The sequence below is a fragment of the Columba livia genome, chromosome 3 (assembly GCF_036013475.1).
Source record: "Columba livia isolate bColLiv1 breed racing homer chromosome 3, bColLiv1.pat.W.v2, whole genome shotgun sequence".
NCBI lineage: Eukaryota > Metazoa > Chordata > Aves > Columbiformes > Columbidae > Columba > Columba livia.
In genome coordinates, this window is record NC_088604.1 from 96,971,893 (window position 1) to 97,238,520 (window position 266,628).

Below are 266,628 nucleotides of genomic sequence, written 5' to 3' on the forward strand. Positions count from 1 at the left end.
CAACGCCGTTTGTTAAGGGTGACCTATTACGGGTGACCTAGAGGCTGCCCTGGAAACCAAATTAACTTACTCTCTCTCCTGCAAGCTTGCAAAAGCACCCTGGGTACAGCCAGTGCCCGAGTGTGCCAGCTGTGTTTGCTCCCAGACAGGCTGGCGGCGTTTGCACAGGCTGCGCACGTTCGGGCAGCAACGAGGGCAGAAAGCAGAAGGCCGGGCAGAGCACGTTTAGGAGCCATAGGATGGCTGCACGGTGGTATGGACCCAGCCGAGGTGGCACAGTGCTGGATTTGGCTGCCTTTTCTGCATCCAGAGGCCTGCTGCTTGCCACTGTCACGCGGTGGCAACATGCACCTCATTCCCAAAAGGCTCGTCTTTGGCTTGAGTGGGAAAATCCCTTTCTGTGCATCCAGACGTTGCAAATAGGTCCAATCAATTGCCAAAAACTAGCAGCTGGAGACTGTGCTAATAGATACACAAAGAGACAGAATTAAACAGGCAGGTTTTTTAAAATCTGTCATTTCAAGAGCCCTGAGTGCTTGACTTCATGACTTGAAAAAGAGAGTAAAAGGGCATGAAATATGTGGTGTACATTAAATATGGCAATCACATATTGAAGACCATTAATTTCTCTTTGCCACCCACTTTTCCCAGATCACATAAAAAATACTTAATTTGGGATACCTGAAATATGTAAATGTTGTCCAAGCTAATAAATTATGGGCAAATCAACTGTCCATACCCAAAATAAATCTTTGGTGAACATGGGAGAGCAAAAAATCTCATCTGACTGATATGTAAAGACTGATGGCCTCTACACAGTTCTGAGTAGGAGGTTACCTAACAAATGCACATTTTATTTTAACGATGAATCTGCCTCACATCTGTGCACCAACATTTGAGATCTGCTCAGATTCACCCTCCAGTTGAAGTTAAATTGGTATTTATACACATTTATCTCTGGTTGAACAGCCAAGAGTATCATTTCAGGTAACGAGGTTTGACTGGGGGGAGTACACTGTGGAATAATAAAACAGCTTTCTGCTCTATTGGGCAATAGATCATATTGGACAATGTGAATTCAAAATGTCAAAGATGTACTGAGTAAAGGTGAATTAGGCTGGTTCATCCTCATGCTGGTTTGGGTACTCAAGAAAACCATTCTCTGTCTTTGCAATCAAGAAGCTGGACTAAGGAAAGCTTAGGTTGCTCCTTCCTAAACCATTCCTGTTCACCACTTCAATTTTGAGAATTCAGAGAATAATATAATTCTTAAGCTTCGATATGTGGACAAAGAGGTAGAACGTATTTTCAGGATGGAAGGTGGTATAACTTACATGAGGAAACTCTAACACTGAAAACTGACCTCTGAAATCCTATAGCTCACCACTGTATGAATGTAGAGCTACTGCAGTTCAAGTCCACAGAAGCAAGTTTTAAGACTGTCTAGAAAAACAAAGCGAATTACAGTCATTTCCAGTTCTCCTCACATCACTACATTTTTAATTGCCATCCGCATGTGCACCACAACCAAAGGTAATTCCTGCCCTAAGGAATTGTCAAATCTAGCTAAAAAGTGATGAAAGTATAACATATTACAGGTAAGCCACTTCCATATTTTAAAAGTATCCCATTAAACTTGAAAACCTACCTGCAGAACCATCTAGTACCTTATATTTATACAGATATGACTTCTCTAATGGAGCTAGGCAAGAATATGTATGCCCAGTGCACATCAGCGATGCTTGCTGATAAGTTTGCACTATATTCCTTCAATATCTCTCAGCAGGGCCCTCAGGCCAATTTGAAATCTGTACGCTGTTTATTTTCATTTCAGGCTCCCTCCGTGACCACATCATTTGTTCAAACAGCACACTTGAAAGGCTCTGCCGCCCCAGCTTGTTTTTATTTACAGGCTAAGATGTTTTTGGCCGCCGAGGCGATAAGCATCACAGCGGGCAGGTACGGCAGGCTGGCAGGGCTCACCTCCGTGAAGGTGGCAAGAGGAGAGGTGCTAAGGTTAGACGGGGGGAACGTAAACAGAGTTATCTTCACCAGGAGTAAACACAACCATCTCTTGGCACTGAAGAAGGGTGGGAATTATGGCTGAATTAACTTCCTCTGTTTGCATCGCTATGGACTTAATGTCTTTGTAGAATGAGTTTAAAGAGATGTTCGGATGTTTACAAAGATCTTTCTGCTGCTTTCTGTTCTAAATACATTTTCCTTTGAAATATTGAGCCCTGAGTCAAACACTTAAGTCTTTAATGAGAATTTTGCCTAGGTAATAAAATGAATAATGACTTCAGGTTTTGGCGCTGGATGAAAACAAATGTTCTTCCTGTGACAGAGAAAAATAATCCATTGATATGAAGTATCTAAGTGGTCACTGACACAATAAATCATTTCATAAATCCCTGAACACTGATCTTTCAAATGCTTTGCAGCTTGAAACTGATATAATGCATGCTTTAAAAAGTCCTTAATTATGCATTTTTCCGATACAATTATTCAAATTTCCCCTGTGACTAATACTTGTTTTTGAGACAAAGCCTTGGGAGGGGGTGAGGTCAGCTGGCCGATGGTGTGCTGGCTGTCTCCTGGGCAGATGTGCCGGAAGAGCAAAGGGCACTTCTGGCACATCCGTCCAGGGACAGCAACAGCTTGGCTCTCCTCTTTGAGCAGTGGCACCAAAATATTCCTATTGCATCATTTACTTCAATAAATCATCCTCTCCCCCATGATATATTGGGTGATATTCCTGCGTTTGTTTAAGGCATAATCAATGCTGCTGACTCACACAATTCCCAGTCTGGTGTAGCAGAAGGATATCCTGACAGTAATCAAGACCCGGCCCATGTACATTTTTGAAAATTAAATACTAGTAAGCTAGAGTACTACATTGCAGCTTTTGTTCATGACTGTTTCTAATGAGTTATCTGGCCCACCTTCAATCCTGTGTTCAGTTTTGGGCCCCTCATCATAAGAAGGACATTGAGTTACTAGAGAGAGTTCAGAGGAGGGCAATGAAGCTGGTGAGGGGCCTGGAGCACAAGTCTGATGAGGAGCGGCTGAGGGAGCTGGGGCTGTTCAACCTGGAGAAAAGGAGGCTGAGGGGAGACCTTATCACTGTCTGCAACTACCTGAAAGGAGGTTGGAGCATGGAGGGGGTTGGTTTCTTCTCCCAAGTAGCAAGTAACAGGACAAGAGAAAATGGCCTCAAGTTGCACCAGGGGAAGTTCAGATTGGATATTAGGAAAAATTTCTTCATGGAAGGGGTTGTCAGGCATTGGAACAGGCTGTCCAGGGAAGTGGTGGAGTCACCATCCCTGGAGGTGTTTAAAAGGTGTTTAGACGAGGTTCTTAGGGACATGATTTAGTGCTAGAGTTAGGTTATGGTTGGACCCTATGATCCTGAGGGTCTCTTCCAACTGAAATGATTCTATGATCTTGCCTCTTTCAGAAACCTCTTCTGCAGAGTTTTTTCTCCTCCTGGATGCTGTATACCTACACAAATACAAGTGACCAGCAAAGGAGATCCCAGAGGAAAAAAAAATCCCAGATAATCTGCTGAATTTGATTACTTTATTGAATTGGATATTCCTTTCCTGAATTGCTTTAGCATCTGTACTATGCCAGAATTGCTTGCCCTGGGTGGGTGAGGTAGAACAAGTACCTAAACATTCCCTACAGGATATGGAGCAAGATGCATCTTCAAGATGCACAGTAAGAGATGGGCCTATGGGTCTTCTGGATAGCTTTGTGTTTGTCAGCTGAGTGGTACGTCATCTGCCAGGAACATGTGTGTTCTTTCAGGGACATGTATGAACTGACGTGAGATATTATACAAACAGGACAATGAATCGGGACTGGCCAAGTTATGCAACATATTTCCCATACTCAGATATTTGGACAGGGCTACTGGCTGTAATGAAGTCAGTCAAACATTTCAAAAGTCTAAAATCTACTCTTTTTTCCACATCATTGAAGGAAAAGACAGATTAGAGCATATTTCCCTAAGCTAGGTTTGGGTCAGTAAACTTGATATATTCTTAAGGATGAGCTTTTAAACTCAGTACCTCTCATCTGTAAATTAGCCCGTTATTTCTGTGCAAGATCTGTCATTTTAGTAACAAAGCATTTTGCTGACTAGGAGAACCAAGCTGGTTTTCAAACAAAACTGGAAGACTTTATTTCTCAAATACACTGGAGGAAAAACAAACCAAACCAAACCACATGCACAAAACAAAACAATAAAATGAAACCAAAACACCCCACCCCCCGCCACTGAGTAGTTACATTGGTGTAAATTTTGTGAAAGTAGCTATTCTTAACTTGCCCCATTTGTTCACTCAGATGTTTCTCTCTCCCCCGTGTATTCTGTAGAGGAACAAAGCTCTTATCTTCCCTATTTTAAACCCCACAACCCCCCCAACAATGCAGTGCTCGGCCCTTTAACGTCTAAATGTCCTGCATGGCTCAACCCTCAACTTAGTGAGACACCCTTTATTACAGAGATGCCACATTTGAAGTTGCAAGAAATCCCTGTAAGCTGATGGGATCCTTCTTTACATCACGGCTGAAATCTGCCTTTCTAAGCTGCATCCCAAGGAGAACTGTGAGAGGTCTGTATGGGACTGGCTGTATGTCTGCTTGCGAGGCGCAGCACTTTGCACCATCTGCTGCAGCTCTCTGGTGTCCATGCAACCATGAGGGTCCCTCCAGCAGAACCAAAGCATAATTCTGTTGCGACAAGGAAGAAGCCTGATACAGCCTTTAAAAAGAAGGACCAAAAAAGTATGCGTTATTTTTTCTTCTGTGACGGTGACCACAGCTTTACACAAGAGTGTAAGGAAGGAAGTGAAGAAAGTGGGTTGTCATGCTCTCTCACATCAACAACTTTCTGCAGCTCCTCAGGGTAATGACAAGAGGATCTCAAATGTGCTATGATAAGTGAACACAACACTGCGTGTATCAAGGATACTGAGGGCAATATTAACTATATCCCAGCGTATCTCTTTGCCTTTCTAGTTCAGACCCTATATGCAAACATCAGACATATCGACAAATAAATATGTTACATATCAGTGCCATGACTATGCTTCCGAATGAGATGAGGTAGTACAGGACTTTGAGTAGCTGCCCAAATTTATGTTTGTTTTATGAGCCAGATTTAACTGCACACAACTCACACCAATATAAGGCTTACCTACTGTATGCCACAGCTAAATTAATTGCTCGTGCTTATCAGCTAAGTAGTTTGCAGTTCTTTTTCTCCTGACTTAAGACACAGTTATAGTCAGAGAGAGCTGATGCACAGGCAGCATTGTCTTCAACAGCGTTTCTTTTCCTTGAAGGGAAAGTAGTTTCTTGACTTTTTACATAGAAATCCTAATGTTACTTGTTTTTCCACAGTAACGGAGCACATCTCTCTGCAGCCTTCCCACAAGCTTCTGTGGCTCTGGGACAAGTGTCTCTTCATCAGACCCTGCACAGTTAAACCCTTCATGTGGGCAAGTGCCTTCCTTCCACAAAGAGATTCAATTCCATCCTAAAACCTAATCAGGCACTGACTTCCAATTAAATATCCATGTCTCCGTCTTCAAGCATTTTCACCTTGCACTGCGGACCCCCTCACTTTTCCTCACTGGCAGGGCTGCAAGTCCCAGGATGGCTCCTGCCAGCTTCCTGGTGGTCCTGACAGGGAAGAAAGAAACAGGGAGAGGGTTGTGAGGGTCCCCCCAACACTGAGTGCGTTTCAGCTGTTCCCATTTTAAGTTCAAAGCCTTCTACATGGCAGCTGAATGGGAGGCTTTCCAAAATCTACAGGAGGCTGGGAAGGAATCCAGCATCACAAGGAGTATCCTGACAGAAACAGAACTGGCAAATAAGCATATGTGCACCGTACCCCTTTTTGTCACAACCAGAGGCACTGTTTTCCCAACAAACACCCTACCTGTTTGGAAAAGAACAGTTGCTACCTGTTTCTGTGGATATGAGCATTGCTGCCCAGCCAGAGAGAGCTTAAAGCAAGCAGTCCCTCTGCTCTATGCATTATACTTCTCTCCTACCTTTTTGTCCCTTTGCTGTGCTGCTACCCTTTTTTAAACAGATGTATTTTTGTAACATCCTAGACCTACAGGCTACAGTACTGTCATGCAAATGGGTTTATTTGCAGGGATAAAGACTCATCACGAGCACGAGTTTTATGGGACTGGGCCTTATATTTCTCCTTGAAGTCCTTGCAATGATTTCTCTGCTGCCAAATCCCTTTCTGTCTGGATCCTGCTCTTACATTCAGACCCCATTTCCTGTGGCTTTGGTTTGGCTGGGGTTTGTGCTCTTTTTTCCTTCTTAATCCCTCAACTTTCTTCTGCTATTTTTTTTGTTTGTTTTTTGTTGCTGTTGTTGTGGGGTTTTTTTGTTTGTTTGTTTTTTGTTTTTGCCTCTCAAGCTCATAATAGCGTTTGTGTAATCAGCTTTCGTCTGTACACCACTAAAATGGCAACACTGCGGGTCTGTCTCAGGGCATTAGTTTGCAAGCATGGGAAGAGGCAGAGAAAAACATTATGTATAAATCCTACCATTTAAACTGTTGTAATGGACGCTGTTTGCAGAAAGACCTTTATTTTTTTTTTTTTTAATTATGATATCTCAAATATCATACGCATTACAGGCACAGACATTGTAAGTCACAGATTTGCACTAAAATCAGCGCCTCCTCAACTTTTTTCATAAGCAGAGTGCCTAACTCTTTCCTGGTCTGCCCTTCCCTTTCTCCAGTGGCTGTAATACTACCAGTGGTAATTCAGAGGAGCAAGAGGCTTCTGCTTTGTGTCTCTCAGTGAAAAGCCCAAGGACAGAGCAGGCCAGTGTTTCTGGCAGCCCGGGCACATGATAATTAAACAGCCCTGGTTCCATGTCCCTGGGTGCAGGAATGGCATACTTTCCTGGTGAGTTGGCAGGGGCAGGTAATGCAGCTTGCATGCTTACACGTCCATTATGAACAGACCTCTTAAGAGCCTCTCCTGCCAGAGGAATGCTGTAGCATACATGGAAATGAGCTGTGGTCACTCAGCGTTTCGCAGGTATCCAGCTGCGAGCTCAGCAGACGCGGAGCATGCAAAGCCGTGCTGCGCCTCCCAGCCTGAATCTGAATGTTCTTCCTTAGAGGCGCAGTATCTTTCTCGTTTCAGCAAAGAGCGGGTCCATTTGCTTTTAGCAGTATTTGGACCACAGAACAAAGTCATTTATCACTCTCTTCCTAGACAGATGTTTGTACATATACATAAAACCCCCAAGTTTTTTCCGCTCCATCTAAAATCCTCCAGATTACTCCACAAGTTTCTCAGCCAATATCTCATTGATTACTGTTGCTGTAACTCCTCCTAAACAGATGAAGTATTTCAAGTGCTTCAGAGAAAACTATGTCCCCTCTCTGCTCTGACGTGTGTAGAAATGCCTCTCATACTTTCTGGATCTAGCTTATCTTTCCCAAGGGCTGAGGCATGACGATCCTTCCCTATTCTTTTCCCTAGTATTTAGGACAATGTTTCTGTGTTCTCGAAGGATGAGGGAGGTCAGAATCTTCCTCCATACATTTTGCTGAAGTTACAGTATTTCACAAAGGTTGTTAATGTTACTGTTTTGGATCATATTTTTACTGCCTTATGATATTTACGGACTTCATTGTGCATCATCTAACTACTCCCTTCAGGTGTACTTCCTTAGAAGCAAGTGGTACAGTGTGAATGCCTGAAATCTCAGGAGCTGCTAAGGTTTAGGACGCATGTGATGACGATTAGTATTTCCTTCAGGAACTTCTGTTTCTGGGATAATCTTAAGATCAAACTCACCCCTTGGACACTCAAAACTCCCAGGGGATCTAGAGAACTTACACTCTGGCCAAGTCTACTTATTCCCACAGTTTGCTTTCCACACCTCATTTAAAAAGTGATCCAGGATTTCTCTTCAAGCTTCAGCAGACCCACACATAAAAAAAGAAATGTTTCAGAAACAAACCAACATACACTATTAAGTGCATAAGGTACTCAGACAGTGATTATTTGGCAATAAGGAAATATTTCTGTGCAAAAGCCAAAACAGAAAAATATTTTTAAAAAGCAATACAATACAAATGAGACCAGCAGCTCCACCTGACTCCAAATGAGATTCCAAGATCTTCAAGGATTCATCTGTGCTTACAAGTTCTGCTACCTTAATTATGCTAACACAGATCAGCATAATGCCTTTTCTGGCACAACAGCAATTATACTGGTGTGGTTTAGTCCAGTTACACAGCAAAACAGCGTATACTGGCATACACTTTTTACAGCTCTGTATGAAGAGTGCAGTTTTTACTGGCTATATAAACACATATCTCTCTCAACAGAAGAATCATATTCTTGTTAATAAAACCTCAGTGTCAACTCGGTGTTAAGTCCCAACTAAAGTCACCTTTAGTTGAACTTGCTTATTTCTGTATCACTTCTTCCAGGATTTTTCCTTGGGAGATCTCGTTACCATGACCTCCCCTTTGCCTTCCCTGCTGTGCTTCTGTGTGCCCTTCCATGGCTCCCGAACCTCTTCCCAGGTTTGATTGCAGGCCAGACTCCTCCCAGTCTTCTTGCACCACTTTGAGATCAAACTGACAGGTTCAATCACCTAAATTTCAATTTCCCTTCTAAGAGTCACTTCCTTTTCTTTCCTGTCAGGTGGGTTAACAAACCACCTGCAGCAGAAGGCCAACACAAGCCCAGTTATTCCAGCAGGGCAGGTGGGTGTTAGGCAATACTGTTACTTGCTTATTCCTACATTTTAATATAGGAAGATAGGGAATAAATACAAGAGAGGTATAAGTGTTTTTTTTTCTTATCCTCAGCCTGCCTCACCAGTCTATTTTCCATTGCAAAGAGGTTTTCCTAAGTACAGACCTTATTTTCCCCCACACAATTTCTCTTTGAGGCTCTTGCATGTTTAGGTTTATCAAATATTTGAATTTGAAATTCACAGCCACCCCACAAAACTAGGTACCTACATGTGTAGACCTATCTTCCTTACTACTTCTCTAGTAGCAGCAACATCATTACTCCTGGCCAGAGGAGATCACTACTGGAACAACTCCTCCACACTTCCTGAAGGGAGCGAGCATCCCCTCTGCCGCTGTACACACATCCTTCTTCAAGACAATTACAAGCTGGAGGCAAAAAGGGAGAGAGTTTTCTATCTGAAGCAAAGACTGATATCACCTCTGAGTATACGTTTTCATGCCACAGTTGGCACCAGTGGTTTGAAGGGGGGTCTGAGAGCCCAGCTTCTCTGATTAAAAATGCTTATGAAGAACTGTCTATGTTACCACGATCTGGCTGTCCAGGGAGACCTCCTGCAACTCTTTGGACTGGTAAACTTGAGGATCGCTTCTCTGGTTGTTGTCAGCTACAGGAGCAGTAGCATTTTCACTGGGGAGGTGTGAGAAGGGCATTGGAGTAGTGCCCGCACCTCAGCGATGTCCTCCTTGCAGAGGGGGTATGTACCAGGCTGCTGTAAAACATCGCTCGGGGAACTGGTCCATGACCCCAGCCAAGAAAACTGGCTTTCATCTGAAGCACTTTAAAGCTTGCACGTCTGGGAGCTGGGGAAGCAAAGGGCTGCACAGTGCTGAGTACAGCGGGGTTTTGATCCCCGATTACCTCGTGTCAGTCATTTAAACAAACCAAGGAAAGAACCTTACTGACGTGACTATTAAGCAACAACTACAAAAAAGCCAGGCTTCAAAATCTGTCTGTCTCCATTTTTACTTGACTCAAGTGAGAACAGACAGACTACAAAACACACAGCAGTAGGAGTAGGAAAATTGAGCCCTGTATTGATTCCAACATTAGCCTGAATCCTGCGATGACCCAGATCACGCAGATTAAAGGCACCACAATCCTTGAACTAATGAAGTAGGTAAGTGGCTAGGACTTAATGCTGCTGTGAGACTTGGGTTACAGTTTGCGTACATATTGCAATAAAGAGAAACTCTTTGGATAACTGATGTATTTATTTCCCACCACCACCTTTTTCTCAGCCTGTCTGGAACCAGCACTCACACTCTCATAGCATCTTGATTCTGCCAAAAATTCCAAGAGGGACACTAAATGCTAGTAGCGACAGAAATGTAGTAGTACAGAAATGGTTTAACTTTCTCCCATCAGCTGCCCTTTTTTTGTTATTTACACTGTAAGCTGTCTAACTAGGGCAGAGACAATTTATTTTTATGGATTTGCATGCTGGAACATAGCTCCTGCATTTCACCAGGATCATTAGCTGCTGCTATAAGAAAAGGCAAAATAAAAGAATCCTACAGAGATATACAGTAAGAAAGTCTAATGCTCACTGAAAAACCCCACATATAGAAAGGGCAGTAGTCCAATGATAAGTGACATCTCGTGCAGTTATGTGACAGTGATAGAGATAGCAGACAAGGCACGAACAGCACTTGTTATCAAAAGAACAATTACAGCACTAGCAGTTGTGGGTGAATGTGAAATCCCTGTAGAAAAGTCTGTACCCCTACCATGCTGCTTTGATAACAAAAGCAAACAAGACACCAAGCTACTAAACTGCTGCATAGAGAAGGAAGATGACACAAGCAAGTCAGACATTATTGTGAGACAATTCACATTTCAGATAGCCCCCCCAAAATACCACACTTTCTAAACCTACATCCAGGCAAGCACCAGCAGTTAGAGCTTGCAGCAATGGTTTTGTGAGGTATTCAGATACCGCAGTGAAGGCTGCCACAGACGTTTGCATGCTTAGAAAATATTTCATCTATGGTTGCTGTTGTGAAACTCTCTGTTGTCCCTTGCAGCCTAGTCCTACTTGTGTGAAATTATGCAGTGGGAGAGACTTGTTGTCAGTATTATAAACCATTAAAAGACCAGAAAAGGTGTTTTTTTTTTTTTACTTTTGCTTATGTAGAGACAAATAATAGAATATGATGCATTACAGCAGGGCTGTCCAGCCCTTATGAGACAGGACGGCAGTTTTGGAGCACTTCCGTGGACAAGCTCTGCCTCCTCCTGAGCCCCACGAGCACAGATGCTGGCAGGGCTCGGGGTCTATCCATGCACAGGGGCATGAGGAGGCCTTGAGCTATGGCCTTGCCATCGGATGTCCCTGCATTACTAACTGCATTTCTTCTAACTCTCCTTACAGACTAAATACTTGGGGGATCCCTCTAAACACTGCAGGAATTTACATCATCCCGGGCATTAATATGTCTGCCAGCCTTATATCTACTAGTGTTTTTTAAACAAGCAAGTGAAGACTGCAATTAGCAGCTCATCTTTCAAACCTTGATTTTGAAGAAGGTAACACTCCCAAAATGATGAAGACAGCAGAAACTGCAGAGCAGTTGAGTAAATAATAACCATCTGACTCATTTCCTAACTCAGAGATCTCTGGAAACCAAAATTAGCAAGTCACAGAGCATAAGGCTTCATCTTTCAGCAATTTCACCTTTTTTTTTTATTATACATGAAGAGAGAAAAGTGTGCAGCAAATGAGCCTTGTGACAGTGTCTTGCCAAGGCCATTTAAGGAGGAACCTGCATGTTGTGATACTCACAGGCGTATGATGCCTTAAAGCACAGTGTATGGCTAGGGGGTTTGCACTGCACCTGCACCAGCTGTTAGCACCATGGGGCTTTCTATGTCATAGAGCAGTTTGGGTTGGAAGGGACCTTCAAAGCTCATCTAGTCCAACTCCCCTGCAATGAGCAGGGACATCTTCAACTAGATCAGGTTGCTCAGAGCCCCGTCCAGCCTGGCCTTGAATGTCTCCAGGAATGGGGCATCTATGACCTCTCTGGGCAACCTGGGCCAGTGTTTTACCACCCTCAGGGTAAAAAACTCCCCTTCATGTCTGGTGTCTCCAGCTGCAGGTCACTAATGGTGTGGGTTGGTGTTTAAGGTAACAGTCAGATGGATCAAGATTGACTTTAAAACAAAATTGTCTTGCTGCAGGGATGGCTGAGCTTTAAAGAGTAACTAGAGTGTGAATTAGAAGAAACCACAAACTACAAGAATCTTGCTTATCTTCATCAGTTAACTTTCTATTTGAAGGTGGCTGGTGTCTACCAGCCACTACTGGCAACAGCCTGCTTTTCTTTGCAAATATGTTGGTTCATAAATGGACCTCAAGGACTTCGGAACTAAATCCACCACTCCTTGCAAATCTTACATATCCCTTAAGCTGCAAGCAAGCCAAGTTTTGAGGGTCGAAGTAGCACCTAAGTGCTATATAGGGCTCGTGCTCATCTCTGAACAGGACTAATTTTATTACAATATTTAGCTTAACCATGCATTCTAGAGGGAAGCCTTACCTTGAATGCACCCACGGAAATTAATTATAAGAGTAAATACATGATATAAGAAACAATTCACCTCACTTTGACAACTTACAGTCTGGATTTTGGAAGTTAAGAGGTAAAATGTTAAGACAGATATGAAAACTACTTCATCTGAATGTAACTAGAATGTCCAACAGAATGTCATTGTAGTCCCAAGCCATCCCAATAAATGACTGCTCAAAAATGAGACTCAGGGAACATTATTCAGAATTTCAAATTAAGGAATATAAAAAATGAAGATAGCCTACATTATTCATAAAGGCTGATCCAGTAAAAGACCTAAAGAGCTTGAGCTTTCAGAAAGTTCAGCCAGTGATGATACCCTGTCTAAAGCCATTGCACCCCATAAATCACTCAGCCACAGTGGACTTCAACACCCACAGCAGAGAAGCCCAGATAAAAAGAGGAACCAGTTAAGAACACAAAAAATCACTAACAACCCTGAGCAGCAGAAGATAAATTCCAAATCTATGAATCAGTTGCTTCACTCTTATGTTTATATAGTACTCAAACTCAAGAGTTTGTAAATAATAGCATCATTTCAAATTTGAGTAGAACAAACTGCACAAAAACCATAACCAAAATATATGGTCTACCTACAATTTTGGCAATTGTCAAGCGTGCTGTTTTGAGTTAATACCATTATTAGCAAAAGTTTTGCAAACATTTTGGATGTTTGGGTAATTCAAAACAGGTGTGATATGTATTTGCCCATATTTGCAGCAGAAACAAAGACATGTCAAGGTCCTGTTGGCCTCCTTGCCAGAGCTCTAGAGCTGCTCACCCACCTCAGCAACCTGACAGCAGCTGAGGTGTGGGGCCTGTACAACAAACCTCAGCCTGCCCAGCTGCTCCAGCAGTCCCAGCACTGGCAGCACTGGAGGCTTCCCACACTCATGTCCCCACTGCCTGACCACACAACTGAGACCTGCTTTATACCTTTCTATACCACCTCAAACTGGCCGGCCTGTTGGCCCTCCCCTCCCCTCCCCTCCTCTCCCCTGCCCTCCCCTCCCCTCCTTTCCCCTCCCCGCTCCTCCCCGCTCCTCTCCTCTCCTCTCCTCTTGCCACAGGATGTCTTCCCATCCCCATTACTCAGCTGTTCTTGGCCCATGTTCCAGTTATGAGCAGTTAAAGCTAGGAAAAAGCAGCAACAAAAAGACAATTTTGGGCTCAAATGTGACATCAGCTGAACAAACCAGACCACATCTTTGTCTGACATATCATCTTTTCCCTTGCCTTCATCTGACCGTGATTCTAGAAGCCCTCTCATACAATCATGTCCCCATTCATCCTACCTATATTGCTTCTCACCTGTTTTCTGGTGAAATTCCTGGTTGCCATTAGTGTGACTGTGCATACACAGCCTGCTCAATGCAAAAGCCTTTCACCTAAGGTGACACAGTCACCTTTCTACCTCCCTTTTTACTGCATCTTTCAGATGTGGAAACTTCAATACCATTTGACTTCAGACATTTGAACCTCTTAAGAATTGATGCCTAATCATCTCCTGCTCACTGAGAGTTTGCAAGAATGCAACTTCAGCCCATCTGCCAACTGCCTCTCTCCACTGACTGTAGAGGAAGGATAGATCCCTAATTCAGACGCTTACGTGCCCAAGATTAGTTTGTATGAATCCATGCAGTCATATGTGTCAATCCATATGAGTATTGGGGTCTGAGATATATCTTATTCAGAATAGTTGCTGTATCTCTGTGGACCTATCCAGTACCTGGGGTAATGGGCCTGGAGCTGTTCTGGAATACAGATAAAAATAACCACGTGCAGAAGTTGAATGACTAGTGTAGAAGTGCAGACCCTCAAGCCCTTGTAGAAAAGCTGCCCTGGACAAGGGGTCCTTGGCAGACTTGGGTGAGTTCTGCCTCTCAGAACCCCACCATCAGATGAAGGCTTCATGAAAAATAAATATGCCAGGTCTTTACAAGGGGCCAGTTTGGATCCTAAATTCTACTATCTGAGACAACATACAAGTGAGCACTCAATAAGGAGTGCTCTTTGCACACCATTGTTAAAAGTGAGAAAATGTCAATATTCAACATTATGGAGTGTTTTCACCACTATGGGTAGGAGCACTACCATCATCCGTATTTCATCTGGGCCCTGCAATCACATCTGTTTTTTTCCAGTATGGCTATTTTCACTAAGTCAGCAAACACAGCCCAAGGATTTTGTTTTGTTTGTTCAAAACCTGCTTGCAGCCATGAGGTTTGGAAATTCACACTTATTTTCAACTGCTGAAGCAACACTCTGGGATGACATATCACAAAAGTGAGGCCAACTGCTTTCCAGAAGGAGATATATCATAAAATAAAATAAATTACAAAGAAAAATGGGCCACTGTAAAAGCAGATGGAAAATAGTGCAAGGTGGTAACATAAGCAATCAAAAAAGCAAGCAAAAAAAAACGTATGAGAGCTCACACCACTTTTTCAATCCACAAAATACTCAGATAAGGACAGCACTGTTCAGTGGAAACTACACAACAGCACAATCATCCAGCTGCTTTATTCTCCTCTTATAAAAATGGATCTAATATTAAGCACTGCAGCTTGTTAGAACATGAGGAACTAATGCTGGCCACACACTATGAATCAGAGTGAGTTTCTATCTGTATTTAGATTTTCTGGACTTTGAACAAACTGCCTCGGCAGCTAAAAATACAATCCAGTTCCCATTTCTAAAATCCCATCTCTGCCCATCCTGCAATTCATAGCTGGTGGTGGTTCGCCGGGGAGGTACCAGAGATGTGATGCAAACTCTTACTGATTGGCGTGGATTGGTATTCAAGCAGACGGTTTCTGAGCTATCAGTTCTTAACTTCTGCGCTGCCCAGACATGAGAATAGGAATCTTAATTACCTTGCGATTTTCCTCCCTCAAAGATATCTTTTAAAACTGACTTCTGGATCCTGATACAAGACTGTGGGCACATTATTACTGCCTGTGTTTGGTCCCAAATGGCACTGATAGTAGCAAGCAGTGAAAGACACACCTGCTTATCAGCCATAGAGGTAAAGCATAGAGAAAGAAAAAAAAAAAAAGATGGGTTTTAACATCAAAATTACCACATATATTACAGCCTCTCTAAAAGACACAAAATTCCACATTGTCCACTCTGATGTAACAAAAAAATTGTTCAAAGACAAACCGATAATTACAAATAAACAGCAGCATTGAATTTTGCATAGGTAGCTACATACACATTGCAGACAAAGCTGGCTGGACTTGAAGATGTCTCTGTGAAACATGTAGATCAAGCCCTTACAATGTGGAAGGGAGGTTTTCCATCCCGCAGAAAGCCAAATTCAAGCATCCATGTTCCATATGTCAGTTTGGAGAATGATAATGATTCTTACATACTCCATAATTTAGAAAGTTCAGCAAATACTGCTAGTCTTACAACACATTTGGCAAATCTGTAGAATGGAAATAAAGCAACCCCATAAACAAGGTTTATTCAAGTGCAGCATATGTATCTCCTGAATCAGCTGCATTTGTTTAAAATAACTAGCAGGTCTAACTTAAGAGGACACATTCCTTGAAAGTGAAGCAAGTCTTCTCTACAGAGAAGTGGTGCCTCTCTACTTGTGTGAAAGGTACAATCCCATTTAGCTGGCAACTTCATCCTGACAAGATGGATGTACAACTATATTTTTACAGTTCTTCAACCATGAGAACAAAAGAGCCCTACTAGCTCATTTAAACCAAATCAGGCTAAAGAAAACTTTTGCAAAAATCACAGCGGTAATAAAATCATGTGCATAACAAATCAAACACTTTACCTGATAAATAAGAATCATAAGAATTTATAAGAAGTGAAAGAGCTGTAATGGCAAGTTTGGAAAACCTATTTTTTAACTGGTTAAATTAACTATGTGAATAAAGCAGCAAGCCTTGTAAGTTTTTTTTGCTAATAACATTATCTTTTTTTTTTCATATAATATGAACTGTTTATATACCTCATGCTCATTTTCTTCTATCCTCAGAACAGAAACAGCACTACGGCAAAGTAGCTAAATTATGACCCATCATTGCTAATTCCTTTTCATTTTTAAAATCATGACTCTATCCAGGAGCAGAGGGTCACTGTGCTCTATAGCGTGGGTGGCCCGATCTGGGACCGTCCCCAAGAGTCAAGGCATTATTACTGCTGAGAAGTTCAGATTTCATGAGTTCGAATTAAAGATTATCCACATCTGACTAATGACTTCTCCAGGTCCCCATGAAAAAGTTTGGGGGGTGAACAAGGCATGTTACAGAAGCCAGCAGAGCTGGGACCTACCTCATATGTGGCCCTGGAGTTGCAAGGGAGCCACAGGGGCAGATCCCACAGAAGCTGAGGGACAGGCCCCATGGAGCTCCTTGGCTCCAGGGAAGTCATGGTGGCCAGGGCTTGCACACCTGAGGAACAGGCCCCATGGAGCCCCATGGCTCAGTGGCAGTCATGGTGGCCAGGGCTGGGCACAGGTGAGGTGTAGCCAGGGTTGAACATGCAGCGGAGTCAGGGCCCCATGAGGCTGACCGGGGCAGTAATGACCTGCTGTGCCTCACTACTGCGTTTCTTAGAGTGTCCCTTCCTGGCACCTACAGACACACATCAGCTGATGTATCATGATGTAAAATGGAGGTTGTATTATTACTCCCAGAAAATCTGAAGTGGCTACATCTTTGCCTGCTTTCTCAAGGAAACAGGACTTACACATTCACACCGTCTGTTAGTACGACTGTTAGATGTACCCCTACATCAAATTCTGAGTCTGTTGGCCAATTTTAACCACATCTGGCAAAAGGGCAGGAGTCTTAAAGATAAAAGCTCTTCCGAAAGTCACGCAAATCAGTACATTGGTTGTGGTGGGGAGACCACAGCACGTACTCCAGTGTGAGAATTGATCGCTATGAGAGCTCAACAGCCATGGGGTTTTTGGGCGGTCAATATGCAGCAGACCTCAGAGCCAGCCAAGGCACCATCAGCATCCTGCCCACAGGAGTGCTGGGGCACTGGGGTGGGTCATAAGGACTCACAGGGGACATCTGTGGTTAGTGAGGTGCTGTAGAACATCAGACACCTATCACAGGAAACCAGGCCCCATTAGTTCTGCTGTGCAGTTTGCTGTTCCTTTCTTTAAATTAATCTACAGAAGGTTAAAGGTCACAGCAACAGAGAAGAAGTTTGCAAGGAAGTGTTGTCAAGAAGCCAATATTTTGATGTCTGATAGTTTCAAATGTATCATGCTGACATTATTGCATGACAACATTAAACTATTCTAAAATAACTCCTGACACTCACATAATATGCAGATTACCATTCTGAAGCTCTCATTCGAAAAAAAAAAATCCTACTGCCTTATTATTATTTGTAATTTTGTGATGAACTAGACTTTTATAGGTCCCTAACTCACATGCAGCAATGAATTAAAATGGAAGAGAGTAAGTAGTTTTACAGTGTTTTCTCTCGTGAAGATGAACAAACATTTTAGGAACCACGAATCCTTAGCACTGAAGGGAGTAGTAAGACAAATCTGATGAGCATACTAGCACCAGTTTGCAGTCAACTGATAATGCCATCTTCTGACTTTGAAAGCATCATTAAAATGTGTATTTCCTTACCTTTCCCATCCCCACCAGCACCTTCTGCAGAGCACTGTGCTCTTTGGAAAGCCCAGATTCACCAATTCTTGTCAGATTGGTTAAGGAGGAAGGGAAATGGAAAGTTTCAGAATCTGGATGGCAGCCCTGAGAACAGCATGCTGCTTCTTTTAACCATTTGCTAACTACAATTAGGAATGTAACGTTTAGTTTATATAGAAGAAGAAATTGGGAGCAATATTACTTTGTTCAGTTTTGCTTATTTATAAAGAAGGAAAAGAAATCCTGTGTCTCTGAATACAAAAGGAATCAAGCAGCAGAGGAGACAGGCTTCACTCAGAAATCCAATGCCCTTTATAGACAGCACTCTGCCCAAAGGTCCTCTTTAAAAAAAGTATTTAAAAAGCATTGCCAGACTACTGGTACTTCTGTGTCTGTAGCAATCACTTTCTTACCGCCCTATATCAGTTTCTCTGTTGTTTCTACTCTTCCTCACAGAACCACAAAACTTTACCAAACAGCACTCAACAAAACCTCTTCACCTGCCTGTGCTTCTGCACCAGAAAATAGCTCCTGCTGTTTCAGTTATCTGGTCCATAAAAGATCCCTTTTCTTACTGAGTTATTAAAACTTACCTAAACTTATTAAAACTACTTACTCCTCTCAAGGCCCAATTATTGTATAGACACAGCAAAATGATAGCAGCATGCAATCTGATTAAAGACACTCAGCATGATATGACCTACGAAAGTAACACAAAGAATCTAAACTCTGTTCTGCAGAGCTAAAAGCAACACTAAATCACATAGTGCTACAATTCTTACAGTGACAGATTGTTTGCAGTTAAAAGAGATCAGTGGTCAGTGAAAATAGCAAATGTAATACAATAAAATGGGGAGGCGGCAGAAAGGAGTAGGGGCAGGTAGAAAAAAGAAACTTGAAGAAATTGCCAGATCTTCAACTAGTGTAAATCAGTGTATCTTGAGTGAAGGTAATTAATGAACTTATTTAATGTAATGGAGCTAAGAAAATGGCCCCAAACAATTATTAGAAATTAGTATGGTCATAAAACAACAAGGGGGAAAAATTACTGAAAACTAGTTTCACTTTGCACTATCTAACATGCTTATTATTACTCATATGAACAGAACATCCTAATATTCCAGTTATAAACCCAGTAACCACGCTGCTCCAAGTGTTCCTCACCATCTGCACAGACTTCCAAGTTTCCTCAGACCCTCAGTACTACTCCTTGAAAGCACAATGTGGTTGGGCTGTGTCACCCGCTTTCTGAGGCTTGAGAAACAAAGATCCAGTGCCTGGGAAGCATCCCTTCCTGAAGAGAGAACAGTCAGACAAAGTGAAGCAAAGCACATACAGGTTTTGCGGTTTGGGATAACAAAGGGACTCAGGCTGTGCAAACAGACAGTAAGCATGAGCTCCAGGTGTTTCATAGATTAAGTACATTTCTATTCTGATAAATTAAACTTTTTGGAAGCCAGCTCCTAGCATTAACAAGGGCACTGCTTATACACGGCACACTGGGAGCTTGGGAAGGTTAGCCTGGGCCAGGAGCCATTTCAGTAACAGGGACAGATGTGGGAGAGTCCCAGTACCTGGGAACAGTCCCTGCACTGTTTAATTTACTTGTATAGTCAAAGTCTCAGGTTCCTGGCAATCTTCAAGAATCCTTTTCTATAGGTCCAGCTCCATAGATGTTTTGGCCTTCAGAAGCCAAAGGCCTGGTCAAGTCATATCCCACATCTACACAGGATGGTGGTCACGGGGAACTACTTCTGCAGTCAGTGTAGAGGGAAAGGCAGTCTCCAGAGAGCAACTCAGCCCACCTGAGATGTGACTTTCCACTACAGCACGCCCAGCTCGCTCCGCTGACTTGAGGGAGCCTTGGTTAGCAGGCTTAACAGTGGGTGCTTCAGGTAGGTGCCTGCAGCCAGGTAGGATCAACTCGTGTGTAAATCTTTGGGTGTCTGTTCAAAGCCAGGTTCATAGCCATGTGGACTTTATACCAAACCCTAAAACAAGTGACTCTGCACTCACCTCACAAAAGAAATATACAGCCATGCACAGAATAATACACTTTAATTATATTTTCCAAGCCTTGGTTTACACAGCATTATTTGGCAATAAGCCAGATGTCCTCTAGCATATGGACTTGCATCTCACTGCTTCTCCTCAAAATCAATGTTTCTTTCTTTGACATGGTAGGGTCTCATAATTAATTCACATCTCTTTTCTCCTGCTTCAAGAAAATTGCTTTTCTTTCCCATTCAAAACCTTTGAAGGACTTCATAAATCTTCCCTTTCGTTCCCTCTGTGAGTCCCCCGAGACTGTCATTCTCTTAATTTCTGTTCTGTCTTCCTGTCCAAGAACTTTCCACTTTATCTGGTCCAGCCATTGAAGTTAATGGCTGCTCATCACTCTGACAAGTACGTGGTATAGACTCAGTCAGCAAACAGTCTGTTCCACATTAAAAATATGACATTCATAATAACATTGTCCAAAATTCATAAGATGTGTAGAAATGCTGGCTGCCACATACACCTGGGATCAAATAGAGTTTAAATGTTGTTTAAAAGGGGTGTTTTAGTTTTTTTTTTTCCCAAGACAGACTGCAACACTTATTTCTGAGCCTACTTTAGTCCCATAAACCTGCAGAACCAAACAGCAGTGCTTGAAATCCCCACTGCTCTGTTAGAAAACAAACACTAAAGACATTTGAATGACAATACAGTTTTGTAGTGTTTAGCAATTATATGTGTAGACAGCAGCACACTCAACACTGGACTACAGTAAAGACACTTCTAAAATAAAAAGCCGAGAACTTATATATTGTCTGAAACCTCTCTGGTAAAATTGCTGAAGACAGAAAACTATTTTTGATCTAGACCATATATTTGGAAGTATGAATGGGTCATTTCCAAGCACAGAAATCATATATATGCTGTTATTATAGCAATTAGTCTACATTATTTTGGAAATGCAGTGAATATTAACAAAAGTTGTCGTAAGAAGTAATCCCATCTTCTATCCCTTAGAGCAATCTAGAATAATAGTCAGCTAAGACTGTGCTGAATAAAGCTGAAGACTTCTTTTAACTATATCCCCCCTATTTTTCTGAACACTTCAGTTTGCAGAGTGGAATAGCAGGCGTAGGTTTCACAGCATGACACCGCACACATGGCGCAGTACACCTGTTGACATGGACAGAATTAAAACATACTACACAAGAAAATCAGGGCACAGCAACAGTACTTTAAAAACTCTCCTCTCAGTAAACTTCCTAGTGATGCTTCTTAGCAGTCATCAAAATCCAAAAATCAGAGTAATCATTCTTAGGTAACACAGGAACAACAAGGTCTATGCAACGAAGTCTGTTTTTTTGAATTTATACTGTTGAAATCACTACAGCACTGAGTATTTTGGGATCAGAGATGATGATCCTGTTTTATCAAGGATTATGTTGAAAGAACACCTAACATTTTTCTGCCTTATTTTTCACATACTGTTTATCAAGTATCAGCTCAGGTGCATTGGTGCTATTTTGTGACAAATGTGTGTTAAATGTCTTTAATATAGAAAACAATTCATGTCAAAACCCAGTTATGGTTTTCCTTGATTGCCTTAATTTATCAACCATTAAATACTCTCGTATTTCATAAGTTTTTAAGCTGCCTCAAAGATGTGCCCCCAGTTGCGGCTCTCCAGAAGACAAGAAGCGTCCACAAGCAGTGGAGTAATAAGTGGGCAATGCATAGTGTCAGTATGATCCATCCTATGGAAAAGGTAATTACATTTATTTTTCCTGTGATGTCCTCTGAACCATTATTATTTTAAGATAAGCAGAGTAGACCCAGGCACAGCACTACACTTTGTTGCACTGGTTCCCAACTAACAAATGCCTGTGACACAAGTGAGGTATTGAGAAAAAATTCTGTGGGACTCACGCCAGCTCTGGGCAGAGAAAGTTCAGGACGCTCATGTGAATTTTCCAGTTGGGGCCAGAAATCATCCTGGCTACAGCCAGTGGAAGTGGCAGGAGAGCAGGACACCACTAGGGTGAAAAAGGGAGAGGAGGCAGCAGCAGCAGGCTCACAGACAAGAAGCAGCACAAAGATGCTGAAGACAACCTGGGGAGCGAGGAGGCAGAGTGTGCAGCCCAGCAAGACACAGTACCAGGAGTGAGCATCACCGGGGAACTGCTACAGAAAAGCTGGTAATGGGTGATACAGTGGAACAGAATCGTAGAATAGTTTGGGTTGGGAGGGACCTTTCAAAGCTTATCTAGTCCAACTCCCCTGCCATGATGGGTCGTCTTCAACTAGATCAGGTTGCTCAGAGCCCCGTCCAGCCTGGCCTTGAATGTCTCCAGGGATGGGGCATCTGCCACCTCTCTGGGTAACCTGTGCCAGTGCTTTACCACCCTCATTGTAAAAAGCTTCTTCCTCACATCTACCCTGAATCTCCCCTCTTTTAGTCTAAAACCATTACCCTTTGTACTATCGCAAAGGGGCCTGCTGTCTTTCTTACAGGCCTCCTTTAATTATTGAAAGGCGACAACAAGATCTCCCTGGAATCTTCTCCAGGCTGAACAACCCAAACTCTCTCGGCCTCTCCCCCCAGCAGAGCTATTCCAGCCCTCTGATCATTTTGGTGGCCTTCTCTGGCTCTTCTCCAACAGGTCCATGTCTCTCCTGTACCAAGGGCCTTAACAGATCAGCCTTATGGATCATTTAATTAACTTGCAGAAGGACAAAACAAATGTATCTGTCTTTATTGGATACTTTTGGTGTTAAGGATTGCATGGTTCTGGGAGAGCTGACACTGAACTCTACAATTATTAGGCAGGTAACCCAGAGAAGAGCTGCTGAAGTGGCACAGTGCAAAGGAACATTGCGGGCTCTTTTATTCTGTCAAATTGAGGGACTGTCTTGCACTCCATTTAATCTTAACGGAATAATTAGAATAGAAGACACAGTATAAAATTAAACAGAAATTTGTCATTTAATATAATACAACGGTATGCCACTACAAGCAGTCAGACAGGCAATAGCAATGCAGCTGGATGCTAGGCAGCAAGATGTCTAACCCAGAGTACTAACAGAGTACTCAAAGAGATAGAGGTGTCCTGCTCCAAAGTACACTTAGTTCAGAATATATAAATATATAGAACCAATATATATACTTCAGATTGCATATAGTCCAGTCCTATCCCAGTATAGATCAGGACCATGAGTTGTCTTTAACAGCAGTCGTCTTGGAACAGCACGGAGCTGCTCGCACTTCTGCTGCTTACCCGCTCTGTAGGAAAATGGATGGCTTTACATTCCAGACACCCATTTAATGTTATTTTTAAAGGAAAATTTAATGTTTTAAAATAAATTTTAATTTCTGAAAACTGAAATTTACATTCTAATTTCTAAAATCTGGCCTTTAGGCTCATTTGAGGAGTTAGTCCTTAATGACATAAGTTAGTACTTTTAATGTCAATGTAGCTTTGATGACTTTGGTGGTTCTATGGTCTTTAAAAACTAGAGAATCAGGACACCAGTATTTACAGGACATGGAAAATGGAAGAGGAATCTGAGATACTCCTGTATGGGGACATACATGACCAAATAGTTTAGCACATTTTTCCCTTAAGGTCTGTTTTATGTTCTAACTCATTAATCAGTAAGAAATAATCTAGGAAAGAATTACAGCAGATGCTTGGTTATACTATAATTATTGTGCTTCACCTCAGACAGTTCTGAGGTTTATTAAGACAGAAAGTAGTCTGATTTTTTTTTTTTTTTTTAAATTTTCTTAAAAGCTGGCAGCTTTTTAACAAAGAGATAGACTGGAGTAGCATATGTAGTCATTGCAATCTGCTCTGATCAGTGCTGGCTAATTAAGGCTTTAGTTAATTTAATTTTGAAAGATGGTTTGAGTTACAATCTGAAAACCCCTGTTTGCTAATACAAATGAGAACTCAAAACATATGTTACAACTGGGAATGAAATGGCACTTGTACAGCTCATCTTACTGAAAGCTGTAGGTGTCACTGACAGCAGTTCTTCCCACAGTAACAATTTTGATTCAAGGAAGACAATGTCTTTTTAAAGTGTGAAATAACCTACTGGTAAACTTCAATGTTTGAAAAGGGACACTAAAAATTAGAAGGCTGAGGTAATAAGTGGTGGGCTTGAGTGCAAAACCTTCAAAAAAGGCTTTATTCTCTGTAAAACATCTTTTCCAAAAATTCAGTTTTGTTTCATTAGATGAAATATCAATGCAAATTTCTATTAGTTTGACTAGCTATGTGGAATATTTTTCCCAGCACTTCATACTAACTGTCTCTCCTAAGACGTCCTAACAGGACAAGAAGTTCTGCCATTGCTTCTTGGCATTTTCCTGAAGGGCTGAGGAGGGCTGGTAGGACTGGTGCACGGGCAGCTTGCAAAGCATGGCTACTCCATGGTGTGGTGTGCTTCGAGCCAGAATTATACTAAAGATGCGCTCATCATTTACATCATTAGAGTATTGGATTGTCTAAGTGTTGTCCAGTATGCTCCTTCCTCAGCAAAGATGAAATGTTGAAGAAAGGCAATCAGTTGCAAGGATGGATTTGGTAGCCTGAGAAGCCCATCCCTGTCCACCTGCTCCATCCTGGGAGAGTTACATCCACCCAGTGACCCCTGAAGCCAGGGTACCTCATAACGACACAGTAAACCTCACAAACATTATAACATATATGAAGTGGCATTCAGTATAAATGTATCTTTTTATGCTTTTGCAGGACTGTGTAAAGATAATTGTGTCTGCACCAAAATTTTGGATTGGAGCCCATGATACTGTGATCAACTCATTTTTTACTGTTAAAATAAATATGGTATATATTAAAAAATACGATTGGCTCATCTTTAAAGAATACTCAAACATATTCAATATTCCTGACATTTGGCTACCTGTTTGCATTCACAAAGCTCTTTCTTGAAAGTGAAAATAGAGCACTATTTTCCCGGCACTGTTTAACTTTCAGCTTCTTAAACAGTAAAGCAATACGACTATTTACATTGCAAAAACATCACGAAGACCATTTGCTTGTTTAAATCTTCTCTTTCTGAAAACATGGTTTGTTTATTTATTTATAATAGGTGGAAACACACTTGATAATTGGTTTTGTAAAAAAATAATAAAAGGCACAATCCAGAGTTATCAACTCATATTACAACAGTATGAAAAGGCTACTACTCAGAGGTTAAAATCATGTTATGTTCATAACTGGTAACTCAGGATGGAATTCATCCTTCCCAAAAATGGCAAGGTTGCATACTGTCTAATCACATTCATACTACATGAGGTTTAATTTCTCTCAAAATCTTTGTCTTTTTAGTTGGTGTTGATCTAAGACATTAAAAATTATTGCAGTCTATAGAAACAAGGGGAAAAAAATCTGTTGTTAAACATGTCTGACTTTTGGAGATAATTCAAATGGAAAAAAATCCAGGTCATTGGCCTTTTTAAATAGACCCCCGGCAATATTTACTCCTCTATAAATAGCACAGTCACATGAAATAAAACTGTGTTCAGTAAAGCCTGCAAAACAAAAGAACAATTTACAGACTGAAACGCAAACTGTGGCTCATGTGTTCGCGGGGTAGGATTAACTGAGCTTTCTGCACGGTCTGTGCTTAGTGACTGTGGTGTCAGATCCACTGAAAGGAGAGCAAGTCAGGTCACCGAAGGTGCTCCGTCCTGCTGGGATCCCGCTCTACACGGTGACTTGTGAGGGACCATCACGTTTCTCTGTGGCAGAAACAAGCGCTGCTGCCTGTACCAGCAGGACTACAGGCACATCTACATAAGGAAAAATCACAGGCACTACTGTGCTGCTTTAATTCCACCACTGTGGCTCTAGTGCTGCACGGAAGGCAGTACATTTCCCCTAGGCAGACGAATCTTAACATGGCTGTACATACTTCTGAAATCTTAGTAAGACCATTTATATCATCTTTTTGCAAAACTATATCTTTTTGGATGTTATAGACAAAAAGACAAATGACTGGATTAGTAAAAACATTATTTACATCTCTCTGTAGCTCATGTCAGTCTCTCCTGTGCGCTTAGCACTTTATCTAAAGTCTTACTACTTCTTTTTCCTCACTAAAGATCCAGCTCTGGGAATCATGTTATGGCATAAGAAATTATAAGTCTCTTTTGCAGCTCTCAAAACAGTTGAGAAAAACTTGAAAATACAAAACAACTGCATACAAAAGCTTCCTAACCTTTATGACAAATTAGTAGTATCCACAAGTGCATGTGACTTGATTTCATTCATTAACTGGGGAGTGGAAAGATTGATTCTAATTAATCCATATTTAAGACTCCTCCTTACTAATAGCACTCATTCTGCTTTTGAAAAAACAACAACAAAAACCAAAACCAAACAAACAGTCTAAAGAATGGCCCTGAAAAGGTATAGTTTGAAACTGAGCCTGGCTAGAGAAGACAGATTTGCAGATGATGGGTGCCAGCCCATTTGCTACAGGCCACACAGAGCTGGCTGTTTGGCAGACTTGGCTCTTTGTTTCCAGTTGCTAAATCACAGCAGAGACAGAAGAAAATATAAAAATACTTTCCTGCTATTATTCTCCAAGAAAAATAGATTGGAAGGGAATAGAATTACACTTTGAGATGCAAAACCAATTCCTATTCCTTACAGAAAGTATTCTACACTGTCAAAGTGCTTGGGAACCCTGGTACAGTGAACTGTTTCCACCTCAGATTTATGGCAAGATTTCCCAATCCTCTTCATTTCTCGTCGTTACAGCCTATATATCTGGTTGACATCTCTTGCCCACATTTTGTACTCTTCTGGCAGCCACATTCATTAAGTTTCCAAGAGCAGCTGACTCTTAGCATGCAGTAATTCTTGTTAGCCTGCTGAGAAGCTGACAGAATAAACCTTGCTGTTTGTTTGTTTAATTCCCTTCGCTGAGCATTAGGAATTATTTCTGAAAGAACTCAAGCTTCCAGGTGTTTGCTTTTACATGCAAACATTTCATAACAGGAATAGTTCCCTTTTATTTTCTAACTGCTGTGTTGAACAATCTTTACAGAAGACAGTGATGCTGAGGATAGCACTCTCTGGCATTTACAAAGGTCTGGTTTGCCACAGAAAAAAAGCATTTAGAAAGTAGTAGAGGAAAGGCTACAGTGTTTTTTTATCGTCAGCAGTGGTAGTTTGTTGTTGATTGGGTTGGGTTTGGTTTTTTTTTGCATTTCAGTGAATACAAGTGCCAATTTTTACATTTAAAAATACTATGAATCCATTCTTCTTGCTGAAGATCTTTCCCCATTTTATATATTAAATGCAAACAAGTCTTCCTCACAGAGAACAGGTTAATAAATACTCATATGTTCATGTTCTGCAGCTTTTTGCTAAGGAAATGTCATTATGGCAAAGATGCTAACTGACTTTGAAAGCTTAGTTGTAAATCTTTATCCCTGAGGGATGTTTTGCATCTTACTCAGCCAGAAAGACTGCTGCTGAGTTCTCAGACAGCATTGTTTCCACCCAAAATGACAGTTCAAGACACAGGCAGAATTAAGGAGTTAAATTGGGATACATTTTCATTGGTCTATCAGTTATGCTAATCAGTGTACGTGTGTGTGTCTGGTTGTACAAACTTCTTAAAATACATTTCTTATTTGCAACACAATCATGCTGGATTGTCTGTCAGAAGATTTAACTAAAAGGTTTTTAAAATAACAAGATGAATCAGAGCTAGTTTTAACAATCCATTGCTTGCACGTACCCATACACATAGTTTTGTCAAGAAAGACTGTAATGACACGTTCATAGGTATGCCGAAGGAAACCAAACTCAGGGCCCTTTCAAAGAAGGTCTCACCTACTAATCTCTGAGTTCCAATCCCAGAATTTCAAATCCTGCTCTGGGAGAAAGGTGACAGATGGCCCCTTAGATAACCAATGCCCTATTATTTAAGGATTTATCAAGGAGAAGACTTAGGAACATTTCTGCTAGATAGTGACTAGCCAGTGCAGACTGTATAATATGTAAACATACTGTTTAACCTGACCTATGTGAATAGCTCACTTGGTTTTATCGGAACAGTCCAAATGCTTAAACTGAACTCCATGCCTATTTGAAAGAGCACAGCCTTAGCCCAGAAAGTACTTTAAGTTAGCCGAGATACCTCCCCCCGCCCCCCAGCTGATGGGCTGGTACAGTAGTAAATAAAGGCATGGCTGCAGCCAACAGGGCTCTTCCTAAAAAAAAAATAATTTTGAGAGGAAATAAAAGTAAAGTTTTCATAACCTTTCTCCATAAACTTTCCTGGCTGAAGGTCCACCCACTTAGACATCTTCTTTACTAAAATATTCCTCTCACTGCTTCTGAGAAGAGGTAAATTTCTTGTAGCTTGGCCCCTAAGCATCCATACAGAAGAACGAGAAAGCAGAGCTATAGTTAACTCCTCATCTGCTGGCAACCAGGCAACTCCCTGTAGCAAAAACTCAGTAGTAACCTGATAGTAACTCAAAGCACACCACGCTTCCAAGCCAAGTTGGTCAGGATTCTGCAAGTTAATGATATGTCCTGTTCTCATTCACCTTTCCTAAGGTCTTGCTTCCAGGTAAAAAGATGCTAAGCAGGTGCAGGAAATAGATATCCTATAATTGAATGAAAAGAACTGCAAATGCGACATCTAGTTAGATCTGTTCCAGAATGTTGCTTCTCAGTTTTGAATAATGATCAGGAATGATAATGAGCTTGCTTCCAAGTCAAGTTAGAGATACACACGAGGTTTTGCAGAATTAATGCTTTAGTACATATTAAAGGCTCTGATTTAAGAGTGGGAATAGCTTGGCATAAAATTACTATTCACAACATTCTCCATGGACACCTCAGACTTTTATGAATTGGATCTGGAGTCAGCAGCTTATAACCTGTCGTCATCGCTGTGTGCCTTTAAACACACTCTGAAAACCAGGGGTTGAGAAGCTGACTCAGAGCAGCTCCGACAGCTGTGTAGGAAGTGTGTGCACAGAAAGCGGGGAAGGGCAATCTCCAGCCTTCTCAAACACAGCTATTTCAGATTGCTGGCCTGAGCTCTCACTTTCATATTTTTTTTTTCCAAATACCCCCATCCCACAGGCCTGTATGGTCCAATGGTTTCATACACCCATGTAATTCCACTGACTTTACACGTACACTAATTCAAACACTATCATTTCAGTTTGGGAAACTGTTGCTGGTTTACAGAGCTGCTGCTGACTCTTTTCCAAAACAGAAGAGTTGTATTAAAAAGACAAAAGAAACTCAACAGCTAAAAATACTTTTAATTTCTTTGAGAGAATAAAAGTTTATTTTTGTTTGGCTGGCTCAGATTTCACGGTTTCTTTTATGAGTGATACGAGAAGATACCATCTGAAAATATCTTCCAGTGCAACTGATATGAAAATCCCATCATTGCAAGATTACATTTATTATTTACTGAGGCCTTTGCGTTGTGAATTTCAACCGCCAGGGGATTTTTTACAACATAGTTTTAGCATGGCAGCCATTCCAAAGCCTAGTAACACTGATGAAAATATTTTAAATCTCAGAAGAATATTTTTACATTATTGAGAACTTACATAAGGCTTTTCATTAACAAATTCCAAAACATTTAATTGATGAAACTCTTTTACACTGGGAACAGGCAGCAAGGCTTGAGTTGCCAATAAACAGTATACAGGACACACTGGGCAGGGTCAGTTTCTAAAAATGGGTGCAGGAGAAGATGACAGCTGTTGGAAGACAGGCAGGAACAGAGGAACATACTGGGGCCTGGGCCTTACTGCTCTCAATAGGAGCTGTGGGCCCTGAAGTGAAATGCAAATTAAACACATAAAGAATGGAAGGATTTTCTTTACTGCAATGAATGCTTTAATTAGCAGTTTAAAGGACATGTGCCTGAAGATTGCCACTTTGTAAAATGGATTTTGTAATATATATATTTTAAAAATTAAATAGTCTACACACCTACAAGAAAGAAAACAGTAAATTACACTTATCCGCTATCACTTCTAGATATGCTGTATCCAGAATTGATTCTGAAGAATTCTCGCAGCATACTCTCCATCTCCCTGTTTCCAAACACTAAAGATTATTTCACCAAAAGCAAGTAAAAGATGGGAAGTGCACAAGTAATCATATGTTTAAAAGTTAGTAGTGATTTTGCTGACAGAGGAAAGGGAAAAAGGAAGAATGACAGAAGGAAACACAGACAACAGTTTCTATTGAATAGGCTTCTACAGTCTTCTTTTATGTTCACATAAAGCTGTAATCTACACTTGGCTTTTGATTTATGGTTTATGAATATTGATTTCTATCTCATGACAGCACTTAAAAAACACGTATGCTGTAGTATTCCTGTCCTACCACAGCTACTGAAACTTGTGTATTTAAAATACTAGAAATACTTATTTGCTGAATTGGTACCTAAAACTATGTAGTAAGAAAAAATGTGCTGATGTGGATAAAACTTATCTCTACATGAACGACTACAAGCCAAGGCATCCCACATGTTCGCAGTTCAAAAGGGGGGGGCCGTTCATATATGGAAAAGTCAGACTTAATGCAGCTGCGTACCGCATGCACAATCTGCAGCAGTCACAATGCTCATTTCTCGTAGCCTAACTTCAGCCTGAACCCCATGAATTGTACAAAACAAAAGAACTAGCAAGTCCATAAATATTCATTCCTTGAAAGTTAAGCCACGTGGTTGTTTCAGGCAGTTTTGTGCTTTCAGCCTGCAAAATGAGACTGTGACTCACTGGGAGAAAGTAAACACCATGGCAATACCGACTCTTAAGAGCCAAATTCACGCAGGGATGTAAGGAAGACCAAAAACGCTGAGATACCAGGAGGGTGGAAAAACGAAGTCAGAGGCACTTGAGACGGCATAAAAGGCATTCGCCGGCTGCTGTGACTCGCAGTGCAGGCCACTCGCTGTTAAACACCGTTTCGGCAGCTTTCCCCCTGAGGAGCACCTCCAGCTGCCGCCTGCGAACGGCTGGCCCAACACATCTACCGCCACTGCTGCTCTGCCAGCAGCTCCAGCACTGTCGGGCAAGCCCCGGCCCTACCCCGCAGCCCTCACACCGCAGGGGGAGGCCCTCAGCTGGGACAGCCCCTCTCTCTCCTCAAACCTCTTCTTCGCGTTCCCCCCTCACAGCCCAAGACCCGGTGGGGCACAGCGCCCACAGCGGGAAGAGACCGCGGCTCGGGAGGCCGCCGGCCCCCCTGACAGCTCGTGTCTCCGCAGAGAGCGGGACTTGGGCTCCGCAAGAAGAACAACCCTTCGGCTGCTGCGACCACAGGCGCCGCGGCAACGGCCGCATCACGCACCCAACGGCTCCGCTCCCGCTTACCGCTGCCGACGCGCGGCCCTACGACCGCCCCCCCGGCGCGGATTGGCCACTGCCTGCTCCACCCCTTCCCCTTCCCTCACGTTCTACGTCGGCCAGGAAAACCTCACCCACCTCACCTGGTCTCCTCTCGGTTGGAGAAGCCCGCTGTCAATCACGTCGCCCCCAGCGCGCGTCCCAGCTCCCGCGTCCTCACCAAAGCCCTGAGCGGAGGAGGGGGGTGTTCCACGAGCCTCTCTTTTCACTGGCTGGACCGCGCCGTCAATCATCCAGCGCCGCCAGCAACGGCCGCTCCTCTCGCCCCGTTTTCCCCTTTGGCGGTCGCCCCTGCCCCGCCCCCTTTCCCTCCTTCTTCCCCTCAACTCTACTCGGTCCGCCAAGTTGCGCGGCCGCTCGCCCGCCGGCTCCGGGGCTCAGGCGGCGCGGCTGCGGCGGGCGGAGACACTCGTGGCGGCCCCCGGCGGAGCAGAAGGGGGCAGGATGACGGCGGAGGCGCGGGGAGCGCCCGGCGGCGGTTGAAGGCGGAGAAGGGGCGTGTGGAAGCGAGCGACTGGGGAGCGGGGAGTGGAAGCCGCCTCCCCGGCGAGCTCGGCCCAGGGGCGAGTCCGGCCGATGACAGCGGGCTCGGCGCGGGCTGGTGCTGGCGAACCCGGCTGAGCGGGACACGGAGCGAGCGGGGCAGCGGTGCCGCCGAGCCCGGCCCGCGGTGGCCCGCGTCGCGCCTGCCTTGAGAAGAGCGGGAGCCCGGTTCCCCCCGCCCGCCCCCGCGGGAAAGTTTGGCGCCTGCCCGCCCCGCCGGGCAAAGTTGTTGGGTTTGTTTGTTTTTCCCTTTCCTCCTCTGCCCCTTCCGCTGCCCCGCCGGCCGCCGGCTCCGCGCGGAGAGGAAACTACGAGGGAAGCAGGAACTGCGGAGCGAGGCGCAGCCCGGACCCAGGAGCCGACCCAGCACCCGGCAGCCCCGCTCGCCGCTAGGACGCCAGCCCGCTTCTCCCCTCTTCCCGCCGGGGTGCGTGTGCGCGGGCGGGCGTGAGGGCAGGGAGGACTTGGTTTTGCCCTTTTTTTTCGCTTTTTTTCTTTTAAGCCCTTTTTTTGCCCGCCCGCTTCTTCCTCCGTTTTAATATATGCTTCTGGAGAGCGACGTCCCCCCGCGCCGCCTCACCGCCCAGCCATGTCGGCGGCCATCTCTGCCGCGGAGAAAGTGGATGGCTTCACACGGAAATCGGTGCGCAAGGCTCAGAGGCAGAAGCGCTCGCAAGGCTCCTCGCAGTTCCGCAGCCAGAGCAGCCAGGTGGAGCTCTCGCCGCTGCCCCAGCTCAAAGGTACCGTCTTGTCGTCCTTCCCTCTCCTCTCCTGCACGCCCCAGCCCTCCGGCTACAGGTGCCGGTGTCCTCCGCCGCCCCGGGCTGCCTCTCCTGACACCGCTTCGCCAGCCCCGCGCTGCCCTGTCGCCGCCCGACCCGGCCTGTCCCCTTGCCCCGCACCTTCCGCCCTTTCGCCGTGTCCCCCTCCACTCTTGGTGCTCGCCAGGTAGGGACTTCGCGGGAGTGATTCTGTGTGCGGATGGGCTCGCTGCCTCTGCGCACAGATACAAGTGTCGTGCAGCTCGGTTCTCGTTTAGTGCCCCGGGAACTGACTCCAACTTCGCCACCCTTTTTTCTGAGTGATTTAGGAGTAAGTGTTGGGCGGGCAGGTTTGCTTTTTGAGGTCTTACTCAGCGGTAAGTTGAGTTCAGGAGTGCAGGGAATTGAGCGCTAGAACGTAGGAGCGAGTGGTGGCTCCTCCCATGGGGGGATTTTGCAAAGGGGAACTCGGTGCCTCTTGGCATAATATCCTGAGTTACCGGAGAGAGTTTTCCTTTGGCTTCTTGGTTCCTTCCCGTCACTTTTGGACAATGTTTGAATGACGTTTTGCCTGTCTTATTTGAATGAGCAGGAGTTGCATCAGAGACCTTTTCCTGCGCAGTGCTGTATGCGAACAGTCACAAGTGAATGAAAATCGTAGATGCTGGCATCGCCAACATTGAAACAGATAGCAAAGGTTTTATCCTTTGTATTGGAGTTAACATTTGAAAAGACCCAGTTAATTAGATTACGAAAATGAAACGAAGTTAATTGCAACCTTCCACACCTTGGAACATAAAAATAAATTACTTTTTTTTTTTCTTTTAAAAATTACAAAAATAGTTATTAGGCAGAGAATATAAACTTATTTTTAAAGTATTTGACATGGACTTGAAAAACAATGGGGAGATTATCCTTACTTGACCCAGCATATTAATTTTACACTTACTAGTGTTAAAGTCTTATGGTTTTTAAAGCTGCATCATATGATGGTGGAAAAAATGTCTAATGATTTGCAGCAAATATCCAAAATCTGAATGAAATACAGCAAGCTTAAAAATATTCCTAAATACTAAGGGCTTTTTTTTTTTGTCTTTTTTTAATGGCTTTTACAGTCATGTCTGTAGCATTTCAAGACTTTTTTTTTTTCCTAATCTCAAGTGTCAGATGTACATGACCCATAAAACAGACTATTAGCAGAAATGTTATTAAAAACAAATAAACTTGGGCAGAAGAGTGGACAGGGGAGGTGTGTGTTTGTTTGTTTTGTCCTTGTTTTTTTAGCATGTTTGTTGCAGCAGCTTTGGGTGTTACGTTCAACAACAGCAGGGGTGTTCTTGCTGCTGCTTTTGTACTTTTTCTTTTCCTCTGAAGTTGTGTCCTGTCTTGGCACACTAGTTTGATTTTGGGGATTTGTAACTGGAATAATTTGTTTGAAGTCAGGATTTAGTTTCTGCTATTCACATACTGTTTAGACAGTGTATTTTCCTCAGAGATCGTTTTTATAAACCCACACTTCAGACCTAGTAAAAGCACTTGGTAGATATTGCACATAGGTGGCAGACTTCAGAAAGTTTGAGTCCTGATCCAGCAAACAGTTAAACATACATACTTCATGCAGAGAGCAATTCCAGCTTAAATCAGCAAAATGTCTAAGTTTACATTCTTTGCTGAGTTGGGACTTTAATATTCAATTTTTAACTCTGTATGATTAAGTCTTATAGTTTTGTGAGTGCAGTTTTACAGCTTTTTACTTATAACATGGAGAAATTTTGCATGGCATCAGCAGCTCAGATGTTTGGGAATCTGAGGCCATAAACCATCAGAGGAATTTCTTCAGTTATGCAGAGTTTTATAGTAGTTTGAACTGCCTTAAGTTCTTAAATGAAAATCACATCTGTCTTTATGCTTATGATTTAAAGACCTGCCCTCTAAACCTGCTTCAGAACATAAATTGTGGGCAAAATGTACTTTTATGAGTTACAGTATCCCAGCTAGCCAGTTAACAGAAAGTTGGGCAGCATTTTTCTGTGTGTTTTCTCCCTTGGGTTTGTGATGTTGCATTTGTCCTGAACGTAGCTATGAACAGAGGATGATTTATCTCCATCTACTTGAGGCTCCATTTCTCCTTTCCTCTCTTGAACCTTCCCTGCCCCCCAAACCAAAAAAGCTTCTAGAAAGAAAGTGTTTGCTCTCTTTATAAATGTATCATTTTGCAAAAACTTTTTGTTTTAATCACTAAGTCTTACGAAGATGAAGCTTTGCTTTATTCTTTAAAGCCAATATGGAATTCAGTAATAGTTGTGGTGCTGCCAGTGTATCATCATCCACAGAGTAGTAGCCAGCATTCCCAGGGAGGGGCAGAAAAAGGAAAGTACAGTCATTATACTGGTGCCTAAGGGTGCTCAGCATACACTTAGAAAATTGGTTTAAGACTTTTTGCTTTTGGAGATATCTTCAAATAAATGGTTAAATCTGAGGTGTTTGAAGCCTGCATTGGGAGAAAAGTAGTGTTTTGTAGATGAAAAAACAGTTTGGTATTATGCTGCTGTAAAATATTTCATCTCATTTATAGTTACTGTCTTGTTTCGTAGCTTTTAAGAAAAATATTCTGAAATAAGTATAAACAGTATTCTGAAACTCCCCAATAGGTTTGTCAGACTGACCTAAAATACTTGCATCTTTTTTACTGGAAGGAGAGATTTTCCAGAAGAAAAATAGAAATTACTCATCCACTTTATAAAGTGCCTTTTTGGGTAGATAATGTTGTGGGTTTTTCATGTGGGGGCTCTTGTTTGTTTGCCACTAAAATGGCTAAATCAGATTGTGTAACATGCTTTCATAGTTGTGTTGTTTGGAAGCCTGTAGACAGATAATCTTAGAAGTGCATATTTCTGGAGTGAATTGCACTGCTGCTATGTGTTAGTAAAATTCCTTAATTTGGCTGCATATTGTATCACTACTAGGAGAAGAAATATAACTGTAAATAGTAGGTAATGGTCCCAGATAGTAGGTATTCCAGTTTGGAGGTTTTGTTGAGTGAGTGAGATTGAGAGGAGGGGCAGCAAGTTTGTATGTTGTCATTAACATTCATCTTAATTTTGTGTGTGGTGTTATTTATCGTTTTTAGGTAGAAGCTCAGCAAAACCTGACTGTTACGATACATAAAATAAATTAGTAATGTGTTCTTCAGTTAGCAGGTTTCCTATGTGTTTGTTATTCAGGAGAGTGTCCATTTTACTGTATTATTTAAAAGCTGAATAAGAAATACTGAAGACCCAGAGAGAGTATTTAAAATAAAATGAAACACTTGTTAAACCTGTTAGAACTTGAAGTTGCTTTTTTTTCCCGTTTCCTATTCATTTTGTTACTTTATAGTTTACATAATACAAATCCTTTGAAAAATCTGCAGCCACAATAATGTGCTGGTTAACAGCAGGATTTTGTGACTTCATGAACAATTCTGGGAGTGTTGAGTTTAAAGAAATCTGGCAAAGGAAGTGTTATTTTTAACATCTTAAGAAGTGGTAATTTTGTCTCAATAGCAAGTTGTTTTAAAAGACTGCACATACAGTTACCTTCATTTTTGAAAAGAAGAGATACTACTTGACCATGGAACCTGATCTGACTCATTACAGTAAAAGTATACATGCTTGTTTCTGTCATTTTTGATTGAAGAAGCTTGTAAAAAAACAGGTGGAAAATCGTGAATAGAAAACACAACTCTTTCCTTTTATTTAGCACAGTTAATATGATCTGTCAGGTTGTCAAACAAATGTACCTTTTTTTCCAGTGTACCAAACATGTCAAGTGCAGCTGGAATGAATAAACATGAATAAACATCCTGATGCCTTTCTATGATCTTCTCAATAGTGAATATCCATTTGGGAAGATCCATGTCACCACAGGCTTCTTTCCTATATCATGCTCAGAGAATAAATACATGAAATGAAATTCTTAATATTCACTTCCAAACTAAACTCTGTCTCCACAGAGAAGACTGGCCCTTACAGCAGAAGAAATGGAAAGTGGTCCAAAAATCTTTCAATTGTAGGCTAGCGATGGCTGTAACCACCTCTCTGGGGCTGAGAGTTACAGTGGCAAAATATACTGGAATAAGAAATTTTTAAGTAGACCTTTCAGTGTGTAGTTTCAGCATTCAAATATGGTATCTAAAATAGGTGTTAACAATACTGTTTTCACTACTTAAACCCTTGAGAGAGAGCTTGGATGTGACTGAAAAGCAAATGCTGTGTTCAAGCTGAGCTTTTGTGGAGATGTTACAGGAAGGCATAATAAGCTTGCTTATGGATAAAATTGTAACATTATTAAAAATCTATCAGGGTTCGTTCAAGCCTTAAACTTGGAATGTTTTGAGTCATATAGTGTGTGCTTCAGAGTGACAAAAATAAGTGGAATTAAAAACAGCAGAGAGGAGTTATCTTCTCATATTAATATTTTTGCCTGTTCTCCCCAAAGAAAAATGCTCTTCAAAAATTGTAGAATGATTTGCTACAGCCTTAACAAATACCGGGAAGTGAAATGACAGTTTTCTGTCTCAAGGTTGCACTTTTTAATGTCCGTCATGTTTCATTGTTATTTCCTCTACTGTAGTCCCTCATCCTATGCCTTTTGTATTCAACATCCCTTGCAACTACAGTCTTGAGTGAGTTTTCCCTTAAGAGAGATAATCTTTATTTCACATGAAGAATCAGAATGTTCTATGAGGAATTTAGGTTTAACTGTCATGCATAATTTCAGCAGGGTGCGCTATAAAGTTGTAACTTCACTAAACAGAAGTTTTTACTATCTTGAGAAGTAGAGAATCTATAATAGCTAGAGATGCTTTAAGAATTTTTAAATATTTTAATCGTTCAATGAAAAATGGGTTGTTTAATTTTTTTTCTATATTAAGGAACTGTTCCTAGTTTACGGAGTGGAACATTTAGTCTTCACTTCTTAACAAATTGACCTTTTTTTATCCTTAGACTTGAATTTTTGCTCTTAGAATATACTTCCATCAAGAGCAACTCCTAAATATAGAGCCTATTGACAGTCTTCACATGAACTTTTCTATTTAAATCTTTCACATCTTCTGCGTGCCAGCTTAGTATCAGATTTCTTTTTCCATATTCGTTGCTTTCTAGTTTAGTCAGATATTAGTTTTGCAGGTGCTGAATTTAATGTTAGTTGCTGTAGGAAATAAAAATGGAATGATGTATTCCTTCGGGCTATCAGATCTAAAGAAGATTACTTCTATCAACATTTTTTTTTAAAAAAATCTCTCAAAGTCATTTAGTGCTTTTGAAAAGGTGTCATACCAACAGTTCTGAACAGGTTAATGTTCTGTTTCAGCACAGAAGGGTTATGCTTAGTGTTCTTATGAAAAAAGACACTACCATTGTGAAGGATATAGAATTCAGCTTCTGTGCCATTCTAGCCATAACTCCTGTTTTAATCTAGCAGGCTAAAATTATATTTATAGTCTTACAACAGGATGTGGATTTTGAAGGTTGAAACCACAGCCTAAGTAGATTCATAGGTAGTAAAGAACATCTGTTGTATAAGATTCCCTTGGCAAAATGCTCTACTGGAAACTGGACCAACAGTGACAGCTTCTTTTCAATGTCTGAATCATCGATTTTTATCAGAGTCACTGAACTAGTTTCTGTGAAGTTTTGCTGAGTTCATGGCCAATGAAGTATGTTGTCTACAAGATGCCTATTTCATAGTGTACTTTTGACTTAAAGGCAGAGCTCATAATAGCTAAGGTCGCCTACAATTTTCCTTCACAAGACCTTATTCTCAGCTGCTTACAGCATTGCTAAACTGTTTGGACTGAAGTTTTCCATGCCAAGTATGGACAGTTTTATTTGGAACCATTCCTCAGGCTAATTTTCTTAGTTTCAGCAAAACTTAGTTTCAGTACAAACTGCTTCTAAGAGCAGAGTAAAAATAAATTGCAGTGTGTCAATATTAAAAGAAGAAAGAGAACAAACTGTCTTGAGGTGTAGTGTTTGCTGTACTTTGGAGCTTAGCACATAGATCTTAATGAAAATTGATTTAATTTGATCCAAATTCTGAGACCTGTTCAGTAGCTCTTGTATCTCAGTAGCACGACTGATGATTCAGCATCCACTACACTATTTTGTAGATACCTCAGTATCTGCTCTGCTGCTCTTGCCTGCTGTGCTCTCTGAGGCTACTATACATGGCTTTTCTCTGCTTTTCTTGTCTGTAGTACTGCTAGGCACAACAACTTGTAATGGAAAACTTGTAATGTTATTTTTTCCACAAGCAAGGACCCAGCAGTGTGTTACAGGTGAGGAGATGGGATGGAAGTGGTGTGCCGATTACCAAAATTTAGGTGTGAAGAGAGAGCAGAAGACAGGTCTTTTCCAGTAGCTTCATTAAGCTCAGTATTTAGAGTCTCAACACTCCTGTTGGCTATGCATTTTTCTGGAAATGTTTATTATATTCTCTTGTAGTTTCTTCATAGTTTTTTATTGCAGCCATGCTTTTTGAATTTCCCATGATCTTCTTTAAACTTTATGGGCTTAGGCGTTTTGTTCTGTACATGAGGAATTGATTGCAGATGAGTTAGATCATTAAATGAGAGTCTTGAGAATTTAAAATGAGGAGAACATAACTGCAGTGACTGTGATTAGAGCATAAAATTAACTTTCAATCCTTGTGTTCAGTAGTACTGCTTTCTGGCTGCTGCATGTTTGGGGGTGGTGGGAATGAAGCTGAGAAAAGCTGGTGAAATGTAGATGCAGGATACTAGGCCTTAGTATTTCAAGGGTATGGGGGCTATGAGAAGAGAGAGCAGTCTGATTAGAGTTGTAGGTGACCTGTAGCTTGCTAAAGTAGTAGCTTGTATTGCTGCTCTGAACATGGTGCAAGGCAAAGGCCATAGATATTTTTTTTTAAGAAGTGCTGTTGTGTTGCCTGGCTGTCGTTGGTAAGAGATGTCTATCTCATTCTCAACTTCCCTCTCATTGCTATTATTTCTCACTATCTTAACAAGCAAAGCTTTGGAATTGGTAGTTTTTGTCAGCTTCATTGATATGATACAGTTAAGATAAATAGGAATTTTGCTGTGGAGTTGGGAGGTCAAGTAACCAGTGACAACAAAAAGTATACTTGCACCTGTATATTCAAGAATAGTGCTGCAAGAGGAAGATGTTCTAACTCCAGTAGGTGATTTTTACACCCTTGAGAATTAAAGGCCATAACAGGAAAACTTTCAATGTGTTTTACAAGTTATTTTTTCAAACTACCGATTAAAAGTTTACATCTGAGACCATCACACACTTGAGTTGACAAGCTCCAGGTAACAGAGGTAAAAGCAGCACAGTAGATTTTCTCAGAAAACCTGAAAAAGGAGGTGAGCAAGTTTAGAGGAGGACAATATAGCATGGGCCAGGAAGGCTGGTGAAAGGAAGAACTGGAATAAAAAAATTACAGCCATTTGTCTGAATATGGAGGGGAAAAATGTTTGCTTCTGCTATTGATGCATTTGAGAATTAGCAGGGAGCATCACTACATGAACATGTGCACTTTTAGAAGTGATTTAATAGCTTATTTTGGTTTCGTAAATGGTTGGTCCTTTAAAAAAGAAAAGCACAGCTTTTGTTTTGTTAATTTCTTCCCAAGTAAAGTTTTATGGGAAAGTGTGGGAGGGAAAAATGGGGCTAAAAAAAAGTTCCAATTTAGTGTAGGTGGGCAAAACCTTTGAAAGTGTATGGTGTTTTTAATTAAAAAATTCTATGGTCACTTAAAATATGGCACATGTATTAGACTGGAGTCGTGTTAAGCAGCGTAAATTATGGTTCCACATGTATGTAACAGAAACAAGTAATGAGACTTGCACTTAGGTTTTGAATTATATGTGTGAAATAATTTTTGCATATCGGCATTGTTGGATTCTGTAGGAAAACAGTCATTATTATTTTGAAATGAAAAATTAAGGTGCATGTGTCAGAACCCCCTAGAGACACTTAGGCTGCGTCCTACAGTACAGTCATAAGGACAAAGTTTGCTAATTTACATTTTGTGTATTTTCCCGTAAGAGAGGGAAGCAGGAACAAAGTAAACTCCGTACGTGAAAATGGTGTAAACTGAATTTAAAAATAGCTAAGAGATTTTGCCAAATGGGAATAAAGTATAGGATCGCTCATTACTGAACATTTGATGTTTACAGTTTGTGATAGAAAGAACATAACTGTTAGAGTATGGTTGAAATAGGAAAATTAGTTGAACCTTTTATTTGTGAGGCAAAATGCTTAATTTAGGTGAAATGGGTAAAAGCATCCTACAAATTCTTAAATATTCATCTGCTCAGGGTGATCTGTTCTCATTGAGGTCAGTGGGAGTTAGGTCATTGAATGCAGCAGAACCAGGATTTCACCTGTTTCTCCAATCTAAATTAATCTTAGTTCTTCCTACTGTAACGCCACGTAAGGTACCTCATTATCATTTGTGAAAACTTGAAAATTTATCCAAGGCATTAATCCAATACCTTTAACTTCTACACAGATTTACACAGGGATTCAAGAGTGTTTTCCCTTGGCTTTTGAAAAGCTAGATTGCATGCTTCCCCTGGGACAGATTTCCTATAAAATCACACCCCTGCACATCTCCTTCACACATTTAAAACAGTTAAGTATTAAATTAACTGTAAAATGCATTTCTATACTTGTGTGAAGTAATGTTTAACAGCTACCCCTTGGTTTCAAATAAAACCTATTTTTATATTGCACTCGGTGCTAATTTTGCCATGTGAAAATGACAATATTTCTTCAGTTTCTGGGAAAATACAAACAAACTTGATTTGTAATGTTAACTTGCATTTTCTAATGTGATATCAAACTGGAGCAACTTCAACATATTACTCAAAGCTAATTTTATGCTTAGATAAGGTAACAAGATGATTGGGGAACAATAAAAGTTAGACTTTTAAAAAAAAATTCCCACACTGTATCCACTTATGGCATACTTCATTATCAGTGCTCACTAATTATAAAATACAATAATTTCAGTCAGTCAGGAGTTTTGTAATTCAGTTAATAGAAAGGGAACTTATTTAAATTGTAGGTACAGTTTCTGTTGTGTCAAGCTTAAAAATGTGCAAATTGGTGTGTTTTGGTCTTCAGGTCAAGCAAAACGTTTATGTTCCTATGAATAGAGAATGTTTTTAATACAGTACTGTGTAATGGTTATTGAGCTCGAGTTTTTACTGAGCCTGGGTGACACACAGCTTTGTCACCTGCTTTTCAGCTGTCTTATCCTGGGGTAACGTATGGACAGATTGCTGCAGCTGTTGGGGGGGCAGAGCTGTTCAGATTTCCTTTTCTTTTAATTCTTAGCAGAGTGGATGTGAAACAGTTCCTTGAGTCTACCTTGTCACAACCCGAAGGTTGTTTTACATCTTCAAAATTACATGTGAAAATCCAAAATAGTGTTTGGCGAGAAGTATAATTAACAGTTCCTGTGTCAGGAACAAGCAGCATCGTACCAATTGTGCCTTCTGATCTTTTTTGATTCAGCAGTCTCAGAAACTTGGTCTGCTGTCTCTTTCCCTTTCTGTAGTCTCTCCGGCCTTGCTGGCTCATGCTCCTGGCACATGAGTTACCAGGAGTACAGAGTTGCTGTGTGCCAGCTGCTCTGTGGGTGCTTTCAGCCTGGGGCTAATACAAGGTAACCCAAGTTAGACTGTAAAGAGAGGACCTGTTTATATATGGAGGACTTTACCTTGACCTTTATTTGCCCTCTTGGTAGGAGGACTGCTTGAAAGCATGTATGTTTTACCATAACAAAAAACTTTGTTGCATTTCAATATTACAAAAGCTATTTAGGAGTTGTATTTTCTGTTTTGAGAAAACAGTTTTAATTCTTACGCCTTTGTATCAACTTTTGTAGCTTTGGGTTAAAGGTTGCCATCTATTCCATGTTCACATGTTGCGAGAAACAATTTCCCATTGCAGAAATCAATTACTCTCTGCTCTTGCCCAGATTAATGACCTGGCTGTACATGTTAATTATGTCATAGGGTTTCTCACCCTTAAATTTAGCACTTTTTCCCTTAAAGAGTCGGGGTTCCTATTTTAATATCACTAGTACTTAATCATGAGCTGTTACACCTTTGTCAAACCAGTGAAACCGTTAATTGGGCTAATGACTTGCATGCAGGAGAGAATATTAAGCTCTCAGAGCCTCTGGTTGTATTCAGCATAGGCCCATCCTGGCATGTGATCAATCACTAAAACTGCTTGATGGTCTTTAAATGAAGATAGCACATACAGTAGCAGTGTATGCCAAAACCAGAAATGAATGCACTTGGGAGCATAAGAGTTGGCTGACTGGTGGAAGAAAGCTTGTTTCAAATACAAGAGGAGTTGTATAAGAAGTGAAACTTCTTTGCCTTTTATAATTTAGTATTGCTGTGAACAAAACTTGCATGTGGTTAACCATACACAAATTGCTCAACTTGTCAATACTTTCAGAAGCAGTATTGCTTCAACTGCACCGGGTCATCAGACAATATTTTTTTTCTGGATTTATTGTTGTTCTTGTTGCATGTAGCTGAATTTCAGTTACATTCTGAACTGGTGGTGTGCTCTTGAGGAAACCTTTGTATTGTTCAAATTGTACATTTTGTTAAGGATGACTTCAGGGTGTTTTTTTGTTCCTGTTCCAGTGGCTGCTAAGTTCAGTGAGTTTTTGTTTATGGAATCAATGGTGCTTTAATTCTCCATTTTGAGAAGGTGTGGTAGAAATTAGGTGAATTGTGGCAGATCTGGTTACTAGAATCTTGCTATTTAACTTTTTGAGGACCAAGATAATAATTTCTGTTACTTTTGCATTTGACTGCATGTTTTCTTCTGTAATTACACAATTGGAAATTTGGCCATTAATATAAAAGCACTTCAGCAGGGTACTTTCTTAGGGTCTGAAGTGTCTTGGTTGACTCAAACCTTCATTGAAATCAAGGGCTTTAATGTGGGTACTAGCTGGAGACTCTTAACTGTATGAGATTATAAGCAAGTTTGGAAGATGGTAGAAACAATCTAGATAATCGCTTGCAGTTTGCCATCTCTGTAAGGAGTCATGTCACAGAATTTGTGACAGATGTTGTTAGATCAGGATAGGCTTTTCAGATTTTCTGGACTGATTTGTTAAGGTCAACTGCTGGCCATGTGGGGTGGCAGATGAGACTGAAGAAAATATATTTGTTATTGAATGGGAGATAGCTTTCTAGGAGTGCTTCTAGTAAGCAACTTTAAAATTATCTGTAGCCTGGCCTTTGTAACCAACTTTGTAAAACCACAGTATGAGTAAAAGTCATTGCTGATGGTTATCCTCATGTAGTTTGAATGTGTGATTTCTCCCCCCTCCCTGCCCCTTTCTTTTTTTTCCCTGGCATGTGTCTCAGAATTAGTCTTAAATTGAGAATATTCTAATGAGCAAAACTTGTGATTTCTTAGCTCTTTCAAAAGAAAATGGAAATTTACTTGGATGGGTATTTTGGTTGGTTGGTTTGGTTGTTTTTTTTTTTACAGATTGGTTGTTTGTGGCAGTTTTACTTTGCATAACTGGTTAGAGAAAGGTGTATATTAACTTGGATAAAACATGTGCTATAGGGACAGTTAAGCAGGTAGGATATTTTTGAATGTATTGCTCATGTGGATGTCTTAGCACAAGTCCTGCCTGTTCACCGCCTGCAGAATAGTTCATCTATGAGTGGAATTACAGCAGAAGCTCAGCTCGTTACCTCGATTGCTCCTTTGCAGTCCATTTGATTTCTGAAATGAAGAGTTTAAGTCTTAGTATGAGCATACGGGTCCTAGACAGGATTGACCAATGTGCCTTCTGCACCTTTAACTCTGTGCCAAGTCTTTGTTTTGATTATCTCCTATATGTAGTATGAATTTCCTTGTAGCAGGATGTTTAAGAATACTATTCCACTGTTGTCTTCCAAACCTGCTTTGCTAGTGGAAAAAAAAACCTACTGCTGTATAGGGAGCTGGTTAACTTTTAAGATAAATATATAATGTTGTTTTATCTGACTCCCTTATCTGACGTGGAAAGTCAGAGCTGTGTTTACTGAAAACACACAGAACTTACTCATCCCCTTCCAGAATTCCAGCAACAGCTGTAGGCTTTGAGGTAACATGAAATGTGAAAAATAGATTATTGAACTCCGAATGGAGTGGGTGGGGGAAAGCCTACAACCCTAGTCTATTAACAAATGGTACTTATTCCTTAGGGTGGTAAAATGGGTTTTTGGTTTGATTTTGTTGTTGTTTTTTGTTGTTTTGGTCATAGAAAACCTGAAAATACTGATGACAAGATTCCTTGAGTACCTAAGGTGCTGCACAAGTGCTCGTTTGAGTAGCCCCACCAGTTTTACTTTGGCTGTTGAGCTACCAAGAGCTGGAATTGTGGGAACTTATCTTACATGTGTATGGAGTTACTGGAGAATGTTATAGACTGCCAGTACAGCCAAGTGTACTGTGAGGTTTTATACAGGGCCTACATTTTTCTTCAAAAATGAGCTTAAAGCATTAAAAAAAAAAAAAAAAAAAAAAAAGGAGGAAAAAACAACCACCACTAAACGAAAAAAACCCCAAAACGTATTATTCAAAAAAGTAGCTAGCTTAACTGAAAAATCTTACCTACACATTATCTCACACCTCTGTAGTTGGATGATATGGTTCCAATGGAGATGGTGAAATAACAGCCCAGTGCAGCTGAAAGGAGTTTCTGCTCCCATCACTACCCTCGTGTGGGAGCTCATGTGCATCAGGCCCCTCCAGAAGCCATTTATTATTTATTTAACCTCATTAATATGGCCATGTGGTTGAGTTAAAGCAGCTCACAGAGGAGTCTGACAAGTTCCAGAGCCGGCGTTGAGGGATGGATGTGACAGTGGGGGCAGAGGAGGGAGAGGGAGGATTAAATGGTTGATAGGGGGTAGCGGGGAGAGAGACCTCAGCCAGTGTCAGCCAGTGATTTTGCTGCCTGTCAAGCAGCAGATGTAGACTTCTGAGAACCCAGAAACATATTGTCTGTCCCCTGTTGTAACAACTGCATCAAAACTCCATTTTTTAACAATGCTTTACCATGCTTGTAACATAAATACTGACGCTCAGATGCTGCGAGAGATCACAGCAGTGATGCACAGAACGACTGCCCAGGACAGAAGTAAATCTTAAATTTAGGTTAAACAGGACGCTCTATGCTTGATTCATGTAGGCCAGGCTAGAGTTTCCCAAACTAACCCCTTTCCATACCAATGATATGTCTGAAAAGAGCAGGCTGTACAACAGTGTTGATAATTTATTGCTATGAAGAAATGAAAAAGCCAACAAAGCCAAACACTAGATGTCTCATAGTACATGTGCTCCTCACTCCCTGTCAGCGCTAGGACTTCATTTTGCTCTACCAGATCCCTCCACCATTGCTGCACATAGCGTAGTGCAGGTAGCCAGACAACAGAGCTTAATGCTGAACTTCATACTGTGGAATGTGACACAACTGTGGCACAGTCCTGGTCATGTGTTAATCCTTGTCTGTATTTCAGTTCGTCAGGGAATTATGTAGAAGTGTAGGGTTGACCACCAGGTTCAGTTTGCTGTAAGGAGGGATGCCGGACCTTATTCCGTAATATCATTGTCCTCCAAGTGTTTGGAAGGGCTGTATGTGAACTGCTTGCAGAGGCTGTCAGAGAAAATCTTCATGGTTGTTTCTCTTACTTAGAGATATTTTTTTTTTAAATACTGGGAACTTGTTGCAGATGTCTGAGAGGGTTTATTTTATACTGGCAGGGAAAGTATGCTTTTTGAACTTCCAATTTGTGTAGTTGAGAGAGAAGTTTTTGTGGTCTTAGATTCTGGTTCCTGTTATAGAAGCAAGGATTTTGTTGGGTTCTCTGTACTTGGCTAAACACTTCTTTTGAGAAAGGAGAAGTATCTGCCTCTTCCTTCCAGGATAAATGCTTGTAAACATATGCACCAAATATACCGCAGGAAGACATCGTTGTGGTCCTCTGGCAAGGGCTATGATGATGTTTGTTTCTTCATTTACAAGGTAGTGAGGTAGCACTTTGATTGTGAACTGCTTTTCCCTATCTGTATTTTTGGGGAGCCTTCCCTGAAAAAAATGCATTTTAACTCAGTATTCCATACTTAGACTTGGATTGATGACCTTATAAATTTGAAAGTATTCTATTTAGAGACAAATTCGTACAATCATGCAGTTTTACTGTTTAGTAACTGCTGTTCAGGAGGATCTTCCAAGTCAACTTGCTTGTAACTGTCAAGGGTTTTGATTGCGGGGTGACAATAAAACCCTGGCAGATTTATTGTTAACCTCCTCCCTCCCTCTCCCCCCCTTTCCACTAAGGACAGGCGATTGGGAGGAAAATAAGGACAGAAAGAACAGAGTTGGAAAAATTAAAAATGTTTTACTAATGCTACTAATAAGAATAGAGAAGATAATACAAAATACACAAAACCAATCTTGAAAGTCTCAGCAACTGCAGAGCCGGCAGCAAAGTCCTGGATTGGACTCTGCAGCCAACCGGAGCTGGATTCAGTCTGTCACTAGGCCTCAGTTCACAGGGACAACTAGCAAGGTCCTCTACTAATGTTGGCCATAAGCAGAAGGGAAAAGAAGGAAAAGGGATGAGATCCTTGTGATCTCCCACTTTTATATGAAGTATTCACGTGAATGGAATGTTATACACAGTTGGTCAGTTTCTTGGTCATCTGTTTCTCATTGCCTCTCTTGAAAGATGTCCATCCATGCTTATCAATAACTTTGCATTCCATTGCTATGTTTACCAAAACATGATTCTGGTTCTCCAGGAAAATGCAGCTAATATGAAGTCTTTAGCTGACAGGCAAATTCACTAAAAGAGAAACTTGTTTTTTAACAAAACCAGGACAGTAACTTTTTATCCTTCGGCATTGTGGCTACAGTCTGTAATGATCAGCTTTTTGTAAATACTAGAAACAGTCTGAGAATTTCAGCATTAGGAAGTGCAAGGATCAAATGAACTATTTTCATCAGTTACAAACGTTTTACCATCTATTGTTGAAATGACCAAAAGCAATGAATATCCTTAGAAAGAGTCATGGTTAAAGTGAGTCACAATTTACAATACATCTTTTGGTGATGGATGGAAATAGTTGTCCTTAGTGTTTCCTACCACCATATGTAGTTAAGAATCAGCTTTCTGTGGCTGCCTAAAATCTCATTACTACCTTCCCAAGGACCTCAGATGAATTTACAACCAACCTTTCAAAGAATGTAGCAGTGGATTTAAAGAATTTCCTAACTCACACTTCTGTTGAGCAGCCTCTAGAAAATAAAGTTGTGGCAATTGCGTTTTGATCACCTGGATCATGTGGTGTGTAGAGGATTTTTGGAAGGGGTGGTTTAATATATGGTTTTTTACACTCTTCTAAGTAGGATTAAATATTTTTGCTCCTTTCCCTCTGCTTTAGGCTTCCTCATGCTTTGTTTCCTTTCCTCCTCCTCTTTTTGTTTGTTTGTTTTGTGTGGGTTTTTTGTTTGCTTGTTTGTTTTGGTTTTTGTTGTTGTTGTTTTTTCCCCTCAAGTGTCTTTTCCAACAACATGCAGCAATTCAGGGACAGGCTGGTAATTTAGGCTTAATTTTAATCCCTCTCCACCCTGCTTCTGCCTCAAAATACAGCCTGTCAACAGGGTTATTTTAGCGAGGCATCTGCCGTCTGTGATACTTTGAACCTACCTTGTCTTCTGTGGTCCTTATGGTGTTTAGGGTATTTGAAGAAAAGCAGTTATCTTCAGATGTATGGTGTAAATCTTTGTAGATGTTAAATTAAAACTGGTTTAAAAATGGTGCCACAGCTTGCTAAACTACTAAAGCTAAAAGCTGTGGTGTTGATGCAATTATGGTTGCACGGTTTATTTTATTCAAAGAGCTGGAATAAACTATGGCAGTGTGATTTTATTGTGGTGCAGAGTTATTTAGCTTCCTTTGTGCTGGGATAGTTAAAGACAAGGCTTTAAAAAGTTAAGAATGTGATCTAACAAACAGATTTTTCCCAGATCACTCCATGGTTCTCATGGTACCTCTCAGGACATTCCCAGGACAAATGTGCTATATGTCAAGCAGGGATTGAGCACATGAAGACAGGTAGTGCTGATACCACAGGACAGGCTTTCTCGTTACCTTATTTATTACCGTGGTTGCACGTAATTTTCTTTTCTTGCAGAGGTCTTGATTATATGATTTTCTTTATAATTATGCAAAATGGGTGTACAAATAGAGGAAAACACTTTCTTTGGTTTTGCTTTGAATGATATGAGCAACAAAACAGATTAATGGGCAGGTTTTTCATTTGAGAAAACATGTCTAATGGAGATAGATTAGATTGCTAATGAAATGGACTGGTGGTGCCTGGCAGGAGGGATACCAGCTCTGTTATCCTAATGTCTAACTAAAAGTGGTTAATGCAGGGATTTCTCTGATATTCTAGGGAAGGTAGTAAATGATTTGATTATTTTGTCTGAATTCCTGTTACTTGCTTTTAACCTTGGGCCTCAATCTGTTTTAACCACTATTAGGAGTATCCTGCTGCTGTCTGCTATGTTTTTTTTTAACTTCTATTGAAATTCTGCTTCATGGTGCTTCATTTTGTTGAACATGAGCTAAATACACTATTAGCTGTGCCTCGCTGCTGGGCTTTTGTAACTTGGAGTGCAGTAAAGTTTGTAGTGAGGAAAAGTAAGAGTAGACTTGAGTCCTGTTTGAGCCTGGCTATTGGCTTGGGGCTAGTGTCAGAAAAACCCCAACAAAACAAAACAAGCTGTCCCTCCTGTGTCAGTTCCTTAAATTAGGCTTTTTGGATTTTCTCCTCAGCATGTCACTGTTATTGCCTTGTTGCTATGATACACTACTTAGTCATGCAATCTGCTGTAGAATATGAGAAGATTGGAGCTGAAATGTTATGTAACTTACAAATGTTTTTACAGCTGATGTTCATTATTTTGCAGGGTGTAACAATTGATGTCTTTGTAGTTATCTGAGTGAAATAAGCATCTCGCAAGACTTCTATTCAAAAGAAAAATGGTTAAAATTGCAGAATTAACATTCAGAAGTATGAATTGTTCTTTAGGAGGGAGTAGTAATTGCTGGCTTTTTCAAAAGCTCATTGAAGTTATTATGCTCAGTTAATAGGATCATGACTGTCAGATGGGGAAAGGGAATACAATACAATATTCTGGTGTTTGAACTTTCAGGGCAGAGTGAGCAGTTGGGATCACAGTGCAGGCATTTCAGTCCATTTTAGCAATTACTTTTTGCTTATGGAAACAAAAGAATTCTTTCCAGATAATTACTGAATATTAAAACCACTGTTAACTGTTCCAGCCACTAAATGGAAGGTGTTTTGGTAAGAAACTTGAGGAACTGGCATTATCAAAGACTCTTTGAGTTGTTAAACTTACAAATTAAAATGCAGTTTGCTTAGCTAGAATGATCCTAAAATAATAAAGCATGTGATCTTTTTGTGATTTGTTCACATTTTAAAGTGAGATTTCAGATTTTCAATACGTGGTATGACAAGGAAGTTGCCTTTTTCTTGCCTTCACAATTTCGTTATGATGAAACAGCAGTGCTAATATCAATACTGCAGTGAATGAAGGAAACTCGGGGATTAGTAGTCTGGCTATAGACAGGTCTTGAAAAATCTTCAAGGGGAGGCGAGGGGGGGCATTCCTTATTTGCAGATAAAATTGGAAGGAAAAATGTTTTGCCAAAACAAGTGAAATATTTACTGGCTGATAGATGAAGTGATGCTGTGTTGCCAGAGTGGCTTAGAACCCCAATAAACAAATAAAAACAAGAACAAAAGGCATATTAACCATTTATCAGTTAGAATCATGGCTGCTTTTGTTGTGATCGTGGAACTTTTGAACAGTTACAACATTTTAAGGATGTATTAAGTTTTTGAAGTATACAGTACTTAGAAATCCATCTTTTTAGAGAGAAGCAAAGCTTCTCCATTAGTATTTCACATTATCAGCTTATAGAGAAACTGCGCCCTAAAATGAAAATGCCAAACATGGTCCTAATAGGCCAAAAAAACCTGGAAAACCTTGCATGACTAAGAATGTAGTAAATTATTTAGACCGAAGCAGGAAAATGCAGGATTGAGCCTTTTGAAATATTAGACTTAATTCTTAAGAGAAACATTCATCACATGATGTCAAAACTATGTGAAGTATTTTGCATTGGGTTAAAAAGACAAGGTTCCTTCAAAGCAGATTTTACAGCTTTTAAGCAGGTTACATAATAAAGGATTAGGGAACAGAACAAGACAAATCGGATGAATGAAAGGTTAGTATGATGCACTGCTGCTGTATATGACTTTTAATGGGGGAAAGCTGGTACCTATTAATGTCTATGTATTTCAGATAAAGTTAATTCAGGAACTTGTTTTTCCCTGAATGTATTTACTGCCACATGTTCATTATTTCTCATATGAAACACAAGTTGTGAATGGTGGGTCTTTCATTCTAACATACTTAAACAGATAGATTCAGTTTTCACAATACTGTTTATTAATTTTCTGACTATAGACCATGCTGTTCCCCATAATAAAAAACTGCTAACTATGCAAATTTTAGTTGACAAAATAGATTTAGAAAACCCAAGTTTGCTTCTACAGACTTAAGTGTTATTTTTCTGGTTTTGTTTTTTTTTCCGTCTTCATAGATGCCACCTTCAATGAACAGCAAGATCTTTTTTGTCAGAAGTTGCAACAGTGTTGTGTACTCTTTGACTTCATGGACTCTGTTTCAGACCTGAAAAGCAAAGAAATTAAGAGAGCGACACTGAATGAACTGGTTGAATATGTTTCAACAAATCGTGGAGTGATTGTTGAATCAGCTTATGCTGACATAGTGAAAATGGTAAGTAGAGTACCCTGGTTACATTTTAATATATTATATTTTTAATAAAATATCTTAACATTGAACTCAGAATTGCTGTTGGTTATTCTGCTTATAAAATATAATTCGTTAATGATAACTTGGCTTACAAGATTGTTTAGAAAGGCTTGTAAAAACAAATAACTTCCAAGTTTTAATTATTAGATGAAATGATGCATTCAGGTTAATTAAAATGAAAGAACTGGTATATTGCAGACGCTTGCAGTCTGGCCGAGCTTTGAAGTTGTTCTCATTCAGAAAATGAAACTTGTTTATGTAAGAATGGCAATGGAGTGACAGGCTAAAGTTTTCTGGTAAAGATTCTTGTGGGTACTAGTGTCAACAGAAAGGTTTGTCAGTGTAAGAAAGCAACTCTACTTTGTAAATACTTTATACGGCTGTTTGTTACTGTTTTGGCCTTGGAGAGCTGTGCTAGAGTAGCCTAAGTGGTTTACTTGAGTTGTAAACCACAGGATGACTCGTACTGTGCAATTTCTACAAATGGTTTGTTGGATAAGCAACAAAATATTTGTGGTCATAATGTGCTGACTTTCCCAGGTTTTTTATATGCATTTTCAAATGCAACGTAAGTGATGTTTTAGATATGCCTATACTCCATGTGCAGGGAATGCAACTGAAGGACATTTGACAATAATCTGAAATATTTTAATTTTTTTTTTCTAGAAATCTGAAATGTAAGAGAGTGTGTTTAGTGCCCATGTGTTTAGGTTAATGGTTCTCTAAACTTCAGTTAGGTTTATATAGGTACAATGCTGACTTCAAAAGTAGTTACTGGGAATGTAAGCAGACCAGCTCAAACACATGGCCTACAACTTTTGTAGTTTTATGTACATTGTAAGCTATTTTATAACAAGGTTTTGTTTGGTTTTTTGTTTGGTGGTTTTGTTTTTTGTGAGCAGCTGATATGGAAGATCAGATCCTGTAAGGGTAGAAATTTTGCCATTATACTGAAGGGTTAGAATTATTGAAACCCTTTTAATCATTTTGGCTGTTTCACTTGATGCTTATTAAGATTTACAAAAGATCTAGGGCACTGGGGTTTTTTGTGTAGTTTTGTTTATTAAAGGACCGGTGTTTCTGTCCTAAACCTTTTTTACACAAGAAAATAAAGGACAGAGTGTGTCCACCTCTTCTTTGGCTGCTTTATTTTTGCTGCTGGTGGCAGCAAGCCTGAATCCTTACAGTATTTTCTTACTCTGTGTGCCCTCTATAGACTGTTATTAGAAGAAGGAGTATACTAACTAGCCTATCATGCTTGTTGAAGGGAAGATTTTCTTTTATCTTGGAGTTGTTTTCTTTTCTTGGAGAGAAGGTTTTGTTGAGCTGTTCTTTTGAGGTTATTGTTGTTGTGCGAATGATTGGGTTCCATGGATGCTTGTTTTTCCTGCCATAACAAATTTCCATCTCTTTTTCTCCCCTAAAATGACAGAAAATGAAGAAGGCCTTAAATGCTCAGTGAGAGCTTTTGCAGAGCTTGAGACAAAAGATCCCTCCAAGCCTGAATAGTATTTCTGGTCTCCCTGGCAACTGGCAGCAGCAAAGGTCTTTGCTGTGAATTAGGACTAAGTACCAGCTTTCAGAAAGAACTCTGGATGGGTCTCTCCCTCCAAACAACACGTGTGCCAGGAAAACTTCTGAGATTCAAAAGATTTTATTATTGCTATTATTGTTATTATACTGTTCAGTGTTATTACATTAAAATAAAAACATTAGAGTTTTTTGCAGAGTTTGAGGGGTAGTGCTTTTGGAATGAAAAAGCAGAAATCAGCCTTAATGTAACCTGAGTATCATCTGACTGGTGGTAAAAGCTATACAAACTACAAAAATTCCCTGAAAAAAGCCAGAGTGGTATTAGAGGCAGAAGCAGAGCTAATTTCTTTTCAAAGCCCCTCGTCTTCCCTAGGCCTGGGACTTATTTTCTCCAGCTTGCTGAGGAAGCAGCCCAGTTTCCTTGGATTTGTCCAAGTCTTGGGGATCCAAAGTCAACAATCCTTTACAGCCATCAAGAGGGGAAAAAGTTGTTCCTGAGCAGCTCATAGGCAAGGTCTGTGTGGGTGAGGAGGTCACCCAGCGTTTCTTCCTTTCACCTGGTCTCTGTTCCCATGAGAGCTGCTGGGCCAGTACCACACAGTCGTGGCTCCTGGAGTTGTCCTGGCTCTGCTTTGATACTGAGGTAGGAAGCACTTGTTGAAAAGATACCAGTGTCTTTCCACGTCACCAAGTATGGAACAAGATCATTTAAAAACAAAACAACAACAACAAAAAAACAAAACAACAAATCTTTTTGTTTAGGCAGTTGTGCAGGTGTAGGAAACAATTGTTTTGCAAATATTTTGCAAATTGTTTTGCTCAGGCAGGTTCTCTCAACAAAGCAATTTTTTCAATAATGATACTGCAACACGGGCTGTTCTACCTAAAGGTAGGCACACATAATAGGGCAAAAAGCCCCTGCGTGTATCCCCCCAAAATCCCGGCCACAGTTTCCCTCCCCTGTTCCCCATTGGCTGGGTACTTCAGGGTTTACAGACCACCCCAATGCATACGATACCCTTCCCCTTATCAATCTATTTAATATATGGAATATGGATTCCTGGTACTTTAGCTACCCTTTCCCCTAAATTAACTTGTAAATACAGGTATCAGTATGTGTACAGGTATCAGTGTATATTCCAGGAAAAGACTGTTTTACATTAAGGACTCATACTCTGATGTCTCTCGGTCCTTCCACCTAAATTAACTTGTAAATGCAGGTATCAGTATGTATATAGGTGTCAGTATATATTCCAGGAAAAGACTATGTTTTACATTACAGATTCATAGTCCGATGTCTCTCGGTCCTTCCCCCCTGCTGGGCTCAGGCACCCGGTCCTCAGTTATGTAAATACAACAGTTCTTCGTTAAATGTTCCGTACACAGGACATATGATTTTTGTTGTACCAGGCAGCCTGATTTTCCTATAATTCCTTTGCCAAAGCCTGTGAATTAAGAACTGAGGAAGAGTTTTGCTCACAAATAGTTGTGAAGGGGTAGCACAATGGACTGTGCACCTCCTTTCTAGGTCATCTAAAATTAGTGTGTTTTCTGCCTGGAAATGCTGCATTGCAAGTACTCTGAAGCTAACAGCAAATTTGAGTTTGGCATTGTGAATATTTTAAGTGTTAAAACTTCCTGGGAATTTTGAAAGCTCTGTCTCAGGAGTGTAACAGAGATGTCCCTCCTGTACATATTACTCCTTCATCTTCTTGTGCCTGCTAATCTCCCCTCATTCCTCCTCAGCATGTAAAAATCTAGTGTAAATGAGATGATCCTAGCAGCTTGCACAGTTGTGAATTCAGAATCTCACAGGAACACCAGGTATCCCTATCTGCACACTCAGAAATTGGTATTGAATCTAGTACCTCTCCAAATGCTTAGCCCCTTGGGAAGTGTGAGTTATCTTTTTCTGATTTTTTTTTTTTCCTTTTTTTTTCCTTTTTTGTTTTGATAAAATATAATTGCTTTATCTCAATACCTGATCTGGCACATTTTCAGATGTCACATTCGTGAAACTTTGAGATTTAATTTAGAAAGCTAATTCTGGATTTCTCTGGAAACCTATCCAATTGTGGAAGCCTTTTATGATCTATATTTCTCAAATGACAGTTCTGGGATAAGACCCTATGTACGAAGGAAAAGGGATGTTTTAAATCACGTAAGAGGATATAAAGAAGAATTTGCTGTAGAAATAAACAATGAGAGTTTTAACCCAGACCACATTTTTGATCAATTCAATAAACAAATGAGACAGGAAGCAAAAGTATTTAAAACATAACGAAGTAAATGAACCAGTTATTTAGGGAGATAGGCTAGTACATAAAAATGGGTGTACAGTTTGTTTGAAGTTTCATATGTTCTCGGGAGACCAATAACTCTGGTAGAAGTATTGTGTACTCTGAAAGTCATCAAATTGAATTTCTAAAGATCTGGCTGAGAGACTCTTTGTTTCTGCTATAAAAGTATGTTCAATAATTAGTACCTTTGTTTTGTTCTCGGCTTTCGCATTCTGTGCTCTGAGGTTCTGTGCTGACGGGTTGACCAGTTCAGCAAGATGCATCTAGAAATAAAAGGATGCATTTTCAAGAGACATTACCAGAAGTCTTGCAAGCAGAGGTAGGGAAGCCTCTGTAGGGGACTGATTTTTTTTTTCTGTTGGATGTTTTTGTTGAGTACCTCATAAGAGTAGACAGTATCAAATAACAGAACCAAGACTATAGTCTTGGTTTTCAGGCTTTATTCAAATCCATGTTCTCTCAAGTCTCCCATTTCCCCCTCGTCTGCCCCCAACTGGTTTCTCTTGCACTTCCTTATGTTTACAACATCAAAGGACAACTATACTGTTTTGGGATTATTTTTTCTGCTGTGCAGTAGACTAGGAGACTGCTGTAGTTAGTGCCCATCCATACAGAACATCATTGCCCTCCAGCTCTGGAGCTGCAGCGCCTGCGGCTTTGCGGTACCGACGGGAGACAGTGACAGGTCAGAGAACGAAGCACACCGGAGAAAATAAAAGTCAGTTTATGCAATAGTTTTATATCTGGTTTAATGAGGCAGCTGATTCTTCCACACACAGCCAGCTGGGTGACTTCAGGATCTTTTAAATTCCTTTTGCGAGAATCTTTGAACACCTTGGAGACTCTATGGAAGCCACGCAGTAGCATTTGCTGCGAACTGTCAAACATTCTTTCTTTTGTATTTGGTAGGCTTGGGTGGTTACCAGCTATTTGAAACAGATTTGATAGAAAAGACTGGAGAGTTTGAAAGATGATTGGAAAAGTTGGGCTAAATGTGTTCCTGAAAAAACAGTAGAGAACAGAGAAACAAAATTAACTTCAGGTTCTTTTTTGTTCATGATAAAGAGATTCAAAATCCAGCATATTACATCTGGAAGAAAAGATGGCATTTATTTTTCTTTTGACATCTGAAAGATTGGTCTTCTATCCAGATTTCTATGTACTTCAAAAATCCCTGAAGAAACCTTCTTAAACTCACTGTTTTGAAATTGACTTGATATGACTAGATCATACTTAAAGTAACTTGGTAGATATTTTTCTTAGCTTTTTCAAAGTTTTTCTGTGTTAAATCAAAAAGTTAGTATTGTTTTTTATTTCTGATTTTCCAAAACCTTGAATCATCTTGCAAATATGGAAGGGGGAAAAGAGTTCTTCAGTTCTTACTTGCAAGTGAGAAATATCTTGAAATTAAGTGAAAAACTCTAAAATTAGATAAATTTTGAGGATTGTCTGTCTTACATGTGAGAAGAGCTCTCGTTAAATCGTTAAATCACAGTTATTCTGTATTTGGTGTCTTACATAAAACTTCAATTCTCAGTGTCACACAGTTAAAAATTGGTTTTTATAAGGAGAAAATGCAGTTTTCTTTTAACCTTCATGTTTTCAGAGAAAAAATTTAAATACAACCCTGTGTAGCTACGAACTTGTAAAACGGCTGAGACAAAACTTACTTTCTTATTTTCATTTGCCTGTTTCAGACTTACGGCTGCTTGTATTTTGCAGCTTTGAAAAAATGAAGAATGAAGGTGATTTATCGCTCTATCTATTTATTTATTTTAAAGCTGGTTTTGTTTTATGTAATTTTAGGATAAAAGCAGTACCTTGCTGACTGTGGTCTGTGGAAGCATAAAAAGTGATACAGCTAAAGAGTTTGTTTGTTTTTTCTCTTGCAGATTAGTTCTAATATTTTCAGAACACTTCCACCTAGTGATAACCCGGATTTTGATCCAGAAGAAGATGAACCAACTCTCGAAGCCTCATGGCCCCACATACAGGTGTGTGATTTCTTTGTTTTCAAGCCTTCTTTTGAGGCAAGAACTGTGAATGGATACTTGAATCATTGAATGGATACTTGAACATCAAAATTGCTTTTATAGTATCATTGAATTTCTATACTTGGAAGGGGAAAAAAAATGGTGCTTCTCTTAACGTGTATATGTGTGTGTGTATATATATATATATATATATATATATATATATATATGGCAAAATGTAAATCTTCCAAATTGCTTAAATACCTTGTTTTTGTTTTTAATGGAGCGATGGCACTGTTAAAGTATAGCATATGTACATCTTCAAAGTATATGGATATTTTAGGTAGTTATGTTCTTTACATAATAGTTTTGTTTTCTGCACTTAAGCAACTTTTTGTGTGATTCATTAAAATAGAAGTGGATGTTAACAGTTTGGTTTCTTCTGACAGTAACAAAAAATGGAGCAATAACCTTTGTCTTTTGAGCAAGAAATAGCTATCTCCTCATTCTTCTCACCCTCTTCCCTCCCTCCATGCAAAAACTTTACAATATAGGCGTTGTTTGGTGACAGTTGGCTAGTTATTCTATTGTTGCATTCTTGTGCTCATCTCCTGATTTCTATAGCATTGCTGTATCAATCATGTGATTGACTTGCAATACCGCTGAATTTATTTTTCAATTAACTGTTAAAAGTTGAACAAGCCTAAATAGCTTGTAATCATCCAAGTTCACATCTTAGTTCATTGCTGAAGTTAAATAAGTATTATCTCTTAAATAAAAGTTATGTAGCAATTTCTAGTAGTGGGTAGAAGATTAATAGCTAGCACACATCTACATACCATTCCCTCCCCTCTCTTAAGGGAGTTAAAGTGCTATTCTGTCCCTATAATATTACAGTTTTAATGTATCAACAAATGCTGTTATTTAAAAACTGGGCTTCTAATATTGGCTATAAAAAGTACATGTTCAGAACAGTGTTTGAGACTTAAAGTGAGAAACAAGTTATCACCAAAAAATTTCTCTGCAGGCTAAGAGCTATGGTAATTATCTCACTTGTATATGGCTGATTCTAGTTAACAGGAGAAATGGTTATAGCTGAATTAGATTAGAGGCTCAGTTTTGGAGGGGCAGGAGGGTGCAAGGGCTATGCAAATGTCTCATGTAGTCAGTAGTGGTATCTGACTTACAAATGTCCCTGTCTCTCAGGAGTAAAACTCATAAATATTTGCTCAGTTCACTTTAGGTCATAAGTAAACTATAGTTCTTTTTCTATAAAAAGACTTGTGGTTTCTGTGACCAGTTCAATTGTGCTTTAGGCTTGTCTAATATAAATTCAAAGAGGTATGTAGCCTGTGGTGTTATTTGAAATTTTATCTTCAGCTTTTTCCTTTGCCCTTTTCTAAATGAGTTTTGGCCAGGCTGTCTGATCATTGATTGTGGATATCCCTCTCCTGCATCAGTTGTTCATCCTGTCCTTGGAATATCTTGTTCACTGCAAAACTGTGGGAAGAGTTTGTGTTTTCCTCTCCTTTCTTTTACAGTTCAGGTGTTACCAGATGGTAGGAGACTGAGTTTGGTAATTTACTAGTTGCCCTCCAGGAGCACAAAGCTGCTGGAAATATCCAGTTCTGTGTATGGAGGAAGGGGAGGTGCACACCATTTCCCCAGCCTCCCCCCTCAAAACCCATTACTACTTTTAATACAGTCTAAAGAACTACTTGGGGGTGTGTGTGGATGTTTTGCTGGCAGTGATTTGTGATTGCTGAGTTACAAACAAATTCAGAATTCTCTCCTGGTCTGGCAGTCAGGGAACAAGTCTTTTTGGGAGGGAAAATAAAACTGAATCTCTTCTCTGATTGAATCTGTTGGCAATTCTCTATAAAATAACATGATACATAATGTCTTAGTAAGTTACCAGTGTGTGTAGTCACAACAAAAGACTCTAGACCTTCAGTAAAAGGAGTGCCACTTGAAAGAGATGGCTTGAAAGCAATACTCAAGATGGTGCGTAACTTCCAAACTAGGTTGAACAGGTTGACGTTAAAGCCACTGTGTATTTTGGAGCTCAGGGAGTTGCAGAGTTGGTGGAATTGTTAGCTTAAAGCAGTAATATTCTAGTGGTCTCTGTGAGAAAGAAGATTAAATGATTGAAGTAAGAGGAATTATAATTCATAGCTCTTTTACTCAAGCAGACCAACTTTGAAAAACAAAATTACTAAATCAAACAGTTCTCCCCCCATCTAGTGTTTCCAGTGGTAATGCTGTCCCTCTTTGCATATCTGCATATCTGTGTCTCTTTTTTGTGTGTGTTTTTTTTAATTTTGGTTTGTTTTTTGACAGGAGCAGCTATTGTCTGTTGTGGGCAGAATCCATTCTTGTCCCCCTAGTTGGTAGCTGCTGTTGTACTTTTAAGTTTGCAAACATTAGTGTTCCTGGTGGTAGCTTCTGGTATTGTGGCATCATCTAAGCAGTAATCATACATGACTATTCTTTGTTGTAGTCACTGACAAAAATATTTAATACAGGAATTTATTACAGAAATATTTAATGGAATTTAATTCCAAAATTAATCCCTAAGAATCTGTACTAATAACCCCCCTCTAGCCACATGTTTCCCATTTCAATGCAAACTGCTAATGAATTTTATCTAGTTTGTAGGTTGAAAAAGATCAGTAGAATCATAGAACCATAGAAAGGTGTGGGTTGGAAGGGACCTTCAAAGCTCATCCAGTTCAACCCCCCTGCAATGAGCAGGGACATCTTCAACTAGATCAGGTTGCTCAGAGCCCCATCCAGCCTGGCCTTGAATGTCTCCAGGGATGGGGCATCTACCACCTCTCTGGGAAACCTGGGCCAGTGTTTCACCACCCTCAGTGTAAAAAATTTCTTCCTCATGTCTAGCCTGAATCTCCTGTCCTTTGGTTTAAAACCATGACCCCTTGTCCTATAATAACGGGCCCTGCTAAAAAGTCTGTTCCCTTCTTTCTTATAGGCTCCTTTTAAGTACTGAAATGCTGCAGTAAGGTCTCCCCAGAGCCTTCTCCAGGCTGAACAACCCCAACTCTCTCTGGCCCCTCTCCAACAGGTCCATGTCTTTCCTGTACTGAGGGTCCCAGAGCTGGATCCAGAACTCCAGGTGGGGTCTCACCAGAGCAGAGCAGAGGGGCATTTCCTCTGCTCACCTCCCTTGACCTGTGGCCATGCTGCTTTTGAAGCAGCCAAAGATACAATTGGCCATTTTGGGCTGCAAGCGCATGTTGCTGTCTCATGTCCAGTCTTTATTCACCAGTACCCCCAAGTCTTCCTCTGCTGGGCTGCTCTCAATCCATTCATCCCCCAGCCTGTATGGATACTGGAGGTTGCCTTGATCCAGGTGCAGGACCTTGCACTTGGCCTTGTTGAACCTCATGAGGCTTGCATGGACTGACTTCCTGAGTTTGTCCGGGTCCCTCTGGATGGCATCCTGTCCCTCAGGTGTGTGAACCACACCACTCAGCTTGGTGTCATCCATGAACTTGCCAAGAGTACACTTGGTCCCACTGTCTGTGTCATTGGTGAAGACACTAAACAGCCACGGTTGATCTCTTTCTAAAACAGCTGGTATGGAGATATTAAAAATTATACTGTTGATTTATCTATCATCAAGCTTTTAAAAATTCTATCCTAAGTTGTCTATTGTGCAACTGTGTGCTATTGTGTTTATGCACAAGACGACAAGTTAAGGCTGTACAGGGAAGCTTGGGTTTTAATACCGTTAGATTAAATTTGCGTACATTTAAACTGCTGACATGAAAAGCTCTTGTTACAGTCTGTCAGAGAGGAAGAAAGAGTGAAGGGTAACTTGTGTTTCTGAGCTTCTGCTTTGCAGATACAGCATGCCCTCCTTGAGGCTGTGCCTAAGTAACTGTCATCTCAAATGTTCTAGATAAGAAGTACTTATTGTCAACCACTTCTCTCAAGTGAACTTCATAATTATAATTATGAATTACTCAGGTGTTGGCTCTCAGTTTAAGAAGTACTCTTAGTGGTAATAGTTGAAATAGATGCCTGTGAGTATGATCACAGCTCTCTGTGGGTTTCATTTAGAAGTCCAGTCAGTGATGTTGTTATGTATCTAAATTGCATTTTGGTATTATGACTAATCAGTTGTTTAACATGGAGTTAAGAAATAGGTGTTGATAACATAAGCAGCCCTGAATGTGTCTAAACGCAAGACATCTTTCCTCTCAATTCTGTCTTAGTTGAGATGCCTTCTGTGTATTTTACAAATCTGCCATTGTTACGGTAGTGCAGTTTTTGTGTCTTGGACCTCTAATGAAGCCCCAAATATGGGACTCGTGCTCTGGCTTCTTTTGTGCCTCTCTCTGCTACCTCATGCCCTCATGTGCTCTGTCTCCTGTCTGTTTTTTCATCTGTGGGCATTGCGAGATCATAGCAAATGGGGACTTGAACTCAACAGAAATAATGTATTAGGAAATGTAGGGTAGATTGAAGGTAATTCTGCAGAGGGTACTGTTGTTTAAATTGTCTAGGATATAGAAACCTAATGTTAAGGCAAACTCTTAAGTTTCTATGTATTCATTCAACTTTTGACTTCTAAGTTTTGGAGTTTGCAGCTGAAACTTGATTTCAGGAAACACTTAGCAGACCTCTCTTTGTCTGTTTAAGGAATTACGTGATGTTAGATCACTTAATTTTACCCTCAGTGTTGGTAAGTGTTTGGTAATTTATTTCTACCTGATAAATTATTAAGTAGGAAATGTGAATATATGTAATACTTGGAACTTGTTTTTTGTCTAATAGTGGTATTTTCAGTAGATTATTCATTGAAGCTTGGCTCTTCTGGGAATTAAAGTGTTCTTGATACTTACTGTAATTCTTCAGTAAATTCTGTTAGAGACTGTTTAAGGCACTGTGTTAGGCTCCAGTTTCCTTTTGGACCTTTTAAGCATGTGCATTTTCCCCGCTGACTTTATGGTAGTGGTGGGGCTGAGGTCTCTGTTATGGTGTACTTAGTAACATCAAAATTTTTATTTCCACGTTTGTAGTTGGTGTATGAATTTTTCCTGAGGTTTCTGGAGAGCCCAGATTTTCAGCCTAGCATTGCAAAGCGATATATTGACCAGAAATTCGTACAGCAGGTAAGTAGGGATTTTTCACACCCTGAGATTTAAAGATCACCTCTCAAGCTTAACTTACCAGAAGGCTGTACAGCTAAGGAGTTATTAACGCTTTCATATTGACAGATGGTTAAGTTTTATTTGTTTCAACAGTGGTTTCTGCCAAACACTAAATAAACAGCACATCACACTATAGAGGCTACATGTAATTAGTAACTTCAGAAACACTTTGTTTTCGGATAACAACCTCAGAGCTTTGCGATGCAAGATATTTGTAATTTGTAAATACAAGTTCTGGTTTTAATGGTTTCTAACTTCCAGTCAGAGCAACAATGTGCTGATTAAATTGTTGTAGTGCTTTTATGTTTGTTTTGTTTGTTTGTTTTTCCATAGATTTATTATGGGAAAACTTTCAGCAAACTTTTCCTGTAAAAAGCCCATGTACTTAGAATATATGAAATGTATTCTAACGTCTGCTGACTTGTGGCTAGGTAGTGTCATTCTCTTTACTATTGTGTGTTAACCACAGCAGGAGAATCAAGTAAGAAAGTAAGTACATAGGAAAATCATGCTTCACCATGCAGAGTAACTATGAGCAAGAAAATGAAGCAAGATACCACTTTTAATGTAACTTCTCAAGGAAATAGGCTGTTGAATACTATAGCAGTTTTTGTCCAAGGTTAACTCTGGGGGTTTTTCCCATGTCAAAATACTTATTTGTCAAGGAAAAGCTCAGAGTGCGTGCTGGCGGCCATCACAGTGCAGCAATGAAAGGAAAAACATAGGTGGACACTTTTCCCTCCCCGCTTTCAGTGACTGCATTTAATTTTCGCTTGTTTGCTTTTACTGTTTTTGTTTATAGGTGTTTCCTTCTTCTGTGTCTTATTTGAGTTTCCCACAAAATTTAAGCCTGAAGCTGTTGCTAAACTATTGGCTACGGGCATCCAATTTACTAATTGACCTGTGGTTCCTAAGAGCCACATTGCAGAGTTTCAATTCCTGACATTTTGCTTGATGTTTCTCTAGAGTACAAGAAAGACAATACCATGAACAGCTTGCAATCTATGGGGGGGAAAAAAGTGGAGTAGTGACCCTGAGAAATTACTTCTAAATATAAAAATGAAATGAGCCTGAACAAAGTTCGTGACCAGCTGTTTCCTGTCCCTTGTGCAGACACTCCTAAACCCACACACCTGGACTGAGCAGGACACTGTAGTGACTGCTTGAGCTAAGTAACTAACTTGGGTAGCACAGTTAGCAGGAAAAACTTAACTAAAATAATGGTCTGTAATGGGATTGGAATATCTTTAGGTGTCTTCAAGTGAGTATGGTCTTAATCCGTGGAAAACTTTCTACAAGAAAAAAAAAAGCGTGGAATATCTTGCTGGCTTATTGCGGCATTTAGTCTGTATTAGCAAAGAATCAGTTAGTAATTACATATCTTACACTTACTTTTTAATACACCCTCCGTATTGAATCATTAATTGTGGAATTTCTTGTATAGGAACAAAATTGAACATGCTCATCGCCCAGAATATATAAGAGAAAAATGGGGGTGGGGTGTGTGAAAGGTGTGGTTAAAAAATAAATAAAAAAGCTGGAGGCAGCAGAGAACATTAATAGGAGATTCTGACAAAAATGAACTGACTTCTACTTGCAATTTTTTTTCCCCCAACTGTTCATTTTTAATACATCATCATTCTGTTAAATATATCTCTCCCTTTCTCCCCCTGAGGAAGTGTGCATGAATCTTATCATCCACTTATCCTGCAAAATCATTCTGCAAAGAATTAGGCTTTTGCTTAACCTTCAAGACACAAGTAGCTTTTTGAGATGAGTGGTACAGGAATTTAATTAAGGAATTGTAAATATCTGACACAGATTTGATTCATTCTGATTTCTTAACAGCCAAGTATAAATGACTTAAGGTTTGATAATCTCATTTTTATTTTGATAGTGTTACAGTTGTTAGAATGGCTTTGGTGTCTGTTGTATACAGACTTTTGAAGGGAATGAAGCTGCTGGGTTTATTTAGAAAAAAATCAGCTTGATTAAAAATCTAATTTTGAAAATATAATATTGACATAAATTTTCTGTTAAACTGATGTTATTTTTTGTAAAGTAACTTGTAAGTTAATCAGTAACATAGCGAAATTTAAGTCTTTCAAAAGTAACGCATTTCAATTTGATTTTTAAAGTTGTTGGAGCTCTTTGATAGTGAAGACCCACGAGAACGTGATTTCCTGAAGACAGTTCTTCATCGAATTTATGGAAAATTCCTCGGTTTAAGAGCATTCATCAGGAAGCAGATTAACAACATTTTCCTCAGGTATGCTCTGTGTGTATGAGAGGTTGAGAAATATTTTATCTTGCCTTCATGGTCTGAGTCTGTAGTGAGTTATTCTTGAAATAAAAGACCTGGGTTTTGTCTGTGATCTGGCTTTCAAATATTTGAAGGTTATTAAAGGCTGTTTCTATGGAATCTGATCCTCTGTTTTGATTTTTGATGATTGTCTGTTTTTCGTAACAGGTTTATATATGAAACAGAGCACTTCAATGGTGTTGCTGAACTTCTTGAGATATTAGGAAGGTAAGTTTGGCCTGACACAGAAAACATAAAATGTTATTGTGGCTGTTTGCTTTGGCTTTCTTGCTTTGGGAATGGAGGGAGAGAAAGAGAATTATTACTGTAACGAGTGATGAAGTGCAGTCACTGAGATAATCTAATGCCATCTGGGTTACCATGTGAATATCAAATTAGAATATAGAGTATAAATAATTCTTTTTCGGTGCAAGTTTTAAAGATGACTGGCAAAATATTTCTCAAGGGTCCATGTCTGTCAGGAATATGTACTTGTGCTTATCTTATGTCTGATAGATTACTTGTTCTTTGATTCAGAAAATGAATGTTAACTTTTGCCCTCATGTTGAAAGAAGAGCTTTAATCTTCACCAGGCTGCTTTTCTTTAAATTCTATTCAGGAGAGCCTTGTAAGTGTGCTAGGGTTTTTTAGTTATCTTTTTGACATTATTTCACTAATTTAATATTAGACTTTGAAGGTGTTTGTGTTAGTATTTTGCTGTTTTGTTTTGCCAAAACTGTCACATATATTTCACAGTAGAAGATCTTATAAATATCACTGGTCTAACTGAAAATCCAAACATTGTGAAGCTACTGTGGAACAGAATTTCATGAAAATCAAGTGAAAGGGATGCCTTTATTTTCTCTGATTTATCTAAAATGTAGGAGGGGAAAAAAAACCCAACGTCTTCCTTGAGGGACTTTTATCTGTTATACAGCTTACCAACTCTTAAGATTACTGAATCAATGAGATTACTTTTAAACTTGTTATTGGAGGGAAAGATTGTTCAACAATCTCAAAACAAATATTCAAACTGTGATATTAAAATAGTTGAAGAGTTTATGCTTTTTTTTCCTCTGCAACTTGCTAGTGATTGTGAATGAAATGGATCAATTTCCTCATGCATCTGTCCAAGCTTTACAATTAGACAAGAAGACTTGCTATAGACGATATTACTTAATGGAGGTCACAATAAAAATAATTCACTTCATCTGATGAGTATTATTTGACTTCTGCTATGGCTCTATTATTCCTACCAAGAGTCTAAACTTGCATGCTACCAACACTTTTAAAGTTTTACGTATGTAGAGCTGTGTTATGGCTTCCAAATAATCAGGTTTAGAAATGGAATCAGGAATTGAATGTCTCTTGAATTTGCAGAAATTCTTGGCTTGCTAGGAAAAAATATTTTTAATAAAAATAAATCCTGCTTATTCATGTTTTCAGTATTATCAATGGTTTTGCACTGCCACTGAAAGCAGAACACAAACAGTTCCTTATGAAAGTTCTGATTCCCATGCATACTGCAAAGGGATTAGCTTTGTTTCACGCGCAGGTAAGCTTTTGCTTGTTTTTAAGAGTGGTGGGGGTTTTTTGTATTTGCATTGAAACTAATGAAATTTAGAGCAGTATAATATCAATATTCCAAAATACTTGCAAATTCAGTCACTTATTCTTTAAAGATCTTTCAAATCTTATGTCTAAATGTTAATTTTTGAGATAATGTTTAGCATATATTAAGAGTGAAAGAATATAACAGTGAGTCAAAATCATGTCAACTGGAACGGGAAGCTTTTTTTGCTTGCTAGTCTTGTCACACTTCAAGCTTCATTTAATCCCAGGACCTTTTTCTGTTATCATTTCCTTTATGTAACCTAAATGCTGTGTATAAAGGAACCTAGAGTATGGCCAGGTACTTATTTCAGAAGTGCTTTGTTATTTCTAAAACCATTCCAGTGATGGAGAGGAGGGGAGAATGTTAGATATAAATGGCAGAAACATATAGTAGCTCTCTGGATCAGCTAGAAATTATGTAGAACCGTGACACGCTGTCAGAATGCTGCAGTTCTGCATTTGGCTTCCATCCTTACACTTTGCACAGACGTTCAGCATTCTGTTTGAGGAATAATGTATATCCTTTCCAGACATATGGCACTTGAGTATTGAATACATTTGATGCAAAATTGCAAGTAATTCTACTGTGGCTAATTAAAAACTTGCTTTGTTAACTTAGCTCACTAGTACAGCTCCTTATAGACTAAAGATACAACGAAATGAGTTTCTAATTAAAGTGAAATTATTATGACTATAAAGCCTACAAACAGGATCAGGACAAGAGCTCATTTAATTCCTAATTCTCCTATAAAATTTTAATTTAATTAAATCACTTGTCCTCGTGGTTTATTACTGTACAATAGGCTGCTCCATGGAATGAGTCAGTGATGTGAAAGAGAGCAGTTGCTTGCCGAAGGTATTCTCATGGATAGATAAGTCCAGCAAGCTGTCCTTTTTCTGTGATGTGTTTAATCCAGTTTGTCAGTACCTGAAAGGGTCCTGTAGCTGAAAGTAGCATTTAGTTTAACCAGGCTACTCAGCTGTCCCTTCATAAGCCACCAGTGCCACGTGCAGTTTCAGCACCGTGTGTTTCTGGTTTTGGATTATCCTGAAGGTATAAATCAGCATTAAATCTGCTTTGCAGTCAGGAGTAGCCTGGTTGCTTTGTTGCTACAGCACAGGTTTAGCCTATCCTTAAAAGTGAAAGCCTTAAAGCTGAATTAAGTTTGAGCCTTTGTGATATAAAATGGGATTTTATTGAGATTAATGTGTGACATTTATTATTTTTTGAATCTGCACATATGCATCCTTAGCCTAAGGGTAAATGAAATAAATTAGACATGTAATTACAGCATTATAATTGCTGGCTTTGGGATAACAGAATTTTTAAAAAATGGAAAGGTAATGCTTGTAATGCATCCTAAGTATTGAAATGTACATGTGTTACATGTAAATAACTTCAGCCTTTGCTTTGCGCTGTGACATGAAAAATACTGTGACTTCTTAAAATCGGTCTTAATGGAATCTAGGATTGTAACTACTGCAGTAATAGGGTTAGCGTATGGTTTCTGTACTGGGCAGAGGGATGATTGCTGTGTTACTTAACGAAGTGCTAAGTCACTAAACAATAAGTACTTACATAACATGTGATATCACAGCTTGGCCTGAGAAGACCCCTGGTCAGGAATGGCTGGAGGCTGGCAGAGCCAGTGGCTTTACCAGCTTGTGCTTCCCCACTCGTGCCGCTGGCACTGGGTGCTGGGGACAGGATGCTCAGCTGGACAGGTGCTGCCTGGTCCCTCCTGGATCTTGTGTGTTGTAGATATCTAGTACTCGTGTGTGCTCAGTCAGACCTGTTTGAAACTTTTTTGACGGAAAGCGTGACCTTTTTTAGCCCAATATAGATGTTTGAGAATGATAGCTTTGTAACGTTAATACAGGAATTGATGTAGAAAAAAAATCTGTCTGGATACTGGATCTGAGTTAGGGAAATATCTGTCAAGCTTAAAAGTAATTTTCTTCTAGGATGAAAAAAATGGAGATTTTTGGTATGCAGGAGGTTTTTGTAAGATAGAGCAGGCCTTGTATATCTTGCTGCTTTAATTGCTGTTTTGTTTCGTTTGGGAGAATTTAAAATGGCTGTGTAGGGGTGTTCTGGGTTGAGTTCCCCAACTCATTTTCCCCCTAGATCTGAAGTACTTCCATTATAAGCTGTGATGTTTAGTTATGCTGCAATGTCTAACAGTGTCTGTTTAACCTAAATAATCATATGGCTTGTTCCAGCTCGCCTATTGTGTCGTACAGTTCCTGGAGAAAGATACAACTTTAACAGAGCCTGTAAGTGTTTTTCAATTGAATGTTCTTCTGTTTTTAATTTCAGCTAAATATTGCAGTGTAACTTGTTAGAATTGTATAGCATTGCTACCTGTGCTGTCTTGATCAATGATTAATAGGTGTTTTTTGGGGGAAAAAAAAAATCTAGGACAGTTTTGAAGAAAGTTCTGGGTTTGCAAATGCAGTTATCTCTAACCTGTGGCCAAGATAGAGCACAAATTTAAATAAAAGTTTGAACCACTGATATTATGTAAATTACCTCATATGAGAAAGCATGTAACAACTGTATTTCCTCCTGAGAAGAACTAAAACTTCGTTGGTTTTGGTGCTGATGGCTTGTACCTAGCCACTGCATAAAATTGAAATATTTCAGCGAATAAACAATCCCGAAATAAAAGTTGGAAAGAATAAGAGCACTTTATGTAGACAGAAAGAACTCTGACGTTCCAAATGCGATGTTTCTGTTCGGTCTCTTCGGTTACGGGGCTGCCTGTTGGCAGTTACCGCACAGGTGCTGCAGCAGCAGTGGCTTTTGCCAGGCTGAGTCTCCCGCATGCACACTGACGGCTCGGCTCCTAGCTGGGTCTGCGCTGCGCCGTGCAAGGGCTTCGGCAGCGCCCCTCGACAGGAATGTGAGCTCGGGGCAGCTCATGGGGACGTGGTGTCAGACCAGATAGAACAGAAACTGGTTTCAGTTGCACAATCAGAAATATTTATGTTAGGGTCGTGTTGATATTTAAATACTTCATCCCTTTTCGTGGCAGAAAAACAAAGAGCTTATGCAAAACGTATTTTTTTTTTCTATAAAGAAAAAAGATAAACAGCTTTGTGGAGATAACGTAGATCTTCACCAGTCTTTCAGTGCAAGCTTGTTTTCTGCACAGCCACTGAAGTATTGGTGTTCCTCATCAGAAGAAAAGTTATTCTGTAGGTGGTGGAAGCTGGTTAATCTTACTATAAATTTGACTTGTCTGCTTGAAGCATCTTCTTTCCCTGTGCATTGCAGTGTTGCCAGCTACACTGGTCAATGAGCTTATTTTGTTGGATAGGGTGAGGAGGAAGGAATCATGTAAGCCTAATTCCTTAAGCCAAGCAACACAACAACCCAGGCATTTTGACAGTTAAAGTTGACATGTGAGCAGAAAACGCATAGTATCACATAAAAGCCTGGTAGATTGAATGAAGATACAATGTGACAAAGTCAGAGCTTCCTGATGTGAATTTACAGAACTGTGAAACAGGATCCCAGCCCAGGCTTTGAAGAAGGCAGGGCATTTGGAGTAGGAGTGCCATAGTGCAATTCTGAGATTTCATCTGGACTACAGTATATGCAATTCTGGTTGCCTCTTAATCAGTAAAGATGAATTCAGAATGGGGAAGATACAAAAACTCGCTGCAAAGTCACTGTGTGTGCTTGCTTTGGTCCTTACTCTGTGCGTATAGTAAAATAGGCTTTATAAAGGAGTAAAAGTCAATAAGATAAGAAGTGAAGCTTTAAGAAACTTTCTGAAATGCTTGAAAAGTAAATGTTAAAATTCGAAGCAACTGATGAGACAGCATTTGGAAATTTTTTTGGCTTTAGGTCAAGTAATATTTTAAGAACTCCATCAGAAGGCTGTCTTCATGGGTACCTTACTGTTATTTTTCTGACAGGAATTGTCATTCAGGGTCAATTTAGAGGACATTCAATCCAAGCTCTTGTAACTATGGTAGTCTGCCTTAGGTCAGGCCTGATGTTTGCAGAGCTGACAAGAAGAGATTGTTACCTAACCCTGCTAAGTGCAGTGGCCTTTACATTGATGAAGTCAGGCTCAACATGTAGACCTTGTACATAAGAAATGTCTTCTAGCAGGTGCCTGCTGTTGTAAGTCAACTTTGTGGGAATTTTGCAGCTCAGGGCGAATTATTGATCTTAAGGGTTTTCTGTAGGAAGAGCAGTAGGAATTCAGATCTGCATTCCTGTTGAATATTTCTTTGAATAAAATTTTTGAACATAATGTGCATGTATCAGCTTTTTGATAGGAAAGCGTAGTCAAACTAGAAACTGATACTCTCTGAGGAGCAAGCAATAGGTATCTTGTTGAGATCAGCACTGTTATACTCAGAACATGCCATTTCTTTATCAAGTTGAGAATACGAGTCTGTGTAGTGAAGTATATTCAACACTCTTAAACTAGCAAGTGCTGGAAACTGGACTCTTCCAAGTAACTATTTTATGATTTTGAGACCGGTAAATTCATGCTTCAGTTTGGGAGGTTATCACAGCTTTTCTTTGGGGAAATATGCTTCTCTGAATTTTTTTGGCTTACTTGCATTGTTCTGGGGGAAGGGAAGGTACCAACAGAATGAGCTATTATTACTGTTAAACGTTCAGGATTGTTCTTTAAAAATACAAAATCTCAATACTATATATCTGAGTGCTTCATTTACAAGCTAATTGACAGAAAATGGCCCTAGGTTTAAAATATATTTACACAGACTACTTTAAATTGTGAATCTAGAGTATAATTTATGCCAGTCTGACTCCTGGAGGCTGGAACAGAAGCAGGTGAGTGAAGGACTCAACGGGGGAAGCTCAAACACTTGTTGCTCCTGTCACTGTGCCATGTGCCCCAGCTCCTTTGCTCTGTCTGGGGAGGCGGGAGGGAGCTCGGCCTCTGGGGGCCGGGCTGCAAAATTGTCACTTGCATGGGCCGACCCAGGCCTTCTGCTCCTTCAGCAGCTGCCAGGTGATTGTGCCACTGTACTCGGCACTGGTGAGGCTGCACCTTGAATACTCTGTTCAGTTTTGGGCCACTGGTCCTAAGAAGGACATTGAGGTGCTGGAGAGAGTTCAGAGGAGGGTGATGAGGCTGGTGAGGGGTCTGGAGCACAAGTCTGATGAGGAGCGGCTGAGGGAGCTGGGGCTGCTCAGCCTGGAGAAAAGGAGGCTGAGGGGAGACCTTATCGCTGTCTATAACTACCTGAAAGGAGGCTGGAGCATGGAGGGGGTTGGGCTCTTCTCCCAAGTAGCAAGTGATAGGATGAGAGGAAATGGCCTCAAGTTGCACCAGGGGAGATTTAGATTAAATATTAGGAAAGAACTCTTCACAGAAGGGGTTGTCAGGCATTGGAACAGGCTGCCCAGGGAAGTGGTGGAGTCACCATCCCTGGAGGTGTTTAGAAGGCATTTAGACGAGGTTCTTAGGGACATGGTTCAGTGCTAGAGTTAGGTTATGGTTGGACTCGGTGATTCTGAGGGTCTCTTCCAGCCATAATCATTCTATGATGGTCTTTAGTGTTTCAGCTCTCTGTATCGTTCAGCCAGCTGGGTAGAACCGTGTGGTTGGGGATCTCTAAGGGATTGGTTCTTTCCATGTAACCTACTTTATTTTGTGGATTTGAGCATGGGAGTTCACTGGCTGCCTGAGGTTTCTGCATTTGCTCTGTGTCATTTGAAGTGACATTCAGTTTTGTAGTAGCAGGATATGTCTGTATCCTAGGATAAAGACTTGTGGGCACTTAAAATCATATTAACTGTTTCCCTGGAAAGTCACTTTTGATAGTACACATAGTTGTGAATAAAACAGACAGCTGGGAAGCTGGAAAAAAAAAAACAGCTTGGCAAAAATCAAACATGGAAGGTATTCAAATAGTTGAGGAAGCTTTACCCTTGGATATGATCAATTAGGTGCTGTTGTATCATAAAAATAGAGATCTCTTCCTCGGAATTAAAGTTTATAAGGCTCCAAGAATGTTTCTGCTTCTGAAACATCCAGTTACAGCTTTTTTTTGTTTTAACCAGCATTAATTTTGTAATTTTGCTGCCATGTCAGATGTTTGTTTCTAGGAAACAGGCCTCCAGCCTTTGTTTGTTGTGTGGTTTTTTCCCCCCCCTTTCCTCTTGGGGGCTGTACTTTCTAATTAAGTTTCCTGAAGGATTTTTTTCCAGTCTTGTGTAAGATAGTTTCCAATGTAGATACCGGAATGCGTTTTCTCTGTAGTTTCCAGTCTTTAGCATTTCGAATTCTAGAAAAAAATAAAGTGGTAGTAGAGGCTGTGGTTCCTCATAGTCAGTGCACACCACTTGCTCTTGGGCTCCAAACCTTGATGCCAAGACAGGTGCTCCCCAAAGTATGGATGAGTAAATGGCAAACAAATATCGTAGGGAGTCTCGCTACAGGGGACTGAACTTCATTTTGTGACGCTTTGATGTTATCAACATCCTATCAGTTAACGTGTGCAGTGGCATGGGAGCAGAGTGTGAATGGATAATTGAAGAAATAAGGGTCTAAATTATTCTCATAGCCTAAACAAGATAAATATTTAAATGAGACAGCGCAGTATTTATTTTTGGTGGAACTACATCTAGCTGTATTTAGTTTGCTTTTCCTTAACCCAATGAAAAATAGTACTTTTTTTTTGCTTTAATCTTATGAAATATATAATGGAAACTTTTTTCTGCTTTGACTTGTGTTTTTAATACAGGTAATCAGAGGACTGCTCAAATTTTGGCCAAAAACTTGCAGTCAGAAAGAGGTTGGTTTTGTCTCTTGTTTCTGGTGTTTGCTGTGATGTAGAATGTAGGGCGGGCTCTGCTGGCCTTTGCAGGAAACTTTGCAGGAAAACTTGCAGTTCTTGAAGCTTCTTGAGGTGCTCGTCTTCGTCATGCAACTCAATGCAACTGCTTTATATGTCTGTTCTTAATATGGTGTTACTATGTTAAAATTATATTAAAAGTTGCATTCTAATTAAGATACTGTCTAGAGAAACAATTTTTCAAGGTGAGAAGTATGTTAGGAGATATAGAGCAGGTAGGAGATGGTCATCTGCAATGTGACACAGACTTAGCAATTGAGATACCAAATAAGTGTCTGGTAAAGCATACATACATTCTTCTGCTGTTGTATAAAAATAACTTTCAACGGTCTTTGGGAAATGCTTTTTCCTTGTTTCTTCTATGTAGTTAAAATGAGTATAAAAATCAGGAGTTTGATTTATGCCGCCAGAAGCCGCCCTTCCAGCTCTTTACAAGTGGGGTCCCTTAACACTGTTGTCCCTGTTTGTGAGTGGTGTTGAATTTTTGGGTGCCACGTACCTTGTGTTCTGCTGGTTGTAAGTTAAAACGGGAATTAACTATTTATCACTTCAAAAGCTACCTTGGAGATCTCAGATAACGGTAACCTCTGCAGCCATTCTCGAAGAAATAAAATGTTCTAGGATTTATTTTAACTGTAAAAAACCATATTCTGCAGAAGTTCTGTGATGTGTTTAGAGCAGGTACACAAAAGAAGAAATCCAAGATGAGAGCAGAAACCTGGTCACTGAAACTGATGATTAGATTCTTTCAGGCTGCAAAAAACCTGTGGGTGTTTAATGCATTGTAATTACAGACAGTGTTCCTTGCGGGAGTCATGACTAATGTATAAGCTGTATTTTATTTGCTTCTGGTTACAGTGGCGATATCAAACATACTTATGCTTTTTGATATATTTCTTTTATACAAACAGGTAATGTTTTTAGGTGAAATTGAAGAAATCTTAGATGTAATAGAACCGACGCAATTCAAAAAAATAGAAGAGCCTTTATTTAAGCAAATATCCAAGTGTGTGTCAAGTTCACATTTTCAGGTAAAAAAAAAAAATATATATATATATATCTAAAAAAAATCACTCGTAGTAATTTATTTTGTGTCTGTTGACCCCTAAACTCTGTATTTCAGGTTGCAGAGCGAGCTTTGTACTTCTGGAATAATGAATATATTCTTAGCCTGATTGAGGAGAATATTGATAAAATTCTACCAATTATGTTTGGTAGTTTATACAAGATCTCCAAAGAACACTGGAATCCGTATGTAACATTTAACTTTATCTGTAGTACTATAAATAAGTCGTCCACTGTTTCAGATTTGTATTTTAAGCTTGTAAATATGACTTCATTTTCACTTAAATCTGATGAAATCAATGAGATTATGGGTGCTAAAACAGATGTAATTTTCAGCTATATTTTGCGTTCACTGTCTGCATTGTTATGATGGAGACCTGGAATTTATTGAAAAAGTATGAGGAAATCGGATGATGGTCTTCATACTATAATCACATTTAATCTTATGCGTTAGTTAAAAATGCAAATTGATACTACTTAAAGCAAAACAATTTCCAGGGGATGCTTCTGCTGCAGTTACGCTTTAAGTAGTAAAGTTAAAGTTAAGTCCTTTAGTACTTCAGATGAATAAAATTCTGTCAGCGTCTTTTTAAGTAGTTACTGCTGCCCAGTGAAGTAAGTGGGAAAAGATACTGTTGGAGAAGAGCAATGCCTACCACTATGAAGCGTGGTAGGAATGACAAATGAGCGACTATTTCATTTTATATGTAATGCCACAAGTTAAATATTAGTATTTCTACACCATGTTTGAAGGCAGCAGTAACTACATGGAAATACTAGGAAGCAAAGTTTGCTCGTCTCCACCATCCCAAATTGAAGTTGCAAATGAGTTTGCAGAAAGTAAAGCTCGCACAAAAGCCAGGATAGGCAGGAGATCCCTGCAGCGTTTCAGTAAATCCAGTGTCCTGTTCCAAGCCCTCAGAAGCTCTGAAATTATTCTGAGTTTACCTAGATGGTATGTCTAGTTGCAAATGTATCCGCTGAGACTGAATATAAATTTTGGAGAACTAGTTCTTGGAGCATGAATAGTACTTGGGACCTCAACCAGTTTGGAAGATGTCTCTCTCTACCTTGTAACAGACAGGTGGCTTTTTATAAGGGAAGTAAAAGGCACAGGGTAACTGTATGGACACAAAATCTAACCCTTTGGTTTTAAACTGTTTTGGAGGGCAGAGAAATGGGCTTATATCCATTTAGTGGTTTGATGTGGACTTAACTACTTGCTCAAAATCCAGCTTTTCCTCTCAGAAAATCAAAATTCAAAATAATGTTTAAAATGTTTAATTTTATTGCTATTTCTGTGTCTAATTGAGAGTGGGCTTAAAGGAGATAACCTTAAATATTGTTTAACTTATTGAAATATGAGTGCCTTCACAAAAATTAGAGTAACACCGAACATGTAAATACAGCCAGTCATTTAAGACACAGCCAGTGTTGCTCAAGCTCTTCAGTTTCTTAAAGCGACTGAGATACTGAAACTGTTGTGTGATGTTGTCAGTTCAGTTCTCTAGTGGGGTATATGCAGCAAAGTATCTGCTGCCCAGAAATGCTTCTGGTAGAGTTTTTAGTAGCTGTATTAAACCACACACCTGTGGTTCCTCTGCTGCACTGTTTTGCCCAGTCTTGAAGCTATTAGCCAGAAGTTTATTCTTCTAGACTCTCACATTTCATTACTCAAATCTTAAATTGTTTTTAAAATTGGCTTATTAAATGCTAACATAAATGAATGGCTTTGTAGTACAGCCACAGTACTATTATGTCCTGTGCAATTACAAGAGTTAGGAATTTAATTAGACACTTCAAAAAAATGCTTAAATATGCATTTTATTAATTTACAAAGGACATTATAATAAAGGATTTTGTCAGAAAGTCACTGACCTTACAGTAGTATCTTAAATAAGAAGCTCGGAGTTTAAAAAATAAGGGATGCCTTTTTACTGAAGTTAATTTTGTGTTAAGTAATTCTAATGGTTGTGTTTCTTCTGTTCTAGAACTATAGTGGCACTGGTATATAATGTGCTGAAAACCCTGATGGAAATGAATGGCAAGCTCTTTGATGAACTTACAAGCTCATATAAAGCAGAAAGGCAAAGGTACTGGTATTTTTCTTCCAAATGCATGTTGATGAATACAGATCTAAAATGTACCAGCTAAAAAGAAACAGCTTCACTCTTGTGGCTGTGGGGTTCTGTAGTGGAAATGCTCAGCAGATGCTGGCTCTGGGTGCCACTCGAGTATGCAGCGCCCACGCAGGTGTGGGGCAGCGCTGGGGTGGAAGCTGAAGACCGTGGAGGCGGCAGGATGTGGCAGCGCTGGGTTAACGGTTGGACTCGATGATCTTAAAGGACTTTTTCAACCAAAACCATTCTATGAAGGCCCCATCCCCTTGTCCAGCCTGGGAAAACTGGGCTCAGCTGCTGCTGCTCTGAGGGGCCACCTGGGGCCGGCTCTGCTGCTTCGGGGGTGTTGTCCGAAGGAAGAGCTGGAGAATCTCTCACGCAGCTCAGCTAAAATTTCTCGTATCCTCCCAAGCAGGGAGGTTGAAGAGGAAGCAGGGCACACGTTATCCTGAGCCGGCTGAGACCCCATGCTGTGTCTCCTTTCAGTAGCTGTGCTTTTCTCCACAAAAGATGCTTGGTCCCTTAAGTTGTTTGCATGTGATAAAGCATCTCCTTAGAATTGCAGTCATCTGTGCAGAGCCACACTACAGCAGTTGTCCGAGTTTGCTGGAGGAAATTTGGAGTTTTACCACTAACTGTTACCAATTTGTATGCTCACGTTTTAATAGAGGAAACCGTAATTGCCTCTAAAAGTAGCTTTGGAGAAAAACTTAAACTAGATGTAAATGGTGGTTGTTAATTAACTGCATCTCCACATTACACGTAAAACACATCTGAAATTGGTATTTCACTCTTTGTTTTACAGAGAGAAAAAGAAAGAATTGGAACGTGAAGAATTGTGGAGAAAGCTGGAGGAGTTAAAGCTTAAGAAGGCTATGGTAGAAAAACAGAACAGCACTCACAATGTGCTAAATGCACACAATACAAGTGCCAAATAAAAGAAATTACCACCTCTACTCGGCAGACATACTTTTTTGTACCCTTTTGAAATGCATAAGGATTTGCAAAAGAAACCTCATCAGTATAATAGAAACAGCCATTTTTTTTCTCTGGCAAATGTAAAGATTTGAATTTAAATACAGCAGTTAAGTGATGTCATTACCACAGCATATTGTAAATTTGTCTAATTATTGATATACTGTCACTTCCAACGTTTCATAGAACTGAATTATCATTGTTAATGAGTGAAATCATTACGGGAGTGGTGAGAATTATGACTTGAATTTTTGATTGTGTTGCACATAGGTGGTATAGTTTGCTATGTACATTTTTTTTCCTTGTTTTATATGTGCTTTTCACATCGCTGCATACTTTGGTTAAGATTATAGAAAGGCTTCTAGTTGTGCTGTATTTTCTCAAATAAAACCAAGGTACGTTACCAGTAACTTGGGATATTCAGAGTATGTGCCCCTTACAGCACTGAAAGGAACTTGGCTGTGGCGCTGCCCTTGGATTCAGATTTAACACTCACCTTAGAATGAGGCTGGACAGGCTGGGGTGGTCCATGTGTCTGACCTACCACGTGGTGAGTGCCTCTACCCCATTCTCGCTGCCTTTTGGTCCTGGGCTGCTTAGAGATTTCCTCCTGCTGCAGCTGAGGATGGAGCTTCCTCCATAGAGCCCATCAATGATGCTCCTCATCAGCCCAAGGATGCCCTGCAGAGTAGTGCAGGTCTCCTAGAGACCATCGTGGATGCTTCTGCATTAGTTTTAGCATCTCATTGACTGAAGAGTAAGACCAAAATTGGGATGAATTTTTTTTTTTAGTAAGGAGGGAAAGGTGTAAAGAGAGAGTTCCTTGTTTTATTTAAAGAAAATACAGGCTGTTTCTTAAAGGTGAAAAGTTGACAATAGAAGTCTTGTCTGTTTACTTGATCAAGTATTTTTCACATCTTTTATCAGAGTACCATTCCAATCTCTTAAATTGCAGTTGTGTGGAAAACTTTTGTAATGAAAGATCTTTGGGGAATTGAGCAGCATTCAATAAAGTCTTTATGTTTGTATTTAGTGCTGTATATCACATCTTTGTGTTTATAAAGACCAGGAGAACTAGAATGGCTTTAACAACCAACCTGTTAACCGCACGTGCGTCTGAATAACCTGGGGCTTTTCAGAGAGTGGCACAAGTGCAGGAGGCACAGGCTGCTGGGCTTTCATTTTTGCCAGCAGGGCAGAAGCTCCACTTGGCTCTGTGTGGTACAAGCAGGTGCTGGTCAGAACAGCTCAGGCAGGTGTGTGTCCTGGGCTCGTCTTACCTATTGCTGGGCTGGTTTTCTGACTTCACTCAGTTTCCTGGGGAGAAAAAAATCTTTACTGTGCTGTTTCAGTTGCCTTTATTACACTTTTTTTGTTACTTCATTTTCTTTGTCTCCCAAGTAGTTGTGTTTCACAGAGGAAATGGGAATAACACTGCCTGAAGTGACTTCCACTTCCAAGAAGTTGCTACTCTCTACATGTCAGTTTTACATGAAAAGGCTACATAATCAGTTCAACAAAGTAGATTCTGCCTTGGTAAGTAGCTGCCCAAAATTTTTGGGGGAAAAACATCATTCACTTTTCATGGTGTTTCTTGAAGTCCTGAAACCAGATGTTGAACACCCTGGGGCTTGCACAGGTGTGCTCTGCCAGCTCAGGAGGGAAATCACTGTCATGGAGACACAGCTTACCTCAGTTTAATATTTTAGTGTATTTTTTCCATATAAGAATAAAACCTAAGATATAAGATATATCTTATATCTAAGATATAAAATATTTTCAGCTGCTCTAAAGTCTAGGTGAAATAAATTATACAGACATTGGGGAATCTTAACACCTTGCAATGGTGCAAAGAACAAGTTGTAGTTGTTATGAGTTGTTAAAGAATTTACAAATATGGACATCAAGAATGAGTAATAGAAAAACAACACTAGCCGTAAGAGGCCATTTCCAACAAATTGTGTAACACTTTGCTATTAGCATCACTCCTATAAATAGACACACAAAAGAAAGGTTTTTTGGCTGGCATCAGGTGGCCTCCTCCAGTAACAATGTTTCCTTATAAAACAAAAAATCTTGATAGCTGAGATGTAGTGACTGAAGTTGATAAATATGGGAATTGCTTTGGAAAAAAAAAAAGTGCATTAAATAGAGCAGAAAGGAGCGCATCCTTTATTTAACCACACCTCCTGCTTAGCCTAGGGCTGGGGCGAAGTTATCTTCTAGCTCACTTTCTCTGACCTCATTAGCAAAAAAAGAACACAAAATGCAGTAGGATGCATTGGTACCTGATCAAGTTGTTCTCTCCCAATATTTTTGTAAAATCCAAGAAAAAGGTGCTGTAATATCATTTGTTAAAGGAACACTTGGGTGATTCTTTGACAGGGAGGAGCTGAGAGCTCAGCTGTCTCTGTACCTACGCTTTTGCTCTGGAAATCAGCTGGAAGTAGTAAATTTTGTTCTACACTGCCTCTTTAGAAGGCAAAAAAAAGAATGAGAGGGTACTTTTGATATACTTACTGTTCTTATTAATACTCTGTTAGTAGAGGATGGCAGAAGGAAATATGATTTGGCATGCTTCTTTGCTTGCAACAAAGCCTACAGAGCAAACACGGAGTGGTGTGCTGCTCCTGTTGCCTCCACAAGTCTGAGTCGGGCATCTGGACTAATAAAGGACTTATAAGGAAGAAAAAGACTACACCACTGCAGCACAGTTCGTTAGCACGCATTCTCTATATAATAGAGCAGCACATTTAAATGCCAGGCTGATGAAAGACTGTTTTGTACTTCCTTAGCAAAGACTTGGGGGAAGAGCACTAGCTTCAGACAGACTTTGAAATTGCCATCAGCTCAGCAGCCCAGGTATAGAGCTGAGTTTACTGATTGAGTTGGACTGATCAGGAATAGATTTTTGTTTTTCACCTTATCTTCTTGATCTAATACTCCTACCTAGACCACCTCCTGTACAGCACCAGCTGAATCTGGGAGCAGGTAGTTTCAATGAATGTACACAAGATCTTACTTGAAGTAATTTTTTTTTAATATTAAAGTCACTGTATTTTAAATCAAAAATTACAGGTAATAGACTTCCAGTGTATTTTAATGTGTACTCTGGAGAGGGGAGGCCAGACTGTTGTGTTGAGTGCTTTACCTTCCGTTCCACTCAACAGCATCGAGGAATTAACTGTGTGACGGCAGCAGATGCAGGTCACAGCTCATGTGAAAGTTCAATGGTCTCCTGTTCTGAGATGCATTCAAACACCATCCATTTTTTAGAGCTGAACCCTTACAGCGGTGATGTTCTGAACATGAGAGAATTGTCTCCTCCTCCCTTGGTCCCCTCATACATTGAGGTAAGCTTGTTAAATTTAGAGTAGAAAAGCATGAGTTAGTTAGACCTGTCCTAGAGTTAGCTCCTTTCTGAAGTTCAAAGGCCAGCTCAATAGTCTGTTCCTCCAGTCATTGTTTTTCCTGAAGAAAACATATCTGGTTTGCATCTTCAGTTGCTGTATGGCTGATCAAAGTTTACTCCAGTTACTTTCTGTCCCTTCTGTTATGCATAGTTAAAAGGCAGTCAGTCTTAGTTTATGTGGTTCATTGATTGACTCTTCCTCTTCAGATGTCTCTTTCGAATTTTGATCATCCACTTAACGCTTAACTTAGCAAAGTCTGCTGCTTTAAACAGAGCCAAAAAGATACCACAAAGAAGAGCAATCATGTTCCAGGGATTTGCTGTGACGATCTGAAAGAGATTAAAGATGTTATTCCCCTCATCTGACTCAGCATATATTAGACCTAGTCAGTAATAATTCCGTTTTTCAAAGTGAAGGGTTTTGCAGCTGCTTCTTTCTGCTGCAGAAGTGGCCTGTCATGCCTTCTCCACACATCTGCCTCACACCATGGTTTTTCTGATTCCTTCTGTCAGGAAGAAACCACTCTGTACCAGGGGTGAAATTTTTTAGACTATTTCAGGTTATTGGATTGTTTAAAACTTAAAATTAGCAGTTTAACTGTATCTCTAAAGATTATAGATTTAATTTACCATATTATTTAAAGATTTACAAAAATAAGCAGCTCAAAGCAGCAGCTACTGGAAGGCTTTAACAAGACAGCATCCTAAGGCTAATCCAAGTTTTGACAGTGGTAACTTGTTTCTGTAGACCTACAGCAAGTATTTTATGTTTCTGTTTTTATTCAAGAGTAGTTAAGTTTCTCTGTAGTTTGCAATTCTCACACCTCTAGGTACAAGGATGACTTCTAGGATCTCAGATGAAGCAAGCAGAGCTGGGCTCAGGCAGCAATGCAGTAGCACACTGCCCTGAGGGTCACGACCTGAACCAGTACAGCCGTGACAGCAGGCGTATGAAGGACCAACTCTTGACCTGCACGCTCTGTGTTTGCACTCCCATTTTGCGCAAGACAACAAGTACATTGTGGATGTTGCTGGTGATTTTGGTTGTCAGGTAGGGCCATTTTAAATGCAAAAATCTTAAACAGATTGTCTTTGCACACTTTGCAGTTCTGTGTTTTTCTGGGGAGGGCAAATGTACCTGACATTCTCCCTTCGAACACCAGGAAAACAAGATCTAGCTCACATGCCTGAATCACATGTACCCACAACACACACCTGCACAGCTTTGAAGTGTTCTAGTAGCTGAGTGGTTTTTGTCTGGCACATCATACACCTCTGACTACAGAATAGGAAATGGCCTCAAGTTGTACCAGTGGAGATTTAGATTAAATATTAGGAAAAAATTCTTCACGGAAAGGGTTGTCAGGCATTGGAACAGGCCGCCCGGGGAAGTGGTGGAGTCACCATCCCTGGAGCTGTTTAAAAGGCATTCAGATGAGGTTCTTAGGGACATGGTTTAGTGCTAGAGTTAGGTGAGGGTTTCTTCCAACCAAAATGATTCTATACTGAACTACATTTTTCAAGTGCTTTTTCTGCATTTGATTGCAGTACCAAATTCTCATCAAATAAGGGATAAAAAAACGTACTAGTTATTTATTTTTATTATTCTGATTTAAGCCTAGATTTTTTACTTGTCACTAAAAAGGCATTAAATCAAAAGCATGCTTATTTAAGCAGAAAGTTCAGATTTGACCTGAAGCTACACTTTGCTAGAACCCAGGGGATGTGCTTTTTCTTAGCTATGTGCACCTCTAGCTGCAAACAGAATGCTCCAAGCCAAGGAAAAGCATCAAATGGTCTTGACCTCTGCAGAACACACATTACTGGATATAAGGAAGAGCCTAGACTGAAATTTCAGAAGTACCCTTACTCTTCCTCTGAATTTCTGCTAGGACTGAGGTAACAGGCTTGCACACACACACAAACCATGAGTATGTACAAGCAGCCAATGATTTGAAAAGGGACTGGTGTTACTCACATCTTGAACAGTCTGTATAAATGGATCTTTCCATTCAAACACCACAAAAAACAGCTGGTCACTTCTTGGTTTAGTTCTCTGGTCAATATAGTTAACCACGCTAGTCTGGAGAGGGAAATAAAAACATGCAGGTTACCTCCTTCAGTGGTGTGATGAGTTGTCTGTACAACAGAAAAGGCTTGTAAGAAGGAGAAAAACAGCAGACTCATTCAGAGACTCGGCCGTTCTCTACCTGGAAAACGAGGTTACCAAAATCGGGAAAGGGCAGTTTCTTCCACCTGTCTCATGTTCATATTCTTTTTCTGTTTCTCACTCAGTGAAACACTGCAATACCATTTCTACACTGGTATTCAGGGCCTTTATTATGTCACATAGGTTTTTCCCTTTCAAGGGGGAAATAACATTTGCAGTGTTCATTTACTTGGAGTAAAACATCTTTTGGAAAGTCCTCATGAATAAATAATAAGCTATTTTTATCTACCAGAGAACTTCACAATGGTAGCAGGAAGACAAAAAAAATAACCAAAAAACAGCTGTAGGATAAAGCAGGAGATGCTAGCAAGTGCAGAATGAAAACAGAAGGGAAGGAAGCCCAGATGTTAACAAAACCGTACTTCCCAATACTGCCCATTAACCAGGTTACCGTTTTAAACTAGCAGTGACTGGCAGAGAGCTTCAGCACAATTCCACCAGTTTAGGGTACCAGCTCGATGTTACAGCCACATGAAACCATAGTCTTAAGACATCAGGTCTCAGAAGAACGTTTATCTTGTAACACACCCCCAGCCCAGAGGGGAACTACAGGGGTTCGTACACAGGCAGTCACACCAGTTTGTACCACCCCGAGCCACTAGGAGACAATATAAACCACTCAACAGCCAGGCAGTTACAGAACAGGAAAGCACCCAGAGTTGCAGCTGAAAACATGATGGAAGAACCACTCCCTTCTCCAGCCCTCAAAGGAGTTATTTACATCATGGTGAGTGCCCAGGGGTGTCCTGCTGCTCTTCCTACACTGGTTTAACACTGTACTGGAAGTAATCCAGCAGTACTGTAAGTTCATTTCAGGATTGTGACAGGAGCTATAGCTATGAAAACAGACATTGTATTACCTACCACAAAAACCTAGTTTCTTTACAAATACTTCACGATTTCTATCGGCCATCTCCACACACCCTGCCTGACCTGATTTTAGGCTGCCAACACGAAGAAGCAGGAGCTAGAACACTATGTGTGTCCATCCAGAGCACATGGGAGCTTCACCACCTCATGTTTTCTGGTCCAACACCTTTGCTGCAGGCTTACCCTGTACTTCTACAGCTCATTTAATAATTGCAGCATACCATCACTCCAACTACACTCATTCCAGAAAACCGCGCACCAGGAAGCACACAGTACACAAAGCTAAATGAAGGCAGTCAGCAGACTGACTGACTCTGGTAGTTGACCTAATATTTGTATCCACCTTTCTGGTATGCTGTCTCCCACTTTTAGATTTGAAAGGCTAATGGACTTCCTTATGCAATTTGAGAAGACACTGTCAAACAAAGCAAGTACAATTTAGGGCTATTTCAACTTCTATTGTATTGTTAAGAGGGATCTGCAATCCAAAATTCATATTTGTACTGATTCCTATTTCCTAGGGGTTTTGTGGTTTGTTTTTTTTTTTAATCAAACACACTCCACAAAACCAAATAAACCCAACACAGCATTCATCTACCCAGATGATCAGAATCATAACTGCTGGACTAAATGGATGTTCATGGTCACAAAAAGCTCAGGTTTTTCTGAGTTTCAATCAGCCTTTTGTTTCCACTTCACACCACGTTAGACTTGGGCACACAAAAGATGACTTTCAAAAGTGCTACACTAGGTAAGTACCAAATGGCAAGTGATACAGAGCTGTAGGTAATGTGGGATAGATAGACAACTGCTGTTAGCATATCCATGGCAGCAGCTGACTGATGCACCCTTTCCTCCAAACTAAGGCATAGCTTGGGACTTGCATGGATTTGGGCTTTGCCTCCTCCAGTGGAGCAGCAGGGTACCCACCTCAGTCACAGCTCTTGCTCTTCCCATAAGGCCCTAACTGTGAAAATTAAAGATCAGGGAACTAAAGATTCTGCATCATCTTAATCTCCACAAAGTACTCTTTCCAACTGTACATTACACTAAGAAACCATGTTGCCTCTGAAACACATACTGTCTGAAAAAGATTTATCTTAAAATTCTTGTTTCTCATCACCAACAAGACTCTCTATCCCCAGCCAACACTGGGAGCAAGATAAACTCAAAACACAATTAGTCTCTTGTGTGAACAGCACGGGAATGAAAGTCAAACTCATTTAATCTCTAGCTAAGTTTGCATTTCCCACCTGTGTATTTTCTAGTTTTAAATGATGCAAGAATTTGCTCCATTTTTATAAAGATACTCAACAGATAAAAATCCCAGTCCCCATCAAAAAGCAGACAGGAGAATGCTACAAAGGATAAAAGGCTTATGTTTACCTCTTCATCCTCATATCAGCCCTTGTGGTAACCTAAACACTACCTCTTTCCAATACCGGCTATTATTTAGACAATTCCTTTGGCAATTGTTCCACATCTTTAACTAAAGGCAGCTGTGTTAACATTTCTATGTCCGTCTCTTTGGACCCTTACCTCAGACTACAGCTGTCACAATACGTTCAAGCCCTGGACTTTCTCGCCTCCCCATTAGGGGATGTTTTCCTGAGATGTCTCACCAAGTCCTACCGACAGCCGCACACATCAAGACATTTACGCTTTTACAGAACCTTTCCCTGTTAAGAAAGGATGCAGCTGTACAGCCAAAACTGCTCAGTGGCAAGTGGCATAATAGATGCAAAGAAACAAACAAAACAAAAAAACCCCTCACAGGCCCCAAAAAACTCTTCCTGATGTTTTACTTTTTTACCTCTTGTTTGAACTCAACAGTCTCACTACCATCTTCTTCTTTTGTTTTCACCAAGGACATCTTGACCCAAGTTCGAAAGCCTCCGGAAAACTTCCAGCTTGAGTATGAACTTTCACAGTCCTTCATAAATTCTGCTTTTTCAGGACTAAAGGAAAAAGACCATTACATTACTGACTGAGCTCAGTGGTACCTGAGCGCTGTAGGCAGGAGAATGTCAGACCTACAGGCACTTCAAAATGCATTTACAATTCCTTTTATGTTTCAACTGCTAAAATTCAGCATACCTAAAATATTTTGAGTACTTACGTTTTGATTAATGGTACCACTTGCACTCACGTGTTCTTAATCGCAGAAGACTCACCTGGTGCCCCACCACCCTAGATTTCTACCTGCCCCCAGGACTGCTCTGCCTTATAAGGGAGCTTGGTTCTGTTCATCTGTCATCTCTGGGACAGAGGAGCAGAGTCAGGACCGCAGGAAACAATTCACCACAATGCTAGAAAGCAAGAGATGGAAGGAACAGCCTAGAGGCAGGGCAGGCTTCTCAGCCCATTGCTGGGATGCAAATAAACTGGTTGCAATGCAGACATACTTAAAAAGCTTTGCAATTTACATTCAGTGTATTCCTACTATTGTGGAAACACTGTACCTTTGGTGTAAGGCTCCCACCTTCAATACCATGGCTGTTTTCCCAAGTGCAATCACAGATATTTGTAGCCCCAGAACAGCAGGACTGCTTTGTATCTTTTTTTAATACTGCTACCATAACCCATTTTAAGGCTTCCAATACCTCTCATGCAGCAAGAGGTAATGAGGCATCTCTAAGGCATATCTGGTCTCCATCCCTTCTCTACCTACTGCACATGACACAATGAATTAACCAGGCTATTTACTTGGAGCTCCTCAGTACTGTGATTTTAGCTACTTCCATGTCATCTCTATGAAATAAGCCTGGCTCTGCAGCTGCTTTTTCAACAAGGTTTCATTTGAAATGAAGGGGTAGGCCACTGTGATGAGTCATAAATCATTAAAAGCACAGGCTGTATCTTTGTTTGTTACATTAGGTGCTTGATTAGTGATCCCACCAGGGTGGCAGTGCACGTCCTTAACCACCCCAAGGAAGATACAAGCAAAGCATCAGAACAAAACCGATCGCCTGACTGCTACTCACCATAAAAACCAATGACACTGGGAGACCTAATGAGACAATGATTTCTTCCCACTTCGGTATGTGGGTACAGCAGCAACTGATGGGACAGCACGGAAGAGCATGGGGGCTTTGCCACTCAGAGGAACAAATAAAATTAGCACTCTACAGGCCAGTCATATGCGTAATGCCTGACTAAAGCCAGCATCGTAGGAAAGCTTTCCAAACCAATGTGGAAAATCGAGGCAGGAAGTTATGACACAGAGCTGAACGTTACAGCCACAACTTAACATGGTAAACAGAGAGCAGTAGTATACTTTGCCTTTGACAGTAATTGTAGCCTTGAAAAGATTAATAATATCTTAGGAGAAGCTGTGGAGAAGTGATCTGAGAAGGCATCTCCCTGCATGTGCCCATAATCCAGACCACTGCCAGAGAGCCAGGAAAAATAAAAAGGAAGGGGTGGAATAGGGCAGGGAGAGCAGAGAGGCACAAGGTTTCTACAATTCATAGCGAATAGCAAATACAGCATCTTAAAAACCGCACACAGCTAGGTGAACACAAGACAGGCAAGGGATTTTAAAATTAAGAATAATTTTCCAGGCAGTTTATTTTAATTCCCTCTTCACCCCAAAGACAGACAACATACAAAGGTTGCACATTACTTCATTTTATTTTGTTCTTCTACCTATGATAGTGCCCTTTAGCTGTATGGTAAGATTCCCGAAATACTCTGCAGCAGGCTCTCCCAGGATATTAATGGCACCTCAAGACCATGCAAAAATTCCTCTATCACAGCAGAGAAAAAGAAGTGCAAGAGGCCACTGTCTCACTCAGGTGAGCTACAAAGCCCCACTCTCCCCACAGCCAGTGCTCTCTGGTGACCAGATGGTGTGGTACCAAACATCTCAACCCTTCTATGTTATCATTGATTTCTCTGCACACAGCAATCCAGACCAGAGACATGAACATGGAGTTCTGTTCAGACCCTTAAATAATCTCTGATCTGTTCAGACTGGTATTCATCATCTCACATGACTGTAAGTTATTTTACATGCTACACTAACAGTAGTTTTGTCAATAATATGTTCAAGAGGATTTTCTTCTTAACCCATGTATTATACTAATGACAGTTTAGGAAAGGAACTTGTATTTTTAACTACACTTTTTTGGTAATTTGCAAGGGTTTCATTATTTTCTTCCTTCCAATTAATATGGTACAGACAGCAGCTGCCACTGTCTTAAAAAAGAAAAAGAAAAAAGCCAGTGGCTGTATCCCTCCAACTCCCAGGCCAACAATAGCACACAGTCCAGCAGTGTTCTGTGATGGCCAGAACACACCTAGCATGCAGTGCCAGTTTCATGTAGTCTGTCGACCCAATTTTAACCCAGGAACAACAGAGAATAAAACCTCCAACAGAAACAGCTGTATCTTGAGTCCTCACCACTTGCTATGCCTTGAAAAATCCCTTAAAGATACAAGTTCCTAGATGCTATTTTTATTATTGCTGACACTTGCAGCAGCATTCACTGATACAATTATTGCTATTTAAAGCAAAAGTGAGCTGCACATAATCCTGCCTACACCGGAACTGTGGTGTAGATACAGCCGGACTCTTCTCACCAATTTCAAGGGAGTTTGGATTGTGATTTAAGATGATGGAATACCCTGCACATGTATCTTACAGCAGTCTGCCTGCCAAGCCCAACCTAAGCTGTTTACAGCCACGGCAAAAAAATGTATAGGTAATTATGATATATCATGAGTTTTAGCATATATCTCAATATCTTTAATAACACCTCACATTAATTGCTGGGCACAGTGCTAATAATATGCTCTCATAACCAGTGAGACACTTTGTCAGGAAAAGTAATTAACAGCAGCCAGTAACTGAAGTTTTTAGAGGCTGCATGGAAGGACAAAACTTGCGTTGTCAATATGCAACAGTTTCTACAGACATCTTTGTCCAGACTTCCCATCAACTAAATTTAGCAACCGCTGATGAACTGGAAATCATTTCTATTTTCTCTTCTGCTGGAAGTTGGACAGAACAAGTATATTCCACAAATGCATGTGGTTTCACATGCACTTCATAGTCAGGAGAAAACAAACCTTCAAGTTGCCTGAGCCTGGTCCAGTTGATGCCCCAGGACACCAGGACAGCAAGACACAAGGCTGAGCAAGACAAGCCATACAATTTGTACCAAGCTTTGAAGGATGCTATAAAAGAGACACAACTGGCTTCTGATGCACAACTGGTTCTCTTATTGTATTTCAACTAGACATGCAGATCATTTACTACTGAGTTTAAAGGCCTACATACTTTTGCCAATTTTAGCATCATCTGGGTTAGTTCAAAACCAGTTTTAAGTCACATTCCTACCACCTACTGCCAACAGGCAGAAACGATGCCGTCCCAGACACCACCACTTCCTACCTTTTCGCTTTGCTGCAAACATAACCCAGGCTCAGCCTTTGCTCTCTGTGCCTTCCAACAGCGAGACATTCCCCCATTGCTTCGGGGATCGATTCTGCCACCTAACCAGTTTGACCTGGCAAACTGGAGGCAAGAGGTTGCGATCCAGGTTTCTCCAAGGCAGCCTACAGATGGTTCTTACTTGTTCACCTACACTGGCACAAACATAGCCTTGAAGCTAGAACCTTTATGATAGTGTTTATTGCTGCTTTGCACTTCTAACCTGCCTTGGCACAAGCATTTGGGCCAGCAGCATGCAGACATGCAGCTTGATTTTAGAAGTACTTAAGCAGGACATATATGCTTTAACTTGGGAAGAAAGAGCTCTTTAAAATGGCTTATCTGCAAATTGGTACACTAAGCACAGAAACGTGACATCCAAGACTGGAGTATGCTCAGAGCAAGCTGTGTCTTGGCAAGTTGGCTCATTCTGCAAAGAGGCAGGAACCAGATGCAACACAGCTGTGCCTTCTGCTCTGTGTTTCACCAGAGATGGTCTCGGACAGTGCTCATGTCTTGCAGTATAGACACAGCTGTGCACCTTGCTGGTATCGATCCCACTGTACATACCACTAACTGCGGCACAAGCCACAAAAACTGTAAAAAAATCAACACAGAAGGAACAAATAGCACCCTCTACAACAATACTCTTAACTGGTATTTTCTCACCCTGAAATGTCAATGCCTAATATACCTAAAACATTAGGATTTTATGAGGTTCAGTTACAGAAAGTACTTAATGACTTAAGTTCTCCTTCACTGAAGTAGAAATACTTTCGTAAAGAGCAAATTCAGATAATTGGTCTTTGCCCACCCAGAGATACTGAGACTGAACACTTCCAGTCTTTGCTCCATCTGACAAGCACCAGTATGATCATGTCCAAGCCTCCACAAATGCTTTGTTATGATAAAATCTGTTATTTCTCTTCCGCTCCCTCAACTAATTTTGTTCTGCATATGGCCTTTCTCCCCTGTGCCTTTTTTCACTGAGCATGTGACTGTTACCAAATTAAGGCTAAGTCTCACTGTGACTAATATATCTTGTCTAGCTTTTCATCTGAACCACAGAGAGAAGAACAGAACGTGAATTTAAATAAACCAAAAATCAAACAGTATGGAATTCATTTTCACAAGGTGGAAAAAAGGGTAAGGCATTCAAGAAAGTTCAAGGCAGGATTAATTTCACTCCTTGTTAAAACTGGAAGAAGGGTGATCAATAATTCCAATGGCACCAATGTCAAACCAATATGGAGCAATTCTGAAAACCCCATCTATGAAATTACATCATTCTGTAGAATCTTACATAAAGCTAGTAGTACAAAGCCATACAGCTAATCTTTCAACAAAATCACAACAAATCAATCTAGGGATCTGATCTTCACAGTAACTGCTTTAAAAAATATATATAAAAGTAAAAGCTTCAGAAACATTAGTGTTCTCAGTGCACTTCCTGAGCTCACTTTGCAGGATAGCACACTTCCTGATCACCCACAGCTGACAACAGCAGTGAGCCAGCACAAGCTTCAAACTTGCAGAAAATGCAGCAACAAATGGCTGAAGCATAGCTGAAGGGCAGTTTTGTCACTGAAAAAGTCCTCACTTCACTGTCTAAAATGTAATATTAGTAAACTAAGACATGAAAGAGTACCAGTGTAACCCAAACATGGAAGGAAAAAAAAAGCCTGTCTGATTTTCACTTTAAAACCCTGTTTTCACTAGCATTGTTGTAGCAAGTTCAATGCAATTACAGGCTCATCCATTTCCATACCTGTTGATGAACTCCTGGAAAGAAGAAAACAGGAGGTAGTCGATTGCGCTAAAATCTTGGTCTGTTCCATTTAAATGAAACTGCAAAAACACCAGTTCCTTTTTCTTCACATCACGGGGGCCTTGAACAACCAAAGCATACTTCTGTAAGCAAACAGAGAGGTGGTGAGAGCAGCAAAGGAGTCCTCATTTTCTGTTCTTTAATTTGCCACCTGGCACTAATACTCTATAGAAATCTAATACACACCAAGATTTTCTTGGCCATGACAAAGTATACATCTATTAAATATCTAACAAGAACGCCAACCGAATCCCTCCTTCCAGTTTAAAAATGAAGTCCTTATATCAAGATTTTGTGTTTTTCTAAGAAATCTGCTTTGATTCTACCACAGTCCTTTGGATTCATGTGGAATTACCAGTCAAGGCCCTGCAACCTGCATTCTGGACAATCAAAACTGTTTTGAGCATTAAAGTCTGAAACATTTCAGCTCTTGACATTAAACAAGTTGATGCGGAGAACATCAGGCTTCTCTTTGAGAAAAAGGAACAGATTCACAGCCCACAGCACCTCAAGCTGCTTAAAGAAAACACAGAAATAAAATAAAAATGCTAGCAGGTAGAAAACAACTTAAAGTAGTGCAGGCATGATATAGAACAGCAAGCTGCTGCTTGCAGAAGGACTTGGCCAATTGGAACAGGGCTCTGAGTGGTTCAGACCTCCCTGCCTCAGTGCCTCTCCATTCCACTGCAGGACTAGAGCCTATGGGATCAGCAGGCTTCTAAATAAATCTACCATGCAGCATAAAATGTAGGTTCTTAGTCTGTTAAAACATGCAAAAAGAACATATTAGTGGCAGAAATTAAATTAGACTTGCACCTAGAATACTACTTTCAAATATACTAAGGAGCTGCTTCCCAGAAAGAAATGTTGACTAGACAAAAGGCAAAGCATTAAGAAAAAAAAGCTGACCAAAACAGGTACCTAGATAGTTTGTTAATGTTTAGTTTCCTCAAAAACAACCTGATCAATCACTTTAGATACATATGGCCATACTCAATACTTTATATTTTGAACATTTGTTTACACAGAAGCTAGATTTCCTTTATTTTTAATGGCAATTTAAGACAGACTATCACACAATGTACTCATCTTTTTGGCTCACGGTATATCAGTGTAATGAAATGCCTGGTGCCCAGTTAAGATTTTTCCAAGGGTGACAAAAATAATATGTAACTCCTAGCAAACATAGCAAAAGAGATAAGCTGTCCTGCTTTAATGGAGTTACTGCTACTGCTTTCAGTCAAAGCTAGATTTACTATATCAAGGAGCACGCTTGCCAGTTCATTTAGGAGAGGAATGAAGTTTCATTGTGAAAAATGACTTATTTTGTCCCATTCAGGTTTTCATGCCACATACACCCAAATGACAGCTGGTCTTCCATAACACACACACACAAACACACACTGACTAGGGTCTTTTACACTTCTGAAAACAATAGGATAGATGGCTTGAAAAAAAAACTAGAAGCAAGAAATTTTTGCAGCACTAAGTACATATTTTTACTTTCAAATACCACTACCAGCAGAAAAACTCCACTGAATAAGCTTTGTTCTTTTATGTTATTATTACCATAGTTTGATTAGTAAAAGGATCCGTGTAGTTGATTCTCTGAGTGGTGCATTCGATGTCTCCTGGCTGACCTGGATTTATCAGAGGCGGAATGTGATCATAATAATGATGCTTGCAGCTAAGCAGCTGAGCCTTGCCTGGGTAAAAGGCAATACCTGTTTGGGGAGAAAAAACACTGAAGAGAGCTGATTTCTTTCCCAAGTACCTAGATTTTCATTCTGGGATTTAATCCCACAGATATTGAGACATCCTCAAGATCCAGCATATTGAACCACATGCTTCAGCATTTTTCTGGAGCAGGACAAAAGTGCCAGCTGCAGCAGGACAGAACCCCCGCCAGTGCACTGAAAAAAATCAGGGTTCATATTCTGTTACAACAACCGAAGGTTCACAGAAGCTCCAAAGTTTCCCACGTCTTCCCACAAGCCAGTAGTTAACATAACACAGTCTCTCTTACCCCAGATTAAATGAATGTGTGAAGTTACGAGGCTACTGAAGTCAAATAGGACATGTAGTGCTTCAGCATGTACATGTTTTCAGGTGTTATATTTAACATGTCAGATTTTAATTGGAAGTAATGTATATACTATGCATGACAGATTAAAGATCACTGACTGATCTAACAAAAGTAAAAAAGATACTTTTTGGAACATCTAGGATTGTCTGTTCACTGAATATGATGTAATGATAAAAAGCCATCAAACAAGTACTAACTGTTACCATCCCTTATTACTTATATCACTGGGTAGGTAGGCTACTACTTCACCTATATGGAAATTCACATATAAAATAAACCTACTGTTTCAGACCAACAGCATGCATTAGAAGAACCTCAGTCACCTCAGCAGTAGAAGGCTAGCAAAATACAGGACCCAAAAATCCTGTTATACCACACATGCCACATTCAGTATTGGAAACAAGCTTGCTTGAAGATAATCTAGACCAACTACCAAAAAAAAAAAAAGTATGATTCATTAGATATTATTAACTCTCACTACTGACATGACTTGTCCACTAAAATTCAAAACGTCAAAGCAGCCAGCATGTTTCAGTCTAAACAGGCTTTATCCCTTTCTTCAGTGCTCCATGCCTGCAACTTGCCATCTCAACACCTTATCAGAGCAATGAAGTAAAGGGCTACGTTAGTTCAGGTTCTCTGATCCTTCAAGGATCCCCACCAATACTTCTGAATTTACATGTATGTTGCTCTGCTTCTTTAAATGACATTTTCTTCCTCTTGCTGTATGAAAAGTTCACAAAAAGTAAAAAAAAAAAAAAAAAAAAAAAAAAAAAAAAAAAAAAAAAAAGTAAAATAAAAGCGGGAAAAGCCTGCTCTTATAGGCAGATCCATATGGTCCAAACACAAGGACCTACTTACAGAGCTGAGCCTAACTGACCACAGAGAAAAACAACTACAGGAGTATGGCGACAACTTGAAACATTGACCTTTCAGCCACAATTACCAGAGCAGGTATTTGCAAAATGTGGTAACACTTCAAACAAAAGTGTTATTTTTAAATTGGAAACTGACCTATGACTGTTTGAGCTGCGTTTCCACCACAGCTCTATATATGAATGGTTACTGGATAATTAAAAAAATAATAATAACAACAGAACTCACTATTCAAACATGCTTCTATGGTGTAATCCCTCCTGCAAACTGAAACACATTTTTCTGATGCCACACTGTGCTCTTATGCCAACATTGTTCCCTGCAGTCACATCACATTTTCACTGCCTACTGATGTAATGCTAAGTTGTAAACAATGCAGAACAGCAGCAGAAAGTGGCATTGTGGTTATTTTGGGATAGGTTTGAGAAATTCACCTTCTTCAGGGTCAACAGCATCTCACTGTCCAGTGCACCACTGAGGTCCTGATAAACATCTACCCTGCTCAATACACTTTTGGGACTATTTCCATAAGGAATTACCTTCTTTCCCTAAAAGAGGACTCATTTTAGAGTCTGAAAACATCTATCAAATGTTGCATAATGCTCCATAGCTACTGTCATTCACGTTATTGGCGTGAAAGCTCCCAAACTCTGCCATATAATATTAACATTTCCGTGCAAACTCAACACAACATTGATTAAAAAAAGGGGAAGTAAAAGACCTGGGTCAAAGCATTACATGCACTCTGGGCCCTGGAGAATCAACATCAAAAATGTGAAATAAGATAAATGTGAACAACAACTTAACCCATTTTGTTTGCTACCACTCTTACCGGGTGCATCATACAAGGACACTTCCTTGTAAGAGACAGACATCACTGGGTGCTTGAGCTTCTCCCTGAAGTCACTTATGGTTTGGTAGACAAGGAACACAGCTACAGCCATGAGCAGCAGATAAATAAACAGGAGAATTACTGAAAAAACATTCTTTAGGCAGGTCTTGCTGAAACGCAAAGAAGGGGCAGTGGTACCCAGTTCACTATCTGGAACCAAACAGAATATGGATTAGGACTGTAAAATACAGATAGCTGGACAGAATTTATGTAGCATTTATTCAAAGAGGAAAGTAAGCCTCAAACTCAGCTAGATTAAAAAAAGACAAACCAACAAAACACCACTACTGCTGGTTTTGATTATCAGTTAGACAGATGCTTCCTTCTCAAGCATGAGGCACAATCATCCAAAGATTGTGCCTCTTTTTCACATGTTGCATTTGTCACTCTGCTCAAGGACATGGTAGGCAGGAAACAAGTTGATTCTCAAGGACAACTCGGAAACAAAGGTTGAAGTTCATATGAAAAAATGTCTGTCGATGTTCCATCTTTCCTCCTGGAAAAAGCAACTCCTTTCCCCCCCTCCCAGTCTGTGGTCATGCTTACGCATCAGCAGAGAGATTTAATATATTCTAATGCTCTCACACAGGTACCTGCATTGCATCTCCACCATGGCAGAAGTCACTAGATATTTGTCACCCTCTTATTTTTGGACTCCAGTTCATAACTCCTTGTGCACACTACATAAAGTCTCACAAAAGGATTCTTCCAATTACATCTAGAAAAAGACTGCCTCAATTCTCTCACAGTCTCCTTGCCTTCAAAGCGTATTTTCTGAAAATCTTCACACTGGTCTCACTTGTTCATAGACACTGCTTTCCCCATACTCCTTGCATTTCCATTTCTTTTAGCAATACTTGTAAGGGAAAAGTTCATGTACTCTTGAGTTACATGTCACGTTTTGATTGTGAGCGATACACAGCTGAACATGCAAAAGGAGCGTTAAAAGCCAACATAGGAAAGGAGATAAATAGGCATATTTTACATGGACTCTTTTGTGTGGTGTAATTTAATGAGTCAGGCCCTTTCAGGCCATGCCACACTCTGCCCTTCAACTATAATACCATGGTTTGGTGTTTGTTCCTTACTACAGCCAACACTAGCCTTTTAGTAAATCCTGCTGAACACATAACCTCTTAAGAAGGTCCATGGTTACACACATGTTCCCAAGTTACATGCCAGGAGATGGCAGCCAAGGAAATTAAACAGCTGCAAAACCTTTAGGAGATTGTCATTTCAGGTTGGCTTACCTTAACACCTGCATCTGAGCTGCAACAAGCCCATTTAATACTGCCCTGCACCCTCCAAAAGCAAGTCCAACCCAAAACCTGTTTAAAAGCACATCTATTCAATATTGCACCTTGCTCATGTAAAACTGACACAGATTTTGCCTGCAATCTACTGCCATCACAGACACAGCAACTCAGGTAAGATACAGAAGAAAGGAAGATGACATGCTAAGCTATCTCAGAACCAGATATGCTGAATCTTCTTTGACTGAGCCCCTTTCATGAGAAAGAAATGTTCTCAATCCTTGGAAAAAACTCCTTGGCTTTCCATCAGCACTTATTCCCCAAAATAAGTAATTCACTGGTTTGTTTCCTTTCAGAAATGCAATTTAAAAAACCAAACAAACTCAACCACACATGGAAGCAGCTTATTGGGTAGTTAAAGCTGGTAACTTCTGTGTCAATAGTTCTCACCTGGTAAAATAACAGAGCTGGTATCTTCATGAACTTCCATCTCTCCTTCTCTCTCATCTGCTGGGTTTTCAGATGCTCGCTCCACATCTTCACTCAGCTGTGTAGTTAAAACAGTGGTTCAATTTCCAAACATGCTCTCAACTTGCAATTGCTGGAATTTCTATGGTACAAATAAAAGAGGCTCCAACTAACCAAACACACAAAAATATGCCCCCAGTCCAAGAGCACCCAACATCTGTTCCATTTGTTCACAAGGCAAGAGCCACATTTACGTAGACCAACAGCCAAAATTAAGAGAATGATGGCACATTAAATTTAACCTTCTTCCACCCTGCTGTTTCGACAATAACAACACCTTTTCTTTCAAGATCAAAGTAATTGTTTCCCTGGCAGCTTCAGCTCACTTTAAACCCCAAATTAGGACAATGCCCTCTGAAATCAGCAGGAACTTCATTCTGTCACTCAGGAATGTATTTTTAGGCATAAACAAACCACAGCACATACCAGCAAACAGAGCCTTAGCACTTCTTAACAAAGAGGTGCAAAAGGGGCAAGTTGCATTTTGACAGGTATTAGGGCAAGCAGCTCAAATGCAGTCTCAGCCACATAGGTAGGTGGATCATAACAACAGCCAAACATCCCTACATTTCTGGTACTTATTTGAGCTCACTGTACATATTATTATATATTAGTGGTTATGCAACTAATTAGTCTTCCAGTTTTTCTAAAACAGCAACAGAGACCAGATGTTTTCTTGGTTTTGTATTCAGAGCTCTGGGCCCAAACCGCCAAGACGCTTCCGTCAAAGTCAGAAGGTTGTCAGATCAGATAGGCATCACATGAGACCACAAAGCATTAGACTTTTTGTATCTATATAAAGTATCTCCTGTACATTTTCCAAATTTCTTTCATGGTAGGGACTGACATGCAAATTACAGCAAAGCAAACCAGGGCACAAGCTTGCAGCACATAATGTGTTACACAGTAACTGTTCAAGCTAAACACTCAGCATCACCTACCTAATTAGGTATGAAAGATTACCTCTGTCCTGATCTCAGGAAAAATGAGGGCACAGTTAATATAGCAGCCACACTGAATGCTACTGAACTTTACACCCCCAACTTACTCAACAGTAATACGCATGTATCCATAAGGAAGTGCTTTTATTTCACGCAACTTTAATTCTGCATTGAAATCATCACTATACCATTAACAAATCATCATTCGCACTTATTAGGAAAGAGTCCATTCACTTTACGTCTTCAAAGCCTGACGTAAAGTCCCCATCACCTCCTGCCATAGTTCTGTATTCACTTCCACCACACAAAGCAAGTCGAAAGCAGTTACCCAGTTGTTTTTAAATGCTTTGTGTATACATAAAGCATGATTTCCCGTGGTGTGAGGTATGGAGGTAACTAATTGGCTAATCTTGGCTAATTTGCAGGGGGGCTTAGCAGGGTCCAACTAAAGATAATTTTTTTCAATTAAAATAAATGAAAATTAATACTCTGATCCTTTTTGCAGAACCACACCAGCTCTCTTTGTTTACCTGATCCAAAAAAAGCTGTTCTGACACATAAGTATTCACTGAACCTCTTGTATTGGTTAAGCTGAATCAGCTAAGAAGCCAGTTCCAATTGGACTAACGCAAATTCCTTATACTGGGGCTGATCCAAAAAGTTTAACATAAGTTACAGAGTCACTGCAGTTTCCCATCTGACTCCCACACCTATCTGGTTCAGCCACAGTTCCCCAGGTACAGGCACCCCATCAACTGAGGTTACACAGAGGGAAAGCAAATTCTAGTCCTGATAGCAAGGAGATCCCAACACAAGTTTAAGCAAGAACACAACATGCAACAAAAAGCAGGAGTGCTAATGTGGCCTCAGGTGCAGCAAGTTGAGCTGATGTGCAAGACCCCCCTAAAACCAGCTTATTTAACTGAAAATACCAAACACCTGACTTGACAAGAGGTGAAGTTTCATAAACCCACTGAGGCCACCAAAAGCCCAGCACTGTTCATGGCTCAGCCACTGCATTCTCAGTGTACAACACTCAGCACAATGACTCTACAAGGCACAGCAGCACAGACCTGCAAACCCAATGACTCACAAGTGTATTAAGCAGCAGTTTCCTAACAACTGAGAAGCCAGCACAGCATTACTGCATGACAGCTAATTCTACTTTCTCCGTGCTTTACAGAATCCCCAAACCAAGGCAATTGGCAACAGTGAACCTGGAATATGCCAACTGTATATACGCTCATGGGCCAGCTCTTCCTACATCTTATTTTTGATAAAGTGGTGAAGCGTGGTGTGAACGCAGAATAAGCACAAACTTGCAGGGCAGTTAAACATGCAAAAGGATACAGAGATAGGATAGGACGTCAAGAGCAGGAAGAGCATGAAACAGACCTTTGCTCAGCATTCCTCTGAGCTCAGCATGTACAGCTGAGTGAGAAACAACTGCAGGAGCCTGCTCCTGACCCCGCAGTTCCTTTTCAGTCCTGTACACAGAAAAGCACTGGACAAATGGAAGCTCAGAAAAGGCAGCTACAGACATTTCAGCATCCCTGCTAGGAGCAGGGGCATCACAGGCTGACCCAGGTGCTGGAGAAGGGAAGGAACGGCAGCTGCTGCACCTACACACCATCTAGACTTGCACAACAGAGTCTGGGACAATCTCAAATACATGGAGCAGTGTCAGTGGTGGCTGATACACAAGGCAGAAATGTAACATGCATAGTCCAGGCCACACATCAGGTATCAATGCAACTTCATTAAGTCTCTCAAGTACCTCCACTAAATACAAGCTCTTACAGGAGTTCATTTCATCCTAATAATCATGGGATAAAACCTTCCTACTGGATAAAATCCTCTTAAATAAAGGGAGAACTTGTCCATACAGGCCTTTTCTGGTCCACTGATTCTTCACCTTCCAATGCCTTCTATCCTAAAAAGAAACCAGAAGCTGAAACTAAACAGACAATACTAAACTAAATCAGAATGTATTAAAACAGAGCCCTAAACCAGCCATCAAATGCAGAAGAAGGCACACATCTACACGCCTTTCACTGGCAAGATGCAAACAGAAGTGACCTGCAGCGAGTCTCCACCACTGCCGAGCTTGGCACAAACAGCTTCTGTCTCTAGTAGGAGAGACATGAACGAGCAAGGAATTCCGGTTGTCGAAGTCCTTTCATCGATATGCAAACCAAGTGCCGTCTCGGGCTCCGGGCCGGGCGAGAACGGGGCCTCCGGTTTCCGATGTCAGTGCTCCGGTACCGCAGCCGCTTGTCACGAACGAGCTCACCGGCCAGCTGTGCCCAGCTCATACGCTTAAAAATACTGCTGCCAGCTACATTAACCCTTTTTAAAGGTAAAACATGAAATTAAGCGCACCCGAAACACCCCTTTCTTTCTGCCGAGCGCAGCTACAACCAGACAGCGCGGTTACCGGCGGTGCGGCGGGCGCGGGCAGCACCGGGACAGACAGCTGAGGCACAGACGGCCTCACGGCCAGACCCAGCGGGCTCGGTCGCGCTGCAGCAGATGCCGACGGGCCAGCAGGAACCGGTGAAGCTGCGGCTGGCGCCCCGCTCCGCCAGCACTGCCGAGCCGCAGAGCCAGACACCGGAGCCGAGCTGCACTCACGGCAGCAGCGCTGAGGGTACCCCCTCGGCTGCCCCGGCACAGGCAGCGCCGCCCGAGGGGCTGCCCCGGTCCCTCCCAGCGAGCTAGGGCCCGCCGCCCACCAGCCCAGCCCCGTCCTTTCCTCCCGTACCTCCTGGTAGGATGCGGACACCTCTGGTCTCAGCATGGCATCGAGCGGTGCGGCGGGGAGCGGGGGCCGGCCCAGCCCCACCGCACGGCACAGCGCCCCCGCGGCTGAGCCCAGCCGCCCTGCCCGGGCACAGCCACGCAGGCGCCGGGACCCCCCGGCCGCCTCCCACCCGGCCCCGCCACAGCGGCGCGGGGGCTGCTGGGAGGCGCAGTCCGGCGCGAGCTGCTGTAACGGCCGCCCGGCGGCCGTTGGTGCCGGGCTGTGGGAAGGGCCGCGCGGCCGAGGCGGGTAGGGAGCACCGGCAACCGCCCCGGGGAGAACTGCGCTCGCTTTCCGCCTCCAGGCTGGAGGGGACGGAGCTTTCAAACTCACCAGACGCTACAAGGCGTGCCGGTCTTGTGTCGGCTTCCAGAGCTCGCTTGGCGATTTCTGCCCAGCTCTCTTGCTCCAGGCAGCATAAAGCCGTCCCATGCTGCACGGTTGCCCGTTGCATGTGTAAACGGAATTTTTTGTTAGGTTTCTAGGAACATTTCACAGTAAACACAGAAGTCTAGTGACAGGGAAATGAGGCTTTTCTACACCACGAAGTCTTCTATGTGAGACTGAACTAGACTGGAAGAGCAATTTAAAACAATTTTTCTGGCTCTCCCCAAGATGGACAAAATATTATTCCTTTTTATTTTCAATTGTTTTTATTTTTTTGCTGCTCAACGCTGCTAGCAGAACACCAAAACAACAGGCTCGCTTGGCGACCAGACAGAACTTCTGCAGGACTCTGCGCAGACACAGCCGCGCCGTGCCAGGGGAGCAGCAACAGGGTGCTCGGGGAAGATAAAAGCCAAAACCGCCTAAGAGCTGACTCATGAGCCATCCCTCCACAAATACCTACACAGCTATTTTTCTTCCCCAGCATGGAAGTAATTGTTCATGTTTCATCATTAAGAAAACACACACGCATTGAGACATAATGCTGTAGTGGAGCCCCTGCTCCAGTGGATCGTTTCCCTAAGACCCACACCTAGTAAGTTAATAACCAAGGTTTCAAGTCCTTTGACAACAACAATCCCAGTACACAGCTTCTCCTTCCAGAAAAAAAATATTTTAGTTCTTGCTATTCATTTTTCAGATGTCTATGGTTCAAAGGCAGGCTCTAACTTACCTCCAAATCAGTAACACTTCAGGCAGATGTTGGCTAGTATTCAGCACTTGCTGCCCTCCCTTAGGGAGATGCTAATAAACAATTATTTCAGAATAAAAGGTAAATCTATACTGTGACTTGAACCCAACTGACAAATTAGACTTTGCATGTGTCCTGGCAGCACAGGTCTCTGCGGCAAGCCATGCAGGGTATTTGCTGGCAGAGCAACCAGTCAAATGCCACAACTCGTTCTTGGCATAACAGGAGCATTCAGGAGCTGCTTTGTCCGAAGCCTTACTTAAGGTCTCTTTTCTGCTTGACATTTCATGTCTGTTTTGTGGTGTGTGCAGCCAGCAAATGGACATGACGGACAGCCACGATGGCAACCCTGTTCTGAAGCCCAGCTATTGTTTAGGCTGCATAGGCAAACCTCGCTGCCCGAGGAGAATCACAGTAACGACCTTGTCAGCCTCCACCCCAGCAGGACCTGGGCTCAGCTTGCCACACTGGCTAGCAGCCTGTGGCCACAGCAGCTCATTGTCCCCATGCTGTGGCTCTGCAGTCTTGTCCCAGCTCCTCACACAGGCATGTGGCATATTGATCATCACCCCCATACTGTGGTGATATGCCCTCGCTCCCTTGTACTGCTTTTGTAATCCAGAAGAGAGCCATGGCGATGTTGTTTTGTATGTGCTGCCCCAGCTCTGCTTACACCAATACAGAGAACTGCCTTTGGGCAGCCTGTGGAAAAGTGTGAACTCAGGCAGCATGGAACAGATGTTCTCTGAGCTGGACTCACTTTATGCAAGAAGAGTTTATGAACAATCCATAAACCAAAGATCAAACCCATCTCTATCTGCTATCTACTATCCAGATCCTTCTCTGAGCTGTTCAGCTTTCACAACAGACTGTACGAGTGGAGATACCAGATATTTGAATTACAGTGCGGTAGCTGGGAAGACTGTGTGCTCCAGCACCAAACGTCCCAAGTTTTGCATCCATCAAGTCCTCGCTTGCCAGCACTACAGAGGTGCGAGGTATATATCTAAATTGTAAACTTTCTAATTTTAATTCTATATAGAGTTACAAACATCAATCTGATTATTTTTCTGCCACCCCAGAATACTAGTATGGGTAAATCTCGTCATTTGAAAATAATGAAAATGTTAGTTTGCTGTGGTGGTTTGTTGTTGTTGTTGTTTTGGTTGTTGGGTTTTGTGTGTGCGTGATTTTTGTTTGGTTGGATTTTTTTAAGTCATAAAAAACAAAGCCTGCCCTACGTGTGTTGATTTTGTGAATAACCATTTAAAACAGCAAGCAGGGAAACTTCAGAGGGGAAGAAGGATGGAAATGGAGGAATCTTTTATCAGTAGCCGCCTGTTCTGGTGCCGGCTTCGCAACCCGCACGGCAGGGAGCCCCCGCTGAAGCTCGCAGCCTCCGCCGGGCACTTCACAAGTTGTTATTGAATTTCCACCCACGTACGCCTTGGTTTAAACTATTCCCACGTACTTGTAGTTACCCAAACCACCAAGGCGCGGAGGCAGGAACCCGCTCCCGGCCACTGGCCCACGGCGGGGGAACGAGCGACGCCCACGGCTGCTTCCACCGGGGGCTGGAAGCGAGGGGGGCCCGCCGTCCCGCGTCCGTCCCCCACGGCATGGCGGGCGGGGCGGCGCGGCTGCTGCTGGCGGCTCTGCTGGTGGTGCCGGTCGCGGCCCAGCGGGAGCTGCGCTTCAAGCCACCGGCCGAGGCTCCCGTGCGGCTCTTCACCGAGCCCGAGCTGGCCAGATACGACGGGCAGCAGGTAGGGGCGGGCGGGAGGCCGAGCCGCGGCGGAGCCTCGGGCCTCCGAGCCTCCCCGGCCTTTTCTTTAAAGCCCCGGGGCCGGGCCGGGGCAGGCGGCCCGGGAGGCGCTCGGCGCCGCGCAGAGAGAGGCTCTCGGCGGCGCTCTCTCCCGCTGGCCAGCGAGGGAGGCCGTGCTTTGCTACCGTCCCTGCAGCCCGGTGCCCTGAAACCACCTTAAAATTAGGGTTTCTCGTGCTCTGCTGCTCTGCTGTTCCCTCCCGCCTAGTAATTATGGGATAACTTGCTTTTTAGGCATTTGTGAGAAGTTTGCTGGCATTTATGCTTTGCTAGCCTGCTGTGCATTTGTACTTCTGGCAGCTGCAGATTTCGGTCTGCTGAAGTCATGCGCTGACAATTAGATAGCACGTTTCTGTTTTATTGGTTGCCTATTTGACAGGGTACCCATGGCAGTGAATTTCAGATTACCATAAACTGAAGCCAAAGTAGTTTTCTCTTAATAATTCGTTTAACCATGGATTTAGACCCTTCCCACCCCCCCCCCCCCAAAGATTATAGAAATAACAAAGCAATTTCAGCTTAAAGAATCTGTAGCTTTCTGTGACACAGAAATCTCAGCAAAACTTCACATTCAAAACCATAAAATCCTGTATTGATACACAGTATGTCTTTTGAAAAAACTTGTTGGCTGACATTTTCAGGGCCTGCTCTTTCAAGAAACTAACCAGCATCTGACTAAAAATACATCTTAAGCATAAAAGGCACAGCAGAAGCACTGGCTTATTAAGTGAAACAGCAGCAGATCATACTTACGGGCATTTATTTATGTGTTGTTCTGTTAATGGAATAAAGAATGCTGTTGGCATATACCCTTCCATCTGCGTTAGGAACAGAAAGATGCAATTGATCATCATCAAGCAGCATACAGACAAAAGGTGACTTGCAAGAGGGGCATGTCTTCTATGATTGTAACATGTACATTCAAAAGATTCTCTCATTCCATATGCTTAAATCCTCCAAAAAAAAAAAATCTCAGGGACAGTTTAATGCACAAGCAAGAATTTTTGAGGGATAACATATATGCTTGTATACGCACGCAAACAAGAAAACGTAGGACAGAGAATTCTCTTCTTTGTGTCCTGAGTGCTTATGGATTTCATAGGTAAAACTAATTGCCTTTTCCGTGCACCTAAGTGTTGAGGATATATTGATGGCTTCCTTTCCAGGAGGGACAGCCCATTTACCTGGCGGTGAAGGGAGTAGTATTTGATGTCACATCTGGAAAAGGTAAGTTTGCTTCTTCTCTGCTGTCTGCTTATTTTTCATGCTATTATTCAGTCATTTGTTTTTAAATATTTCCAATGTATAAGAAGCCTGCAGTTCAATTTCAACAAAAAGAATATGCTTTTCCTCCTCTGGCACCTTTCCCACTAAGGTTTTTTCTGGAACCTACACTGGTTTTGAGATTACAGTACATGTGGACAGACAGCATAGCCCACTTAGCTTGGCCACTGACCACAGAAATGCTGAAGCCACCTGCCCAGGCCCCTGACTCCTCCCCAGATCCAGGGTCAGGCCACACAGAAGCTGGTGCTACAGCGGTTTACTGCCCTGGGTCCACGAACTGACTGGATCAAAGCCAACTTGGATGTACCCATATTGCAACACACAATATAGGCATTGCCACACCTTCATACCTCCTCTTGCGCGGGTGTTTGCCTACCTGTGCTGTCCAGTGGCCTGGAAGAGTTTGAAGAGTTGACTGTGATTTTGAAGGGGAGAGGAGGAATAAGTACTTTTTTTCTTCAAAGTTTTCTTACACCTAAACCACTTATTGCTGTATTTGTTATTTCTGCCTTCCCTAAGAAATAGAGATGTTTCCATTTGAATTTCTGTTGCACAATCCAATTTACGGTTGTAATGATGAAAAGACAGTAATGCTTTTAACTGTGAGCTAGCTGGAATAATCTTTATGAATTGTATCTTGGGATTTTACTTTTTTTTGTTTCCCCCAATGGAAACTGGGGAAGATAGCACACTATCTGTAAAATGCTTGAAGGGACCAAGGGGATCCTGGTCACTCACCTTAATGTCATAATAGGCAAACTAATGGCTTGCTGCTTTGTTTGTACTACACTTGTTAATGCAGCTTGTCTGGACATACATGCTGGCTAATCTTGAAATCCTAAATGAGACTAGGCTTGCCACTGTAAATTCTGGAGAACGTAAAGCACAGGTCCCTAAAAAATCAGTAATTTTTAAGATTGCAGTATAGGAGTTCAGCAGTTGTATTGTACAACTCCACCCCTTGTTTTTTAAGGACTGGGACATATTATCAAGAAGTAGCAAATCAAAAGTCAATTTTGGAAAAAAGAGCCTTAGACTTGAGTTGTTCATTTCAGTTCACTGTCAAGTGTGTGAGGCTGATGAAAAGCAGAGGCTGAAGATATCATGTATCTTGTCAGATTATCAATGGATTATCTGTTGTTTTTTTTTTAATCTGACAGAATTTTATGGAAAAGGAGCCCCATACAATGCTTTGGTTGGAAAAGACTCAACAAGAGGAGTTGCAAAGATGTCTCTGGATCCAGCAGATCTTACTCATGACATAGTAAGAAACCAGACTCTTAGTTTTGTTTCATCTTGCAAAGTTTTAGTCTTCTGCGAGATTATGAATTATAATATTCAATTAATTTGAATTAGTTTATTGAAGTTGGTTCATGTATTTTAATTTAAACCAAAAATGCATTAATATTCTTTAAACACCTAAAATGGCTATGTATTTACTGCACATGAAAGCTGTAGTGCTAACAGTTTTGGAGAGGAAAGTTGTTAATCTGTGGAACAAATACAATTTATGTAAGCATGTAAAGGGGGAATTACCTGCTGTTTAAAAAGATGCTTCCAAAGAGAGTAAATTGCTTTGTTAATGGATTTAGTTTAGCTGGTGTCACTGTCATGGCAGTGGATGCTCCTTCTGGCAGTGGCTTGTGGCTTGTTTGAGGTGTGATGTACTTACACAGGGAAATGGAGATTAACGGTTTGTTTGACCTCAATATATAAAGTTTCATCAAGGCAGAATTTAAATGAAAATAATAAAGTTACAGGTTATACTATCAATTTTGTTAATCATGCTCTGCAAAGTAAGCGTGAAAACTGACCATAAGGTTTATAGTAATCAATAAAAAAGAAAAATGCATGTAAAAATCTCTACTTTTGTTTATTTGAAACAGGACTTTAATTTCCGTATTTCATTCAGACAGGACTCACAGAAGAGGAACTGAAGTCCCTGGATGATATCTTCAATAATGTTTATAAGGCCAAATATCCAATTGTTGGCTATACTTCTCGACGAATTCTGAATGAGGATGGCAGCCCCAATCTAGACTTTAAACCTGAAGATCAGCCACATTTCAACATTAAAGATGAGTTTTGAGGAACATTTGTGTACCCAGACAATGCCTGGGGAGAGGCACGATACAATATTAGATCGATTCCCTGATTTTCTGGAGATCATGACAACAATTTGCTATCATGAGTCAGTTTTCTGTTTAGAAAATATGTATGTGTACACACATAGTTTACGTAGCATTCTTCCAAGAAACAAACAGATCTGTTTTAGTGTCATACACTTGGGCTGTTTGCTCTGAATTATGGGAGTTATTTCATATGAAAGTTTTTTCTGCCTGGATTTTTCTGTTTACAAATGTGTAATGTAAAATTACATTTAGAAAGAGATAGGGAAGTTTTTATAGTTGAAACATTACTGGTCCTTTTGTAAATCCCAAGTTGTTTCCCACTCCTTGGAGAAGTGTGAATGCACTGTCTGGATGAGCTGACATCAGTTCTCTGTGCTGTAAGTGACTGTAGATACCACATGTACAAACAGGTGTAATAGATGCTTAAATGCTTACATTTTAAAAAGCATTATGGGATTTAATATTGGATAGGTTTGCAAATACTGGATATAAAACCACTCAGTCTCCTAAAATGCAGTTCCTGTGGAATATTTATGCAAAGCCTACAGCTGTAAACCAAGAAAAGTAAACATTTTTTCCCCATGAGAACTACTGTGACATTATAAATAAGACCATCATTATGTTAGTGTTGAATAAATGACACTTCAGTTTTTAAAAATAATTATCAAATATTTCATCTATATTAGATTATGATGGTTTCCTTCTAGCTTCTTCCACTCTTTCACTGACAAGAAAGGGAAGTGATAGCCCACTATTTACCACATATTCTTACAGAACAATTTTATTATAGTAGTTTAGTATCCTGTGGATATTGTTAGCATCTTTATATTGACAATTTCAGCTCTCATTTTTAATTCCTGTTAGTTGTTCTTACTCTAGCTTGATCATTACTGTTGCAATGAAGTATGCATTCATATGTTTCTTTTCCTTTTAACCTAATAGAAAACTGCAGATCCTGTAGGGTGAGAGCAGACCCCCTTTACTGGGTTTCTCTTCCAGTCTTTCAGCAACCAGAGGACCATAAAAGCATGTGCTATATAAATTGCTGCTAACCACTGACTTTCACTAACCTAAGTAGAATGTAAATTGTCATGTATGTGGATTTATCTGCCACTGTGACAGGTTCAATTGAGATGGAAAAACTGAGCAGCTGCTCCCAATTTTATATTAATAATATAGTAAAAATACAGTTCTATATTTTGTTCTGTTTCTTTAGCATTTGGGCCATTTTCTTTGAAGGAAAGATTTTATCAGATGATTCTCTACTTCATGGTTTGCAGGGGACAGCTGCCTGTCAGTTGAATAACTAGAAAAGCTGTTTATTTATCCTTTCTTTCACAATGTTACAGATTTTAAACTTGTTTTGTGTCTTACCATTAGTCCACTTAATTTGCAGGAGGGACTCCATGGGCCCCTCTTGCTGTTGGTTGGTGCTCTGGGGTGGAATAAAAAATTTCGCATCTAAGAAAATATAATTGCTTCAGAGAATTATTTTTGTTTTATTATTATTACTGCTGACCTTTTGAGTAGATAACCAAGACCTTGCTGATGCCTGCCCACAGGTGTGGGTGTATACCTGCCACCTTTATGGGAGTGCATGTGGGTTTGGAGGTAATGATGGTGGTTGTTCTGCCAGCATTTCACAAATCATTTTCCAATGCCTACTGGTTTTTCCCCTTCTCTTCCTTGTGTGCTTCCTGATGGGGCAGCTTGAGTAACTGTGCCACTGTGGTTACTGAAATAGCCTTGGCTTCATCTGGGATCAGGGTATCCAGCTGCATTTCAGTGATGTTGTAGCTGGAGTACCACCGTGTGGCTCAGCATTAACTGTTCTCTCCCTGCATTTCCTATTCACACTATGAAAGTCACCTTTGCTGACCTTGAAGCAGATAGCTCATACTATATTTCAGGTGTGTTTGAGTGAAGAAACCCTCCTGTTGGCACAGGAAATGGTGATATAAACCCCACTTGTGTAGTGTGAGATCCTTGTGAATCCAACCCACCCTCACTCATGTCTGTGAACAGAGGGAAATGCTCTTGTCCTTCCTTCCTGTTAATGAAGATTATCACACCTGAGTGCATTGTAGAATGCAAAATGTTTCTGGTTTTATTTCAGTTAGGGAACTGAAGGACTGACATTTAATAACTTCATAGGCTATTTCACTTGAGGTTCCCACTCAACAGATCAGTGTTATGATAATAAGGCTTTAAGTGGGTATATATCCTTAACAAGTTTTCACTCACTACTTTTTAAAAATTAATTCAGAATACCACAGTATTTCTTTTACTGTTAATTTAATGACACTGTTTTATGTCTAAGGTTGTTACTTGCCAGTAGCCTAAAATTTCTTTCACTTAAAAGCAAACTGTCTGCCATGGTTGTTTTGTTTGGTACATTGCATTTTGCTAACCTCTGTATTATTCCAGTACAGCAGGTGTCCTTGCTATCTATACAGTGCACTCAAAACAAGCAAGCTGTATAAAGCTCCATTGTAGTTGTCCTGCTAGTACACACCTCCTTTGGAGGGTGAAGAATTTCTTTTCAATTTACTTGCTGCTTCCAGATAACACAGCAAATGTCATTATTTTTGCTGTGCTGCTTCTAATGTGCATCTTGCTAATTTAAAATGGGTGTTTGAATGGTTGAGCTTTTAATGAATGCTACCTTTCGTATTTAACAATAGTTTACTCTTCAGAATGTTAAGAATTATCAGGTGGGTTCATTGCTTAGAGGATGCATAACCTGACTTGCTGTTTCCCACCTGCCACTTTTTTCAATAGTCCTTCACTTCAATCCTAATACATTTGAGTAATTTTGTGACAGGATAGATTCTGTCATCTGTGCTTTAAGAAGGACTTATCTGATTAACAACTGAAGCAAAAGGACTAATAATACAAGCAAACAACATTCAGTAAAGGGGTTACAAAATGCAGAACAAAGTGTTATCTTTATTTTTACAGTTGTAGAGTGTGTAGTTAAGTAAAATCCTACTACGAAAGTGTAAGGTGTGTTAGCAGCTGTTAGTTATTAGTCATTGCATCCTAATCTAAACAAGGCCACCTGCCAGAATGCAGGCCGAGATGTTTTCCAAGAATTTGGGATTAGATATAAAGTGATTTCTTTCCTAACTGTAATCAGTATACGGACACCATGCTTTTTGTGGCCCTTTGACAGAATATGAAGGTTTCATTGATTTAAGTGAATCAGTTTCTGGTTTAGTTTTCTTACACAGTAAAGGCCTTGGAAAACTGCAGCCTGGGCTAATATTCTTTGTGTTCTGATGATAGCAGCTGTGAAGTTATAATAACATGGGAATCAGTGTAGGGTCATATTTCAGACTGCGCTTGTCAGACCTGTCAGATTTTCACATTTCAGTAAAAATTAAAAGAGGATGCTTATCTGTTTAAGTACAGTGCTTTGGAATGCGAGAAGCCTCAGCACAGCTTGTAAATCACCTCTGGTAACTTTTGGTTCAAAACCACTATCCGGCTACATTTTCAACAGTGATAGCTTGGAAACGCATTTAATTGCTGCAGTTTTTCCCTTGCAAGACTCCCAAGAACACATAGAACTCACCTGATGGTGCAGGAGAGAAAACAAGGAAAAAAAATGGTTTATCTGACTTTAACAAATGTATTTTTTGTGTTTTACAGATATCTGAAATATATTCAATGTCATTTGCAGCTGCTCAAGAGAACACGGAAGAGATGTGAAATGTTTCATACAGGAAATCAAATGCTAAGTTTTCAGCTGATCTGGTTAAACTGAAAGGAAAAAGAATAAAAAAAAAACCCTCTGGGTACTTTTGTGAGTGAAAAATCTGCCATTCAGTAGGATTCAGCTGCACATCAGTAAGATGTGCTAAGTAGCTCTGATTAATATTTGCATAATTTCAGATGAACGCTGGAAATTCTCAGGGATATCTTGAAATGCTCAGAACTGACGTGATGACAATCATACATTTTGTTATCCATCATCCATTTAGGCTTTTGCGTAATGTTTTCCTGTCCATACAGGAAACAATATACAAGCTATGCAACTTACCACAAATCTATGCACCATGAGTAATATTCAGATAAAGTAAAATACACGTGAATTTATAACCTGAAAGCTACAGAATGGCTGTTTCAAAGAAAAATCAGTCCTTGCCTGTGAATGCTTTGACTAAAACAACAAAAAAAAGCTCTTAACTTTTAGATCTGTAATAACTTGGAGCCCTATCTGTGAATACTGATTTAGGTAGACAGTTACAGACATAATAGCTATAATATCTATTCAATCACTGCTAGGAGCACTCTAGCAGCATAGGCATGACAGCATAGGTGGGAAATGAGAATGCATCTTCGTGTGCCATTGGGACAATTTATACCGGTAAGGGAGATTTGCCAGAGCAGTATATGCAGGTCTGATAACAGACAGTGCTTCCTATGTTCGCTCTGTCAAATACGGTCAATGATAACGATGTAAACTTGTACCCTTACCCATCTGTTGGTCTTTACATATACCTTCTGTTTTGGATTTTCTTCTTCATGTTCAATAGAAGGCACAAGTCCTTATTTACTTGTTTACAAAACTTATGCTTAGATCTTCTTGGTTTGGATTATCTGTTGACAAGAACTCCAAAATAATGGATAGAAATGGAGATTAATGTTCTGTGAAAAAAAGAGCTTGTGCACCTGGATGAACCGCAGAGCCATAGGAAGTATTCTGAAATAAACAATTTGTATTACTGTTTGCCATAGGTTATTTGTTTGTGTTAAAAATTCTGCACTGTTAACAGATGTTCAGATTACCATGTTTTGCAGGACTTCTTGACATGAGCCTTTATCCTTCTGACGTGAGATATGATCATTCTGAGAAGTTAAAAGTTTAGAAGAATCTGAGTGCAAGCCATCCAAGAAAATCCAGAAAATGTCAATTTTCCCTCAACTTAAAGAAACCTCTCTGAAAAATAAATTCATGTCCCAATGTCTACATTTTACCTTTCAGATTTTGCTCAAAGTTTTCTCATATTGGCAAAGGCAGCAGATCGAGCAGAGACTTGGATCTAACCCTCGCTTTGTGACAATTTAGGTCCATTTCTTGGCATATCTACTTGAGCCTTAGAGATTATGAAAACACAGACAGTAGACTGATAACAGAGGGTCAAATACTTCACCTGAATCCAAACAGGTGCAAACTTGTAGGAATGTTTGAATAGAGCCGAACTTAAAGCCTTGCACCCTTCCTTTGAATGAAAAAATCTCCTTTTAGATAGCACTTGTTTCAGCCAGTAGGGGAAAGGGTATTTTCTTTTCTGGCACTTGAACAGGTAGAGTTAGATGACTATTAAAGTGAAAATTTCCCTGTGCCTAATTCTCTGCTGCTTTGCAGAGATACTAAACCCAGTTGTGTTGGATACGCAGAGTTTAGTTACCAAGTAATTAACTGCCTGGACGATAACTTCATAGATTAAACTGATAACTTGTTCAAAATAGTGGTGCTAGATCAGGAGTATGTGAGGAGGCTACCCTTCTCTTGGAGGCTGCAGCTACACACTCTTTTACATTGCAGCGCTCTTTTGGTAATAATCACACATAAAGGCCAGGTAACTCAAACTTATTCATTACATTTAACCCTTCATTATTTATGATGTTTGAGCAAAGCTCCTAAAAACAGAGTCTCATTGAAAAGAATCAGTATTGCTCCATGAAAAGCAAAGTGTTAATTCTGAACTGCAGAACTGTGCAGCTGTGCATCAGACCTGAGTATACGGCAAAAGTGTTAATTGAAAGGATTACACATTTAAATTGAGATTATAATCTAAGGTAACATGTCTGTGTCCTACATTATGCTTGGAAGCATCTCAAAAATATCACTGTATTTTTCATAGTTTTTGTGAAACCATGCTCTGCACCTTAGAACAGTTATGCAATACTTTTAAAGAATAGCACAGCCGGACTCTCAAGACATTTGTGAAGTATTTTTCATGTTACAGAAAGACAAACATACACGTATGTCTGAGATACACAACAGATGGATCTAGTAATTTAGACAAAGGCAAGTCTCACAGTATTTCTAAACCATCTTCTATTCCATGTGTTTCTTAAACTGGTCAGAAGTAATGCCCTGCAGTTTTGATCTGACAGAACAACATGGTAGGCAGAAATGAAATGATTATGGCAGCTTGCAGGGATATCTGAAAAGCTCTCGGTGTGCAAAAGACCAACCTAGCAATTTTAGTGAACTTGAAAGGATTTTAAGAACACAGGCTTAGTAGGCAAGTCTCAGTATGTGTTGAGCCTCTAGGATTTTACACATTAAATATTACTTATGTCCCTAAATTGCTGCTGCCAAGGGTAAATACGTCCTTCCCGTGTCTCTGAACGGTCTCCTTTGAGTTTTGGAGCTGGAAGAAAACAGGCTGCCTGAAAGGTTTATATGTGAAGCAGCAGCATATCAATGGAATATAACAATCTGAGGCAGAGAGAAGTAAGGTGGGTGAAATTCTACTTACGAGAAGCAGCAGGAGTTCATAAATAACTCAGGGGAGCATACAGTTTCTGAAGAGGTGAAACTTGCTGATGCAGTCAGACAAAAGGCTGAACCTGAGAACAGCTTCCTTGGATCCTCCTTGGATACAGTCTTGGAAAAATCAGCACAAATTAAACAGTTTGTGATTGCTGGCTCCTTGCTTGAAATCTTTTGTCTCGTTTTTCAAAAATACTGATGCCTTTGGATTTGGCACCTTGCAGGTGCCTGGATTCATAGAAAATGCTGCTGCTGCTGTTTAGCCCATAACTTACCAATTTTTCTCACTTTGTCTTTGATGCTCATTCTAGTTTAAGAAAGAAGGCTGGAGTTTTGCTGCAGAAGAGGCGAACAGGGACACAGATATGAAGGTGCAATTCTCAACTTCACTACAATTTTGCGATACTTAATGCTAGGTTTCCTGGCTGTTAAATGAGCTGATGCTTCCCTTGAATTCCCTTTCTCTTTCATCGCTCTTGGGTCTTTCAGCCATTTGAAGAAGGTAATGTTGGTTGGACATTGGAGCTGGTGGGACCCTAAGATGGCTGTAATTTCTGAAGCTCTAGCTTTAATTTCCTCACTCCAAAGAGGTATCACTTTGTGGTGCTTTGTCTTTGAACTGAAATGAGTATATTTTACCCACGTTCATCCATATCTGTCATCACCTGGAATTTGCCTGTATGTCCATTGGTCATTTGTTTGTTGAAATACTGGTAGAAACCATGAAGACCCCAACAGTATTTCTGTCTCAGCTGCTTAAAGACATTGCATAAAAGGTGTTTCACAACATTTTCAAGAGTTTTAATGATACATTCAAAATGTGCAGCTGGAAGCTAGAGGTAAACTGTTCATCCACTAGGCTAGTTTATGATAAAACAGACCAGCTATTTCAAATAAGTAACAAAGTAGCTTCCTAAACCCAAATCAACTGCTTGTAGTCTTTGCAGAGTAAGAGACATTAACCAGAACTTCCCTGAATACCTAAAGGATCTTTTAAGCTTGGAAAAAAGTAAAATCTCAAGCAAGATTTTATCTGAATGATTATGTTAGCTGTTACCTGCTTCACAAAGTATATGCGTTTATGGGGAACTTTAATACAGAGGGGAACAGTTACAAACTATTATTCCACAATACTGTAGCTCACGTTATCACAAGCCCTGTCAGAGAGTATGTGTGAAGTCCTCATGGTACTGTGCAAACGAAAATATAAGGTAGTCTAATTAAGTCTTTTAAATGTATCTAGTTTGTGTTACCCTTGAAAAAAAAACCCCACCCCCATTCCACTAGGCTGTTTGGTTTAACAACAACAGAAATAAATCAGGGGTTGTCCTGATAGTAGCTGAAACATCATCTCACTGAACGTGTTATTTTCACAGCTGGGAACCTGCTGGCCACTTCTGTTTCTGATTGCACACTCTGTTCCTAGTCACGTAATATCACTGGAATAACCACATCAATGATTTACATAAATACTTCTAAAAATCTACTTCAAAATACATATTCTGTTTTTAAAGCAGTTAAACTGGAAACAAAGACGATTAGCAGCATATGACTAGAGAGGTCTCCATGAGCCACTGGAAAGCACTTCTTGATTTACAGACAGGGTTTGGAAAGCCAAATGAATTCTGCAGACTGTTTATATAAAAGCTCAACTCTCCATAACTTCCTCTAACCAGACTGTCCTTTCATTTAGATATTTTTTCCATCAACTCATTTAGACTGACTCATCACACCTAAAATAGTTTAGATTTGCTTTATCTTCTTATATTCAGAATAACACCACAAAATGGATCATGCCTACATGCAGTTATCTGAGAAAACCTACTTTGTTATTTCTGCTCATTCCTTTTGGTGTATGAAAAATCACTTAACCATAAAAGTAAAGGAAGCTACATGCAAGAATCTGACCCCAACTGATAAAGTGTAACAAAGATTACTCTCTAGGTCATACAGAATGTCTCACCTTTAGATATCTTGGTAGAAACAGTGCGTGACTGCAGTGCTGTTAATGGAATCATCCCAGATCTATGTTGGTGTTGCTTCAAATAAATCCAAGCTTCTTGATCTTTTTATTATATATTTTGTTTGGCATGTGCTGGAGCAATGTTTCCATGCAGCAGGAGCTCGCTTTACACCCCTGGAGCTGAAGGAGGAACTGTGAGTAGCAAACTCTTACCCTATCTGGGACAAATCACAAGAAACAAACAAAACCAACTGTAGTTCATTATTCTGTGCCGTGCAATGGGGTCTTTTTAGAGAGGAAAAACAAAACAAAACGCAAAACCAAGAAGGGATTACAGGAACTTCAGAGGAAGAAGTTGGACTACAGCTGCACGGCAGAGAGCTGCTATGAATGTTAACAGTGAGTCTTACCCCTTGTACACATTTTTAGTGAGCACAAAGCTCAAAAATATTCTTAAACACTTAATACAAGGGAGAACAGCACGGATATAATTTAGCTGTTATGTATCTACTTCAGAAAACAGATTTCTGCTTCAAGCTATAAATCATTAAGACATCTGACTTTCAGAGACACAATTCAGGCATCACAATTCAGCTTTCCGGTTTATAAAAAACATCCCAATACACCTCAGCACTGTTTTCTTTCAATAAAGTCTGCAGAGAGCCAGCTGTCTGAGCTGGTCGTGTTGCTATCTCAGATTTGTGCATAAGGGTCTCTCTGGGAGTTTTGTTTTGGTTCTATCATTTAATATTCATGACAATCATTGTTAACCTGCCAGCTGAGCCGTCTTTGCATCCTCCAGACAAAGTCAAAAGTTTATTCCTAGCCCACAGAGCTCTTGGACGCCTACATTTCCACATTTCAGGTATTTTGGCTTGGGATTCTTATGTTTCAACTAATAGGATGAATTTAAAAAAAAGAAAAAAATAATTGCTAGGGAAAAGATAGAGCAAGAACAAGAGGGTGTTCAGTACTCCTAGTCAGTAACGACATGGTTAAGCAATTACATGAATCTGATCATTCCAGCCCATACACCAAGGCTTTGGGAAAGCTGACAATTCAAATGTGCCCATTAATAATAAAATGTGATGGGGCAAAAGGGGAGGGGGAAAAATCCTTGCTTTTAAGCTGCATGGAGTAAACTGTGCCACCTTAAAATTACTCATAGCCTGCTGCGTATCTGTCAAAATAATATATAAACAGTGGGAGTACTAAATAATTTCAGTGTCACTGAGAAGAAATATATTCATGCTAAGAGCAAATTCTGTAATTACATTATGATTTTAACGTACATATTTTTTCATCAAGAATGTCAGAATAATCAAATGATGACTAACGCTCTAGATAATCAAATTACACCACGTCCAGAGAAATCCAAGGGATGCTGCATTTCAGCCTCCCCAATCAGACAGAACAGAATCTACAATAGGTCCAGTGCTGCCAATGTGGAGGAAACTGAAAAGCTGTTGGAAAATCAAGAAAAGAAAGAGTGACACAAGGAGGAGCGAGTGATCGGTGGGAGAAGGAGCACCAGAGCAGAGAAGGATCCCCAGAGTCAAACAAGGGAGAGGTCATAGAAATTTTGATGCCGACAGGCAGGGCAGAGTCAGAGAGGACCAGGCCAGCCTGACTGAGCGATTGGTTCCTGCCTCACTACTGCAGACTAGCATCGCAGGGAAAGAAGATGCGCACATTTTAAAGAGAGAAATATTGAGGATTAAGTTTTACTTTCTATTGTACTTAAGTGATTAGAAGGAATATATGTTAAATTCTGTTTCTCCCTCTACGTTTCTGTGATGGTTTTTGTCCAACTGCAGATGAATGGAGGGAAAGGGGGACAGGCTTACTTGTTGCCTGAGGAGAAAAATGTTTTTCCTTATTGCACGCTACGCTCTGCAACAGAGCATCAAGGCTGGAGTTCTCAAAAACAGAAGTTCAGGGAATTAAGAGCTCACTCTTAAGTCGAGACTAGGACATCTCATCATCTTTTCCAAGGAGGCATACATTTTCTTGAAAGAACCAGTCTCTCAGTGATATTACTATTCACAATGTACTTCTAGAATTACTTTTCAAAAACACAGATTTTTATAAAAGCTCCTAGGTAAAACCTCAGATAACAGGTTTCTAAAATGGATAAAAAAACTTTATGAATATTTCTTCCCCCCTGACAAAGAATTTTGGAGACTTGAGGAATGTGAAATACAAACACCTAACATGATGAGCAACTGTCTACACATGAAATGAAATTACCCAAACCAGGAACAATAAAGAAGAGTAGGGCAAGGGCCAAATGGGGATGCAGATATCCCAAACTAAATCCCAGCTCACCTGCCCTTTCTGGGTGGAAGCAGCTCAGTCGTGATGGGGAGGGTACCAGCAGCTTTACCAGGCTGTCCCCATGCCCTAAACCCGTGCTGCTCAGTCGTCTTTCAGTCTCCTGCTGCCTTCTGGAAAATCAGCTCTACTTCATTTAGGCTGGTTTAAGGCTCTAGCAGCAGAAAGTCCACCAGAACTCAAAGCCAGTTACAAAATCCTAACAGAAAGACCCAATTTTCTACCATCTCTTTCCATACTTTGCATGTCGTTTCATAAGCCTGATCCTATGAGCAGTTTAATAGTGATAAGCCCCCCAAGTAGGACACAAATATTAAATAGAAGCAGAGTACGGCACAATGTAAGTTAATTTGCCAGCAGCTGGGTTTTCCTGCACCTCTAAGGGCAGAAAGGAGGAAAAAGCACTGGTTTTCTCCAAGTATGACCATTAGAAGCCTTATACCCTTCATCAAGTCCATGCGGAAAATAATGATTTTGTATCTTCAGTAAAAACAGACTGTTAAGGATGCTAGGTACCTTAACACCATTGGAATTAAAATCAAGGGAAAAAAGGCAACAAAATAAAGGAGAAGCAGCTCCTGCCGCATACCAAATATCAACTCAGTAAAAGAGAAAGACCATTTTTCTCAGACTCCCTTCTGGAAACCACTTTTTGAAGTATTTTCTTCAAGGCCAACCATAAGTATGGCTTTAGGATGATGTGGCACAGCTGTTGCATTTAAAAAAAAAAAACAACAAATCCAAAAACTGGTTCCCCATTAGGCTGTTTCTGATCTCCTCATAGTCACAATTTATGCTTAATATTGTTTATTTTCTATAATTTGTTAGATCGTGTTTTACTCATTTAAGTATTGCTTTACCCACAGTTGATTCAAAACAGCTAAAGAAAGCAGGAACAGGCCAGCAAAGAATGCAGTAATAGGTAACAGGCTGAGGGACAAAGTTTAGAGAAAGTTTCAGTTCAGAGAGTAGCTATTTCTATATAACCAAAAATCACCTACCGGCAATTTTCTTTGATTTTGGAGCCTATTAACTTTGATATTTATGAAACTATTAAGCTGTTCCTTTGGAAACAGCCATAGCAAATGCTTCTTAAGGTGGCTATGAAGCATGGATATTTTTCTCTAGAAAGCTTCTTTAGAAGTAATGAAAAAAAAAACTAGTTCCTGTAAATATACTGTCGAGGCAGCTAAAAGAGCAATCAAGGTTTGCCTCACATTTCAGTCCACATTTTCCAGGAACTCCCCACTAGCAAACTTTATTAAATTTAATACTAAATTTAATTTAGAAAGAGTTCTGTTTTCACTGTATATTTCTTCCCCTGGTGTTTTCCTAGATGGACGCTTTCATAACAGTTTCTTTGGTTTGCTTTGTCTCTATGCAACTTGAAGTCATAAACCAATTTTCAACTAGTGTACATCAATAAAGGGCTCCAACTGAGCAATGCTGATTTTCACCGGTTTAGAATCCAGTCCCCTCTCCTTTCCCTGGACCACAATAACCTCCTGCGTCAGCAGCTTTGATGTTTTCTATGGTGCTCGGAAACCTACATATTTACATTATTTGGATTAAGCACCAAAAAGGACCTCTCTAATTATGATCATAATTACAGATCCACTTTTCTTCCATAATTCTTGAATTAGACAGCCATTTGCTTTTGAGTAAAAACACACTGGAACTTCAGAGCTCTGTATAGCAGTCATCTGCATACATTATTATCCTTCTCCATGTCTCCTTTCACAGAGTTTTAATAGATTGACACTACAAGGACTTCTGACAACACTAAGACAAATATTGTTGCAAGATACAGTAGAGGATAATTAATGAAGTCTGAAGCAATTACTAAATCTAGCTGAAAGGTATAGAAAGAAACCATACATTACGATGATGCTTATTCTGGATTTTGCTGGGGAAAACAAAACCAAACCAAAACGCCACCACCAACAGCCAAACAAAACCAAACAACAAAACAAAAACCACACACATAAAACCACCACCAAAAAAACCCCAACCAATACTCCCTCAAAAACTGAAAGCAAAACTCCAATTCTAATTGCATGCTAATTTACAAAGGTAAGTAACTCTTCAGGGGTTTCACTGCCAGTCTAAGATAACAACCATACAATCTGGCTCTTGCACTACATACTCACATCTGATTATTGGTTTTATACATAATCAGGATTAGGCACAGGTCTTTCCCAATACAAACCTGGAGAAGCTAATATCCAGAAGGAGTAAAGGCCTTAAAATATTCAGTATTTTGTCTGCCGTAGACTTTAAGAACATGGCAATCAGCACATCCTCTGTCTAAGGCTTAGTTTAGACTGTCAAACAACACTTCTGATGTTCTTCAAATTTCACTGTCTGAGATAAGAGAGAGCAAAACTTCTTGGACAAACAAATGCTGTTCAGGTTCTTTAGGAAGAAGTGAAGCTCAAAAGAATTGATGACAACGTATTTAAAAATATTGTAACCAATTGGTTCATAGACCCACTTTTTGCAGAGAAGCAGGAAGCATTTCCCCTGCCTGTTTTCCTTAATGGCTACAGAGAAAACAGACAAGAAACAGAGTGGAATGAAACTGCTTTGTAGTCCCAGAGAGGAAAATGGTTTTGAAACACAACTGTGAGCAAACAGAAGATGAGGACAAGTAGCTATCACCTCCCAAGCACCAGCCACAAGACAGGCACATAAAAAGAATCTGAGCCATGTGGAGGCAAACACAAAGGTATGTATATAATTTTAGCGAAGTGGTGTAAGTGACCCAGTCAGAAACATTACATATGCAGGCAAAAAAACCCAAACCAACCAACCAAAAGACAGAAAGCAAAACAAACACACAAACAAACACCAAACAAACTCACTGAAACACCTTGTAGAATGATTCTGAAAAAGGAGTAAGAATCTTCCCCGAATGCAGGGCTGCTGAAAACAGAGGCTTGAGTTACTGCCAAAGGAGCTGTTTCCTGTTGTCTTTTTTCCTGCTGCATTCAGGGAAAACAGGACCCCAACTTAATCTCACTCTGATTGCAAAGAATGTACACAAAAATATATCACTTTGTATCAACACTTTTGACAGAAATAAACTAGAGGAGCTCAAATACTGGCCAACCATCGAAATAAGAAGTTTTATAACTTCTTTCATATGTACTGAGAAATAGAGAAAAAAATCCAACAAAATTCTGAAAGATATCAGAATGGATTTGTATCTAAGTTGGTTTTAACTTAAAGAATTAAATAGTGTGAATATAAAGAAACATACTATCACAAAACACAGATGAAACTCTGAAAATAGCATAGAGAATTGAAGAATAGAAAAAACCATCTAGTCATCACATTACCTTGAAACGTAAAGGTCTCTATTACATTCCTCCATAACTCCAAACTCCTGTATTATTCTACCTAAATCACTGAAGCCCTAAATTCTCAGTGTTCACCTTCACAGGTCCTTCTGAAATCACTGCTTGAGGCTTTGCTCTGTTCTCCCCCACATTTCAGATCACTGAAAGCTATGTTTTATGAAGCAGCATGAAAGTCTTCGATTCTATACAAGTCAGAGACCTTGAAGCTCTCAACCTCAAAAGGATTTCTTAAGCATTTTCCTGCATTCATTTATTTTTGATGCATCAAACAAACAACAGCTGTTTGCACAGAAAATATGCATGCAGACAGATTTCCAATGCTTAGGCAATGGAGCTGAGCAAAACAGGGACCTGGTCCTGTGCCCTTGACTCACACATGTCTCTCTTAATGTTTGTTTTTCCAGAAAAAGATTTCATGGGAAGATCTGAATGTGTCTCTCTTAATGCTGTTTCAGAATTAAAAAATAAATAGAAGGTGCAGACTTTTCCAGAAGAAGGAAACCTGGTTCTGGTCCAGCTGAAGTTACAACCAACTTCAACTGACCTGAGGCAGAAGCCCCTGGCAGGAGTAAAGAAAATGTACCTGATGCATTTCCACTATTTGGTAGTGGCTGGTGTCGCATCATCCCAGCCAGCCGGGCAGCACTGCGCAGGGGGCTCTCCACACTGACCCGTTTCTCTTTCTGAGAGGCAGGTTTTTCCCTCTGAAAGGCCAGTCCTCGTTCCTGTGAGCAGAACAAGAGAGACATCCAGCGGCTGGACCACTGAAGTGTATTTTTAAACCTGACTAGAAGACAGACTCCGGGATGCTCTTATCTATGTCCTGTTCTTGCATGTATAAGAAACCATCTATGTGCCAACGACCAGATATACAGACCCAGAGAAAGAAATATTCCAGTAGCTGAAGCACTCCTGTCATCTCTGCTGTGTATTTTCCCTGCAACCTACAGACTGCCTCACTGTGTACTCCAAGTCCTCCCTGTACTTCTCCCTTTTTCTCTGAAGCTTAACTTCACAATTTTGATTCTCAGCTCATGTGAATTGGTACAGGTCTATCAGCTTCTGCAGAGCTATAACGCTTTGTGTCAGCCCAGAATTTCATTCTAATTGTTTTGCAATGCAGACATGTACTTTTCACATCTACTATCGTTTATTCAAATATTTTCTCTAACCTTAACTCTATTTGTACTACTTATTTTATCTGCATAATAAATAGACTTCCCAGTCATTAATGATATAAAACTCCAGAGAATCAGTGGTAAAACCTGGTAATAAGTTGTTTGATCTTCATGTAAGAACAGGGAGAAAAAGATTTTTAAATTTACTAATATACATTTGTAGTATCTACAGGTTTTGTTATTAAAAGAAATCCATATCTTTACTGTCACATCTAAACTATTTGTTGTATATAAAAACACAGCTTATTTGGAAACATAAATCAGCACAGAAGTGCTTAGAAACTCAAAAATCTGAAGACAGGATGAATAAATAGAAGGAAAACACAGGAATAAACTTTTGGACAAAGTATTAGAAATATTAGACATAATTGATTTGTAAAAATAATCTTTGTCACTGCGCATGTTAAATAATTAATTTTTTAAGGCTCTTGACCCTTACAAACTTTGAAAGATCTGTAGGAAAAGTTCTGGTAAGATAGTAAGGAATAGCGTAATTCTTGCATATTTAGGGAAGAATTGAAGGCAGGCGCTTGCTGACTTCACTTACAACTATGTCGAATGAGATGCCAGGGATACAGTGAAGGGCTATGAGCAAATTTCCCAGCTTCTATAGGGAAAACTGTATGCAGTCAATGGGGTAAAAACAGATAAGATGATACGATGACTCAAAATTACCAGGATCTGCTACTAATGAAAAAACTGACATACTCAGTATGAGAAGAAATTTGGTCCCCTTCTTACGACATACATGTATTGAACATCCATCACACTTAATCCAAACAACATATCAAGCTGCAATAGAGTTGTTCGTGATATACATAAAAACAACACAGAAGAAAACTCAAGTCTTGTACTGTGCTCTCTGCTAAAATATTTCACTTTACTGCACACTTCCTTGCAAGTTTTTTTTAAACTGTGCTGCTATAAAAATACTCACCCCAAACAAAGAAAGAAAAAAAAAAAAAAAAAAAAGATAAAGAAAGAAATGTCCACAAGGCAATTTTTACATCTGCTTAGTAAGAATTGCTTGGTATAGCTTTCATATCAACATTAATTCCATGCTTGAATTAAATAAAGCATTTCTTGGCTACAAAATGTCCACAGGGGTTGATTTCAATTGCTAACATCATTAGAATCTACTTTCAGAAAGACTGTAAATCAATATATTCATAGACTTCCCAATATACCCCTACTGTAACTGAAAAATGAGAGCAAATAGTTTTCCCTTATGATTGCACACCGTATTTGATGTAACTGGAAAGCCAGAGAGGCTCCATTGAAGCAGGAGAGCTGTATCAATAGAAAGCAAAAGCTGAACTCAGAATCTCAGATTCTGAAAATCAAGTGGAGCCTCTTTACCAATAACCTTTGGACAAGGATCTAGTTATTGAAATATTTTATCAGAACTCCATGTAAAGGAGGAGCTTATATTCTCCCTGCTGGCTCCTCAGTTAGTCTGGGGAGGGATGCTGAGCTGAACTAATGCCAGCTTCAGGGCCTCGTGTCGTGGTGGACCATGCAGGTGGTAAACCATCCATGTGTTACAGTCCAAGCAACGCTTCACAAAACTATTACCTACAAAGCAAGCCACCCAAGCAAAGAGCATTTAGTACAGGGCACAGACACAGAAGAACGCGGTTTGCCTGACAATTCACAGAACTTACATTCCTGCTATTTCCTTCACAGCAAATCTTCCACTGGTGCCTCCATAGCCATACTTCATAACAACGAGCTACAGCCCATCTAGCACACATCTGCCACCTCCCCCCCAAATTAGCTTTGATCGGGGTTAAATTAACTGCCCAGCTGCCTCACTCAAATGACCTCAGCGGAGGATTGCTCCAGCTGCCAAGTCCTGAACGGTGGCCTCAGTAAAACAGAAAGACAAAACCAGAGACACACCATTTCATCAGTTTGGACTCACGAGAGTCATTAATTCTTACCTAATTGCTGTACTCTGGACATCTGAAGTTCCTCAGATTACTGCTCCTTTGGCAGGAAAAAAGTGACACTAGTCAGCGGTGATACTCGCTTTCTTATGTATTTCTTTCCTTCTTTGTCTCCTCCTTTCCTTATTCCTCTGGAAGAGTGCAGAAAAATGCATGTGAATTCACTTCTACTAGAAGAGTTATTAATTATCAACAGGGTAATTGTTGGAATTTTCACCTATTTATCATTACAGTTAGATGTATACCAGACAGTAACTTGAAAATATTATTACTTTCTGGTTACGTCAAATTAATTTTTTTTTATTTAAAGGTTAAACCAACACTAATTAATCAATTATTTAATTATTTAGGTCTAAACATAATAACAAAACATTCTAGTACACCTATATGAAAAGAAAACTAAACATTTGCAATCTGTTTTTATTTTTTTGTTTGTTTTCCTTAGTCTCCATCTGCTTTGGAGTCCATGATACTAGGAAAGAATTCACTGAAAAACAAAGAACTTAGCAATGGTGATCTACATATGGCAAGAGCTCGCCTTAATTTTATGTAAGCATATAAAAAAATACCACTCCTGAGACAGAATTCTCTGAAGGAGCCTGGGTCCTGTTGTAACAGGCAATGTATTACTGTTTTTTACACTGCATATTAATTGCACCGAGGACCTTGATTCCATCAACAACTCTCAACCACCATGACAAAGTAGCTATTATTGTCACTTCTCCATACAGAAAAAGGTAGGGAAAAATGACATCCAAAGTCTCACCAACACTTTACAGCTGAAATGAAGCGATAACTCAAATCCCTTGACTTGATGTTTTGTACTTTCCCAATAAATATTCTTCCATTTGAGTCCAAGAACAACACAGAATGGCTGAGGCATCCAACCAAAACTTAAAACTTAGTCTGAAACTGAATTATGTTAGCGAAGTCCCGCCATCACAGCTCACATCAACTTTGTTACAAAGTTCCTGTCAAGAACTTTTTCCTAAATGTTTTCTTCTTATTAGGCAACAATTTCAAACCAAGATGGTTCTTAAAGAACAGTATTAACAAATGAATAACATAGAGAAGAAGTGCCTGAAGGCACCCTGCTTTTGAGATAAGATGGCAAGCACAGTATTTTACCACTAGAGGACAGTAGAATGTAACCTCCTGGAAACACTGCATTTGGGCTTCCACCTTCTCCAGAAATCTGACAACCTGAAGATCAAGGACTTTATGTAGTAAAGTGAGGAGACAAAAAAAACCCAACACAAACCCCACCACAAACAAACAGCAGATGACTGATTTACTGGGACAAGGGTAGGAGCATCAACATACAGCCAGAGCAATGATAACCGTGGGTGTGAGCACACTCGGGAGCACCAGGCAGAGCCAACGGTTGGGCTGAGGGTTAAAGGGAAGCCTGAAAGAGTCTTAACACCATTACATGGCACAAATCCTAAAATGCTCTCTCCTTTTGACTGTTTTGCTTCCTCTGGCAAAATGGCATCAATTTTGATGGGAAAGTTGCCCAACTGAGTAAAAACCAGAGAAAGGTTTCAAGCAGACTACGCACAGAACTGGAGATACGAGTTTTTACAATAAAACTGACAACAAAACTAATAAAGAAAATAGCAGGGGATAATTCTTGTTCTTTATTCCTTAATATTGTTACCTTCTCACGTGACACAACTCTGATCCCATGTAGGTTTCTGAGTCAAGTCACTGTCTTCAATGTGCAGGCTCCTCTGGATTTCTGACTCTGAGATGAGGCTGTTTCCTGAGGGCCCGGGAGAAGGGAGCTTCACCGTCCCAAAGGGGTCCGGCAGCTGTCTGTCTACATTGCACAGGGCAGCACAGGAATCACTTAGGACTGGAATAAGAGAAGTGATGCAGGTGAGCATGGTCTCAGAGATGTATGCAGACATACAGAAGAATTTGGCTGTCTCTCATTAACTTTATTTAATGACCCAATTAGCCCAAATTAATGAAAAATACATACCGCAGAAGCATAACAGGCACGTGCAAAAATAAGCAAATGAAGTTACCAGAAGGAATGGTCCCTTGTTAAGATGTAGATGACTTGGCAGCGGCCTGAAGTGGGGAGAGCTATTGAGCTATTCCACGCTCTGAGGGAGACCAAGCTGTGGTCTTGGTCAAGCTGCTACCACCACCTATGTCTATTTTTTGGTGTAAGAAACGAGAAGGTGCTTGCCTAGCACTTTAAGTAGAAAGCACTGGATAAAAAGCAAAATCTTACTAGATTACACCTGGAAAAAGGAAGACAAGGAACCTCTGTACCTGAGTGAAAGTCATGAGATGCACAGGAAAGGAATGGCAGATTTGAGTTGAATACCTGGAAGGGACATACATCTGTGCAGCATGAGGGGCCACGTGCAGCATCTCCTGTGGCAACAGTGTCCAGGGCACAATGGAGAAAAGGCAAATGACATGACTGCACCAAAGAACAACAGTATCATATAGAAAATTTCATTTTTTGTTCTTCTTTTCTATCAGTGAATAAATTTACATCCACTCCAGTCCAGCACAAGCACAACCTTCCAGAGTTTAGAAGCGATGAGATTTCTGTTCAGCCTGCTACAGAAAAGAGGGATCTGAATGGGGGTCCACAGGCACTCAGAGCCAGGTCTCTGTTCTGAGCAAAGTGACCGCATATAACCCAGCAATTCCCGGAAGAGTTAAGTTACACCCTCCTCCCTGCTGCTCTGCACCCAAACAAGGTGTATTTTCCCAAACTTCTCTTTCAGCAACAGCGCTGCCTTTAACACCTTGTTCCCACCTTATACCACAACCTTACTTGTGCCAGGACAACTGCTGGTACGGGCACACCTTGAACTGTACTGAGGAAAATAACCCTCTCCTACCCACCCCCACAAAAAACAAACATTTTGCAGAAATTGAATTAGTTTCCTGATCTAATTCACTGTGCAGTCACACAAACTGCTACAGTGGTGTAAGTGCGTATGTGGGTAAAGGTGGGCAGCAAGCAAGAACAAACAGCAAGTGGATGGCACTTCTGTGAGAAAGAAGTGTTTGTGAAGCCACAGCCTCAGTGGAGGCCAAACCTGGTCCTTCATCACTGCTGAAGCACATTTAACTTTGGCACTAGCTGAACTATTCAGCTGCTAACATTTTAACCCGAGCACCTAGACAAAACTCAGGCGATCTTTGCAGTTAGAAAATACTGGTACAGAATGTAACTCTAAAATAGTAACTGGTTTAATTATTATCAAGTTCACTAATAACAATTACTTTCAACTGTTAGCTTTAGTAACTAGCATTAATTAATCATTTCAAGGCATCCCCCCTTCCTCTCACGCTGTTAGCCACTTCCACCCTGCTCACTGGACTTTCCACCCCATCAGCAGCAGTTTGCTGGATCGGCCTTTGCCCAGCCAGGGCACAGGAGGGAGCAGCCAGCAGAGAAGCGGGGCTCTTCTGCAGCAGCTCTGCTGCAGGGAGCGCAGAAACTTTCACCATCAAAGGCCAGATCGTTTCTAGGAGACTTCTGACACTGCTTCCAGGCTGTGCTCCTCACTGCAGTTTCAGCCTCCCAGCTGTGCCAAATGCAGGTCCCCAACCTGTGGGAGTACTTGTGCTCTAGCTGAAGGGGTAGAAACCTCCCACAAAGAGAAGGCAGAAACAAGAACTGACTCTACTCTTTGTTTGTTTTTCTTTCCCCCGCCCCCCCATTTATTTATCAGCTTTACTTTCAGGATAAAACTAACAAGCCCTTGTACAGGGTCAGATCTTTCCCAGCTGTGCAGGAATCAAACAAATGAGACAGCTAAAAGTGCTCCCCAGCTGGTAAAGCAAGATGCCGCCCCAAGAGCTCTTCTTCAGCTTTTCTTTACTCTTACCCCAAATACGCTTCCTACTCACTCTGTGGCTTTCTGTTTTAGTTCCCAAACTCAGCTCCTTTTCTTCTGCATACGTGCTTCCCCCTCTCAAAACTACTTAGTATTGCCTATTAGTCCAATTTGTTCAAATATCCAAGAAGCCTGCACTTATTCTTTTTCCCAGAATTGCTGACGTGCTTGACTATCTTTTAAAATACAACATTATTTCTTTAATGTAAAATTAGGCAAAGTAAAGGGCATCAGTAAACCCTCCTGATTTCAGGAAATCACCTCAGTAGTTAATAATGGAATATTCAAACATGCACATAAACACATATCTTTAATCCAGCTGCATCTTCCCCTTGGATACAACTACATATGAAGCAAACAGTTTAAGTTGGTCATAGGAGAAGAGAATGTACATAAATAATTGTAAAAACAAATTTAAGGGGAATCAGTAGTCCTAATTTTTCCCCTTGAGTATTGTATATTTTGATCTCAAAAACTGATAAGCTCTTTACCTATCTAGAGGGAATAAAATAACTTAAGATCCTATATTGCATAACACCTGCATATTTGAAGGTAATTACAGCCATTTTATAGAGACAATCTCTTTCGTCTCACTTTTGATGGTTCATATTCCAAATCAGATTTTAAAACTTTCTTTTAGCTGCCGAAAACACAGTGGCTGCTATAATAAAGCAATAGTCAATAAATACTTTGTAGGGTAATTCCAAAGACACGTACTGTAAAACTTACAAAATTTGTTCAATTCCATATACCTTAACCCTACATCACCTGAAGAGGAAAGGCTGAAAAACAGGTTTATTGAGATTTATTTCTGCTTTAAAAGAAAAAAAAGAAAAAACACATAACATCAATATGGCATTATAAGAATGAACTTATGGTGCCCAAGTTACACTGAACCCTGGCATCCAACAGTGCTTCTACTTGTTCTGCTCAGTGTTTATTTTCATTTCTGAGCACATCAGACTGGCATTCCACTTGTAGGTGTAGTAAGACAAAACCAAACTCGAACTCCTTTCATACAATGTACAACTTTCAAGCTTGGATGCCTACATTAAGCCAACTAAAGGTCAGAGCAGAGGAGCTGCAATTATACTTGTCGTCAGAAGAAACCTGAGGCCTCAGTCCAGAAATGTATCAATGAAATTGCTGAGCTTTCAGTTGCTGAGCATTATACAGAAGTTCAGCAGTACTTTCCTAGATAGGATCCTAAATACCGATTGGGTTTCTAAGTACTTCACAGTGGATTTACTGGTATGGCTAACAGGACTGTCTCCGTCTTTACTTCACTCCATATGGTAGCACCCAGTTGCGTGATTGCTTAAGGCACATGCAGTCCCCTTCCTATATCACAGCTGTGCCCGGGGCTCTATCAGCCAGATTTAAAGTTTGGGACTATATGATTTATGAGAATGATATTCCTCGTCTCAAGTAAAAGATAGTACCTCTAGCAGACGGAACTTCACATTTGCATTGGTATTGATAATCTGGACTCTTGTCTACTCTGTCTGAAGTTACAGGGAATTCTCTGCTTTTAAAGTTTTGCTAGTCTTAGCAAGAAGGTGTCGGGCTATGAAGATGATGAGGGGCCTAGAGCACCTTTCTTATGAGGAGAGACTAAGAGAGCCAGATCTGTTCAGCCTGGAGAAGAGAAGGCTGAGAGGGGATCTCATCAATGCTTATAAATATCTCAAGGGAGGGTGTCAAGAGGATGGGACCAGACTCCTTTCCGTGGTGCCCAACAATAGGATGAGGGGCAACAGGCACAGACTGAAACGCAGGAGGTTCCATCTGAATATGAGGAAAAACTTCTTTACTTTGAGGGCGCCAGAGCACTGGAACAGGCTGCCCAGAGAAGTTGCGGAGTCTCCTTCTCTGGAGACATTCAAAACCTGCCTGGACACGTTCCTGTGCAATCTGCTCTGGGTGAACCAGCTTTAGCAGGTGGGTTGGACTAGAGGATCTCCAGAGGTCCCTTCCAACCCCCAACCATTCTGTGATTCTGTGTGTAGTAACAATGGGCCTGAACTGCTTTATCAGCCCTAAATGTTGCATTTCCATGTGAGAACAGAGATGCTGTCACCAACAAGAGGAAAGCCTGCAGCGTAACTGTATTTATTGTATCTGTTGGGGAATAAAGAGAAAGTGTCACTTCCCAGAACTGCTGGCACAGCACCTTCCCACAAGCATGAAATTGTCTATTTTGGAGGGGGGAAAAATAAGAAAGACACATTTCCCTAATTACCATATTATGTTCCTCATACTGTCAAGTGACCTACCACACTGTGGGGAAGCATGTGAGGGTGGCTAAATCCCGCAACGTTACAGAATTTGGTGGTAACAGAGACTAGGCGCAGTACCCAAATGACTGAGCAGATGAGGCGGCTCAAAATGTATCAGCTTTGCCCCAGACAATCTTAAACAAATGACAAAACAACAAACAAACAAACAAAAATCAAACAAAACGCACAACAAAACAACAAAAACCAAAACAAAACTAACCCAAATTCTTCCATCATCTTGATTACGATCTTGTGAGGCCTAAATTCATACTGTGTGCAATTTAAATGAACTGTGTAATTTCCCATTCAAACCCATAAAGCTATATTGCAACACGATTTCTATTGAACTGATTAGCAACCCAATTCATGTCTTGTAGGTTAGGTTCCCACAGTAGAAGGGATGGCAAAATAAGAAACACAATCCAAACACATTGACCATACACTGCCCATACTCAGTGAATCAGTACATGATTCACTCACTTTCATAAAACAGTTGTGACCTTTCATCTGACTACTTCCTCAAACACAATATACAGAAATGTATATAACACACGGAAATCAGGAAACAACTAATGGGGGAATAATAATAGCTCATCTCATGATCTTTTGCTGTTGTGCTACGTGCTTTATTGAACATTTGTGTCATCTCTTGTCAGCCTTTGATGAATTAACCAGCTCAACTAAGGCATAGGTTGCTCTTTGTTATGAGATGAGTGAAGGCAAAAAATACCTAGACAATTGAAGTACCAGTCCCTAGAGGCCTCACAAAGTGACAATTTAAAAAACCAAACCAAACCAAAACCAATGGTATATGAATAAAGAATATACCAATCTGCAGATAGATAATGTAGCTATGTATTTTAAAAGTGACATTTATTCGTACAACTAACCTTCCTTTCAGCCACTTACACTGTAAAGCTGATAACAAGCAACCCTGATCATAAACACTAAATTTTGTCAACAAACACAGCTTCTACTTAGAATTAGAGAAGGTTAACATGCCAGAGCATTTCACAACAGATCTTTTTACCATAATGTGTGAAAAATGGCAGGTATAAAATTAAGCACTAGACCAAAATCCTCTCAAGTGCCTACAACAATATCTCACCCCATTAGGAATTTTGAAATAGTTAAATATCAGAGAAAAAGCGCTACTTGGTCTCTGGAAACATAAGGTGATAGACGTCAAGAGGAAAACATATTTTAAATGTATTGCAAAGCTTTGGCAGGCAGATTGAAGCAGCACCATTATAATCCAACCCCCAAACCAGGAGAGTTGAAGTAGAGGAGAATGATCAGAGCCTCATTGAATTCTACCAGGGTATCATAAATTTTAAAGAAACATATGATAAATCTGAGAAGCTAAAGCTAAACGTATTTTTCAAGGGGCACCACCCTGAAAATATTTTACTATGAAAAATAGTACATTTATCTCACAATATATAAAACTTTGCAAACAAGTGTTTCACTGCATTTTTTTTCCTTTCTAAGTCAGATCAATTATTTCTTCATAGCTCGCTGTGGTCAGGGATTACAGTATTCTAAAGACCATATAATCGGTACCCTAAAGCCCAGGAGAGATGGTTTCTTGGAATGTCATGGAGCTTGCTGCTCACTACCAGGTTGTGCTATGAGTTCATGTCTGGGAGAGACAGTGGAGCCCACAGTGTGTTAGAAAATCTCCAGGGAGTGGCAGAATTGCAAAAAAGGTTGACTACAAACCAGGTGAAGTCACCACAGCGATGCTCTGCAGTTGGTAACGATCTGAACTCCCAGCCATGTAGCTAGACACCTGTTTTGCAACCCATCCAAGGGGTCACTTCAAAGCCACGGTACAGCAGCTCCCTTTTCCCACGTGAATGTGATGAGTTTGCATGACCCAGAGCCTAACGCTTTGACGTATCAGACAATGCAGTGGGACAAAATGAGTCAACCAATAAACCATTACTCAAAATCACAGATTTGTATTACAAAAAAAACCCCAACTTATAAACCCCATAAAATTGAGTCCTATTCTCCTCGGCAGTGTAACAGTAAGTAACAAAGAGCTCCTGTCCCAGACAACTCACCATCTTGATGGCTAACAAGATGCCACAGAAGGAAACACACGAATAAAATGGGGATGGATAAGCATAAAAACAGCATAAAAATAGCCCAAGCTTCCCCTTTTCCTAACCATTTATGTCCTTTTGCAGTGGGGCTCAAATGCATATGACTTAAAGCTACTGTATACACCCTTAAAGGAAAATTTTCTCCTTCACTGCACTTGGGACTCTATTTCCCCACTGCTTTATCAGGAAAAGATTAGCACAGATCAAGCAGCTCCGATGTGCAAATGCTGATGCAAATTCTGAAAGACTGGGAATGTTTGGCACTTAGGCGAGTGCTGCAAAGGCAGACCTGGTGAAATACTCAGGTCTGCAGTAAAGCTCAGTCCCACTATCAAAGGCAGCTGTACCAGTCACATGCTGGGGGTTTCCCAGCTGCAGGCTCTGTCTCCCAAAGTACACGTAGTTTGAAACAATTCAGTCACTATGTAATCAGCAACCATGTGACAATTTCATTTTCTCTTTCAAAACATCCAAACAAGTCTGGATTCAGAAAGACTGTGTGGCTCAGCCTCTGTGACCCTTTTTTAGTATTTTTGCTGCATTCATCATGTCAAATATTAGCCCTGCTACTACAGTAGGACTCTACTGGCTTTTATAGAAAGTGCTTCTATGATCTTTGTTTAGGAAGGAAATAAATATTCTTATGTACTCATGAGATCTAAAGGCTTCTTTAGCAACATGATCTGGACAAATCAACTCAAGACCACAGGTTAAATGTGTGACACTCAGGCATCATTAGGTTTGGAGTTTCTATCACTGGACATACCAGATGAAAACTGTATATAATGACTATTTTAACAGAGTACAAAATAGCTAGGAATTAGGAAAAGAAAAGCCTGCATTTAAAATTCTTTGTATGTTCTAACTCTGCTCCTTTACTGTTTCTCTCCTTCCTTAGTTACAAACCAGGTTGCAAGTCCATAAAAGAAGAGGTGCAGGTGAATTTTGCCAGCTGTCTTTTCCTCTCTGCTCATAATCTGTCAGTATTCTGTTCTCAGATATGAAAATGTACAGAAAGAAATAATTATTTTCTTCCCATATCCTCTCTAGTCTGTACTAATTGGCAAGTTTAAGCAAGAGTATTACTAAAATGATTTTTAAACCCCTTTAATTGCAACATACATGTATCAAGGAAACAGTTTTTGCTGCAAGTACCTGCTGCAAGGACAATCTGCAGAAACAATTACTTTATTTCAAGAAGGAAAGAGGAATTCAGAGAGGAATTGCACTAAGGGCCCTGCCCTTGAAAGACATTTTGATTTAAAATACTGCAGGGAGGTATGTGTGAGCCACATTTTTTGCTTATCACCTCTGACTGTCATTGTTTCTGAATGCTGACCAAATCTGAACATTCACTGCAAAATATGCACGGTGCTCTTCTCCTGGCATCACTAACAGATCAGCTGGGTGCTATAGTTCCCTCAGCACTCTTGATCTCACCTCATTGGATTTACTACACGCTATTCTAAAACAAGAAAGAAAAACATACACTGGTTTGGAATAAAAACCTGACACATCCTCCAAATATGCAGGAGCTTGAGTCACAGAGACAAAGTGCACAAAATTCAAAGGAGGGCCTGCTGTGTAAGACCATAAAAACCACACAAAATTACTTTTGGTTTTTGCTGGTACACTGGTGTGGAAGCCACACTAGCGAAAATTCTGCATAGAAAACAATGTTGTGATGAAATATATCTGAAATCTCCTTTTTGCAGCATCACTTCTAGAACACATGGCATTATCCTCAGAGTAAGTATAGTCAGATGGACTACAGGCAGATGAGTGTATTACTTGGGGAGACTTCATTAACCAGGCTTTTATGAAAATCCACTCACCACAGTAATCTTACCTCCCAGAAAAACTCTAAAAGAGGATGGTGCAAGTGTTACATCTTTCTGATCTGGAGATAAACTGGAATAGGCAGGAAGATGTTAAAGTAGCAATACCTGAGGAAGTTGGTAAGAAGGCAAACACAGTAAGTGCTCAAATAGTCCCTAAAGAAACTGAATTATCATGGCAAAGAGTATTAAAAGATGACATTTTTCAGGCCTTTATGCATTGAGATTGGAAAAGGTTATCAACAATGCAAAAGAATGATGCCATTACTATTAGTGAACATCATGCAATGATTCACCTGATTTAAATGCTAAAAAAAACCCCAACACACTAAGAGGGCAGAATGAGTAGGAGAGATGAGGGAGAAACTGCTGCATAAAGCCATCAGCCTGGTACATGTGTTACAGTTGTCAGCAACCTGCAACTTTGGTGTCCTATAAAATGATGATTGAAATTCATGTGGGAAAGCGGGAAGTTTCTTTAAGAATAAATCTTCGGATTGTCAAGAATTTGTAATACCACAGTCAAGGAGAAGATAATTTTCGCTAAAAATTGTGTCTTCGTTCACTACTAAAGTATGCGCAGGAGTTCATAATAACAAGTACTAGATAATAAATGAAGATAAACAGTAATAATCCATGTGAATTAGGAGTTACAAAGAGAAAAAAATTGATAAGGCAAGATGGAAATATTAGCGGCAAGTCCACAGCTGACAGCACCAATATAATATGAAGAATTAAAAAAACAAACAAACAAGAAAACAGTATCTCAACTAAAGTGGTTCTAGCAATTATATGAACCCTTTGCCATGTAACAATGACAAAATTTTTTAGAAATATTTCTATCCCATATTTGGACAGACGTTCTTATGTCACATGATGATCCTGAACTATTTTCCAGTTCCTTAGTAACTAAGCAGAATGTTATACAACAGGTACTAGAAATAAACACTTTAAAATCAGCCAATCCATCTACCTCACACCTAAGAACTAAGACTGAGAAGGCCTGAGAAGTAATGATGTTTATTTTAGTAAATTAAGGCATTCCAGGGAAATTCCATTTGACTGGAAAAGTGCTAGTGTTATGCCAATAATAACAAAGGCCAGCAGGATGACTCAGAGAGCTAATGGGTAGTTAGTCTGATGTTACTTCCAAGCAATAAAGCTGTCAGAAAATAAATTAAGAATTAAAGTACCAGAATATAATTAATATCAGTCAACCTAGTTTTGTGGCAAATAGATCTTGTAAAATAAAGTTATTGCATCATTTGATTAGAGATGTTTGGCTGATTAAAGTAATTGTATATCTGCAACATATTTGTGGAGAGCAGTTGAATTAATAGCATGACATTCTTAGTACGAAAATTAGTGCAACACAATATCAATAAAATGTGTGAAGTGGACTGAAATCTGAAAGAGCTAATAAAGTAACAATGAATGGAAATTTGTAACAAACTTCAGGGCTTTGTCATTTGGAAAAAAAATATATACATCCATGACAATAAGATTAATAAAACTGTGAGGATGAAAGCTGAAGACAGTAATGTACAACAATTTGAATCACTTAATAAACTAAACCAGTTCTAATTAAACATGTCTTAGTACAGCCAAATGCAGAGGGATTAAAACTAAAAGCTCTAGCCGCAGCCAATTCTACTCCCTGGAAAACACATGGTCTGAAAGGTACGAGGATTACAGGTGACAAACAGCTGACATTGTAGTGCAAAAACAAACAAACAAACCCAACAAAACACCAAACAACAAAACACCACTGCCGAACACACACATACTAATACGTTCCTTGAATGTATAGATACAAAAGCAAACCAGCTTTATACAACAACCATGTGCAACACTCATGAAACCTGCAGCAAAACACTACAAGTTTCACATTTTAGAAATAATAGTTTCATAACAGAACACCAAAAAAGCAAACAAAATTATTTGAAGAGGAAAACATCTTGCAGTGAGACATCTGAAGGAAAGACTTAAAGTTCACTTGTTAACATTATTAACTAGCTTTACTTATTATATTACAGAAAACACAGGCTCCTACAGGGATATCTAGCATAAAAAACAAGCTCAGGTAGGAAACCTGGCATATTCAACAAGTTGTTAATAATTCAAGTTACCATGGGAATTCTCAATGGCATCTTTAGTTCTCAAGGTCTTCAAGTCTGGATACCTCAGCATGGCTGTGGCTGCTTACTACTGCAGTTGAACACAAGATATTCTATACAGAGGTAACTGGGTAATAACGACCTATGATACAGAGAGCAAATTAACTCATTTAGTAGTTCCTTAGTTTCTTCTACCTTTTTTTTTTTTTTTTTGACCCTGTGGATACAGTAAATATATCTTACTTTCTCTTCTGAAGAAGTGATCTGACACCACTTCACTAATTTTGGAATACTCTGTGTTGAGATCTGCCAGAAATCAGATTGTCAGATCCTCAGGCTTATCATCAGAATGGGTATTCCCTGGAAAGGATAATAAAAGTGGTGTGTTTAAAGAAAAAGTTGTGGGAAAATAAAAAACCCTCAGCCTGATCCCATTGACATTAATATATGATTTGTCATTGATTTGCAGAGGCAAGATCAAGAGCAAAGAGTTCACAGTACTATGGAAATAGTTCTAATTTTCTAATTTGGGGCTTCTTAATTCCACTCACAATTTCTTCAGGAGCAACTGCTTGGCTCTGTGCATGGTGTAACAATGACCGTCAGACCTTCCGCTTTTCCAGAAATAACCGTGTCATAAGCTGCTGCTTCCTTGTTTTATGTATTTACAGAGATCAACAAGCCTATATAAAGCCTCTCCATAATTTGTTCATATACAGTTGTTTTCCTTTTGATTTATTTTTAGACCAACTGCACTTAATACTTCCTCAACCTACTGAACTTTGCTCTGGAACAGATGATCAAGAGAAATGCAAATACTGTACTGTTTAAGGGATGACAGCCAACATTTTCCACCATACTTGTTGAAAGGGTAGGGCACTATTACGTACAAAGAGTTCAGCATGACTCCAAAGTGGAGCAGTACTCACGCCTACAAACTCTACATCTGGCCTTTTAGTTACCGCCAAAGCAAGGTGGGTGTAAATCTACCAATATGCAAGAAGCAGAAGCTAGCTCATGACCTTTCAGTTTTCTAACAAATAGTGTCACTTTGAAGAAAATAGCTTTAAGTCTCTTTGCAATTCATTTTATCAAACGGAGAATTGTAAAGAATAAGATGACTCATCAAGGAAAAGCTGTGTCTGTCTGGCTCCTTTCCTTCTTTGGTACAAGGTACAAAAAAAAACTCCTGTAAACATTTGGAGAGTGTATTTTTCCTACGGCTAAGTTGTTGTGTGCCTTCAAGCATATTTCCTTAGAATATCAGGAATGTCAAGACTACCCTTTCTGAATTTTCCAGTTTAGAGGATATAAACAGACCTAACTTCTGGTTACTGGCTCTAGTACCGGAAAACTCTCTATCAGATTCTGCCACTCCCCACAGAGAAAGATGTGGGGCTAAGTATAGCCATGCCTTCAAAGTTTTTCATGGCCTAAAAACCCTTTACTGCTAAAGCAGCAGAATGGACAAAAGTCACAAAAGACTTGGGAGACATCAGGATTTCTTTTTACATGGCTAAAGTACAAGCTAAATCAATCCCAATTACAGCACTGGGCACTGTTGCGTGAATAGATTTCCCCTCACAGGGTGTAAAGTACACCAAGAAAAATCCACAGTGGTTTTGAAAAACAATTTTCAGCTACCTTATAGGCTACGAAAACTCTTCTGTTCTGATTCTGTTTTGATCTCAGGCAGCTAATGCATGTCTTGCTGTGCACAGCACTTATGTATGGACAGAACCTGTTGGCATGGCCCCATTGCTCTTTGTGTGCAAATTTTGTTTTAAAATGCTGATTAGCCACATCACTAACAATCAGAATATTGAGGAGAAAAGCACTTCAAACATCTGCATTTTGCAATGATTACACCTGAGTTGAGAATTCACTGTGCATTAGCTTATACACGGACACACACACACACACCTCGCTATGTCTTAGTGAGGAAAAACTGCAGCAATTTCATCAGATACCAGACAATATCCCACCAGGCGAGTAAAAACCTTACAATGTTGAAAGAACATTGCAATGTTAACTTTTGTGCTAAGTGGAAATTGTTCAGATATTGTATTTAATAACTGCTTAAGTTGTTTTTCAACATAGTCTTAAATTACTAAACCATCTTGAGCGGTCGTTTTGAAAATGTCTTCACAAACTAAATACAGTTATAGAAGGACACCCCCTGGATAGGAGACCCCTAAAGAACAAACATATTACTTCAAATTATGTTAGTGGTTCGAATGAATGCATCTTGTCCCTATGACTCAGTACTGGGCTAAATCCCCTTATCTTGGTTGAGAAGCACCACGTTACTTGGGAGGTGGCACATCTGCCAGCATTTTCAAGAGGAAAAAGAGTGACATGATAAATATCACTTCAGGCAAGCATTCTACCAAATTCCATTTCCCTCTGAAGATTCAACTAAAGGTGCTGTTCTTCACTTGCAGATATACAGTGTTTCTAAATGCTGACTACACGTAGAAATACCTCGTGGCAGCTGAATACCATCCCTTCTATGTAACTACCTGGGCAGATTCAGAATACCTGTGTACTCAACAAAGAAAGCCAAAGAGTACACATCAGCGCAAAACAGAATAAAGTTACGTCTGCTTTGCAGGAACAAGACATTGTTGTAGAACCGACTATATTACTGGCAGAACTAGAGATACGTGCAGGTGGCATATTTTGCAGCCAGTAATCCAAAGGAAACAACAAAGATGATGGAGTGGAGCATCTCCCTTATGAGGAAAGACTGAGGGGTGACCTCATCAATGTTTACAGATATATAAAGGGTGAGTGTCAGGAGGATGGAGCCAGGCTCTTCTTGGTGACAACCAATGATGGGACAAGGGGTAATGGGTTCAAACTGGAACACAGGAGGTTCCACTTAAATTTGAGAAGAAACTTCTTCTCAATAAGGGTGCCAGAGCACTGGAACAGGCTGCCCAGGGAGGTTGTGCAGTCTTCTTCTCTGGAGACATTCAAAACCCACCTGGACGCCTTCCTGTGTAACCTCATCTGGGTGTTCCTGCTCCAGCAGGGGGATTGGACTGGATGATCTTTCGAGGTCCCTTTCAATCCCTAGCATTCTGTGATTCTGTGAGACTACTGAAAAAGAATCAGGCACTAAAGAATAACAGGGAGAATGAAGCCAGACAAAATGGACTTTGAGATGGAGACTGGCACACAACATGAAGTGAGATGGAAAACGACTGACAGGGCGACAGGCCGGATAGGCACACAAACAGTACAAGAAAAGGCACGGAAGCCTGGGAAGGGTGGAACCATATGGCTATATCATGTGTGACTGAAGTCAGCAAAAGCTGACTCAAACTGGCAAAAAATGAAGGACAGACATAAAGGTAAAATAATGGTGATGCACAGGGTGTGTGTCGGTGCTGATTTCACAGGACTCTGAAGCCAAGTACTTTAGGCTTCTAGCTTGAATTTGATGGAAGATGAAAAGCTGGTACAGGCAACCTTATTTCAGCTGTTAAAACTCGTGATTAGGTGAAATTCACTCCATCATAACTGAAGCGCATGCCTACTGCGAATGCCTCAAGCCACCACAAACTGCCTTTTACGATCCTGCTGAGCTCCATCATACATATAGTCTGGATATTACAAGAAACAATTTTAAGAGGATCTTGTCCTGAAAAACTCCAGCAACTAGCTCAGTAACAAGCATCTTGAAGTTTCAGCAGAAAAAATGCCCCTTTCCCAATTGTCTGTCCTGGCTGCCCCTTCAGGAGCTTTGCAAGTAAATGTAGTAGCTTTGCCACACTTACTCCCAAGGAATAGCTCCCATCACACAGCAACCCGCAGGAAACCCAGTGACACGGCTTGCGTGAGTTAGGATTACAGAACCAATCCTATGAAAACTCATAGATAAACTATTCCTATCCAGTAATCTAAAATTATTCATTGGCCCCCAGACACAGTTTTTATGTTGCCTCCCGACCCCTGCTACCTTTCAGCCTAATGAATCTGAATTAATCCACCCCTCTGAACTGTTGATCACTACTAAGTCTTCCCCACCTCTGTTGTCACAGCACCATGTGCTTTAAGAAAACTGAAGAATGTGGCCTTTGTGGCAGCACTGAGCCAACATCACTTTTAAGGAAAATGTCCCTAATCTCCTTAACAAGAGATAAAGCCATCTGGATCCTAAGATAGTCAGTTTAAAAAACAAAACACCACAAAAAAACCAACCCACTAAACTATTTTAAAGCCAATTTACTAAGAAAAACAGAAAGGAAAACAAGTTTGCTGCCAACAAACATTGTAGCCCTTGTCATCTGTTACCACAGGAAAGAAGCACTCAGTGACTAACTCCAATACCATTGCCAATTATTATTACAACATACAGTATAATCATATTATGTTTACAATATAATACATGTGAGTATTTGATAGAGCCTGGCGGGACTTCGGTCACTGCCTCTTTTATGCTTTAAAAATCAATTTTTCAGACTGAGTTTGCTGTATAACATGTTCCCTAATTACATACTTTACTGTATAGAGAACAAGAAAGGATATTGAAAGTGATTTCAGGCAAACCTCTTAACATTTAGTGAGATAAACCATTTCTATTCACACACATTACACTACTACCAGCCGACATAATGTCTCTATTCTAGAAACATGCCCCACCTTGTTCCCATTGACATTAGTGGCAAGTATTCCAGAAGTTTCAACTAAAGCAAAATCAAGACCAAAATATCCAGGACTTAGTTTTAAAGGGGTTCTTGCTTCACCATATATTCTACAATTGCAAATAACTATAAAGGTAATCATTTAAACATCTGCTTAATTTGTGAATGACATCAAATAACAAGCTTACCAAATGACTCAATTTATATTTGCCAAATCACATGCACAGCACAAGCAGGAGGCTGCCTTGGAAAATATGAACTAAAGACATTTGCTCAGACTCAACTACCTAGTTACTAAGAGACCCCAATGTCAGCCCATGGTCAGTAACTCCAGTAAATTTCTGTGTGGGCTGCCTACTTTGCTGATAAACCAGGACACAGGTGCAGAGGTACTTAAAACAGCAGTGTGCACCATGCCTAAGCAACAGCACACAAAGATGAGTCTAATGATTCTCAGGCAAGTCTGGGTTCAGATGTAACATGGTTCACACAGCTCTTCACCTGAGTTAACGAACTTCACTAGAGTCAAGATATCATTATAAACTATTATAATGCAACAGCCTGGGTGCCTCTAGACTGTGCTCCACTCAGCAGCCTGCTTCAGAGACTTCTTAGCTCAGGACCAGCAAAGATAAATGAAATCAATTCAGATTGAAAAGTTTAGATTTAAAAGCAGTAGTATTATCCACAGCTTTCTTTACTCCAGACTGTCCCCCAGTCCCTCACTATAACAGCTTAAATACATTTCTATGATAAAATGTTAATGTAATAGCTGAACTACCAAAAAAAAAAAAAAGTGACATTGATGAATGGGTATAATGGGTAAAAAACTGGTTTGATAGCTGGTTTCAGAAGGTAGTAGTTAATGGGATGTCCTGAGCCTGGAGGCTTGTAACGAGTCCTGCACAGGTCTGTACTGGGACCTGTGCTGTTTTGCATCTATCAGTGACCTGGAGCAGGCAATGAAGCGTGTTCTCACCGAGCTTCCAGGTGACACCAAACTGGGCAGACCAGTGAAACATGCCCAGGAGCAGGGCCACCAGTCAAAGGGACCTAGATATGCTAGAGCCTTGGGCTGATATGAAATTATGAAATTCAACAAGGTCAAATTAAAGTCTTGTACTTGGGAAGGAAAAACCCCATGCAGCAGCAGGCTGGAGACCAACTGGCTTGGCAGCTGGGGGCGTCGGCAGCAATAACATGAGCCAGCAGCGTGCTGTGGCAGCAAAGAGGGGCAACAACATCCTGGGCTGTACCACCAGACACATAGCCAGGAGATAACAAGAAGCGATTATCCCCCTTCACTCAGCACACTTTTAACTGAGAATACTGTATTGAGAGTCCTGCACCCAGTTTTGGGCCTCCCAGTATGAGAAAGATGTTGATAAACCTAAGTGAGCTCACAGAAGGTTCACCAAGCTGGTCAGAGGGCTAGAGCAGAGGCTGGGTGAGGAGATGCTGAGAGAAGTGGGCTTGTTCAGCCTGGAGAAGAGGCGGCTTTGGGAGGACCTAGTGGCAGCTTTTCAATACCTGTGAGGAGGTTACCAAGAAGATGGAGCCAGGATCTTCTCAGCACTTCATGGCAGAAGGATGAGACACAAAAGCATCAATTGAAACAAGAAGGGCTCCAACTTGACATAGGGATAAACTTTTTCACCGGCCAAGCACTGGAGCAGGTTGCCCAAAGAGGCTGTGTAGTCTCCATCCTTGGCAGTATTCAAGACCCGACTGAATAAAGTACTGAGCATGTGCATATGGATGTCACAACTTGAACTCCAGTTACTGACAAACACTGGCTTGTTCTGCTATTGAAAGGTGCTCAAAACCACATCACCACTGGCAGCTCCACAGCACAGCCCTGGTTACATGGGGGGCAAAGTCACAGCAAATAACAATTGCAGGGATGGCTTCTTAAATGTGATGCTCGCCTTGGAAATTCTAGTGCTGGCACACTGGTCTCAGTGGAGCTGGTTTGCAAATATCTGAAGAATGTCTGGAACCTCTTAGAGACTTCTCTGATCTCTGTTGGGGGATCCATTTTCACACTTCAGTATGATTTATACAATCTAAGATCCATGTATAAACTTAACAGGAAAATTTGGAATATATGTCCTTGTATTTCTATAGCACTGGCTAAAGAGAAAACAACTGAAAACATCAGGCTGGAGAGAAACTGTTAGGGTAATTCCTCAAGTACCTGTCTTGGGACATAATATTTTCCCTTGTGACCCTGCATAGAAATTAGATCTGTGATAAGCTGTTAGTACACAGAAAGACTGTTTTCCATACCAAAGGAGCATGGCTAACTCTGCAATAACAGAAACAGAATTAAATTTGATAAAACAAATTGCATAGTCATACACATAGGAGTAAGAATTGCAGTGACAAGTTGGAAATAACACATGAGGAAAAAGAAGAGGGTGTATTAGTTCATCAGAGGATGACTATGAGCAGTCACTGTGACGTGGCACTGATAACAATAAGATATTCTGGGTGAGATGTTGCCAGGAAAGACAGAGAGGTATTAATGTCAGGATACAAAGAGCTAATTGGAGTGAAACATATTACATGTAAGGTCTTGTCACTTATATTCAAGAAAAATGAGATCAAAATAGACCAGTTACAGAAAAGTCTGACTTGAGCTCCATGTCACACAGTAATAAAAATAAGACAAATGCTAAAGATATAGATAAAATGTTATAAAAGTCTAATCAAACTATTAACAAGCTGACAAAATTCACTACTTTGAATGTTTCATTTACATCATCCTGTAATCATAAATAATTATGATTTTAAATGACCAGCATTATGTACTACTTTGTTTCTCCAGACATCAGCTTTAGCATATTTTTCTTGTGGATATCTCTTCTATTCCAGGACGATGGATGGCAACAACTCTGAACATTTCAACATGGATCCTCACAAATAGAGAAAAACTTCTGTTATTCTCTAAGAGTTACAGGAAATTTTAGCAGAATTATCAGTTACCAAGGAGAAACAAAAATTATAGAGTTTGATTTCATCATGAAAAAAAGTCTGTGCAATTATGATTTCATATGGCGGGAATCAGGAATCTTATTGTCATTCTTCAGGCAAGATCACTGAAAAAAAATATTTCCCCCACTAACATCACAGACTTTGTTTCCAAGACTGACATTAAATGTACAGTATTCTTAAGTCAGGCATAATGTTAAGCATTACATGGCATTTTGCCCACTCAGTTAATCCTCCTGGCTCTCCTGGTAGGTAGTTTAGAGATGTAAGGCCACAAAAGTAAATCAACTGGGATAAGAACACAGCAGTGTCCTTCTCCCAAAGCATGTGTTGACCATTAGACCATACTCTTCTTCTAGGAAGGGAACCTGGCAAATTCCAAGCTTTATGGGAAAGAAGTCCTTATTTAAACATTTAAAACTTCAAAGCACTTACTGGAATTGAAAAAAATGAAATGGAAATAGAAAATATGAGAAATCCAAGCTGATCCAAGAAACACGACAGCAATTGATCACAGTGCAGTCTGGAATGACATCGCAATCCATACAGAGGGGAAGAAATTAAATAAAAGAGATATTGCCTCACTGACTGAAGCAGAGATCCTCAAATTGCAGGTAGGGGTGATTAATTTGTTCTCACCCCTACTGTATAATGAAAACTAGAAAGCTAAACATTAAGAAATGTCATCTAATGACAATATACATCTTTCTTACAACTGTGTAGAAGTGGCAAAATATGAGTTTGAAATTGCTATTAGAACTGCTATTCAGTGCTTTAGAAGTGGCTTACTCACCAAATAGACTGCTTACTCACTGCAAGGGAGGGTTTCATGCACCTGTGCTCCTGGAAAATGATGTCAGCATCAAAATTCTCCCGGCTTTGAATGTGTTTTCTAGATCTGGTATTGATGTTTTGACATTTGATAACAAATTGACATTTTTGGTGGCAACTTAAATTTTTCCAGGTATTAAGAATATAATGCTAAAATTTACAAAGTGTATGTTACTGACCTAGATAGAAAGTACCACACAGGCAAGTATCCTAAATGTTAACCAAATACTGTTTTCATTTAGGAAATAAATTGTCATGATTTTAAAAAATATTTTGTACCTAAGAGGTGACTGGAGCCAGGCCACTATGGTCCTATATATACCCAGAGGGCAGCAATACTACTTTGCTATGAAAATCAGAATCTTTCATTAGAGAATTTGAACGGTTGTGGGTTTTGGTTTTTGTTTGGTTGGTTGTTTTTTGTTGTTGTTGCTGGGGGTGTTTTTGTTTTGGTTTGGTTTGGTTTGTTGGGTTTTTTTTAGGATAAAAGTAGGGAGTTCCCACTTTGCAGCTTGAAAACTTGTCTCATTATCAAGAGCTCCAAAGTCAAGCTCCATCATTCACATTTTACAGTATCTTATTCCTTGTGTAGCTATAGTAACTCAATGCCAACACTTTCACACCACAATATTACTTAGAAGCAAGAATGCAAAATCTCGCTCAAAGGTTTTAGCGAGAAGTTAAAAAAAAAATCTTGCCTTTGTGTTTCCTCATTCTGCCCTCTAATTCTCAGATTGTTCAGTGTCTCATAGGATTACCTCTGAGGGAAATACTTGAACATGTACCCTCCTCTCTGTCCTATACTTGTAATTAATATAGCTGGTATAATTAAAAAAAAAAAAAAAGAGCCTCATCTAGATTACATCAGAAAATTATCTGGCCCTCTGTTAGTACAAGAAGAGAAGAAGAATGATGGTCCAGTTTCTTTCCCTCTTTTCTCAGACGGGTCAATTTGACATACGTGAGGACTTGACGCCCACCTTTCATATAGGCAAGTGAGGAGAAAACACTCCTAGGATTAAAATCACAGACATTACTGAACACCTGATCCTTAAATCCTAAGGTCAGATCAAACTCTCTTTTGCCTTTCAGATACTATTAACTGAGAATATGAGACTTTTTCCTTTCCCACCCCTTATGTCTCATTGAGTTTTAATTCTAATTTATTCTTAATATAAGGATTCTGTTAGTTCCGTTTTCTTGAGTTTCAACTTTTTTTTTAAAGTTTTCTTAGCATTTTACTTCAGAATGTAAACTCTTATTTCTTTCCAAGGTTTAGATGACATTATAAAATGAATACTGTTTCTGTGAAGCTGACACAGTAAAAATGAGCAGGCTGGTTTAGATTGCAGGCCTTGTCATTTCTCATAAGCGTGCTATCATTAGCTACCTTTAGGAGAATGAATTATATTGATTGGTTCGAATAAAACTTGTGACCTGGTGGCAGTATTACATCTTTGTTACAAAGCATCATCTCCTCATTAATCTTTCATTAGACAGCGTGATTCGAGAAGCCAGCAGCAGTCACACCACGCTTACTCTCTCGAGTGATGCCACCACAGAGGGCTCCCTTATTGGATCACAGCAATTACTGGCCTTACAACGCAGATTCTGGAAGCCTTATCAAATTTCCTCCTAGATGTGGCAAGCTTACAAATAATCATGTGCTGGTTTTTGGGTGAGGACATCACGGAATTACACCAAAATGCAGTAAGTTCAAGTCATTTGCAATTAAACATGTGACTCTCGATTCTGAGATGATACATCTTCATTTACAGCATAGGAAGTATTTTACAGAAAGCCAAAATTCATAAAATTAAGGTGTCCTTAAAAGTTCCAGTCAAATAACAGAAAACTGCCAAATCAGATTTCTGAAACAGAATCTCTGGTACTTGGATTGCTGGCATCTCAGTGCTGTGATTTAAAGGAACTGGGCAGGAACTGCAAGCAAACAGCAGACAGTATGAAAAAGAAGCATCTGTTCCCCAGTACCTAAGCACTGCTGGAACAGAGCCCAGGAGAGGGACACGGGTTCTTATTTCAGCTCAATAGGACATCATAACAAGGCCTGGGGGGAGGAAGTTGGGAATAGTGAAACTCTAACAACACTTGGTTATTTGCATGCAAACATAAAAAAGGTTATGCCTTTAGTGGCTCTGAGTGAGGAAGAGCCTTAATATACTGCAACCAGCCTATACTTCCAGGGATCCTCAGGCTTACTAGTATAAAGGTTGCATCACTAAGCTATTTTCTGCAGCCATATAAAGGTTGCATTAAAATCTGAACACAAGACATCCCATTAACATCTGCAACCATTAAAATAAAAAGGCCTAGCAAAGGCCAAATTACGGTCCATTAGATAATAACTTAAAAATGCACACTGCAGAAATGGTCTTATTTATGCAGCTTAAAAATTATTCTGGCTAAAGTACCAAATTTTGATCAGGGATATGGAAAAGTGACACGCACAGTGCACATCGACATAACGCAACTGCCTCACTGTTGCCTGAGGCAAGGTGGTGAACATCTTCCAATCCCACTGATATTACACCTCCTAGAAACACCATCCATGGCAAACCCAACAGAGCTGCCTGCTATCCAATATGCCTGTGAAAGGACAAGCAGCCTACCTAGAGTATAAAAAATTAAGCCTGACTTCCTTTCCTATGTGAAAAAAGATGCACGACAAGACACTGCCAGGACAGGTAGATTTAGATAAAATACAGGACACGTAGATGTAGCTAATGCTGTAAGTTGTGGGTTCATCTCACTACAGGCAGTACAAAATGCCAGTGTGACACTTATTACTCAAAATTCAGTGATTCAGAGTTTGGAATTTGTTCTTATAAAGATAATTTGAGCTTTAGAAAACTGAAGTGCCTCCTTTTTTATTATGTTGTTGGCTTGGGAAACTTCAAATGTTGTTCTCTCAAGTCCGTCCACCAAAGCACACATATTTGGAGAAGCAAAGTGACATTAGCATAAATCATATGATCTACTTCATCATATTTTGCAGGATAAAAATCAGTCCCTAATCTCTTATGCCCCAGTTGTGATAACAGCAAAGAGACAGACAAGGTGAGCTGACCCAGTTTTCTGTGAGGCAGATTCACTGTCCAAATCTGGACCTGGTATTTGTCAGAAAAATCAGCCTTCACGTTCCACACTAACCTCAAAATACTTCATCATGACAGTGTTCTTCAGTGAGGAACATGGACTTCAGTAAGATTTAAACTGTAACATGCTGCCTTAGTTCGCACACTACTGTTCTCTGGAGCTCCCAGACAAGTTCTGGGTAAGATATCAGTATTCTGAAAAAAGATGCAAGTTGCTCATGAAAAGCTTTTCAAATGTGAACATGCTTTCTGATGGAGAAACTGAGACTGATGAGGAAGAAAATATATAAGCACTGTCAAGATAAAATGAAATAGAACAAGGTATGATTATATATCCCCAGTTGCATTAACATGCATTCATTTTTTTTAAAAAAGACTGAAATTTAAATATTTCTAATAGAAAATCATGCATCTATCATAGCCTTCCAGTGCATTTACATTACAGAATCAAACATTTTAGCAACAGTAGGTGAATGCAACAAATTAACTCCGAATTCCAATGAAATGGCTGTCAAGCTAATAACAACTTAGGCAAGATTGTAAGCCAACATATAGACTTTCCAGATGACAGCCTACATCTCCACAAAATGCAGTAGTAACAATGTTAATAAGCCTAACAATCTAATTAATATTCAAACACACATACATGAAAAATTTTAACCAGTGGAGCTATTTTAGAAGTTACCAAGAGATTACTTCAGCCATAACTGAAAGGTGGGCTCTATGGGGCAAAAGGTAACAGCTGTGTTAACAGAATTGATTTAGTCAGGGAATATATTCCAACCGAAATTGCAGAAATTATTTAGGAAGTTATATAAATATAGTTTAAGGATACAGAGGTTAACAACCTTTACAAGAATCTTTACCACAAATGACTTCTTTCCAAAAGACACCTCTGTAGCACAGCATTCCACTACATCTTCCTCAAAGCATGAATCCCAAATACTGAATTTTTAATACCAATTCCTAGAACACAGATACAGTCAGTGGATGCTTCTAATCCAGGTTTTTATTGAAGCTAATGGACCCTGACTCACAAAATGCGATAAAAATCAAAGCACAGTGATAAAAACTGGGTGAGCCATAGCAGTGCATATGAGCCATATGCACCATGCATCTATTTTAAGCATGAGGCCGACAGACTGTTATTTGTTATTTTTAATCCCTGGAAACATACACATTAAGGAGTAATTGTGCTGTTAATTTACTCTAAGTTTTCCAACAGTACCCTGTGTATTATTACCATACTGTGAAATGTTGATAGAGGATGGAATTACATAATGCTCTGCCTTTAAAACTCCATATAATTATAAGCCACCCCTAAGAAGTCGTAGATGTGTGAAAGACAAACTAGTTACATCTAGAAGGACCAAGAAAGGTCAATTTAATTTTCCAGTTTACCAAGCCTCAGAATTCCTTGCTTTAGTTGCTGGAGATTGATAATAAACTGTAGGTGTCATCACAATCATGGTCATACAAGCCTATTATAATGAAGCCAGAAGCAGTCTACATTTTTCAACAATGCTATTAATTTCACCCAACAAGTCAGAAGCAGATCATTTCCAACAGTGAACAATAACGTGACATATGAAACATGTCTTATATAACTGACTTACTAGTAAACCAGTTCACACAAAGCCTTTGTGTTAGAGAGAAGAAAAAGAAAAAGGCAGAACTTTGCTTCACAAGGTGTAGAGTTCCACAATTTTTTATTAAACTGCAAGCAGCTATATGTATTTCTAAGTGCCTTCCCAATCCAAACAGAGCTTATCTGATGGCAATAGTTCTTTCCACCGTACAGTGGCAAAACGAAACCCTGCATATGGAGCAATGTCTAAATGGATTCCAAGGGTCTTACCGCAAGATGTTACAAGACTTCATGTGTGGAGTATTTTTCAGTATGGGACATGTAAAGTGGTGAATGTTGATCTTCAGATCTCAAAGCTTCCTGCACAAGGAGGCCTTGAAAACAAAGAGATAATAGTTGCATTTAGTAAATGAAATGACTGTATATTTCCGTGCTTCCCTCAGGATCTTACTTGCTCGGCTGGAAAACAGAGATAAAAATGGAGCAACTCACCTGCTTCTCAACTAGATAAGAATTCTTTTAATTCTAGGAAAATATTTTGCATTTGAAGAATTGTATTTTCTGACAACAAAAAAAAATCCTACCAGAATCTTGATGTCACCTATCCTAATTCCATCCACTTCACCAATTAAAACTTCCCTTGCCTTTCATGATTGCATTTCCCTGAACCACACTATTCTTCTGTTCTAAGTGAGGGCTTCTGACTTTCTTTGCTTGACCACCTAAAAATGCTCTAGCAAAATCAAATAGACTTAACAGAAACCAAATGTTTCACATATAATCACAATCAGTTGGAAATTTCAAATTGATATTGAGGACATTCCTTGAAGCTTTGGAATAAACAACATGGCTTCATTAAAAATTAAGGCGTTGTAGTCAGAGAAATGTTAATGTCTTGATTATTAGACTTTATTTTGCTCAGCCAGTATCACTGATATCATTCTGTTTAATTAATAAATTTGGCTGAAGACATTTCCTGATTTTTTTTGTTAGAGGCCTGGCAGCAAGCTCATTGTAACAAGGAAATCTTTTGGAAAGCCTGTATAATGATAACCTTCCTGATAAATACTCAAGACAGAAAAAAAATCTGGTTCTAATCAGATTAACACAAAAATTGGGTTCCTAGCATTCTCCAGCCTGGCCACTGGCTTTTTTTAATCTTCATATATGTGATGCAATACTTAAGTGTTGTAAAGGATTAAATTCTTAAACCCTGACACAGCAGAGCATTTAAGCAAGTAAGCCCAATGAGATAAGCAACTAAATGTGAGATGTGACTTCTATGAAGAAAGTCACACTATAAGAAGTTTAGCAAAGGTTTCTACAGCTTTCAAATAAGATTATAGGAGGAGTAGAAATAACTCAGATAGGCAAAAACATAGAAAAAAAACATATATAAAGGTTAAATTAGGTAAAGAAAGTTACGAGAACTTATTTAGTACATTTACCTATTAAAACCCTAAAATGTTTCTTTAATGATCAGTAAGGACTTTAAACACTATTAACAGAGCAAGGCCTGGTTTAAAACAATAACTACATTGAATCTTATATGGTGCAGCACTGTGCTAAAGCCAGAGTAACTGGGGATAATGGGAACTGATCAATTCCAAGATGGATAATTTTTTCATAGACAACAGAGTTGAAGAGAAGAAATAACTCACCAAAACTAAAACATGATAAAACAGATGTTTGTACTGTAGACATCAACATTCATCTGGAATCTGGACTGCTTAGTTTAGAACACGTGGTATAAGAATGATTGGTAGTGAAAGGAAATACTGTGAACAAGTTTACAAAATCCAAGGCATATCTCTTCTCAAAACCAGACTTTCTGCTTCACGAAACAAAATTTACTTCACCAAATGTAATGCCAAAATCCAACCAAAATAATTCACAACCCTGCCTGTGAATAACTACATTTTTGCTAGTCTTGCTGCAAGATCATGCAATTTAATTAACTCCATACTATTTCAACATCAAAAATATGTACTCTGCATGGTTGTATACAATAGTTAGCACACATTTTCTAGACATCCACATCAGTAATAATAGTAACTTCTTCTTAAAAGATTTGCAAGCTGGATGAGCCTTGTTCACATACAGAGTACATAACAAAACATGAAACTCTGTGTATTTGTGGGGGGGGGTTGGATTTTACAAAGAGCTGCTGGCACAGTGTAACTCCCTCCTATGCTGTCATTCCAGATCACAGATATGAGAAAAACAAAACGTGTTCTCACTTAAGTCTGTGGTATACTATATCTAGCTCGGAATTTCTCTGTAAGCAAAGTTCACTTAGGTAACGCATTATTTACTAACCAAGTGTTTGGTAATACATTAAGAAATTCAAATACCTCCTATACAATCAACAGTGTACAGACCTTCCAAGGACTGCAGACTGTATGTTCTTCAGAGATTAAGAATTACCTACCAGAGTGAGTCACACAAAATCCCAATACTTAGTTTCTTTCCAAGCAGTTTTACTAGTACACGAGATTGAAAACTAAAGATTTACTGAAAATGACTGTTGTTTTTGCAATATGTTCTGCAATTCAAACAATCAGGTTTAAAAAGGTTTCATTTGCATGTGACAATACGGGGAAACATCCACTACAAGGAAATCTAAATACATTATCTGTGCCAGGTAGGTTTTAATAACTTCTCTTGGTTTCTTTTTCTGCTTGATAGAACTCTTGACTAGAAAGTCATAGAGAAAATATTAAAATAGAGAAATTAATCTAATTTACAACCCATATAAAAGGCAAAAATATAAAATCCATTGGAATAGCAGTAAGTTAGACATAAATGGTATTTTTAGATGTATTCATACATACGCATAAATTACTTGTTACCAAACTGTATGATTTGTGCTCATCTAGAACACCAGCTTGGCAAAGAATGTATTTGGATACAGTGCTTTGTATGTCAAGGTATACTGATATAGATATAGGTATAGGTATATAGACATATAGATATATACACATTGAAATGTAGAGATCACAATCTGGAATTTGTACCCAACCTATCTTCAATACAGATATTGTATCTATCATACACAACAGAGTGATACTATTCTAACAGCAGCATGCCCACTGATATCCCCATCATATGACGAGTCACATCCATCTATACATTAAAACATAGCTAGCCACATTTTATGCATTAAAAGCAAACAACTTACTATGCAAAATATAGCAAGTTTGACGTTACTTAGTGAAAAACTTGGCAGAAGAGATAAGATTGTAGATTAGGGTGGGCACGCATGATGTGTTAATGGATGGTTATCCTGAACAGTTCTGTATGTATTTTGAAATGTACTTCATTAATTAACTATACTTTATAATTACAAATAACGTATATGGAATTGCATTAAGAAAAATATTTAAACTGATAACACCAAATGGAACCAAATTGCTTGATTTAATGTGAAAAATTAATATTATCAAGTAGAAGATACGGCCATTTCAACCGTAACTGAAAATGGAAATGCACAACTGTATCGAGCCCTTCCATGAATATTCCTGCTGACCTAGGAGGAACAGTTATCTATAGAGGATTAATATTTCAGTACAATGTCTGCTCAGCTTTCAGAGCAATAAAAGAACAGGCTCTGCACATCCAATACAGGGAACAAACAAGAATCTAGAAATCCTGTTTTTCCAGAACATAATTATATTCCACTTATGCCAACAGGACCTCCCGGCGTACGCAGCCAAGAGGTGAACAAAGATTCATGAAGGCAGCAATGGATATAGATGTGCAGCCATGAAGGGAAAAGATCACTTTCATATGGGAAACTAATGGAAATCCAGGATATCACCAGCTCCCAAACAGCATTCTTAAAAAGCAGAACTACTGCTCTCAATTAACAATTGTTTTGGTGTTTGTTCATATTGTCTTAAATTCGCTGTTCACGAAACACATTGTATCTCAGTCAAGTGATTTTTGAGTATGTAGTTTTATTCAACATAAAACTTTTTTTGAGCCACTGATAAGTATGCTTAGGTTAAATTATATTTAGATGAGAAAACTTCAGGTCATGTAGTATTCTAGCAAGCCATTTTTCCTACTGTTAATAGTAATGTTCTAATTCTTACCTGTTGAGAATGAATGAATTTAAGGATTTAACTAAAACCTTTATGAATTCAAGTCAAATACTGAAGATTAATTCAATATGGCCCATATCCGTTTAACATTCTATATTGTTTGCTTTGTCACTTCTCTGCCACAAAACATCTACATAGCTAGCTATAGTTGATCAACATAACTAAATCTGAATATGTGTAAAAATAATTCTATAACACAATATTTGTTTTTAAAAAGTCCTCAATTACCCGAGATTTATGCATCATAAGGTCCTGTTTAAAGTTACTTTAAAGCCTCTAGTGTACGTCATGGCTTAGAGTTTGAAAAGTGTGAAGTGCAACTGCCTTTTTTTTTTCCATGTAAGATGTGTTCACACTGGCATATATTTTTTTTCCATAGGAAAAAGAACTTCTGTACTCCTTTAGTCTGAGTGGCTTTTATCTTATACCAACAGAAACAATAAAATCAAAGAGAAAGAGAAGTGTCTCCAAGAGGTGTCCTCATAAAGGAAAAAATTATGTTAACTCACAGTAATTAAAAATGCAGTCATAACATTGGCCGCAGAATAATCTAGACATGCCTGTTCTAGCTTTAGAATAATTTTCTGGGATACTTACAGCAATCTAGGTGGGGCAGCAAAGAGCTCAGCAATGGCCAGCAAAATGGCCTGTTTGGGGCAGTCAGAAGCTCAATGGAATGGAAGGCTTTGCAATAGCAACACAGCTTGAATCCGCACACAAGATTAGCAAATCAAATGTATAACTATGCTTCCTTGTAGTCTTTAATTCAGAGTTCATGCTGGGATGATAAGTGCCCTCACTGCCCTAGGTCTTGCCTTTGTGTTTATAGGAATGAATACTTTTATTCTTCAAAAGGCCCATACATGAACGACACTGGCACGTCAGATCAACTATTACTTTTTGATCTAAGAGCCACTCCTGCAGGCTTCTTTGAAATTTGATATTAGATTCAGTTTTGCTGTAATCTTAGCTCAAGTTACAAGTTAAATACTGACCTTAATGTAAGTCTTATCTGTAGCCTAAAAAAAAAAACAAACCAAACCAACAAACAAACAAAAAGAAAAACCTAGCTTGATATGACCCTGGAAAATTAAAGGACAGGTAAATGCCAATTTACACAACTCATCAGTTGCTCACACCACCACTTCATAGTGTGGATACTTGCTTAAAATGTTTATATGCTACAAGTGTTTCATATATGTTCACAATTACTCCCATGTCTCCAGAAGAAACAATCCATTAATTATTCAGAGAGTAGCAAAATCCACTGTAATAAAAGAATCCAGGAAATACGCACCTGAATTCACCCTAGCACACAAGAAATGAGTGGATTTCTTGTACGGACACATTATCCATTATCTCACACATCACTTTGCACTGTGGTGCCTGTTTAAGCGAACTTGAGGATGTGAATTACACAGCAGAAAAAAAATAAAAATCCCAGTGTCTGGAGACAACAAGTTCACGGTGGCTGTCCTTACTGTGTGGTTTCTCTGAATACTTACACATGGTCCACATCAACTCAGTTTCATCCCTGTGCCTGCAGTGGCACAATGATGTAAAGGAGGTGGGTTGCACCTTCCTCAGTGAGGGTCAGGGCCACATACAACTAGGAGCACAAGTGATTATTACAAGAGAGCTGGCTATCTGTACACAAAGGTGTTCTGACTGTTCCTTCCCCTGGAAATACCTCTGTTTGAGAACAGAGGCTGTGTGCAGGGGCCAGGATGCTGGAGTGGCTACGAGGAGATCAGAGAACCAGCGTACAGACCTTTTTGCTCACTTGTCGCCCAATATCTGCACACAGGGTAGGGCAGACCAAAAAACGGCCCTTAAATGTAGAAGCAGTACACGATCATGCTGACATGTTAGACAAAAAAATACTTTTCCTCTGTTGCAGTTATTACTAATTTATTTTTTCTCAGGTAGAAAATGAGACTTTAATAAAGAAAAACACAAATGTCTAAGACAACTAAAGAAGTTCCATCAGAAAATTTTCCTTCTAAAAACTGAATCTGTGAGGAGAGATGTCACTAAGATCTAAGATGTGATTTGTTATCTAATTGCCTTTTATGAAGAAATAAAGCAACATTACTGCACAGAACAAAAATACACTCTACAGTCTACTTCAATACATTTATTCTTCTAGGCTGGAAGACAACATCATGAATCAGAGAGATAATAAGTATCACTACTACAGAAAAAGTAGCCCATCCCCCCAAACACATACACATTTATATTTAAAAAGCAATGTAATGGTTCCTCATAGTGACTTTTATCTGTACACAACTCTCAAAGACAGCAATAATTTCCATTGTGAGAAATACTATATGGCTAGGGATGTGTTCTACATAGAAGGGAAAAAACGGTTACTAACATTTTCATGTCTTGTTCTCAGAGTAGATACATCTCTTCCACTCTTGGTTGAGGCATCTCCTGGGCACTAGAACCAGATTTTCTTGGCACCGAGTGGAATGAGCACTTCTTTGTGCTTTTGACCACAGCAGATCCCACTCTGACCTGTTGTCCATTCCATCATGTGAAATTACTGATGGATACATGCAGTGAAATGGAAGCAAAGGCAGAATGCACCTCACAGAACAGGCAATTCTAAAAAAAAAAAAAACAAAAAACAAAAAACAAAAAACTTTGCTTGTGTTTACAATTCTTCTTTATATGATTTTCAAAACATACTTCATAGATCCTGAGAATCACAGTCTAAACAGACATGGCACAACATTATCAAGTCTGCATCAGTCCTCAAAGTGATGGTGCTTTGCAATCATACAAATGGGTGACCAATTAATTAGTTTGCAGAATTACCAAAAAGGTTGACTTCCCTACTATATTGCCTGTACTATTTAGAAATTGTAAGGTAATCCAAGTAATGTAATAGTAAAATAATTTAAAAAGTTACAACAAGCTGACACTTTAGCTCCTCAATAAGAGAATACTATCCAGCACATAATTGTTAGAAAATATCTATGGATAGGCAGATATAAATTTTTTCTACAGGTAGAATAAACAGGATAATGCCAAGGCTTCCATTTAGAATAACACAGAGGGTTAGACAAACAATCGAGACTCTAAATCTTTCCTCTCCTAGATGCCTATGAAGCTCAGTCATGAAAATGGAAGATAAATAATATCAATGAAAAAACCTCAAAGGTCTTTGCCCTTGTAGAAAAAGACAAAACAAAACAAAAACAAACAAACAAAACCAACAAAAAACGCCCTGGTACTAATGATAAGTACATTAGGTTAAAGTTACTAAGAGTTAACAAGGTCTTCCATAGCAATCAGACCACTGCCACATGGACTTGGCCTTACCTAACACCAGGGACTGAAGACTGGCCATCAAGCCATTCTGAAGCATTGAAACACCCACAACCCTTTAGCAACTATTGACGGTCATCTGATGTAGCAAAACCTGTCTCAGGATTTCATGCTGTAATGATGGGAAAACACTATGAGCAGACTACACGATGGTAACTTTTCTAAACTCTACCTTGCACAACACTTGCTGACATATGGAAGGTAACCCTGCACAAATGACACACAATTGCCTTGGAGATAATGGAAGAGATGACCAAAATTTAACAAAAAATGAGTAGAGCAGGACCATCTATTAGAAGGAACAGGTACAACCCAGGTGAGGCCATGGCAAAGAGGACTACTGCTACAAGTTCCAGGGACCTGTCTCTAGCTCTATAGCCTATTTATTCTCTGCCATGGAAATAAATTTCTTGAATGTATCCAGACCAGCAGTCTAGATTAGCAGTTCACAAACTGGGTATCATGCACATGGGAGGAAAACCAGGGTAGCAAGTGTCAGTCTCCAGCAGAAGCTTCTCAAAGCAGCAGCTCTTCTACTTTTTAAGTTGTTTTGGATTCAGCTCAGCAAGTTGATTGTGAGACTGAGCTGGTGTGAAGCGGTCAGTTGCTACTAGAGAGAGCTGAAAGTAAGTGTTCCTGGGCAGAGAAGAGCATGAAGTTTCCCTATGAAGTAGCAGTGAAGGATGCGATCTTTCTCACTGACACAGAGTAAGGAATAATGCCCAAAGACCCCATTTTGATGCATTCCTTTCCCTGGAGACATGGTCTGAATATGGTATGCACTGGGGGCCTGGAGTGGCAGAACTTCAGCCCCCAGCAGCCACCCTTGTCCTGTAGCAGGGGAGAGGTACCTGTAACAGCAATTCTCCAGAGCACAAACTAATCTCCAGCCTTTTATCTTATCTGTTCTTTTCCCCCTGCCTCAGGAAAACACATATCCAGCTGAAAGGAAGGGAAGAACTTCTGCTGGATCTACCTTATGCAGCGTTTCTAGCAGATCTGGAATTCAGCTGTGGGCGTAAGCACTTTACTGGCACAGGGGAGGCTATATAAAGAGTAAAAATAGGATGGTGTTGCCCGTCTGATGTTGCTTCTATCACCAGTAGAGATTGCAAAGACAATGTGGGTACATGCCTCAAATAAAGATGACATTAGAGGTTTCTAACCTACACATCAATCTGTAGTGGCACTGGAATAAAAGGTGGGAAAAGAATATGCAGGTAAGAACTATTAAACATGCTAAAGTTCTCAGTAATGAGAAGAATACTTCAATACATAACAAAGGAGACAACAGAAGTAAGAAAACCATTTTCTTCCATAGAGCTAATAGTGTCACATAAATCTCTAGCAGGGGTGGCATCAGAAAGGCCCTAGAGATAAACAAAAGGGAGGTAGATGGGTGGCTGTTTAGAGTTTCAAGCAATTTTGTTATGTCATTTTGTCTTGTAACGAAAACAGGACCAGTCCTGTTTGTGGAAAGCATCAAGCTTTCGCTGTTTTTCTTGTTCCCCATTGTAAAGGTCAGACACTTTTATCTGAGATATTCCAATATATTTTCCTGTCTTGAGGCTTTTTAGTGATCCTTCAGCTACTGCTCTGGGAACCTTAGAAAAATAGCTTGGAGACAGAACAAACCTTCTTCTGTCCAAACACAAGACATGTACCTTCAACCTTACAGAGGAGAGTTAAAGAGCACTAAAGCAGCAGTCTTGAGAGAAACTTTGAGAAGCTTTGAGAAGGCCAGGAGGAGTCCTATCGCTATTTTCCGTGACCTAATAGAAGGGTGTAGAGAATACAAACTTAAACTCTTCTCAAACACGCAGTGAAAGGACTGCATTAGATGAGGCAATGGACACAAGTTGCAACAAGGGAAATTTTGATTAGATATTAAGAAATTATTCACCATGAAGGCAGTCAAATCTTGGAACAAGTTACTGAAAGAAGATACAGAATTTCTATCCTTGGAAATGCTCAAAACCTGACCGGACAAGGCCTTGAGCAAACGAATCTAAGTAGGCCATGCTTTCAGCAGTGGTTTGAATGAGATCATCTCCAAAAATCCTTTCCAATCTATATAATCCTGTGAGTCTTGACCAGGAATTCCTCTTGTGAGAAACGGATGATGTGACAAAGACTCAGGTGTTAGTGTACCTCTGGTAACTTCTGAAGTCTTTTTATAAACAAACATATGCTATGCTTACCTCCACTCTGAAGTGTGGGGGCTGCTCCCATGGAACCTTTGGAATACTTGTGGTACAAGGGGCAGAGTAGAAACTATGGTCCACAGTAACATAAATTAGAGACAAGCTTGAAGAAGACTATTCACACAAACCTACCTATTTAATACGATGCTGTTTACATTACAGAGAATTGTTCAAGGAATGCAAGAGCACCAGTTCTCATCCAAATCAAAGAAAGGTAAGAAATCTCTTAATGAGAACAGTACCCATCCTGTCCTGATACTACTAATTTTTCCATCTCTGATGTCCAACACAGACACATACCAAGCATGGAAAACGTAGATGCTATCAGCAGAACTTTGCTTAGGTCTTCCCAAAACACTTGTGCTCCTACCACAGCCCAATATCTTTATAGCAAAGCTGAATTACATTAGGAGATATCTTAACAAAAAGTTTTCACATTTTCCAGTGTTTTACGACATGTACGTACAAGCAGTGATAGACATTTTGCTCCTAAAATTAGAAATAGCACTGCAGCATGAGTACTTCCCACAAATTTCACAGCTAAGAAAGGAACACTGCTAGTTACTGCTTTACTTTTCTGCAGTTCACTATTTCTAGTAAGTTTTGAAAATATTCTTTAAATGGGCAGTGTTCCTTTACTTCAGTGCTGTACGGCATTTCTTGATAATCAGAAGGAAGTAGAAGAAATGAAATGAGTGTTACTTTCAGCAAAAGCTGAGTCACAGTTACATTTCACTATGCAACACCCTGTCCTTTGTGCCCTTCTGCTTACAGGCTGCAGCAACCTTCAGCTGTCTACAAGTTGAAAGTCATGTTCAAAAACCAAACAATGAAATCAGCAACTTTTGTAACATGTCACATGGATCTGTGAGCATGATTTTGGGAAAGTTCCAAGTTTAGAAAATACTGCTCTCACTATTCCAAGAACTTTTTGTTTACATGGTTTATTTGTAATACTGTGTAGGATTGGAGGTTTCAGCCTGAAAACAAACAGGAGATATTCCTGGAAAATGACTAACACTGACAATGGCCACAAATGGTCCTCCATCATCTGTGGGTGCATATTAGGAACTGCAGAGAATTAATCAACACACATTTGTTATGTCATACAGTGATCAACTCATCAAGATCAATAGAGAAACTCATGCTGCTTTCAACAGCATTTGGATCAAACAAGCCATGATGCAAAATCAACCCAACCCTGAAAGACTTGATATTGAACCCTTAGGTACATGTTAAATAAGGATGACTGAAGTTCCCAAACTGACATATTGCCTGTAAACAGTCAGATTCCCAGGCTTCTGTGCACTCACAAATAAAGTCAACTACTAGTAAATCTGGCAGCTGTTTCAGCTTCATGATGGTTAGAGTTTATGTACCCAGGCTTTGCAAACAATGCTAAAAACCCTTGTCACTGTTGGAGACCTGTATTTGTTAGTGCATCTGCTAATGCCAATGGCTTATTCACCAAACTGATGTTATTTAAGATGCTCTTGCCCTTCTACAAGGGGTTAATGTCACCAAGCAGAGAGGGGAAAAAAAACCAAACCCAACACCTAAATGAAAAGCAGCCTCAAGTATTTGCTAAATGCACATATCCTTTGTGTAGCTGACCTATATCGACAAAGCTATAGAAGCATGTAAATGCCTAACTGCATATTTGTATTACATTTTACATGTCTATAGTTCAGGGTACAGGGTCAAGTTATTATTACACTTTTATGGCCAGTTTATGTTCTTGCCAAATTTATCTTAATGCAATAGTGTAAGCATAAGGTACAATGTGTTCTTTGCCTCCATCCTCTTCAAAAGCAGAACTTCCCCGTTTCAGAAATGTTAAACGTAAAATTATACTATGCAATATGGGCATGTATATCGTCTCGGCCATAGTTACAACAGGAACCCAACTAATCACAACAGTACTGTGCCACACCAAAGACCCAAACTAGCTACTATGCCATGACATACAGCTGCCACAAGCTCATTCACAACTTGGGCAGCTCTGCATGTGCACGACTAGATGGCATAGCTATCCATAGTGTATTTCAGAAAGGGACCCATCTGATCTCTGAAAAGCTGGTTCCAGTCTGCACACATCTGTACACAGCGAAACATTATGTGCAACTCATACCCTGTATTATCAGAACGTCAGTTATCAGAAAGTGAACTAATACTCAACATCCTAAAATGGAAGTTCTCAGAAAGCACATACAAGCAGGAAGGACATGCTGTCATACTTGAATGTGATACAATGCTTCACTAACTCAACTGCCAGCATACCACGCAAAACTTCAGGTCATCTCCAGTGTCAGATGGTATAAGACTTCTTCATAAACCACCAAGCTTTGGAGAAAAGGTATCCAAAGATACCAAAAAAAGACATAAGTGCCTTTCAGCATATCCTCTACGTATTGTATCATACCATGAAAACAAGAGGAGGCTGTGAAGAAGGGGTAGAAAAATGTTTCTTCCTCTGTGCAACTGCTCTCCTTTAATTTATTGCATTGTTATAAACTTATAATCCAATTCTGTAAGAAATAAATGCTCTTTTACGGATATAAGTATTTAGCAAAACCAGGCAAAGACCATTAGAGAATCATCTTCCCAACAATATTAACAGCAAAACTCCTGTCACTGAATGAATCAAGAGCACAGTAAAGGGACAGTGTATAGTAATTAATTGTCCATATTGTAGGTCTTATTTTTAATAAGAGCATCATCACAATGTTTGTTAAAAATGCCTGAGCACTATGATAAACCAGCAACTGCCAAGCTCATCTTTGAGAAACATTAAGTGAGGGGGGGGAAAAGTAAAAAGAACTCCAAGTAACTTCTCTTACTCCTGTTACTAGAAATAGTACAAAACAACGCCAATGGCGCTAACACACTCCAATATCTAGATGATTCTCCTCCAGATCTATGTCTATGGGTACAGCTAGCCCATGTTTGTACGGAGGGGATTAGCTCCAAAACACTGTGCCACCTATTCCTCGGCCTCGTGAAGCAGGCAGGAGGAGAGACTGTAAGACTGGGGACATACATTATTTCCACTGTCACTCTTGAAGGGCTTATAGGAAGAGGATGGACAGCACGGTGGAATTTTGGTAACAATAAGGTCCCCTGACTCAATGCATTTAGGTGTTGTGAATGCAGCTAAACAACACTTACATGTTTTTCAGTACTACATTCTTCATTAGGCATCATCAGCTACTTGCTGAGAGTCTCTCAGGTGCTCAGTGAGAAGGGACATGGAAATCGAGATTTAACCTAGTCTTTAAAATGATTGCCGAAAATTATTTAAAAATAATACTTATGTGTTTTACTTCCACAAGATTTATTTTCTCTTCTACAGATGCATTTTGTATCCAGCTTTTCATTGCAGCACTTTATATTGTACAAGATTGCTATTTTAACTGGACAAGAATTTCCAAAAACTTCAAGTACTGTATCTTAGAATCCACATTTCCTAGAATCCACATTTCCTCAATGCAAAATCAAAAATACTTATTAAAAAACATGTCACCTTGTTTTATAGTTCAAATGTACTATAAAATATATTCCCAAGAAACATCTGGTTTATATTCACACCAATTTGGTTTAAATACATATGTCAACAGATAATCCTCCTATTCCAACTCTGAGTGAAAACAGACCTTGTCAGCAAAATCAGCCTCACTCTGATTCCTCCTGAAATAAGTGATAATTTCTACTTTATTGGGTGCAGAATATTATACACTAGTGATAAAACTTTCTATGAACTTAAAAACCTTGCTTTTAATCATCAATTCTCACCTCATCCCATTATCACTGATCTCAGTGACACAGGAATATATTCTACGGGATTATTAAATAAACAAGCACATGCCTTTTTAGATTTGAAATTGTATTTTTCAAAGAACTGACAACAAGCATAAAAAAGCATCATTAACCAATATTACAGATGCACTCCTATTTTCAACAGCTGAAGACTGGTTCTTTTCAGAGCTAAATAACTTCACATTTAAGCAGAACAGCCATCATGAAACAAGACAACTCTACAGCAGTTATGAAGTAGCAAAAGAATAAAACCCGGATTTCATTATTTGCCTTTTCAAGCCGTTACAAAGATTGCATTAAAGATGGCATAACTGCCCAGGAGGCAGGCAGGCTACTACACTGTAATCACAGTTATTAAAAGCAATCCAAATTACAGAAGTTAACGTAACACCAGACTTGTTTTTAAGTACCGTGTTTGGTATAGTGCAAAGATTAAAAATTGTTATTTTTCCAGATTACAAAGGTCTTTCAGGACATAAACTACCATGATGACTTAGTGCAATTCATTTTTCTAAAATGTGAATAAAACAATGATTGTTTAAGAGAAAAACTAAATAAGTTTTCAGCAGAGTCCTGAATAACATTCAAGCAGTATGCAACTCAATTCTTAAAAAAAATCATTATTTGTAACATCAATCAAATTTAAAAGCTTTAAAAGAATCAACTTATAATTCAGCATGTTGTACCTCTGAAATGCATTTTAAAAAGATAGTGATTTTACTGGGAGGAAGGAACCAAGCTTTTCTGGGAAATCTCTCTCTTCCAGAAAGTATGCTAAATTAGACAAAAGCTAATTAGAAAGCCTTGGAAGGCACTGCTTACAACAACACAGATATAAGAAGTTATCTGAGATTGAGTGTATATCAATGACCAGAAATACAATTTACACACCTGGTACTGGGGAGAAAGCAGTAGATTACAAACAAAATCAGTACATGGTCACGATCTTAAAAGTAGTTACTAAAAGGGAATCAAACAAATTTTTAAATCATGTCCACTTTTAAAATTGTGTAGGTTCTGTGTTTTAGCAGCCAAACCTGTGGCTTTCGGTCACACATCAAACCATATCGAGAAAAGAAACAAAGAACCAGCAAACTCCCCCATCTGAAAACCTCCACACCCAGTCCTGGATCACCTCAGTCAGCACAACTGGCACTGAGCTCACCAGGGACAGGATAACACCCCACTTGGAAAACAGCTTTATCTTATTTGCATTACTTTTAAATGTAGGGCAGAAAGAAGATACCAATCTCAGAACCATTCAATAAAAACTATTTTGAGATTCAAACATGCAGAAAAGTCAAAGAAATGAAAGACTTAATTCTCACAAAGCAACAATTCTCTCAGTGTAAATTGTATAGTGCATTTCTGCTGATAAATGTCTAAATATATTGCCTTGATACACGTGTTCATGCACGGTTTTGCTTCTGCTGTGCATTCAACTGAATAAGCAACAGATTAAGGATGTCTTCTAAGCATTGTGCTCACTTAAGATAAATGTTCCCCAGTACACAGTGCCCTGTTGTTTATGAAAGTTTCGTAATGGTAGTCATGACCTATTGAGTCCATTTTCAACTTCTCACATTCAGAAAGGCATTCCAAAGAAAAAGACAAGTTCCAAAGAATGTATGAACCTAAACAGTTATAAAAACAGGAGCCCTTGGGGAAAACATTTTTTTTAAACTTCTTTACACAACTGTTCCTGCTTTGTAAAATACATTTCCCATTGTGATTTACAGTATACTACAGCTGTTTCTTTGTGAACTTTATTAATAAGGTTACCCACAGTTTTTTAATAACAGTTGAAAACCAGAGTTTCATACCACTGGCAGTCCTAGATAAAGGCAAATATAATGCCAGAGCAAACAAACAAAACACCCAATGGATACAGAGGAAGTGACAGGAAGCTTTGGAAGAAATAAACAGAAGAGAACTGAGGTTTCAAAGAGCCTGAGCTGCATCAAGAAGATTTATGTGAAACATTTTGACTTCACAGTCTTGGAAACTTTGATTTGGGGGTGGGGAGGGTGGCAAGGGCAGGAAGGATTAGAATGGAGAACACAGCAATCAGACTTAATCTATTTCTGAACTTTGTGAGTCACATTCAATGTAAACTTTCCAGTTACACTGTTGGTAAACAGCGGCAGCAATAACAAAAAGTTCATAAATTTAGTAATTCATTTTGTCATGACAAACACTACCAGGTAACAGTCCTGCACTAACTTGTGAATGGACCAGTTGACAAAAGGTCAATTAGAAATTAACAGACTCGTGAAACAGTTTAAAGTTATGAGAACCTTGTGATATGAATTAGAGTTTATTTAATTGACTGGTAACTATTAAAAATTGTTCGAGCTGAATGCTTTGAACTCTTATCAAGATTTGAGGACAGAAATAAAAAAGGGACTTTTTGGATGTTATTTAAATTTCAATAATATAACAGATGTCGCAGATGGAATAAATTGCTTTGTGAGACTATCAGACTACAGAAGATTCTATGCATAGATGTATTGTTTCAGTTCACACGGATGCTGTGGTATCTGCTCTGTAGAAAGCAGTAAAAGGTCAAAAGAAGCAGGTAAAGCCTTTAAAGCACAATTTCTCTTTATTTTAGTTATTTATATGTTTAACAGTCTAAATGTTATGCTCACCACATTGCTGTGAGGTATGAAACAAACCATATTTGTCAGAAAGCATTAAATGACTTACCTAAAACACCCTGCGGCAGACTCTACATTTCCTAAGTTTCTTGCTCATATCTTAACTACCCTTTTCTACCTGAAAAGAAAAAATGCTCAGTATCACTGATAGTTCTGCTTGTACTTGCTCAGAGAAAGGAAGTTATCACCTAAGGAATAAAATAAAATAACTTCTTAGTTTTGCAAAAAGACACAAATTCTTGACTTTGGTGCTGCTAGAAAAATAGGAGACTCCCAAGAAGTAGAAAACTACAGGATACTGGGTGCCTACACTTGATCAAGGGCTGTTCATAAGTAACAGCAGAACTGTACATACTGAGGGATTTGTAAACTTCTTTTTAAACAATTTTCTCATATACCTTCATCATCCAGACGATACTCACTTCTACAAAAACCTTTTATCATGTCCCTTCTTGAATCCCATCTTCCCTCATTAGATTCACAACCACAGTAGTAAATAGCTTTAAGGGTAACTGCCATCCTCAACCTTGCATAACCTAACGATCCAATGAGAAAATTATATTTCAAAAACATTTAAAATGTATCATGTTTTCTCTAGAATGAAAAAGCCAGACTGCAAGAACTGACTTGACATTCAGCTCTGGTTCATACCAAAAGGAAATCTTTGCAACTCCAAAGGAGAGAAAGTAGCACATTGAAGTCACAGATGTAACTCCCATCTACCTTTTTGGAGAGATCTCACAGAAGAAAGAAGAAAATCACAAATCAGAACTGTAACATAGCCAAATCTCCTCTAAAGCCACAGGAAAAGTGCAATTATAATTTAGCAACAAAACAACAACTCCTCCAGGCAGAACTAAATCACATCATATTGACAAAGAACCACCACTCCTCCTTTCCCTCTACCCTCAGGCTCAAAAGAGATCCTCTTTATTTCTATTGCTGGAAAACAAAGAGCCCTGTTGAGTCAGGGAATACATATTTATTTCTTAACTTCCACCAGAAACTCCTTCCTAATCTGCCCTGAAAATGGATTCCAGACACAGAAGGCAAGGACATAGAACGCAATAGAAAAAATGTATTTTCTAAAATAGTACCAAAAGATCTAAATAGTTAATAACGTGGACCTTCGTAAGTCTCATAAGAACTAAAATACCCTGATTATGTTAAAAAGCTACATGTTTTTAGAGAAAAGGGTAATTGGCACTTAGAAGCGAAGGAGGGGCCTTAATCATCATGGAATTTAAATAACAGCTGTTAATTTTTGCCTGTGGGAAAGCAAAGGGCTGACAGGAAGAATAATTACAAAATTAAGTACTGAATTTATGTTTCTATTGAAACCACAGTTTTTAAGTGTCCATCCAAGTTAAACAAGTTAAGCTCTGGGCTCGCGTTTTGGAGGCACTCTGTTGTCCACTTGGATTGCTTTGTGAAAATATTCTCCAGCTGCTGACTGGTCATTTCTGTCCTTCAGCTTGTGAGAGTCGCTCTAATGCCCGGTTCAGGTTCAAACCAGTAACTTCCGTGAGGACATTGACTATATTGAGCAAGTATGTCACATTCTGGGATGCAAATGAGTAGGATCCATATATCACAGTAGTTCTGCTGTAGAAGGCATTTATTATCCAAGGCTCACACATAGCCTGATTCTGCTTGGTACTCACTGACTTCCAGGAAGGTTGTTTCTGATGGGACACCACCCAAAAGTTATGAAGGGCAAATGGAAAATTCTGGGACAGCTTCATTTCAAAGCAGAGGACTTTTTCCAGGTTGAGAGGATTATTTAACTGTTTTCCATAGAGGTTATAGTATAGAGTAGTATATCACAGGCGTAGATTTTCTTTTAGAACTACAGTCAGCTTTGCAATCATATTCTGGTAGCTCATTCAGAAGACTGTTTCACGGTCAACATCCAGTCACCCTTATAATGGTGGGGTAGGCGTTGGAAATGCGCCCTTTGGAGTAGATGCCATGTTATCTCCAGAACTGCCAGCGTAACCTGGGGCTGTTTTGTTGCACTTAGAGCAATGAACTGTACAACTACATGTACGTTGGTCCAAACACCATTCTAATGGTAGTGTTCATAGCAGCATGTAACCAGAAACAGCTTAATAAAGAACCAGCAGCTATTAGCTTTCTAGAAAAACTGATGGCGTAATCTAAGTTTTTGATACAGCATGGCTTTATCATCCTGATTTTAGAAACAGCAGGGATTAATTGGTACAGTTTGTTTTTTTTTTTTTAAACCACTGAAGGAGAAAAGCTTATATTCCTCAAAGCTTGTCCACTTCTCTCTTGCTCTGTAAGATTTCACCTCATAAAAGGCACAGCCACTCGTCACAAACTATACCACCTTCCTTTGGAATCCTCTGTGACAGCAGTATTTAGCTTAAGTTCATACTGCACAACAAAGCCCTTCAAATTGTATATGCAACCTCTGCCTCTTCAAGCATATGCTTCTTTATTAGAATGAAAGACTGAAAAAGAAGGATTGGTAACAACTATTCAACTACCTTTCCTAGTGCATTGCCACACATGAAGGGCTGAACCTCTACTCTCTTCAATTCTTGACTTCAGACTTCAGCTAAGCCTATCAAAAACCACTTGAAAATAATCTCAAATTAACTACATGGTTAAATGGTGGAATTAAAATATTCCCAAGATCTGGTCTAGATTTAGTTCAACCCCTTTATCTTTCAAATACAAAAAAAGATATGAGTTTAAGAGCTTGTGTGTGCTGATGGGGACACAACAGCCACATGAGGACAGAAGTTGGGACACTAATTTTGCCTTCAGGTAGTCTTAACCTACTTTCTAGCTCTTTTATAGAGACCTTTATATGGTGCTTATTGCATAACTCTTGGTGAATTTTTTTACTTTTTCCTGCTCACAGTCACTAGTGGACCAGAAGCTTCTTGCTGATAACGTGGTTCCAGGTTCTGTTTCTCATGACCCAGCACATTTTCCTCAACTTCAATCAATCTGAGAAGATGCCATCCCAAGCTAAAGATCTATTTGCTGCCTGGTCCACCTACAGAAAGCAACAGCTTTGGGAGACAGGCATACAGTTCCTGACTTTTATGCACAATTCCTCAAAAAAGCCACATGTGGAAGGACCCAACAGCTTATAATATCTGATTTTGAAAGAGTTACGATAACAAGTAGTTAGGCCATGTCTACCAAACACTACTATCACAGGATGTCCTGAGTTGGGAGGATCCCACAAGGATCATCAAGTCCAACTTTTGTCCCTGCATAGGACAACCCCACAGTTCACACCATGTGTCTGAGGGTGTTGTCTAGTCTCCTCAGACACATGATGTAAACTGTGGAATTGTCCTATGCAGGTAAAAATTACTATTAAAAAGCTTGCCCCAAATCCTTTTGAAACACACAATCCTTATGATACTTTTTTTTTTTTTTTTTTAATATGTGATGGTCTCATTCTTTGAAAAAAAAGCCAAAAGAGCCAAGGCCAGCTCCTGCAGGGGAGTTCAAATGCTCCCAAGCTTTGGTCTTTCACAGGGTTACTATACAGCCACAAAGGCTACAGAACATCCTCAGGCAGTTCTTTCCCAGTGATGGGCTTGGCAACTGCAACAGAAATGAACCAGCATCCTTATAAGATTCTAGATATAAGCTACTGCTGTCATTGCTGTAGTTAATAAAAACGCTGTAACATAAATGGCATCCCGACGTGATGTTTACGTAATAATTAATTGCAGGGAATGTCGTGTTCCAGTGGGCGTAGAAACTATCCCCGCGGGTAACGCGCCGCTTTTCTGCGCAGGGCACTGGGCCAAGAGCCCCGGGGTTCGCTGTTGGCCCTTGCTCTCAGCGCCAGGGAGTTATTTTCCCACAGAGGACCCCGCAGAGGGAGGTCACACAAAGATGCAGCCTCCCTTGCCGGTGCCAAATAAAGCCAAACCGATGGCACCGCACACAGAAGCCTCTCCTTGTTTCAAGAGCTACAAATTCAGCTGGAGCTGCTGACCCCCGTGACTCTGAGGCAGAAACCAGCGCCGCAGACCCCGCGCCGGGGGGCCTGTACCGGGACCCGGGCTCTCCGCCCGCCCGCTCGCCCTCCCCTCAGCCGGGGCGGCGAACGGCCCCGCTCCCAGCCGTCCCCTCCCTGGGGCGCGGGCTCCTCACCTCTGCCCGCCGGCCCTGCCCAAGCCCCGGCCGGGGAGGGCGAAGCCTCCTCCGCCACAGCGGGAGCCCCGACCCGGCCGCTGCCTCAACGAGCCGTGCCCGGTTGCCCGGCAACCGCCGCTGTAAACACCGCCACGCACGTGACGTGACGTAGCACGCACAAACCCAACGACGCGACGGCCGCAACAACCCCCCCATTACGTCACCCCCACCCAAGCGCCTATAAATAACCCACGGGACCGCGCGTGCGCACTGCCGGCCCGAGGGGAGGGCGAAGACGTCACCGCTGACGCGACGCGGCCACGCCCTCCGGCCGCCTTACTCCCCACCCTCGCCTTCTATTTTTATTCCTTTGTTTCAAGTCCCCGCCCCTCCGCCGGCAGCGCCGCGGGGGGACGGGATGACGCCATCCGCTTCCCAGAACGATGACGCGATAGGGGGGGAGGCCGCTGGAATGCGAGCGGGGCTTCGCTGCCTTAAAGGGGCAGCGTCCCCCGGCCCCGCCCCCGGGCGGGGGGCAGCCCTGACGGATGGGCGCAGCTGCCGGGGCGGGGGGGGGGTCGCGGAGGCACCGTGCTCTGCCCGGCTCCAGCCTCCGGGGCCACCGGGACTGGGGTGTCCCGGCACTGCCCGGAGCGGAGCCGGCCCTGCGGGGCGCAGGGTGCGGGATGGTGGCCGGTGCCGGTCCGGCGGGGGTCACCCCACTGCCGGCTTGGCGGGGAATGGGGAGCGCCCTCCGGGGGGATCCGCAGTTTCCCGGGTTGGGGGTTGTCCGGGGTCCCCCGCCTCCCCGGGGCGACTCAGCGGACGAGGCCCCGCTCGGCCTCGCCTGAGGCGTCTCGGGTTTTTTCCTTGTAATGCCCCCCGTGGAGCAGCTCCCCGAGCCGCGGCCCCGCTGCTGGGTCCGCCGCCCGGCCGGTACCAGGACAAGAGAAGTGCCCGGTCCTGCCCCGCAGCAGCAGCATCGCACGGACGGTGCCCGCCTGTCCCCCCAGGGCAAATCACAGACACGCATCAGTAACACACGACGCTAATTTACAAAGGAATAAGTCGTTAATGCGTTTCCTATGTCTTTCTAACAAAAACACAGAAGGACCGAATGGGACAATAAAGACTTTCCAGCAATACATTAACCACGAGCGTGTTTGACGCAATCAAACACAGTTTTAACTCGGTAGAGCGCTGAGGGCATCGAGCCGCAGGTGTTGTCCATAGCGCGTTATCCCTGGGCTGGGGATGTGCGATGAAATAAAGCCCCTCACTCAGTATAAGGTCGAGATGATGCTGTGGCATCATATTTAGATCATGGCTCGTAGGGAAATCTAGGGTGTACTTAGTCACCTATGGCATGACCTTATATTCCCACTCGATTTAGTAACAACAGTTGGTTTCTTACGGGGCATGTGAGATTTAATTTATTAACTGAGTTTCTAGGGTAAGTGGAGCGAAAGTCAGAAAAGGCAGGAGATGAAAAGCCGGCAGATGAAGGGGAAATACTCAGAGAGACAGAACTGCCGGAGAAATGTAAGTCTTGTCTCCTAAGTCTCTCCAATAGGACATTAATGTAAATATAGTTACTTATCCACAAATATTTTTATGCACTGCCCTGAGTGATTTTTTTTCCTGGCTTTTAAACTATCTGGTTGTGATTTTCATTTCAGTTTTTGTGTTTATTTAGTTTTGAGCCTTTTAATCGAACAGCACAGTGGGATCTGTCAGAATACTAAAGTCTTATATTCTGAGAATGTTTCAGCCATCTGGGGAAAAAAAAAAAAGCCTCCGTTTACATTCAGATGGTATATCTTATTCATCAAGCTGGCATGTGGGAATATTGATATGTTTGAGCATGTAGAATCCTGGTAGGCAAATACCAGGCTAACTTTCCTTTGTATACTATAGAAAAAAAAAATACTGTATCTTAGCACTGAGACAGCCAGTGTGTCACAGATGTATGTCCCCATATCTTTTAACTCTGGAACAAATTCTGCTCTTAATGTCCCTTCAGCTGCTTTAAGTTAGGACAAGATATGTTACAAGAACTTTTAACTTGTTGAAGAGCTTCCCGGGTTTCTGCATTATGAAGCAAAAGTGAGCTAAAGGTTTTGTTTGCTGGTTGGGGTTTGTGTGTGTGTGTTTTTTTTTTCCTAAATGATCACTGTATTGCCTAAACAAAGAAAGAGGTAGAATTAATAAAACCTCTGAGATGATTGACTCTGAAATGTAATCTAATTAAGATGTCTATTTAAATAAATCACTGCCATCGGAGCTAAATAATGAATGTCAGAAGATGTTTGTGTGCAAAAGGTATCTGTGAAGTTTTTCTGGGAAAGTGATTATTTAAAAATTCAGCATTTTTCATTCTCACTCTTATAAACAATCAGGCAGGCTATTCTCTTACCAATTTTATGTTTCGGTGAATCTGAATTTGATTGTCACGCAAGCTTCCTTATGAGTCATTATCATAATTTCACATCACTCATTAAATGAAAGTTGTTTTTCCCCCTAAATCCCCTAACCTACTTCTATCGTGCCAACAGGAGCACTCAGAAACTGGCACTAAGGTGCAGCTCTGATACAAGATTTCTGTTTCCCCGTGACTCATTTGACATTAACATAATTATGTTACAGGAGTCAAAGTGATTTTCCAACCATGAGTAATGCACAATACTAGAGAGAATGTTTACAAGACACCGAGGCATATCAGCTAGCTGAAGTAACCAGCTGCTGATAACAGCTGAAGTAAGTTGGGGAATTAAAAAGTCTTATAATACAATTATCCTTCTTTGGCACTCGCTGTCATGTACGGCCGTGAGGTAGGTCGTGTGCTCTGTGAAGAAGGATCCAGAAGCAGCACCGTGCCATAATGGGGAGAAGACTGAGCCCGTGGGTAGTTTGCACAAGAAGTCTTCATAGTTTTCTTCCCACTTGAATATTTATGGCAAAGTCGTGCTCGGATGAGAGCAGTGATCTTTTCAAGAAGCGGCTGTATTTACCAGAGTTCATTTCAAAACACAAGTGACACACATCCTCTCAGCCAGGAAAACAGCATCAAAATGAAGTAACAACAACAAAAAATATGAGGTCATCTCGCAAATATTTTGAACCGTGTGTATGTGAATAACACAAAAGAAGAAAACAGATAAGCATAAGGCAAAACTGAGTGCCATTACCACGATGAGATATCTTTTATCTGTAATAGAAATATCTATCTGCAGGCTAGTGATAATGGCACAGGGAAAAATTACAGTGGATCTGTTCTGAGTAAATAGCAGGAAAATAGTAACTAAAAAATGTGTCAGAAATAAGAAAAAACCTATTAAAATGAAAAAAAAAAAAATCTTAGTGGTGATTACTTGTTTCAAGTGTTCCATGCGATTTTTAGAAATTACTGACTCTTCGGGATTTGTGTGAAGCGTTTGAGGAATAAGCTCATTTTTTTTTTTCCTGACTTTTTAAATTTACAATAGCTTTTGAATGAAACTGAGACACTTTCTATTTAGAAGTTTGTCAACTTCATCTGGGTATCCTTCCCATGAGGCCTTATTTCAGTAATGTGCCGAGCACCCAGAACATCACTGGTTTCATAAGAGTTGAGGACACTTACTTTCTTCCAGGATTAGCCTGTGAAGGTAGAAGTCTAATTTTGAACTACCAATACAAACTAACTACAACTGCGTAGAGTACTAGAATTCTAAATAACCAGTTAACAACTTTCCCGTAAAGTACCACAGTAATACAAGTGGCAAAGAGAGTGAAATGCAGAAAATACACACTGATTGCAGAACTGTTAATAGAAGGGATGTTTTCCAGGAGACACAATCAAAAAGAGTCAGATAAAAATTCCACGTCACACTCAATTTTTTTAATTCGTGAGAAAATCTGCTGAGGCCAGACATTTGGCATGATGGAATTGTCGTCATGGACACTCAGAGCTGGATGAGGACCAGAACCAGCACAAAAGTTGTTCATGACAGAGGAGGGCTGGAGATGAGAGGTTTGCCACAGTGCCTTGCGTTGGCAACACTCCGCATTTGGCAGGAGAGTCAAGACTTGGATGTTTTCTGTTTTCTCTGCTATGGTTTTCATGCTGCACAACCATGGGCAGCCTCTAGTTCTGTTTCCTTCCATTTGCCCACGTCTTACTTACTAGGAGATGTAATGTACCTGCTGTGTGGAGATGGCTTTGGCTGGCAACTCCTACTGCAACCACCAGCATGAATGTATTTAAAACACATCGATAAAATCACCCAGCAGAACCCAAACCAAACATAAACAGAACAACCCAAACCCCATCGACAGAAATAAATTCCCATGGCACAACGTAACAGTCTTAAATTTAATCTGATTTGCTGTAAACTCATCCAGGACTGTAGTTTTATAACTGCGTATATTCACCTCCATAGCATGCTGTGCCACTGTGTTCGTATCTATTTCTACTGCTTTTAATTATGAATATCCATTAAGCTCAACCCTCAGCCCAGGTTGCTAAAATGTACTCCAGTAGTACCAGAGCATTTTCCTGTACTACAGGTGTATATTGTGTTATTCCTTACAGTAATACATAACAGATGTTTGTAAAATAATTCTGCTCAGCTCCAAACCTACCTGGAGTCCTCTAATGAAGCAGTCTTGGGAGCAGCACTTCTGCAATGTTCTGCATTTCCATCTCCTGCTTTTTCACTTGGCTCCAAAGGAATTTTCCTCTTATAATGATTTTCAGGGCAGCTGCACCCCGTATCCTCCCTTTTTCTTTCTTGGAGGAACTACCATTTATTTGTAACATTTATTTAGCATTCTGTGGTGACATACAACCTGTGCAAATTCCAAGTATTTAACCTTTGTTCCTTGCTGAAGCTTTGCACATTAACTTAAAACAGCAGAATTAAATGGGCACCAAGGAACACTTGCTGGAAGTAACTGATGAAATCTTGAGAGTACTGCTTGCCCTTACTGGTTGGCTGGTTTTTGTTGTTGTTACCTTGTTTTTCAAGCTGAGCTCCCAAACAAAATACTGAAGGACATTTATTCACTATAGAAAATTATTATGATTTTAGAAAGAAAAAAAAATGTAAACAGATCGATTAAGATTTGACTGATTCGTAAATTAGAGAAAAATTAGCTGCTATTAATTTTTTGAGTTTTCAGAGTATATATATGTCTTGTAACAAGGCCCAATGTTTCTATAATAGCTATCTTGGTGATAACCGATAACATGTTACTCTGAAGTAGCAGCAGCAAACAGAATTAAGAGTGTATACCCATGCCAACAGCAATGACAATCACTTCATCCCATTCCTTACCTGGATGAGGCCCCAGCAGCGTTGTCTTCTCTCGGTCTGATTGGAACAGCACGGGCTGCTGCCATATCCCACTGCAGGACAGCCAGGAGACCACCAGCAACCTTCTCCTTGGCTGCCATGGGATTTGGGAGCGTGGCTGTTCTCGTCAGAGCGGTCAAAGCGAGCAGACTAGCCAGGAACACGAGCTCTATTAGGAAATACTCTGGGAAACTTTCTGATGAACAGCAAATATTGCTGTTTGGGACAGCGATGGCTCTCCAGGATGCAAAGAGAAGTGCTACCGGGTTTTCCCCACGGTGCACCACAAGGAGGTTAAACTCCTCCGTGGAGAGATTTGCTCTGCAGGAAAATCACCAATGTCAACAAATGCTGAAGCTGAGACTTTGCTCTTCTATGTGAGGGGAAGCTCCTGCAGCAGTGGAGATGCTAGCAGAAAACAGTTTTCCAAAGTTTTCCTTCCTCGGTAGCCCTCTCTCTAAGGATTTCTCCTACAAGGTTGTGTGTCAGGCTCCCTGTATGACTCTGAGTACTTTTTAGAAATATTCTCTTTTGTGGTATATATACTTAGAAATATTCTATATTGTAATATAAATATCAGTTAAAATATGTGTTAGATACAGATTCATTTTTATAATTGTTTCGTATAATACCTTCTCTTAGAAAACTGAATTTAAGAAGGTATTAATTTTAAGGCTGAAAAATTAGACATTAGATTTTGTGCTATATTAAAGCTCAGTCCTGCTGACAGCTATGTATGTGCTTAAATTTAAACATGTGAGTAGTACTGGACTCACTGGGATTATGCACACAATTAAAATTAAGCATGCGTGAAAGTGTTTCAAGGTCAGAATCTCCAAATTCTTTCGCTTGTTTAGAGTAAAACAAAATCAAACAAAACAACACACGCACACGAAAACCTAACCACACACCACATACGAAAAACCACTACCACCAAACAAGTAAACATTCATTCATGTAATAAAATTGCAGTGGTGTTTATGTTGAGGGACTTGCTGGGATTTGATAGGCAAAGTATCTTACGAAACAAGTTTATATAAAACTTAAAATGAAACACTCCAATGCTGTGATTGCCTGCCCACACGGCCATATTTTCTAGTAGGAACGATAAATGCTTACTTTAACATCTTGAGCATCGGATGGGATTAATATATTTATTTTGTAATAAGGTGGCATGTTTCAAAGAAATGAACTACTTTTTTTTAATGTGTTAATTTCATTTTTCTATCAACACTAGTCTGATATTTCCAGAAAAATTAAAAACTAAAGTGTGTTTTACTTTGGGATGGAAATGTGCCTTATGTGTACAAGGTGCATTGAACTTTGCTAAATCACTCATAAAAATGCTCATGAGACAGTCCTGTCAAATTACAAGTTCAAATTAGATGGTTATGGAAGCATTGAAACTTTTTCCTGTCCAAACGTTTTCTCACTGCTTTCTAAAAGAGAGTTGTCCCTGGTGGTGGTGAATTTGGATCAGCACAGAAGAAAACAAAGTGGTTTCTCACACCTTGTTAATAATTACTGTCCTTACCGTAAAATGTAAACTTACTGAAGAGGCTCCGGGGCCAACAGAGTTCCCATAAAACCTCAGCCACCCATAATCTAGTCATAGCAATAGCTGAATTCTAGGTCCCCTGTCTTACAGGTCTTTATCCTCATCTGGAAGGCCTCAGCCCCTTGAGTTGGCTCCCAAATCAGTCACCAAAGTGTGTGGGGAGTAGCTCAGCCTCCCCAGCAGTGAATGGGGTGCTCTAGGGAGGCACCTCTGTCTTCTTCAGAGCCACAGACCCGGGATCTCTGCTAGTGCTTTGGCCTCTTATTTTCGGTTTAGCAAGGCATTGCTCCTTTCTTGCAAACACTGGTGAGAGGATGAGGTGGTGCTGCCTCTTTCAAGCATTCAATAGAGATACGCAATAGCCAGGTTCAGTTCCACTGGTTGTCTAACAAGGTTTAATCTCATGTTTCTTTTGATCTGGGAGGTTGCTCGAGCTATCAGATCGTAGCTGGGGAGAGGAACACACTCCATGCTCCTTGCTGAGGCCATGCAAAAAATAGGGGGAGGACAGCTGGCTCAGGAAGAGACTCTGATTCTGGTCCTTGCTCTCAGGGCTGCTTAAAGATTTTACACAAGCATTTTTTTAAGAGCAGAAATGGAGCCCGGTTCTCACTTCTTTGAAGCAAGTGGCCCTAAAAGGCACCTGATACTTGAAAGTAAGGCATGACTGCCCTGTGCAAGTGCTCATTCCCACTGCATAGGATAGGCATGATCAGAAACCACGTAACTTGGAGGAGCTAGGGGAAGATTTAATATTGGGAACCCACTGGACATAACCCCAAGGAAGGCCCTTAGGTGGGTAGCAGATGTGTTTGAGCACTTGTGCAGAAATGAAACTTTGAGGTGCATAGAAACAGAAAGCTTGCTGGCTGAAGCACATATGGGATCTGGATGCCAGGGAGTTTATAACCCTGGGTGAGGGTTTTCTGCAAAGGAGATTGGGATTTGCTTGCTTTAGGTTACTACAGCTCGTCCACTTTGAAGTTGCCATCCTAATCTGTCACAGGAGGGTTAGAAAAGGAGGAGGATCCAGATTCTCCTGCAGCTGCTGGCTGCGGTTGAGGTTCTGCACATCATCTTTGTCCTAAATGTCTCTCGGGAGAAACTCATAGAAAGGATATTTCCAGTTTAAAACAAACAAACTATAAATATTCCACTAAAAGGAAAGGACGTGTACCCGGTGAACTTTGAGATGTGCTCCAAAAATATGCTGCTGACCTCCCACTTGACATAATCTGTTTCCCTGTTAAACTGTAATATAATTAGGGCCTGCTCTAACCCTGACACTGTTTAATGCTTACATCAATGGAAATGTGGCCTCTTGGACTGCAGTGGGCATAAGGTCTACACGTAAAGTCTAAAATAACCCATGCCACAGTAGAAGGAAGGATAGCCAAGAGAGGATGCTTACCCCTCTTACCTTGCAAGATATTTAGGTCTCTTATCACATAAGTGTAAATGGGCTTTAGGCCAAAGATCTTTGAGAACTTGGAATCAAACCTCAACTCTCTTTTCACTAGTGCTAATGAAGTGCCGCTGAACTGGAGTCTGTGAAGTCACATGGGGAAGTGAAAGGAGAATTGGGACCAAAATGAACTGAGATCAAGTGTTGAGGGCAAAGACACTTCTACCAGCCAAAGCAGGGATTGGAAAATAGGTGATGACTATGCTGGTGGGCGACCATGGTGCTAACAGTCACCATGATGGTAATAGTTGATGACTGTTAGCTCATTTTGTCTCATCTCCTGCAGACGCTAAATTTCACCCAATAACCCTTCTGTTGAGCTCTGTGAGATATGCAGCAGGTGCAGTGAGAGACAAGCACAGGTCTTGGACTAGGATAATAGTAGAAGGGTGATCATAAACCCCCCATTTTGTAAGCGGTCCATTTGGGACAGGCATATTTACAAATAAGTAAGATTTAATTAATAGATTATGTCAGGAAGCCAAAGGATGCTGAAGTTCTCTTGCTACACAGCTTGCAAGCATGGGTTGAGAGGAGGCCCATGGCTCTTATCCTACTGGTACCCTGTAGTTGGAACGCCCACAATGGGGGAGAAGCTGCGTGAGCGTGCTGGTGTCATCCTGAGCCAGGCTGTGGCCAGGAACGCTGCTTTTACACCACCTCTTGTAAAAATGTCTGCAAAGAGCATTTTAAAAAGGGAAAAGTACAGTGTTTTAACATATATTCACATTGGTGATGAAACCTACAAAAGCTTAGACATATACATGGATATTTTAAGGATACAGAGCATGCATGAAAAAATGAATTGGTTTGTTATGTTATGTTGTATTATTTATCACTACTATTTTAAATAAAAATTGTGGAGACCTGTAATAATTGTAAACTAAAACCCAACAACCTGAGTATGTTTGACCGGCAGGCTCTGCAAAGAAAACTGTGTGCACATCACACTTGCTATGAGAGCTCCTTTTCATTTCTCAGCCCAACATATGGCTGATTTACAGCCTGAATTCAAGAGATTGTACAGATCAGTAAGGAAATCGTTGAGAAAACTTTGCAGCCTAAACACCCACTTTTCCACAATGTGCAAATCACCTGTAAAAAAAAGACCTGCTGAATTTAAATGTTGCATGCTAGATTAGATATTTTCTGTGCTTCATGCAGATGCTTTGAACACAAAATAAATCATCAACAAAAAATATCAAGATAAACCACCCCAAGCCAAATCCTTGGGGGATTAAATGAAAGCACATATGCCAGTTTGAATCTGGGGGGAGTTTTTGGGTACTCTGGCTTGTTTTGGGTACTCTGTCATATCTGCAGTTTCTGCTCCAGCCACTGATGATTTATCTGGCTGATTAAAGTGGACTAGTGTATAAATGGTTCTAACAGATGCAGCCTCACGAAAGCCAGGAAGCATAACATTGAGCCTAATTTATGGTTTCCAAACAAGTCGATCCTGCCATCCCAACTCGAGCTAAACTCCTTCTGAAGTGCTGGGCACAGCTATAAATTCATAATTCAGGCTGGGCTAGAGGCTGCCTGATATCTACTTGTGCCACAACACTTGTCTTTTGAAAGTAGACTTAACTAAATATTTCACAATTTTCCTGATACCATGTAGAACATCTTGGCTTGTACAAGGGCAAGAAATACTTCTGCATTAGCAAGGAAACCATTTTCCCCTCCAAAACATGACAAGCATCTGTCTCTTTAAAATGAGATGGTAAAGCATGTTTTACTTTGATCAGCTTTCATTTATGGGAAAAAATTATAAATTTAAATAGACTTGAACTATACTTTCCCTTTATGGGAAACCGAGTCCTTAAAAATTGTAAATCCCTCAGTTAATGTGGAGCAATATGATATTGAATTCCTGCAGAGAACACCATGAAGTCACGGTGGAATCTACTGAATACTCCTAACAGACCTTTACAGGAGTATTTCATTTTTATATCCTTACTTTTTCTCTCATGCTGACTGATGGCTGCTTCCATATCACAGTCTCCTTTCTGTATACAAGGGGACAATAGTGTCTTCAGTTAAGTAGGTCCTTACAGTTTTAAAGTAGTGTGTATGTTCATGTGTAAAGTATCACTAAAAAGCCTTCCATATTTATCTGCAAAAGAAAGCAGACTCTTGAAGTGATAATCAGCAGTTCTGGAGAATCAGTCCTCTCTCATTATGGGTACAGCCCTGCAAAATTAATTGGGGCTGACCTTGCACTGAACTTGACAGGAATGGTATCTGAGGAGAAACTCCCACATCGGTTTTTAAATGTCTTGATAAGTCCTGACAATACGAAAGCGCCTACTCTAACTAGCTCCATCTGTATCTGTTAGAGATTGCTTTCACAGGACAGCTTTCTGTCTGCAGAAACAACCACCAAAATGCCCTCTCATACACTAACCAATTTTCTACTTCTCCTCGCTGATCCCCTCTGTTCAGCAGGATTTTCTCTGAGTTTCCTGGTCCTTGAAGACAAAGCAAAAGCAAGATCTTCTTAAATATGGTTGTACAAACTATTATTCAAATAGTCCCAGGAAGCAGTGACAAAAAAAAAAAAAAAAAGAAGTTATAAGGCATAGAATTCCTAGTTTAAAAGGATACATAACTTAGAAAATCATCCACTTAATTTTGTTTCTTTAGATTAGTTTAATAACTCCATCATATTTCTAAATCTGCTTTACTCTTACATTTACTTGTGTGTTGTAAAGAGCCTGAGATTGTTCTGTAGAACATGGGTCAAAATTACCTATTAATAACAAGTGGCAATTCATACAAAACTGATCAGAAACAAACAACCAAAAAGCATTTTTTCCTGCAGTTGCCCTGATGAAGTTTCTTGCTTGTCTCCTCTTTTTCTTTAGCTTGCAAAATCTCTCTATACGTAGCAGCTCTCCTGCAGTCCCTGCAGTCCCCAGGGCCTTAGCTCCAGTCCTATTTCTACTTTTATTACTATTTCTTATTTGCTGCACTTATAGTTTAATTTTCACTAGGAAAGCAGAGCTGATCCATTTTTCTTCTTTATATTTTACATTTCCATGAAATATGGCAGTAAAAATGCCTGATGGGAAGTGCTTCTCCTGTCAGTAAATGACAAGCTGAGCACAGATACGGGTATGAAAACTCTTCCAGCTGATTGTTATAGTCCCAGAAAACGCTTTTCTTACCAGTCATCATTGCTGATATGCGACACACATTAGCTGCTGCATGGAGGCTCAGCTCAGCATGGAAGGCTTCCAAGAACGCTTCAGCCAGCAAAGCCTATGGCCTCGGATGCACGGGCGTGTGGGACGGTGTGTGCAAACAGCCGGATATTAATCCTGTGCATTCCTAGTTCAGTGCAGGAAATGTTTACTCCTGAATAACTTTCTGAAAAAGTAGGTTTTAATTATTTGATAAATCACAAACATCAGGAGTGAAAAAGAATAATAAGACAATTTACCTTAGAGATGGTTATAAAATATAGTGTAACTTATTTTTTTACTAACTAGGCACTCCTCTAAAATCCACTAACAATGCAGGCTTTAGTGCAACAGGTGGAGAAAACACTCTGCTTTTGTGTTCTATGTTCAACAATGTTTTTGTGCTCTGCCTCTCTTTAAAGTTCCTAGGTTTTTGTTTATTTCAATAATTCAGCATCCACTCAAATTCTAAACCTTTGTTGTATTAGAAAAATAACAGTAATTACTATACTTCAAAGTTCTGTAACAAATTAATTGATCAGCCCATACTTATAATAAAACTGCCAAAATAACACAAACCAGTATTATGCCTTGACAAAAGACCACAATATTATACCTTGTCAGGTGCTCTCATACCAAATCTGCTAGAAAAATAATCCCACAGAAATAAGTTATAATATTTTATGGAGGCTACTTTAGCTCTTTGTTAACAGCAAGTGCTAAGTTAGGCAAGATTTTTGGATGGGACCTATTCAGCTGTGCATTTAATTGCCGTGCTGAATCCAGGCTTCCATTCAACAGCTGAAAGATTGTTAGCCTTTTTAGAGCTTGACATAAAAACTCTTGCATATAAGAAAAACATACCCAGAATCTTTACTGGGGCTGCTAAATACTGCTGTGACACACACATTGAGCAGTAAGAATAGGTAATAATTCATCTAGAGGGCATCCAGCTACAAAAGGCTGCGGTCTGATGGCCCATTAGAGTGCTAATTAAAATTAGACATAAAAATAAAATACAGCAACATTATCTGTGATTTCCATTTGGGAATCCCAGCTACTTCAACAGGCTGGGAAACAGAACCAGAGGAAAAATAGCAGGTCGTCCAAAATCACAAAGAAATAATAACAACAACAACAATAAAAACAACAGTAACAACAATAATAATAATAATCCCTCTAATTTCTTGACTCCCAGTCCAGTGAGCAGCACATCCTCACCTGCCTCATTAATTACTTTCAGTGTAGAAGGACTAAAGCCCAGTTCCACAGAAGGAAGCTGGGCATGGTGAGAATGAATGTCCCATCTCTGCCATTTAACTTGCAGCACAAAGTTAAGCAGCACCATGATTGAGGCATTCATGGCCCCTAACTTTTCTAAACTTGGGCTAAGGATTGAGCTGGTCTTTTAATAAAACACCATCAGCGAGAGCACGTGGTCTGAAGAGAAGGACCCGAGTTGGGTTCTCACCTCTGGCTGGGAGGGATGAAACTCATGTTCCCTCTTTCTGAGGAGAAATGATCTAACCACAAACGAAGCAGCTATGCCGTTGGGGAAATCTTTCTCTTGACTTCTCCTGCTCAAGTTGTCCCACCATGAAGTACAAGCCAGTTAGTAAACCAGATGGTGCCTGACTTTACAGCCTCATGGTGAGGACATACCTCTGGACAAGGGGCATCCCAGAGTCCAGCTTTGTCTCTGTGTAACCATCTTGGATCAAAGAATCACCGGATAGAAGAAGAACCCTACCCCACAGTGGGTGACATTTCGCACTGGACTAGCAGTTGTGGGGCACCCCAGGTGGGTGCAGTGACACCCTGCATCTTCCCCTGTTGCTGAGGTGGCCTCATCAGCAGCCTCCAGTACTCCCAGAGCAGTCAGGACTTGGGCTCAGGGAATGCTTCTGTGATTGCAATTAAGGCAATCTAATTTTAAAACTGTGTGCAGCTCTATCGGTTTCATTTTACTTACACTTCGTTCTTATTATCTGGGCAAGTTCCTGTACAGTTAAAGCCAAAAAAAATAAACCAGGAAAGATAAGAGGTTGAAAGTTAAGATCATTCATCCGTTCCTTTCATGGCAAGGCACATGTCAAGTGGGTGAGAGGACAAACGATAAGCAGAGTGAAAGTTGCAATGGAAGCCTTGGTTTTGAATCTTCTGTAAATTGCAAATCTGTGCCATATATTGTTTTTATTTGAAATAGTATTTATGTAGAAATCAATGTTTAATAATTAGAAATCTGCATTTGTAATTATTATGGGAAAGAGTAATTTACATATTTACTAGGCAGATAACAACTGATGTTTGAAGTATCATTGATATTATGTCCCAGAGTGATCTTTGTATATGCACAATTCCAAGGGCAATCAGTGGGAATGGGTAGTTATTATAGCGGGTATGTACATGTGTGTCTTGTGTGTAGCAGCATGATGATTCCATAATGTATCCAAAATATTTGTGATTTAGCACAGTAAAAATAGACATATTCTCTCACTCGCTGCCTCTCACACTCCATGTTTACCCAGAAGACTACAGAACATGAACCATAATGACATTAGTCCACCTAAGGGAAAATTACACCACCAGCAAATAATTTCCAAGCATTTCTTTCAAGTCATTTCAGGATGAGAGTTTTGTACTCTGACAAACAGTGTGACTAAATGCTGATTTTTCGTAGTCGCAGAGGCTAAATTTATCACTTGTTGAAGTCAAGGGGAACCTTTCCATTGACTTCAGTAACAGTTGAATCAGGTCTCAGTATTTACTTTGATCAATAATAATTTTTTCACACATAAAGCCATTGATGAAGTTCACTGTGAATCTCTAGCTGCTCTGAGACAAAATCTGGCATGCTGTTACAAGGTGGAAAGGCTGTGGAGGGAGAGATGAAGGGGAGAATCTGTGAAGATGGAGCTTTTCTTGCCATTAAATGGATGTGACTATAAAGGCACCATGAAAGAGAGATAATTTATGCTTACCTGGAGAGCAATTAGTGTACCTGATGTATCATTAGCTTGTTCAGTGGAACCAGTGAATTTACTTTATTCAGTCTAGTTTAAGATGTGATTCTTTCAAATATGGGACCTCTTTTCCTTGTTAGCTACGATCTGGATGTATCCAAAGAGATCAGAAATTGTAATTACAGGCTATGGTGCATAGCCAGCTCCTCCACCCATGCACGAAGTCCATCTGAATAAAAACAAAAACAAAGCAAAACAAAAAACTTTGAAAGGCTTCAGCAAGAGGAAACTAAAGATATGCTTGGCTGGGCCAGCATCAGGGCTGTCTCTTAGCTGGAGAGCGGGGTTGTTTGTATAACTTGCCATACACTCTGCACTCCCAAAGCACTATATATAATGACTGAGAACCTTGTGGAACATTTAATTTAGTAAAGTTCCATTAAAGTTCACAATAATTTTGGGCACCAGAATCTGGTCCTGAAATGTACGTTTTGTTGCACCCACTGGTAATTTTATTATCAGTGTCTCTGCCTTATTAGTGGAGAAACAAAAAGTAAAATGACAGAAAGTGAAAGAGAAAATTAAAATGACTCATTTAAACTTAGGAAGCTTCAGGGGCAGGAGCAGAAGGACCCATGGGAGAAAAAAAGCTGGAAAAAGGGAACAGAAAGGGAAATTACGGAATCCAGGGATACAGGGAGGCAAAAGAGAGAAGTGAGAGGGGGAGAAACAGGGAAGTGGCAAAGAAAAGGAGAAGCTGCTGTTTTAAGGAAAGGGGAAAGGGACTATTAGTGAAACAAAGCAAAAGAGAGAAGAAAATGGGAGCATCCAAAAAGGAGATAATAGACAAATGTATTTAGAGGGTTTATCAGATAGTGATGGAAACTGGCAGTAAGAGAAAGGTAAGCTGAGGAGAGGAAGCAAGGAGCAGATGAGTTTTGTCTTCAGTGTTAAAGAGTAAAAGAAGTTCAAATAATGCACTTATTTTCCTGTACAGGGAAATACCACTTGAGTGGTATTGAATGTAAGGCAGACCAGCATTTGCTATACAGCTTCTGTGAGAGTCTGTCCTCTGGCTCTGGGGGTTTTAACTCCCTTCGGTTTTTGGATCCCTTAGCCCTGTAGACACCCAAACCTTTCAGAGTGAATTTGATCATTACTGCTGTAGGCTTGGAGATTTTTTAAATCACTTTTTGGGTAAATTCTTGCAAGTATCCCAAAGATGCCCAGGTGGTCTCCAGACGGCAGCTGAAAAGCCCTGGGCTGGGTGGGGGTGGTGATGCTGCTCGTACTGCAGATCACTCCTGTAGTTCAAGCAGCAGAGATCTAAACCTTGGAAAAAATGGTCCCAAGTTTCAGCTCTAGCATTAGTCCAGTCAGATGGGAAAATCGTCTCAAAACTAGAGCATGTTTTGTGGAACAGGGGAGTCTTATCACACAGATTCGGACCTGAATGTACTCCATAGCAAAAGTCACAGTGAAAGTTAATTCCATTCACAGAAATGGAGAATACTTTTTTTGGGCAGAGTCAAAAGACCTGATTCTGTGCTGATTTTATAACATGATAAGTCTGAGTTCTGGAAACCTCTTTCTCATATGTGTGCCATGCAGGGAAAAACTGAACCCATCAGGGTTACAGTAATTTCAAAACTTAACACAATTAAACAGCAAAGCACACAGAGACACAGGTTTTACTTAAGATATCACTACACATTTTATTTATTTACATCTCATTATATTTTCACCAGACCAAATAGGTTTAATGGAACTGCATGACCATAAACCAACATAGAATCTGGATGGGACGTGAGGATTTTAATTGTGTTACTCTGACTGACATCCTACTGTTTCATAAATGTTAAGATAGGAGACAGCAGAAAGCTGCTGCTGTAAGGACGTGACTCCGTTGATCTGTATAATGATGTCTATAGCTCTGTCTAGCAAGGAGACAGCAATATTTTAGTTTTATTCAAATACCCACAGTGTATGACATGGTGTCAAGGGATGTGGAGGCAGGAGTTGGTCAGGACAATGTAAAGGAAAGGATTTTTTTACACCAAAACTTATGGAGAGCTGCAAGGACCACACTGTGGGGTGATATTCAGCCTGATGCCTCTGCAGAGAGTGAAAGACCCAATTCTTATCAGTCTTCTGTTGATGAGCTACTGTACCTGGCTTAAGGAAAAGCAGAAATAATGAACATGAATGTCACATCTGTGAAGTGACTGCTGTTTCAGCGGGACTGTTCCCTGAAGTTTGTGACAAAAGAGAGAAATGAAATGGAAAAGGATCAGTAAATGTTGAGGGGCAGGCAAATTAAAGATATTTTGTGAGATGGAAAATGAAACTGGCAAAGAACATTAGAGCATCTGGCAGCTCTACTGGGTTTTACTTTAACTTCTTGATAGCCTTAGTTATTAATATTATATATATATATATAATATTTTTTTTTTAACTGGAGTATGATCCTACATCCTTACTGTGATCAAGTTAGCTTTAGTTTTAAAGGGGAGCAGGACAAAACCCATGTGACATGGTGAAACTGGGTTTATTTTTCACTGTGGTTTCATTTTCTTTTTTCACTGAAGAATTTCAAGCCAGGACATGTTTCAGTGGCCTAATCTCTAATGCGCACAGCAACAGCCTCTCTGTTTGCTTTGCAGGGAGGAGCTGGCTTACTTCAGGAGTAGGTCAAGAATGAACATAACTGGTTCGCTGTCAGTTTTTAGTACTGGCTGGAGCTCACAGGCAACAATGGTACCAGCAGTGGTAAACAGTCTTGTGTAGCAAACAAATCTCTTTGCTTTAGTTTTGTGCAAGTTCGTATGATTTCAAAACAAAATCATAATCTGCCTACTTGGTGAGGTGTTGTTATTGTACAGATGTCGGTGACTTTTAAACAACAGGATAACAACACATGGATTTCCAGGGTACTTCTGCCCACATTGAATGAGGGAGCTGCTTCTTCCCTCTTCATTATTCTCTGACATTGTTCTGCTTAGCTGAAAATACTCCAAATTAATTCCCACTTTGGGTAATGCTAGCTGAATAAGAACAAGCAGTTGCTAAACCTCTGTCAGAATTACAGCAGGCACCTGGTCATCGCTACTAAAACTGATGTTGCTAACACGTTTCCACAATAACTTCATGCTCAGGACTTTCCAACCAATTATCTTTTGGGAAGAAATTTTCCACATTTGGCCTCTGCTTGAGAGCGATTTTTTTTTCCTTCTAGGCTTGAGGAAAACTGTGCCAGCTGTTCTTGAACACAGCATGAATTATAAAATTATGCCTGTGAAGTCAAAAGAACTTCATTGGCTGCACCAAGCTGAAATCTAAAGCTTGCACTAGACCCTCCTGAAGAGCAAAGTTTTTGCCTGGCATTATACTTGACATTGATTTACCCAGGCTAACAAAGATAAGCCAACAAACATGTTTTGAAAGAGCTGAGAATGGTTTATCTGTAGGTGAGTGGAAAAAAAAGGAAAGCCTGCAGCTTGCACAAGCTGCAAACAGGGATCTGCCAGGTAGGTCAGAAGAACTTACTCCTGCTTCTGCAAAGGGCACTTCATTGTGTGAGGAGAACAGGGAGAGACTGCACCTTCCCCAGAAGGAAAGGCAACTTCACTACTCCAGGCTCATTCCCCTTCCCCGACAGATTATTATTTTTCTTTCAAATGCAGACAATTAAATGTAAAATAGGAGTGTTAAATTTGCAAAGTTGAGCATGCTAGCACTGGGACATTTAAAAAGCTGAGATTACTACTCCTGTCTGTGTGGCTAATGTGTACATTTACATATATACATATACACCCAGTCAGCCGCGTGCTCACAGAGGGGAGATACAGAGGGACTTTCAAACTAGTATTAGAAACTGATATCCTTGATAAAATGCTCCAAGGCATTAATACATCCCAGAGTATAGCACTTGAGACAAAGTATCTATTATCAAAACAACAGCCACATTGAACATTATGAAATTAGCCAGTTGGAGTGTGTGATCAGGGTATACATTTTATATATGAATGAGCATATCGGTTTAGTTAGAACATCCGCAAGCTTGAAATGTCCCATTCTTTCTATGTTTAGTACAGAAACTTGAAGATTGTCTTAATGACAAGTTTGTATGTATTGTATATGGAATATTATCCAACTGGATAACACTGTGCATCTCCCTGTAAGCCTTCTGCCCTCTCCTGGGTAAATGCTTTTTTTGACATATCTTATTTTCTAGCACTTTGGGGGCTGTTAGAAGGCAGTTTCTGTTGTTAAACAAACCAGGAAGCTATGGAAACAAACAAACAACAACAAAAAAGAACAAAACAAAAACCCCTTCACCACAGCCACCACCATATTTCCTTCTCATCTATAGGAACTCTCTGATTTCCCCCGAAAGGAAAAAAAAACCAAACCAAACCAAACCAACAACAACAACAAAAAACTGGCTTTCTGTCGTTTCATTACACGAGTCTTTCCTCCTCAGGGGAGAGATTGAAGTCTTCCTCTTCATGTCAAGTGAACTTTTAGCTGTCGTCTGAGTCAGGATGGGGAAAGGGGGTTGAGGAGCTGAGGCTCGGCGCGGAACAGTACGGTACCGCACCGTGCCGTACCGAGCCGAGCCGTTCCGAGCCGTGCCGGCGGGGAAGCCTTGCATCACCGCTACGGGCTCCGCTTCCCTCCTCCCTCTCTTTCGGAGAGGCTATTAATAGCATGACATCAGCCCGGGACTCGCCGCCAGAGTAAATACCAGCCCTACCCGCTCGGCTATATAAGGGGAGTGATGCAACCGAAGCGAGGAGCAGAGGAGCAGGGAGCGGCGAGAGCTGCTCTCCCCGGAGCGGAGGAGGAGGCGGCCGTCGCTGGCGGGACGGCAGCGCTGCGGGGAGGGTGCGGAGCCCTTTCCCTCGGCAGCAGCGGGAGGAAGGTAGGTGGAAGCGCGGACGGGGGGACGCCGCCACTCACTGTGCCGAGGGGCTGAGCGCTGTGGGAGATGCCCGCCGCGGGGTCCGTGGCGAGGGGAAAAAGTTTTTCCGGCGGGAGCGCAGTCGGGTGCGGCGGTGCCGCTGCCCTCCCGTGAGATCCCGCCGAGCCCTCGCGGCTCCTTCCAGGCTCTCACATTTGGGGGAACCCCTGCCCGGGCTGCCGCCAGATGTGAGCGCCGGGAGGGAGGGACAGAGCCCGCCGAACTCGGCTCTCCCCGGGCCGGCAGCGCCGCTCGGCACCGCGCGGTGGCGGCCGCGGCGGACGGAGGGAGCCGGTCCCGGAGCGGTGGGACTGCCGGAGCGCGGGCGGGCGGCACCAGCTCCCCGCAGGGTCAGCGGGGACTGAGGGGCTGTAGCGGGACTGGCCAGGCCATGAATAACCCCCTCACTGCCGCCTATAGATATATCTCTTGATATACGCATTAAATGAGTGGGAGCTCTCAGTGTGACCCAGAGACATTCACTTTTCTTTCTGTCCCCGCGTCTTGAGATGAAGATCAGTTGCTAAGCTGTTGCCTAATCAAATCAGGCGTGACACAACAGCAAACTTGTCTCAGATAATGAGTTTCCTGTTGGAAATCAGTTTTGCTCCTGGTAACAGCATTTGGGAAGCTGGAGGCAGCAGAAAATGGTTCGGGAATGATGTGGGATGTCAGAAAGCTTAAGGTCAACCAGCGTGCACAGAGGTTGTGAACTGTAATTGCTCTTAATGCTGTTTAAGATTAACCTCAATGGTTATCGGGGTTTATTGCATCAGCAGCAGAGGAAAAGGAATTCATATGAAGAAATAAAACCAAGAGGCACAGTCAGCCATCTGCAGTTAGGAGGGGAAAAAAAAAAAAAAAAAAAGAGACTGAAAGTAGTCACTTTAAGTATTACTGTTAAACAAGAATACCCTTAAATAATAGAAATGAACAGCTAGGAACTATGTACTGAAATTAAACTATTGGCAAACGAGATGTAAAAGTTGACTGTAGATGGAAAGAATCAGCAGCAAAAGAACAAAATGTAGGGGTAGAATGAATGAATGAAGTTGTTTGCATTTAGCTGAATTGGGAGGGTACTGTTAACAGAAAAGGTATTCTCTTTGGAGAATTCCAAAACGAAGGATAAAGTAATGAAAAATTAACTCACACTATGAACAAGCTGTGCCTTCCCAGTGCAGGTCGGTGAAATGTTCGGCACCTTCAATGTCAGTAACTTCAGAAGGACTCAAACCAGCCTTGGAGCAGAGGTCCACGTGCGTGGTCTAACAAAGTAAACAGAGATCATATCGGAAAGGGCCAGATCTAATCACACTTTAAGGCCTGATATTCTTATTCCTAATGTTTCCCCAGCCTTCACTAATCCAGAGAAAATGAGACAGTGCTCTTGATGGTTTATAGACAGAGATACAACATGTACAAAAGCTAAGGACAAAAGGGCAACTTCTTGCATTTTTTTCAGTAGCAAAATCTAATTATCATTGCTGTAAAATGTTTCTAAAAGTGGAATTGTTCCTCAGAAATTAGAAAACATCTGCCTTGTTATGAAAAGGGAATCTTTTCAGCTTACTGAGTATATTTGACGTAAGACTGAGAGTGATTACTCTTGTTATTTGTTTCACGGTGGCTCCTAACTATCAGAGTGGAGCCCTTCCCTCCCAGGCACTGTCGAGAAGCCCTGTTCCAGGAAAGTAAAGCAGTGGCAAACAGCCCTGCAAAATGGGACTCTGCTCATGGCAGAAATCCTTACACAAGCCTCAGCCCCCTGGTAGGCCCTCCCTTCCCTAAAGTCTGAATAAATAGAGATGCCTTTCAGGATGTCTGGAAGGTCAGTGAGCTGCTTGGGCAGGACAGCAGCAAGTTTCTGTAGTCAAGGACACTCCCCCCTCTGTGCCGCCTCTCCCTTTGGGCACCCTCCTGTTCCTTGTTTTTTTATTTTAATATACTAATGACAGACAGATGAGAGTACCTGAGGACATTATAGTAGGGTTTGGTTGGTGCTTGTGGTACATTTGGCACTAACAAGTAGAAATCCACAATTAACACAATTTCTCAGACATGTTACTAAAACACAAACATTCTTGCTTTCCTCTGGTGCTGCTGACCTTAATTAAAAGTTCACCTAAACTGAAAAATAATTGAATAAACCACCAGTGCTGGAAAATGATTAGCCCCATTAATTATTTTGTAGGCTTGAAAATGGTTTTGCTGTTAATTTAAGACTCCTGGTTGGATTGAATTATACAAAATTAACTTTGTTGAATGAAGCCACCACTGGGAGCCAAGGGGACTGACATTCAGTGAAAACAGCTAAAATTTCTGCTAGCGATGAAGGGTTCAGTGTCATCTGGAATTAGCCTGTTTAAGTGAGTTGAATGGTTGAATGTTGATAAACGACAAATAATGCTGGGAAGATTTTAACTGGAAATTATAGGGCTATTTCTGACTTGTTGGAAAAGAGTGACTGTTTAGTTTTCTGAGATTATAGGATTAAACCATATCAGTACTTTAAAAGTGACTCATGAGCAGGGGCTTTCTGAAGAGAATTACATAAATTTCCCAAGGTCTTTCTGAATAACAAATTGTTCTAAATAATTTCCTCATCTTTAATAACTACGGGTGAAATCCTTGCCCCATTGAGGTCAACAGTAAAAGTTCTTTTGATTTCACTGGGTTCAGGACTTCACCCCCAGATCCTTGGAAACCTTGAGCTCTTCTGTGGTCAGTGGGTGAGGAAGAAGTGAGGGAGTCTCTGCAGCTGGACATGGTACTTTCTACCAACTGGCAATTCATTGTTCTCACATTTTTATATTTACCTCACTTAGCAATGAACCAGATTCTACTCTCATTTGCACCAGTGTGTATTTATGGTGTACTTTTAGATGTCTCTGAGTAAAATCTATCATCTTGTCAAAGTATGCAACCCCAAACATTTCTCACTGGGCTACAGAAGTAGAGTACACGGAACAATGCAATTCTAGATTGACCATGTGGAAATTTAACTTACCCACACTGCTGCCCCAAGGCAACTATTTGCTTACCTGCACTAAGTTAATTACAATTGACTTTCCTGTAACTATTACATTCCTAATCAAGGTAGATAACGTGCTATAATTATCCATGCGGCAACTGGAAAAAAAGAACACAAACCCTACACACCAAAGAAAGCTGAAAAACCAATGGTTTTCAGGATAGCTGACTGCTGAGTTTTGTCTCTCTCTTTTCTTTTTTTTTCCCCTCAGTGGGGTCACCAGTTTTCACAAAGCACACAGGGGGCCATTCTCCCTCCAAAACTGGCTAAAAAATTACTAAGAATGACTAAAAAGAGGAAAGTAAAGAGTACTGTTGGGTAAGTTAATTTTCTCAGGAAAACTAGTAGAAATTAGGTTCCTCCATGGGTTTCTCTTTGCATAATTCCCCTGAAGTATCTTCAGTCACACTGTTTTATATCAGCAGGAGATCTAACCATAAGTATTTAAGAATTTCAAACCTCTCATTGAGGGCACGCGAGGACAGTTTCAGATTTTACAAGAGCAAAGGAATGAAACAAACCACTTCATGTTTTTTGTGACTCAATCCCTCCAACTCAGCCTGTGCTTTGAAGCCTCAGCATGTATAGACTTTTACCTTTGTGACGTCTCTTATTGTTAACCGTTTTTCAGGAGTTTATAACCAGATCTGCAACTTTATGTAAGACTGAGCATGATAATTTTGTGACAGATTCTGTCTTGGTTAGCAAACTTCAGCTTCTAGGAGAACTTTGAGCTATGCCTAAATGTAGCCGAGATCAAGGCACACTGTTCATTTGAAGATGGAATCTGTGGTGGTATAACTATGAGGATGGAGATACTCTTACACTCCTTCTGTGCTTTAATTAATAATAGTATTTCTTTGGTTTCTGATTTGTTTTCCTTATTATCTCTCCTGATTCTAATTTGCCACACATTGCCAGTTTAAAACTTTTTCCGCACTAAGTTTCAGAAAGACCTAGATATTGTGTGATGTGTTAATACTATTATTATTTTTAAATACCAGCTTGAAGGTACCCTAGAGTAGAAGTTTTCACTTGTGACCAAGTTCTTAACTGCTTGACTCTAGTGAGAGACTGGGGTAGGTGGGGAGTGGGGACTGAAGCAATGCAAGAAATACAGTATTATTTCACATTATAAAATATACCTCTAAGAGATTTTTGCCTTTCTAAAGTTGTTGAAAGACTATAATTATTGTCTCTTTTTACTTTTCAGCAAAATGATGGTCCAACACTCAGGCCAGGTATCTGCATTAGAAGTCAGCGCCTCCGCAATTGTTCCCACTTTGTCCCCTGCAGGGTCACTGGGGTTTGATGATTTCACAAATTTAACCCCACTGGTGAAAGAGGAACTGAGGTTCGCCATTCAGAACAAGCGTCAGTCCCACAGGATGTCTTCTACCTTGGACACGGTGACAGTTTCTGAAAGGCCAATTGAAACATCAATCATGAAAACAGAGGTATGACTTTTCAAACAGCATTTCAGTATGAATGATTAATTCTCTAATAAAATTTCACCACAAGACCAGTAATTTTATCGGACAACCCTCTCCACCATATTTGATCCTTTCAAGCCTACTGCTTGGCTTTCTCTTAAGTGCTTCTAGGAAACACTCTGGTATTTCTTATTTCCATTGAGGCCTATAGTTAGGTATTTTATCTTTTATTATGAACTAAGGACAATGTTTTACAGATATTAGAGCAAGAGCTGATCTGGTTTCCCAGCCCAGTTTTGGCTGATCTGGGAATAAGTCACTGCAGCTGTACTTCAGTGAGGACAGGGGAGTAGGACCCATGTGGGCTACACTGAGGCAGACACAGTCATGCTATGTCCACACTAGGTTTTTACTTTAAATAATAATCTCTGTGGAAAATATTCCTCTTATAAAGTAGAGCAATGGCTGAAGTTAGGGAAATCGCTACACATTGGTCTGAGCCTCCACAGGAAACAAACCCAAGCTTGAAGGAGTGTGTTAACATCCTGTTTTTGGCACTGCCTTTAGTTCTCTGCAGTCTTGCTGCCTCCTTCATGCCACATCCCCTGCTCTGCTTCCCCTACTTCTTCCTCCTTGGGAAAGGGAGAAGAGATGGGAATGTGGAAGACAGCCTGGGGAGATGCCTGGCAAGTTTTTTGAGTCCCATTGATTTAAAATGATCCATCACATGGATTACATCCATCCAAACTCCAGTTTTTTTTATTGACTATTCTAATGGAGTTACTAACATTTTACTGTACAGCAAGCAAGGTCAGAATCACATCCTTATGTAACTTGTGATGTGAGCACTGACAACACTATACATGTTGATTTAAAAACGCAGAAGTTATCAAAATACAGGTCGAATATTTGCAACACCTTATGGATTGTGTATCTGTTCTATGGGATAGTTTTCTCCTGAAGAGGATGAAAGAAAAAAGAGAAGAAGGGAAAGGAATAAAATTGCTGCTGCAAAGTGCCGAAACAAAAAGAAGGAAAAAACAGAATGTTTGCAGAAAGTAAGTGACTGATATGAATTGTTCTTATTCCATCATCCTGCCAAGATCTGAACAGACAGCACAGGGGCACTGTTGTAGTAGGAAATACAGAAAGAGGTCACTCAAAACTCTGTCAACCCATCAAAACGTTAGCTATTAAAAAAATGAACGTGCTACATATTGAATAAAGCCTGGCTAAAACTAGAAAAAAAGTGAAAGCATGGTAGGAGTCAAAAGAGGTTACTGTTTCAGAGACCCATCTTGTCTATGGGGATAATGTGAATTCAAACTATTTTTTGTGTACCTTGAACATAAAGTAGTAAAATCTCATTTCATATAATATCCATTGTGGAGACCAGGAGCCTACAAACACTGACAAGTGGTCTCTGGCTTCTGTACGAAATACGTGGCACAGTAGCTTAGCCCTGAAGTCTCTCTCCTAAAGCTCCAGTACTGTCTTTACCTACTCTGCCACAAAATAAAACAATATTGCACCAGCATCAGGCCTGTCTTCATCCCCATATCTGCGGGGTGGGAGGGGCAGATTGGAAGCTATGTCCTTACTTTGTTAGCTTAACAAGGGTTTGCAGATAAGTGATATGATGTTCTAGGGAGTTAAAAAGAAGTGTAGATAATTTTGGGTAAATTTTTGACCCAAAAAAGTTCAGAGTAATTTTGTGGAAGGTAGCAGCAGTGCTTTGGATGCCTGCTCTTGTAATTCAACACAAATCTGCGTTTGGCCTTTCAGCTTTTGTTACACTCAGTTCAGAAGGTAACTGTCAATCCAGGTGGTTTTTAGACTAGTATCAGTGGAAGGATGTATAGTTTCACCATTACAGAACACTAAGAACATGCAGTTTCTTTCTCAGCTACCCATATGCTTTCCCACCAATAAAAGACTGCAACTATTAGATAAACACTGCAATTAACTATGTGAACTACTCAGTCTAATAGTTGTGTCTGTCTCTTGTGACTAGGAATCGGAAAAGCTGGAAACTATCAATGCAGAATTAAAAGCCCAGATTGAAGAGCTAAAGAATGAGAAGCAGCATTTGATATACATGCTAAATCTTCACAGGCCCACTTGTATAGTTCGGGCACAAAACGGAAGGACACCTGAAGATGAAAGGAATCTTTTTATTCAACAAATCAAAGAAGGCACATTACAAGGTTAAGTGGTATGGCAAATGTGGAAATATTTATAGTGTTTTTAACAACTACCAGAATCCATGGAGGATCTGACGTAATGTGTAGGATTCTATTAGTCAAGAGCCTTTAGGAAGGGCAGAATGCTTTCTTAAGCGGAAAGAATCATTTTGGCTTGACAGAGATTGTTCCCCTTGGAAGATCTGGTCTCAATCAAACTGAAGAGTCTTCTGCCTCAAATATAGGTTTTGCACCTGCCATACTTGCTGTTCCTAGGAGCTACAGACAACAGCTTCAGAAGTTTTAGCTCTCTGCTAGTACACAGTATCTGCACTCACAAGGTTTGTGCTAGAACACTAGGACTCCCGATGATGCACGTGGTACCGACAGCTGTGCTGGATGGACACTACATTTCCTTGTCGCCGGTAGGGAAAGCAGACTGAGAGTATTTTTAAAGTTTTGAAGTTTCCAGAAGGATGGTTTCTGGCAGAATGTCCCGATACAAAATGTTGCATTCTAACCTAACACACACACAAAGTCCTTAGTTCCAACTAAGCTTTGTCTTTTTTTCTCACAACACTTGTGTGGGTTTTTTCTGTGACTCATCTCAGAGACTGGATTTGTAAACCTAGTAGATGTGACAAAGAAATGTTTTTTGCAAAACGTCCATCTAACCAAGTTTGTATTTCATGAGATGGAACCTCACCTACTACCCTTTGGAGACTACAATTTTTCCTTGAATTGCTCAAGAGCAGCTTGTACCACCACTTGGTGATGTGGTGAACTGGACCTACCAGAAAGAGGAGGATAACTGTGGAGGGATATCAATACAGGTTTTGTCTGAGCAAAGAATTGCAAGATTGAATCCCAGGCTCATGAATTATGAAAAGGTGTTTGTTTTGTTTAAAAACCCAAACATCTTGGAACTAATCCTGCCAGCCTTAATTCATCCTATTAACCCTCACTCCATAATGTCCATGGACATCAGTGGCCCTGCGTATGCAGGTAGCTCTTACAGGCATAAGAGCTTGACAAAGCTTGTGCCATCCTGGTCAGGATTACTTCCTTTTGCCAGATGATTCAGAGGGAAAACTTACGGTTGCAGCTACTTTTATTTTACATTTGAGAGGCAACTACAGTCAAAAGTGTTACTTAGAATTGAAAGGAGGCAAGAGTTTTGATGTAGTGAATAACTGTTTTTATTTTTTCATTAAATACTAACTTTAGATGGTTTTGAACTGGTAGAAGAGCTGCTGGACAAAACAGTTGGAGCTATGAGTGTTTAAATTCTGATGTTTCTGTGAAATTCTCAGATTGTTTAATCCTATAAAAGATAACCTTACAATTTTTTGTAAAAGAGAATTTTATCCTTATTTATCACTAATATCATAATGAGTAGAGTTAATAAATACTGTAAGCAAGATAAAACTGAAAACACAAGTGTTGTGGTCTTTGTACCTTTATCTCGTGGTGTTTAATATTATATATTCCTAAACTTCACCAGTTGGATTTGAGACACCACTATTGAAAACACTTCATCTTTTCCACAGATGAGGCACTGAGTACCTTGAACAATTGGGTTCAGAGATTATACCTTCCAAAATTCTGTACCTCAATCAGTGGTGTCTGGCTGCTCAATGTCACAGCTTAAGTGAAGCAGACAATAAGAATGGAGCTTACAGTACATAATATTTTACACCAGTTCTACAGTGTTGAAATTGTGGTTTTGTTCTAAAGGCTAAACTTAAAGATACCTCAGCCATAAGCTTCTTACCCTACAAGTCCCACATGAGTTTATCAGATATCATACTTGATCCTTATATGATTGTTATATTCTGCAACAGAACTTCTTAGTACATTTTCCTAAGGTCTGGATATATTGTAATGTCCTGTATCATGTTTTAAAGACATGTACTTCATGTATCTGAAAAGTGAATGTATTACGAAGTTGATGTACTAGGCCCAATTCTGTTCTGAGAATCCATTGTCTTTCTGTGTGTTGGAAGGAGCTTCCCTGGGCTTCATTGAGAGTTTTATTCATGCCCTGCAGGCAGAGTTGGGGGCTTCTGCTGCGACCTCCCTGGCTGAGAGGGCGAGTTCCATGTAGAACTGGGCCAGCTGTTTTTCAGAGAATGGATATACATGAAGTGTGTTACAATAAACTCATCAAACCCTGTTCACTGGTATTTGACTTCTGTAATGTGGAAATACAAAACCGAGGCATCATCCCACTGTCATACACCTCGGCTTTGCCTTTTGCGCATCAAATACCAGCAGACAAAACTGTTTGTCTCCTTTACTGTTATATAGTGTTAACACAGAGACTAGAATATGACAGAATTCATGTGTCTCCCTTAGGGAATTTGTATGGTTGCTTTTAACCATATCACTGGTGACGCAGGCGTCATGCTTTTGTTGCTTGGTGTTATTTACTTAGCATGCCAAATGGTAACATGGTACCACTACTATTGTCAAGAGGATAATCTATTTTTATTTCTTTATATGTGCAGTCATAGCTGCTTTCTACTGCTTGTATGTGTGTGTGTGTGCATGCGTGCTCCTGCACGCTACTCTAGAAATGATGGTACTCAAGGTCATTCGGCTGTGCCCAGAAAAAAAGGATGTTTAAAACAGCTGGACAGAAGCAGTATGTTGCATGAGTTTTCTAAAGGTATACTTTATTCAGGAGAACTTTTGAAATGCATTAAAAGCAGTTTGTTTTCTATTCTCAAGTTTGTTTTGATACTTTAATAAAAAATTATTAATATATATTTATTCATGTGTCATTTAGTTCGTTCTAAGTTTCAAGGTCCAGGAGCAGCTTCTTTTTCTTAAAACAACACTGAGATATTAAACACCAAACCTGTCTTCTAGGTTTGCAACAATAAGCATCATATAAAACCAAATTGGTACTGCTCACTGCTTGTCAAGGGATAAACAAACTTTTGTTATTACAAGGTTGATCATTAATTCCAGGCTAATTTCTTATTCCTGGCCTAGGGCTTAGATTAAAGTACTAGAAATTAGAACTCCTGAACCTTTCCTAACCCTGCAATCAACCAGCTGATAGTAATTTCAGCTTTTTAAGTACCTCATGGGTTTAATGCTATTGCTGCTGTGAAGCTTTAATATTTATAGATTGCTTTCTATGGTTACATGCAAGACACTAAAGAAGTATAGCATGGTTAGGGCTTTGGTTTGTTTCTCTGCGTTGGCGTGTGTGCATGTGTGTGTGCGTGGAGAAGCACGAGGAAAGATGAACAAGATGTTCTGCCCTGCCTTTCCAAAACTAAATATCTACAACCAGACAGAAGTCCCTGTGTTTTGACAGCCAGTGACGTGGACAAAAACTTTTGGCTTCAGTCCTTTGCAAGCATTCGTAACTCATAATACAGAGGTCAGATAGAAAGCCAGGAGGTTCGGGACCAGGAAATGTACTCACTATTGCAAAATCTAGTTAAAAATATCAGCTGGAAGGAAGTTCTAAGCTACTATGAGCCTGGCAATGTTGAACACTTACTTTCCTTATCAGTACATCCATTTACAGATGTGCAATACCAATACTTATATTAATCTTTTCATGCATTCTCCTGTAGCTACTATCAAATTTTACTTTTGAATACCCGATTCACTTCTAACATGGTAAATTTATAAATCATTTGCCTGGCCTGTTTTAGAAAACCTCACAAACAAGGGCTATGAATTCCTGAACTGATATTTTATAATACGTTCTTTAGATGGTACCAGTTGAAACCATGAAACCACCATTGGTCTCTATGACATATTCCTAATAGCGTAATTGATATTCCTTGAACAAAATAATATGCAGTATCTCCTCCTTAGGTCTTGTTTTAAATGCTAAGTCTGTGTGTGTACAGGCCCATACAGACCATAGAGCATGCTGGGCTTTACGCTGTACATTAATGAGGAGCATCTTCTGTTTTTTCCTAGCTCTTCACTTGATATAAATTAATAAACAGCAATATTGAAGGCAGGTAGAGCCAATCATTTATGCTAGGCTGGAAACACTTAATGAAGCTGGATGGCAACAAATTTAAATTTACAATAACTTTTCTGCCTGGGACCAGTAGAATTTGATGGGTTTGATTAAGGGGATGATTTTATTATGGAATCATCAATTCTTAGTTTTGCTAAAGAAACTGGAAGATGTATGGATAATGAAAATAAAACAGTACAATTGTTTGTTAGTAGCAAAAGAGTTTTGAAAACCAAATCTACTTCATCTTAAAAAATTCCCAAATGCAGAATGACAACTGTATCTCACATCCCGTTTCCCCCATACCTTCATTGGAATAGTGAACTAGAGGTAAGTCTGATTCATGCTGGCTAGTGCCATGTTTCTGTGTTTGCCCAGTGCCCCCAGCTGGAGACCCTGAGAATCACAGGGTTTTAATGTACAGTAATATTAATTTACATAAGTACTTAGTAACATTCTTCATTAGTTTGTAATGACTCCAGTATAATGTTTTCATTTCTATAATAGACATCATTCCTTTTTGAAGTGTAGTTAAGATAAAGAGTGACAATGTTTTTAAAAAATCTTGTTACTCAAAGTTCATTTCCCCAGTGGACACTCTGAGTCAGAACTGCTGACTTTAGTGATAAAAATAGTTATTTACTAATTTTCAGTGCTATTAGGTCTTTGAAGCTATCACAGTTAGAATACAATGGAGTCTGTTCTTGATACAACATCAGTTCTGGTTGCATATCTTTACTATTGCTGACAGTGATACATGAACAACAAAAAAAATTCAACTATTTTAACACTCCAAGCTATGTGTTCTAGAGCTGATACCCCAAAAAGTTATTAGACCTGTGAAATTAATAAATAGGAAATGGAAACAAGCTGGGAGTTGAAGCTGTAATCCTTTTTTTCTGCTTTTGAGAATTTAGCAACTTCATGTTTCTAGACTTTGTGAAAATAACTGGTGTACCACCACGCCTCCTTAGGCCGTGGGTATGCCCACGCAGCAAAAAGTAGTGTACTATGGAAATACCATTCTATAAACTGGCTTAGGACTGGGAACATCCCCGTGATGACAGCAAGAAACTCAGCCCAGGCTAATTGATGCCCCCGAGGGGGTGAAATCTCCGTGCAGCCAGAGGACAGGCAGCTGCTGGCATCCGAGGGAGCTCTTTTAGAGCCAGCTCGGGTATCGTTCAGCTCCTCAGGTCAGTACATGTCACATAGCTGCCTGTTGAGTAGCTGCCTGTGTTCCCAACAAGCAGCTCCACCAGTTCAGACCAAAGGTTGACCCAGTCCAGTTTTCTTTCTACAGCGGTGATCAGAAGCAGCTGTCCAAGGAAGACCAAGAACAGGACACGTTTGCTTCCTGAGGGTGCTCTCCCACGCTATGTCTATTTTCAGCTCATGAGTCACACAAGCCTGACATGATGCCTTTAGGTAGTAGCCTTCCACAGATCTTTCTCTCAAGCATTTGACCATTTTCTCATCTACAGTACCAGCACCTGCAGTAGCTTTTGGTGGCAAGTTCCAGAGGGCTATCACCATTTAGAACAAGAAAAACGTTCCTTTTCTTTTGACCATGTTCCCCATGACAGCCCTTCATTCTTGAATTGGAAGAGTGAACACCTATCCATCTTATTCATGTCACATGATTTTATACTTTTCTATGTTTCTTTTTTTCAAGGTAAGGAGTCCCAGCCTATCTTGTCACTTCTTTTTATAGCCATCCTTGATCATTCCGATTATCAAATTTTTCTGGGAAAACTGTGGTTTTCCCAGTAATTTAAGATAAAGGCACCATAACTACACACAGTTTTCAAGGTGTGGTCAAGTCACGGGTTAATACAGTTGGATCTTGATGTTCATTTTCAATTTCCCAATAACTCCAGAAATTTGACTTGCATTTTTGATGTCTGCCAAGCATTAAGTCTGATGCAATGCAACAATCTATCATAACCTCAAAGTCTCCCTCCTGAGTAGCAATTGTAAACTCAAACCCAACATTCCGTATAAGATGCCAGGATTGATTTTCCCTATATTCATTACCTTGTGTTTACTTGCATTGAATTCTATCTGCCATCTCAAATTCCAAACTGTAAATATAGAGTCTTCCTGCAAATCTTCTTAAACTGCCCTTCTCCTTACCATCCTGAGTAATTTTGTACCATCATCAACTTTCTCGCTACATTACTCACCCAGATAATTTCTTAAAAAATTAAGCTGTGCAGGTCCCAGCATGGGTTCCTGTGGATCTTCACCTGTTGTAACTAAGAGTTTATAATTTACGCCTACTTTCTTTTCTAACTTTTAATCAAGTCTTTATGCATACATACGCCTTTTCTCTATTCATAGCTATTAAGTTTCTTCAAAATCTTTGGTGAGGGGAATTTACTGAAACCTCTTTAGAAGTCTCCATAAACTACATCTACTGAACCCTTGTGATCCACACAACTGTTGACCCTTTCAAAGAACTCCAGATGCATTTGTAAGCCTGAATTTCATTTTACAAAAGCCATGCTGATGCTCTTCAAGTAGACTGTATTTATCTAGGTACTGACTGATTCATAGTTATTCTAATTCCCACTTATATCTGTAATCTGACAGGCAACTTCAGTTTGCTGAATTCTCCTAAAACCTTTTATAAATGTTGGTGACACATTCACCAAACTCCAGTACTCAGATACCGAGGAAGATTAAGTTAGAATGACAGTGAGAGAGTTGCTCATTTTTTTTTAGTATATCAGCAGTTTTCTCTTTCGATTTTCTTTGAGCTTTGGGTGAAAACAAAATTGATTAGTGCTGATTTTTCTCTAAAACTCCACCCATGGTCACTTCAATTTCAGACAGATCCTCTGCTGGTTTCCTTCCCTTTGCCCTGTCCTGAAGAGGGTTCTGGTTGGGGAATTACCTCTATTTCTTCAGCTTCTCAGCTCTCCACGAGTTCCCTTTGTACCCTGATCATCAATTGGCATTAGACTCTCTAGCAGGCTGATTACTACTAACATATCTGAAGGATGATTTAAGATTATTTCAATTCCTTTAGCTACTCTATTCCCTCAGCTTGCCTCTGACAGGCTTCTGCCCTAAGTGTCATCTCCTGAATGCCCCCCGAAACAGGGTCTTCACCATTCCCAATCACATTTGAAACTTTCAGAGTCTCTGTCAGCCACTCCAAGATTTTATGTGGCATTAAGGAACCATAACATGGGTATACATCTAGTTGCCAGATCTTAATCCCTGCCATGCTCTGCAGCTTAAATACAAGCCAGCCAATGCCTCAATTTCTCCATCTGGAATACAGGAATAACAACAGATACCTTCCTTTCTAAGCATTTTGACATCAAAGGGAAAGTGTCATGATTTTTTTTTTCTCAACTATAAAGTAGTACAGTATTAAAAATTATCTAACAATAGCCTTCTTTTGAGCTTTCTCAAATAAAAAGCTACAGCAGTGCTATTCTTACATCCCAAGAAAAATAAAATATCTTACTTTCAAAGGCTATGTCTTTGTGGATCTTTGCAAGGTTTGTTCAAAAAACTGTGCTGAGTTGCTAGAAAGCTACTGAACAGAAAGGTGACATGTGATTGACATGTGATTGACATGTGATTCACACTTACATTCAACTAAATTCATCCAAAACACCTGTAACACATGGCACTCGAAACCAGGAATGCATTTGTTTGGTTTTGAGAGGGGTTGTGTGTGTGGGGGTGTAGTTGTTGTTGTTTAGTTGGTTTTTTAAACACACTTTTGTCTCTGACAGCAATAGTGACACCATGGATGTAAACAATCCATGAGCCAAATATATATTAAAAGAGAAAAAGAATTACCCACATGTAGAATCAGAATAGCTCAGTCAGTTTTCCTGGACACCCAGAAGACACATTTTTCTTTGACAGATGGTCATGTGGGCCTTGGATGCTTTTATCCAAATAGCTACTGTAATCAAAACTCTCAGTCCATTGATAATTCCTTGGTTAAAAGTTGAGATCGGAACAAGAGAATATAGTTGGGGAAAAAACTGAGAATACAATAGTTCCTCCACTGAAGGGAGTGCAGCTAAGGCAGGGATCCTTTCTCACCTGGCTTGGGTAAGCACAGCCCTCTGATGCTGGCATGGTGAGAACTTCCCCTCTTGTTTTAATCTACTATAACCATCAAAACTGAATCACATAGATCTTGTAACTTCCACATTTGTAGCTAATCCCTGTGACTTTATCATGCATTCAGGAAGCCCCAGGTCAGAAATACATGTGATGGGGTGAGAACCTTATTCCTCATGACCATAGGGAAAGCCTTAGAAATTACTTGTATATACTAAGAAGTTCAGAAAATAAATTAAATTTAATGCATTAGGGTGTTAACACTTCAGGTTTAGAAACAAATGTTCTGGTTGGTTTGTTTGTGCATGGGGGCAGGCAGGGGGTGTCTTTTTAAACAGGATACTTGGATGCCTGAGTTTGGCCGTATCACAATTCCCCTGCTGACAGCAAAGCCATCCATGGACAGAGGAAAGGGTGACTAGACAAACCATTTATTAGTGTTAATTCTGAAGAGTTACCAATATTAGGTTCAAATAAAAAATCCTTAGAATTAAATCGGAAGAGAAAGGACAGATTAATTAAAAAAATTACTTGCCTTTCAAGTAATAACATGCCCCTCCACATCTACCAAAAAACAGCAAGAAGCACTGTTTTACGTTTATCTGTTGTTACTTTAATCTGAATTTGTTCAAGACATTTTGACTCTCTTACCTCGCTGTGCACTGACCCTTCCCTTCCCATCTTTCTAGAAGTCATTACTCAAATGAACAGAATGTTCCAAAGCTGGTTTGTAGCACATAGCATAATAGTTCCCTGAAAGAGAAGAGAAACTATTCTACAGGAAGCTAAAGCAAATATTAAATTGCACAAATATGTATTCAAAAAGCAGGAAATGCCATTGTTGAGAGTGCAAGCAGAAGTTCAGCTCTACTGTCTTACACATGGATAATGAAATATTTTCTAACTGTGTGACTAAGTATTTCCAAATAAAAGAATAGATTATGTTTGTTGTTCTCAGCATGTACAGTAACTTGCATGGTTCTATATATAAACACGAACAGAATCTTTCAAGAAAATGTTCACACACAATGCACAACAGACTTAGGATTCCTGCTCCCATGCACTGGACACTGTGAACACAGCAGCAAAAGCAACTAGCACAAGTTGAGATGGTGACTACTTCCAGCGCCATCGCTAAAACAAGACAGAAAGGTATTACCGAGCAGTGTCAGCTCTTAACTTCAAGTACCTCTGCACAAGAGACTTTCAGTGCAGTCAGTCAGCCCCTCACCCTTCAACCCTGAGGGAGGAACAGCAGATTTCTTTCCCTGTGTCATTGACCCACTGACTTGATGAGCTGCAGGCGTCCATTCCTTGGGTTTGTCTGGAAACCAAAGGTGTTCACTTCAAACAGACAAGTATCAAGCCTCACAAAGACCACCTGGTGGAAGAAACTGACTCAAGGGACAAGTGTTTTCCAAGACAGAGGGATATGGGCAAGAGTAGATACTGAGGGAAGTCCTCATGGTAGCTTGCAGCTTCCTCACAAGGGGAGGAGGAGGGGCAGGTGCTGATCCCTTCTCTCTGGCAACCGATGACAGAATCCGAGGGAATGGCAGGAAGATGTGTCAGGCTAGACTTTAGGAAGAGTTTCTTCCCCCAGAGGGTGGTGGGCACTGGAACAGGCTCCCCAGGGAGGTGTCACGGCCCCAAGCCTGACAGTGTTCAAGAAGAGACTGGACAACACCCTCAGACACATGGTGTGAACTGTGGGGTTGTCATATGCAGGGACAGGAGTCGGACTCGATGATCCTTGTGGGTCCCTTCCAAGTCAGGACATTCTATGATTCTACCTTTGCCTAAGAAGTGCACCCAATGCCATGTCTGAGGGGCAGAAGCACCTGTGCAATGAAAAAAAGCACGTAAGAGATTGACGTGATTGCAAAGGAAATGGTAAGATTCCATCTGAATATGAGGAGAAACTTCTTTACTTTGAGGGTGCCAGAGCACTGGAACAGGCTGCCCAGAGAGGTTGTGGAGTCTTCTCTGGAGTCATTCAAGACCCACCTGGACATGTTTCTATGAGATCTTCTCTGGGTGAACCTTGTCGTGGTTGAGACGGACAAACGACATAGACCGAGTTCTTCCAGGATGAAAGTAGTAGATGCCATTTATTGCCACAAGTGCATTTTTATACAGTTTTACCAATTCATATGTCTCTTCACTATTGGTTACAAGTTACAGCAGTAACATCTCATTGGCTAATTTTGCTATCATCAATGTTACTCTTCTACTCCTTTATCTCTTACGGGTACATCCCTAACATCTCCGGATACTCCTTTACTCCCATCTTTCTCACAGGTAGGCCTTACTATCTTCAAGGCTAATTTCTGTTCCCATGCCCTCAGCCAAGGAATCCAAGGACCCACTGTAATGCCCCATAGAACCTGCTTTAGCAGGTGGGTTGGACTAGATGGTCTCCAGAGGTCCCTTCCAACCCCAACCATTCTGTGATTCTGTAAGGGCTAGGCAGGGCGATAGATTTGAATCAATCTCCTGTTTAGTTTCTTGTCTTTTCGCTAGAAACTCCAGCCCAGTGACTATGGCACATACAATACATTTAAATTCCAAAGTAATTATGATGTTTTCCACAGACAGCAACAAGTGCATTGGAGAAGGCCATAGAACATGGTCAGAGGGTCATTTTCTCTCTCTTTCCAAAAATATAGTGCCATCATTTAAAGACCTTTGGAGTGTTTCATGTTTGTTCTTTTTTTTTTTCAGGCACTTTAAGATGCATTTAATTGTCTCATGATCCAAATTGCTTGCACAGTGCCCCAGCAGCATTCGTGGTTGTTGGAATAATTGTTTAGCAACAATTTTCTAAAGCACAGAGAATTTCATTCTGGACACTACTAGCTCACAAAGAGCAATGCAATTATTATATTCAGGAAACTGGATTCCCTCCAAAAGCTGACCTGTCATAAGCAAAAGCAGAAAAAATTGAATTCTTTCATAACTGACTCCTTCACTCCGAATGCTCTATAGGATCCTATTCTGTTTGCCAAGCCTCTAGTTCTGCTGCTCACAGACATATAATCAGTGTCCTGGCTGCTGAGAGGCTGTCCGGTTCTGTCTGGCACTTCAGACTGCTCCTTAAGTAGGAAAGCATTAGTCTATTACTCCCGCACAGGCAAATCAAAGAAGGATAAGAATGTCACAAGAACCAGACAAGACCTCCTACCAAAAATAAAAAACTGCTAGCATTGATAAAGAAAGTTGTGGTTTTAAAGAGAGATTCCAATGTCCACAGCCCAACTCCTGCCATGTGCCATCTGCAAAGTCATACTGCAAAAACCATTCAAGCATGAATTCCTTAAGCAAGCCTTCTAAATACACACATAGCTCCCAAATATGCGTGCAGTCTGAATGGATGCCACATTAGATCTTGATGGTCAGACAGGCAGGGAAATGAACAGAAACCTAGGGTTAGGCAGCAGGGATCTGGAATCACAGTGACCTTAATGGTGCTTAAATCCTTTTAGGGATTTAAGCACCATCAAGGTACTTTAGTTCTCAAACTAAAATTCAAGCACTAAAGAATATTTCTGAGTATGGATAAGCATGTGCATTAGTAAGGGAATGGAAGGTAATGCCTGGTTTCCTTTAAAACGAATTCAGTGTAAAACACTCAGTTAATGTTTTTAGGTCACCCTAGTAACATGACCAACATTACCATAGTAGCATCTTATATGGAAAGACAGACGACTCCATCCTCATGAAAAGGTAATTCTACTTCTCTGACTCATGGTAATAAATCCACACTTGTGGAGTGAAATGGACAGTTACCAACTATCTCGAGCTCCCAATGATGTCAGGTTGGTGACTTTTCAATATGTGTAAATTTGAAAAAACACAGTAGAAGTCATACTTAAATTTATAATCCCCCAAAGTTCAGCATGTTCTGAGCAATTAGCAAAAAATTACTGCCAGAGATGTGATACATTAGAATAAATAACACTTTAAAAAGACACAGATGTTAAATGTGTATGTGCCTTTGAGAGTCATATTAAACATTTAAAAATAACCTCCGTGATTATTGGTGCGTTTAGATTTTATAAGATCTAGGACTGGCAGAGGACTCTGTGGTTCTTGTTCCATACCCTACCATGCATGTGATCTGCATTAAATTTCAGAGGGAGGCCTCTTTTTGTCTTTTCCAGATTTTTACTTAGTAAGAGTGCAGCGAGCTAAATTCAGAAGCAGGGTAGGTATATGCATCTCCAAAAACTCTATGGGTCAGATTTAACAGTAAACAAATAGTGATACAAACTACAGTCCCAGTGTCCAAGAGAAGCAAACAGTTTACTTCAGTGGTTATTCTTCGGAGTGTGTAAGATGAGAAACTACTTATAGGTAATGCAAACTGTTCACAGGTGCTGGGCAGAGTGGCCTGCACAAATTTAACATGTACTGATTTGTAAAATGAATACAGTATTATCTGCCTTATGGCAGAAGCCAACAACATAGATGGCAATAGCAGCCTCAGTAGCAAGCATTGAGACAGCGGGTTATAAGTTTTCCCTCCAAAGGAATTGTATGTAACTCAATTGTATGTATGTACCCTCCTCAGCAGGTAAGCTACAGTTTTAAACTGAAACACAAATACTTCTTTATCCCAAGAATGTCACCGAAATTGTTCTGGCAGAGAAAAATGCAGGCCAAGAGGGAAATAAAATATTTTTTTTGTATTCTGTCTTTCTGGATGAACAAAACTTGGCAACATTAAAGTGTAAAAGAAGTTAGAAAACTACAGTTGTTCCCTCCCTGTCTCTTTTTGAGTTCTAGCCTCCCTTCCTACGCTGGGCCCCCACCTACCTACTGGAAACACAAACCACCAGCACGTCCATCAACTGATCCTCTTTCCTCAGCTCCCAGGACTCCCAGCTCAACCCAGCACGTTACCAGTTCCTTCCAACTCAGCCATGCTTCCCAGTGCTGCTGCACTCAGCATACACTCCATAGCTTCTGCAGAGAGGCTGAGTGCATCGTTAATGGCAAATAATCCAATAGCATCTAATGCTCAGCCTGTGGTGACATGAATAACTAACAGCAGAGTTTAGGCTTAAACACTTCTCCCCAAATATATAGGTTATCTTCTCATACTTCTTCCTCTTCAGCATCTCCATTACACTTGTTTTGCATGCTCGCTGAGTACTGAATTAGCTCAAGTTACTGCATTTTATCACATATTTCTCTTTTAGAAATAATTTACATACAATGAAAAACCTACGCCATGATTTAAGTCAGTGTTAGACTTGTCTCAGTATGCATTGTAATAAACAGTGCTTAGAAACCACACATGAATTTGTGGCTTCCTTGTGCCACCAAACATCAGAGAAATACAGAGTAACAGACAATTCTTTGAAATGCTAAAAACCCACCTAGAGAAATACAGTCAGGATAGAAAGTTGTTTCAATTCCTGATTTATGAGTGGAGACCAGGAGGTTTGATCACAATATTATTTTTTTATTTTAAATGGATGGGAAGTCAAGTCCATGAAACTTGCCAGGAAATCTGTAGTATTGCATGCATTCTCATTAAATGGACCAATTCATTATTAAGAGTGAAAACAGTTTTGTTTCTAAATAGAGACAATAAAATCCCTTAATAAAAAAGTCATGAGCAGAAGAGGCTGTTCAAGCTCTTGGCACTAAAAAAAAAGCAATCCAAAACAAAAAAACCCTACAAAACAAAACAAAAAACCACCACCAATTGCTATTGTTTTACAATACCAGTTTTAATTTTCAGTAAACTGACCACTACATAACTGTTCCCACTGGACATGTATAAACAGACCTGCAATGTAAGGCTTTGCAAGGAGCAAGCAACACACCAAACTTGAGGTCAGCTTCTTAAGCCTTGGAACAGACAGAAAGCTTCTTACCACCTCATCTTTCATCAGTCTGCTAAGAAACAAACTGAGGTAAAGTTATGTCCTTCAGCCTTTCAGACAAATTCTGACCGATCTGGACTTTAATCTGGAGAGTCCATGGTTTAGTTAATTTCCCAGAGGTAGGTGCAATTTTCTTGCAAATGTGTATCAGAAACTTTATCTTGCCTGTAAGTTTTCAGCTGCTTACACAAACAGCTAGAAAGCCAAAATCATAAATTGAAAATGCATAGTTCGTTCAGAAAATCTGGATTCATTTTCCATAATAAGCTCAGAGGTAGACATTTATTCATAAAGAGAGGTAAGAGGGTTTTATTTGGCTCTACCGTCATGAATCTCCATTTACTTAATAGGGTAAAGCACAAAACATTATTTTACCACAGTAAAAAACAAGGCAAATGATTGCAAACATCCCCTGCAGGGATGTGCCAGCAATACTTATTGGATGGAATGATATAAGAAACTGAAGTTTGGCTCTGAGGTTTATATCATATAATCCTGAGTCGGTAAAGGTGAGAAACTGTGCCAAAAAGCTACGAGGCTATTTGAGCCAGAGGAAAATACATTCATCTGCTTCTTAAATAGGAACAGAGATGAACAGCAACGTAAGATGCAGACAAAATATAGGAGAAAAATACAAAAAGTGAGAAAAATTATGTCAGAGTCCCCTCAGAAATCATCATTCCCAGAAGATGATTCTGAGGGAAGATTTCCCTAAAATACCCTCACTTCTGATAAATCACAGAACATCAGAATATCATCACACCAAGGCCTGTGGAAGGAAATGGTTTCTTGCATCTCTCAACTTCTCTAAGAAAAATAGCCACCATCCACAGGAATGAAGACAATGAAAGGAAATATTAGGGACCATGGGCAATTAGAGGGAAATAAAATAATCTGGAATTGGTTCTTCTCATAGGCAACATGAACGATGAAGCCTTCTGCCCCTAGTGACATGGACTCCAACATGAATGAAACTGATGGCTGATTCCAACAAATACAGCAAAAGGCAAAATTCAGTGCTTGCAATCTAGCCTTTTACCAGCCCTCTAATGAGCAGCTTGGTTCTTGTAGATAACTTGATCACTCAAACCCAGAAATGCCCAGCTCATACAGAGACCTTTTAACTCACATATATGCATAGCACTTCCATTGCTTTAATGTGAACCGTGAGCATGCTACGAGTAGCACAACGCTGAATCACAGAACTGTGGGTATTTCATTTCTAGTACAGATAGTGAGAAATAAGACAGAGTCCAAATGTAGAGTTTCTATTCATCATCTCCTTCTATGAAATGTGGTATTTCCAGGACGTGTTTCTCAATCAAACCGTCCCCAGATCAGCTCCTGTGAACAGCTCGATGGCAGTAACCAGATACTTGCTGGCTGGATAGTAGGCAACACTAAGCAGAAGTGAAACAAGCTTTCAAATGCACTTTACTCATAGCAGTTCCACTCCTTCTACCCCAGTGACTAAAGATAAGGTAGTGCATTAACACTTGATATCCAACTAGCCTTTCCGTTTCCTCTCCCATCCTCCAAGCAACAAGCACAATTCTTTGAAACATTACAGGTTTTGCTTCTTGAATAACTCAGCACTGTGTCAGCAAACGACAAATATTGGTGCCAAAAAGATGTAGTTCTTATGCATGGCTTGTGCAAGACCTTTACATACTTCTTGCATTAAACTATGACTCTATCTTGCATCATCTTGATGTGATTCTGGTATTTTAGGTAATTTGAAACAGCATTGCACATAGTAAGCCATATGGAGTCTGGCTGTTTAATGGTAAGATAACATTAAGCAGATATTCAGACTAGTCACACCAAGGCTGTTGGAATTTCTATTGGAATGATGATTATTCTCTTATAACAGTGCTGGGCTGGCTGCTTTCAGCAGGGTGGCCAGCATTGTCAGAAGCAGATCATTAAAATTCAACACGTTCCCAAAAAGTCGTAAACTGAATCGGGTAGGCTGGAAAGTGGTTTAGACATTTTCTATTTTTACCTCACAATAAAAACTTAGTTCCTTTGGCCCAAATCCTGCACCGATTGCCTTACAGCAACCCAGGAATGTGCCTAGCCCCCTCGCTTTTTTGGGAGACCCTCCGCTGACATGTCCCGGCGGACCGGCCGGCAGGACCGGGGCTGTGCGCTGCCCCTGGAACCGGCGCCTGGGTTCAGTATCGGCTTCTTCATCGTCATCCCGAAACTCTAGACTTCAATAGAAAGGCTTTCACTTTCTGCTGGCCAGCGGGCCTGGCCGGGCCGCCGCCGCCAGGGGACACTGTGGCCCCGGGTACCTGGGCCGTGCGGCTCCTGCCGGGGGCCCTGTCCGGCGGCGGATCCCGGGGACGCCCAGGGCTGCAGAGCGGTGCGGCCACGCTACCGGGGCTGCAAGCGCCTTCTCCACCCTCCATGGAGACAGACGGGGTTTATATATGGCTTTAGATGCGCCACGTACGCCTCTCTGCAGCTGCCACCGGCGGGTCCCTCTGCGCCCCTCGGTCATCTCACATCCTGCCCCTGGAGAGGCGCGTCCTTCCCGTCCCGGCTCCTCACGGCTGCCGGCAGTGGCCCGACGGGAAGGGGCTGTAGGGAGAGTGGGGGGAAGGGGGCTGCAAAGAGTCGGGGCAGACGCCTCCCGGCCGGCTCGGGCAGCGCTGGAGGAGAAAGCGTGTTCGGGACGTGGTGCTGCCGACCCGGTCGCTTCCCGGCCCTGGGATGCGGCAGCCCTTGAGCTCGGGGCAGCTGTGCCCTCCTCAGGCCGGGCTTGAGGCTTGTGTCCAAATCCTGCCCGGATAAGCCTTGTGCGTGTGGGTTGGCGTGAACGCGGGGAGCGTACACGAGTCTCACATCTCTGCATGTAACTTCCAGGCATGTCGAACCCGTGCGGCGTTATGGTATGTACAGGGACTTCCCCTTATTTCAGCAAGCCCAGATCCTGTAAATGAAAATTCTGACCCTGCTACTTATCTGGATGGAGAGTCCCTGGAGGCAATTTATAGAGCATATTCAATGACTAACAAGACATGGTCATCGGGATTTTCTGATGGCTTTCAGGTGTAGCCCAGCAAGCAGCCTTTATGAGAGCAGAACTTAAAGCTGACAGTGGTGACAGGCAAAGGAAAATGCTATGCCCATTGAGCCTGTTCTGGTGCACAGATAACATACTACAGCCGTTTGTGCAATACCAAGCATTTCAATTCACAGCTGCACAACTATTGCTCTATGCAAACAGTGAACAAAAGCAGTGCACCACAGAGTTACAACTATCAAAGAACACTGAGCCAACACCTTTAACACATGTCCTCAGAGCACACGCAGAAGCGCTACTCAAATTGCAAAAATGGAATAGTCATTTTAGCAAACTCTGACTTTATAGCACAAAAGGATGGTGGCACATCAGTCTTGCTCAAGTCATGTAACTGGAAACACTCCACAGTTGTACGGTTTCCCCATCAGCACTGCTCCAGTGTAGCTCTGAATAACATGAACCCAAACAATTAGCTCTTCTGCTAATTGTAGCTCAGCAAGGCTAACTATCCCATCCTGTCAATTCATCTGCTTTGCTTCCCGTACAGTTATTTCACTTATTGCATGTTACATTGTGCTGCACACGTATGCTCTTTGGTTATACATGCACTCAGAGAGCAAGTGTGCACAGTGATTTAAAGAGTAAGCAACTTGAAAGAGTATGTGTAACAAAACGCCCAAGTTCTCTGTAGCCACTTCAGTATAAAGATTGTGAGGCAAAGCAAGGAATAATAGTTTGAACATCAGTAGACAAGAATCATCTGCTCTGCTAATTCTGCTATAGATCTGGTAACTTCTGGCAAGAAAGTGGTAACAAACATCTTCAGGGTCATCTTGACAGGAACAGCTCCCCCAGCTTAAGCCACATTGTCTTTGAAATGCTGAGCAAAGGGATGTGTAACTGCTTTCTAAAAGCAGGCACATAAACTCGCCAACACAATAGTTAAACACTTTGAGAAAAACATTACCCCAAATCATTCTCTCTCATTTTGAAGCAGAACATATTCTATATCGGGTGCAATTTCTCTTTTAAACAGCTTTATCTTAAGGCTTTTAGTATTTTACTTTTACAGATGTTTGTCCAGTCTGCAGCCAACATTTCATTCACTGCTTCTTCAGTCAGTGCTTGGAGCTGTCTTAGAGAGGTACATAAATCCTGGACCATGTTGATCATGCCTATTCATCAAAAATAATACACATTCAGACGCTGACCACCCAAAGCCCTGTCCCCCAAGGCAGTGAGTTTGGTGTAAAGTCAGGAGGGATTTCCTGGACATCACTTTTCATGTGATTATTCCAAAACCTTAACCAGTACTGTGAAAGGCAAGTCTTAATTGATGCTAGCCAATTGTTTTAATTTTTTACATGATTATCACTGGAAAAAAATCAGAAATAACTGAAACATGGGGTATGCAGGGGGAAAGTACACACAATTCTGAAAGAATGGTTAATATTCTGAGTGGCCTTTTTGAGAGGTAAACCTCATCTGAGAAAATGGTTACGTTTTGCAGCTCCCAGGGGAGTGCTGTGGAACATATTCCTGCAAGTCATAGACTCACATCTTGCCTGGGAGTCCTGCCTCATTGCTTGGGAACCACTGTTCTGTACATCAGACGCCACGCAAGACAGTATTTTTCCACTACTGTACGTTACGCAACTCCTCTGTAACAAAAACAGTGTAATGAAACTACAAGAAGCACTCAGTTCTAAATTACCTTATTGCATTATATTGGTGATGGCAAACCTTTCTACAGAGTGAACTGATGGATTGATTGCCTACCCTGCCCAATTAATGGGATTCAAATGCATTGTGTATATTGTGCTCACACACTGCAAAGGCTAGTTTAGGGGTTTGAAATACTAAAAAGAATTACGAAAAGTAATATTTTACTGAGTATCAAACCAACAATGCTTTAGCAAGTATCAAGATGGAGGTGAAAATGATTTATCACTTAATGCCTTCTCTTGAGGGCATACATTTCTTTAAAAATAAAGACAAGTGTGACATCTAAAGATTCACAAAAAACCTAAGAAGATAATACCAGAAAGAATATCTTCATGATAAAAACAAAACAAAACACAAAAAGCCCCCCCAAAAAAGAAAAAACAGCAACAACAACAAAAAAAAACCCAAACAAGCCATCATTCTAATCACAGGAAAACTTTAAAATCAGTCATGAATTCTTCCAATGGTTTCTCTACCTTGTTTATTCCCAAAGAAACGTGGAGAAGGAGAGGAGTCTTTTCAGGTTACTACATCTGAATCAGTGAAGTTTCAGAGAAATAACAATCATTAAGAACATAGTTTGGAGCGACCAGCTTATCTTCTTCATCTGCACGAAAGCAGCCAATTCAGGAAACAAGTGATAGCATTGCAACCGCCTGTTAATGTCCAAGAGTTCAACTATTACTAAAGCATGTTAACGAGCCAGCTGAGATATATAGGCAGCTATCAAATGACAGATAATCCATCCTATTTATGTATACAAATGTTGGATGCCAAATGTGGGTAAAGGGGTCCATGACACAAAGTGTTCAGTACCAAGCACAACCTACCAATTCAAGGCATTCCCCTGCCTTTATGCCTGTCTCTCTGTCACGACAAGCTCCCCTCTTTCAGCTGTGCCATTCCTGCTGTTTGCCAAGCCATTCTGTGAACAGGATCAGGGCACTGACATGCCCAAAAAGGCTCTTTTTCCACACAAAATTACTTTTCAGCCAGCTACAGTTCATTGACTGGGTCTATTATGCAGCCCATGAGCATCGTGCTGGCACCACAGGGAGGGCAGCAACATGGGAGAAAGGTGGGGGTGAGCAGGTAAAACCTGCTTTAAATTGTGTTCCCACCCAGAAAACTGTATGTGCACCTACTCTCTCAAGCAAAGGATTGCTATTAGTGCTTTTGCACATTACATCCATACACCCTGAAAATATACTCAGACAGTGCTAATACAACATGAAATTCTACCCTAGGTGGATTTCAGAGACAACTAAAGCTATTTTTTTTTTTCATTTGGGTGTCTGAAGCCTCTGCCCTTTCCCTTCTTCTCTCTCCACACCAAAGAGGAGCTAAACACCTTGATGAGACCCTGGCAGAAATGCTATTCCCAAATGACAAATCCCACAGACCTGGTGCAGTCTGGGGAGGAGCAGGTTTCACTCCAGCACTTCTCTCAAGTTTAAAACCAAAACTTCTCACTCTTGGACTCCATCAGTAATTAAACTCAAATAGCACAATGCAGTGTCTTGCCTTAGTGGTCTCTCAAAGGAACCAAGGCAGTTGAGTGAGAACTGAAGTAGATATATCCCCTTCTGTCAGTTCTGGTAATCAATGGCAGAGGAACAGATCAACATCCCCACAGTAACATCTTAAGCCACAACTACTAAATTTACCAGAGCCAATTTATCAATGCTCTTACTCAACTGGAATGTACTCACATGAGCACCCCTACTGAAATCAGCCTTTAAATTAGATAAATGTCATCTGCACCCATGTTAAAATTCCTTTGTATTGCCAAAGTGGCATAAAAGTGGGAGGTATAAGGAAAGAAACAGGTGTAATGTTTTATTGTATTAGTTAAGTTGTTGGGAGTAAGATTTTGAAATCACTAAGGCAAATCATCCAAGTGCTTGACAACACATACAGCTGTTTACAATTTCCTGTAAGATTTTGAGGAAATCCAGACCGCAATGTGCAGCTTCAGAACCTGAATATGGCTCCATGCACACGAAGCTCTTGTGCTCTCACTGGGAATATCATTGCACAACTAAATGAAAATATTTAAAATTACTGACTACAGTGCTGAGATGGTAATGCAAGTCTTGGTTTGCAATCTAAGAAGATCCACCAAATACACAAGAATTAAACTCACCTCATACAATTCCCCAAAAGGACTACAGATTAAAAAGAAATCTGCTCCATTAAACTCTGAAGAATAACCTCAGAGAACCAAGCCTTGGTTGCTAATTGAATGACTTCAGAAAGCAGCCATCAACCATATCCTGCCAATTTCCTAGATGCTGGAGAATTTTGGTAAGAGTTGCATTAAATGATCTGTCATCAACTGAATACTAATCTCTCCATCTTTTATTACTCAGTCTTAAAGAGGGCCTTCTGGAGAGCATGAGTTATTGGCAATGGGAGGCAGTAATTACTAAGTGAGGTATAGTGTAGAAAACATGACAAGCGAGTTAAAAACAGTGTCTGGGGACCACTTAATGTTGTGTTGGCAAACAGAACATGTTATAAAACCGTTTTAGAGAGAACAGCTACAACACAGGAATCTAGCTGCTAAATTACAAAAAGGAGCCCTGAAGCAGAGTTTTGTTAGGTTTTTTTTTTTGTTTGTTTGTTTGTTTTTTATATATACATTTCTCACATCAGGGCATAACCTTTCAAGCTGTGCTCCTTTAACGGGGTGGTAGATTGTGCCAATACAGACCACCATGTAGATGTGCCAAGTTTCTCGGATGTGCTGCAGGACCGGACTAATTTTTTATATGTGTAGCAAAGACTGTACATGCTCCGTGGTCTGCCTCTTGGGTGGGATGTGGCTGATGACAGTCTCGCTTAAATCAGTGGTGAAGGGGTTCCAAGAAAAAGCAGAGTTAAACTGAGGAAATGTGCACTATACATGTGTGTAACACTGACATCATTCTGTTATAGTTAAGAAAATATTTCAGTAAAGTGAAAACAAAATCACACTGAATTATTATAGTTGAAATATCCCAACCCGAGCCAAGCACAAACAGATACTGTGTATGCTTAAGGGATGGTAAGAAAAACTAAAAATGAAGTGTACAGGGGATCAGCTATCACATGGCAGGGCATACGGCTGATAAAAAGGTGAGTGGCTTTGGAAAGCATCACTGAGTTATTAGGAAACCTCAACCCATGAAACACAAACCAGACCGTTTTGGGCCACATGATGCAGCCTGATGTTCCCACAGCCATCATTATTGCATAGCAAAGCATGAGTAATAGCATAGAAGTTTTGTTCAAGTGTATCGGTGCATGGAAAGACCGGGAAAGTACTGGAACATTTCCCTGAATTGGCTACTCAGTACAACAAACCCTCTGCCTTGAAGAACTTGTATTTTCAGTAGGTAAAATGGGCAGATGGCACTGGAAAGAGGTACATTTAGCCTGATAAATGACCAACAGTGATATACCTTGCAAAGCATGATAGGCCTAATAAAAAGCATTTGTTCATTAAATGGTGTTTGAAAATGTACGGTGTAATCCAAAAAAAAAAGAAAAAAAAAAGTCATTCTTTTTATTAGGGAAACTGAAATGTTTCTAAGCAAAAAAAGCAGAGGCTTTACATATTGACTTGGGATAGGTTATTGCTTTCTCACTGTCATTTTTAATATGCATTCAGTAACTGAATAACTGATCTTGAAACACTACTATTTAGTCAGAAAACAAATATGTAGACTGTGCAATGGGATTTTTATTTAGAAATCATGCAGTGGTTTAATATCCTTGTGTTATCATTTGCAATAGTATATTCTTCAAGTTTGTGGAGACAAACCAAGAAAACAACAGTTAAGAGTCTCTCTGTATGCATCTGATGTCACATATAGCAATGAAAGTAAAATCGAAAACACATAATCCATTTTTTCTTTTGAATATATATAGCTGGTATTTTAAAATTAAAATAATTTCATTTTCCCCAACAATTTTAAAAGCTATAACTTGAAATCAAAGTAATTATCTACAATTGCACATTGTTTCCTGAATTTGTAGTTGGAAATGTAAAGAAAATAAATGGAAACAATGATGGAAAATCAAATTGTGAAAACTGTAGGGATTGGTTTGGATATTAATTAAGTAGAATATTTTTAATTTTTTAAAATGTCAATCACATAGATATAAAAAGCTGATAATCCAAAGATTTATGGGGAAAATGTTTTGGTCACATATTTTCTGAACACAATGGTAAAAATACAGATGTTTTCATGTGAGTGTCATTTCACATTGCTCAAAAAAAGGCCTGGGTAGTCATGTAACTTTACAGTACAGCTCTCAATCACCCATATCCATGTTTATATTCTTCTGCTTGAATTGCGTTCACGGTGAGCTTCTGTCCTTGTCACAAGCTGCTCTACGTGGGCTGTGCCCTCACTGACCGCTCAAGGTTCCCTGAGTCATCTGAAACTCCGGGTAGGAGAAGTGTGGAACTATAAGCAGGACAAAGGTTCCAGCCTCAGCAAGCTCCCGCAGAACTTCATTCACATGGGAAAAAGGGACTCCTGTTCTTTTGCAACCAATACAGAAGTTGTTGTCATTAATTTCCTCACCTTTATGATCAAAAAGTGTCTTTCAAATTTGATGACTCTTGGCCACAAATCAAATCCCTAAACACAGCTGATAGACCACCTACCCTAGAAAGGCATGAGCAAGGGTATGGAACCTCTCAGTGCACTGACAGAATAGGTCCTGAGTCCATACTGGAACTTAGTAGACAAACGGGATGACCAGAATTTACAAGGGAAATTTCTAGCCTATGTACTATTGTCATTTACAGTAAAAAAGAAAGAAAAAAATATTCATCTCTAGAGATTATTTACCTCGCAACCCAATAGTGCACTTGGAAATTACTGTACCCTAAAACAGCTCTGATAAGCAAAAATGAAACTCAAATAGCTAAAAGGGAACTAGCAGATCTCTTGCTTAGTATCAAATCCTGTTTTAAAACCTCCTGCTCTTAAAGACATCCTGTTTATACATTTAATCAATGAACTGGATGTAAGAGAAACAAAAATTGCCAGCAATCTTCTGTCAAATCCATATTTGAAAAGCTGGAGTAACTCAGCTTTTAAAGTAAACAACTAAACAGTTCGGGAAATTCCCAAATTCCTGTTAGTTTTTGTTTCTGTTTCTCTGTGAACAGGTTTCTGATTTTTCCGGGAATGTACCACAGTTCAATGGTAGGTATTTAGAAAAGAACATTCCCTCTCTTTTCTGCTCCTTCCTTACCTGGATATTATCAAAGACTTCAGTTTGACAAGAGATTCTGCCACTGACAAAATCTTACATCTATGGTAACTCTCCTGTCAAAATGAGCTTCTGGATAATTATGTGAGATTCAGGGACCTCAGGGTGTTCGTTTTAGTAATTTTGTTTTATTTTAAGATCCTCTTGCTTTTTAAGATCAGTTAAAGTTGTTCTCCAGAGAGAATAAAGACATGGGAAAGGAGGAAATATTCTGGACCACCAGTGTACTCAATTGGTCTCATATAAAATAATCAAGCTTCATCCTGAAACTAATGCATACATGACTACCCGCAAAACTGCTCACATACACCATTTCTGTTGGAAGACTATTTCTGAACATCTTTCTTCTGACCAAAGGGAACTTCTTCACATATAAAGCTCAAAAATAGGTACAAAATATACCTATTTATTCTTCTACTAACATTACTTCTTATCTACTACAGCCCTTTCCCTCACATGGTCATTACTCCGCTCTAGTTACATAGTGATCCTACCACTTCTCAGACTTTATTTGTCTAAAATGAAGTCTCAAAAGGTAGACTCCTCATTCCCTTAATCTTCCTATGTATCTATACTAGTTTTGGTTCATCTTTCTTTATCATGGTTGAGCAGAAATGTATGCGAAATTCCAGATGAGGTTTTGTCAAGGCCTTGCATAATTGAATTGCTATTTCTCTCTTTAAGAACACAGATACACTAATAAAGAAATAACCTCATTACTACACATCTGAGTTCCTATTTAACTTTCTTTTTGCCCCACTGCATTGGTGCCTTAGCATCAATTACTGACTAATATGTCTTTGCTTGTTCATTCCATTGCCATCTCCAATTGATGAGTCTCCACCTTGTGACAGAAATTCTTGTTAGTAGTTCTTCAAGTTTGTGACTGTATAGTTTGCATCATAACAGGGTGCTAGATAACCTCATCTAGGTTTCCTTTCCCACAAAATGTTGGACCACCTGATCTTTTGATATCTCTTCCAGTCTGGCCTGTTGTATGATTCTATTGTTCTATGATTCTATGATGAATTGTCATGGCATTTCTATTCTCTTCTGGAATGTCGTGCAGGTTTTTTTTGCATGATATTTCAATCTTCTGTACCAATGGTTCCTTTGTATCCAAAGTCCTTACCAAAGATACTAAACAAGTGGTCTGCGATCAATCCTTTAGAGTCACCACTTATAAACCATTCATTAGCCTGATAGCTCCCTTTTCAAAACAAACTATTGCCAATTTCTTCCAGGTAGTTGGTTACTTTTCAATTCTTGTACTATTTCACATAATCTCCAGCTGAAGTAGTTGTATTTTGTATAGCAGCACATCAAATATTTAAGCAAAGTCTTGTTGCTGTTCCTTATCCTCAATTATTTTATTGAAGACAGATAAAAAACTAGTATTCTTAAAATTTAGTTTACAATGGAAAGACAAACCTTGATAGTTTGGTTACCTTAAGAGAGATTACTTACGACCCTTGCTTAGAATCTCAAGGGTTTTGACATTTTAATAATTTAGAATAAAGAAAACATTACAAGTTCATTATGAGATAGTTAAATGAGAAAGTTCTTCCAGATGACTGGAAACACCTATCCAGAGCTGAGTTCTGAGGGGAACCGTCTGTGGTAGACTTAATGGGACAGCACCCAGATGAGTGCAGCAAGGTATATTGGCAGTCTACAGAACCTACTGAACACATACAATAAAACCTCTTCTAATGCAGATCTGCAACAAACACACCTATTACAGATAACATTTTCTGTTTGGCTCCATGAAGAAGCTGCTCCAGGATGAGATAAGCTGTGAAATTGAAGCACAGTAGTCATTTGGTACTAACTCCTCAAATGCATGTTTTCATTCTATACCAAGACAGCCCTTTGTGGTTTATGTTATCCACTTCTAAAGAGAGCTATAATGGTTCCCTTACAGCAGACTAAACACGTAGCGACTAGAGAACAGATTATTTGCAAAAGCTATGCCAGCTGTTTCCAGAATACTCAAACCCTTATGTTGATGTCATGGTTTAAAAATTCTACAGTGGGAGAAATAATTCCTACTCTATTCGTATGGATTTTTTTCCATAGAAACTATCTAGGAAAAAACCCGAATGACTACCAGAAAAGGAGCATGCAGTCCCAGGGATGGTTGTTACTATGGTTTCCTTATTAAGAATTACCCACTTCAAGTTAGCCTGAAGCTGTTCTTGAGTTAAATATTACCCAAGCAAGTAACCGTAGTGCCTCACATCCTCTGAGGACTGTTCCTACTTCCAGTGAAATCAATGTAAAACCCTCACTTCTGCAAAGAATTCATTCAAATTTTTTCACTCCCTTACGGATGTGTGCCCACATCACATTCTGTACGCACGTGTAAAATGTTTCTGCAGTGACCACTTGACAGTAACCAAACAGAAAAACTCCTACCCTCCTATAAAGAGAATAACAGTAGTCTTTGTAACAGTAAATAAACCCACCACTTCTCCTGCTTATCACACGTGGTTCCTTCCTGTGACAGGAATTGTATCACCACACTGATGGGAAGAAGAGAAAGGGATTTTTTTAAATGGTTGGTTTATCTGTCACTTTCACTGAGGCAGAAGTTCTAGACTGATTCACAGATGGAAACCCCAAATGCCATGCAGCAAAGCATTCATCTATGGACAGGAAACAGTATGGGGTTTATAGGCTAGAGTAAAGGTTATGCTACTTTTAAATACATTTTAAAAGACTGCACAGACACCTTCCTTAATAGACAACTGACAAAACTAGCCACACATAAAAGCCTTTAATCAAATAGAGGGTATACCAGTAACCTTCAATTTCTACATGGTCCTACAGATTAGCCTTGTTCCTCTAATACCGATAACACTGAGCGATGTTGTCACCAAGCTATGTAGGAACAGAAGGAAACAGAAACAAGGAAAAAAAGTGGCATTTGAAATAAAATAGTGAGAGAATAGAAAGGCTACTACAAAAAGCAAATGCAGATGGGATCAGCAGATATTACAGAAGGAGTGGCAGACAACAGTAAAAGGTAACAGGGAAAAGAACAGAAAGTCTGTAGAAGAAGAAGCTGTTTTAAATATGCTTTTTTTTAAAGGTGTATTTTTAGCAAGGCTCTGGATGAGTGCATGAAGACGTAAGCGTTCACAAACTTGGATGTTAAACATCAGCAGGAAGACACGAGAGTTTTTGAGGAGCTCTCTTGAGGGGCAGCAGTTGATCTCTGTTATACTCGCAAGAGCAGTTTTGGAAAGCTTGAATTTGTCTCTCTGTTGATTTTTTTTTTTTACCTTTGGAGGCTAAAATCATCTTTTCAAAATATGATCAATTTAAATGTGACCCAACAAAACCTGAAAGAAATGAATAGACAAATAGCTGAATTGCACTGAGTCTGCTCCCAGAATGCATACTTTTTTATCTGTGGGTGTTTGCACTGAGCATTTTGCTTCTTCATTAGAGTCACAGAAAATACAGAAAAGGAAATCCACGCTGACCTAATCTAGTCAAGCTGTAACCTTCATTGTGAACCTAAGAGGCAAAATCCAGCTTTCTTGACAACCCACATCTGCATTATGCATCCACAAACAAGACTGTAATTCACAGTGCTCCTCACATCTGAACACAGAAAAGATCTTCCCTGTACACCTGTGTCTGAAAATCAAGTGAATATAACACAGACCACATTTGTAGGGATCAAATCCAACTAACTGGAAGCTTTCTGAAGCTAGAACACACTGGGTGGCATTTTAGCCATATATACATAGGAAACTTTTTTTTTGATGGTGTAATACCCTGCTGCAAAAGGAGACATTTGGATTTGAAAAAGGACTTTCTGTTGCTTCCTTAGCAAATGGGCCTTTTCCTTTCTGTTCTCCTTTCTGGTTCCCTATTCATAAAACAATTATCCCAGGCTCCAGAACATACTTTCAGTTTTGAAACTCTCTAAATCAATATCCTTATGAACAGTTCCTGCAAAGAGTGTAATCAGCCTGTATGCATATCATTTGTTTTGGGATACATGAGCCTGTGCTTTAACAGTACATTGTTCCTTTCAACCCTTTCAGCTATGACTTTAATTGTATATATTTATTGGGTTTATTTGTCTTGGGACACTCATTTTGCTCACTTCTTTTGCTTGGGTTCCCAACTGCCTTTGAACTTTAGTCACACAATATACTGTCTGAGAGAGCTACCTCAGGTAGAAGAATGATGCATAAGACCCTTTGGAAATTGTGTTGGGAAAAAATGTGATGCAAGGAGCTGAAGGAGCAAGAAGCAGCCCAGGCCCTGGAGGCTTCAAACCTGCAGTTACTAATGGACATGGTGCCCAGGCTGGAGATACACCCTGGGGTTGTGGGAAGGAACTGGTGGCAGTGGGGGCCCCTGCAGGGCTCCCAGCCCTTCCAAGGAAGAGCAAAATCACCTTGGGCTTAGGTTGCTGTTTTCAGCGTACAACCGTGGTGTGAATTCATCTGTCTTCCCTTGTACAGTCTGCACAGACAGTTAATAAACCGATGAACTCCAATGCAGAAACAGTGGACTAAAGCTTGCATTGCAGAACAAGTATAGTGCTTACTGATGAAGAGTGTATAATAAATCTTGAACTACCAAATTATAAGCTGGAACCAGTTTCTAGACAGATGTTTAGAAAAAGAAATGTGTAACAAGGAGGATTTTACACAGGGAACAAGATACCTTCTTTTAGAAGAAAGCACCTCTAGGACACAATCCTTAGGAAGATTCTGCTGGGATGGACTGTCTTGGACAAGGTTTTGACCCTTCCTTCCATTTTTGAGGGTCTGTGGGGCTCCATAGGAGAGACAATGCTTTTGCACTAGCCATGACCTCAGCTGTCTTCTTTCCACTCCCAGCCTCAGCTCAGTTGCACATACCTAGTCAAGGAAAGTGAGACATTCTCTCTCACTCTCCCTTCGTCCTAAGCTATAATGAATTTTCCCAGAGTGAATGTTATTAATTTCCACTACACTCCTCCTTCTCCATTACACCTGTTCTCTGCCCAAATTAGACAGTGGCATCCAGGGCCTGAAGGAATGCAGGTGGGTGGATAAAGATGCTTAAGATAGCTTCCTTTCTTAAGGGTGACACACAGAATCCTATCAAGGACATTATCCAAAACGCATATTTTGAAGTGTCCTGAAACTTTCATTTTCCTTGGCAGGGACTGCACCAGATTTTCTTTGCAGAATGCCTCAGTTCTTACAGGACCATAAATAAGTTTGAAGACTGCATTTAGGCTGTAGATAGCTTCTGCAAATGCTAAAAATTCACTTGGAGACAGCCTAATGAAAACTATTAAAGAAGCCAACAGCTCACCCCTGTTATCTTGAGTTTCTGGCCTAAGATGATGGCATGAGAGGGCCCTTTGGAAGGCAAAGTTGACTACATGGTTTCCCCAGTTCTATCTTGGCAGTGATCAGCAATGCACCATCCCACTAAAGAAGCGAAAAAAGAAAAAAAAAAAAAAATCTTTCAGACATTTCAAGATCATATTCTGCTGATAACTGCTATCATTCTGGTGAGGGGAGAAATTAATCCCATCAGTTGAACTGAAAAAATCCAAATGCGGAAGAGAGAGAGTTGGCAAAGGTGCCCTTTGGCTGGGAAATACTGTGAGAAAGACACGCTTGGCTGCATCACAGGCTACAGCATTCACATTTCTAGAGCTTGACACTGCTGAGAATCTTCAGAGAAATTAAACACACTTTTCTGTGTATTTCTCACTAACATTGTCATAATTTTTTGTTTTTGTAAAAAAAAAAAAAAAAAAAGTGAAAGAAAACATAATGCTTTTCTTGCAAGCAGTTAACAAACATCTTCAGTGTGGACATGGAACAAAATGCTTGGCTATACTCAATTTGTCCTATCCGCAGACATCATTTCCCAGAAGCAATATGCAAGATGAAGGGTAAAAATATTTTTTAATTTCCAATGGGTGCATTAAGCCAGCAAATTTAAAACTCTGCTCTTTAAAACAGCGTGTAAATCAGCAAACTCTCTTTTGCTTTTCTTCCACACAGAGCAGACAATCATCATTAGAATTTGGTCAAGCCATATTTCAGGATATAAAATACTTCAAAAACTAACATCAGCAGGGCTGATAATTTGGGATATTAAAGAAATAAAGACTGGGAAAACTCATTTGTAATGCATACTTCAAAAGAGGAACCAATGAAGAGGTGATAAGCAAATAATAAAACAACTGATGAGAAGATTAGCATTAGACTTCGGATTTGACCAGTAAAGAAAAAGTGGGGATGTTATAAAGACACTCATTATTGAAGAAGGTAGAGAACGTCATAAAGATGGGACATCACTTTTATTAACCAAACCTATCTAGATAAAAAAACCAGCAGCTAGAAGGTGATACACAGGGGTGACAAGTGACAAAAGATTACTGGCAGTGGATGTGTGTGACAAAGACATCCCAGCCCAGGGCTGGGTGTTTTCCTTGTCTACATTCCATCATGTGACGGTGGGCTGCATCACACTTTGACATTTCTGAATGCAAAATCATGTCTTGAAGATCCTACCAAATAAGAAGTCACAGTTTGAGTTGTCTTTTTTCCTCACACTGGTGTTTTCCTGAGATTCAGAAGACTACAGCACTTCAACATGGAGAAGGGCTGTGTGGTCATAGCCAACCCTCTTTGATGAAAGACCTGCACCATAAGAAGGCAGTTCTTCAAACCTCCTGTTAATGGCACTTTCACACAATCACACTTAAAGGCGACCGAGGAGAGCTCTCATCTTGGCAGGCAGCTGGCGAGCGCATCGGGCCTTGGTACGGTCACAAAGTTCATGGTGCAGTGCAATAGTGGACAGATCTTTTCATGATCCTTCAACACTTCACTCAAGTGTTTCATTTCATCTGTTAGCTTTACGATTTCTCTTTTCAGGGAGGTATTTTCTTGCTCAAGAGACTCATATTCCTGGAAGGAGAAAAAAAAAAAAATAAAAATAAGAGCCTGCTCATAATCAAAACATTCCTTTCAGTGCTTCCACCTTGACTATATTCACGTAACTGTAGAAAAGCTTGGTTTCTCATTGCAGTGTGCAAGATGCAAACATAAGACAGACATGGCCTGGGTGCTGGAACAGAGCAAGTGCTTTATGACCTGTGCCCTGACCACGCTGTGATGTCTTTCGCAGCCCTGAAGACCAAGAGGTGCCGCTGGCCCTTGGAGGTCCCCAGCATCCCTGTGGTGGCCTCTTCCAGCCCCAGGGCCACCTCTGCTGGGAAGAGCCGACCCTGCTCTGCACTGTCAGAGCAGAGAAAATGAAAGCACCGAGTGCAGGTAGGTGCTGGGAAAAGCCAGTGGCTCACCTTGAGGAAAGGGAAGCCCCTGCCCTGGGCCAAGGCGCAAAAGGCCATTTCCCCAGGTGCTGGCTGAGACGCACGCTTGGCACAACATGTGCAGTGCCAGTCACTTCTCTCCAGCCCAGCCAGGGCTTGTCGCCACCTGCTCAGGTGCCCGGGAACTCAAGGGCAGGAGGAGTGGAGCACTGAGCCAGCTTGTTTTCAGCCCCACTTTGTCACCAGAAGCTCTGACCAGTGCCTTGGTTATTGCTGACCCAGGCTGCTTTTGAGCTAAGGCTTCTCTGGCAGTGAACAAGCTGCTATTAGCTGCAGGGGAGTTTTGGGGTGTTCTGCAGCATACGTCTGTTAACGGATGCAAGACTTGCGCATGACATTTTTTTGATAACTGTACCTCTCAAGTGTCCCTGCTGTCAAGACTTTTCTCATCCCAAAGAGCAGAGAGCTAGAGGTTCAGAGCCAGCCCACAGAAAACCCACAGGTGTCTGCACCTCGCTGCCAGCCTAGGGCTCAACACTCACCCACTCAATCTCACCCACCGGGAAAGCTTCAGAGCAAACTTCAAAGCCTGCACATGCCTTAAAAGGGCTGTTTAGCAGGCAGCAGGGAGACCATTCCATGCAGTGCTCCTCTGGGCAGCCTGGGACTGCTTCTGCTGCCCTTGGTTGCAGGAGTGTGGATCCCTTGCTCTTTCTTGCATCCTTCCACCACTCCCCACCTCTCATGGAGTAAAACAGGCACAGTACTCCTAACGCATTGTTGCTGCCAACAAAGTTGTCCATTCCCAAGCTCTGCTCACCTCTTGTTGCCCCAAACCCCATGGGGTTGCGTTTTGTAGTAAGTATTACTCTCTTGTTGCTCTGTCCCATTTTCAGGAATGAGACTATCAAATTGTTCTTGCTAAGAATGAATGCCTATTCAAACAGGCATTCACTGCCTGCACCTGGGAAAACTCCCATGCCTGAGAATGAAGATTCCAAATGTGAGGAAAATCATCAAGTCCAGGAGGAACATCAGAGTGGCTGCAGGATAGCACAGGGCCCAGAAATTATTCCACAAAAGCCAGGGGTTACCCCTTTCCAGAAGTACCCTGCACCTAGCTTTCTCAGGCACTGACTCAGAGGAGATCTGAGAAAAACCAAACCAAAAACTCCCCACGTTGTCCTCCCTCCTCTTGGCCTCTGCTGACTGTCGGCAGATCCTTCCACACTGAGAAAAAGAAAAGCCTGTGCTGAACTTCCAGAGCTGGGCAACTGACTTGGCCACAATTTCAGCAGCAGAACAAACACCCTAAGAGCCCCAGCTACAACAGAAGCACTGGTATGTGAGGTAACATCCAAAAACAGAGAAAGGGGATTCCTGTCCTCCAGCATTTGCACTGTGGACCAGAGAAAACTACACCACATTGTGATATTGAGAAGAAGTATTAAGAGTTTCTGGAAGAATCAGTTACTTTCATGGGTTTTTTGGAAACACCCACTGTTATTTATCAGAGCATACAAGTATAACAGCTAACTGAACTGAGCTCTCACACTTGGAGGTTTGAAAGTTCCTAAGAAGCCTTTTCAACATGGTATTTCTGTCTCACACCACAGTTTTAGAATTGACTTAAGCCAGTACTGCCACTAAGCAGTGTGGTCCCCTCCTCCTCCATTGCCTTCTCCCATGTAAGGTAGCAAACATTCATCCACTGCCACAGCAAATGTGACAAGCTTAACACTAGTCCAGAAAAAAATGGGTTTGTTTTAGCCCAGAGGAGCCCTGTGATCCAGTTCACTGGGTGGCCAGGAGAACAGCAAAAGAGGGAGGGTGAGGCAAGGGCAAGACCACTTCTCTCACTGGCAGTGTCACCAGTGACAGAGCTGCACTGTCCAACGTGAGCATTGGTGTCCAGGGGTTCCTGGCCAGGCACCCTGCAGCACATTTCTCTCTGCCTCACACCACAGCCCTCTGAGCTGGATTAGTGTGAAGACAGGCCCATGCCTGCTTAAGCAGTCCTGTTTATTGTGAAGTCCCATGCTTGGTACCCAAGATGTACCCACAAAACATCAAGTATCCATTCACCTCGTGAAGTTTATCTGCTTTCTGAGTTTGCTTCTTTCGGCTCCTCTGTGCAGCAACTCGGTTTTTTTCTCTCCTCCTTACTTTCCTGTCATCTTCTTCATTACTCTGGAAGACATAAACCAGAAACATCTCACTCTTTTTAGGGTGCATGCAGAGGCTCCAGAACTCAGGTGTAAAAGGGTTGCTGAATGTGGACACATACTACCAATTTCACAGCACCTGACCCCTGCCTTCCGGAGACTGCACGGTGCCTGTAAAGGCAGCGCATCCCCCGGCCCCGCTGCACAGGTGGGCCGCGAGGTGGAGAGGTGGAAGCCCGCAGAGATGCCCAGGGGATGCTGCAGAGCCCCACTGATGCAGAAACCTGGGAACCCCGTCACCCACGGCGGGGACCTGCGCTCCTGCTCCACCCGACGGGCAGCGTTTTACACCTGCCTTGCCCCGGGGCGAGCAAGGAGACGGAGGTGCGAGCGCCGGGGAAGAAAGCCGGGCTCCCGCTGCACCCGCAGTCGCTGCCAGCGGAGCAGTCCCTCTCCCCTCCCGCCGCTTCTCCCGGTGCCCTCCCGACTGCCTGCGGCGGGGGAAAAGCCGCTGATTGCGCCCTGTGCCGGCTACAGGGAGCTTCCCGCGCACCGCCGCCGGTTCGCCTGCTATCCTACCAGCACCGCAGCTGCCACCCGGGGAGAGAAGAGCAAATGCCCGGGGGGAGCGGGCACCCCCGACAAGGCGCTGTCCGGCGTGACTCAGCCCCATGTGCCCGCCCGCCTCCAGCGCTGATCCCGGCCGCCCTGCTCCTACTCCTACTCCTACCCCTGCCCCTACCTGCTGGCTGCTCTCGGCCGCCGCGCTCCGAGGCAGCGCGCTGCCCCCCGCCGCCGGGACGGCGCAGGACATCCCGCCGGCTGCGGAGCCGCCCCGGGGCGCCGCTGGGCTCCCCCGGCCCGCAGGGTTGGGAGAGGAAGGGAGAGCAGGGCGGGCCGGGGAGGGGCAGGGGACGCACCGCCCCGGCACCTGGCACCCCTCGGCCCGGGGGCGGAGCCGCCACTCTGCCGCGGGAGCCCCGCCGCACCGCCCCGCTCCGGGCTGCCCCGCCGCCCGCATGGCCGTCACATGGAGCCCGGCGGCAGTTGCGCCACGCCGGGGGAACCGGGAGCCCGGGACCGCCTGGACCCCCCGGTCCCCGCTGCTTCCCCGGCTTTCAGCCCTCCGCGCCGGCAAGGGTGCCTGTCCCCCGGGACCGCGGCTTCTGCTCAGCCCCCGGGAGCCGGGGGAAAGCCCGCACCCCCGAGGCACGCTGCTGCCGGGCAGGAGCTGCCTGAAAATCCCCCGGAGAGCCCCAGCCCCGGGAACCGGCCGGTCCCGAACCGACACCCCTCCGAGCGGCCCGACTCGTGCTTTCGGCTGCAGAAATAGCCGTCCCGCAGTTTCTCTTCTCCCCACGTTTCCTCCCCGCGTCAGGGTGAGGAGGCCAGGCTGTCCCCGGCAACCGGCCCAGCCCTCCGGTGGCGTCCCCTGGCCGACGCCCCCCGATGCGGGGAACCGGCTCACCTCCGGCCGCTCCTGCAGGCTGAGCTTCTGCGACATCGGCTCTCAGAAGCAGCGTGAGCTCCGGAGAAGTGGCAGCCGGTTCAGCCAGAGTTCGGGGGCGTGAGGACACGGCACCGGTGCCGGGATAAAGTGATTTTCACTTTCGCTACTCGCCCTGTTCCTTTAAATAATAAGGAAATGCCTCAGGCTTCTTGTAAAGGCGAAGCCAGACACGGACTGCTGAAAACGCAAAAAATCTCTCCTTTCGACGGTTCTGTGTAGAGTATTTCATCAGCCGGAACAATGTTTCTTTTATCCCTCCACTTTCCCTACCTTTTAATTAAACCTCAATGTTCTTCTGCTCCAAAGAAATGAAAGATGTTTGCACCGACAGGTACTTCACTTGTATGTGGTACCTGATGTGCACTCCTGGCTGTGCTTAACTCACAGGTGAACACATGGCTATGTGAGGAGGGTTAGGTGTCCCCAACCTGCAGGGCAGTCGGCCATAAAGCCCCACGTATCTTAATAAATCAGATACTTCCCTATTTTTCTCTTTTCCCTAGAAGTTTGAGTCATCCAGCTTAGATGAAGATGAGGTTACGAAGATTGTAAACTGAGTAAATAGAGACTATCCTTTCAGGAAGATCTGGCACACAGTTTGTGCGGAAGGTGAGAGAACTGCGCTGCCCAGAAGAGTCAAACTGAGGTCTGCACTCTGCCACGGGTTTCCTGGTAGTGTCCAGGACCATCAGCATTACTGAAAAATCTGAGCAGGACTTCCCTGGTGGGAAGCTCTTCTCTCCAGCTGCTCCACCTCAAAGCAGCTTCTGTCTCCATCTTCCAGGCTACCCCAGCCTTTGCTTTTGCACATTCCCAGAGCTCCTCCAACCCTGGAGGACGCAGTACCTGTGAGCCTTCCCTACCGGGATGACCCACAACCCAGATGAGCCTCCTGGCCGATGTGCCTTGACCTACCATGCATCCCCAGACTGCACTGGGTGTCCCAAGCATCTTACACCCCCCTGGTTTCTTTAAAAGCAGTCTTGTTTCTCCCTTCCTCTGTCCCCCAATGCACCAACACCAGGATGCTCACCAAGGAGATGCTCATGGAGGCAGCAGCAGATGTGGGTTTCAGCACCATTCTCCAGCTGAGAAGATCCAAACCAACATCTCCTGGAAGGCAGCCCTAGCAGCCAGGCAGTAATGATGAGTCGCTTTCAATTGCTTCTCTGAAACAGTCCAATCTTGCATTAATTACACATCAGGCAGTTAAAGAATACGAGTGAAAATATGGACACGAGTGGAAACGTACTTGGGATAGTTGCTTAAAAGGAGAGCACTGTGCTCCTTTTTGCCTTTGTAGCTTAAGCACAGTTGAAGTAAACAGAACTAGAAGCTGGTATTTTTGGAAGCTTGGAGAACAGGTATATTGTCTTGCAATAAAATCTATGAACCATGCAGACAAAATACCTCAACAGCCCTTTGGAGTGATCTGCAGGAAATAAAGCCCCCTTCCACAGAGGGACTTCCATCTGGTCCCACATGAAGCTCTTGTGCTTTTCCAGAAGCAATGCACCTGTTTTTGGCAACTGCACAGCCAAGAGATCTAACAGCATCATGTCCCGGGCAACCTACCAAGAATTTTTTAGTACTGAATAAATACCTGCTTCATTGAATAACTTCTGACAGTCACAGAGCAAGGTCCCCAGGATCCCACAGGTACGGGACAAGTCACAGGACAGTCCCCTTGAGCCTGAGTACAGTCTGCCCTTGTTCAAAGTGGCAAAGGAAATGAAAAGTCAAAATTTGCTTATTGGGGACAAGTTTCTGCTCAGTATTCAAGCTATCTCTGGTACATCTGTATCAGATGCCTACACAGTAATTCCAGGTAACACAGCAGTAAAGGCAGAACATTTCTACGCAGGAGAGAAAACAGGCCCAGAGAGCAGTCTAGTCAGCTGAGTTTACATTCTAGAACAGCAGTTTACCAGTGATTTTTGTCTGCTCTGAAGCAACCTACACACACGCAGCCCAGAGCAGCTGAACACAGCTTAGCCCAGAGCAGCTCTTCTGAAGAACAGCATGTAGCAGGACTGAGTTTAAGAGCACTCAAGCTTTCAAAGAGACACTGGTGTCCACATGAAGGTTTCTGGAAGAGGAGCTTCCCTGCATGCTGTTCACCATCCCATTTATTCAAAAACTACACGTAGCAAAAGCGTGTGTAGATACTGCTCCAATTTGCAGGTTGCTCTTCCGTGGGGATGGCGCACCCTCGTGAGCCATAAGCACTACACGCTAACAAAAAAATGAGATGTTCCATCTCGCCCCAAGAAGCCAAGAAATTCAAACTCGGTTTGCAAATGTTCCCAAGCATTTATCACCACTGAGCTGCCTTACAAAATTCAAAGGCTATATAAAGAAAAACTACCAGACATTTCTTGATGCAATACCAATTCGCCCCAAGTTAAAAATAACAAGTTTGGATGTTGTGACACTTCAGTAGAAGCCTGATTAGACACTTGTCTTGCACAACACTGCTGATTTCTATGAAAAGTTAACTGAAGGACAAAAGGCCACTGGAATGGGAAAAAATAAAGTATTTTATATAATTCTGGGAGTGGGAAGAATAGATCCCAGGCACTGCTACTTGCAGATATCACTTGCTGTAGAAATTTTTAATAATTTGAAAAACAGCTGAACATTGAAGCGTTGTGTGTAGCTCATCCCAGAACTTGCATTTAAAGGGAGGTCCTTCCATTGCCGCTTGGCCAAAAGCAGCCACCAGAGATTTGTAAATTCACAGCTCACATTGCACTTTGAATCTTTATTGACTGTTTTCACCATCCTTCTTTATGCTATTTATTTGGCCAGTGCTTCCAGATGCATTTTTGTTTTTCCACTCAGCTGCAGCTGGAACAACAGTGATGGAACAAAACCCAACTGCCCTTGCTCGGGGCACCCACTCCCTCTTTCCTTTGAATCCCGTGCAGACAATCCATCCTGCAATCTCCCAACACTAACATGCACTGTAGGGTGAATTTATTAATTCACTTAAGTTTAACCTACAGTGCTCTCCCTTCATATTTCTTAAGGCATTTGTCCTACCTTGGCCATCTGAGACGTGCCTGTTCCTGTTTTCTGTACTGGCCTATCATTATTTGGAGACAATAGCAGGGAATCTTCCTATCAACACAGGAAATGTTCAAAAATCACTATGGCAGACATGCCAAATCTTGCACAGTATCTGCAGATCTTGGTGAAGGAAGCCATGGTGGGGATTTTTAACCCAGCACAGAGCACAGGTGCTTAAAGCTGCTAGAGCAATAAGTTGCTGTGTGATGAAAAACCGTCCTAGTCACTCGTTCCACAGCTTTGCCGCTCCAGCCGCTCTCACATCCTGCCCTCTCTTGCATTAGATGCTTTGTAGCCCTGAGATTAATAACGGTTCAAAGGCAGCGAACAGAACTATTTCAGTCACTTGAGCCAAAATTTAACACAGATGTCTTCTGAAGTACACTCACTGCTCAGTCACCACCTATCCCAGGATTAGAACCAACAACATTACCTGAAACTTTGATCTTTCTTAATTGATTTAATTTATTTAGTATAAAAACACACTTTTGTATATACAAGAGTGATGGGAAACACATATTTACAAAGGATTAAATATACAAAGTCTGGGCACAGGTGGTCACCTTTACGAAATAAATGCTAAAATCTATCACACATTTTCTTGAAAATTTTCATTCTCTTAAGGCATTAAATCAGAGCTATCCTTCTTACCACAGTACATTTCATTAATAAAGTTTCTTAAAAAAACCCCTCCATTTACTGTGTGAGAAATACGTTACATACTAGATGTATTTACTGCAAGCACATACAACCATAAAACAGAAAAAGTTATGAATGGTTAAGGCACAACGCTCAAATTAGCACTACTGTGCTATTGTTTAGGTACTAATCTATAAAGAAAAACTAAAAGTAAGCTAGCTCAACTTAATACCATTTACTGGTAGCCTAAACTGATCTTTAAAGTTTACTCAAACATCACAAATGCATATATGACCCAGGTCAAGATCCTGTAATGCGTAGATACTGTCCAGGAAACCCCCAGACTGCATAATTGGATTACAGGAAATGTATCAGATTTTACCATATCAGATGGTAAAATGTGGATGGTCGGACCCTTGTGCAGAAGAGCACACTGCAAGTAAGTACATACAGTTACTAAAAATCCGAGTTGAAACAAACATGACTATAAATAAGCCCAGCTGACCTAAATTCAGGACAGCTGGAATAGCAGGAACCAATGTCACATTTGTGTGTGGCTTTTCTAAAAACAGTCACATCATAGCAAATCTGGTGTTTCCTATATGGTCCGGTGTCTATTTATTTTTAATTTATTTAAAAACAGCTACCTGACTCAGTAATAAATAAAGGTGCATTAGGAGAACTAGTCACCCTCCAACCTCTTTAGAGACATGCTTAACGTAAATGAGCCCTTAGTGGTTTACTAGAAGACTGCTTGCATACATAAAGCACCTGCACAGCCCTGAGAAGGATAACGACTCAAGCTAAATGCTGTAATAAAAGAGCAAATAAAAGAGAGTTAATCAGCAAATATACTTGCTGGATATCAGATGCTACCGGTATGCGTAGGGTTTTATATACCATCAGTGTAACAGTAAACATAGAAATATTTAAAAGGATCAAAGACCGAATAAGTAATTAAACTGCCATGTGTAGCTGAGTTAGACAGGAGACGAAAGTTTAAGAAAAAAGACTGAGCACACTGAACAAGAGTACAACTGAGTCTCCAGTCTGAAAATATTAAATGAGAAATTCATGCACTGAGAGAAATTTTCCTCCGTCGAAGTGGATAGCGTCTTCTTTCTGATGAATCTATGGCTTTTTTTCTTTTTAGCAAGACACAATTTTTACTGGTATCAGCGTTTGTTGGTGTGACTTCTCCTGGTGACACGAATTTTTGGACATTATTTTCCTGCTTCGCATTGCAGCCAACAAAGACTTCTTGCCGCAGCTTGCAGAGTTCCAAGGTTGGTTGCCAAGTTAACACTTGGGAAAAACCTTCTGCTCTTTCTATTAGCGCCGGGAGAGACTGCAAAAACAAACCCAAGTATTTCTTGTTACACGGGAAAAATAACAGCTACAATGAATAAAATATGTTATTTAGATTCTGACAGGCACAAAAGCTTCAGTGTCTGGAGAGATGGTCCTTAGGACGGCAGGTGAAGGCTGGGAACTCAGAGCTACCAGCCTAGCAGTGACCAGGGTTTGAACTCAGAGACCATGCAAATAGTACGTCAAGTTTAGGTTCTTTCATGACATCTCTAAGCTGACTTAGCGTCACGGGAACACCACAGTTCATGTCTAAGCTGGTACTGAAGTAATAAATGTCACACGCTATGTAAAGGTACACAGGTTTTCAAAAGATGTTTTATTTTTCAGATGCTGCAGGTTCTAAAATCTCTGTAAAAATATTTCCTATAGTCACAGGGTAATCCTCCTTATTACCATGTGAGGGGGAAAGCTTCACAGATACAACTTCAGCGGTCCAAACCTAAAGATATACTTGCTTCAAAAGCAGACACACAGGCTTTTTTGTACAAAACTATCAACGAGAGGAGTTAGAACTCCTGTTTAGTGACATATTAACAGATCAAGAAAATAAAAAACATATCCTCTCGGAACACACAGAGATCTCACCTTCATTGCTCCGCTGATCTGTTTGGATGCCGTTTCTGTCACCTGCTTCAGATCTGCGATGTAAGCATCTACAGAAAAACACGAAGCCCAAATAAACTTCTGAAACATAACTCTCTCCCCCAGCACTTGCTATGGACTTCTTAGAAATGAGACAGAAAACCAGTCCCTGTATAAAGCTTAAATCTACAACACATCGCTTTCATCATAGCATTGACAGTAACAGCCGGTATATGTTATCCTGCTATTATTACTTTTTATCACTCAAATGGTAGTAGTGTCTGGCAGTCTCAACTATAGCGAGCCATGGAAGTTCTGCACTAGAAAACCTGCAGCTTATACAAAACATGAGACGCAATGGCAGTACCTGACATAAAGGAACAGTTATAAAGAAAAACAAAATCTATTTTCAAGCCTTTCAAGCTCATATTTGATAAAAACATATTAAAATAGGAGAATAAACACCGCTGTGGAGAAAATGAGATGAAGAAAATCCATTTTAAGGAGAGGAAAAAATAATATCAAAGCTCCAACAAGTCTGCTTTTACAGTAAAGACTACATTTTTCTCCTGGCTTAACTTAACAAGCACTAATACAAGAATAAAAAAGAACAAAGCATAAACAATATGAACTGCATTCATAAGAAAAAGAAGAAAAAGCTTTCAGGAACACGAAGCAGACAGCAGGTGCAGATACTGGAGGAAAATGGAATATACTTGATTGCAGTAACAACTTCACGGGATCATCAACATGATAGATGTCTTTGACAATTGATTTACAAGGAATAATAACTCTTTACTCAAGAGTTAAACTCTTTCATTATAAAACTGATTCGCACGTTCTCTGCCATTATTCTGTCTGCAATGCCATGCCAGCAACGAAAACTGAAAAATCAACGGAGAGGCATGCGTGCCCCTGGGAAACGAACAGCCTCACCTCCACTACTATTATTTTTCTGTAGGGCTTCACCAGTGCCGGCAGCACGATGCTATGTTAGATGGTGCACTCACTCCTAAACCTTTGCAGATTTAAACACAGCGTTCTGCTTTGAAGTCTATCTCATTAGTGCTACTCAAGATAATTTAAGTCAATCACTGTATCGTAGCACAGTGTGACAGCGATCGCATGCTGAAACGTAGTAAGCAGGAAGAGATGGTGTTTTGTTGAATTGTCCGTCTGCATGCCCAACATGCTGATCAGACTGGGTTTAGGAACAGATAATCCACATATGGACATGGGTGCTAAAATGCACCATCATTCAGAGTCTAGAAGGAAAACCACTCCCACAGCAGCCTCTTTAAACACACCATAGAGGTCTATGAATGGACCTTCTCTAAAAGAGGATATGTCCATAATGAAGCATCCTTAGAGCGGAGTATTAGAATTAGAAGTCTGCTTATGAAATGGCAAGGAAGGGGTTAAATAAAAACTATCACCTGGATTATTTCAGTTATACAGAAAGACTGATACACAGTCAAATGAAATTTGCCTGCAGTTCAGCTTTACACGGACAGCATTATATTCCTCAGTGTTCAAGGCTTTCCAAAACAAAGGGAAATGAAAAAAGGAAACGAAAGGTATTGAGTAATCTAAACATTTTAGTTTGTGGCCACTGTACTTGCTAAACTGGGATACATAAACTTCCCAAAGACTACATAATACTAAAATTCAGCACAAACTATCTGCTATCTAGGCTAGGACTTTGCTGTTACCTAACCTAAAAAGGCAATACTTTAGTGCAAACTGTTACTAACTTGCAAGAAGCACTTAATTCACATCATGAAAACACAGATCTGGATACTCGAAACCAAAAGAAACCCAGATATGAAGTGACATCTTTTTACTGCTCCTGTTAGCTGCTTTGCTGCACAGGCTGGTGCCTCTAGAAGCAAAGTCTCCTGTCTGCAAAGAGGAAACAATGCCCAGGGTGAAGGCAGATCAGCAGGGTGAGAATTGGAAGATGAATCTCAGCTCCTCAAACTTCACTTAACGCAACGGCTTGTTACACCAGCTTTACATTATGTGCAGTAATCCATAGTGAGAGTTGCGTACCATGCTTTTCAACTTGGAACAGCATTGGTAAATTCTGTCATTTTTCAATATTTAATAACAGGCAAGATAGAACTTTCCGTTCCTTACGGTCAGCTTTATCAAAACACGTCCTAGTCTTCAACTGCAAAATACACCACCTTGTTCCAAGGAGTTTGTATAAATAACCTTCCAAAAGCATGCAGCAAACTTAGGATACTGCAGTTTTCCTTCTTCACCAATCCTTGCAAATGACACAAGGCAAGATAAAATTTGATGCCTACTTTGCAAGTTAGGAGAATGAACGCTGTCGCTCCGGAGTACTACACAACTGTTTTCAATTCCCTGAAGAAACCAACTGATTAGGAAGAGAGACCAAAGCATTTCTAGTATTCATGTAAAAGGAACACCAGAATGGTCAAAGTATAATGTCAGCGATCCATCTAGTTCCCCATCTGGCCACCACCAGTGGTGAAGAAGAGAAGTAACAAAACCTACCGAGGGCAGCTCTGTGACAATTTCTACCCAATACAGACACAGCGGCCGGCTTTTGCCTTGAAGTACAGCGCCTAACAGCAGACAGGACTTAGAACAAGAGAAATGGACACAACAAACTGATGCATCAATACATTTAGTTATGACAAACTTCTAGCTATTTTAGTTAATTATTTAAACAGTCTATTTTAAGTAAATTCAAAGAGAGGAAACTACTTAAACATTTACAGCTAACCAGTAAGGTAGGCAGTGTTTCCTCGGTACAGTTGTCCTCCCCATGAAATCTTTACCTTGAGAAGGCTGGGGTCTTATCTCTTCTGGTGTTACCACAGGCTGGTAGAGTTTCTGTACATGATAAATAAAATAAAATAAATCCTGAAATACCCTTTCGGTTTCATGGATAGCTAATATACACATAGCAGTCAGAACAAAGGATAAAGTGTTAATACAGGGAGATGGCAGTGGAATTATTTAGATAAAGAATGTATTAGAAGTACAGTTTATAGATACTCAGTTATTAACAGTGTTCTGGTTAACACAGTTAAGTTCACTATAAACACATCTTTAAAATCTGCAATAGTTTGCAGAATTCTAAGTATTAAAGCATGAGAACTAAACTAAAATCCAGGTATTTTGCAAGAAGCATTGCCACCTGCAGCACAGCTGAGGAAAAAGAGCTGCTCAGGAGCCATTCACAAAACCAGTACATGTTCACAGAGGAGCAAACTTGAACAAAGAGTACATAAAGACAAAAAAAATAAGAAAACTATTTAAATGACTACATTCTAGGCCTGCAACTATTTATGTGCATATTAGAACACCCTGCTTCACAAACCAAGCTTTCCGGCTTTTTGTTGCTACATCAGTCTTGTGACGACATCATTCAATTCTGACATGAAGTTAACTAATAATAAATAATTAATAAAACTAATATTTAGTTATATTAAAGGTGGAATTAGAAGTAACTACCAGGAAAGAAGGAAACAAAGCAAAGACATGGGAATGCAAGTTAGATCATCTGCAAGTCAGTATTCTTCACTACTTCAGGAGCAGTCCCTCAACCTTCTTCAACCAAGTAGGAGGAAAGTTATTTATTCCTCCCTGTAGTTTTACTGGAGCAAGTTTTTCACAGTTCATGAATCTTCTTAGCAAGTTTACAGTAACGGCTCCAAGCACAAGAACAAACATTGCTTCCATTATCCTCAAACATCACAGAACGTATCAACTGAAAATCTACAAGATGATCTCTGGCTTTAGGAATTACAGAGACAACACCACACTAATGAGTGGTTCTCTCCAGGTAAGCTGCATTTAAATACCACATCTTCATAGTTGCTCTTCATGCCTCAAAAAACAGGCATCCCAAGAGTAGCTAGGGTTAAAAAAACCAAAAAAAATTCCTCAACCAAAAGCAGAGAAACCACTAGTACCTTTGCAGAAATATCATAGAACCATACAATAGTTTGGGTTGGAAGGGACCTTCAAAGCTCATCTAGTCCAACCACCTGCAATGAGCAGGGACATCTTTGACTAGATCAGGCTGCTCCGAGCCCCATCCAGCCTGGCCTTGAATGTCTCCAGGGATGGGGCATCTACCACCTCTTGGGGCAACCTGGGCCAGTGTTTCACCACCCTCAGTGTAAAAAATGTCTTCCTCATGCAGGAAAGAAATTTAGCAACCAAGGACATGACTAGGTTGTTTAATGCCAGTAATTACTCTACACTCAGTGTAGAGAAATTACTGCACCTATTCATTAATCCACATTATTTTTTTTCTTTCTTTACTGAAAGTATTTACTCAATGTAGTTATTAGCTCAACAACAGCACTTAGGAAAACACAGACATCTTTCTAACAGTCATATACGGCACATGATAGCATCTGTATATATAGTAAGATTTAGTACTTCAACCAGCCTTCAGCTAAGCATTTCAGAAACCTGGATCTGACAAGATAAATAGGTGTATACTGGCTTGTAAATAATGAGTCCTCATGTTTAATCAGTCTGCTTAAGTAACTTGCTGAACTGTCCCACATGCCCAATTCACTCACAGTCACACCACTTTGTAGTAACCTTCATTTTACTGAAGAAACAATTAATGCAAAAAACCAATTTCATTATGTGAGAAAGAATCAAAAGCACCTACGAGAAGGAGCTTAAAGGTCAAGATTAGATGATTTATTTCTTCGAGTTACATGTGGTCAGCAGCTACTATATGCAAAGGTTTTCTGAAAGTCTTAGATTACTCACCAACATCTCTTGCTCTGCTTTCATGGTTTGGACAGCATGCATCAGGATCTTTTTAGGCCACTGCTTACGCTTTGTTGTTGTCTCTACTACTAGCTCATCAAATTGATCTTCGAGGATTTTAATGTTGGAACCTAAATATGACAAACATACAATTTTTTATATTGAGAGAAAGTTATAAGGAAAAAAAAACCAGCTTTAGATCTGAATTAAGAAATCATATAGAAATTAGAGCACAACTTGATGGTGGCCAGTTACTTTTGAAGTAGAAGACCTGGGTGTGGGGCAGAGAGGAGGCAGAGAACCACCTGTGACAAAAATAAAAAATGTAATTAACTATAAACTCTGAATCGATGAAGAAAGTACCACAAAGAAATGGCTCCCTTTCAAGATAACTTGTTTTTCAATGGAAGAAAAGCAATGCAAAATGCAGCAAGAAAAGAGGTTTATCTGTGTAATTTACAAGCAGTAAACAAACACCAACTGTTCAAACAGTAATTTGAAGCCTGATTTTATATCATACAGAGCACAAATATGCAGTTTAACACGACAATCATAGAATCATTTTGGTTGGAAAAGGCCTTTAAGATCATCGAGTCCAACCATAACCTAACTCTGGTACTAAGCCATGTCCCAAAGAATCTCATCTATATGTCTTTTAAACCACTCCAGGGATGGTGGCTCCACCACTTCCCTGGGCAGCCTATTCTAATGCCCGACAACCCTTTTCAGGAAGAAATCTTTCCTAATGTCCAATCTGAATCTTCCCTGATGCAACCTGAGGCCATTTCCTCTTGTCCTGTCACTTGCTACTTGGGAGAGGAGCCCAACCCCCTCCATGCTACAACCTCCTTTCAGGTAGTTGCAGACAGCAATAAGGTCTCCCCTCAGCCTCCTTTTCTCCAGGCTGAACAGCCCCAGCTCCCTCAGCCGCTCCTCAGACTTGTTCTTCAGACCCCTCACCAGCCTCATTGCCCTTCTCTGAACTCCAGCTCCAGCACAGCATACGATGCTACATTAATGAAATATTCTCCATCTTGGTGACATGTGCAATTACTAGTCATAAGGACTCTGCAAAAACCAAAACATCTTCTTTCAACATCTGAGGCCCAAGAGACTGTATGTTGCAGAAGCTGACTTTCACAGCTTGCTTTTTCAATTGTAAGACTAGACTAAATACCTAGAACATATTTTCAGCTGTCAACTGGTGGTTTTACTACTGCTACTCTACTAAAGGTACTTAGCTTCTCCAAGATGGTAATTAACAATTTTGAAAGCTTAAGATACTGTTTTAAAACTGGTTTCATAGACAAGTAAATGCCTACATTATAAACTATAAACAATTAAGAGTTATAGAAGGAAACAGAACTGCTCAGTCATATATCCTAACTGCATGTAACTGAAAGGCAGTGCATATTTCTGTATTCTTCCATGTGCACACTCACATAATTTTTCTCCTCCAGTGGAGGTTTGAAACATTGACAATGGTTTTGCTTTCTTAAATTTTTAATTTAATTTTGTAAACTCCTTAGCATTTAAATTCAATGTTCCTACTAACGTGTTTGAGCACAACTTGCAAGCCATGCAATGTTTTCAATGCAGTGGTAAAGAATTAATTTTGAGCACCCTCTCTTGGTCAATCTGTGTAGAATTAGACTATTGTAAACCTCAGAAAGGCAAAATCAAGGTTTTAAAGAGTTTGCAGGTTGGTTTGTTTGTTTTACGAGGAACATGAAATCATTTAAATACAGAGAGGAATGACTTGAACCACCGGTCAACGTAAGCACTGAAGGCACAAAATGCCAGGTCACTTGGTGATTCAAACTGGATCAGATAGGCACATTAATACATTTATGTCAAATTAAAAAGCACAATACAGTTCTTACACCTGCCTTACGCCAGCTGCAGGAAGATGACAGTATCTCAGCTGGCATAAAGTTAGACTTGTACAGACAAAGAATAACTTACTGAAAATAACATCCATCTGGACCAAGTTTTCCTGTTAAGAAAATCCTGCTAAGAATTTTGGAACAAATTTGAATGAATTAATTGAGGCTGAATCAGTTCAGCATTTTGCATCATGAAAGCAGTGCATTTTTGACGTTGGAATAAAAGGAGCTGGAGTGTTATCATTCTAGAACTACAACTGCAGAAGCTTCCTGACCAAAACACAGCGCAAGGAGCTCTTTCTCCATAGCCAGTTCAATATATCTGTATTTTCAGCTTTGTGCCACTGTAAAAAGCATCAAGTTGCAGGCAAAACACATCTAATGCTAACACAGGCGAGCAAATGAATCACACTGAAATTTTGGTTGGACACCACACTACCAAGAATCTCCACTACTGCTGCTTGAAAGACAACAATTATAAACATGTTGCATTTATTACATATAAATATATTATTATATAGCAATAATTTTAAACTATTACTTAATTTGTATATTAAACAGCAGCAACAAACATACTGCTAGTCTCCTGTTGGGACGAAGTCCTGGCCAATGTCCCAACGCAAGATCACTCAGGCTGGAATGGCCTTCAGGAGGCCCCTCCTAACTGCAGCCTTCTGCTCAACAGCAGGGTCAACACCCAGTTCAAACCAGGTCATTCCAGACACTTGTCCAGTTGGTTCTTGGAAGCCTCCAGTGCTGGAGGCTACACAAGCTCTCTAGACAACCTTTTCCAATGCTCGGTTAGCCCAGCAGTGATTTTTTTCAGTCTCTTACATCAGGTTAGAACCTTTCCTTTCAACCTGACCCTTGCCTGTGGTTCTCCCACTGCACACCTCAATAGCCTGGCTCCATATTTCCCGTAACCCCTGTAGGTACCAGAAGGCTGGCTTATCTTCTCTGCGCTAAACAAGCCAGTTCCCTAAGACTCAACCCACACAGCAAGTGCTCCAGTCCTCCACTCCAGCTTATCAAACTGAGTACACTACTCCAGAGGTGCTCTTGCAAAGTGTAGAGGAAAGGCAACTAACCACTTCCCTGGATCTACTGTACTGCACTCCCGTTGACACAATATCCTAGGCTGGCTCATGGTTAGCCCACCAGGACCCTCAAGCCCATGGCATCCTGCACCTCTGCAGGGGGTTATCCCGTCCTAGGTTTAGGGCTTTGCTTTTTGTCCTCGCTGAACTTCACGAGATTCCCAGATGCATTTCTCCAACCTGTTTATGCTCCACTGAATGGGCCTGCCCTTGAGCATATTTCCTGCATCCCACCCTGGTTGATGTCAGCTGCAAACTGGGTGAGGGCACCTTCCACCTCCTCCTCCAGGTCATGGATAAAGACATTAACAAGAACAAGTCACAGAATAGACAACTTGTAATCAACCCTGAGGTGAAAGTATGAGCAATTAAACCTCCGAGCTCACTGATCCAGCCACAATTCTCACCTACCTAGGCTATAACATCCTAGCTTGGATCCTCTGGGAGGCTCTCATCGAGTACTAGAGCAATTCCAATGGAAGACCACTGAGATGGCTGGCATCTGGAGCACGTGATGTACGAGAAGCAGCTGCGGAAGCTGTGCTTGCTCAGCCAGAACAGAATGTCAGGGGGTAATACAACTGCTACCCTCAGCTACCTAAAGGGTGGTTCCAGAGGGGACAGAGACAGGCTCTTCCCAGACGTGTGCAGCAAAAGGATGCACAGCAACAAACAGGTTACTGCAAAGGAAATTCCAACAGGCCACAGGAATTTTTCACCATCAGTGCTGTCGAACACAGAAAACAATTGCCCAGAGGGGTGGGAAGCCTCCGGACTTGGAACCTATTGCTGTGTTCTAGCTTTAAAAATAGATCACTTTATTCCATTACATTTTGTATATTCCCTCTGATAGGAGAAGCTGATGAAATGGAACATACTTTTTCTTAACCTCTTGAATGAAAAATCTTGTTCTGAAATACCAACTTCCTAAAAGCTTGCTGTAGACTTTCCAGCAAGACAGGTGCCATCAAGCTTAGATAAACCTTGATTTTTGCTATGTTAATATCAGATACTTTGTGAGTGAGTCTCTAAGCTACTTTTCTCTGGTATCCTTTATAGAATGATAGAACGCCTTGAGTTGGAAGAGACCCACAAGGATCAAGTTCAGCTTCTAGTTATGTAGGCACCATACCAGTGATAGCTGGAACTTGTGCCTCAAAAGGTGTAAGGATCTTGACAGAGGTGTCAAATAGAGCAAGGTTCCTTCAGATAAAGCTGTTTCCTCTTTTCCAGGATACAGGTTGCTATTGTCTTGGTTATCCTTTTCAGTTATGAACACTGCTCTGCCACAATCATGCTCCTGCAAGGCAGCTCTCCAGAGCTTTACACAGGCACATCCGAGCTGGAGTTTGCCCTCAGCAGCTCCGCGAGCATCCTTACTGCCACACACAGCCGGCGGAAAAGCCACCTCATCAAAAATACTATATGCAAAAAAAAAAAGTCAGGACAAAACCACCCAGCAGGAAACTAATGGAAACCAACACATACCACTCTGCAGCTCCGAGTCCTCCGAAGTTTCCTCCCAGGGCTGGCCATCGATAGTAACATTCTCCCTCACCGCTGTCTCGAAGTTCTGCAAGACAAGGGGGTCCTGAGCAGCCACCTTTAGGGTGCAGGGCCGCAACGCCCGCAGCCGAAACGGCGCCCCCAGCCCCCTCACCGCCCTGCCCGGGCCGGCCACCTCAGGGGACACAGCCACACAGACCCGCCGGGCCCCGCTCCGCCTCACCCAGAGCGCCTCTCCCGCGGCGGCGGGCCCGCCCGGCTGCCCCTGCGCCAGGGCCCGCACGAAGGGCGCGCACAGCGCCAGCACCTCGCTCAGCCCGCGCCGCGAGCAGCACCGCACCCGCGGGTCGCGCCGGGCGGCGGCGGCCGGGCTGAGCGGCAGCCCCGCGTCCGCCTCTGCCGCCAGCGGCGGCAACAACGGCGGGGCCGGGCCGGCCGCCATTTCCCGCCTCCGCCGCAAGGAAAATGCCGGCCCGGAAGCAGAACCTGGGGCTTGCCCTCCCCTTCCCCTCATCCCCGGGCGCGGCATGGCGGCGGGGCCGGTGGACTGCCACTGCCACCTCGCCGCGCCCTGCTTCCAGGCGGTGAGGCGCGGAGGGGCGGGAGGGCGCGGCGGCGCGGCCGCGGCGCTGAGGCAGTGCATGTCTCTTGCAGGACGTGGCGGCCGTGGTGCGGGCGGCGGAGCAGGTGAGGCGGCCGGTAGCGACCCTCTCCTCGCCTTTCGGCCCCGCCGCCCGGCCTGGCTCAGCGCTCGGGTGTTTCTGTCTGCCGCAGGCGGCGGTGTCGGCGCTGGTGGTGGTGTCGGAGCAGGCGGGGGAGTTCCGGAGCGTCCTGGAGCTGTCGGAGAGGTGCGGGGCCGGCGCCCACCCGTGTCCCGAACGCGGGTCCGCGCCGTGACGGGAGCGACTGGCGGCGTGGGAGCTGGCGGGGGCGTGCCGCCCTTTTCCTTTGTCAGGCTGGGCTTTCTTTTTGACTCCAAACTTGTTTTCTCTGTGGTTCACGGAGTGGTTGGGGTTGGAAGGGACCCCTGGAGACCACCTAGTCCAACCCACCTGCTGAGGCAGGTTCACCCAGAGCAAATCTCACAGGGACGTGTCCAGGCGGGTTTTGAATGTCTCTAGACAAGGAGAGTCTACAGCCTCTGTGAGCAACCTGTTCCACATCTCTGGCACCTCAAAGTAAAGAAGTTGCTCCTCATATTCAGGTGGAACTTCAGTCTGTGCCTGTTGCCCCTCATCCTATCTTTGGGCACCACTGAAGGGAGGCTGGTCCCATCCTCTTGTCACCCTCCCTTGAGATATTTTTAAGCATTGATGAGATCTTAGCCTTCTCCAGTCTGTCACACCACTGATACCTATTCTATGTCTAGGTTCCCTGGGTTTGTTCTGCCCTGCCTGGGAGTTCACCCGGTTCAAGAGGTTTCGCCAGAGGAGCAGCGCAGTGTTACTTTGAAGGTAAAGCACGGGCAAGTTAGGTCAGCGCAGCTATGAGGTGCTGCTGAGATTGCTCAGGGCAGATGACGAGATGCTCTGGTCTGCCCGAATTAACTTCAGGTCTGCTTAGGGATTTTTCTGCATTTCTGTAATACAGTATACCCAGCAGACCAAATCCCAGGGTCTCTTAGCACATCCATTTGTTTGTGTTAGTCTTGGAGCAGAATTGTTCACTGGAGTCATCTGGTCATATTATTGCAGTGAAACAGTGTTAAAAATCCCAAGTGAGTGTTTTGCTTACAGCAAACAGCACACATGTGCCTTTGCAGATGTCCCTTTGTTAGCATGGGAAGTTGAAAGTGACCATTTGTGTCCTTAGCCTGAAAAACCTGGAGTTTTTCTGCAGCCATTTGATGTTACTAGGCTTTTTATGGGCCTTATTTTAATCACCTCTTATGCTTCTGTGGAAATACCAATTTGAGATGAAAGGTCATTAAGTAGAGATGGGAAATCATGCAAGTTTCTAGGATCTGCCTGACCACACAACTTGCAATAATGGCAAGTTTTAAGGTAAAGAATTTAAGAACAATTAAGGAAATTCTAATTTAATCATAATCATACCCCTTCCATCTTGTAAAGGCAGCGAGAGTTGCATCTTTAATTTGTTTTTGCAGGATCTGGATGCTGCATTACCACTTATAGAGCTCTACAAAGAAAAATTGGTGGGAATCGGAGAAGTACGTAGCATTCCATATCTTTTTTAAACATCTATGTCTTTGGCAGCATCCATCACCAGAATTATAGAAACTTACTGAATGCTTGGTTTTGTGTATGCAATAAGTATTGCTGTCAGGCTGAACAAGCTCTAATTCCGATTTGTAATTATCTTGACATGCTTTCCATCATAGATTTACCTGATTCCCTCTTTTCCTTCATTATCACTATTAGGAAATAGGTGTCATTTATGCTGGTGGATTTAGTAGGAAGAATTGCGTAATTATGCTATATTGTCTTAAATGTCTTTTGAGCCGTTCTCTGGCACAGTGAAGTGCCAAGTCACGTTGATATCCTCATTCAAATCCTCCCTGCCTTCTTCCCTGGCAAAGTCAGGCTAAGCTATGATTTCTGTACACCTTGCTGACTTGTACAGTCTTCTTCTTGTGATCCCTCATCTGTCTGTATCTGCATGTTGTCTCCTGTTTTATATTTGTTTATAAACTAATTGAGGCTTGAAAGCTTTAGGGTAGAGCCTGTCTTTGTGTGTTGGTACCAGAGGGACTTACGGCTGTTTCTGCACTGGCTGCAGGAAAAGCAGTTACTGGCAGAGCTTTGTAGCTAAACTCACCATGTTGTACTTGTAGTGTATATCAAGGACTTTGTTCGTTGCAACTGTGAATGGGGGTGCTTTGACAAACTTTAAATTTTGCCTGAACGTGTTTAAATCAAAAAAGTATATTATTAAAGGTGAATGTTTTGTTAGAGGTGGGGCTAAAGCTACAGGTTCAGGTCAGAAATTTCCTTCTGTTGGAGATCCAGATTTGAGACTTAATCTGAAATAGTATTCCATAGAATATAACCCCCCAGAAAAGCAGTTACAGAGTAAAATGTTAAATACACTCACAAATGCTTTTGTAGTTGAAAAGCTTATGGTAGAGAATGGATTCCTTTCTGAGTTAAGCTACAGTTGAGCTCATTGTAATTGCAGTCTCTAGTATATATAGTTTGAAATGCCTTGCAGGTTTGAAGCATTGTTTGCCTTTATATATGGTATTGTGGTTCAGTCAACTGTTAGGTCTCTAAAATATTTTCACTTCTCTTCTTATACTCTAGGTTGGACTAGATTTCACTCCCAGATTTGCCAGCACGGATGAACAGAAGGAAGGACAAAGACAGGTCTTGATCAAACAGATAGAGTTGGCAAGAAGACTGGATTTGCCTTTGTAGGTTTTATTTATATTAGTAGAAGAATTTTCCAGATCTTAGTAACATGTGTAACTATTTCTCAGGATTTGTAGTTACTAAAAGCCCAGAGAACTTTTCTTACATGGATAAAACTGGCATAGGTGTCCTGTCAGTCTTCAGTTTGAGATTTAATTATAGAATTTTCCCTATGTTTGCACTTGAATACGGTGGTCTCCTGTGTCCTGTCCTTGGTATGCTGTTGCTATATCTTCACTGTAGCTAAAATGATTCATATGTATGTCTCTAGATATTTTTCCTGATAAAAGGTGTAATACAGATTAATTGTTTTCTTCCAAAGCTGCTGGTAGTTCATTTGTGTTTACCAAAAAAAAAAACCAAAAGGTTATTTGGTGAATTTCCTAATGCCAGGCCTTTCCTTGCTGTGCAGAAATGTTCACTCCCGCTCAGCTGGAAGACCAACCATTAATCTCTTAAAGGAACAAGGTATGTGTGTTATGCATTTTCTCTATCATGTTTTTTTGGCAACAGGATTTCTTCAGTTGTGCCATGTCCTCACATCAGTTTGTGTACATGAAACTTGGGAGGAATAGTGCAGAGCTTCTGTATTCATTCTTTAGGCGGCTCAGGTCCCATTGGAAGCTGACATTGCAGACCTGCTGTAAAAGCTGCTCCTGAGTTGATTTGCTTCTTTCCTCTGAGGTGCTACGAAGGTGTTGCTCCATGCGTTTGATGGGAAGCCGTCTGTAGCAATGGACGGGGTGAAAGCTGGATACTTCTTCTCCATTCCTCCTTCCATTATAAGGAGTGAACAGGTAACATTTAAAGGGATTTGCTCCTTCTCAGTGCCTGGGGAATGCAGCTAGTAGCTGAGAGTTTACGATGGCAAACACAACTGGTTTTACTGTGCAGCTCAAGAATATGCTCTTTTTTTAAGTCTGTACAGTTTGAAGTGGAAGTAGCAGTACACGTGTATAGTTGCTGTCACCTGCATTTCTCAGTAGGAGCATCAGTTGCTTATAGCATTGCACATTTTTACTTTGGCTAAATTTCTACATGAGGCTTTTGCCTTAGCTAGAGTTGGGAGGAAATTTTGGCTAAAACAGTCCAGCTATTCCCCAGTAACATGGGCTAAGAAAATAGATGTTTTTTTCTCAGTTTAATGTGGTTTCTGATGAACTCTTCATTGGAAGCTTCTGTCACTTTACTCTTTTAGAGCCGGGACATGGTATGTGGAAAAGGATTAGTTTCTGTCTTAGTGCTGTGGCACTTTTTGTTCAAAAGGAGATCTGCTCAAAATTGGTTAAGTTACAGACCTTTGAAAAATTGCGATTATCACAAGGTACACCCAGCAACAAAGCAGCTAGATTGCTTAAAGATGGTTTTGGTCAGGTTCAGCCCTTGATTTGGTGAGACTGCCCTTTTAATTTCTACTCTGGGCTGCTGCAAGCCATGCTGACTCATTGTTTTGGGGGACCAGTCTGTTTCCATCCTGCACCATCATCACTTTTTGTGTTAAGCTCATGAAATGTTAGAAAGGAAAGGGCATGATTGAAGTGGAGGGGGTGTAAGGGATGGATGTAGATGGGGATGAGGTTAGGAACTTGGAGAAAGGAAAGCAAACTGGTATTACGGAGCAAAAACGGTGGTGGGAAAAAGCCACACAAATATTATATATATAGCAAAATAGTAAATTAGAACTGCATTGGCAACTCTCAATATAGATTATTTTGTGTAATATAATTACATGATTTAATAAATAACATTGGATTCAGTGTTTAGATAATAGTACTTCAGATATTTAGAAAATGGAATAATCTTAATTTGAAGGGACTTCTTGAAGTATACCTTCTTGGTATTGTTGCTTTCATTCTGAAATTGTTGATAAAATGCAGGCAGTGGCACCCAAGTCTTTTGATATTGCTTTTAAAAGCAGAGGATATCCTCCCTTCATACATTTTTTTTATTTCCAAAGGTCTAAGTGCATAAAACATTTAATAACTGTCTTATTTTCTTCAAGAAGCAGAAACTTGTGAAGCTGTTACCTCTGGAAAGTATGTGCTTGGAAACTGACTCTCCTGCTCTGGGGCCTGAAAAACAGGTAAGTGATTTGGGGAGGAACCTCTGTGTGTGTATATCCGAACTGACACCTTATGGAAGTTAATTACTGGCATGGGAGAGTGAAGTAGTGTAAGCCCGGGCAAGGGACGAAAGAGGTTACTAAGTGAAGAATTTGAGATTAAAAAATCTGAGTTCTTGAGGCTGGGAAAGGAAAAGAAATTCCAGGAATGGGCAAAGGGAAAAAGAATTCAGGAATCATGGAACCATTTAGGTGGGAAAAGACCCTTATAATCGAGTCCAACTGTAAACCAAGAAGGATAGTTGTAATTTCTGTCACAGATGCCACGATCTGATTGAAGTTGTGTGAGGAGTTACTGAATCTGAAATGACTGTCACCTGTAGGGATCTGTAATTTGTTCTTTTTTTTTTTTTTCAGATGAGAAATGAACCAAAAAATATTTACATAGCTGCAGAATATATTGCTAAAATTAAAGGAATTCCAGTTGAAGAAGTTATAGAAGTGACTACACAGAATGCACTGAAAGTATTCCCCAGACTTCGGAACTTTCTTCGGATATAGACTTAGAAATATGTAATATTGCAGAAACTGTTATTTGTGGTATAATTAAAGACCAATGCTTATCTTGTCTTAAAGTGGAGTTTTGTTGCTGGAAAGTTCAAGAAGTGAGCAGTGTGTTATATGGATGCATAGAATGGATATAGTGAATTTCTCAACTACATTCTTTGGCAGACACCAGTGTCATCCCTCAGATATGATAAAGACAGGTTGCTCATTTGTATCTCTCTTATGTCTCTGAATGCATAGTTGGTAAAGAGCAGCACCACAAAAAGAGTCAGTTTAGTTTCTTGGGCTCTTTGCTCAGCTGCTCCCAGCCTGGGAGATGGCCAATGTGTGGTGCTGCATGTTCCCCTCATGCCTTAATTTCTTCTGACTGGAAGTCAGTCGGTTATGGGTCCACTCGTGATACATAAGCTCCTGTTAGGACTTGCAGACTGCGTATCCCTTTCTGAGCAATAAAAACCCGGCTGGACAGACGTTCTGTGTAGGTCGCATTGACTGGGATTTGTGAGTGATGCAGAAACAGCACTTCTGATTTCTTTCAAAATACAGTGTGGGAAAACAAAGGAAGATTGGCAAGGAGGATTGTAAACACGCTCACATGGCATGTGGCTGGAGTGGAGAAAAACACATTATCATAGTAATTGTTTACTCTCGTGTGTTGGACAACTAGAACATCTGTGTTTAGATAACATACACCTGTGATAAACTTAGAGGCACCTTGTTGATCATCCTTAAGGTTCCTGCCCTGCTGTGAGAACAAACAAAACACAGTGGTAAATTACACCTGTGTGAACCCTTGAAATCCAGGTGAAAACAGTGGGTTTGGTGATCCTGTGTCATGGACTGGACTCCATGGTGCCTGTTGTCCCTGCTTGTGAGCCTCTGTGTGGGTGCTGCTTCAGGGATCCCCTGGCTGATAAGTAATGAAAATAAATTTATTCTGCGTGTCATTCATGGTTTTGTGGTTGTTCCTGTGTCCTGCCTGTGCTGGCTCATGCAGAATGGAAGAATTACAGCCCTTCTCTCCTTTTCCCTTGTATACGGTAACTTAGCAGTTGCTCGGATCTTCACTATTTTGTGAAAGGTTTGCTTTGGCTTTTAATTTTTTAAAAGTCATATTCAAGGGAAGAACCCTGGGTTTGTTCCTATTTCAAGGGCTTACTCTTCTGACTGCTCAGTATCAGGAGACATGGGATGTGAAAAGGAGACAAGCCCAGTTCGTGAGATCTTGGAGGTATCTGCCTGCTGTGGATTCTGTGATGTTGGCCAGTGTCCTAAAAACTGAACCTTGTGCTCCCTCTCAGCACCTGTGTGGACATGTGCTTGTTGACATAGCAAAATTTTGCTGATTATAAACCAGCAATGAATGAGGTGAGTTATATATGACATTCAGTTGTTCTGAGGGCCATTAGGGAAGTGGAAGCTTTGTCTCCCAAGGGCAACTTTTACTAGCTCAGTGAATACACAAGTATGATACTAACTTAGTCAATGACCACCTCAGGTAAAAAATCATGCATCATGCCAGCCCATGGTGAAAGCATTTGGCTTTAAGATTTGGGCATGCCTCTTCTGTCTCAGGTGCCTGTGTTATTTTTCAGATTAAACTCCTGCCTGTCTTCATAGTTAGAGCATCTTACCAGTTGCCCCTTTGGAAAATGGTTTGTAATGTCTTATTCTAAATTCATCTGATGTCTGCCTTTTGGGGTGCAGGACTGCAAGGCAAGGGTTTGGGTTTTTACCCTGTCCTGAGGAGGAGGCAGGTGGAGAAGGTATCAGCTCCCAGAGAATAAAAAAAATTGAAGCAAGAGTTTGTAATGTAAACCATACTGATCTTAAACTTTTGGTTTCCTCTACGTTTTCTTCCCGAATTTCTTAAAACAACGTTGTCAGGAAAGTTTGTTGTTCTGCTTTTATTTTGTTTTTTTCTGTCTATAGCAGAACAGCTGTGGTGTTCTGCTTTTTGCCCAGGGTTAGCTTATTAAGTTTAAACATATGTTCCTGAGCAGTTTTCAGCCTGCAGCAGACAACCAAACTTGAATAATTTGTCTCTGTTATTACGCATATGCAGATCAGTAACACCTGAATCTTTGCTGAATGTTTTACCCAGAGTAGTTACAGCCATTTATTATCCTGAATCTACAGGCAGCATTTCCATGACACTGGGTGACAGACAGAATTTGCCTCCAGATGGTGCTAGGGCACAGGTGTGCAATAGTCTTAGGAATATTAATGTGACTGACATTAATGATTAATAATGATGTTTGTCATAGGAGATGCTTAGGCTTACATGTGGTTCCTGTAGCCTGTGCGAAGGGAAGGCTCCCAGTATCGCACGGCAATGCAATTAGCTATGGAGATGCTCCTGGTGAAAGGTCAGGTAATGCCCAAGTGTTTGCAGAGTTACCGGCTTCTATGAAATTCTTAGTCTAGGATGAAAACACTGGTTCTGTAAAAGAGTATTTAGCCTGCTCAAAATCCCTTTCTCTGCAAGAGGGTAACATTGCTCTGGTTCAGGCTTAGCCATATGCTCAGATCTTACCTGGCCTGAGCTCTCAAATCCTTTTGCTGCTGCGGCATTGCAAAAAAACAATTGACAAGTTTATGTCCCGCAGCTCCCAGCTCATCAGAGCTCTGCCAAGGGCTGCCAGCTTCACGTGGGCTATGGGGGTTCTGCGAGACAGCCTGTGCCCCCCCAACCTTGCAGCAGCGGGGCTCAGAAGTGCTTGCGGTGGTACGGGAGTATGGTTGGGGCTGGGGAAAGATTCCCCCTGGGTGAGAGAAACCTGGCACTGCAGCAGTCGTGGGCAGGACGAGCCTGGCAGGGTGCCTGTGGTAAAACAGACCGGCTTTGTCCTCTCCTTAGACCTGTGGCGCCTGAGCTCGGTCATGATGTAGGTGGCCTGACGCTCCAGAAAAGGAAAGCGCAGGGTCATTCCCACCCTGCCTCAGCATCCCCAACAGCAAACAAGGGTCCGAAGTAGCACCCTTTCCCTGGTGCCATTGGTTTTGCTGTGCAAACTGTGCCTCAGCCGCCTGCAGCCAGTGCCAGGGGGGTGACAGGCGCTGGAAATAACATTTGTCACTGCTTTGCACAAAAACCCAACTTTTTAAGAGGCTCGCTTGGGACTGGTGGTAGCTCTAACGTGCCGGGGGAGGAAGTGTGGTGGAAATGTGAAAAACATCATTAATCCCTCAGCAGTCATCCTGTGTCTTTAACATGAAAGGAGAATTTAGCTGGGAGCTGGCATTTCTGCCTGCAGTCCTGGGCTAATGCCTGGTCTGAAGGGACTTGAGAAGTCAGAACAGCTCAGGCTGCCGTGTGGCTGCAGACCATGAAACCCTCTGTGCCCACAAAAGCTGGGCTTTGCAATAGCGGTGTCTGTGCTGAACCCCGTTGCAGCTGCTCAGGTTGCCTGGACAAGCCACGTCCCCTCCTACGTAGCACAGGACACTGCAGTGCCAGGAATGTACCGGGGGAAGGACACAGTGCAAATTCAGCTGAACGCTGTGTTTAGCTTTCAGGAAGCTTGAGGGGAAATAGAGAGAAAGCACAGAGTTAGTAGAGACTCAAATTTTCTTCTCAGTCATGCCATTAATTTGGGGGGACACTAACAGCCCCAGTCAGCTCTGTGTCACGGAGGTGGAATGGCACAGACAGTCTGCAGCAGTATGGGAAGCAGCAGGTCTCAAACTCCATCTGATACCTTTAGCCATCATCTTTCCTCAATGTGATGGAAAAATCCAGAAAGGTGATTTCTTTAGCGTAATTAGTGCCTTCAGAGTGCATTGCTTGTTAGGCAGGGCTCTGTTATTGATGCAGCTCTGGCTGGAACAGCTTCTGCCAGGAAAAAAAAAGCCCCATGTCACTTGGTTCTTTCCAGGCTTAAAATAATGCACTCAGATGCACTGTGTGCACTGAGGACTCCCACACGTGCAAGGACTTACAGCTAGGGCATAGCTTAATGCCAGACATGAATAATGAGGGGGATGTGTGGTGATGGTAATAATGTGAAGGTACTTTCCACAAGCTGAGCTTGTAGATCTACAGAGTTTCTAAAGTGGATATGTCTGTTGATAGAGACAAAATAGTGGATCAGTGGATGCCATCAGCAGCTATGAAATCACACAGAGGTGCTTGGTGCCTTCTTTGTTCAATGAGCATCTTGAAGAAGTAGCAGGGGCTGGAGAGGTACTGAAATTGCAAGTCCTTGGCTGGCTGGTGTTGACACCCTTTTGCCACCCATGCCGGGTTGTTTGCAGGACTCATGTGGAACAAGACTTTGCCTTTGCCTGAAGGCCAGGTTACTTGCAAGAGTGGAGTGAGTACAGTAGAATTAAAAGGTTCAGCATTAAGTCACTTGAGCTCCTGAGGTCCTGGAAATCCCCTCTGAGTTCAGGACTGGCAGCTAAGTGCCCGTCTATGGGCTCTATCTATGCTCACTCAAATAGTTCTTGGAGGGCTGCAGGTGGAGCATTCTCCTGGGGCCTTTCTTCTGAAACTTGTTTTTAGTCATGGGCTAACAGGGTGTGAATCTGCTGAACTCTGGGACAAACTGCAAGGGTGATGAATTTTTCCAGATTTCTATATGGGAACAAGCAAGGACATGGTAATGAGGTCAAGTGGATGACACGCTGTTTAATCTTGCTGTTTGTTGTGATAAGAGTTTAAACAAATTGACCAAAGTCTTTTACTAGAGGTGCTTCCAACAAGCCCCTATGCAATGCATAGATAGGCTGTCTAGAGGCAAAAGCAAATAAATAATTGGCTAGAAATGCAACTTTCATCACTAACGAACTTCTGCATTTGTTTGTTTTTTCATTACTGCAGGCTGGGGCTTGAGCCTCTGTTCCCATTACAGAGCAGGAAAATGAATTCGAGAGGCTCACTGGCTTAGTAGAAAGATTTGTTGTTCTTCACCTTGCTTTCCATACACAGTACAAAGGTACAGCTGAGATCAAAGAAAGGATATGAATTGCCATAGCACCTACTTGTCTCAGCGTTTTCTTCTTCAGCAGGTGGTTATTCATCCGTTCATTTCCCCTGCTGAGATTGGCTTTTCTATCGGTGTGGGACATGGGCCCCTCAGTTCCAGAAGGACAGGGAACTGCTGGAGAGACTCCAGCGCAGGGCAACAAAGATGATGAAGGGAGTGGAGCACATTCCTGATGAGGAAAGGCTGAGGGAGCTGGGGCTCTTGAGCTTGGAGAAGAGGAGACTAAGGGGGGACCTCATTAATGTTTACAAATATTTAAAGGGTGAGTGTCAGGAGGATGGAGCCAGGCTCTTCTCAGTGACAACCAACGATAGGACAAGGGGTAATGGGTTCAAACTGGAACACAAGAGGTTCCACTTAAATTTGAGAAGAAACTTCTTCTCAGTAAGGGTATCAGAACACTGGAACAGGCTGCCCAGGGGGATTGTGGAGTCTCCTTCTCTGGAGACATTCAAAACCCGCCTGGACACCTTCCTGTGCGACCTCATCTAAGTGTTCCTGCTCCAGCAGGGGGATTGGACTAGATGATTTTTTGAGGTCCCTTCCGATCCCTAACATTCTGTGATTCTGTGATAACCCTCAGTGCCCTACTTGCTGGCCCCACCACGCAGGGGGTGCAAGGTATCACCTTCAGAGCCTGGCAAACTTTTATTCACCCTCTTTGAGCTGCTGTGAATGACAAAAAAGTGAGAAAACACAGTGAGGGTCATTGGCCTAATGAATTCATGGCAGGAACAGGAGCTAATACTCATCTTCCTGAATGCTCAGTGTTGTGCACAGAGAGATGCTGTCAACAAGGTGCTTAGTGGAAACAAAGGAGATCGGTGCTGTTGCTGTGTGCAGGTCTGCTGATGAAAACAGTGATGTGGTTTACCTGAAAAAGCAGAAACAATGATGCACTGGGGCAAGGAGTCTGTAGGAGTATGGTGCAGCCGCTTCTGCCCTAAAAAACAGTGTAATTGCACGATGCTGCTGTTTGGCTTGGCTGCTGCAGAAGTCTTTGGTGTACCGAGCCGCTGGTGCGTAGAGTGCTTGTCACATAGTGAGTGTGCAGGTGGCATCGAGGATCTTAAGGCAAAGCTGTAAAAAAGCTAGAGACGTGGCACATGCACGGAACGGGAAGATCTGGCTTGTTTTCAAAGGGCTGTGGTCTGAAAAACAAGCTACTTCTGCAATGGCACTTGGGGACACATACTGCCTTCAAAGGCAGGTGAGGCGGCATGGTGTCCATGGTCAGTGGCTGCAAACTGATGAGCTGGCCTGCCATGGCAGAGCACCAGCACCATGGCGTGGCCGAGCAAACCTTCATCTTCTCAGCAGGAGAACGGGTGCAGCAACCTGAAAGACCATGAGGCTGCACTGATGTGAGGGGAAACAGGGATGCATCTTCCTGGTTTGGAAGTGCAGGGGTGAGACACGGAGAAGTCACAATACTGGGTCAGTGCATGGACTGTGTCTGGGGCTGGCAGTCAGAGCCTGTCTGCAGAGGTGGGACAGCTGTTTGTGCTTCCACCCTGCATCGTCTCTATTGATGAAGCCCGTAATGCTGAACAGCGGCAGAGTTGTGTCCTGTGGTGCTGTTGTGCAGGATGTCCTCTCCATCTGTTGCAAGTTCCCCGTGGCTGCTGGCACTTACTGCGTCTGGGTCACACTTGTTGCCAGGGGATAACAGCTGATGTGTCCCTGCCTCCTCCTCCCCCCGCAAAGGCATCCTGGCTCCATCACAGCGTGTTTTGGGGTTCACCCGATCCAGAGCAGGGCAGACGGGCAATGCAGCACCACAGTCCAGGTGAGGTACCTGGCTCCTTCCCACGTGTATTTTGTATTTCTGTGGCAGGGTATGGACACTAGGTTTAACTTCTTTAATATATACACTCAGATTTTGTGTCTGCTTTTTCGGTTGTGCCAGGACTGTATGTTCTGGCACCAAAGAGTGCAAACAGACACTTGACTCCTTGTCAGTGCCCAGCTGCTGTACTGATCAATTCATGTGTCCACCGTTGATAGGAGACAAGTTATCTAATGGGCAGCACAACCTATAAAGCACTTTTTCTCTCAAGGATTTGTGACCTCCTCACCGTGGCAATGCCAGGCTCCTACTCATGTACTGTGATGCTCCCATTACAGCCCAGCACTCCCAGTGCTGCATTTCCAGTTCCCTGTGTGTCTCCCTGATCCCTGCAATGGTGCCGCCACCTCCTCTGCGTGCCCTCTGGGGTCTGCTCACCACAATACCTCAGCTTTCTTCTGCATCCCTGTGGCTTCCCTGTAATTCCCCAGCTCTCTTCCACGTCACCTGCCCATGCCTATTGAATTGCCATTTGGGCAAGAAATATCATATGCTGAGATGAGTCCAGAGCAGGGCAGGTCATGTTTGGATAGCTGCTGGTGTCACACTCAGCAGCTGGGAGTGTGCCTCCTCCTGGTAGTCCTGAGGGGGACTGGAGACAGTCAGTGTCAGCTACATGGCCAACAACTCTCACAAATCTTGTGGGAACTTTGTATCTCCAAGACCTCTGTCTGCTTGCCAAATTTTGTTGACTGTTGTCAAAAATGGTGAGTTGTGGAGGTGGACCAGGGGCCAGCATGGCCACGTTAACTGATTTCCATGGGAATGTGTATCTGTCAGATGCTAGGTCTCTCAGGTGGAATTGGACCTGCTACTTGGGACCTCCTGGGTCTGCTCAGCACATGACCATCAGTGAACCCATGAAATGGAAAGGGCCTGGGATTATCTAGCAGGAAGGTCTGTCTTTGTGAAGTGCACTGCCTGGAGAGGGCACCTTTGAAGTCCTGCTTGGCACTGGCTTATTGGTATAAATATATAGAGAGAGCATTTTTGTGCTCAGAACGTTTTTGGACACACAACAAAGGGGGAGGAAGTGAACAAATGGAGTGAGCGCTGTGGGAAAAGTTAAATGGACCCTTCTGTGAGAGCTCCAGTCAAAGCATCACTAGGTGACTTCCCTTCTCTTCAGGGGTCATTATTCTTGCCTGGGAAAGTCAGGGTGGAAACCCAGCTCTGTACTACACAAGACCTCTGTGCTGAGACAATGGCAAGTAGACATACAGCACTATGTAATATGCATGAGAAGATGTCAGTGCTCTCAAAAATCATCCCTTCTGCACTTCCAGTGAGTGCAGAACATCCTCTGCCAATCTGTGTCCCTGTGACCATTTATTCAAAGAGGTTATCTCTTGATTGGCACCTGGAGGCTGCTGTGGTATCAGGATGCTCAGAGTCGTGGAGTCCTTAAGATGCCCTTTTCTGGGAGAGGTGCAGCTACACACGGTGGTCTTGCTTCATCCCTCAGTGGATGCAGTTTGTGGCAGGGGAGGGTGAATACTGAGGCATCACTGAGAAAGGCAAGGGCTGGCCCTGTTGCCACCAGTGGCAGACAGAGTTGAGGTTCATCGGGAGCCCTGCTGGCAGAAGCTGTCTTGCCCCCACCTCCCAGGGACGGGGAGAAGTCCTTTCCCACTTACCCCCCACCCCACATGGCACTGGATGGGGGTCTCATTGATGGAAGCCCACAGGGAAGTTTTAGCAGAGCTGAGGGCAGGCAGCATGGGAAAATGTTGTGCCCGTGTGCTGTTTGCTGGTGCAGCTCCCGACCATGACCCTGTGCTCTTGAACCGCCCAGAGCGATGAAGGACTCAGCTGAAAAGGCCGAGTGGGACTGGTCTGGTAGGCGGGTTCAAGGAGACTTGTTCCCTGGCTCTGACAGCTGCCATTCCTCTAGGAAGGACACCACCCAGGACGAGGCTGCCAGGGACAACTATGAAGTTGCCCAGATGCCTTTCTCAGAGGTTTCCCAGCTGTTAGAAGATGAGCCTCAGTTCAGCCAAATCAGGAAGCATGGGATCTTCTGCTCACTAGTAGAGTTACCTGGATGACTAATAGCAGCCCTCCAACACTCTTTGAATCTCTCTTTAAATTTCTTTCTTATAGGGCTGAGTAACTAGGTTACTCAGAAGCTGTTAGTAACACAGTAGACTGATTCCCTCTGTCCCAGATTGTCATTTTCATTATTTGCATTTCAAGATGCACGATAATACAGTTGTGTGTGGTTTACCATGGCTCAGCTTAGCACCCAGCAGTCTTTACAAAGTGCGTGAGCTGGTTTGTTACAGGACATGGAATCTGTCCTCCTGCTCTTTGAGAAATACAAAGATAAGCTGGTGGCCACTGGTGAGGTAGTCTGCTCAGATTTCTGTGTAACCAAAGGTCATTTGATTTGACGATATGCAAAATGTAATCTCTGGCTGCTTACATTCCTCTGCATGGATTGACATGAAATTAGTTGGGATTAAACCCCAAACTTTTATTTTCCTGGCTGAACATCCATGCAGGAGTAAAATGAAAATTGCAGATCCCACAAGGGGGAATGTATTGATAGGAGATGTTTGAAATGCAGGACATTGTAGGGAAGCTAGAGATGTGATTTTAGTCACTTAGATATTCACCAGGAGTATTTTCACAGCTGATGTCACACTCTCATGACACCCCACGGGCTGGTGAAACAGGGGGGGCTACTTTCAAATACAAAGGGCTACAAGCAGGGTGCCATCCCCCTTTTTTCGGGGTGGTACGGGGGACTTGTTTTATTCTTCGCGTTATTGTATTTCCAGATATGTTGCCTTTCAGAGACAGCTGCTTTCATAGAATCATCGAACAGTTTGGGTTGGAAGGGACCTCCAAAGCTCATCCAGTCCAACCCCCTGCAATGAGCAGGAGCATCTTCAACTAGATCAGGTTGCTCAGAGCCCCGTCCAGCCTGGCCTTGAATGTCTCCAGGGATGGGGCATCTACCACCTCTCTGGGCAACCTGGGCCAGTGTTTTACCACCCACATTGTAAAAAATTTCTTCCTTGCATCCAGCCTGAATCTCCCCTCCTTTAGTTTAAAACTCTTACCCCTTGTCCTGTCGGAAGAAGCCCGGCTAAAAAGTCTGTCCCCCCACTTCTTATAGACCCCTTGTAAGTACTGAAAGGCCTCAATAATGTCTCTCTGAAGCCTTCTCTTCTCCAGGCTGAACAACCCCAGTTTCTCAGCTTTCTGAACTGTTTCTTCGTTGTGAAGAGCTTCTGTGACTCTCTTGAGAAAATTAAGCCAGTAAAGGCACAAGATCCCCACAGTTTGAAGTTCATTGCATTTTGTGAAGTCTTAACTGGCTCTTTGTGCAAGCTGGGCTGAACTTCACTCCCTGGCTTGTGTCCCCACCTCAGCAACACAAGGAGCAGCAGAGTTCTTGTGCTGCAGCTGGCCACAGAAAAACAACTGGAGTTGCCAGTGCAAGTCAGAAACCTTTTACACAGTGTCTCCTTCGTACATGGGACTTTAACTGGGCTCAACACCTGTTTCCTGCATCACAGCTCCACATGAATCCTCTAAAGAACACGAGGGGTTGTTTTGAAGTTTGAGTTTATCCAAGTGTTCAGTGGCTCGAGATGAAAAAATAACAATACTTGTGAGCATTTACATCTAGGATAGTGGTGTCTTTGCCAGATGTGAACTAGAAAAATGTTCCTTTCCAGCTGTGCCTCTGCTAAGGATGTAGGAGACTTCCCAGCTTTTCTCCAAAAGGAGACTTTGTTTTATGATTCTTTTAGCACTCACATCATCCTTCCAGTGGTAAATGGGTTATGCTCCCCTAGAAGGAGTACTCAGGATTTAGACTTTTGATAATCACTCTCATGGCTTCCTTTTTTCTCCCATGCTGCATGATGTAGCAGATGAAAGGTTCCCACTGAAGTAAGGAGAGAAAAACAGAAGTGGGCCTGCTCTCACCCCCAGAGAATTTTGCTAGTGCTTGTGCAAGGCTGCACCACAAGGATGTGCCTCCTGTCCAGTTACTCTTAAAAACTCCTTCTTGACCCAAGTTCAGGTTCCAGCATTTGATATACATAACTTGCAATAGAGTAGGGAGGATGGGGCAAAGAAGCTTATGTTCTTCTTATTATAAATATGTATGCTGCATGCGGTTTATATACATGGGGAAGGGTCATAGCTGTATTTGCATAGGTGCTCAGGGCACTGATAGAATAAAAATGAGCTAAATCTCATACAACACTTGTGAAAGACTCTCTTAAACTTCAGATGGATGTGAACAGCAACAAAAAGGAAATAACATATGTCCAGCAGTGATCACTGGAAAACAAATATTTGGAGGAAATCAAAGATCAGTATTCCAGAGCAGTACTGCTTTGCAGTGCACTGTCTGTGTAATCTGGCCATAAGCCAGTTTGAGCGATCGGGAGAGGGTGTTTTGGGTATAGTCTGCTGCCAGCTGTTCCACTTAGACCCTTTGGACCTGGCATAGAAGATACAAAGGTGGAGCTGGAAAAAAAGACCTGGGTGTTTATCCCCGCCTGCTGCTTTTGGTGTCTGTCCAGTTCACGGCGAGTCAGAGCAGCCCCTGCTCACTCCCTGCCCTCTGGCTCTAAGTGCCTGCTCAAAACAGTGTCAGGAATGAGTCAGTGTAAAGGTTTGAGAAACCACTGCAGGGTGGTATCCTTCCCCCAGACTGCCTGCACTGTAGGGTCAATCTGTGACCAAAAACAGGTGAGGTCCTTTCCCTTGTACTTCCAGTAGCAAAAGGATGCAGATCAAACGGTGCCCTCCAGGGTAACAGTTTAGTGCTGTCATAGAATGATAGAACAGCTCGGGTTGGAAGGAACCTTCAAAGCTCATCCAGTCCAACTCCCCTGCAATGAGCAGGGACATCTTCAACTAGATCAGGTTGCTCAGAGCCCCATGCAGCCTGGCCTTGAATGTCTCCAGGGATGGGGCATCTACCACCTCTCTGGGAAACCTGGGTCAGGCTCTCACCACCATCATTGTAAAAACTTTCTTCCTCATGCCTAGCCTGAATCTCCCCTCCTTTAGTTTAAAACCATCGCCCCTTGTCCTGTTGCAACAGGCCCTGCTAAAATGTCTGTCTCCATCTTTCTTATAGGCCGCTTTAAAGGACTGAAAGGCCACAATAATAATCTTAGTACGTGTTTAGTGGATGTGCAACACTATTAAAACAGATGGAAGTAGAAGGAAAACTAGAAGGAAAAAGCAAAGGTCCACCTTGCTTTTCCACAGCTATTGTGTCTGCACGCAGCAGTGGGTGCACACCGTCCTCCAAACCACCTGTGGCTGCCTCCCCAGGTGACCTCTGCTCCTCGCTCTCCACCGAGCTCCCAGTGCCAAGTTGAACTCTGTTTACCCCCACAGCTGCTCTTTATTGCGAAAAGAAGGCTATTGCTTTCTAAAAGTAAACAAATTCAAATTTAAGATACAAGTGATATATTTGCTCAGCGTCACTCTGCTTTCCTGAGGTGTGTGTTTGCATCGGGCAGAAACATGCACCCTTGCTCAGCTAACAGGCAAACTATTGCTTTCCTGAAGGAAGAAGTCAGGCATTGCTCCCGTGGGGTTTTTTGTCTGTGTGTGTTTGTTTGTTTGTGGGGGGTTTTGTTTGTCTGCTCTTTGTTTTTGTTTTTTTTTTTTTTTGTTTTGCCTATGCTTACACTGAGGTGATGGTAACACATCTCTTGCCTGGAATTTACCTCTCAAGCCTCAGCCATATCAAGAGAGGTGGGTAAAAAGCACAGGGGTGCTCCTTAGTACTGGCCTAGTAAAGTAAGTAATCACAAAATATATCTGAACAAGTGTGTCAGATGGAAAATTGCTGAAACAGAGCTAGAAAAGTACTCTGACTTTGGGGGGATATGATGAAGGTCGTGGAACAAAACAGCTACTGCCTCAGCATTACCCAGTACAGTGGGGTTTTTTGAATTAGGGTAGGAAAGTATGATTTCATTATGTTTTTTCCTCCCCAGGGACTATTTTAAGCAGATGTGTGTGTTCCAAGTTTTACTTACCTAACGGGGAAAAATGTATATAATTTCTACTCAGTTAAAAACAATCAGGTTTATGCATGCCTTGAAATATAAGCATGGCAGAAGACAACAGGCCAGAAAAAGGGGCTGCAGGCCTGGATGACAGCTAGCTGAGCAATTACAGCAAAGATTTTTCCTATATTTGCAAATCTCAATATGGACCAGGCAGGTACTAACTGAAAAATGTGCCCATTACCATTCCTCTGGTGACTGATAAAAAGTTAATTTGATGGTACTTATCTATTTACCAGTGGGCTGAGAGAATCTCTGCAGCCATGTCACCATATGGAGGGCAGGATTAACAGATCCAAGCTCTGCATTTTCCAGTCACTCTAGTATCAACTATAATCTTGGAGTCTTCTTGTCCTGCTATAAGAAAACCTGATACACAGTGTTTGGGTTGCTCAATTCTGCAGCCTGATCCCATCCCCCTGGGTTTCTTATGTGCATTGCAAGTGTTCAGGACACACTGCTCCTTAACTTTGCTGGGAGACAGTCTGTTACTCTTGAAAGGGTACAAACTGGCTATTATTTTTCTTTTCCTCGGGCTGTTCCATGGCATGATCAGGTTAGTCCTTGCAGAGTTCCTGGAAGCCATTTCAGCAGGGTTATAATTGGGTTGCACAAGCCTTGGCCTTTTGCCTTCTCTTCCAACTATCATTTTCCAGCACCTGAATCAGCGCAGAAGGAAAAGTGATACTAGCAGGGATGTGGGCTTGGCTGTCGCTGGCCGGGGGGTGACTTCCACACCACAAAAAATGTCAATGCCCCCATAAACTTGTTTTCCTTTGGAGTGAAAATGAGACACTGGGATTTTTTTGGATTTTAGAAAAAAGCGTGTGAAAGAAACATCACATCGTAGTTTGAAGCTGAGCCTCCCACAGGCTGTTGTTTTCAAACAAGAGTGCTCATTTTGAAATGAGAGGCTAACTTTTTTTCCAGTATTTTCCAGGTAAAACCAGACATTTCAACACTTCTTAACTGAGAGGTCAGAATGAAATTCAAAATGAAATGGTTTGGTGTTTGTAAAAGACATAAAGTTTCCCAAACATGTAAGTAACTTTTGCCCCTCAAAAACACAGCCTCTCCCAAGCCAGCTCCTTGTCAGGAGACGGTGGGAGCTTCGCTTTCACCCCCATCCATCCCAATACTGCACAGCTCTGCTCTTGCCCCAGGCTCCAGCTGCTCCATCACCTCCCTTGGACCTGATGGAGGTACAAAGTCTTCTCCTTCCAGCATCCATATATTTACCTAGGGAAAAGCTGAGCAGACAGGAGAGCTACTGAGCGTACTAAATCACCCGAGGTAAAAGGAGGCAAGAATGAGCCTTCCCTATCCCCTCATTTAGGCTGGGAGGAGGGATGTTGGGGTGTTTCTGAGGATGGTGGTCCCAAGCTGCCAGCGGGGTCATGGCTGTTGCGTTCTTTCACCACTGTGTTGCTCTGACCGTGCCCTTTCAGTAGCTTTGTGAATCTCCCTTCTGGCATCCAACACCAC

At 41.1% G+C, this 266,628-nt stretch overlaps 6 protein-coding genes and 1 long non-coding RNA gene across 22 annotated transcripts; 4 read left to right on the top strand and 3 right to left on the bottom strand.

The window, feature by feature from the left end:
- Positions 1–4,164: 4,164 nt before the first annotated feature.
- Positions 4,165–31,726, bottom strand: LOC135579124 (uncharacterized). The gene is made up of 2 exons (XR_010471610.1): positions 31,558–31,726; positions 4,165–5,694 (listed from the first exon to the last, which is right to left on the bottom strand). It is a non-coding gene; the product is annotated as an uncharacterized LOC135579124 (long non-coding RNA).
- Positions 31,727–31,820: 94 nt separating this feature from the next.
- On the top strand, positions 31,821–78,725 carry PPP2R5A (protein phosphatase 2 regulatory subunit B'alpha). Its single transcript, XM_065058396.1, has 13 exons — positions 31,821–32,757; positions 51,551–51,747; positions 57,509–57,610; positions 62,638–62,730; positions 64,908–65,038; positions 65,240–65,299; positions 66,518–66,626; positions 68,909–68,962; positions 73,427–73,477; positions 74,449–74,568; positions 74,661–74,788; positions 76,594–76,695; positions 77,528–78,725. The coding sequence occupies exons 1-13, from the start codon at positions 32,607–32,609 to the stop codon at positions 77,658–77,660; spliced, it is 1,431 nt and encodes a 476-aa protein (XP_064914468.1). The 5' UTR covers positions 31,821–32,606; the 3' UTR covers positions 77,661–78,725.
- A 1,994-nt stretch (positions 78,726–80,719) lies between these two features.
- PACC1 (proton activated chloride channel 1) lies at positions 80,720–170,363 on the bottom strand. 11 transcript variants are annotated; one of them, XM_065058403.1, is made up of 15 exons: positions 170,208–170,358; positions 166,105–166,173; positions 150,204–150,307; positions 126,193–126,390; positions 124,527–124,663; positions 121,989–122,130; positions 115,710–115,927; positions 113,733–113,860; positions 97,032–97,191; positions 95,269–95,478; positions 93,044–93,198; positions 91,415–91,557; positions 86,023–86,167; positions 83,088–83,192; positions 80,720–81,439 (listed from the first exon to the last, which is right to left on the bottom strand). In XM_065058403.1, exons 9-15 carry the CDS (start codon positions 97,069–97,071, stop codon positions 81,278–81,280), a joined length of 960 nt encoding a protein of 319 aa, XP_064914475.1. In that variant the 5' UTR covers positions 97,072–97,191; positions 113,733–113,860; positions 115,710–115,927; positions 121,989–122,130; positions 124,527–124,663; positions 126,193–126,390; positions 150,204–150,307; positions 166,105–166,173; positions 170,208–170,358; the 3' UTR covers positions 80,720–81,277. The 11 variants fall into 11 exon arrangements, with proteins under 11 accessions (XP_064914475.1, XP_064914480.1, XP_064914474.1 ...); XM_065058408.1 differs by lacking the exon at positions 150,204–150,307 and having other exon boundaries at positions 95,269–95,370; positions 170,208–170,363; XM_065058402.1 differs by lacking the exons at positions 113,733–113,860; positions 115,710–115,927; positions 121,989–122,130; ... (3 more) ...; positions 166,105–166,173; positions 170,208–170,358 and adding exons at positions 100,130–100,399; positions 100,815–100,950 and having other exon boundaries at positions 83,088–83,248; positions 97,032–97,128.
- NENF (neudesin neurotrophic factor) lies at positions 103,370–108,705 on the top strand. The gene is made up of 4 exons (XM_065058413.1): positions 103,370–103,757; positions 104,983–105,043; positions 106,264–106,367; positions 107,016–108,705. Exons 1-4 carry the CDS (start codon positions 103,611–103,613, stop codon positions 107,190–107,192), a joined length of 489 nt encoding a protein of 162 aa, XP_064914485.1. The 5' UTR covers positions 103,370–103,610; the 3' UTR covers positions 107,193–108,705.
- Positions 170,364–171,611: 1,248 nt separating the features above from the next.
- Positions 171,612–199,087, top strand: ATF3 (activating transcription factor 3). 4 transcript variants are annotated; one of them, XM_065058411.1, is made up of 4 exons: positions 171,612–171,731; positions 193,910–194,153; positions 195,080–195,187; positions 196,144–199,087. In XM_065058411.1, the coding sequence occupies exons 2-4, from the start codon at positions 193,914–193,916 to the stop codon at positions 196,339–196,341; spliced, it is 546 nt and encodes a 181-aa protein (XP_064914483.1). In that variant the 5' UTR covers positions 171,612–171,731; positions 193,910–193,913; the 3' UTR covers positions 196,342–199,087. The 4 variants fall into 4 exon arrangements, with proteins under 4 accessions (XP_064914483.1, XP_064914484.1, XP_005502827.1 ...); XM_065058412.1 differs by having other exon boundaries at positions 171,626–171,731; positions 193,993–194,153; XM_005502770.3 differs by lacking the exon at positions 171,612–171,731 and adding an exon at positions 189,467–189,623.
- Positions 199,088–226,637: 27,550 nt separating this feature from the next.
- On the bottom strand, positions 226,638–231,433 carry BATF3 (basic leucine zipper ATF-like transcription factor 3). Of its 2 annotated transcripts, none has more exons than XM_005502769.3 (3): positions 231,280–231,433; positions 229,732–229,836; positions 226,638–227,281 (listed from the first exon to the last, which is right to left on the bottom strand). In XM_005502769.3, the coding sequence occupies exons 1-3, from the start codon at positions 231,313–231,315 to the stop codon at positions 227,096–227,098; spliced, it is 327 nt and encodes a 108-aa protein (XP_005502826.1). In that variant the 5' UTR covers positions 231,316–231,433; the 3' UTR covers positions 226,638–227,095. The 2 variants fall into 2 exon arrangements, with proteins under 2 accessions (XP_005502826.1, XP_064914486.1); XM_065058414.1 differs by lacking the exon at positions 231,280–231,433 and adding an exon at positions 230,554–231,137.
- Positions 231,434–246,551: 15,118 nt separating this feature from the next.
- Positions 246,552–252,315, top strand: TATDN3 (TatD DNase domain containing 3). 2 transcript variants are annotated; one of them, XM_065058415.1, is made up of 10 exons: positions 246,722–246,831; positions 246,902–246,934; positions 247,022–247,095; positions 247,617–247,701; positions 248,355–248,417; positions 249,511–249,620; positions 250,031–250,086; positions 250,303–250,415; positions 251,621–251,701; positions 252,098–252,315. In XM_065058415.1, exons 1-10 carry the CDS (start codon positions 246,775–246,777, stop codon positions 252,239–252,241), a joined length of 816 nt encoding a protein of 271 aa, XP_064914487.1. In that variant the 5' UTR covers positions 246,722–246,774; the 3' UTR covers positions 252,242–252,315. The 2 variants fall into 2 exon arrangements, with proteins under 2 accessions (XP_064914488.1, XP_064914487.1); XM_065058416.1 differs by lacking the exon at positions 247,022–247,095 and having other exon boundaries at positions 246,552–246,831.
- Positions 252,316–266,628: the final 14,313 nt, after the last annotated feature.

Coding starts and splice junctions, on each gene's coding strand:
- PPP2R5A (XM_065058396.1), top strand. CDS start 32,607: ATGTCGGCGGCCATCTCTGCCGCGGAGAAAGTGGATGGCTTCACACGG. Junction 51,748..57,508: donor ATGCTGACATAGTGAAAATG/GTAAGTAGAGTA, acceptor TTTCTCTTGCAG/ATTAGTTCTAATATTTTCAG. Junction 66,627..68,908: donor TAGCTTTGTTTCACGCGCAG/GTAAGCTTTTGC, acceptor GGCTTGTTCCAG/CTCGCCTATTGTGTCGTACA.
- PACC1 (XM_065058401.1), bottom strand. CDS start 100,850: ATGCTGAGACCAGAGGTGTCCGCATCCTACCAGGAG. Junction 93,199..95,268: donor GTCCTTGTATGATGCACCCG/GTAAGAGTGGTA, acceptor CTCCCCAAACAG/GTATTGCCTTTTACCCAGGC. Junction 83,193..86,022: donor CTGTTGAGTTCAAACAAGAG/GTAAAAAAGTAA, acceptor TTCCCTCTCCAG/ACTAGCGTGGTTAACTATAT.
- NENF (XM_065058413.1), top strand. CDS start 103,611: ATGGCGGGCGGGGCGGCGCGGCTGCTGCTGGCGGCTCTGCTGGTGGTG. Junction 103,758..104,982: donor CCAGATACGACGGGCAGCAG/GTAGGGGCGGGC, acceptor CTTCCTTTCCAG/GAGGGACAGCCCATTTACCT. Junction 106,368..107,015: donor CAGATCTTACTCATGACATA/GTAAGAAACCAG, acceptor TATTTCATTCAG/ACAGGACTCACAGAAGAGGA.
- ATF3 (XM_065058411.1), top strand. CDS start 193,914: ATGATGGTCCAACACTCAGGCCAGGTATCTGCATTAGAAGTCAGCGCC. Junction 194,154..195,079: donor CATCAATCATGAAAACAGAG/GTATGACTTTTC, acceptor TCTATGGGATAG/TTTTCTCCTGAAGAGGATGA. Junction 195,188..196,143: donor AAACAGAATGTTTGCAGAAA/GTAAGTGACTGA, acceptor TCTTGTGACTAG/GAATCGGAAAAGCTGGAAAC.
- BATF3 (XM_065058414.1), bottom strand. CDS start 230,832: ATGCGGGCGGCGGGGCAGCCCGGAGCGGGGCGGTGCGGCGGGGCTCCC. Junction 229,837..230,553: donor CGGCCGAGAGCAGCCAGCAG/GTAGGGGCAGGG, acceptor TATGTCTTCCAG/AGTAATGAAGAAGATGACAG. Junction 227,282..229,731: donor AAGCAGATAAACTTCACGAG/GTGAATGGATAC, acceptor TTCTCCTTCCAG/GAATATGAGTCTCTTGAGCA.
- TATDN3 (XM_065058415.1), top strand. CDS start 246,775: ATGGCGGCGGGGCCGGTGGACTGCCACTGCCACCTCGCCGCGCCCTGC. Junction 249,621..250,030: donor AGAAGACTGGATTTGCCTTT/GTAGGTTTTATT, acceptor CTTGCTGTGCAG/AAATGTTCACTCCCGCTCAG. Junction 250,087..250,302: donor TAATCTCTTAAAGGAACAAG/GTATGTGTGTTA, acceptor CTTTCCTCTGAG/GTGCTACGAAGGTGTTGCTC.